The 232,137-nt window shown below is 33.9% G+C and overlaps 24 protein-coding genes, 1 long non-coding RNA gene and 1 other non-coding gene across 29 annotated transcripts; 12 read left to right on the forward strand and 14 right to left on the reverse strand.

Annotated features, from left to right (window-relative positions):
* Positions 1 to 5,245: 5,245 nt before the first annotated feature.
* LOC130629014 (uncharacterized) lies at positions 5,246 to 7,236 on the reverse strand. The gene is made up of 4 exons (XM_057442104.1): positions 7,080 to 7,236; positions 6,482 to 6,677; positions 5,467 to 5,608; positions 5,246 to 5,391 (listed from the first exon to the last, which is right to left on the reverse strand). Exons 1-4 carry the CDS (start codon positions 7,150 to 7,152, stop codon positions 5,305 to 5,307), a joined length of 498 nt encoding a protein of 165 aa, XP_057298087.1. The 5' UTR covers positions 7,153 to 7,236; the 3' UTR covers positions 5,246 to 5,304.
* A 5,172-nt stretch (positions 7,237 to 12,408) lies between these two features.
* Positions 12,409 to 23,116, reverse strand: LOC130629107 (serine/threonine-protein phosphatase 6 regulatory ankyrin repeat subunit B-like). Its single transcript, XM_057442213.1, has 8 exons — positions 22,979 to 23,116; positions 22,356 to 22,559; positions 21,676 to 21,805; positions 20,005 to 20,155; positions 18,011 to 18,351; positions 17,469 to 17,636; positions 16,785 to 16,917; positions 12,409 to 13,288 (listed from the first exon to the last, which is right to left on the reverse strand). Exons 2-8 carry the CDS (start codon positions 22,524 to 22,526, stop codon positions 13,156 to 13,158), a joined length of 1,227 nt encoding a protein of 408 aa, XP_057298196.1. The 5' UTR covers positions 22,527 to 22,559; positions 22,979 to 23,116; the 3' UTR covers positions 12,409 to 13,155.
* On the forward strand, positions 14,154 to 16,769 carry LOC130629106 (uncharacterized). The gene is made up of 2 exons (XM_057442212.1): positions 14,154 to 14,431; positions 15,231 to 16,769. The coding sequence occupies exon 2, from the start codon at positions 15,242 to 15,244 to the stop codon at positions 16,520 to 16,522; it is 1,281 nt and encodes a 426-aa protein (XP_057298195.1). The 5' UTR covers positions 14,154 to 14,431; positions 15,231 to 15,241; the 3' UTR covers positions 16,523 to 16,769.
* LOC130629104 (protein adenylyltransferase Fic-like) lies at positions 22,979 to 26,037 on the reverse strand. The gene is made up of 2 exons (XM_057442210.1): positions 25,745 to 26,037; positions 22,979 to 25,127 (listed from the first exon to the last, which is right to left on the reverse strand). Exons 1-2 carry the CDS (start codon positions 25,983 to 25,985, stop codon positions 23,977 to 23,979), a joined length of 1,392 nt encoding a protein of 463 aa, XP_057298193.1. The 5' UTR covers positions 25,986 to 26,037; the 3' UTR covers positions 22,979 to 23,976.
* Positions 26,038 to 28,663: 2,626 nt separating this feature from the next.
* LOC130629105 (rab GDP dissociation inhibitor beta-like) lies at positions 28,664 to 31,638 on the forward strand. The gene is made up of 3 exons (XM_057442211.1): positions 28,664 to 29,784; positions 30,258 to 30,457; positions 31,058 to 31,638. The coding sequence occupies exons 1-3, from the start codon at positions 28,791 to 28,793 to the stop codon at positions 31,190 to 31,192; spliced, it is 1,329 nt and encodes a 442-aa protein (XP_057298194.1). The 5' UTR covers positions 28,664 to 28,790; the 3' UTR covers positions 31,193 to 31,638.
* A 628-nt stretch (positions 31,639 to 32,266) lies between these two features.
* On the reverse strand, positions 32,267 to 63,362 carry LOC130629103 (nuclear pore membrane glycoprotein 210-like). The gene is made up of 37 exons (XM_057442209.1): positions 63,148 to 63,362; positions 57,498 to 57,664; positions 56,967 to 57,098; positions 56,265 to 56,358; positions 56,061 to 56,124; positions 55,363 to 55,449; positions 55,070 to 55,199; positions 54,554 to 54,682; positions 53,726 to 53,794; positions 53,269 to 53,375; positions 52,865 to 52,999; positions 51,952 to 52,101; positions 50,823 to 51,087; positions 50,443 to 50,544; positions 49,794 to 49,933; positions 48,834 to 49,129; positions 47,952 to 48,060; positions 47,203 to 47,398; positions 46,871 to 46,956; positions 46,106 to 46,204; positions 45,631 to 45,729; positions 42,956 to 43,084; positions 42,363 to 42,493; positions 41,761 to 41,905; positions 41,367 to 41,429; positions 40,994 to 41,173; positions 40,466 to 40,546; positions 39,900 to 40,028; positions 39,527 to 39,682; positions 38,592 to 38,677; positions 37,734 to 37,917; positions 36,724 to 36,896; positions 35,740 to 35,824; positions 35,514 to 35,637; positions 35,123 to 35,250; positions 34,049 to 34,564; positions 32,267 to 33,535 (listed from the first exon to the last, which is right to left on the reverse strand). Exons 1-37 carry the CDS (start codon positions 63,312 to 63,314, stop codon positions 33,014 to 33,016), a joined length of 5,655 nt encoding a protein of 1,884 aa, XP_057298192.1. The 5' UTR covers positions 63,315 to 63,362; the 3' UTR covers positions 32,267 to 33,013.
* Trnaq-uug (transfer RNA glutamine (anticodon UUG)) lies at positions 33,646 to 33,717 on the forward strand. Its single transcript has one exon. It is a non-coding gene; the product is annotated as a tRNA-Gln (tRNA).
* Positions 63,363 to 65,696: 2,334 nt separating the features above from the next.
* Positions 65,697 to 69,531, forward strand: LOC130629108 (ragulator complex protein LAMTOR3-A-like). 2 transcript variants are annotated; one of them, XM_057442215.1, is made up of 8 exons: positions 65,697 to 65,856; positions 65,989 to 66,023; positions 66,103 to 66,161; positions 66,648 to 66,721; positions 67,396 to 67,455; positions 67,749 to 67,812; positions 68,997 to 69,092; positions 69,137 to 69,531. In XM_057442215.1, exons 1-7 carry the CDS (start codon positions 65,848 to 65,850, stop codon positions 69,074 to 69,076), a joined length of 381 nt encoding a protein of 126 aa, XP_057298198.1. In that variant the 5' UTR covers positions 65,697 to 65,847; the 3' UTR covers positions 69,077 to 69,092; positions 69,137 to 69,531. The 2 variants fall into 2 exon arrangements, with proteins under 2 accessions (XP_057298198.1, XP_057298197.1); XM_057442214.1 differs by having other exon boundaries at positions 65,699 to 65,856; positions 68,997 to 69,531.
* A 7,942-nt stretch (positions 69,532 to 77,473) lies between these two features.
* LOC130628716 (myb-like protein X) lies at positions 77,474 to 79,276 on the forward strand. Its single transcript, XM_057441699.1, has one exon. It carries the CDS (start codon positions 77,474 to 77,476, stop codon positions 79,274 to 79,276), a length of 1,803 nt encoding a protein of 600 aa, XP_057297682.1.
* Positions 79,277 to 81,058: 1,782 nt separating this feature from the next.
* LOC130628821 (uncharacterized) lies at positions 81,059 to 88,905 on the reverse strand. The gene is made up of 5 exons (XM_057441837.1): positions 87,952 to 88,905; positions 87,313 to 87,495; positions 85,956 to 86,264; positions 85,094 to 85,414; positions 81,059 to 82,524 (listed from the first exon to the last, which is right to left on the reverse strand). Exons 1-4 carry the CDS (start codon positions 88,367 to 88,369, stop codon positions 85,116 to 85,118), a joined length of 1,209 nt encoding a protein of 402 aa, XP_057297820.1. The 5' UTR covers positions 88,370 to 88,905; the 3' UTR covers positions 81,059 to 82,524; positions 85,094 to 85,115.
* A 172-nt stretch (positions 88,906 to 89,077) lies between these two features.
* On the reverse strand, positions 89,078 to 96,527 carry LOC130628822 (uncharacterized). 2 transcript variants are annotated; one of them, XM_057441839.1, is made up of 6 exons: positions 96,327 to 96,527; positions 94,094 to 95,417; positions 93,287 to 93,346; positions 92,567 to 92,869; positions 91,254 to 91,559; positions 89,078 to 89,794 (listed from the first exon to the last, which is right to left on the reverse strand). In XM_057441839.1, the coding sequence occupies exons 2-5, from the start codon at positions 94,488 to 94,490 to the stop codon at positions 91,261 to 91,263; spliced, it is 1,059 nt and encodes a 352-aa protein (XP_057297822.1). In that variant the 5' UTR covers positions 94,491 to 95,417; positions 96,327 to 96,527; the 3' UTR covers positions 89,078 to 89,794; positions 91,254 to 91,260. The 2 variants fall into 2 exon arrangements, with proteins under 2 accessions (XP_057297822.1, XP_057297821.1); XM_057441838.1 differs by having other exon boundaries at positions 94,094 to 96,527.
* Positions 96,528 to 97,680: 1,153 nt separating this feature from the next.
* LOC130628596 (fibronectin type 3 and ankyrin repeat domains protein 1-like) lies at positions 97,681 to 102,880 on the reverse strand. Its single transcript, XM_057441567.1, has 6 exons — positions 102,527 to 102,880; positions 102,141 to 102,351; positions 101,389 to 101,451; positions 101,067 to 101,174; positions 99,991 to 100,133; positions 97,681 to 98,668 (listed from the first exon to the last, which is right to left on the reverse strand). Exons 1-6 carry the CDS (start codon positions 102,695 to 102,697, stop codon positions 98,351 to 98,353), a joined length of 1,014 nt encoding a protein of 337 aa, XP_057297550.1. The 5' UTR covers positions 102,698 to 102,880; the 3' UTR covers positions 97,681 to 98,350.
* Positions 102,881 to 104,311: 1,431 nt separating this feature from the next.
* On the reverse strand, positions 104,312 to 113,862 carry LOC130628597 (eukaryotic translation initiation factor 4E-1A-like). The gene is made up of 6 exons (XM_057441568.1): positions 113,487 to 113,862; positions 111,812 to 112,021; positions 110,838 to 110,951; positions 108,266 to 108,405; positions 107,491 to 107,545; positions 104,312 to 105,675 (listed from the first exon to the last, which is right to left on the reverse strand). Exons 1-6 carry the CDS (start codon positions 113,550 to 113,552, stop codon positions 105,616 to 105,618), a joined length of 645 nt encoding a protein of 214 aa, XP_057297551.1. The 5' UTR covers positions 113,553 to 113,862; the 3' UTR covers positions 104,312 to 105,615.
* Positions 113,863 to 115,987: 2,125 nt separating this feature from the next.
* LOC130629019 (tRNA (guanine-N(7)-)-methyltransferase non-catalytic subunit wdr4-like) lies at positions 115,988 to 124,698 on the reverse strand. The gene is made up of 11 exons (XM_057442110.1): positions 124,471 to 124,698; positions 123,506 to 123,700; positions 122,636 to 122,722; positions 122,051 to 122,120; positions 121,365 to 121,477; positions 121,163 to 121,217; positions 120,323 to 120,400; positions 119,242 to 119,303; positions 118,417 to 118,585; positions 117,701 to 117,746; positions 115,988 to 116,140 (listed from the first exon to the last, which is right to left on the reverse strand). The coding sequence occupies exons 1-11, from the start codon at positions 124,545 to 124,547 to the stop codon at positions 115,989 to 115,991; spliced, it is 1,104 nt and encodes a 367-aa protein (XP_057298093.1). The 5' UTR covers positions 124,548 to 124,698; the 3' UTR covers position 115,988.
* Positions 124,699 to 126,933: 2,235 nt separating this feature from the next.
* On the forward strand, positions 126,934 to 135,654 carry LOC130628569 (very-long-chain 3-oxoacyl-CoA reductase-B-like). Its single transcript, XM_057441516.1, has 11 exons — positions 126,934 to 127,024; positions 128,722 to 128,870; positions 129,889 to 129,935; positions 130,138 to 130,213; positions 130,772 to 130,873; positions 132,940 to 132,998; positions 133,531 to 133,575; positions 134,105 to 134,139; positions 134,501 to 134,585; positions 134,803 to 134,868; positions 135,141 to 135,654. Exons 2-11 carry the CDS (start codon positions 128,729 to 128,731, stop codon positions 135,414 to 135,416), a joined length of 933 nt encoding a protein of 310 aa, XP_057297499.1. The 5' UTR covers positions 126,934 to 127,024; positions 128,722 to 128,728; the 3' UTR covers positions 135,417 to 135,654.
* A 138-nt stretch (positions 135,655 to 135,792) lies between these two features.
* LOC130628570 (uncharacterized) lies at positions 135,793 to 140,934 on the forward strand. Of its 2 annotated transcripts, XM_057441518.1 has the most exons (3): positions 135,793 to 136,425; positions 139,276 to 139,455; positions 140,423 to 140,934. In XM_057441518.1, exons 1-3 carry the CDS (start codon positions 136,270 to 136,272, stop codon positions 140,804 to 140,806), a joined length of 720 nt encoding a protein of 239 aa, XP_057297501.1. In that variant the 5' UTR covers positions 135,793 to 136,269; the 3' UTR covers positions 140,807 to 140,934. The 2 variants fall into 2 exon arrangements, with proteins under 2 accessions (XP_057297501.1, XP_057297502.1); XM_057441519.1 differs by lacking the exons at positions 139,276 to 139,455; positions 140,423 to 140,934 and adding an exon at positions 137,784 to 139,211.
* A 1,337-nt stretch (positions 140,935 to 142,271) lies between these two features.
* LOC130628568 (alpha-2-macroglobulin receptor-associated protein-like) lies at positions 142,272 to 146,925 on the forward strand. The gene is made up of 6 exons (XM_057441515.1): positions 142,272 to 142,531; positions 143,935 to 144,099; positions 144,672 to 144,940; positions 145,736 to 145,852; positions 146,189 to 146,344; positions 146,587 to 146,925. Exons 1-6 carry the CDS (start codon positions 142,309 to 142,311, stop codon positions 146,641 to 146,643), a joined length of 987 nt encoding a protein of 328 aa, XP_057297498.1. The 5' UTR covers positions 142,272 to 142,308; the 3' UTR covers positions 146,644 to 146,925.
* Positions 146,926 to 147,666: 741 nt separating this feature from the next.
* On the reverse strand, positions 147,667 to 151,994 carry LOC130628567 (uncharacterized). The gene is made up of 3 exons (XM_057441514.1): positions 151,898 to 151,994; positions 149,174 to 150,330; positions 147,667 to 148,679 (listed from the first exon to the last, which is right to left on the reverse strand). The coding sequence occupies exons 2-3, from the start codon at positions 150,270 to 150,272 to the stop codon at positions 147,973 to 147,975; spliced, it is 1,806 nt and encodes a 601-aa protein (XP_057297497.1). The 5' UTR covers positions 150,273 to 150,330; positions 151,898 to 151,994; the 3' UTR covers positions 147,667 to 147,972.
* Positions 147,865 to 152,083, forward strand: LOC130628571 (uncharacterized). Its single transcript, XR_008981850.1, has 2 exons — positions 147,865 to 147,995; positions 151,756 to 152,083. It is a non-coding gene; the product is annotated as an uncharacterized LOC130628571 (long non-coding RNA).
* A 6,728-nt stretch (positions 152,084 to 158,811) lies between these two features.
* LOC130628717 (leucine-rich repeat transmembrane neuronal protein 2-like) lies at positions 158,812 to 160,001 on the reverse strand. Its single transcript, XM_057441700.1, has one exon. It carries the CDS (start codon positions 159,916 to 159,918, stop codon positions 158,812 to 158,814), a length of 1,107 nt encoding a protein of 368 aa, XP_057297683.1. The 5' UTR covers positions 159,919 to 160,001.
* A 2,746-nt stretch (positions 160,002 to 162,747) lies between these two features.
* LOC130628856 (sphingosine-1-phosphate lyase 1-like) lies at positions 162,748 to 175,503 on the reverse strand. Its single transcript, XM_057441883.1, has 23 exons — positions 175,304 to 175,503; positions 173,730 to 173,804; positions 173,515 to 173,611; positions 173,033 to 173,100; positions 172,658 to 172,738; positions 172,323 to 172,346; positions 172,198 to 172,240; positions 170,772 to 170,851; positions 170,482 to 170,536; positions 170,229 to 170,302; positions 170,073 to 170,161; positions 169,840 to 169,876; positions 169,576 to 169,647; positions 169,452 to 169,487; positions 168,932 to 168,994; positions 167,974 to 168,053; positions 167,793 to 167,859; positions 167,571 to 167,636; positions 167,121 to 167,238; positions 166,574 to 166,628; positions 166,099 to 166,245; positions 164,626 to 164,746; positions 162,748 to 163,808 (listed from the first exon to the last, which is right to left on the reverse strand). Exons 1-23 carry the CDS (start codon positions 175,403 to 175,405, stop codon positions 163,689 to 163,691), a joined length of 1,770 nt encoding a protein of 589 aa, XP_057297866.1. The 5' UTR covers positions 175,406 to 175,503; the 3' UTR covers positions 162,748 to 163,688.
* A 3,216-nt stretch (positions 175,504 to 178,719) lies between these two features.
* Positions 178,720 to 182,896, reverse strand: LOC130629270 (transmembrane protein 107-like). The gene is made up of 5 exons (XM_057442416.1): positions 182,745 to 182,896; positions 182,394 to 182,461; positions 181,353 to 181,453; positions 180,180 to 180,276; positions 178,720 to 178,989 (listed from the first exon to the last, which is right to left on the reverse strand). Exons 1-5 carry the CDS (start codon positions 182,829 to 182,831, stop codon positions 178,926 to 178,928), a joined length of 417 nt encoding a protein of 138 aa, XP_057298399.1. The 5' UTR covers positions 182,832 to 182,896; the 3' UTR covers positions 178,720 to 178,925.
* Positions 182,897 to 186,351: 3,455 nt separating this feature from the next.
* LOC130629272 (40S ribosomal protein S11-like) lies at positions 186,352 to 214,648 on the forward strand. The gene is made up of 5 exons (XM_057442418.1): positions 186,352 to 186,355; positions 204,644 to 204,689; positions 213,577 to 213,705; positions 213,957 to 214,162; positions 214,501 to 214,648. The coding sequence occupies exons 2-5, from the start codon at positions 204,678 to 204,680 to the stop codon at positions 214,622 to 214,624; spliced, it is 471 nt and encodes a 156-aa protein (XP_057298401.1). The 5' UTR covers positions 186,352 to 186,355; positions 204,644 to 204,677; the 3' UTR covers positions 214,625 to 214,648.
* On the forward strand, positions 191,198 to 202,561 carry LOC130629271 (dihydropyrimidinase-like). Its single transcript, XM_057442417.1, has 18 exons — positions 191,198 to 192,789; positions 195,186 to 195,280; positions 195,636 to 195,709; positions 195,884 to 195,994; positions 196,106 to 196,183; positions 197,095 to 197,324; positions 197,927 to 197,995; positions 198,176 to 198,220; positions 198,533 to 198,695; positions 198,869 to 198,938; positions 199,531 to 199,631; positions 199,805 to 199,845; positions 200,350 to 200,520; positions 200,695 to 200,790; positions 200,894 to 200,980; positions 201,581 to 201,638; positions 202,054 to 202,085; positions 202,193 to 202,561. Exons 1-17 carry the CDS (start codon positions 191,434 to 191,436, stop codon positions 202,056 to 202,058), a joined length of 2,850 nt encoding a protein of 949 aa, XP_057298400.1. The 5' UTR covers positions 191,198 to 191,433; the 3' UTR covers positions 202,059 to 202,085; positions 202,193 to 202,561.
* A 1,495-nt stretch (positions 214,649 to 216,143) lies between the features above and the next one.
* On the forward strand, positions 216,144 to 219,358 carry LOC130629081 (potassium voltage-gated channel subfamily B member 1-like). Its single transcript, XM_057442176.1, has 2 exons — positions 216,144 to 216,837; positions 218,256 to 219,358. The coding sequence occupies exons 1-2, from the start codon at positions 216,232 to 216,234 to the stop codon at positions 219,183 to 219,185; spliced, it is 1,536 nt and encodes a 511-aa protein (XP_057298159.1). The 5' UTR covers positions 216,144 to 216,231; the 3' UTR covers positions 219,186 to 219,358.
* Positions 219,359 to 220,059: 701 nt separating this feature from the next.
* Positions 220,060 to 223,905, reverse strand: LOC130629082 (uncharacterized skeletal organic matrix protein 8-like). Its single transcript, XM_057442177.1, has 3 exons — positions 223,864 to 223,905; positions 221,388 to 221,977; positions 220,060 to 220,373 (listed from the first exon to the last, which is right to left on the reverse strand). Exons 1-3 carry the CDS (start codon positions 223,864 to 223,866, stop codon positions 220,154 to 220,156), a joined length of 813 nt encoding a protein of 270 aa, XP_057298160.1. The 5' UTR covers positions 223,867 to 223,905; the 3' UTR covers positions 220,060 to 220,153.
* Between the last annotated feature and the right edge of the window lie 8,232 nt (positions 223,906 to 232,137).

The following is a 232,137-nucleotide window of genomic DNA, read 5'->3' on the forward strand; positions in this document are numbered from 1 at the left end:
TACCAAATAAAAATAATTGTATGACAAACTATTTTTGCAGATATTGCAAGTAAACACAATATTTATGCACTACTTCGCTGCAAACTAAATGTTTGCTCATAATTAATCTCGTTTTCATCTTATTTGGCTTAAACAACAGCACCATAAGGGTGACTTTTACAACAGGTTGCATTCTCAGATCTTTGAATTTTAACTGTGCTAAGAATATGCTAATAATGTATCCGGATAATTTTTGCCCAAAAGTTAAGAATATTCATGTTGAAAAAAAAATTAAAGAAAAAAGCGTGTCGACAGCCTGGTATGTCATTTTGGGGCGCATATTACATGGGGCGCTTATCACAGGGGCGTTTATTTAAAAGAGGGCGCATATTACAGGAAATACGCTGCGTGCAGAGCTTTTAATCTCAGAACTAAACAAGAACAAGCAAATAGTAAAAAACTAAAATTTAATCTTCTTGTGGTTAAAAAAAAATAGAAAAAAAACAACAATATATAAGTTCACAAACCTTGAAAACATCCGGTAGATACTTTGGATGAAAAAAATATTTTGATGCGTGCGTTTGCATCACTCCTATTTTTTATCCTGTTTAAATTGTCAAAAACAACTTTTTGACGTTCAAAATTTCCCCGTGGGAATTAAACTGCCTTTATTAACGGTTAAGTGTCTATTAAGGTTGGGGTTACACGCTTTTATTAAAGGCTTAGTGTGTGTCTAAGCAGTTAAGTGTCTATTAGGTTGGAGTTACACGCTTTTATTAACGGCGAAGTGTCCATTAATGTTGGAGTTACACTGCTTTTATTAACGGCTAAGTATCTATTACGGTTGGAGTTACACACTGCTTTTAAGCAGTTAAGTGTCTATTAAGGTTGGTTCCCATTTAAAGAGTCTTTATCTTTATTTATCGTAGGGTGGCAACAAAATTTGAACCCTTAATATGCAACCGTTTTTTGTTGAGAAAGCTACCCAAGCTAGCTAACCAAAATTTGAGTTGCAATTGGTGGCTAACAAAAGACCTAGATGGTCATGTCTGTTACCGTTGGATACACGCTTTTTTAAGAATATACTTTATGAGGCTGGGATATTCCTTTAAAAACAATAGGTTTACTGTTTAGAACAATAGAGAAATAAGAATAATGACCAGCCTGGTTAGAATTTTAACACTTTTCACAACCTAGTCCCTAGGAGTCCACAAGAGTTATAGCTGTCCATCTGTGGTCCTGTTTTTACACGATTTTCGACCGTATATCCACGTTATCCATCGTCTGAAGGTTATTAGTAAGCCTGCCGCAATATACTGGTTAAACAACTCCGCAAGATTTTGATGACAATCATTCAGATAGTGAGTGAGAAAGGGAAGTTTAATGATGCAGAGAGATTAAGATACTTCCGTTTATTATATATTTTTTTATTTCGCAGCAGAATTTACTTGATATTTTTACTTTAAAGCTTGGGTTACTTACAAGACTCATAAAAGCACACGTTTCTATAACTTAAAGGTAACTCTTTTTTCCATAAGAACCAAGAAAATTGACACCAGAAGGGGTGTTCTTTTTTTAACATGCTTAGCCTAAAATTGTTCTTATCACGTTCTTATATTTTAAACATTGACTATTTCTTTTAGAGTATATATTACAAATATTTCCCCAAATAAAGTTTTGCGGAGTCTTAACAATTAATTTTGCTATATCGAAGGGTCATATAAATTGGCATTATAGGGAAAGCATAAAAAGCCTTCAGGAATCAAAAGAAGAAAAATTACTTAGTCATGTCGTACTTCTTAGGATTATCCTTTTTAAAAATAAATTTAAAACTTAATTTTTACAGCTTTTTTTAAGACTCTGTTAATTTCGAACACAAATATTTCTTTTAATCTTTTAGTGACTAAATTGATGTTCGTAGCAGTTAAGGCTACCATTATAGAAGTGACGAATATGGTTACGTCATTGAGTATTGTCTTATTTATTGTATTGATGTTCACACCATCATCACAATGTTGCAAAGGTATGGTGATGTTTTGACATTAAAAATTCGTTCGTTCGTTCGTTCGTTCGTTCGTTCGTTCGTTCGTTCGTTCGTTCGTTCGTTCGTTCGTTCGTTCGTTCGTTCGTTCGTTCGTTCGTTCGTTCGTTCGTTCGTTCGTTCGTTCGTTCGTTCGTTCGTTCGTTCGTTCGTTCGTTCGTTCGTTCGTTCGTTCGTTCGTTCGTTCGTTCGTTCGTTTGTTCGTTCGTTCGTTCGTTCGTTCGTTCGTTCGTTCGTTCGTTCGTTCGTTCGTTCGTTCGTTTGTTCGTTCGTTCGTTCGTTCGTTCGTTCGTTCGTTCGATCGTTCGTTCTTTCGTTCGTTCGTTCGTTCGTTCGTTCGTTCGAGATAAATTCAGAATTGTTGCATTTATATTATATGTTTCCTTTTATAAAGGAAAATATGGCTCACTTCGGTTAAAGTATATTTCAAACCCATTACTGCTACGCGAAGGTAAAAATGTTGATGTCAACATTGAAGCAGATATAAAAAGAGATCTACCCGGAGCGTTAAAAGCTGATGTTCGTTTAGGGAAACAGTTTGGTTTTGTGTGGATACCCATACCATGTTTCAATAATATGGGCTCATGGTAAGTACATATACCATGTTGTAATTATTTGTTCGTTCTAGGTACCTCATCTTGTTGTCAGGGCATACTATCTGTATGATGTCTGTATGTCTAATGACGTTTCTGTTTATTTGTAGCAAATATGACGTCACTTGTGATATGTTTCAAAAAATTCAGAATGCCGGAGATAACAAGATAGACTGTCCTCTAAAACGCGGAGTAATTTCAAAGAAATTTAGTTATACTTTTCCTAAGATACCGAAACTTGTTTCCGATGTCGGAGCGGTATGTATGAAAGTTAAATTTTAAGACCATCGACCCTAGACCATTTTCATTGTAACGAAGATACTCCGTCAACTTAGGTGGTTACAAACTTTACGCACCTGGGCCAAATTGTGTTCTTTTGATGTTTATCTCTATTTTATATATATATATGTTTATGTTATATCCTATTTTATTTCTTTTTTAGGGTAGATACAAATTAAAAATCGCTGTGAAAAACATGGCTGGTGAAACCCTCGCATGTGGCGAAACCTTGCTGGATGTGAAAACATAAAATTGAAATTTACTATTTTTATTTTTACATAAATTGTATTATTTTTTTATATAATAGTTATATTTTTATTTTTATTTTAAAAGCAATGCACGTTGTTTTTTAAAGAAACCAAAAAACAAACGGCTAACTAGTAAAAGTTTCTTAAATTCTGAGACCATTTCACCGGACAAAGTTTTTTAACAAGTATTTTAGTTCTGACTGGATCTAGAGAAGGGTTATTCAATCAAAAACATAGTTTTGACACAACAAAGGGTCTTTCATCAACATATATACACGAAAATATGAAATAATGTCTTATGCGCTTTCGCTTTTTATTCATCATTTTAAACATGATTTCTGTTAAAATCGTCAATTTTAAAGTAATCTTCCAAGTTGTCAGGATTACTCACTCCATATTCGTCCAATTTCTAGATAATAAAACCTTAACGACGAATGCTATTGATTGATGGGAGGCATGTGTGAAAAATTTTCTTACCTAAAAATTTTTACTTTTAGCACTAAAATTTTCTTATTCTTATAAAGTGGTTTCTTATTTAAAAAAACGTGTATATTGGCGACTTCTGTTTTGTGTGCTGAACACAATTGACATGCGCACGCATACCAATATGAACAACGACCACAGTAGTTAAAGAAATTAATCCAAAGAATGTTTTTTAAAAATTGTAAAAAAAAGAAAATTAATTTTAGATCTCGTGTTTTAAAAAAAATTATCAATTATAAAAATATCCAAATTCTAACCAGGGTGTTCATTATTTTTACTTCTCTACTGTATAGTTCTGTACAATAAGCCAATTGCTTTTAAACCTGAAATCCCAGCTTGATATTCTTATATAGCATATTCTTATAAAAGAAACAACGTGTATCCGCTTTACCATATGCGATTCCGTTTTTTTTACCTGCATGTGTACAACAATCTGCAAAGTTTTGTAAACAATGGCAAGTCATCTAACCGGTTTGAACTATACCTACCTTTCGCCAGCTAGCTAGCTACACTTTCTTACTTTTGAAATATAGTGGTAGTAACTATTGGGTGCAATACTTTTTAAAGATAACAATAAAAATTAGCAATAGGGTACCAACAATAACATTTCTTTCTGGTTTAACACGTTGGTTGGAAACTTGACTTTTAGCTAGGGTAACCATATGACGGATAACAACAGTTTTTAGTCATTAATAATCTTGGATTCTGTGTTTTTTGGATAGAATACGGTCCATAAACTATTAAAGAATGCCCTTCTTTGATTTTAGTGTTTTGTAAAGCCACAAATTAAAGTTTCTGTTAATTTTCTTGTTTTCTTTTTGTTGCGCTTCCATTATGAAGAAATTGTCCCTACAAACACCTTACTAGTGCCCAAACTACGTTGTATGAAAGCCGGTAATGGATTATAGGAATCATCAGGGTGTAATAATTACACGGCCTGATGGCGACGTAGAGTATATATAATAAGGCATACTGAGCGTCCAGTTAAGGTGTACTGAGCGGCCAGTGCGGTTAATAGAAGAGTTACAATGCTAATTTAGTGACAGAAATTTTCGTGAATTTAAATTTTCAATAATTCGCAAAAGTTTTCTTCTCCAATATAATGCATCGACTTTTCCCGGGAAGTTTCTACCATATCTCTATAATAATACGCCGTCGTCTGTCTGTCTCTGCGCAAGATGGCACCTCAAGTTGCGAGATATACGAAATGCAGTATATACAAACGACGGGCACCCCGTGGATTTTTCCACGGGCAACGACTAGTCATTTCATAATAAAATCAAGAATATAACCGTATTAAATTAAAATTTGTACCATGTAACAGATTTGTTAGTATCCTATCACTGTATTTCCGCGCGCATGCGTGGTTAAATTGTTTAACTGTTTTCTGCTTATGTAATGTTTTAAAGTTCAGAAAAGAGATAAAAAAGGCTGAGAAAATCTAGGGACTCTTTAAAATGCAAAATTTCGCACCAGAAGGCAACCCCTAAGTTAAATTCTACCAGAACCCCTTTCTCTCTTCACTTCAAAGACGTATCGAGATCCGTTCCAGGGCTGTCTCTTCCTAAAGTTAGCGCTGGCTAACATCCAAAAGCAAGATTGTATATGAAAAAGCCTGGAGATAAAAGTGGGGCTTTGTGCATTATTTTCTTCTTAAAACAATCGCTTTTTTATGGTGATTTTATTTAGATACATTAATGTAAGTCTTCGTGCAGGATAATAGTTGTTTAACTTTGTTTTTGATAGAAATTTGTACGGAATAATGTCCCTAGAAAAAACAGAAATTAATTTACAATTAGTAACGAAACCTTTTGACGAAGTAGAGAACCGTGGTTACACTTACCTTGCCAGCGAAGCCAACAAGTACTGGTATTTTTGGTACATTAAAGTAAAATGTTCTTTTGAATGATCCAGGTAGGGCTGGACATGGATCTCCATATTTACCCATTGTTGCATCTAGCGAAGCGCATGTTACTTTGTAAGAACTAAGAAAGAATGGAGAAGACACATGACTGTGATAGTTGAATCATGTGGCTTACAGATTTTCCGTGGTTTCGTTTAACCGACTGTTCAACAATTACGTCGCGCTACGGCTCTGCCATTTGTCGCCGTTCTCCATACTGTTCAATCTCGTACTCAGAGCTTCTTTTTCGCTTTTCTAGAAAACGAAAAAGAAGCTCTGAGAGCGAGATTGCATGCTGGTTAATTCGGATTAATTAGTTTAAGTTCTTGACTTGTAAATTAAGAAAAATTTTAACGATTATGTTGTAACGCTACAACAACGATGGAGAAAAGCAGCTATGATGGAGTGTTGTAGGAATATAGAAGGGTCATGAGTTGAAGAGAGTTAGTTGTTGTATGATACACTAATATGTTGTTTATGAGTTCTTCCCCTACAATACAAAAGATACTATGGAAGATCGCTAATCAAGAAAATGTATAAGATCGTGTACTTTTAACGAACGTTTAGAGGGATATTGAGGTTAAAGTTTCTCACCACCTCAGGTTTCAAAAAAAGCAATTTTAACATGGTGTATTTGTTGACCAGCTCATTAAAAATACCTTGCACAGATAACTGCTTCACTACCTAGTTGCTTGCAGAAGAACTGAACAAAATAGTAGTTTTCTGCAGATCTGGGTTTTTTTCATTTCATATATTTTTTTCAATTTTTGCTGAGGTATTGTTCGTTCTTAGTTTCCACCCTGATAAAAAATTTTAAAAATCCTAGAAATGAGGTTTACTAAAGGCACTAGAGAATAGTGAGCTTTTTATTTAATCAGAACATGTATTTACATGTACGTCCTGCATCTGCTTTGGTAGTTTCATTACTTGATTGTGGGTTGAAATAAGAACTTACCATGAGCCAATCATATTAATGCATGGTACAGTGAAATATCCAATAGCGTCTAGCTTTTTCTTAATAAGGAATTCCACAATCACTTCATCAGGAAAAGCTTTTTTGATCTCTCCTTTCAGTTGGATGGTCCAACGTTTTCCTTCTTGGAGGATCAAAGGACTTGGATATTGGTGCAATTTGAAATCTCCATAATCACCTGAGATTATAAACAACGTTATATGACTGTACAAAGGGAGGAAAATTTTCTATCTCAAAAACAACAAAAAAAAATTTAAAAAATTTATAGTTATAGTGATAGTTTGTGATCGTTAAGTTGTTACTTCCTCTATAACAATCTATATTATAATACCTGTATACGTCTGTCCGTCACTCAAAATTGTACCCCAAGTAGTCAGGCGTACTGAAGGCGGTATGAAAAGTAGGGGCGAACCCGTAGATTTTTCCACGGGCCACCGACTATTAATACCCTCATTTTATCTGTTCTTGCATCAAAGCAGTTGGTAATACGAAACGCGCAAAATATGTTAAAGCTACACGAAATTATAAATTTTAGTCAACTTAGCAATTGACTGTGTACAAGAAAATAGAATAGACTCACCTCCACACGAATCTCCAAGAAATTTTCCAGACACGAGTGTTACAGTTAAAATTAGCAAGTAAAAACAAAACATTTTTTTAACTTTATTTTATACTTTTTATTTGATAATAGTTTAGTCTGAAGAAATCTAAAAATAAATTATATAATGATTGCTTGGTTTATTTATCCAAAAAAACGTGAAACATTTCGTTCCCAGACTCTTCGCAGAACTCACAGTGAGAAGCATATCTATTGATGCGATAATGCCGTAACGTGGCGTAACATTATGTAACATATCGTAAGCAATGATCGGTTACGAGAGTTACGAGAGTAACGTTTAATCCTAGGGGAATCTCAATTTTCTAGTAACATGTAAAATTGGGGTAAAATAGGGGTATAAAGACCACGAGTTTAAGAGAAATAACATTACCACAACGTGATCTGGGTACGAAGTTGTTTTGACAGTTGAGTCAACAAAATGTTTTTCAAGCGTGAATAATATAAACAGTACTTGAAGAAACTGAATGAAAATTCAAAACAAACTCTCCTTTTTTCTAATTAAATTTATTTTTGCAACGAAGGTATACAGCTAGGTCCCATTACTTTTATCTCATTTTTATTTACAATAATTTAAACGAAATCTGGATATTAAGGGGACACTGACGTTATAATTAAATATTTGTCGTAAAATGTCAACTCATTAGTTTCATAAAGTGTTTCCAAATTTATTTCTTAGAAAATGAAAAAACAAACAATATTTCTATTTTAATAAATATCTTCAAATTCCTTTCCTCACGTTAACGATTTTTTAGTCAAAATTTATCAAAGTGCTAAAGCGAGGCTACTTAAAATTAGACTTAAATTAACACAGACGTCAACATAGTAAGAATGACGTCGACATAGATACATCGCCGACGGAATTAAAAACTATGTCGGATGGAAAATCGATGCTTCAGGGCCTCGAAAAAAACGCTTTGAATGCTATTTCAACAGCATAACTTTAAGATCAAAAGCAAAATTTTGACAAAAACTTTTGTGTTTTGTGGCATTTGTGATATTTTTCGCAAAAAAACTTTCCCGGTTTGGAGAAAAACGTTTTCGTTACAATTAAAGATTTCGAATTTGCCAGCTGCATTTTTATATTATATACATAATTTTATTGTCCAATTTCCCTACGTCACCACTAATGTTGGGTCAATGTCCTAAAATTGGCATCCAATTTAATTATTTTTTTCCTTCAAAAGTGACCATGGGGTTGTAGAACTCCACTATTCAACTAGCATGAATAAGCTTCGGTTTACTCAGCTGCAAGCCAACTTGAAAATCTTCGATCCTTTTACCATCATCCAAATTGTATAATCAAAAGTAATTTTTATTCTGAAAAAACTGTTGCGTTTCTTGAATGACCCTTAAAATTCGCGGGAAAAACTTTGCGATTTGTTGATTTAATATTTACAAAGAAATAAGCTTTCACAAAAAGGGGAAAAAGACTCTAAAGTTTCGGCCCGTGAAAGTTTCTGCCCGTGAAAGTTTCTGCCCATTGAAAGTTTCTGCCCGTGAAAGTTTCGGCCCGTGAAAGTTTCGGCCCGTGAAAGTTTCGGCCCGTGAAAGTTTCGGCCCGTGAAAGTTTCTGCCCGTGAAAGTTTCGGCCCGTAAAAGTTTCGGCCCGTGAAAGTTTCGGCCCGTGAAAGTTTCTGCTTTTAAAGTAGTTTAAACTTTTCTCCAAGTTATTTAGCAACATAGAATACTGCATTCTCGTCCCTAGGGCTTTTCCACGTCTTAGTGTCCTGTCAGAATATCATAGACATAGAAGAGGCCTGGGGACGACGTTGAGAATACTGGTCACTAATTATTAAAAATGATTTGAAAATTCAACCTATTTCGTAATAGGACCAGATCGACGTCGAACAAGGTAAGGGTAAAAAAATAAGAAAAAATGGATTCTTATTTATGTATTTTCTTCTTCATTAATTTTCACCGGAATTATTTTTCAAAAGTCAACCAAGCTTTTGTACAAGCCAAGATTTTACCATTCGTGTCAGTTCGATGATGACGACATAACGGCAACAACGGCAACAACGGAGGTGGCGACAACAAAAACTATGACGACGATTTCAACAATAACGGCGATAAAAACGACAACAACAACTAAAGACGAAAACACATAAAAGTAGCGACAAAATACTGTTTGACTTACACTACCGCCCAATTTAACGCCCAATGGAAGGGATGGCGCAGTAACATCGAAGGTCCATTGAGTCATACCAACTTTGATTGGACAAACGTTATCATGATGTCCTGACATACTTTTCAAATCTTCACACGTCATTTTGTATATACTACAGTGTTCTCGGAGCAAGATTGAATGCGGTGAGTCTAAGATCTGAAACAAAACTAAAGTCGTACCATGATCCAATATTTTTTCTGCATGGAATATCATATTATCCAACAAGGGCTCCAATTCTTCTTCTGATTTTCAACTCAACTTGAAAATTAGTTGGAAATTCTTTTTTCACGTTGGCTTTCAAATTAAACATCCACTTTGCTCCTTCTTGTAACTTCAAAGGGTTAGGATGTTGTCGCACTTAAAAGTTTTCAACATAATCGCCTAGGATGTAGACATTTGAGATGCGTTATTTTTTATTTCCTTGTTATTGTCGGTGTGGTAACTGTCGTTGTTGTAACTGTCGGTGTAGTAACTGTCGGTGTTGTAAATGTCTGTGTAGTAACTGTTGGTGTAGTAACTGTCGGTGTTCTGTCGACGCCGCTTTTGGTTTACGATGTTGTTGCTATTGTCACCGTCGTTGTTATTGTTATTCTCGTTGTTGTTATTGTCATTATTCTTGCTGTATGTCGTTGATGTTGTCCTAAATAGTTAAAGCTGTTTCAATTTCCAACATTTCAAGTTACTTGTGACTGACACTATTTCTGATAACATAGAATTAGGTTTACACAGAAATATTTATTGGAATTTAGAATTAATGTTCATGCCCAGTTTTACTTACCTATTCTCGCGAGCTATACGACTACGAAGCCCGTGCGTAAACAGAATCCAATACAAGTTGTGCAATTGGCAATACAAACTGCTAACACCAAACATAATTGTGCGTGTGCTTTTACTTCCGCGCGTACAATACTTATTTCCGCGCGTACGATACTTTTGGTTCCGCGCGGACGGCCCTTTTACTTTCGTGCGTTCAACACTTACTTTACTTACTACCGCGCGTTCGATACTTGCTTCCGCGCGTGCGACACTTTTACTTTCGTGCGTTCAACACTTACTTTACCTACGTCCGCGCGTATGACATTTTTATTCCGCGCGTGTAATTCGTTCTCACTTCAGCGGGTACGACAAATGTTAAATAAAGTCTGCCTGAAAAATTATTATCATGTAATAATGTGTACACGTCAATGTTCAATGTATTTTTCATTGTGTCGCATCAGAATCAATCAATACACTTGCAAACAAGGAAAATAGAATTTCCTCACCTCCGCAAGACCTTCCGTTATATCCTCCAGCAGATACGCACGCTGTCAAAATAGCTACAATGAATGCTTCACAATACATTTTGATGCAGAGAAAATTGTTTTGTAAATTATTGTCAGCTATGTGGCAGTTTTATAGTGTTTGATGCTACACACTTCGAACTTAGCTCTCTTGACATGTTTTATAATGCCTTCATAGAAATAGGGCAACTGCGGTTCTAGATCTTTCGAAAATTATTTGGGTTTGGAGATTCAAAGTTTATTTAAAAAATAAATAAATACAAGTGTTGTTTATTTATCACAATATTAATTTTTACGATGGAAACGTAGATTCTCCTATAGAAGTTGTGCACCTCTATCCGTTTAAGAACTTTTATTAGTAGGTCTATGATCCAGTGGGTTTTAAATCGGGTTAGATTTTATTCGTCGTAGAATAGAAGAAGGCATTTAAATGCAACTAAGATCTTTCCAGATGTACAATTAGCTGCAACCCTTTACAAATTATTCAGACAATGGACCTTTTTCAACCATTCTGCATGTTTTTCAGATGTGTAGGCTAAGTAAGTAGCGTTTGAAATGCGATAGTCCGCTTTACAAAATAATCAATGTCAGGGCTCGCAAAGGTCCCGATATTTGAGAAAATAATGGTCATGCTGACGTCAGCAATAATTAGCAGCTTTTAAAATTTGAGATCTAACCAAATCATCTGAGTCCACTGTGAATATGGTCTATACAACTTAGAGTATTGATGAACTTTAAAATTTGCAAACTTGTCTTAATATATTGAGGGATTGTAGAGGTTTGGAAATCCACGAGACTACTCAACTGGTCCTAAAAAAAACAAGATGTATTTTGGGTAAGAGCAGGGTGTTTACATTTAGTATTATATATTTTTTGGCTTTATTATTTCGCTTTCTTTACGAAAAGTTACATGTATATCATTTTAACGTTGATATCATCAAACAAGGTATCATTACCGCCTACTAATTTTTCAGTAAATAAACATTTGACAAACCGGATATGTTCATCAAAATTGGATAAAAGATGCTCCTAATTTCAGAGAGATTAATAACTTTGCGTTTAGAAGAATTTTGCCGCCAAGCTCGACACCTTGTACCGTGGCCCTATAACTATCAGAAGTCGCAGCGCCGTTGAGAAGCAAATAGTCGTGGGGACGAGGTTGTTCTGCCGCATTAGGCTTGCGAGCGCAATTAGTCTGTCATTATGGAATCAGACTCACTAAAAAGAGGAAGACGCCCTGGAAACGAGGTTGAAGAAGCGAAGAGGTCCTGGGGACGAGAATTTTCACGGCACTTGTAAAAACACAAAAAATACACAGAGATCTCATGTTTATGAACAGGTGCTCAAACAGAACGAAATGGTCATCAAGTGTGTAAAACATATTTTATAAGTCAAAGAAAATGAAGTGTTATACTTCAAATTGTTAAAAAACTTGCTGTTAATATTTTTTGCGATAGAAATTTTCTTAAACCTCGTTTCCAGGGTGCTCATGATTTTTGACGTTAGCATTGATACTAAGTTTTTTAGTAGCAGAGTTTTTATAAATTATACAGTTAGCAGCTGTACAAAAAACTTTCATTCCTGTGATTTTCAGCCATGTTTTTAATTTTCTTAGATTATAAAAATAATGAGTAGGATCTTTTCAGTTTCATTAATATAATATATAAAACGCAATATGTTGAAACAACATGGCAAATATAAAAACAATGAGAACGCGTGTAAAGTATCATTCCCTCGTTTTTGCATTTAACATGTCGTTTGAAAAAACAAGGCAAACATTTTTTTCTGTAAACGGGTTTTTTATTTGCTTTTAGGAGCGGTAAAAATAAACCAGAAATATGAATGTCGTTCCAAGTTTAAATAAATTAACATATATTGATACAACTTGTAAAAATCATGGAATAATTTACATAATTTACAATTAATTATAAATAGCATACATTAATTACGATCCTCTCGGCTGCCGTATAAGTCCTTTTTTAGTCGTCAGAGCGCGAAAACAATCTTTTTACAATATGGCAGCCAAAAATCATCTCGAAACTTCATCCATCATATCAGATAAATGAGACGTTTTGGAAGGATTAATTTAAGAGCTCTCTTTAATAAGATTAAAATCTCGAAACAAAAAGACAAACGCAGGGCCGAACTGATACGAGATAGGCAGAATCAAACTTGATTAGGATATGTATTTTTGTACTCTCTTGGTTTCTTATTCCTTGTCACGAAAAGTAAAGACAATGAACAGTGTACTGTGGTTGTAGTTAAACTACTGCACATTACTGCGAAGCAAGTGTTTGTCTTGCTTATTCCCAGAAACAAGTACTTGTCTTGCTTATTCAACTGTTCACAATCTGCGATTTTTACAACCACTGAACTTGAAACTCAGGAGATTGGAAGAAAGAAATGGGCACTCGAGTGTCCATCAGTAAATAGAATTTAGAATTAACAATAGGATGCCGTAAAAGCTAGAATAGAAATCTATGATAAAATAAACGCCCCCATTCTGAAAGAATAAATATTATAAAAGTTGTATCCATTTGAGCATATCACTCTTCATCGCAGATACTTCTTACTCCCAATCACAGAATACTTATTTTTTCCCCAAGTCCAAGCCAGCTGGTACATCAAATATCTCTTTACCGTAGTACTTACCAGCCAGACTCCGCTCCGTCTTTATAAGCTGCTTCGCATTCTTTTGTGAGGTATTTTTTGGTGGTTTAGGACTATAAAGCAAAATTAAAAAGGTCATACAAATATAGGTTTTTAATGAGCATAGGTTGCACGTTACTGCCTTATCTCTTTCCCTGCAGTCGAGAAAAACACGAATACATAGCTTTTGTAGCTCCATGCGCACAATGAACGGACAAAATACACAGCTTCGCCACTCTTTTCATAGAGTCAAATTTGAGGGGATATAAGGAGTCTCTCTTATGAGAAAATGATGGTATTTATGCAAAAAAAAAAGAGATTTGAGGACTTTTGTGGAAGAAACTCTGGCATTAGAAAGTCACGTAAATACAGGTCGATTGATTTATGGGCGTGCAATGTCCCATTAAAATTTAAAAGTTATTTGCTCGCGTTTTTCCTGTGAAATTCGACCACGGTTGTCATCTAGTGAAATGTTTCAAATTACAGAAAATGGATTTCCCAGCATTCTTTGTCTGTATTTCTTAGTTCTAAACCTTTAATTTTCACATTGATAAACCGACTGCTATATATGAAAATTGTCACCATACATCTATGTTACCAGAAACCGAAACTAAAAAACGCTATCAACTGAAAGCAGATTTCCACTTTCAATCCACATACTGAAGGTTACATTACAATCAATATATCAACGCATTCCACCTCACTAATTGCTATTATGAAGATTAATCAGTTTGACATCAAAACAGCGTGTCACGTCCAAACGCCTATCTATCTCCATAGCATTGTATTCGGATTAATATCCGATTGACTATAATAACTTTTACTTGCTAGTCTGAGAATTAGTTTCTATTAAATAGTACCGCAGTAGCATACCGACGGTGAAAAGCAACTTCATATAGTCCTCTTTCATGAAGTTGAAATAATTAAAATAAAAGACTAGGGATGAAGTGTTTCATATAAATATGAAATATAATTAAAGCCCACTTTGTACGCAGATATTTCATTGTATAAGTTTTAGATTGATAACTTCATTTTATTTTAGGATGACCTGGGGACGAGGTTTATTTGTATATGGAGCTATATATAGTCGCACATACACGTCAAAAATGTCAGGTCGACGTATGGAAAGAGATTTTAATCAGATGATATGTGGGACAAACATTAAGACTGATACCTGTACAGTGCAAAAAACTTGAAAAGAAAACAAGCCTGAGTAGGTTAGTATACACTTCATCGTTGCGGTTTTAAAAGGATAAAAAGCGAGTAGAAAGAATTTTTTTTACAAAGTGAAGAAGAACAGCTGCTGTCTTGATTGGATGATGAGAAAAAACTTTACAAATTTTCCATTTTTGTCATTTAAGGTTGATCAGGATTTCATTCACTTAAACTAATTAAAAAAAAACTTGAAATTATGTTTGTTACCAAAATAGAGTATAAGAATTTATTGAATATTTTTTTATTATAATTCTCGATGTTCACGCCTGCCATTATGAGGCACATTCATCAAATTAGTCAGACAACGTTTGACCAACGATGCCTCGTGGAATTTCGTAACTCTCCACCACAGGTCGGATTCTCATTTCTTTTAACATAAATTTGTTTTCTTCTGCAAAGGAGATCATTTAATCTACCCGATAATTAGCTAAATCTCGCAATTTATCCCATGGGATAATTTTTGCTTGAAGTTACGCTATAAAAATAAAGCTACATGTACACCACAGAAAAAAAAAGTTGCAACATAAAAATTTTGAGAGAATTTCTTGGTTTCACAGAATACGACCTGATAACACGATAGAAAACTTGTTATGACCGAGTAATATTTTCTTCACTCTAAACCGTGGTGCATATTTTTTATTTATTTTTTGCCTGTGTACACCAAGCTTTAATCTAAACATAATATCTCAGAATATCATTAAAGTGTTTTGCGAATAAACTCAAACCAAGTAAGGAAGAAATTTCAAAAGTAAAGGAGCAGAAAGAAAGAACTCTGAATAGCTTCCAATTTTCCTTCATTAGATTCGAAAAACATGCATGTCGTACGCGTGCATCGAAACAAAGTGGCGCTAATACTGTTACTAACCATGCTTCTCGTAACAACGATGCTTCAGTCGATACAATTGTTGCTACAAAATCAAGTTATGAACGTTAGAATCGCCATTAAAAGAATGTCAGACGACGCGCTGCGAGAAAACGAAATTTTAAAACAACGCGGTGAGTTACATAAACAATCGATTGAAAGTAGCAACAAAGATGTTACAGACGGCGAGATTTTTTCGCCACGAAAAACAAATTCGTTGGCAAAAAATAAAGTTGAGTTTAGTGAAAGCTTTGACTCAACATCAACGGGGTACACACTGCTGATATTAACGTTCGGAGGTATGGAACTAACAATATCATTGGATGCTTTAAACAACAACAATGGCGTCATTTACTGGCATGAACCAATGAAAATATGGGAAAGAATACATGAGCGTTGGTCAGGTAGTGACTTGAAAATTTACAAAACTGACCCATTGAGAAATTTCAAGTACTCTAATCCTAACAGCATTGTTTATAACAGCACAGCCGAATTCTACAACGAACTTTTCTCGTGTCGATTTTCATTAAAAATCGAACCTTTTATCTCTGAAGCTGCGAAGATATGTCCGGACTTGCTAGTTCAGTCCGGTGCAATAAGCAAGCTGTTGGGGTGTTTCCAACAAAAAGCTCAATACACATGCGCAGTGTCAAAAGCTACGGCAACGGAAATGAACAAAATGTGTAGTATGAAAAAGCACAATGTTATTGTTAAGGAGAGCGAAGAGAGCTTACACAGTCTGCAGATATTACATCAAAATTTAAAAGACAACATCAGGCGTTCTCTAAAAGTATTACATTTAGTTCGCGATCCACGAGGTGTTTTATTCGACTTTTCGCATCATGGTCGTGTACCTACAAATGTATTTAGAACTGATTTCCGCGAACAAGTCGAATTTGTCTGTAACCGTTTAATTACCGATTTCACTTTTGGCGAGAAAAAGTTACGTTTTACGAACGAATATGCATTGTATCGATACGAAGATGTCGAAATAAACTTCGAAAAAATATTTCGTAATGTATTAAAAATAAAAACATCGCAATCCGAGTATAGTCGTGAAAAACGAATAAACTATACAAAACTTAACGCAAATTGGTGGAGAAAAAATATACCAATGCAGTTCTCCGCCTCCGTTGAAAATATATGCTGGGAAAGCATAACTTCCTTACATTACGCTTTTGTCGGCTTGCAAGAAGAACGCATGCGGGGAAGTGCTCCGCTGATAGACTAGCATGTGTATGTTATGTATAAAAATAAAATAAATATATTAGTTTCTTAGAAAAAAATTAGGCGGTGTGAAGGATAATGTGCTCCCTCTCCTTAGATAATTTTATTTGAACAATGTAAAGGACTTTAGGCTTGCACTGTTAAATTTGACTGGAAAAAGTACTTTCAAATTAGGCGGTGAGAGAGAGAAATCCTCTCCTTCTTAGATAGTTTTCATGTAAACAATGTAAAGGACTTTTAAAACATGCAATGTTAAAAGCACTTACGCACTATTTACACCGAATAACGATGATTGTTGAAGTGTGATTTTTTCCTCTACAATGGAGGGTTTGTGCGCTTCATCGTAGGCGATTTTTTTCGCCTTGTTGACACAATTAGGGCAGGTAATTTCACCAGTCACTAAATTAAAAAACACTTTAAATTGATTGTGTTCGATTAAAAATAATCAGGAAAATATACAATACCTTCTGTTTACGGAACAGCTTTGACAGACAAAAGCATTTGAAGTAAATGACTTGCCAATTTCAACAGGCTAGCCTCGTTTTAAAGTTGAGACAATAACCTTCTACTTAATTGTCCGCTTTCATTGTCGTTCTTGTTATAATTTTATTTTTAATAAAAATTATGCGACATATATTATTTTGTCTGTTCGAAAAGCCAACTTTATGTAAGCACCAAAGTAGAGGAACCTAGGATCCCAAGTCCGCTCACATAGCATTTCTAATTGTTTGTGGTTGCGATCTATCCGCGATCTATCCGCCCTTTTTCCGCCCAATATATTTTGCCGGGTTATTGTTTTCCACACAAGCCAAAATGGCTGTGCAAAAATTTCTCATTTACCAATATGAAGAGGGCTTTTGTTGTACACGCAAGAGATTTTGCTCAACAAACGAAGTTTTTCTAATCATACAACTGTTTCACAAGAATTAAGAACAGTAAAAGACACATACAACCCTTCTGAAAAGCCACAGGAAATCCAGCTGCTCTTGCGCAGTGGAAGGGGGTATCGTTCTTTTTGTTGACAGCGTCAAAGTCGACGTCGTGCTGACGTAAGCAGTTTATGATTTCTGCTGACTTGGCATACATGCAGGCGTAATGAGCAATTGTATTGCCTGAATCTAAAAAAAGAAATAAAAAGTATATACGTGTTAGAAAATAACAGTGGCAATACCATTCTCCTAAAACCAGATTTTTAGTGAGAAATGCAACGAATTGTATTGTAACGCCTTTTAGCTGCAGAGCACTACTTAGGCGATGCTGTTTTACCATTTCAAAAAATGGCCGAAAAACAGCTATTTTTCCAAAGCATTATGAACAAGATTGTAGGTTATTGTATAACGTGTTTTAGAGTTGGGCTACCTAACAGTAATCAACATGAACCGTCCAGATCTTTTCCTCAGCCACTATTCGCTGATTACGTGTTACTAAAAATGGAACTTTACAAAAATGGATTCAATTTACTGTCCTCAAAAGTAAACAGACAAATTCCTACCGTCAACTCTGTCAACATCTGCGTTGTTTTCCAAAATCCAATGCAGACAGTCGACAAATCCTGATGCAGCTGCGAAATGTGCAACAGTGCGACCATGTTTGTCTGTATCAGTTACCATGCAACCAGATTGCAACAAAAACTTCACACAAGACACCATACCATGTTTAGCTGCTACGTGGACAGGCGTCACTCCTTTAGCGTCACAACATCGAATGTCGGTATTTTTTCTATAAAAACATTTGAGACAATTGACGGCGCCGGTTTGAGCGGCAAGATGAATAGCTGAACGTCCTTCTTTGTCAGTTTTTGAAAGCAAAGTTGGCTGCTTCTGTAACAGCAAACTATAACAACAATAAAACTTTCAAATTACTTACAGGTTTAAACTTTTACTTTCTACGCAGATGGAAAACTCCGCAATACTTCAACATTAATAATCTGCCTCTGCGCGGTTGTGCTACGCACGCATACAGTGAGATATATAAAGGACGAGCGAACCTGTGGATCTACCCTAGTTTATCGACTAGTCTCCTTTATTAGTGCGTACAAACCACGGGTGTAGTTTGTACGCATGATAAAGAGCTGCCTAAAATACGCACGACGGGCGATAATGTACAATTGTGGACAATAATATTGAGACAAAGGCAGTTTTTTACTCATTATTAAAATATGGACAAAACAGCCAAACAGTCAATACTACTTTTGCACTCACGTAGGCCAGACAAACAGCGTTGAAAAGTTGCTAGTCACATTCTTTAGCACGCCCGCGCACCGAAATAATTCACGTCGGGGAACACGAAGGCCCCGAAATTCCTGACTAATGGCCTTGCTTACGTCAGCAACAATTAACACATTATAAGAATTTCGAATTTACCAAATAACCAAGTCCAAAGTCCACTTCAAACATTGACAAGTTCAAGATGTGCGAATCTAATATAGAATGAGCCTGCACAATTACTTGTGGTGGCGAAATTCGAAGTTCGTTGTCTTGTCCCAACATATTTTGACACGATTGTTTTGACCCCTTTTGACCCCTTAATAAAATTTGTCCGCATCTCGAACTCCGCTCTCTCGAACTCCACCATCTTAAACTGATTTTTTGGGTCATAGCGTCGAATTACAGGTGTTATCTTGAACTTTTCAGAAAATATCGCTCATAGAAACAAGCTGACGAAGAAGGCTTTTGTTAGTGTGTTCGAATGCTATTTCAGTTTTTGAATTTTTATAAGTTTTTATTAAGGTAGTGTTGTATTCTTTTAGCATCGTTTTCTTCTTAGTTATACCTCAAAACATATTAACACTCTGCTATCTTAAATTTTCTTTTGGTAAAATTTCTATCTCGAAAACCGCACTGTCTCGGACTTTTTACCCGACATAGCGAGACTAGACTGTATTATCGCAATTACGAACACACGAAATGCGATACATTAAAGACGGAAGAATCCGCGGACTTTTCCGCTGGGCTATATCATAATGCGCGATTACTCGTTTGTACACTAAAGATTTCCTTATAAGGATGATCCTTACCCTTATAAGGATGATCGTTACTCTTATAAAGATGATCCTTACCCTTATAAGGATGATCCTTACCCTTACAAGGATGATCGTTACCCTTATAAGGATGATCCTTACGCTTATAAGGATGATCCTTACCCTTATAAGGATGATCCTTACACTTATAAGGTAATCGTTACCCTTATAAGGATGATCCTTACGCTTATAAGGATGATCCTTACACTTATAAGGATGATCGTTACCCTTATAAGGATGATCCTTACGCTTATAAGGATGATCCTTACCCTTATAAGGATGATCCTTACCCTTATAAGGATGATTCTTACTCTTATAAGGATGATCCTTACTCTTATAAGGATGATTCTAAATATTTTCTTTTGAAATACATATTATGGCACAACGAAAAGAACTGATAGGTCGACAGTTAACGACAGTCGACAGTTTGTTTTTCAAAACCACACAACAAACAACAATTTTCTTACTTCGCCACATCGCTATGGTCTGACATGACAGCTAGATCTAAACATGATCTATGGTTTCCATCGACGAGTCCAATATCAGCGCCATTGTGCAGTAGAATTTTTAAACACCTCAATTCGCCATGGAATGAAGCAACATGAGCGCATGATTGACCTGCACGAAAAAAAAATATATATAAACATAAGATTTATTACGTTTTTATCCCTTCAATATTAGTGATAAAACATCAATGAAGAAAAGATTCCCACACAATGGAATACAACAGCTACAAAGAGGTTGTGTTGATGAAGTTTTTAAACTTCAAATTTCTTTAAAACCAACTCTTGCAGCGTGCGCTACGTGACTTCATCTTTACTAAATTTTTTGTGTGTTATCCTCACACAAGCGTCATTCCACGCATTATATGTAAGATCTACTTTAACGCAGTCGAAACATTCACGGAAACTAGAAAAATAACATTGGCGAACGCTCCCTTTTAAAGTTTGTCTTGAGAACTAACTTTTAAGGATGATCATTTCAATGCATTCTACAATACCGAACATAAATTGTTGCAAAGAAGGGCAAAATTTATAAATCGTGACCACAAGTAATTGAGAAAGCCATTTCTATGTATGAGACACGCACTCTGAACTTGTCACAGTTGACTTGTCATTGTTCACAGTGGACTTCGGACTTCGGATCTTCGGTTATTTGGTTAGATCCAAAATCTTAAAATGTTCTAATTTGTGGTTACGTCTGATTCATGTAGGGGGTTGCTCCACAATGCAAATATTGCAGGGAATGGTGCTAGCGCATTTTCGACGTTGGTTCCTAAGCCTACACCCCTGCCTAAGTAGAACCTTTGCAAAACTGTAACGATAAACCACACGATATTGGATCAGTTCGAGTAGATTACGTTTTACTACATTGGACTATAAGAAATGAGGTGGGAAGTGATAAAACCAAGAAATATTTTATTAAACAAAAAGAATTTTCAAAATTATTTTGCGGGCCTAAATTTCGCGATTTCGGCTAAAAATAGTGAGTTTCTTAGCCAAACGTTTTTTTCTTCCAGTCTTCATTCATATTGATTTCTATGTAATTGCATTTTACACATTTTTCACTATCTGAAAATACTGAAAATTTTAAATTTCACACGTGTCAATTTGACCCAAATATCTTTTGCGAACAATAACTAATAATTTGTGATCAATTTGTGATCAAAAGTGAAGTGGTATTGCTTTCACAAGGGATGAGCAACTCAGTCAAATGTCAATAACTAACATGTCAATAACTGACATGTCAACAACTTACATGTCATCCGAGTCGAATGGTAACGTATAAACAAAAATTCTGAGTTACGCTGGCAAGCTTGTGCGGACATGTTTTAAGTAACTTGAACTTACAAAAGATTTTCTCTAATTTTTTTTAAAAGTTGGCTACTGTTTTTGTATTTGTATGGAAGCATACAATCGTGAAAAAACAACATGTAAATTGTCGACGTAAAAGAAACTGAATTATTAGAAAAACTGAAATATAAACGCACAGAAAGAAAAAGGTTATATTCATACCATTTGAATTCTGATCACTAAACTTTAATCCCAAAAACAAAAACAGAGTTTAAGTGCAAAACCAGCTCAAAAAACCCAAAAAAGAACGTTCTCTTACAAATCAAACTATAACATACAGTTTACCTTGGTTATCCAAACAATTTATGTCATCAGTAAATGCAACTAAATATTGTACAACATCCGGCCATCCAATGCATGCATCATGTAATGGCAATCGTCCATCACTGTTTCGTTTATTTGCATCTGCACCATACTGAAAAACAGAAATAACATTAAAAAATATATAATAGTTTGTAAGAAAGATTTTTGCCTTTTTTCGCGAAAATTTGTTCTGGGAGACAAAAAATGACCATTCGTAAAAGTTTATTCAGTACAAACTTTCAAATCTTTGAAGAAATTCATCTACTACTTGTTTTAATAAATCTAACATTAAAAGTTATTTTCACCTTCAAATCGCCAGATATCTTTATTATAATACCTGTATACGTCTGTCCGTCATGCAAAATGGTACCGCAAGTAGCAAGACGCACGCAATGCTGTATAAAAAGTTCTCTGCAATATAGACTTATATTTGCATAGATAAAAATATGTTCCAAAAAAAATCCAATAACAGTCCCTGGAAATGACCTCTTCCTTTTTCTATCGTTAGCAATGCTGTTGTATTGCATGTTAGTTTTAGCAAGAATTAAACTGGAAAATGACGCCTTAGACAGATAACCAGGTATTAGTAAAAGAGACCGAGAGTACTGCTAATAATTAAATACTCTAGATTAAAAAAAACTTAGCTTAAAAAGGGGTCTTACAGCAAGTAATTCTTTTACAATATCCAAATGTCCATACTGAGCTGCATAATGCAGTGCGGTGCATTGAACTCTGTGTTTTCCAACCAATTTATTGATACTCTCCAAGTTAGCTTGTAAACTTTTGATCACACCTTCCAAATCACCTTTCTCGCATGCATTACAAAGATCCATTTTTACGGGGGCATGTTTACAAATTATTTTTTTCTAAAAGATAAGTATGGAAAGTTAATCAGAGATGCTTCATTGAAAGTATGTGACATTGTTTAATCAAACTAATCGTATGTGATGAGATTGTTTACATATGTTATGATGCAAAAGAAAGCTAATTTAAAATTTATTTCACGTATCAGAAATTACTTCAACTAGTGCCACAAAAAGCGTTGTTAAATAAATATGTAAAAGTTTATCCTAATACTTGAATATTATATATTACATATAACATATACGTATTACATCAGCGCTTTTTAAGAAGTTATATGCATACTCTCTACAATCAATCAATAAAATTCCAATAAAGCATGATGCAAATATTTACCACTCGTTTGTCTTATTTTTGGTGTGCAATACCAGTGTCCAAAGTTTAAATACAAAAAAACTAAAAGTGAATAATCAACGTAACTAACCAGTGTTTTGCTCCGATACCAAGACAATTTAACCTGCTACCCAACAGTCCAAAACTCAGACCAAATGAGAGTTTGTTTCTCTTTGATACACAACAATTTTCAGTTAATTTGTTTCATTCATTTTTATTTTTATTATTATTATTATTAGTTTATTACTTTGATAAGAACGGCTACCGCAACAAAATGCACTACTGGTTTATATAATGGAAAAGCTATCAATTTATTTATTAGTTAATTTATTTATTCCTTAATCTCACTCACCTACCTTAACACCCAGAGTTTCTTAATTTTTTTTGTTTCTTACATTGCCTCCTATATAACCCTAACCCATGCAAATTTCAACACAAAAATTGCAACCTCAAATGTATTGTTAGCTGCATTGGCAACTAGTCTAAAATGACATCCTGCCTATAACATATTCTGATAAAAGTAACATCTTAGATAAAGACAAAACATGGATTTTATAAAAAATGAAGAAATCAGAAGAAGTAATAACTTCCACATGTTCAGGATTTTGTGCCTTATGTCAACCCATGGTAAAAAAATCTACGGCATCCATAAAGTCATAAAATGACCCAGGTTATAAAACCATTTTTACATGTGGAAACTACATCCATACTTTCTTCAAGACTTCCAAATTTGGATTTTTGTTAACACATGTAGAACAATGAAATTAACATCTGAGTATTTTTCCCCCAAAAAAAAGACTAGACTTTGAATAATCGGAAAATCGTAAATATAAAAAAGGGTACCAATGTAATACAAAATAGTGTAGAAAATAAAATTATCTTAATTTAAAGCGTGCCGAAACAAAAATGCAGAAAACAAATACAAATTCAAAGACAAAACTAATTATGCAATTTAAGTAGCTTAAAACAGAATTTATAAAAACACAAGGTATATAGTAAAATATTTAATTAAGAGGTCGAGAAAATTCTGGGGCAAGTTTGACTCTATAAAAATATATAAATAATAAAATAGCTCTTTAGTAATATAAGTTAAGTCTTCTTTTTTTCACACTTTGATCGATCCCCATCTTGAGTTAGAGACGATGCTTGATGAAATGGATTAAAACATTCATTTTCAAAATTTATCATATCAGTACTTTCTGTTGAGTCATCATTTGGAACCATTTGTAGTTTCCCCACAGTCACAGAGGAGAGATATTCATCTAATGTTTCTTCGGTGCAACGAGCAACGAAACGTATAAAAGGTCTCACATCACCTAAATTTGCAGTTTGCAGGTACTCATAGTAATCATAACGTTGTTCTTTACGAATGATAACAGGCGGATACCCTGCTCGCATTAAAAATAAATTCATTAATAACCGTGAAGTCCTGCCGTTACCGTCTAAAAACGGATGTATATACACTAACTTGTAGTGGGCTAATGTCGCTAATTCAATTGGATGTAACAGTTTAATATCAGGTGACATCAGCCATTTTTGAAACGCATCTAAGTATTTGTGCATTTCCATTGGGCTTGGAGGTACGTGATCTCCAACATACACTTGCGTTTGTCTGTAATAACCCGCATCTAAGGGACTGGAGTAGCCCAAAACACGTTTGTGTATTTGAAGAATGTCATCTAAAGAGACTGGAGCATTACTTAACAATGTCATATTTATATATTTTAAAGCAGCGTCCATTCCGAGAACTTCGTTATGTTCTATCACACTTTTCCCACCAACAGCTATACCCGTTTCAACGATAGATCTTGTCATGGATAACGTCATTGTATTTCCTTCAATTCCGTTACTATGATAAATATGCTTATAATATGCTTCCAGCTTAGCCCGTGTTAATGCTGCATTTCCTTCAGGTATTTTCATTAAGGCTTCACGTTTCTGTTCTATGCGCTGGAGCATTTTTAAGTCCATTTCCCGAACTCTGGGCAAGCATCTTTTTCTGTTTTTATTTGCTTTTAAATGGCCTGGTTCAGAAGCTAATGCCAGGGCATAGTGATGTTCGGCAATAATAATATCTGTCTTTTCAATACCTTCACCATAATAATTTAAAATGTCCGGATGTTTGGGGTTAAGCGATTTACACTGTCGTAAAAGTTTCATAGCTTTATCGATGTTTCCAATCTTTTTAAAGTGCAGAGCCTTGTGAAGAATTGCACTTACTTCATGTTTTAAAATGAAATCTAAAGGCAGAAAAAATCATAAGAATTTGTTTGTTGCTAGTGGTTACGAAGGTTGGTTGGGACTAAATGCAACTAATAACAAGACTAAATATGCCGTATTATATGTTTTCAGGCCATAGTCTTGTGAAGAACATATTGAGAAAAATAAGGATAGCATTTGTCAAAGAAGTTCAGAACATCGAGGCTGAAACTAAAACACACTATTCTTAAAAAACAGCGTGTATATCCTAGAAAAGAATTTACATAAACTGTAAAAAGTATTTTTTTTTCGTTGTAACTCTTTTTAACACTACAGACTTTGTGATTCAGTGTTGATGTTGTTATAAAAAACCTAAACCTAAAACCCAACGTTACGTTACGATCATTTGAAATATATGCACGGCACGTTTGCGCATTGGGAAAGTTGCTGTATGCAATAGACTAAATAGCTAATTTGGTATGATGCATTAGAAACTGAACGTTGTGTAAATTTTGTGAAACCTAATGTCTGGTAACCATTTTCCCTGGTGTACTTCTAGCACGGCAGAGCAAGTATATTCAGCTAGTATAATATATTTATTTAGTATGCAACTGTCAACATAATAATGCATTTATATATTATAAAAGTCACCACTTACCATTGTCGTTTTTCTGCAATTCTTTTGTAGGTAGAACGGCCACACTAAAAGATTTCTTGCCTGGTTCAACTAACGTCAACAAAGCTAGTGAAGTTCCATTGGTATTTCCTTGTGTACAACTAAACTTAATCCATTGCAAAACTGACAATACATCTCGGTATTCAAACTTCTGCAATACCAAGGCCAGTAAGAAACCAACCAAAACATATCCAAAGTATATAAAGCTCGACTTTAAAACCATGTTATCAAATCTAAGGTCATTGTCTTTTTAGAACTATAAATATGCATAAAGTTATGTATTACAATGTCAATTTTTAATGTAATATTGTACAATAACAGGGAATAAGAAAATAACGGTTTCTTTTTTAATTTTTTAGAAACTTGAAGAAAAAATATTAAAAAAAGTAATGTTTTATAAAACAACCACAGCCATGCTAACCACATTATTCTGGGGCATTCCTCTTTGTGAGCAACACTAAATTAAATACATTCTCTGTTAGCATTTTCTATTTCATAAATACTTCGCTGGTTTTAGTATATGGCAATGCTGTGGAAATCACTCCGCCAATGACTTCTATAGCACTTGTGACTTCTATAGCACTTGTTTTATAAATCTTGATATTGACAAAATAAATGAATTTAAAACAAAATAATTTTTTTCTTTGTTTTGTTTTTTGCACCAGTGTGGTACCTTTCATAGATTTATTTAGCCTAGTCATTCTAGGGAGTGTGAGTGCGATTTGGGTGAGCTGTTTTTATGTCTTATGGCATGCATTAAATTAAGCAAACGTTATTCCTTATATATTACTCCTTGTTTTCGTCTGGTAGACGATAGTTTATTTGACAATTTGAATAAAATAGATGAATTCATTCAGTAAGAAAAACATCAGCTAGTACCACTCACTGTTACAAAATATCAAACATCTTGAGCTCAAATAATAACCAACTTGACGTACATAACCAATCAACAGCTATTAATACTTCCAGTTCCACACAGTCTTCCACCCGCTCTTCATTTTTTTCCGGAGGAATTTTAACAAATGTACATTTAATTTTAATACAAATACTCCACCAGCGAAACAACAAAGAATTGAATTTTAAAACTATTTTGAAATATTCAATTTTTAAAAGTTTTATTGTATATTGTTTATTTTTTAACGAGTTGTGGACCGAATGTCTGTGTACGTTCGAAATATAAAGAAAGTTACATGGTTTCCACCTAAGCCTTGTTTTTGGTAAAGACCCCTGGACTCTAAAACCTTTTATGATTATGAAACTCGCATGGACCTTACTGTGTTGGGTCCATGACATCATGATCTTGGTCTATATTTTCCCTTGTAGACCGGCTAAACGGTTAACAAGCCATTAATATAGCAATTTCATCAAAACTTTTCATAGGCATACTTACTTATTTACTTAGTTTTGATAGCATTTAAATACAGTATAAATCTGCCCTTCTGTTTGCTGTGAGCCCTAGATGAGGGTTTCATCACGTTTTGTTTCAAATGAAAAGCACACATGAGTTATATCTTATTGTTAATAACGTTTCCTGAGAATTTGAAAGAAATTGATACAATGAAAGTTAAAAAAACTGGAGAAAACATGCTTTCTTCCCTAACAAACTCTTATAAAAACACGTTTTTTACCTCCTTTCTTCCGATTTTGTAAAACGATGGAGAGCCGTAGGATTGCATGTACAATTGATAGATGTACAATTTGTGCTGGCCGTAGATTAGTGGTTATAGCTCTCATACTCTGTGCGGGAGACTGGGGTTCGATTCCTCTTGACAGCGATTCAACATGGGCAAGTGAATGTTACCATAGCTCCGGGTTAACCCAAGCAATGTGAGGAAAATTGGGGAGATGTACACTGTGTGAGTCGTTGGATGTTGCCGGGAGTTCTCTAGTAGAACGCGGGCTCTAATTGGGTCTGCGTAGCTTAAAATGAGCATGAAATACTCTAGGAATCCCCATCTAAGCCATGGCCCCTCCTGGAAATAATAAACAGGGTATATCCCTCAATATTTGTGAGGCTAACCATGTGAAATATGCACTTTTATCTATCTATCATACAGATACGGATAATCTTTTCTGGTAATGAAAGTTTACAAAAATTGAACTGAATAAATACAAGGAAGTATAACAAACTATCACAACCAGCAGGGGACCTCATTATCATTACCTATGTCAAGTCATCATTAACGGAGCTCAGGATAACAGGACCTGGACCTATCTATCTCTCTATTTTCAGTCAGTATGAGCATAAATTAAATCAATCTGGCTCTGTTGTTGTAGAATAGTTAGTTTTAATAGTTATTTATCTATAGGCAAATTAAATAAGAAAGTTAGCTGGCTAGCTAACTATTTAAAAAAGAAAAATTCAGAAAAATACGTCACTTATTCAAAAACATGAGTTTTCAAAACTAAGGAACAGGATTGAGTCTGAGAAGTGTTTTACACTTGGAAGAGAAGTGTTTTGGAACGGAAAAGAAGTCATTAGGAGGAAAAAAGTGAAGAGTTTATAAGAAGTAAGAAGAGAAGTAGTGTCGGCCAGCTTAAGGAGAGAAGTGAGGCATTCGTATACCCAAAGGCTCTGATTTATCATTTTAAATTTTGTAAAAGAAAATAATGAAAAAGGCATTTAACATCCGAGGTTTAAAAAATTTAAAAAAACGATTTAGGTTTGCCAGCGACGCTGGCTACATTTTTGTTTCTTCCGTATGCAACACATCGTTCTGGTTTGTTTACATGACCATATGAATTTTTTGTTTTGCTGACGTATGTATTTAGAAGTTTTGTGTAAATGTACTCAATTAAAAATAACTAAAATAAACTGGATTCGTGGACGTACCGACCCTCAATCCTTATATTAGAGGTATTTGCGTTTTACTTTTAGTAAAAGAACATATCAATTTTAGAAGGCAGTTCCCTTGCATTGCAGGTTGTCTTTTCTTGTTTCACAAGACCGAAAGTCATTGCATGCGATCAGAAGTAGAAAGCTACCAAATCACGGCCAAGTAAAAAGTAATTTTACATCTTCTACAAAATGGATGAGGAATACGATGTAATTGTTCTTGGTACAGGTCTTACAGAATGTATTTTAAGTGGAATTATGTCAAAAAGTGGGAAGAAAGTACTGCATATGGACAGAAACAACTATTATGGAGCTGAAAGTGCTTCTATGACCCCTTTACAAGATTTGTACAAATTGTTTGGTCAATCCTTGGAAACTGACGACAAATATGGAAGAGGAAGGGACTGGAATGTAGACTTGATCCCCAAGTTTATCATGGCACATGGAGAGTTGACAAAGCTTTTGATACACACTGATGTCACAAGATATTTGGAATTTAAACAAATCGAAGGTAGCTATGTATACAAAAGAGGGGCTAACGTTTTTAAAGTTCCTGCCAGTGATAAAGAGGCTCTTGCAACAAGTCTAATGGGAATATTCGAAAAAAGAAGATTCAGAAACTTTTTAGTTTGGGCTATGGCATTAGAGTTTGATAATCCTCAAACTTTTAATGGGGTAGATCCTGAAAAAACAACCATGGAGGAGGTTTACAAAAAGTTCAAACTAGATCAAAATACAGCTGACTTTACAGGTCATGCAATTTGTTTATTCACTAATGATTCCTACTTAAAGGAACCATGTAAAGATGCAGTAAAAAGATTAAAGTTGTATTATGATTCACTGTCAAGTTATGGAAAATCCCCATATTTGTACCCACTTTATGGCTTGGGAGAATTACCACAAGGATTTGCTCGACTAAGTGCTGTGTATGGTGGAACATACATGTTGGACAAGCCAGTTGAAGAGATTGTGTATGAAGATGGAAAGGTTGTGGGTGTAAAGTCCGGTGGAGAAGTTGCAAAGACAAAAATGGTTATTGCTGATCCATCATATTTTCCTGATCGTGTAAAGAAGGTTTCACAAGTTGTGCGAGCTATTTGTCTGTTAAAACACACTGTTGCAAAAGCTGGAAACTCACCATCCTTCCAATTGATTGTGCCTGCAAACCAAGCTGATAGAAGATCTGGTCTGGATTTTTTACTTTTTTTACGTGTAGTATGGTGAATCTATGTACACCATAATGGTGTACTAAAACAAATTTCCGTACTAATCAAGGTTTTTGGGGATTTCAGGCAGATTGTAGAAATTAAGTACTATGAAATGTGAAATTTGATATTGCAAAAGCTAATACCTGCTAATAATCAAAACCCATGTTTTATATTGAAAATAACATTTTCAATCTTTTATAAAAATTATTGCTTGTTGTATGTATTTCTTTAACACTCCAAAATAGTGTAATACGTTTGATTGGGAAATTTTATTGATTTTATTGATTTTGAAAATAATAAATTGTGGTCATAGAAGCTTTATTAAAAATTTCCAATTTTCCAATAAAAGATAATTGGTCATTTTATGTTTCTTCTTTTAAAAGTTTTTTTCTGTTTAAAGTATATTTCTGTCAATCAAAGGTATTGGAAGTGTGATTTACTCTACTTCTAGATATTTATGTTGGTGTTTTGGGCAATCAGAATCAAGTGGCATCAAAAGATTACTACTTAGGGTTTGTTAGTACAACTGTTGAAACAAGTAATCCAGAAGCTGAGCTTAAACTTGGCCTCGATTTGTTAGAACCCATCGAACACAAATTTGTAACTGTTAAAGATGTTTTCCATCCTACAGATGATGGAAAAGCTTCTCAGGTTTGTCTTTTGACTTTTTAATTTTATTTAATTTGATTTTGAGATAATTTTTTCAAATGTATACTTGTCTTAGGAAATTTAGCCTGCTAAAATTGCATATCCCCTAAGTTTATTTTTACAAATACTTCAGGGCATAATGAACAAAGTCTTAATTTTTACTTTAGTTTAGCTCAAATGTCAGCAATGTGAGTGTAAGTGAAATGCAGATCTTTAGAAAATGTTTTTGTACTAGGCAGTTTTACATACAGTCAGGCAAGAATAAAAATTTTTTCAATCAGAAACCAATCTATAAGAAACCGTTTAGTTTAGATCAGCCAAATTTTAAGAAAGTTTCTTAAAAAAATGAAAAGGCTAAAAAGATTTTAAACAGAAATTTATACATATGGCAAACACAATATATCAAGATCATAGTAAGTCTCCTAAAGGCACATATAAAATATTTCAAATTTTCTGAATTTTAAGAAACTCCACAGGCTAAATTAAATGCTTAGGTTTCTTATTAAAACGTGTATTATGCAACTCTCATATTTGGATAACGTAATTTCATGGCTGAAATAGAATTTTTAATGTAATTTTAACAATGTTGTGGGGTGATTTTAGGTGTTTGTATCAAGATCTTATGATGCTACCAGCCATTTTGAAACAACTTGTGAAGATATTAAAGATATTTACCAGCGTGTGTTTGGCGAAAAGTTTGATTTCGAGAAAGTAAAATCTACAGAATTGAATGAATGAACTGGAAAGGTTAATTATTACAACTAGTGCTTGGAAAAATAAAACAATTGATTGAAAATTTAACCATTTGTTCTAAGACATTTGACCACGTTAAATAATAAATAAATAAAATTATTGTAGTAGCAAATATTTTCTGTGAAGGAGGATTTTTTTATTTTAAAATATTTTCTTATGTATGTATTTAGAGGGGATTTACGACGAGTACTCCCTGCTATTAGGCTTGTTTAGATTCTTTAAGAAAACGATTTTTTTTCAACCAACTGGTAAAGATAAAGGCTTATATCTTTTTCTACTGATAAAATCTCCACGTTATCTAAGCAGGCAACCCAGTTGTGTTATCTCTCAAACCATTTAGTATAGATAATTGTTATAACGGCGCTTCATTATAATTTCAAATTGGGAAATTATGAAATTTAGTTGAAATATATTCTGCATTTCATCTTTCATTTGTCTGACTATTTTGTAATAAAAAAGCCATGGGTACTAAGTATTGTATTTAAAAACAAGTCGCAGTTTTCATGACTTTTAAAACGTGTCGTTACAATTTGTTAACCTCAAATTTCGATGCACGATATTTTTATGAGCACGGTGAACTGCGGAATACAATAGCACGAAGGAGCCAATCGCAAATATGACGTTTTTTCTACCATACGAAAACTGATCGGCTGATCTCCATTAAGCGAATTTTGGCCGCTTAGGCTCTAGCGATGCCCATAGGGGTAACGAGATTTATTCTGCAGAAGAATAAAAACCGCTTATAGTCGCTTTGTTCACTCGGATCTCAAAATTTGCTTAATGCAGAGTCATTGTTAAGGGCATTATTTTTTTACGAGCATAGCAGAATATCGATATTGCATTTGAACGTATTAGATGCGAAGAGCTCTTGGAATTGAAAAATGAAACATGCGCTGGGAGCAAAGAAAATCAACCTTAAAAACCAGCACGAGAGAAGGGCCAGCTTGTCTGTCAAGCCAGTTCATAGCTACATAAACAACCCCTAAATCGAACCTGGGAAAGAGGTTGTGTAGGTACAATCAGTTAATGGTTTCTGATAGGCGTAGAAACAAAACAGTGTTAAAATCACGGTATATTTACACCTTCACAAAAAGACAAGTACGATAATTAGTGACATGTGCTAACACTTATCCTCCACGGAGGATCCGGGGTCAGAGCGGGGTCAGACTCTTAACAATTGACTCCTTCCAAAATAGCTGTACGAGTTTCTATATAAACCCCGCATGAAGCTTCAGAACGGCTCTTAGGACTCCGATTAGTCATGTGATCATTAATTTTCATCAGCCAATTAGATTTCTCACAAACGCTACGCATAAAAACTTTGGCGTAGCGGTAAGCCGCTGAACTTTCTATAATTATAATCGCTATCTATAAAATGCTTCTTAGTTTTTCCAAAAAATATGATAAAAACAACGTTACATGATACAATACAAAAATGTTGTAAAAAAAAAACTAGTAATGGCTACACACACATTCTTACGTCGCATTTTAAGAGACGAACTCGGTAAAACAAAAATGCCGAATCGGCAAGCAACCTAAAACATGGTTGTTTCTGAAAGACCTTTCACTGAAGTTTCACTTCATCTTACTTAAATATAAACCTACGTTAGTTCACCATAAATTAAATAAACCCAACAATGTATATACCAAGTTGTCGTTCAATGACGACGTACGACATTTATGCACGACGTTTGACGAGTCCAGATCTACAAGCGTCCGCGTGTTAAATGACATCGAGCAAAAAACTCAAACAACAAAAAAGCACCAATCAGAATTGTTTTGACGGTTCGGTAAAGGGAGGCATGTTTATTGCGACACACTGAACAGCGCACGTTGAGGAGTTGTTGATGTCGGGTTTGGTTTTCCGTACGAACCAGGTGACGCGTATCCTGGTGATTGGTAGGGTGGACTGTATTGATGATACGGCGGTGGAGAGTGATGCATGACGTACGGCGATGGCACCATAACGGCGGCTGGCTGACGTCCTTTGAATATCGCATGATATAAAATAAGAATCAAAATAATAGTCGCTATGATGACGGTGTAAGCGAAAATCCAAACGCCATCAGTACCGACAATACTACTATAAAACGACTTTAAAGTGCCGACGGGCTTAGCAACTCCGACGTTACAAGAGCCTTTCTTCAACGCTTCTCCTCGGATTGAAACCGGTACGGTTTTAAAAACTCGCGTTACAGAGCTATAGAACTTAACAGTGACGTTAGTATCCGATGTTGGAATTTCTAACAATGATACTTTGTACTTCTGTCGGGAATTTGAATACGACTCGACCAGTTCGACGTCAATAATAGATGAATCAGTAGTTGCCTACAAAAAACGTTTTAAGCATATAAACCACAGATAATAGAAACCATGTCCACAACTTTCGGCACATTAGAAAGGCATTTAAGATCAAACAATTTTTCTTCACTCACTACGGTTCTATGGTGTAATGGTTAGCACTCTGGACTTTGAATCCAGCGATCCGAGTTCAAATCTCGGTAGAACCTAAATTTTTTATTTCTTTATTTCCTTATTCAATCACAACGCCAGCAAAATAAATATTATTTTTAAAAATAATTTCACTTTTCAACTTCAAATTCAAGAGGTAGTGATTGCAAGAGTTCAATTTTAGTACTGACAACATCAGCCACCCACTAGAAAATATTTTTGAAGATGAGCTAGCAAAAATCTATTCCCAATTTTGACACTGCAGTATAAAATTACATAAAAAAGACAAAATTATAAACTCCAGATTGCACCTTTTTCCATCCTTCCCTCCCTTCCTTTCTCTTTCCTCCATTGACTACTCCCCTGAAAGATTAGATACAATGTTCCTACCTTGATGGTGGAGAGCTGTCCATCCGAACCATATAAATCGAAAGACTGTGTCAATTGTCCACTTCCCAAATTTAGGGTTGCGTCTTCAACATACACATGCGGAACGAAACGAATTTCAGCGGGTGGCGATTCATAATACGTGCCCGATTTTTTATCGACTAACTTCACTGCCAGAAGTAAATTCCTATCCAACGTGCTCACAGATTTCTCGCGAGTGCTCGATAAGTCGCGAGTGGTAAACGCACACGCAGGTTTACCGTTCACATAGACACCGTCCACGTCAAAAATATCCGTCACACGCAGATCACAGTTGTCATCCGACCATTTTGCGACACAAGAAAAAGGGATCTGTATCTGTTTCGATGACGTCACTTCTGTGTTGGCACAACGTCGACTCGCTTCAGACTCGCTGTTCATCGATACATAAAAGAATCTGTTTTGTTGAGCGTTCGACACGTACAGATAATTGTCGTGGTCGATAATTTCTGGTAGGCCTTTTGGCGGGGTTACAGACACCTGATAAATACATAAACAGCAATTCACAAAACAAAAAAGTAAGTGTGACCACAGCAATTGTGAGTAGGTCATGGTGAGTTACAGAAGGTGTCTGAGCATTCGAAACATTCGCATCGCAGAAAAGTCAAAAACCTTTCTTTGCATGGGAAAGAAGAAAAACTGAACTTTCCACTGTATAGAGTTTTCACTGTATTCTGTTTTACACAAACTATTTTTGCAGAGTTATTGTAAGAAATTCGTCCTGCCTTAATGAAATAAACATTTCCTGCCTAATGACGCCTATACCTAACATCGAACTAGAATTTTTTGTCTTAATTTCGGCAAAGGGTCAAGAATAATACCATAAACTGATTCTAGTAGCGTCCGTCGTATGTCAAAAATCCTAAAAAATGTTTATATTTTCTGTATAATAAATTATTACCAGTACAGATTATAGACCTGGCATTTTATTTTCCACACAAAGACGGGATAAAGCAAGTTTTCTGGTCACACGGAAATTATATCAAAAGTTCCATTAAGTCCTTAAACCCTGTTAAAATGGACTGCAATTATACTAACCTCTGTATATGTGTTAACACCGTTCCCATTAAAATACACCATAGCAGATCCAGTGGACATTCCTACCATGACACCAGAGTCTTGATTGACAGATACTTCACTACCAGGGGTACTCCATAAGCCGTTGGCTAAGATAGAAAAGCATTTTTGACAAAGATTAGGTGCGAAAAGACATTGTTTCGTATTTTTGGGGGAAAATTAATATCAACTATCACGTATACGCCTTTTAGATACGTAAATATAAACAAAAGTTTTTCTTTTAGACCTATACTGCTAAAAGTACCAGCCGGACAGATCCGACGTCAGTTACTCGGCAAGTTATGTTAACTTGCGTAGACCCTGGGAGTGCCATCGCCAAATTGCACATTTTTTTAACCCAACCAGTACATACCTTTGCCTGCTGTGGTAAGACACTCCATCGCACCTAGCACCACGGTCACCTTTGCAGGTGTAATTCCTGCACCGATCTTTACCCGAATATAATCTGATATAGCTGGGTTTTCCTTATCCCAAACCTGAAAGAAATGGCAAGTGATGAAATCTGGGGTCCTGAAATTAGTACCAGTATAAAAAAATATAGAATTCGCGTTTGTAGGGAATTTATAATAACACCTTACTTTCAGTATCGCCTCTCCAACACTTGCACCTCTTAAAGAATATGTGGCATTTTCGTTGTCTGGTACTACATGGATAACATCAGATCTAAAATAAAAACGAAATGTAATGAATAAAATAGACACACAAAAGAAAAAAGAGACAGGCGCAAACAATTTCTATTTTATAGACGAACTTGTTCTCACTATTTGTTTGTCTTAACAACTGGTAACTCACAATACATGTGCATACATAGTTTTTTGATAAAATTTATTTCTCCAATCATAATTTATTCACTAAACCTTGCAATACTTTGTAATTTCAAAAACCAATAAAAAATAACAAAAGTTTAAAATCCACCGTGAATGCTTGATTTGGTGTCCCTCTCAAATAATAATAATAAAAATACGTTTTAAAATCAAAAGGAAATATTTTTTGGGTTGATCCCTATTGGAGCTTTGAGAGGTGTCTTTGAGACAAAAACTACTAATTTATTATAAAAAATAAAAATGATAATAAAACAATAATAATTTATATATTATCACCATTATTATTAATTATTATTATTATTATTATTATTATTATTATTATTATTATTATTATTATTATTATTATTATTATTATTATTATTATTATTATTTACCCAAGATAAGTTCCTATTGGTACTGTTATCAGCGAAGGGGTTTCTAGTGCATTTAAAGCTAATATGACAATCCTATTTTGATGCTGAAGTCTCTGGCATGACCCGGTCAGGAATTGAACCCAGGATCTTTCGCACTGGAGGCGAACACTCTACCACAAAGCCAACAGTCGGTAAACATAATAAATGAAACTTAATACAAAATTTTTGTTGTTTAATGCAAATACTTTCAATTTAAACTGAACTTTTGACCATTTTCATCTTCTAATCAAAGAAGAGATAAGTACTGCATATGAAGTCTCATATTATAACAGGCTAGCTAACTGGTAGTCGATGAAAACAAGTAAAGCAAAATAAAACCACTAACCTACTGACACTGTGTTTCATTGGGATGTTTGCGACATCAAACAATCGACCAGTGTTGTCGTGTAACGTAACACCAAATAGTGCATTCGAACCAATTGGAAATGAAGGTCTTCCTTCACTCACCACAACAAAAGGTGACAATGAGACCAAAGTGATAGAAGCAATTGGTTTCACCTAGAAAAGCGGCTACTATTTAAAAGCGGCTACTATTTAAAAGCGGGTACTATTTAAAAGCGAGTACTATTTAAAAGCGGGTACTATTTAAAAGCGGGTACTATTTAAAAGCAGGTACTATTTAAAAGCGGGTACTATTTAAAAGCAGGTACTATTTAAAAGCGGGTACTATTTAAACGCGGGTACTATTTAAAAGCGGGTACTAATTATTTAACTGGCTGTTGTTTACTTTTTTTTCACTTTTACTTATTTCAATACTCGTTTAGTTTACTCCAACCTTTTACAGAAATACCTGAAAACACCATTATTAAACGATATTAAACGTTAAAAGGTTGGATTGATGACGGTCTGCAAATAACACTATTTAAAATTGCTGTTGAGCAAGTATAAAACAAGTACACGAAAATTGGTAGACACTTAAATCGACAACAAACATGAATCGAGGTATCCACTCTACATCAACCCCCTGTTTACTGGATATTTTTTAAATTCTTGACATTTTTCTCAATTTCTCCAGCTATTTTGGACCAAAATTTTATGTTTATTGGTACCTTGGTTTATTCAAACAAGATGCAAATTTAGTTACAAGCATATGGAGAGAGTAGACTGTAAAACATTTATTTTAATTTTAAGAATAGATTTGATAAACAGTCCTTGCCAATAATTTCTTTATGAAAATATGTTCTATCTGAACATTTATACTTAAAAATTTCTGTCATTTTCATTGAGATATTAATAAAGTTGCTGATATATTTGACTTGTTTCTGACATTTTCGGAAATCCCCAACAATTTGTTATCCCTCTGATAAATATAAATAAAAAATGTAAACACCAAACCTCTACTTGAAGGAGGAGTGTTTGGTTAAATCCATATTCCTCATGTAGCACAACCATGACATGTGCTGTTCCAGATGATGACCTTGAGGATATCTGACCAGAAGGTGATATTTTTATCAGTCTGTTCTTATTCGAGTTTGGACAGTTAGGTAATACTTCATAGCTGATACGAGATGATTGATCTCTAAATAAAATAGTTTGTCGCTAGTTAAAAGATCACGAAAAGAATAAATAAATAAATAAATAAATAAATAAATAAATAAATAAATAAATAAATAAATAAATAAATAAATAAATAAATAAATAAATAAATAAATAAATAAATAAATAAATAAATAAATAAATAAAAAGAGGAATTATAGACATTGTTGATAAGCTTCCTTTTTCCGAATAGAAATGAACGGGACTGGCGGCAGTTATTAAAACATGTTCATTTTACTAGGACAGGAAGGAGAGGCTATTAAAGTTTCAAGGCATTATATAGGGTTGTTCATAATTCAGAGGGTGCTTAATCGAGTTTCTACAGTACTGAGACATATAAGGTGATTCGAATACAAATGCAATTTTTGATTTAAAACTCTATCAACAGAAAACAAAAACATTTTATTTAAGATTATTTCCAATAGGTCACGAAATCACGAAGTGGGTGGATTTTTTAAAAAAAATAAAAAACAACTGATCCCACAGAGTATTCAGAAGATGGCTAATGACATACACAAAACATGTTAAAAATAAAACAGCTAATTTCATTTAGTATCACTTTAAACACATTGACACTAAAGAAAAGCTAGTCACAATCTAATATTGATGTTTAAATAATGAGTCAAGCATTTTTTTAAAATGTTAAAATACTGTTACCTGTTTGTTTGTATTCTAGTCTGAGTATTTGGCGGTAGAAGTAGAGCACCATTTCTTGGATAGATAAGTTCCAATTTTTCAAAAACCTAAAAGAGACATGTTCACAACTCATATTAACTACTGTTTTATATTAGGAAAGGTCTAACAGAGCAGTCACTGGCAGGTAATTTTTTCAAACAAGTTTACAAAATAAATCCTTTTTACCCGAACTGTTCCTTCAAATCAGAAGCAATAACACAGAAGTATTAGAAGAAGTCACACGGGACAACGCTAATTGAAAGCAATTTCTTGGGTGCGTTTGAAATATGAAAAAAAGTAGCCAAAATTGACAATTGGCAAATTAAGATTTTCACGATTTGTCGTGAGATTTTCAAGATTTGCTGTGATAAATTTCACGAATTATGTTTTATATTTATGCAGGTGTAATACATTGGCAGTCACTTTGAATAGAAAATACTAGTAATATTATGAAAGAATTAGTCGCTACTTTTTAAACAATCCACAGGTTCACCCGTCCTACATATTCTAGTCCTCATATTATCGTTCGTTGTTACACATCCAAGACAACACTATTTTGTGCGTCCTAGTTGTGATTTGGCTACCATTTTAAACAAAATATAGTTGTAATTATAAAGACTAGCCGTTAACCCGTGGAAAAATCCACGGGGTCGCCCAACCTTTATATATCGCATTTTGTGTTTCTGTAACAGGACGCGGCTTTCACGGACGGACAGAAAAAATATGGCTATTATTAAAGAGATAGTTGTTAGCCTGCATTCCACGGGTTAGCCTTCTACATAATCCGATCATTAGATTATCCCCTGTCGTGCATGTCCCAGGCATCGCTTTTTGGTACATCCTTAGCGGAGAGTATTAATTCGGACACAATTTTGAACAAAGTAGGGGTATTGATAAAGGATATTGAGAGCAATTACCTGTATTTGTATGCGGTCTTCAAGTTGTGCATGGACAGTAACTTGACTATGATCATTACTCAACACTTCAACTTTTAACTGGATTGTGGCCTGACCAGGACTTACTGTACGAATCACAGCACGAAAATCATTGTCATTAGTAACACCAACTCCAGACTAAGGGGAAACAAAATATAAAACAAAATTCTTTTATAAGCAATGCCTACTATTAGCTTGGGAATGTTGACAAAAAGCGAACAACATCAAAGATAAACCTAGAATCATGGTCATAAATTTTGATTTTACACTATCTATGGTATTTATATTCACTGGCTGACACATCATTTAAACTATGGATAAACAATTGTTTTATGAGACAGAACAAAAAGCATACCTTATAATGAAGGGACTCAACAACAGCTACTTTATGGTTACTGGATGACCAATGAAATTTCAAGTAGGGTGGTGATGTTGCAAACGTGAAAGGACTTTCATCAGTAACGCCAACACTCAGGATACCTATCTATAATGTTGGAATACAAAGTAGTACACTGAAAGCGATATAAACCACTAATAGGTATTATTGTATTAAGATAATTCACTTTTTGTGTATTTTTCCTTTTTTTCGAAAAAATAGGTTGCACGACTCAAATTCACAATTTCCAAATCAAAATGCTGTCTTTTCAAATGAATCTACAAAGTGGCATACAGTGCTTCCAGACCACAGCTGCAAAGACGTTTTCTTCTCTACAGTCAGAAAATCTTAGCAAAATGACTCTTGGATTGGCGGGTCTAGCCTGTTGGAACTTTTAAGAAAGCCTATCCTTTTATTTAGTACTATTTTGAGGCAATGAATTTTCAGTTAGTTGAAAACCAGATGACCATCCATTGAAAAAAGCTCCCTGTTGATGACATGTTGTATATTGCACCATTTTCTTTTGTAAATTAAACTTCTCTCACCTCAGCATTATTGACAATATTTCTTGACTTCAACAAGATTTTAAATCCTTTTAATTGGATAACTTCCACTATAGTTTGATCCTGCAAAAGAATAGGATAATTTAATTGATGAGTCATTAAGTAAGAAACACAAAAATCCTTATAAAGCTAAGCTGAACTGATATGAGAATGTAGATTAAAGCTGTTGGTCTTGCTAGTATGGTTTTGTCACCACAAGAAACCTTAAAAAAGTTGATTATAAAAAAAAGAAGAAAAAAAGACTATTTAAATAAAATTTTGATTGCCAAAAATTTTAATGAATATTGCTGCACTTTCCTTCAAGGCATACTTTCATGAAAAAAGGAACTTTCTAGGTCAACTGACATAACGATAAGTACTGACATAACTACCTCGATTATAAGAGCATAAAATAGTTTATATTACTAAATATGCTGAGGCAATACATTTTCACAAGATAACGCAAATATATATAAATAAGCACAAAGGTGGAAAGCTTGAAATGACCAAAATACATACAATCAAACTAACCTGTGAATAAATAATCTCTTTTCCTGTTACTGATTCAATCCCTTTTGACTTTCCAGTCACAACAGTTTTACCAATCACCTGAGCTGTCACGAGGCCTACTTGCGACACATTTGCTACTGTTTTGTTACTGATTGAGAAATGAGTGGTTGATTGTGGTCGCGGTCCTCCAAAACTATTGATCTAAGAAGGTAAAAAAAATACCAATAATATGATGTTTTATATAAAAGAAGTATAGATATTCCAAGGTTTGATGACTTCTCGTCTTAAAAACAAATAACAATAAACATAAAAAACAAATAAGACAAAGCAAACAAACAACAAAACACAAAACAAACCTAAAAAAAAACAGTAATATAAAACTTTATTAACACACCTGGAAAGTGGATCCAACGATTAACAAAACGTACTTTGGTTCAAGTTGGATAGCTGAGAACACCTGTGCAGAAACATTAAATAAAAATCTTCACAAATCTTGAGAATGAAAAACGCTATAAACCCAAAAAACATAACAGGTAGTGCTCTGTAACAGATTACTCAAATTTACTTTGAGGATACCAAGAACATTATATTCATCTTTCAAAGGAAACTTTATTTATGCTGCTGTAGAATTGTTTATTCACAGACAACAAGCACAGACTTCCATCAACACAATAAGCTTAAGCTCCATGTATCAAGGTATCAATAACGCACCTGCACACACTAAAATCACGCCTAATGCTATCATACAGTAAGCAATAACTTAACGGTTAGAAACTTTGTGCAGTTACCTGCACTTCTTTAGCTTTGCTTAAAATCTCTCCTCCAGAGAGTGTGGATGAGTGACACATGACACTGGTAAGACCAACATGTTTTCCGGTTAAGTTATATCTTGCATCAACATCAAATTGTATTTCTTTTATTGGTGCTAAAGTTCTAGTAGAAAAATAAACATTCACTTTTGCAACGATTCTAGCTAAGCAGCCTAACCGGTCTTGTTGAAGCCTTTTTTTATTTTATAAATAAATTAACTTTTATACCACATACCACACTGTCATTTGTTGAATTTTTTACAATTGTTGTTTTTTTTTACAATTGTACAATTGTTTTTTTAAAATTTCATTAATTTTTTAGAAATTTCCTTTCTTTTTGTTTTTATACCTGCACTTAAAATGAATTAGTTGTTTGAAACGTCTTTTTACTGAGTTCAAAAAAAATTAAAGCACAAAAAGGTCTAATACTATTTACTATCCACCTGACATAGTTGACATACAAAGGATGCAAAAAGCAGATCTATTTCTCATATTTAACAGTGGGTATAAAAATTATTCTATATAGAAAGTACTAAAAGTATCACACCAAGTATGAAAACCAAAAAACAAAGTATCTGTACCTGATATCCATTATATGAACAGATGTTTTTAATTGTAATTTTAACTGTTTGCTGACATCAGCAACACTCAGCACACGACCATGCTGATCTAACGCTTCACATTTAGCATCAATAGTTTGTCCCACTTCAACCTATGGAAAATGATTAAGTCATACTTGGTGATAAATCAACATTGCAACATGGTTTCTTATGAAACAGGTTAAATGTAACTTATATTCAGCAATAAAAATCACAGTACATTTCTCACGTCTGAGCTAAGAAAAATTGCATTAAAGCACTAGTGAGAAGGGTCAGCGTTTTCTTAAATGCTTTTTATGAGCTAAGTTGTCCACTATAATAGAATCATTTTCATCTATTCTTTAAACCTTGAAAATACTTTGGAAAAAAAACACATATGAGATTTCCTTAATCAAAAATTTTTTCTGCCAAATGACAAGCAAAACTTGTAACCAGTGAATGATTGGTCATTCTAACTTGGATTAAATCGCCCGGGAGTAGATCACACACAATATATACTTTAATGAAAAAGGCCTCTGCTTTTTTTTAGCTTGAAATAGATCTGGTGCTCATCAGTTCACAGCTTCCGCTCCTACCTTGTCTGGAACCATTAACCGCAGAGAATACACATCAGAGAAAACAAGTTGTGCTTCCGCAGGACCGTCTGCATCAAGACAAGCATCGTGTAGATATACTGTCAACTTTCCTTCTTCGTGAGGGGTAACCTATACAACAATAGCATAGGTATGGAAAAGTCATAATAGTGAAGTAACACCAACCTACTTTTTCCTTCCATTTACGAGCAGGACTTATTTGGGAAATGGTATATTATAAGAAATTAGTCTTTGATATAAAGTTTTATTTTAGGGGGAAAATAAAAATTTAATGTCTAGTCTTTATATTTATATTATCTTACGCAAAGAAAAGTGAAACTCATTTCTTTATTGATTTTTGATGATTTTTATTTTTATTTCGACTCAATTCATCTCTATAATAATAACCGAATTTTTTCTGCTTGTTGGCAATATGGTAGACCAGAGCTGCAGTGTCTTCTTTGATCCTGCGGTGAAGTCGTTTAAAAAGCGGAATTTGATTTATTATATCATAATTTAATTATTTTATTGTACTTATTTAACACCCAATATGTTTAATGTTTCTAAAGAAATAACTGAACATGTATTCTGGCCTTTAAAAAACAAAGATTAAAATTCGACTACACCATTTAAATTATGAATCACTGTATGCTTTGTGATCTGTTCCGTTGCGGAGTACAACGTGAAGTTCTAGCAATAGCACCATGCCTGGTAGACAGTTTAACGGAGTTATAGCCATTTTAAAGGAGATATATGTAGAATCCTTTTTCGACCTTTTTGCCTTCAAAAAGTTTTGTATAGGCTCAATTAATATATTGTCACGTTTTCTAGCCATATATAAATCTTAAACCCAATATAAGATTTCAGCTACAAACGTAGATTTTGAGAGAGGCTCCTAAATCCAGCTTGCTAGCTAACCTTATTTATTACACTTCTTTTAGGGGTTTTAATTATTTGATAGAACTTTGTAGCCAACATTATTTATATTGTGTTATCTTCAATTTCATTTTTAATCAGCTGCACCTGGGGTGGCGGATCCAACAAAATTTTTATATAATCTTTATTATACTAAACGCAGTTAGGTCGCTAGCTACATCTTTTACTGTAATATAAACTTTAGCAAAAGTCTGAAGTCTCGATATTTTGTAGACAGACTTAAGGATGTGTTTTTATTTAATCTGACAACTGACAATTTCACAAAAAAGTATTCCACAAAATCAAATGTGTTCACCTATACTGATGCACTCCATACACGGCTGTTCAACATAATTTACTATGCGCTCATCTTGGTGTCCCGATATTTCACAGGAGCTTATTTTACAGAATAAAAAATGACAGGGTAAACCAGGTTATAACCTGTTGATTTATTTTAGCTAAAGCTCTAGGAATGTTATATTTTCTAAAATATATTACACCCCAAATGCTGTATCAGGGTATTGTATACCTTTACTGCAGCTGAATGTAAAGCACAGATAACCTGAACTTAAACCCTCAACTTGGCATTAAATGCTCAAGTACTGGTGGCTTATCCTGCTGTTTTGACACCAGGTCTCCCAGCTAGTATTTATAATATTTATGTAAACATGATGTCCCAAATGCGAAATAATGAAAATGTGTGTACTTTTTTTTAAAATTATAAAAACATGATTTAATTTAAAGAAAAAAACCTAGATTTTGCTCTAGCGTTATAATAACTAAAACAGAATTCATAGTCCTTTCTATATCAACAGGTAACTTCCTTTTACAATATTTAAACATGTGTATACAGCTAGCTGGACACCTAACAAGATATTCACAACTTAAAAGTTAATTTACTATAAATATATTCCATATAAAGTATACCACTTTAATAATGCATTACATCTCTGTTTTTTTGTGTAATTGCTCTGTGTCAATTTTATTCTCAGCATTTTCAGCCTTGTTGCTTGTTTACATTAAGCCACTGTTTTAAATTTTAAACTCTTTAGTATAAGATCCCATGACAATGAACAATGCTTGGTACTGACATCAACATGCGAGACCGTATATAGCAACGCATATTATCTTTACGATATGGCTAAGTATGGCGATATGAAATAAATAATAAAAATTTTCTGATGTGTTATAGGGTGTAAAATTTGTGTTATGTGTTATAGGGTGTAAAATCTTATCTTGTGTTATAGGGTATAAAAGCTTGTCTTTTGGAATTTTTTAAACAACTCTTTCTGTTTTTAGCATATACATCAAGCATCAATTTTTTATTTAAATACCTTGCAAAGTTACAGTGTGGACTTATACTACTGACGATATCTTGACATAAGCTACGATTGGAATAAAATCTTATTTTTAGTTAGATAATTTGAGTTACCAATGTAATGTAATTATTTAAAGCAGCGTGTGAAAACACAACATTTAAATCCTAAAAACTCAAAGAGATTTCTAATATGTATTTTCTTTATGCTCCATAAGACAAAACATCTTTTTGTGTCAGGGTTAACTTTTCCTAATGTAGTCAATATTTTAATAACAATAATAATGATTAACAAGAAGGCATGCAGAGCTGTTTCAAAAAAACAAGATCAAAATAAGTTAAAGCCATCTGGTGAAAAAGAATAAACCCCACAAAGTGAGAAGTGTTTTCATAGCATCGACACCCAAAGTAAACAAGTTCTTATGCAGAGGTACAAAAGAAATCTTACCAAAATGGTGTCAGGTGGTGAGAACTGCAAGCTGGCCAGACTGCCATCATTTGTTTTTAACACAAAATTATCAGTACCACTATCAACATTAAGACTTAACTAAAAAATAAAAAAAGGGATCTAAGTAACCAGCATTCAAATGCTAATGTTCTGTGACAACATTTTTCCACGAATTTAAGCTGAACACATCAGATTAGAATGGAACAGAAATTTTTAATTTCAACTTCACTACTGCCTTAACATGGATCGGATCAAAACAGAATAGAACAGAAAAGAAATTTTTAACGCACTTGATACCTCTTTTTTAAAAGATTTCATGTTACCGTACCCTGTCACGTGTTTAAAAAATGGCTTATGCAGAGAAATGTTGGTTCCAATCGAAGGTCAAAACATGTGGGTGGATACTCCCATTAAACCTCTTCCTATTTTGTTATGAACTTTCCATAGCAACTCTAAATTGAAAAAAGAGTCTTACCTTGTTTGTGGGATGTGCGAACAAGCACAGGTTGTTTGGTGATATTTTTGGTTCTGAAAATAACATCAGGTGAAGTTGGGCTGAGATTTGAAAAACATGCTAAAAAAAAGATGAACTTCTAGAAAATTCGTCATCTATGCTATCAACAAAAAGACGAAGTTAAGTTTGTTAAAAAGTTAACCCCTTGGAAAATATTGTTATTTTATATTATATCATTTTTTTGTTAAACATTGACAAGGTTTTTTTTGACATGGAACTTGAACTTACAGAACTTTTGCTCTAAACTCAACTGTTGTTCGTGCATGGGAGCAATGTAATTTGTTAAAATTTAAACAAAAGTAGTCCCGTCGACTAATATTTACCACTTAAAAAGTCAAAATGAATCCTGCGCAAAATTGGATTGGCAACATGTCACAGAATAAAACTATGAGATAAATCTTATTGCAACAATTTTGCAACAGACATGTCAAATAATGTCTGTAAAAGATATATATATTATATGATGCTGAAATCGAGACTAAAACTAAAGAACATTTTCTCTCCTTTGCTTTTTTTGACAAAAAAGTCACATAATAATGTTAGGAAGAAAGCCATGAAGGTAAAAGTCATTTATTGTAAGCATAAATAACCTGCAAGGGTTACCTCGTACCGGAATCTTAATACACAAAGCCCTGAATTAACCAGCCTTAATAAAACATATTTTGTTTATTCAATACCGATACTCTATTCTGAATTAAACCAACAGACATAACAAAGCATAATGACCTCTGTGTTTTTGTTTTTGTACCCTGTAATTTTTGCTGTGATGATGACTGGAACATTTGTAGGATGCACACGAAACATTTGGTAACCTAAAAATAAAAATCACTTATAACTGCACTACTTCAAATAATACAAACAAAGGAGACAATACCAAGCTTTATTTCAAACATATTCATTCTACGTCAAAACACATTTTTGATTGCGAAGTTTAGGGAAGGACGGATGCGGGGGATGTAAAAATAAATGCCAAGATGAAATTTAGCTTACACTCTTTTGATTTGTAAATCATCCCTTATAAAAATGAAAGAATAAAAAAATCCATCGCTCTTCTTTACCTTGAACCCCTCCGTTTGTACCAAGAGGACCATGTTCTTTGTGTTCGTATCGCGTATCTTTGTGGCTTAAAAGTACTGCCTGTGAATCGTCAACTGACCAATCGATTTGTAGAGATGATGCATCATCAAAAATATTACCGTTGGAGTCATAAACAAATACATTTACACGCAATTCTCGGTTATTACGGACAGGAATCTAAAGGTTAATTTATGTACTTTAAATACAACAGTAAAGGGCAACCTCACATCAATTTTTTGCAAATGTAAAAAAAGGTGAAGAAGAAAGGCTGCACAAACACTTTAAAAATATTAAAAGCTGACCTAAAGAGCCTAAAGAAAAAACGCTTACCTATGGTAATAAGCTATTGTAAAAAAACAACAACAACCACCAACTTTGTAAGTGATTTTTTGTAAACATTTAATGTAATAATTACTAATTTTTATTTTTTAACGTCAAATAACCATTAAATAGGAGTAATTTTTCACCACTTCCCTTCTCTTATTAAAAAAAGACGACAACATAAAGTTCAATTTAGCTTTGGCCTAATACTAATAAATTTTCAGTTTCAAAATAATTTTTTATACTAACTGAAAGTTTAAATTTAATTTTTTTTCTTTTCAGGCTTAAAAATTAAGTTATATTAAAATAGGCTCTTGTCCACAAAAGTTACAAAGACAAATCTGATCAATTGAACAACTGATTCCACACCTGGGTCAACTTAAAATAGGCTATACAATGGATGACTGACCCGTTTCATATCATCATGACAACTCTCCAACGTTCTTCTTTTTCCATCAATCATTGGTAAAGTGATAACTGGTAACATCTTTAACGTTGCAGGTGGTGTGCACAAATATCTTTAGAAATAAACAAAACATACATTAGTTAAAATTTACCAAAAAAAATTAATCAAAAAGCCTGTTGTTTAATCAGGATAATTTTCCCAAACATGAAATCAACTGAAAAATAATCATCTGTTCTTAGGTTGCAGTTCATTCATGAAAACGAAAATTTATTTTTTGTCTTGAAACCAGAGATTTGCTGCACGTAGGACCAAATCTATTTATAAAAAATGGTACTTTTTCAAGAAATACTTGAAAAAACTATTTTAGTCCTAAATTCAGTTAATTTTGCCTAAAATTCCTCCATTCTGATTTTTTTTAAAAAAATCAAAAATCGTCACTTTCTAGTATTTACTGATTAGTAGGTTAGTGCAAAAAATTACAATAAACAGATTGGGAGATAAGCTATGATGAACGTAGATAATGATGCAGAGAAAATCCCATTTGTAGCTAATTTTGGGCTGTTTTTAAGGTTCGTTTTCTAGCAACCAGATTTTTGCTACATGTAGGACCAAATTAAACTTGTAGTTAATGATCTGTAGTAACATTTTATAGAAAAAAAGTAATGATAATTCTTTAAAAACACAAAAACCCAATTTTTGGGTAACATTTGGGAGTTTTGCCCAAGATGGCACCATTGTAATTTTTTAAAAAAAAATCCAAAAATGTCACTTTCTAGCAAGTATTCATAAGTTACATTGTGCAAAAAATTAGAAAAGCCCGGATGAAAGGGCAAACTAATTTATAGGACACTTCACTATCACATTTGACCAATAAAAATAAATCACCTTGCAGTGGCAGAGGAACTTGCTGGATATTGATTTTTTGCAGTCGGTTTATTTCCAACCTCAACAGTCAACAATTGCTCACCAAGTTGGGAGCACATAACATCAAAATAATGCTTATTGTGAACATTATCTTTCATTCCTTTTGAATGACTTATCTGTACCCAATCATCTTCCTCTGCAGACATCACTTCATAATAATGACTAGAATCCAACACCCATGGCAATGGTCCACCTTCAGCCACAATGGTTTTCCTTGAACCCAGAGTTACAGTGGCAAATTCTGTTGGATCAATAACCTGAAGTTAAAATAAATTTTAATATTTGTAGCTTAGTGGGTTAAACGGGAAACAGATGTCAAAATTGTAATGTTCTTATTTTGTTGATAAGAAAGAGTGTCATGACGAAAAAACAAACATGTTTGTTTTTTTTTATCTATTTTTCAACAAATTTTTTTATTATACTTATAGTGACCATGTGGACCAGTAAAATTTAGACAGAGCAGATTCGGGGTTTTTCTAAAAGTTGACGCTGAGGAAGTTTAACAAAATTAATCTGAGCACATAAGTGAAAGATAAAAAAGACACAGAACGCTTAGCTTCTATATGACTTTGAACTCAAAATAAAGTTTTTAAAAGGCTGTATTTTGTTCAATATTATCCTATCTTTTTAAAATTCGTTTCCTCTGTTTTTAAAAAAAATGTAGAGGAATTCTCCTTTAAGTTGGGATATTATTTATTAGAATTTTCTAATGGTGCTAAAATCTTTGATTTCTTAAAGGAAAGTTTTTTGTGGAAAAGTAACATTCCTAAAAACGAAATATAGTGAATTATTAATCACTAGATGAAACAAATCCAGAGAGTTCTTTTGTCATAAATGGAAATGGGAGGCTACTGGAAATTGCTCTATTTCATTGCAGGACTTTGGCAAAGTTATTTCAGCATCGAAAAAAAAAACACTTACATGTACTGGGACATACGCAGCAATGACAACAGACGCACGCAGTGTTACATCAGCATATGTGTATATAGCAGTTACAGTTGTATGACCAACATGCAAACCTTTGACATAAATACTTGTGCAGCCACTCTCAGGTAATAAACCTGTTACAATAAAAGAAAAAAATGTTACAAAACAAAAACACACAATTTTTATCGTTTAACATTTTACCTAAGTATGTTTAAAGTGAAAAAAAGAAATATTTACACACCACTTTTCTAAATAACGTAAGGAATATAAATATAATAATATAAATAACAATTTCTTAAACCCCCTTTACATCACATTACAAACAAAACAAAACACATTAAACAGCAGTGGTTTTGTAAAAAATTAACAACTTTCCAATGGTTAAACATCCCTTCACTCAATTTATAGTAAACAGACACAAAATCACAAAAAAATGGAAAAGTAAATGTTCGAGTTGTCCTATTTTAAAAAGAAAAAAAATCTGGCAACATAACTAAAATTTAAATCATTTTCGGCTCCATTCCTCTTTCATTTCAAATTTTAATTGCAGTAATAAGAAACCACATGCTTAATATTAATTTAAAGAGTACCTTACAATGGCGAAACAAATAACTATCTGTGTATAACTATGAAAGTTACATACCTTCGCCATTGGACTTCACAAGTTCAAAAACTGTGGGATCGGAGAACGACACATCGATTTGCATCTTTCGACAATCGGAAAATTGTTTTTTTTCTTTCTTATCTGAAAAAAAAGACTGACTATTATTTAATATGTGGAATATATTAAATCAATTACATTAATTTTGTACTTTTGTTTAACTCTACAATTAGTACTTTACACAGGATCTTTCAAGAGAAGTATGAGATAGCATGTCAAAACACTTTCTTTTTGCTGCACATGCACATGCCAGTTTTTACAAGAAATTGACCAATGAAGTAATCCAAGAGACTTGTGGTATTCTTCTTTTTTAAAAAGCCTGTTTGCAATAGTCTGTACAATAAGCAATAACATTAACATACCTTGATCAACAAACGCAAACACCGTCAAAGGCAGTTCCATCTTATTTCCAACTTCAACTTCCACACGCATAACAATAAAATTCATTTCATGCGGTGGTAACACAGCCACAGTTGAAAGAGCAAAATTATTAGGATTTTTAATATCAGCTACTTTTATATGCGTTTGTCCTATCGCACTTCCTGTGGAAATAACACCTTTTTTGTTCACACTTGCAAAAGTGTTGTTCTCAGATTTCCAGACGTAGTTACCACTACCACCATTCCCCTAAAATTATAGAAGGAAAGAACTACAGTTAGCAATAAAGTAGATGCTCCGGTTAACTTTTTATGTAGCTTTTATTTTTAAACTTATTTAATTTCACTTAATTGGTATCAAACCTTAATGTCGATTTTATCATTTAAACATTTCATTTTATTATTTGAACATCTCAAAGATTTGAGACAAACAAAGTCCCTTCTATATTAAGTATTGCACATGTTACAAACAGGTCTTTTCATGTCAGACCCTAAATTTTTATTTTTATATACATTGTAGAGGATATCTACACACCACACCATGGTGAAAATTTTCATATCAACAATTTGTTAATGGTAACAGGATGTCTCCTGAACCCCTTGTTAAAAAGGACCCAAATAATTTTCCTGGTATGTTCTTCATACAAAATAAGTAAAAACTTTAATGGATGTAAAACTAATAAACCAATCCTTAGAACAAATCTGCCTTTATTGAGTCAGGACATGAATTCACATTCTATCTTTGCACAAAACATCAAATTAAAATAATCACTCAATCCTGAGAAATGGCCTAAAATCCATATGTATTGGTGCAAGTGAGGTCCAAAATGACAGTTTTTACCACATTTTTCAGGAGTGGATGATTGGTTTTTCCTGATGTTTTGCACAATGAAAGGGAACAATAGACACTCGATTGTGGCAAAGTAAATTCTCGAAGAATAAATGTTATGGGCTCAAAAATGGCTGATTTATGCACACAATGAGCAAAAACAGTCCTAAAATCCTATAAAAGAAATCTGAGACATAGTGTTCGTAGTCATACATGGAAAGACACAGCTTCATCCAAACGTGTATAAAATAAGTTAAAAACATATGATCTTAAAAGGTAACGTACAATCAACTGATACTTGTAACTCTGTGTTGTAGACAATGTAGCGTCCCATGGGAATAAAACAAATTCAGGTTCAACTGTTACAAGGTCATAAATTTCAATATCTTGCTCTCCATATAATTCTTTCATTTTAATAGGTTCATCAGCAGGATACTAAAGATCAATATTGATTTGCAAAACTACCTTTCTAAGTAAAATCGAAACTTTAAGATTCTGCAGAAATCCTGATGAACATCATAATAGTATTGTTAGGGCCACACAAGTAACACTGCAAAGTGGTACATCACTTTCACTACTGATCTCACAAGTTATGTGTACAAACAACTCACAAATTTGTAAAAAGAAATAAACGATGAATAAATTCCTGTTTTCAAATAATTCAATCATAGAACAGGGTGACAACTAATAAAATGAGAACAAAAGTAAGGATATTAAGGAGAATTAAGGAGACAAATTGACAATTTTTAAGGATATTTTGCTGCGAACGAGAATAAAAATATATAAAAATAAGGACAATTAAGGAGAAAACCAATTTTAGTTCTTTATCTTTAATGTGGCATACTATGTTATATTAGAAAATATAGGATTTTAGGTAACAGAGAAATATATCTTATTTCACTGGTGATGAACAATCCATGAACACATTTCCAAAAAAGTTACAATCAGAAAAATTAAAAAATAAGGAGAAAATAAGGAGAATAGCTAAAATTTCAATTTTTTTAAGTATATTTAAGTACTTTTAAGGAGATTTTCTTTTTCTAAGGTTATTTAAGGAATTTAAGGAGGAGCAGTCACCCTGTAGGACATCAAAATGAAACCACATTTTGCTACTTGACCATAGAGATTTATTTTACTGTTATATTATTCCAACACTATTAAAATGCTTCAACTAAATCTGAAAAACACACTAACTTACTCTTATTTGATTGGTTTGAGCTGTAATCGCCGTTTTTCCAGGCTTCTTCGCTTGTACATGATAATAAGAACCGTTTTCAGATTTCTTGAAGATGGTAAAATACTCTTCGAAGAGAGTTGAAGTCAGAAATGTATCCTAGAATGCAGCATTAAAATATTTGCTATGGGACTGTGACTATAAAATTACAACAGAACTTGTGTTTCATTTACTTAGTGCCCTGACATCCAACATCCTTGAGCCTACAGTACAATTTATTTATATTTAATTCTTTTTTGATACTTTCGAAATTATTGAATAATAACGCTTCCTTTTGTGAACAATTACCAACTGCCAATGTTAATTCACAGAGCCTTATAAACAAAATGCGACAATGACGAATTAAAATTTATTATAGGAACTCTTACATCAGTGATTTCAATGCGATTGTTATCATTGTCGAATAAACGGACGTGTAGTTCGTATATTCTTTGTGTTTGTAATGTCCATAATTTACCAGGGTTGATTGCAAAACCTAAAAGAAGGTGTAAGCTTCAAAAACCATTTTTCATAAATTCTCATAAATTAAAATTTGTAAACTTTTTAACTCTATCTTTTTTCATGGTACAATTTTATTATTCAAGAAAGAATTGTAGTTTGTGTAACGATTCATCAGAATCCAAATCAAATATAATTTTATAATCGTTTTTTATAAAAAAAATTCCTCTTCTGTGAATTGAACCAAATAAGAGAATAACTTAATACTTTTACGAAAATTCACTTTCAGTGTGTCCTAACAATTATTATTTACTGTATTTTTCACATTTGTATACAGAAGGAGAATTAAATAAAAATAAAATATTTTTTATAACAAAATTACCATACCAATTTTTCCAGGTTCAACAACATGAAGGTTAGCAGTCGGTCTTCTTGCTGATGATACATCTGCCATATCTAAAAACAAGAAACATACTTTATTCCAGGATTTTAATGAGGCACACAATTAACCATAACAGGATTAACACAAAGGAAATTAAGGCGAATGCCTAACAAAAATTTAATAACATGATTTAACGCAATCAACTTACAAAAAGCAACGCTAATCAAGAAAGTGTTTATTTTAATTTGAGGATGGATTTATTGACAAGCTGTTTCTCTTGGGTTCTTAAAATTTTTACAATATCAGGTGCCCTACATCCTGTCTTAATCACATTAGTCGAGTAAACCATTACAGGAGAACGAAGTATATATGTGAGATGTGTTAAAATTTTAGATTACAAGTTTTAGATTACAAGTAAAAAAAAAGGCTTTTTTGCACAATAAACTCATTATTATTCGCATCTGATGAAAAAAGTAATACCTTTTTTGAAAAATGACCCTTTTTTTGGCCATTTCTCTGAAGTGCCAAAGAAAATTGCCAAAAAACTCTGTACAACCAGCAGCCTGTGAAATCTCTGGTTTGGTAGATGTGTAAGCCTGATTAAAAGCAAGTGTGCTAGTCACAGTCTCTTTACAGTCTTTTTTTTTAGTTTAAAACAATCAACACAACAACGCGTAGAGCCCTGGAAATACGAACATTTGATTGCGTTGACGTGATTGCTTATGGGGTTTAAGTCTGATTTTATTTACTGATGATATTTTAAATAGTTATCTTTATTTAAATTAAACTTTTTATTGTTTAAATATTTACTTTACAACTTTACAACATCTTACTTTTGTCAACCAACTGAATTTTGGTCATTCCCAATTTCATTCCACGTGCCAATGCATTTTCCTGGTTCAGTGAAGCAACTGATTCATCCAAAACTTTGATTGTGTATTGCTGGGAAGGTAGCGAAATATCTATAATAAAAATAACGGATAAACCATTTTAGGCATGTACTTCAATAACTGTCTTACATATTTCTAATCAAGTATAATTAGGCAGTCCATCTGTGTGTCTGTAACAGCAAAGTGGGTGTCTTTATTTTCCTTTGATGTTGCCGCAAAAATAATGTCTCATATGTTAAATTTTCTTACGTTGGGGCACAATGTCAATGCATTTAGACTGACGTCAATGACTTTAATAGGATTGGTGAATCAACGGATAAACTAAATTTTCACCAAATTTTCTTTTGTATATAAACAAATTTGAGTGTTGTCTACAAACCTGAACGATGCCAACTTTGAAACAGAACAAATTTAAAAGTGGAACATAAGTAAATTTAAAAGTCAACAAATTTGACAAACCTTTTTTCTCTCCTCGTCGTAACCTGCGGGCATTGTACTTGACATACTGACCATACATAATGTATGCCAAGGGTGGAACCAGCATGACATTGTCAATAACAGTCAACATTACACTTGAGGGTTTGACAGTCTGCAAAATTACAACAGTGTTACAAAGTATTCTTTATATGGACATAAACAATTTATGTGGTGTGTGTGAGTGCCATCGGCAGTAAAGGGTGAAGAAACTCATCACAGTTAAATATTAGAAAATTTAGGATTCGCGAAGAAAAATATAACTTATCAAAATTTACCTTGTATTCTGCGTTTGTCAACTTTGCAGTGACAATAGCTTCACCAGTATTGATGCCTTCAACCAAAGCACTGCAACCACGAACATGCTAAAGAAAAACAAAGGTTAGTCTCTCTTAAAAAATTTAACTGCAAATTCATTTGAGCCAGCACATAATCATCTTTTAAATATTGACAATCAGAATACAGTGCCCACCTGGTCATCTCTAGGAAATATTATCTCTGAACTAATGATACTAACTTTTTGACCAAATTTGTAAGGCAAAGTAAAATTCTATCCTTTTTTAAGTTTTGTTTATAGTTTAACATAAAACCTAAAATATTTGCACTTTGTAATTGTAAAAACAAGATTAATTTTAAAATGGTCAGTTTTTCTTCACCAGATTTTTGTGTACTCTCAGACCAAATTCTATAATTATTTCATAATCTGTAATTATTGTCTTGAAATCTTTGTTGGAGAAAAAAAATATTCCTATTGCACAAGAAATGTTTATTCCTTTCAATTCATTATTTTAAAATGTTCTGTGAGTACAATATACAGTTCATAATAACATTGAATAAGAAGCAACAGCCTGACCTTCCTTCTCTCTGACTATTGTCAGAGATACATAAAGCATTGCTCTAAGTTGCTTACACAAGCCTGTTTATAGTAAAATATTTCTTATGGAAAATAAATAAAAAACAAGAGTGTCACATATACCTGATCTTCTAGTTCATATAACTCTGGACTTGTCTCATATGATGAATCATGGAACCAAATGAACCTGAAACATGCTTTTATTTTTTAATGAAAATACAAAAACAAAGCTGTACTAATTACGGTTTATATTGTTTGGTTTATGCGTTTAATATAATTCTGTTAATTCTTAACAGAATTAAAAAATGATGCTATTACTTCTCTTACCTTAAGACAGTCCTAGGGTCAATTCTGTCATTGTGGGGAACAGGTGAAAAACTCCACTCAAATATTTGACTTCCCAGTGCAGTGAACAAATTCCCTGAAGAAAACGTCAACAAGTTGGTATAGAACTACTCGTAAACAAAAAATAGGCTTATTGTTGTTTTTAACTTGTAACAAGACAGGTTCAATGAATTTTTTACTATATATACTGTATTAGTATATATATAGTAAAAAAATATTTGTTTTTCATTTTCATATAATTTAACTGACAAATAGAGATTACGGAAGGACCTGATGGCTCAAACAACACAAACATAAAATTGCACTTTATTCATAGGTAAAACGAAACAAGGTATCTATTCAATTTCAAACCGTGAACAAAAAGTATAAATTTGTTAACAGAAATAAATAAATTAGTAAACCAACACCACATTATCCTCTAACTCCAAATATATAATATATTGGAAAAAGCTGAAATTTCAAATACAACCACAAGCAATTAAGAATATTATTTCTCTTTAAGTAAAACACACTGCAACCTTGTCAATATTTTAGGTGATCTAGTTAGGTCTAAATTCTAAATGGTCTATTTTTTTCTTTTCACAATGTAGAAATTCTGGAAAGTGCAGCTATGTCTCGAGAAAAGGATACAACAGCTTAGAGATGTTGGGAAAGAAGATACAATATACACTTTGAAATACTTACCTTCCTTGTCATACGCATAAACATCAAATACTTCAGGAGATTCACCCAGCAACAATTCTCGTGTTGTTGTCGCAATTTCAATTTTCTCAATAGAATCAACAAACACATCACATCGTAAAGTAAATCCCGTTCCTACAGGAAAAACATTGATAGCAGTTGTATGTAAATGATAATATAAATAGTAGAAGTTTTATCCCATATAAATATTCCATTAGTAATACTTTGAGAATTTATTTGTGTCAGTAATTGATTCCAATGTTATTTGATTGACTTACTTATGTGAGTTGATTATGCTAACCTTTACACAAAAGCAACATTATGATATATGTTGGTTGAAAAGGCTTTCGCCATGGTCAAACTGTCAAAGTTGATAAGCAAATGTGAAGTGTTAAGGAAGGGAGGTAAGGCTGCTAGGCAAGTTGCTAAACATTTGGCCATAGTTTTGACCTAGACCTATAGCATAAGGTTGCTTATAAAACAGACAGTGAGTATGTTTGTTTTTCGTTTTCAGTTATGAAAAATGATTCTCACCTTCTTCTTCGGCCAAAATAACTGTTGTGTCTTCCTCTGGACTGTTAAGTTTTACAGTGACCAGTGCAGACTGAGAGCAAGAAGATTCATCATCATCAACAGAGTTAGAAGTGTTTAATTTATTATCAATAGGTTGTATGATGGCTACATTTGGCTTTGTAGACGACCTAGAACATTTTTAACACATTGTATTAAAGCAGCTAAATTCTGTGTATTCTTTTCTTTTTAGAGGTGAACATTCAATCTTGTTAATAAAAAAATGTGAATATCTTGAGAACGAAAAGAGCTTTTAAAAAAAATTAAGAAGACTTTTTAACCAACTTTTTAAGTCCAACATCATTTTATACCTTAGGTTTTCTCTAATTTTTAGTTTTGCCTTTAATCACATGATAAATCATGTTAATAATAGCTTAAAGTTCACCTAAAACATAATCACAAGAAAAAGAATGCTGTAAATGAACACTCCTGAAACTGTGCCAAAGGCACCAGTGCTAAACAAAACACTGCCCTTTATGTTGATAATTTCAACACCTTAATAAAGCTTATCCTGCTTAAGATTTGACTTATCTAAAAAAAATTCTTGTATCATACGTAGACTGCTACTTTTCCTGTCTTTTTGTATTGAGTTTTGGAAAGGTTTATTTTTCTTAAACCTGTATTTCATCAAAGCACAGGTTGGTTGTCTTCACAACCAACCTACACACATTTGCTCTTAATTTTTTGAATGAGAACGGTCAACTTTCAGTCTTATCAGGAAAAAAATTACCTGTGCTTGGTGCGAGGTTGACAATATTCTGAGACAAAAATCGACCGCAGGGCAAGGCGAGACAATTTTGTTTTTGTGATTAATAAAAGGTAATAATTGTGGAATAGGGCTACTAGAAGATACTACTGTGTGGGAACCAAGGATAGTCTTCTATTGCACAGATAATCACCACGAATGTCTTCTTGTTTATATTTGTTTTACATTTGTATAGCAAGTTATTTTATTTAAAAAAGTTAAACAAAATTATTCTTGTAGATCATCCCTAAGTTGAATCGGAACTGCCTTAACAATGTTGCGACTTACCCAATTGAGGAACACTTACGTTCTCTAACAAAAGAAGAAAAAAATGATTTTTGTAACAATGGAAACAAAAAAAAATATCTCAGGTGAAGGGTCTCCTTAAGAGACAAGAGAGGAGTTGAAAGTCCTCCACCATACCTTAGTTTAAAGGGGCGATTGTGGAAGTCCCATGAAATGCCACATAGTGATGGTGTCACTTTAAAAAACACCCGGTCCAGTCTGTGAACGGTTGGCGCTAGGAAGGGCATCCAGCTGTAAAACAATGCCAAAACTCTTTATTAATGGCCGTAAGAATAGTTGATCAGACAAACTGCGTAAACGGGGCTGGAACTCTAAGGAGTGAAGGTGTCGCGCACGGTAGGACAGATGTCAGATGTGAGCATCGTCAGACCGTTACCCAGCTATCACATCACAAGGTAGATAACACTAGGTTGAGGATGGCTAGTGTAAATGTTGGTACTCTGAGAGGTAGAGCAGGTGAAGTAGTTGAAATGTTAGAACGTAGATCTGTTGATATGTGTTGTGTTCAGGAAGTTAGGTGGAGAGGAGCTTCAGTGAGATTTGTGGAAGGTAGGAGGGCAAGGTATAAGCTTTTTTGGATTGGTAATAGTGATGGATATGGAGGGGTTGGCATATTCGTTGCGGAGAAGTGGGTAGAAAAAGTAATAGATGTTATGCGTGTTAATAGTCGTATTATAGTGATAAAGTTTTTGATAGGTAATAGGATTGTCACTTTTCTGTCAGTTTATGCTCCACAGTGTGGACTCAGTGAGGAAGATAAAGATAAGTTTTATGATGAGTTAATAGCAGTCACATCAAAGTTTGGAGACACTGAACTTGTCATGGTGGGCGGCGACTTTAATGGTCATGTTGGGAAGTCATCTGAAGGTTATAGAGGTGTGCATGGAGGCTATGGATTTGGGAGCAGAAATAAGGAAGGGGAGAGATTGCTTGAGTTTGGAATGGCAACGGACATGGTGGTTTGCAACACATCATTCAGTAAGAGACAAAGTAGGCTGATAACATATGAGTCAGGTGGTTGTAAGACACAGATAGATTACTTTTTGGTTAGAAAGTCAGACAAGAAAGTGGTGAAGGACGTGAAAGTTATATCGGGGGAAGAGTGTGTTTTCCAGCATAGGTTGCTGGTTTGTGATATATCTTGAAGAGTGTTAAAGAAGCCAAGGGAAAGTACAGGCCCCGTCGAAAAGTCTGGAAGCTGAAGGAAGAGATTGTAGCAAGACAATTTAGTGCAAAAGTTCAGCAGTTAGCCTACAATAGTCAATGTGATAGTGACAATGTTGAAAGTACTTGGACTACTTTGAAGAATTGTCTTCTAGAAGCTTCTGATGATACCTGTGGGTGGACGAAAGGACCAGCTAGACATAGACAGACCTGGTGGTGGAATAATGAGGTTGACCAGTGTATAAAGGAAAAGAGGAAACTTTGGAAAGAGTGGAAGTCAGGTGGTAGTAAAAATATTTACTTAGAAGCTAAGCGTTGCGCTCGTACAGCAGTGTATAAGGCAAAATCAGAAGCAGAGAGAAACAGATTTGCAGATGTGTTAAGAAGGGAAGACCAACGCAATGAGGTAGATAGATAGATAGATGTGCATATTTTACATGGCTAGCCTCACAAATATCAAGGGATATACCCTGTCTATTATTTCCAGGAGGGGCCATGGCTTAGATGGAGAGTCCTAGAGTATTTAATGCTCATTTTGAGCTACGCAGACCCAATTAGTAGGGCCCACGCTCTACTAGACAACTCCCGGCAACATCCAACGGCCCACACAGTGTGCCATCTCCCCAATTTCCCTCACATGGCTTGGGTTAACCCGGGGCTATGGTAACATTCACTCGCCCATGTTGAATCGCCGTCAAGAGGAATCGAACCCCGGTCTCCCGCACAGAGTACGAAAGCTATAACCACTAATCTACGGCGCCACAGGTATTCAAGATAGCAAAGCAAATGAAGAAGACTAATCAAGATATTGTAGGTGAGAAGTGTATACGTAATGATGAAGGTGTTTTAGCTAGCACAGAGGAGGAGAAAAGGGTAGCTTGGAAGAATCATTATCAGAGGTTGCTTAACACTGAGTTTGATTGGGACGAGGATAATTTGTCTGATGATGATGTCGTAGAAGGGCCAGCTATGCAGATCAAGACAAAATGGGTAGTGGAGGCTATTAGGAAATTGAAGATTGGCAAGGCTGCAGGAGTATCAGGATATATTGGAGTTGAGCTTATTACAAGTCTTGCTAACCAGATTATAAAGGATAGTGCTATTCCGAGTGAGTGGCAGTCGAGTGTAATAGTGAACTGTTTCAAGGGCAAGGGTGATGCATTAGAAAGGGGTAACTATAGAGGTTTGAAGTTGGTTGATCAAGTAATGAAAGTTATTGAAAGAGTGATTGATAAGTTACTTAGAGAAAGAATTGATATAGATAAGATGCAATTTGGTTTTGTTCCAGGGCGTGGCACTACAGATGCAATATTTTTACTCAGACAGCTTCAGGAAAAGTATTTAGGAAAGAGAAAGAATCTCTATTTTGCCTTTGTAGATTTAGAGAAAGCTTTTGATAGAGTGCCACGTAAAGTTATTTGGTGGGCTATGAGAAAATTAGGTGTGGATGAGTGGCTAGTTACGATGGTTCAGTCTATGTACAGCAATGCTAGAAGTCGTGTCAGGATTAACGATTCACTTAGTGATGAATTTAGTGTAAATGTTGGTGTACATCAGGGTTCTGTACTTAGTCCTTTGTTGTTTATTCTAGTCTTAGAAGCGCTTTCGATGGAGTTCAGAACAGGTTGTCCATGGGAGTTATTGTATGCAGATGATTTGGTTCTCATAGCAGAGTCGATGGAAGAATTAGTTGAAAAGTTTGAGAAGTGGAAGAAAGGACTAGAAGAGAAAGGGCTGAAGGTAAACACAGCAAAGTCTAAAGTCATGATAAGTAGCATTGCAGCCAAGTGTGACCTTGTAGTTGGAAAGTGGCCTTGTGGAGTTTGCAGGAAAGGGGTTGGTAGTAACTCAATTTTTTGTCAGACTTGCAAGCATTGGGTACATAAGAAGTGCAGTAGTATTAGTGGAAGGTTAAGAGCTGACATACAGTTTGCATGCAAGCGTTGCAAAGGTGAGATTATAGAGAATGAAGTATTTCCAGCTTTAATGATCAGTGGCTCGTTAGAGATAGTTAAGAACTTCTGTTACTTAGGTGATATGTTGGGCAGTGAAGGGGGTGTTGGAAGAAGTGTTACTTGCAGGATAGGTTCTGCTTGGAAAAAGTTTAGAGAGTTACTTCCTTTATTGACTAGCAGAGTCCTGTCAATTGAGGTAAAAGGTAGGTTGTATGAGGCCTGTGTAAGAAGTGTTATGTTGTACGGTAGTGAGACATGGGCAGTGAAGCAGGAAGATCTTGACCGTTTAGAAAGGAATGATATGAGAATGGTTAGGTGGATGTGTAATGCCAGTCTGAGAGACAGAAAGAGTTCAGATGAGCTAAGAAGCAGGCTAAGTCTCCGTAGAATTAAAGATGTTATCCAGATAAGAAGATTGAATTGGCTGGGGCACTTGGAAAGAATGGAGGAGGATAATTGGGTAAGAAAGTGTAGAGACTTGATAGTTCCTGGAGCAAAGCCCAGAGGCAGACCGAGAAAGACTTGGCAGGAGGTTATAAGGACAGACTTGATAGAGAGGAAGTTGAGTTTAGATCTAACACAGTCCAGATTGGAAGAGGGTCATTAATATACCCCGTCCAACCCATGCTAGCATGGAAAACGGACGTTAAGCCGAGAATGATGATGATGATGATGTATATTAAAGAAATTGTAATTAAATATTTCTTGTCTGCTTAATTTTAATATATAAATCTAACATAATGTCAAGTTTCATGAAGGATGAAATATTGAAAGAAGATATGGTCGACGCCTACACTAGCTCTTAACATATTTGATGATGACAATATTGATAATAATGTAGGTAATATGTGAAAAATATGTCAGCATCAGCAAAATATGTCAACCGAGCCAATGAAAATTTTTTTTAAAGTGCTGATAAAAAAACGTCAAAACAAGGGGAGGAGACTGGGGGTCATTGGTTGGTATGTAATAACAGTGGTTGTTGTCAGGGGTTAATCCAGGAAATTACTTTGGGCGTCAGTAATCCCCTAAATTGTCTGTCAACCTTTTAGAAAAACAAGAAACTCAATTTGGTTGTATCAAACAGTTGATATTTTAAAGTGAACCTACAAGGTCTAGAACTGTTACCACATTTTTTCCCTATCCATTATTAGAAGAAGTAAGGCAGTTTTCATCCCTCTATTTTGGGCGCTCCATTTGGATGTCCCCAAAATCAGTATAACGATGTCTAAATTGAACTGTATTCAGCGATTCGGTTTAAATACAACTCAATTTTTGTGATGACATTCTAAAGTTAAGCCTTAAATTCACTCTGTTTGCTTACTTTTTTAGTACAGAAATGAGCGAACACCTTTAACTGTAAAAAGGTGTATTGTAGGGTTCCTTTTTATTTTCACATTTCAAAAATACAGTTGGCATGTCTGTTACTAAGAACATATCTTACCATTTAAAGCAGCCTTTCAAAGCCTTTAACACGAATGTTGTAGGCTTAGAACCTTTCGCTACGTAAGGAAGCAAAACCTGTGGCACATTTAAGGCATTTTCAGGTGAAATTCCACTGAAAACGACAGGAAAAAAAATAATCAGAGTCAGCGCTCCCTTTACCGCCATTTTTTCAACGAATCTGTGCCATGCGTTTGGACTCGATTACTCCCGTCAAAACTTTTATTTTGGTAAACAAAACAGCTAAAGGTCATACTTTTGTCACGTGAAAGAGAAAATGAAACCCTGTACCTTCTGTACTGTGGGTTATGGGGTTGTTGGTTACGAGGGCTTTGCTCTTTGCTTTTATCAAGACAGTGAAAGATATATTTATATCTGTAGTTTTGAAAGATTTTTTGTGCAATCCACTTGCTATGTTTTGTGTTGTTCATCTTTCTGTTTTGGAACTGACTCACTTCTTTTATAAATTTTTGTGTGTGGTGGAAACCAAATAGAAATAGTGTCCTTCTAAAATGCCCTGCATTGTAGTGCATTGTATATCGTTCAGTTAGGGTAAAATGGGTTACAGGATTAGCATCTTATATGTGTTGGTAAATTAATTTTGTGCAATCACATTTGCTGTCTAAAGGCATCAGTACAGAATATTTCCCTGAAGGTAGGGGAAAATCGTTGATTGAGTGATTTGGCACTGCAGTAAATTTATTTACTGATTGGGGAAGTACTCATAATAAAATAGTTGGTTCATTTTTTTCACTAAGCTGGGCATAAAAGGGCGGGGTTTTATTATGCGCAAAAAATTGCATTATCAAAATTCATAATAAGCCCAGATAAGAAAAAACAATCAGGGGCATAATATTAGCCATTTTTGTATGAAATTGTTGTAAGTAGCTTGTTTCAAAAAGTTATTGGCAAACATTTATTTATTTTATTTATTCTTTATTTAAAATAACTTCATTTTAAATAAAATATAAAATACATATAAAAATAATATAATAAACCATCTCCATCATGAAATTTAAATTAATAGAAACTAGTATATTACCCTGTTTAAAAGGTCAAAATTTTCTGCACCCGTTACAATGCTTCAAGAGTTTATTTAAAAAAGAAATACAAATTTTGTATATCATATGTTAATCTTTACACTGAAGAAGGTATTTTAATAGATTTCTGGTGACCAGATAATAATAGTACTACGTTTATAAAAGTGTGTTTGAATGAAAATGAAATTTTGAAAAATATAATTTATAAATGAAATTACATTTTTATGTGATATTTTTTTCTACAATATTTCTTTTCATAAATATATACAAGTTTCCTGTTGCAAAAATGTCATAGTTTTTCAAATGCGATCTAAAAAAGCCTTTCTATCGCCGTTCTTTGTTCCTAAGTTCTTAAAATGCAATCTAAAAAAGCATTTCTATTGCTGTTCTTTGATCTTTAGTTTTCAAAATGCGATCTAAAAAAGCATTTCTATTGCCGTTCTTCGTTCTTAAATTTTAAAATCGCAATCTAAAAAAGCATATCTATTGCCGCTTTTCGTTCTTCAGTTTTAAAAATGCGATCTAAAAAAGCTTTTCTATCGCCATTCTTCATTCTTAAGTTCCTAAAATGCGATCTAAAACAGCATTTCTATCTCCGCTTTTTGTTCTTAGGTTTTTAAAATGCAATCTAAAAAAGCATTTCTATCGCCACTTAAAAATATTTAATTCACAATTTTATCATTTTCTTCCCAAAGTGATTCGCAAAAATAACCCTTCGATTCGCAAATTGCGAATCACGAACTGCTAATTCAAACCCTAGAAAGTACATCAAAGTGCATGGGAATTCAGTTAGGGGTATAATGCTACTTTTTTATGGTGAATTAAAGCTAATAATTAAATTTTAATTCCCCCCCCCCCCCAAATGAAATAACTTGCAAAATAAGTCACAGAATAACTAGGCAGTTTCTTACATATTATGCCATATCATTTATCATGTGCTTAGCTATACATAATTAGTCGATGACTAGTGAATAAATTCACAGGGTCTTCTATCCTTTATTCCCCGCATGCCCTGTGTCATACTACCATTTTGCGCAGAGTATGTGTATATGTACATTTGAGGAAGGCACCTTGGAAGGTTTTTGTGTTATGTGAAATATTTACGTCCACCTGAGGACTAGCTTTACATACTCTATGTGTGAAATAAGTTCATGATTTTGTATAAACTAGTTGTTAACCCGTGGAAAAATCCACGGGTTCGCTCGTCCTTTTTATACTTGCGCGGCTAAGCTACCATTTTGCGTGACAGACAGACAGACGTATACGAGTATTATAATATAGACAATAATTATAAAGCACTTTTGGCAAGAACCTTATTAATTTTTTTTTATCTCTTTATCACTTTATTGAGTGAATTCTCTGATCAGGGGAAACTGCCTGATCAGGGAATTCTTGCCCAATCATGGTAAGACCATGTACTGTAAGGTATGGCCGTTCTTTAGCCAGGAAGAAATTTCGAAGAATTCTGTAGCCACACAAGAAATTCAATAAACACTCTAAATTCAACTTTTGGTCCCTTCTGACAACCTTCTGGAAGAAGCATTTTAACAAACCATTTTGTCTTCCATGTGAACCTGACTTTACCAAAAAGTTTTTGCATTGCTATTTTTAGAAACTCTCTGATAAATTTATAGTAATTCAAAACTGAAGAAAAGTAAAATATGACAGCAGTAAGTATATATACATATGTTTTTAACAATAATTTGTTCTATTTATTTCGAGTATATAATCTACTTAGAACTGTGTGAAAAGCTTTGACAACTAGTCAGATATTGCATATGTATATATTTTAAACTGTTTAGGCATTGAGCAATTATTTTCAAAGTCTTCTTTCCACGTAAGAACATCATTATTAATGCTTTATCATTACTTTTCTGCATAATTTATTACATAATTTGTTTACATATTGTTTATAGTGTGGATGGTGCCTTAGCATTTTTAATCACCGATCGAAGTGGTGTCCCTATTGTAAAAGGTATTTTTTTTAAAATCATTTGACACAGATGATTTTTGTTTCTAGTCCGTTCTTACTCTGCGTGTAAAGACTACAATAATTGACTACTTGTAAATCAGCGAAACATACACATAATACTTGTGGCAAAGCACCAGGCCATTAATAAAAAAAACAATACAGTGAACGATAAGAAGACAAATGTAAACATTTATTTTTATAAAAATAACAGAAATTATGCAGTTATGTATGAAAGAATATTAATTTAATTTCCTTACATGAAAGTTTTTTTTAAAAACTTCTTGACCTAAAAAACGTAAAAAATATCGAAACTGAAAACCTGCAAATAATTCTCATTCGTACCTAAAAAATAATTTGCACATTATTAACAGGTGAGGGGAACAGTATACCAAAATGACAATAAGCATGTCAGTTTAAATTGACAACCATGTGTGTAATGATGTTCATGCAACATGAGTACATGATGATCTGCATTTTTTCTTGTTTTAGTATTATCAGGAAAATGTCCAGAATCTGCAACAAGGGGAAGTTTTCTTTCAACATTTGCTACAGCTACAGAGCAAGTAAGTTAACAGAAAAAAACTTCATTCATACACGTTATAAGAACTATTTCTAGTGGTGGTGTTGGTGTGTATTTTACATAATTAACCATGGTTGTTGTTATTTAAAAATGCATATGCTTAAACTTGATAAATGAATTCAAAAATAATGGAGATATTTTTACAAACTTTTCTTTTTGAAGGTATTAGCTACCTATTTTTGGAGGTATTAGCTAACTATTTTTAGAGGTATTAGCTACCTATTTTTAGAGGTATTAGCTACCTATTTTTGAAGATATCAACTACCTATTTTTGAAGGTATTAACTACCTATTTTTGGAGGTATTAGCTACCTATTTTTGGAGGTATTACCTACTTATTTTTGGAGATATTAGCTACCTATTTTTGAAGGGCTTAGTTGCCTATTTTATGTGTACGGGAATGCTCCCTGTGATGTCAGTATCTTACAACCACCACATTGTGTATGAGAATAAAAATTCAGGATAATAATTACGTTTTCAGCAGCATAAAGCATCAGCACAGGTTGACGGCCCAATCTTTAATCTATTGATCGTAGTACATCACTGTTCTTAATTGGTGGGGATGTACCAGAGTTTTCAAACTGAATTGTTTAGGAAGCGACAAGTTTTGTTATCTGATATGTATTAAAATTAAAAGTTTTTGATTTTCTTTCTTTAGGCCAGCAAATTAGGACTATCCAACAATAAAAGAATGATATGCATGTATCCATCATACCAGGTGTGTATTTTGACTTGCTGGTGTGTTTTGTTATTTCGTATATAAAGTGAAGTTTCAGTATCTCAAAACCTGAACTTTTAGAATCTATTAAATATTTTGATTTCACTGTAGCCAAGGTAACTAAGATTTCTTCGAGGATATCAAATTGAGTTTCTCTCAAAGCTTAGAGGCAAACAAATGTCAGGCAAACCCCTATCTTTCAAATCCACCTCAAAGCAAACTCCGCATTACAATCAACCAATCAGCACAAAGCACTTTTTTTTCAAAAAATGTAATAAAATTTATTTTTTTAGGTAGTAATGTTTAACTACGTTCCACTCGTAGTGACAATTATTGGATCATCATCCACAAATACAGGTAATTAGTTGTCACATTTTATCATTCTGGCCGTCACAATTGAGCAAGAGAAAAAAAATAGTCCAGTTGCTCTCACATATAAGGTGAATTTTTGGCTTACTATCAACTTTCTGGGCCAGTATTTACCTAAGTTGGTACTCCAGTCATGCCAACTTTAAAAATTCTGCCCGTCTGAAAATAAGCTAGATAAAAAAAAACTAGAAAAAAAAACGGTTTAGTTGCTCTCAGTTGTCAAGTGATTTTTTGGACCAGTACTTCCGTACTTTTTTGTTCAATTTGTTCGATTATAAAAAGATTATTTACATTGGCTCAATAACATTCAACAGGTTCATTAATCTTAGATTTGCTCGAACTAAATCTGATGATTATTAATAATATTTCATTTAATCTTAGCTACATGCGCAAATAGTTAGTATTTTCAATTGCTTTGCGCAAAAAAATGTTATGAATTAATTAACATCTACTGAATTTAGTTGTTCAGGAAGTTAAGTCTTGACACAACGGGCAGGTATTCTAGTAAAACATGATTTCTGCTTCTTTGAACCAAATATTTTAGTATTACTAAATAGGAATTACCATTTAAAATCTTCCCAGATCTAAGGTTATGACCATAGAAGTGTCAGCAATTTTTGCAGGGTAAATGTTACATCAAAATGAGTACTTACGCGCGAATATGCGGAAATTAATAGGCGCGAAAATATGGCATAAATAGTTTACACAAAAGATCTTCAAACCTATGCGTTGTGTATTAAGGTAAATTTTATTGTTTCTTCCTTGTTATTTGTACGAATATTTGAATTTGCGCAGAAACTAACAATCGCGAAAAATGTTTTTATCACCCTGTTGCGCGAAATTTAATACGCGCCGAATAATTATTTTTTAAAAATTAAATTAATACGCGTCAAAGTTAGAAAGAATGGCAAAGAATGTTAAAGTTGGATACCTTAAGAACAAAACAAAAAAAAATTTAAGACAATCTAACATGAACAGCGGTTTGTCTTCTTTTCGAACATGATTTATGTTGAATTAATGCGTTGGTTCTTGTCAAATTTTCTCTATATCGGACACATTTTATTCCGTTGTAAGTTAAGCACCTAACTTCCGCATTATGAAGTTACGTCACTATCATACGTCATCACGCAGTACCGACATTTTAGGTTTCACTGTTATTACTATTCTTTTAGGTCTTCTCTTGGAAATGGAATCGGATTTTGTAGATGTTATCGATAAGTTAAAGTCAAGTGTCGTATCAAAAAATCAATAGCGAATAAAACATGTACTGTTTGTATCTACTTATTGTACTTATTTGTATCTACTAATCTAGTGTTTGTATCTACTTATTAAATGCTAGTTTTTTCGCGATTATAATATTTTCGTCAACACATAAAATTTATATTTCGAGAATAAATTTAACGTATAATAAGTTTTACCAACATGCTTTTATAGAATTTTCATTTTTTCGAATTATGCGTTTTCGAATCATATGAATTCACTGTACAAATATAATTTTAAATTTCCAATCACAACCCTGTCAAAATTACCATCCATTTTTCCAAACGTTAAAGAACTTGGGAAGGAACCAGAAAGCTTAATCGATCATCGGTAATAATAAATGAAAAATGTTTGTATTAATAAATTTATGTAAAAATGTTTCTTATACCTCTGTTTGATTTTTATCCACTGTTTCCACATTTATCGTTGAAGAGATATTTTTTCTGCTGCCTGCTTCTGAAGCGGTCTTTTTACGGGATATCTTAATCAACAAGTTCTTATTTTGGCTAATGAGCGTTACATCGCTTGGTTGCTATTAAATTACGCGTGAATTTGGTCCAAAATTCTAAAATTATTACCACCAAGGCCGTCACGTGACGTCGGCGGTCATTTTGGTTGTTGTTTTCATGATCCGGCGGTGTTTTATGCCGGTGTATCAATATCCGAGGTGTTCTTGGTATTAAGAAGTCCGGGGTGTTCTTCTCGGCGTTTCATTGCCTGGTCGGCCGTTTCAACCCCTGACTTTACGTTTTGTAGCATACTTGATACTCTACTGAGACCTGTTTAGTTAAACAAGGCGTAATCTTTCGAGACTATTAGGACGGGCACTAAATTACTTTTGTGTGCCCGCGCTCATTATAGACTTACGTCGCCTATCATGTGTTATACTTGTTCTTTATTAGCTTATTATGAAACGTTTTTGCTTGCTATGAGGCGTCATAAATATTTGGGCTTTCCTATTTCAGCAATTTTTACATCGGACCCAAATACGATCTAGTCAATCTGGAATTCTGAAATGTCAAAATTTTCTAAAGCAACTCCTGCTATGCTATGAGCCTTCTTCGGCACTACATTGGCCCATCTATCTTTAAAACCGATTCGTCCACCCTGAAGTAAATTCTACGTGGCATTAAAGAAAGAAGATATCAAAACGTCAATAAAGGCTAAACTCAAATCAACTTTTTCATTCATGCTGTGATGACACAAGAGAGATGGAAAAAAACGCTTCCATTATTATTATTATTATTATTATTATTATTATTATTATTATTATAATTATAATTATTATTATTATTATTATTATTTTTATTATTATTATTATTATTATTATTATTCCGAATATATATACATGATATAGCCACTTCAGTGTTGGAAACACTGTTATCAATGTGGGTCCTGTGTTCTGAATGTATACATTAAGTATACACCGGCAATACCTACCTCATTTCCATCACATGGCATGGGTTGACCCGTAGCTGTGGTAAAGACACTTGCTAAACATGCCCGCGCTGTGAACCGAACGACGGACCTTGTGATTACGAAGAGAATTCCATAACCACAAGGCTTCTTTCTTCATTTTATAATTCTTCAAGTTTTTAATTTCACCTGACGTGAAACCACGTGAACAGGTTTATTATGCATGATAAAAATAAAATGGAACTCACCCACCTAACCCACCGTTAAAATAGAGCAAATGAGAGTTTTCAAATGATTAAGAATCAAGTTAACATCAAGTTAAAGATAAACATTGGGACAATAAAAAAGCAGAAGTGACCAATACTAGATGAATTTTGTTCGTTAAAAAGCACATAAATTATTATTTTATCCATCTAGGATAGCGTCTTCAGTTCTTAATGTACTCTTATCAATTAGGGTCATGCAAAGGTGTCCTACACCGAGTTTTTTTTTTTACTTTTTGATAGAAAGATGACGTCGAAAAATTTTTCGTCGTCTTCTCTCATATCAAAAAGACAAAAAAACCCTGGGGATGAGGATGAGTTGTCCTAGTGTATATAAATCTCCCATGTGAGTTACGCAAGGCATGAAAGCACGACATCCACTCAACTAGACAACCGCCTAGGTTATCAATCCTATTCTCATGCTAAACGTTAACAAGAAAGCAACGAGTCACACTTTTTTTTAGCTCTGGCATGATACATGGCTGGGCTTCGTACTCACAACTTTCCACACTGAAGACAAACGCTCTACCACAAGGCCAACGGTCGTTAAAATAATAGTATGTTCTAATACAATGCCCTTAAATATGTCACTTATCTGTATGTGCATGCAATAACGCTGACGGCAGTCATTTCAAGCTTAGTTTTGCACGTCGGAAAGTGAGCACCAACAGGACTATTTTTTCTTATTTATTCTGATATTAAAGAACAAGAAACAGTTCATGAATGTCTGTGATATGAGTTTTTTTAGTACATTTCTCTAGATGTATGACAATAATTTAAACTTGTCCCAAGTGTGTTCAGTGCTGTAAGAACGTGGGGGTGAGGAAATGTGGACAGCTAAGGGGCTCAGCCCCGCCCAATAAATTTTTTAAAGATGCAAAATAATAATATTGCTGTTATATTATGATATTGTGAATATTGCAAAAAGAAATTTTTGGATGTTCAGAGCAACTGACATGCAGAGAAACAGTAATCCCCAAGATGCCAGAACGCAAACAAGTTTTAGCCGGGTTTTTTCTTAGATTTTAATGTATTGAAAGCTATGACAAAGAATTTAAAAGAACTGGAAGGAAAGGCAACATATGACTACAAACGAAAGAATCATGTGCTGATAAAACAAAAACAAGATTTCGCTGCCATTAGTGTTGCAGTAACCACTACATTTTAAACTTTTTCAAGTTTGAAGTTTTACGTGAAGAATTCGCTTAAAAAGTGCAGGAACCATAATGAATTTTTGTTGTCAGAATCGTATCAACGATTTTAAGAATACTAGTTGTTAGCACGTGGAAAAATCCACGGGTTCGCCCTTCCTTTATATACCGCATTGCGTGCGTTTCGCTACTCGCACAGCTAAGCTACCATTTTGCGTGACAGACAGACAGACAGACAAACATATGTTCCAATTTAGACTCTCCCCCTTCTTGTTTATTATATTTAATAAAATTTTCCAACGCCTGTTTTCTAAGACCTTTTTTTTCTCTGTCTATTCAAGACTTAAGAGTATTTTTCAATTTAATAATAATGTTGTATTTAGTCTCGATAACCTCAAACACAACAAATAATATCTAAGAAAAATGGAAAATTTTAGCACAGAGTAGCAATGTTAATCAGTTTTTAAAATATGTTTAGAGTTGAAAATCTGCCGGAAGGGAATATTCTGGCTGTAAGAGTAATTTTTAACGCATTCAGTGAGATGTCTTTCTACAAAATTTGTTGTTATATTTTTGTTTACCTTTTCTTGTGTTTCTTCTAACAGTTTTTCATTAATTAGCATTTTCTAAATAAAAGATGGGATATGGAATGGGATATAATGTTTTGTTTCAATTCTCCTCCCCTCCTGATCTGTTGTACACTTATTTTAAATATATACTATGCGGTGCATGCATAATATATATCTTCCATTTTATTTCTATCATGCATGCTGCACCTGTTCACGTGGTTTCACGTCAGGTGAAACTAAAAGTATGAACAATTATACAATAGAAGTACAACTTTTGACCCAGCTCTTTTTTATCTCACCATGAATAAGAGAGGTGATTTAGCTTAGTTTTAGACTTCTTTAAAGTTCACGACATTTTGATATCCTCTTTCTTCTCTGCGACTTACCTTAATGGAATAAAATTTTCGCGAGAATTAAACTTCGCGATTTTGCAAATTTTTGTGCTTTTTGCGAAATGTTTTAATTGCATTAAGAAGAAAATATGTTCCTGCGAACTTTTGTCAATTCTGTCATTCGCGAAATTCAATTTTTTAAATTTAAGAATAATACCAGTCACCGCGTTTTGCGTGAATTAATCAATTTTTGACTCGGACCGCGCTTTTTTATATATTTAACAGAAATGATGTTTTTCCTTTACTGAAATTTGACCACCTGAAGAAGTGAAGAACTATTAGTTAGTATTATATAGTCATATCCTCCTTTGATCTTTCTTATGACTATGGTATTATATTCAGGGAAAGAAAATACTCCGTATTTAAACATATCTTCTTCCGCTTCCATTTTCAACTATCGCATGGTTTCTAATTATGCCATACGTCATGCATAAATTATGCAACAGCCAGTGACTTCCTACTCATGGTATGAAACGTCGATAAAATACAGTAAGAAATATTATAAAATATTATAAATTAATTCTTGAGAAAATATATTCCATTAGGGGAAAACCTAAAGGGACGAAAGGGGAAAATCTAAAGGGACGGGAGAGGTGATAGGGTGGTAGGTATTGAGTTTTTGTTTTTGGCTTTACCTCCTTGTTTTCACAATTGTTGAATTTGCCTTATTAATTTCACAAACGAACAATTTATATATCAAAATATATATCAAAAATTGTAAATAGGTATAGTCCCAACTAACAAAACAAAAACATTACAGTTACTCGAGTAGCTGTGAAAACATTGTGTACTACTTTATAGAGGTTTTCTCTCTTGTCTGATTAACCCATTATTCTTTGTGTTTTCTTCTCAAAAGCATCCATTGCAATATTCTCAAAAAATGAGCCTCTCCTTCCAGTTCTAGTTTCATTTTCTTGAAAATGGCAAAACAGCAACACATGACCAGTAATCTGCAGCACAGGCGTAAAAAACTGAATACTCAACTCGTACTTTCCATGGCTCACAAAAGTTCAAAAAAGCGCGGGAAATAAAGATGTGCTGACGTCAGCAGAAATTGGTACTGCCTAAAATTTTGCATGTTTGCTTCTGGTTACTGTCTTCGAAATCTCTCCTCCTTGCTATTAATTTATGTCTGGAGTTGTAATTCATAACAGTTGTAGCTAGATAAGTCCCTGGGATTTTGTTTAAGTATTCACAGTTCCCGGGCACGAATTTGAAAGATACAGGGAAGAAAAACTTCAAGTGTCACGTTTTCTAAAGTCTCTTTGTTCGAACCACACACGTATGCGTTTTCACATTAGCATATAAAGAGGGCGAATACAAACATTCTTGTACCAGCTTGACTAAACTGCTGTCGTGTCGCGAAAATGACGATCTTACTAAAGGTTGCTTTCTTTCTACTTGTGGCTCAATCGACACGACGAGTGTTTTCAAAAGAAGTCTCAAAAAATAAAGTGAAGAATGATGATGTTATCAGTAATCATAAGGTTCTTGATCGGGAAAGTAAGAATACCCAAACAAATGATCACGTGATGAATGAAAAGAAAGGTCGGTTTCCTTTGAAAAATCCTACGCCTGCTGGAAAGCTATTTTGGGCTTGGTACAAGCATCAACAAAGTCATAAAAGTATCCAAAAGAGAAAAATTATAAATCTTCCTGAAAAAAGTGTTGCTGTAAAAGCGCAGAAAAAATTGCCCCGTGCAAATAGGATAAAGAGAAGTATGAAGAGAGCAGCTCGCCCATCTTTCAGAGCGCATTATTCTAGCAAGTCAACAAAGAAACAGGAGAAAAGAAAAGTACCAAACTATGTGACAAAACGTTTCAACGACATTGAAATTAACGAACAATCCGAAAAAGAGCATCATGGTTTGGTTGATCAAGACATAACCAGCAGTTTTTAATAACCAAGACATCCAAAATGAAGCGACGAAGTTTACTAAACAAGACGACGGCAACGTATGGAGTAATCGACACATATTTAAAAATATGGAATCTGATAGCAACAAAACTAAAGATGGCGGACAGTACTACGACGATGATGTAGATAGCCATGGAACAAGATGTTATGGTGGAATTTTGATGTGTTTGACGGAAAATTATATTTTAATCGACAAAACATACAACATCAACGAAAGCCATAAAAAACAAGATATTGCTAAAACTCGTCACAACAAGATTTAAAGATAATATATTTTTCCTGGGGAATGTCCACAAGTTTCTTTTACTAAACAATGCTCGTTACCCACGACAACAGCAATTACCCTCTCAATAAGAAAACGCAAAATGGCAGATCAAGAAAAAGACGCCAAATATTTATAAATAACTGGTTAACTCCGTAAACAAAATATTTGGTAGTTTTGGAGCTTGAAGTTTATTTCTTTAACTTAATTTCTCACAAATATATTCCTTATGTAAAGTCATATTACGTGGATATCTTTTCCTGCCTCTTTGTTTGTTTACAGCTTGCTGCCATATTTAAATTTCTAACGCTCCCCATAGAACATATTACTTTGTTTATTGTTTTATTGAGAGGTCCCCGCTGCTGACATCAGCATGTTGAGACCTTCATCGCATATTGTATTTAAGGGAAATTTTTAATCGAAAAATACGATAGGTATTGTTGAAAATGTTTATCTGTAATCGTATTTAGGTTAGAAAGAAATAACAAAGCTTTTTTCTTTACTAACCTTCCTGTCAAACTTAAAGAATTAATTCGTGCGCATGCACACTTTAACCCTGTCTTACTAGGGAGAAAACTGCATCCCGTTATAAATGGCATTAAGATATGCCGCAAAAATATTCCGACTTTTCTAGAATCTATTTTGCAATACTTTGTGCAAGTTCTAACAAAAATAGATATATCCATTTTTACACGATATAATTTATGTATTGTAGGTTGTGGTAAAAGAAAAGCATGAATAATGTATTCTTTGGTGCAGGAGGAGGAGGGTTGCAGAAGCGATTATCACCCTCCCCCTGTAGGATGATTTATTTCGATGCATACATTACTGCTTCTACATACATACAATTTTAGCCATCGTTTTAGGTTAGTTCGTCCACAACCTATCACAACCATAGACGTAGGTTAATTCGTCCACAACCCATCACAACCATAGACGTAGGTTAGTTCGTCCACAACCCATCACAAGCATTGGTGTAGGTTAGTTCGTCCACAACCTATCACAACCATAGACGTAGGTTAGTTCGTCCACAACCTATCACAACCATAGACATAGGTTAGTTCGTCCACAACCCATCACAAGCATTGGTGTAGGTTAGTTCGTCCACAACCTATCACAACCATAGACGTAGGTTAGTTCGTCCACAACCCATCACAACCATAGACGTAGGTTAGTTCGTCCACAACCCATCACAAGCATTGACGTAGGTTAGTTCGTCAACAACCTATCACAACCATAGACGTAGGTTAGTTCGTCCACAACCTATCACAACCATAGACGTAGGTTAGTTCGTCCACAACCCATCACAACCATCCCATACATGCCTTGGAATATGCTCATCTTAAAATTTTGCTTTCATCAAAAAAAAAGTTTTGTTTGAAGAGTTTCTTTCACAACAAAATGTTGGCTGTCTGTCAGCTTAATTAGACTGTAACTGCCTCTTAGAGGTGATTTTTACACCAGTTTTCTTTCTCAAATTTTTAACCTTAACTGTGCAAAGAAAATGCTAAGCAGATAGGATGTTTTTTGATTAAAAGTGGAGAATATTTATGTTGAAACGAGAAAAACACTATTCTTGTACAAAAATCATGTACTTAAAATAGTTAGTAAACACATCATTAAAAAGTCATGTTGAATCTTCCAGTAAACATACAATTCTAATTGCGAATCTAACTACCTGTTTTCATATGGGTTTGACATTTTGATGCGTCTTAACAATGTAAAAGACAATTGACTATCCCTTCTAATTTATATACAGTTCGAAATGCGACCCTAGCTTATTGTTTTCATTTTATCTTGACGCTTTTATAAACGACTTGATTTGACTTTCTGACCAATTATATACTAAGTATTTTGAGAAATATTCCAAGTAGAAAAAAACATAAAACACGAATTTCGCGCGCACTCAGTTTCGCGTAAAATCACTAATTACGAAAACACTCACAAAAAAGTTTTAATCAGGAAATATCTCTGTGGTGAAAAACAAAAAACATTTCCCTTTTTTTACGATTTTATGCAAAAGTCTTTCAGAGGAATAATATGAATACAACAATGAATTCTTGCATATGGATGTCGTGGATAAAAAGATGTATTTAGAACGAAATCAAACTACAAGAAGATTTGACTACACCTGTTGACAATGCTATACATTCTTAATGAAGGATCCCCTGAGGGTAGTTCTATCTTTTGTAAATTGCTATGAAAATAATAAAATACAATTTGTTAAGAATTCGACAGCTTTCATATCTTGTCATTCAAAACACTCCCTTCTATAAAAGAAAGGAAGGAAATATAGCCAATTAAAACGTAGAGTTAGATATATTCAACCAATGAGATTGTGTGCTGCTGCCGAGAAGTATATCGCTTGTTTGGATATTGTTAAGAGTTATCTTCCACTTCTTCGTGTGACAACCAAACATGAAGACAAACATTCTAACGCTTTTCTTCTTCTTCTTTGGTGTTTTTTGCGCTGTGTCCACAGAACAAACTTCAAATGGAGACGAAAACGACGAGAAAGAAGAAGAAAATAAGTGGATCAAAGAATTAGATGAAGATGAAGACCAATTTCACAATGAGCAAAATCAAAAAAAAGTTTACCATGGTGTGAATAAAATAATTTTCCCTCCGCATCCGGATAAACTGTGGCAGACTTGGTATGGACATCAACGAAAACGGAACCACAAGGAATTACCTATCACCATGATAGAGAAACGAAATATGGAGGAGAAAAAGTTGGACGAGAATGAGAATCACGACCTTTTCAATCTTGACGAACGAGAAGAAGACCTATCCAACATGAATTATAGAGACGGCAGAAATGTAAGGAAAGAAAGAAATTCAGATACATTTAACTCAGCGACTAAATATAAACCTCCCTTAGCGTATTTTAAACGTGAAAATAAAGAGGAAAGAGAGAACGACAGACCTCCGGTTTCTTTCTACAAGCGCGAAAACATAGAAGGAAAGGAGAACGAGAGACCTCCGGTTTCTTTCTACAAGCGCGAAAAAGAAGACGAAAAGGAGAACAAGAGACCTCCGGCTTCTTACTTCAAGCGCGAAAACGAAGACGAAAAGGAGAACAAGAGACCTCCGGCTTCTTACTTCAAGCGCGAAAACGAAGATGAAAAGGAGAACAGGAGACCTCCGGTTATTCACTTCAAGCGCGAAAACGAAGATGGGAAAGAGAACGACAGACCTCCGGTTTCTTTATACAAGCGCGAAAACGAAGAGGAAAAGGAGAACAAGAGACCTCCGGCTTCTTACTTCAAGCGCGAAAACGAAGATGAAAAGGAGAACAGGAGACCTCCGGTTACTCACTTCAAGCGCGAAAACGAAGATTGGAAAGAGAACGACAGACCTCCGGCTTCTTACTTCAAGCGCGAAAACGAAGACGAAAAGGAGAACAAGAGACCTCCGGCTTCTTACTTCAAGCGCGAAAACGAAGATGGAAAGAAGAACGAGAGACCTCCGGTTACTTTCTTCCAGCGCGAAAACGAACACGAGATAGCGGATGAGAGACATCCGGTTTCTTTTTACAAGCGCGAAAACGAAGACGAAAAGGAGAACGAGCCAATTTCTTACAAAAAGGATGAAATCTTTGATAGACCACCGGTTGCTAGTGGCAAAAAAGAAACTCGTGATAATTCTGCTGGCGAAGATAGAGACATAGATGAATATGATACTTTGATGGAACATCGACGTGCACCATCTTTGGAAGACGAAAAGTTAACCAACAAAAAGAGAACCAATGTTCAAATAAGAGAAGAAAAGAATTCCAAAAAGGAATATCGACCACCTCATATGGGAAAACGAAAATATGTTAAAGATTTTGCATCCGAGATGGAAAGAGAGCTTGAGGTACGAAAACAAGACACTAACATTGACCCTCCACCTCCACATAAAAAATATTTTACTAGCGGAAACGACGAGCACAATGGTTTGAATGAGCAAGACGACATTATAGATAATCGAGCCGAAGAAAACGATTTCACAAAAGAAAATAATGGCGATAGCAATAACGCCAACATCGATACCACTACTACGAAAAAAAGTTCCGACAAAAGGGTGAAAAGAGTTAAAAGGCCGTTTCAACCTTGGATTAAACTTCTGCGTCCACAACACGAATTAGTGTATAAGAAAGTAGCCGATAAAGAAAAAACCATACCGTATTATCCATGGAAACGCCGTGCACATAACGCAAAAGACTTAAAACGTAACTAAACTTTTAGAAACATTCGTTTGCCCAATAATAGCGCAAATGTTAGATTAAAAATTAATTCGTTAGACAAGTAAATATAGTTTTCACCATCTTACAAATAAAACCTGTTTTTTGTTTAACTTGCACACTATCTACGTACATGAAAGCAAACTCTTTCCTCATTTTAATGCTGTTCAACAAGTGAACCAACTCTGTGTGAATAATTAAAATACCAGCTTAACAGACAACTTGGGGCATATGACGAATTACATGTATAGTCTGGCTTGAACAACACAATACTTAATACTCTTCAAATAAAACTTTTGAAAATATAATCCCAACCACACCACCACCATTAAACACCTAGAAAATAGAACGAGGTTTAAAAGCTTCATAACGGTATCACAAAATTCGCTCAACTTCGTTTCCCGGGCATTAAATCTTTATGATGATTTGTGTGACGCCATAGCCATGACTTTGTGCGGTAAGACTTGGCAATTCAATATGAGCGATTGAATGTTACCATAGCCCTGGATTAACCAAAAACATGTGAGGGTGATTGTGGAGATAGGCCGTTGTATGAAGTTGCTGGTAGAGCGCAGAACCTAATTGGGTCTGCGTAGCTCAAAATGAGCATTAAATGCACTAGGACTCCCAATTTAAGCCATTCCCCCTCCTGCAAATAATAGACAGGTTAATCTCTCGATATTTGTGAAGATAGCCATGTAAAATATACAGATCTCTATGATAAACATAATTCCCCCCTCCGTAACAAAGCCTCGGAGGAAAAGCGCTCGCTTTTCCTCCGAGAAAAGAATAAAAATTCGTTATTCACTAAGAAACAAAGTACGAAAATGCTTAGTCAGCAAAACTTTTGGTCATTTTTCTTTCTGCCATTGCCCTCGTCCTTGGTCCAATATTTCCAGCAAACTTCGTCTTGTTGCATGTCTACTTCGTACACGAGAATAATTCAGGTGTCTACTGCCCTGTGGTAAATATATTATATATATATATATATATATATATATATATATATATAATGTCTGACATACTACTAAAATTCCTGAAAGAGTAGTCACCCTATTCGTAAGATTTAAAAAAAAATAACATTTTTGGATCTTAAACACAAAGAGCTGAGTGTTGAAAAGTTTTAATGCATGTCTAAAAGTGGTGATATTAATAGAATTTAATCGAATTCAACAAATTTGATCGTGTCACATGTAAAAATCGTAAACTTTCGGCATGTTCAGACTTGTCCAATTCGATTTTTCGGACCTGTTTAACTTGCGGGTTTTAATATGAAATATAAACATTAACAGAGGACGTTTAAAACATGTCTTCAAAAAAGATAAAAAAAATTAACGAGATTTTTATCAGTGAATGGATGTTGGAAGAAGCGCAGTGAAGCTCATTAGCAGAAGACATCCAAAGAAAACTAAAATAATCTTCTTCTTGCTCAAACCGAACTTCGTTACCATATACGACGTTTCAAACGTCCTTGAATTTGCAGTTGCTGAAATAATACCTGCAATAGCAGCGAGTTTAACTCCATCTTTGCTTCCTGAAAATATCTTATCGGAAAAAAAACATCAAAAATCTGTTCTCGTGTATCACCTATCAAGTTTTCGATTTTAATGCTTAATATAATTTCGACAAATTGAATTCGATTGTGTAGCTACCATCGCCTTTAAAATTATGATACTCAAGTTTTTTATCTTTTTCTTTTAATTTTACTCGAAGTTAGTTATACCTCCTATTTTTTGTATGACAGATTGGCAGTTGTTACACAAAAAAAAAAACGTCAATAAAAAGAGAACTAAATTATTTCTAATTATTCGAATCGGATTCGAAATCAAAAATTAAAAATAGTGAGTATAATATCGTGCCAAATTAAATTTACAAATGCAATTCCTAAAAATTATTACAACCAGACAATTGTATTTCTAATCATTTTAATAAAATAAACAAGCATATTCCAAAAAATTGTAAAAAATACATTCTTTTTAAAAAAATATAACAAATATGTACGAAATAGATAAAGAATCGTTACAAAAACAAAAACAAAATTCTATTGCTAGCGAAAAACGAAAACAAAAACGACGAGCAACTTATTTGAACATACAATAAGCAAATTAACCTCTTCTGCTTTGAATTCAACAAAGGAATAAAAAATACAGAAATTCATTTAAAAGTATAAAAAATAACTTTGAACATTAACTTTTACAAAATAAAACATTTTATGCCACCTCGGCTTTAAATGATATATAGTAATATATTGAAGGTGCGAAAATGAACACAGGTAGAGCTTAAATGCGAAAATTTAATAGGGTTGCTAAGCATTTAGGTATATTCTTATGTTAATCCATTTTCCTTAAAGGTATACATTTAAATGTAGTTTACAGTTTTGGATTTACTGATGATAGAAAATGTGAGAATTTGTCTGGATTACCAAAATAAAACAAAATGATAAGAGTCAAAGTTTTCAAATTAAATCCATACATTAATTTAAAGTGCTAATTTAGGCAACCAGTAAATTAAAAACACGACAAAATTTATCCTCTAAATGTATTGGAGGTTCCAATGCCAGCAAAATAAGGTTTATAAAAATAACATATGCATCCTGTAAAACATAAGGTAAAAAAATATCTTAAAAACTTCTTTAATTTTTAAAATAACAAAATTTAAAAATTGCGGGCATACAAAATGTGAATGGTAGCTATACATATTTAAAAAAAATAAACAAATAATGGTGCATTAAACGATGATAAAAATCCTTTTAGGGTCAAAGTAGACATTAATCCAATCAATAGCATACTTGGACTTCAGCTTGAGTTATAAAGATGAACAAGACTACGAATTTCAGAAAGTGGCTTTAAATTTGCTTGGAGAAAAAAGATTATTTCGAGTGAAAAAACTTTCACGATTTTTAAACTGGTTTCGAATACGCGTGAAAAAACTTTGCGTTTTGCTGTTTTGAAATTTCTAAAGGCAAAAACTTTCGCAAAAAAGGGCCAAAAATGCGAAAAACGCAAAAATTTCTGCCCTTATAGTAAAAAATGTAGTATTAATAGCGAAGTATGCGCATATACGCCGATATGTTAACGAGAACTAAATCAAACTAAATATTTCCTTTTTACTGAAGCGAATATATATCTAACTAAAAGTAAATATAGATGAAAAGTCCCTAGCCCGTGAAAAATCTAGAAATTCAACTTTTATACGCATATCACATTTGTTTTTGCGCATACCATTATTTCTCACAAAGACAACTCTAAAAATATCAACACAAAATATATTATATTAAACAGGATTGGGGCTGGGTGGGATTGGGGTTGTTACAAATTAATTGTAACAATAAAAAATATATAATTCGCATAATGAGCGAACTACATATAAAGAAATCGCATAATGAGGGAACCTTATAATGATAGAAAATGATGGGACCACATAAAAACCTAACTGCGCTAAGACCATTTATATTTAAATGTTTGTTTATCATCAAACGCTGCATTTAGGATTTCGCCAAAGATATCATTGGCCTCATTTTGAATTAAAAAAAAATATATCAATGTTGTCTTTTTTGCATTTGAGGACAAGTTCAGTCATCAACAAGTAAGGGAAATAAAAACAACTTGTAAAGACCAATGCAACTTCCATGAACGGAAAAAGGGGTAAATTCAGTAAGAAACTTAATTTATTTAAAAACACCTATATACTACATTTCGCATTTTTGATCAAAATGTATAACCGAATGATGTAACTGCATATAACCGATGATGAAACTGCATATAACCGAATGATGTAACTGCATATAACCGATGATGAAACTGCATATAACTGAATGATGAAACTGCATATAATCGAATGATGAAACTGCATATAATCGAATGATGAAACTGCATATAACCGAATGATGTAACTGCATATAACCGATGATGAAACTGCATATAACCGAATGATGTAACTGCATATAACTGAATGATGTAACTGCATATAACTGAATGATGAAACTGCATATAACTGAATGATGAAACTGCATATAACTGAATGATGAAACTGCATATAACCGATGATGAAACTGCATATAACTGAATGATGAAACTGCATATAACCGATGATGAAACTGCATATAATCGAATGATGAAACTGCATATAACTGAATGATGAAACTGCATATAACTGAATGATGAAACTGCATATAATCGAATGATGAAACTGCATATAACTGAATGATGAAACTGCATATAACTGAATGATGAAACTGCATATAACTGAATGATGAAACTGCATATAACCGAATGATGAAACTGCATATAACCGAATGATGAAACTGCATATAACCGAATGATGAAACTGCATATAATCGAATGATGAAACTGCATATAACTGAATGATGAAACTGCATATAACTGAATGATGAAACTGCATATAACTGAATGATGAAACTGCATATAAGCGAATAATGAAACTGCATATAACTGAATGATGAAACTGCATATAACTGAATGATGAAACTGCATATAACCGAATGATAAAACTGCATATAACCGAATGATGAAACTGCATATAACTGAATGATGAAACTGCATATAACCGAATGATGAAACTGCATATAACCGATGATGAAACTGCATATAACTGAATGATGAAACTGCATATAACTGAATGATGAAACTGCACATAACTGAATGATGAAACTGCATATAACTGAATGATGAAACTGCATATAACTGAATGATGAAACTGCATATAATCGAATGATGAAACTGCATATAATCGAATGATGAAACTGCATATATTCGAATGATGAATATAAAGAATTTAGTTGGCCATACTATATATTAAGCCTTTGGAACAGGGTCAATTTTTCTCAGGAGCATGCAGAAGTATTTGAATTGAAATGATGAAACTGCATATAAGTGAATGATGAAACTGCATAACAGAATGATGAAACTGAATGGTCTATTTTGTAGGAATATAAAAATATTGTCAAATATAAAAAATTTAGTTGGCCATACTATATAGTAAACCTTTGGAACAGGGGCAATGAGCATGCAATAGTATTTGAATTGAAAACAAGAAGATGGCTGTGGAAGATATTTCTTTAGCACTTTTTACTTATGGACTTGGGCAAAAATGAAGAGTTTCTAAGTAAATAAAAACTTTGGGTTCGCCCATAGTTTTAAAACATTAACATTTTTTTATGGCATACTTCTTCATTTTTAACTTTAGTTTGACTGCCATTGTTGATGTTTTGTACACAAACCTCTGCATATATGTCACACAAGTGAATATGTATCTTTAAACATTTCAATTGGTTAATAATAGACGCGTTGCAGCAAGTGGCAACACCGTGAAACTTCAAAAGATTATTCCAGAAATGTAAAATAATTTTTTACCAAAATGACACTCGTTTTTGCTCGTCATTGGCCTCTTTTTGCTGATGAGTTCATAACTTTGGATCTGCATGTCGGTTTTCAAGCAAATTTTGTGAGTAAACATATAGTATACAAGCCTACCCAAAAATGTTTATTGCAAACCAAGTTGCACATCCCGAGTTATTGGGTTATTGGAAAAAATACTTTATGTTAAAGCAAAATAATTTATGCTATTCAATTCACCTTTATAATATCTATGTATTGATAAAGCTTGAATGCCCATCCCTTAACAGGTCTAAAATTACTCATAACAGAAAGGAAGCTTTTTAAAAAATTAAAAATACTTGTTAACCAACTTTTTAAGCTCTATAATAGAAGTCCAACAGCATTTTATACATCGGGTTCCCTTTAAGACAAATTATTTAAATTTTTCTTAATACCAAATAGAGAGAAAAAACTTACCAGGGAAGTGCATAATTTATCCTTATTTCTCGCCAACTAATTCATGAACCACATCCTCTCTGCCTAAAAAATTTAACAAGGCTCGAAATCTCCCCCATGTGATATTTTCTTTCTTCGTTTTCACCGTCCATTGCTTTAGAGTTGCCACAGTTCTATCTTCAACACTATTCGGTTGATTCAAAAAGCAATTTCTTACGATCATATAAGGAACCAAGAAATGCAAAACATATCTGTTTTCATCACCACACCATATAGCCATGTCACGGAAGAATTTATTACGCTTCCTGACAGTGCTTAAATCGATAGTAGAGCCACCAGTTTCTAAAAAATGCCAAAGAAATGGTGGCAACAAATGGTAGCAACAAATTACCGTTGTGATATATTTCTGATGACATTCATTAATCTTGCTGTCCTGATATCTGTTGCAAACATACTCTACTTTTAAAACTCATTTTTCTTCGAAATGGAAGTCTTTAAAAAAACCTTGGAGACTAAATTTGCAAAAAATAGGATAGGGCTTATTCCTGAAAGAAGATTAATTTGGAGGCAGTGAAAATATTACCATTATAAGTACTAGACTTAAACAAGTCTAGTACTTATAATGGGATTATATTATTGAAGTAATTTTTAAGCCTGAGTGTTCTGAAAATAAAAGTATTGATAGTATCTACTTGTAACAAAGATTTATATTTATTTGCTAATTAAAAAAAAACAGAGTTATAGGTATAACTTTGAAATGGTTTATTTTCTTAGGAACAATCATCATATGGCAGAGCTAAAGAAGCTTATTTTCCAAGAGGCTTTTTATATAAGGATTAATTAAAAAACAGGCTTATTTAAGGAGTCACTGTCTTTGTCATACCTATTTTTTTAAAAGGACCATCACTAATTTCTTCCTCTGTAATTTCGTGTGAAAATCCAGAATTCTCAAAAGCTTCGTTAACAGAACTCAACAATTGTTCTTTCGAACATTTAGTTTCGAAGGCTTTACTGCAAACGCATTCCAGGATGGGATTCTGGGTTCGAAAATTGGTGCTAAATATCTTCCCCACTTTTTCATCTTTTAAACCTAGTTGAAAAGCGAAATCTTGTTTTTTATCCAATACTTGCTCCGTATTCTCCATGAACCATTTCTCTGTTAAGTAAGCTATCATGCATTTGTCTAAAAATTCTATAAAAGAAGAAGAACAGTTTTATTGAAGAAATTCAATTCTTACCATTTTTATAAGTCTACCTCCAGCAAAATACAAGTTGAGCTCATTTAAAAGACATTTTATATGTTCAGGAATCTTTTTATTTGGTTTCATGGTATAGATTTTACTAATTATGCAAACTTTTACTAATTATGCAAATCATGACACAATCAATTAGCTCTAAAACATGTAATTGAAGTTATCGAGCATATTGCATACACTAAATAATCAAATTTACGTAGAATGATTAAATGCCAAACTAAAGATCCAAAAAATACACTTTAACCCTACTTTAGCGAAAATGTTAAACACAAGACATCTAGAGTCATATATTACTAAAAAATCTAAATCTTGAACCAACCGATGTTTTTTTAAATAATATACAAATCCCTCTCTTATTGAGCTGTTATATGAAATTAACTTAATTTTCTTTTGTTGTTAATTTTTACTGAAATTATTTTTTTTTTTTTTACCATGCCAAATTAATCTAGATATTTGGAATAAATAAACATGCTTAATATTAAATCATGTGTTTAAATTTAAGATTTGTAAATCTTATTTTACCAAATATCTTGACCAAAATTAATTTTGCTGATTGTATCCAAAATATTGGATACATATCAGCTATTATTAATCGATTATCTACCTTCGAATTCTCTTGATTATTGGCATTCTTAAACCATTTAAAGCGTGTAATGGTTTAAGTACATTAAATTTTTCTAAGAATGCACAAGCACCCCTTTTTCTCTTAAAAGTGACAGGAATTAATTATAGTAACAGAAGAGATTCGACACAATAAATTGATTCATAATAATTAGATTTAATGTTGCAGTCGGCCTAGAGTAAAAGGTACCACCTAACAAATAAGCAAGCATAACAAATACACAAAAACAATAACGGTGAAATAAATACAAAAGCAACAAATAACACTATTAGCCACATGTACAGAAAGACCACAACAAAACATTTAAAACAAAATTATAACAACAGCAACAACAAGTTAAACAAAAATAAACAAAAACTAACCATCCTCTTCTGAATTTTTCTTAGGCGTACCCTTGTCTGAATGTGGTCTTTGAGCATCTCCTTTGTCTTTGCTTGGAGAGGAAGCTGGTGTTAATTCTTCTGCATTTTTATCAGTAGAACTTTGCGGTTTTGAACCTACACTGTCTCCATTTGAAGAACTTGATGGTAAGTTGTCTGTTTTACCTAAGGAAATCGAATGTTCATATTGGCTTTGCAGTTAACAACTTACAATGTTGATAATCTTTAACTAAAAAAACATTTGATATGCTGGGCTGTTTACATTATCTACTGGGAAAACATGTACCATGCAGAATTGTGAAACAGTGTGATCGGTGATGTTGGGTAAAAGGCTGAAAGTGTGACGAAGAATGATAGGATTCTTAGTTACTGCAGTACGCCTTTCAACCCTAACAAAGGGAGATTGAATCAATGTTGGGATACAGATGCTTTCAACAGAATTTAACAGTTGTAATGAATTTTAAGACTTCGAGGTTGAAACATATACATTGTGCTCGTAGAATGAAGAAGCTGGGCTTCTTGTGGTTGATTACTGGTTATTTTAGCAATGTAAAGTATAGTCAATGCAAAATAAAGACCTAAAAATCAATTTTTAAATTTGCAGCACAAAACAAAATGTACCTTCTTTGGTTAACTGTTTTGAGATGTCTTTTAGAAGATTGTGGAAGTATGCGTCATCGTCATCTTTGTATAGTGGATAGTACATATTACTCCCCTTTATCAAATTGAGTATATGGTCTGATGGAGGTTTATAACCTTCTTCGACCATAACACAAATAGCTTTCTTATGTTGAGCACTGGTCAAATTATATTCCTTCTGACAGTTTTTAGAGTCTTCATAACCTTTGGATAACAATAAAAGTATTAGCTCTGAACGCGCAACTCCCTCTGACATTCGTTCACCTAAATTACCATAAACTTGATCCTCATCAACCCAAACAGAGTAACCCTTTTGTAATAATGCTGTTTTTATCTTTTTCATATACTTCATACCAGATGCTTGATGGTAGGATATCATGATGTCCCATTTCTCAGTCATTTTGCTTTTTTCTTTGTGATTTTAACACTACGAAACAATGCATATCCTTTTTTTTTTAGGTAAACACAGTTTCTGCTCTGGGTTCTTAAATATTTTGTGTTCATAATTTAAAGATCACATAAAACGAAAAAAAAGCAAGGTGAGGAAAACCTCAACCACGATCTTAGACATAAATTAGTGGACAGGTATTAAATTTTGGTCCCCACAATCAGTGTTGGAGCCTTAAAAATTTAACATTGCCAGGAAGGGGGGCATTAAAAAGTCTCCACATCTATAAAATCTTGTATTGATTGCAAGGCGATAATAATGGCTTTTTCATGATCAAAATTTCAAACAAGTCTTTATGTTGCCCAATACTATTATTCTTGCTAAATTTTTACGAACTATAATGAACAAAGAACGTGGAGTCCTTTGTCCTCGAAATAAGAAAAGATAACAAATTGTCATGAAAATTTTTTTCGTCCTTACCTATCTCAGGTATAGGTGTAATACATGAGAAAATGCTTAAACCAAAATTATATTCAACAGTTATCTCTTCTAATTTTTTTATGAAGACTTCTGGTACGTCTAAACACATGACTGAATTACCTTAAATGTATTATTTTTTGCGAGTATTTAATTTGGCAAAATTAATTAATTATAGGCGCAAAAAAAAATAAAAAAAATTCAAAATTGCTAAATTGAATACCTGCAAAGAGCAAAATTTTTCAAATCGCAAAATTAAATACCAGCGAGAATTAATACCTTCAAGGTAAAACATAGTATTTGGAAATCCGGTTAAGTAATGGCAAATTTGATTTACCTTAAAATATACCCTTTATTTTCAAAAATTATTAAAATCATTAAAAACTAGTAAAATGAATCTTTGTAAAAAATAAAAAATATTGTGTAGACAGACATATATGTTTGAGATTTTCTTTAACCAAACACCATATTCCTACACTTTTAATTATTAAATCTTAAAAACTGCAAACTATGTGCACCCGTAAAAATAACATCAAAATTAACTTATAAAATATAAAGTATTTATTGCAAGATATTCTGTATGGATATTTTGCGGAAACTTTTTTTTGCGATTACAACTTTTCTAACTGAAGAAAAGTTACAATTTGGAAAGAAAAACAGATAGATAAAAAAACCCAGATAAACAAGCTTTTTAAAGATGATAATTTTTAACCAGAAATTACAAAATACCCAATATTTATCTTTAGGGAGGGTTTTTAGGGTTAATAAATGGTTTCCAAATTTATCCAAATGCTTAAGCTTTTATATCAAAAATGGAAACACTAGTAATATTATGTAAAAAATAAATATATATAAATAATAATAATAAAAAAAATACAAATTTCTGTAACATTTCTGTAATATACCAGCACCTGCAACCCAAAAGATTAACATTGCGCTTTCTTTTGTTTCCCAAATTATCTACAATAAAACAAATCATCAAATGAGATCCACAATAAAAATTCACATCTTAGTTTATATACCAAAATAAGGTTCTTAACAATCTTTAAATTTTGAAAAGGTCTAAATTCACAGAAAGGGTCTAAGGAAAGGGCCAAAAGTCCATTTCAAAGATGAACCACAAAGAGCTAAGTTCATATGTGTGGATGAAAAGGTTGGAAGTTATAGAATGATAGGATGTAAGTTAGTAAGTTTGTAAGTGAAAATATGTATTGTTTATTTACAATGTATCATTCACTATTTGTCTAATGAATACATGTTTTTTTTATAAGAATGACATTTATAAATTTAAGCCTTATCGTGGGCTTAAATTTGGTCATTTCTAAGCATATGCTAAGAATATTTTGTGAAGTTTTCTTTTTTATGCCTGAATTAACCAGTATGTAGTCCGATTTATGTTGTAATTACTGATGTTCAAAATTTAAATACCATATTTTTTTTCAAATAAGTATATTTTAAGTTTTTCATAAGGATATGTCATTAAATCTTTTTGCCATTAAGCATAACCTAAGCATATTTAAAACCTGAGAAATAAATCATGCTTATTCACCGTTACAACTACTAGATTATATCATTGCTTTTCAGAACTTTCATCATGTATAGATTTTGGAAACATAATTATGCCACAAATTTGGAAACCAAGTGTAAGACATATCAAATAAAATTTCCAATTAGATTGCTTGATATGAAAAATATATACAGGACTCCCAAGGAATGAAATGATTAGAGAAAAAACAAAGTTAATAGATGTTTTTTTGAAGATAGAGTTTTGTGGCTTAGTTGAATTAGTTAGTAGTATGAGTCTATTTGTAATTGCAAATTAGTTTTACTAAGCGCCTTTTGACAGAACAGGAAGTTTCACTGAAACTTGGCGTTACAATATGCATGCCAAAAAGAGTGGACTACTTATTAAATTTGTTTTCCCAGGATAACCTCTTCCAGTTCCTATTTTTACTGCTATCAATGAGGCCCTGCAATGACGGTACTGCAATGGGGGTCCTTGTGCATTTAAAGCTCCCATTGAAGCTTTAAATGCAATCAATTAGAAACTGCCTAAGATATTAAGCCTATTCTCGTGCTGAACGCTAAGCGGAAAGGATAGATTCACACTTTTATAGTCTTTAGAATGACTAGGCCAGGGTTTGAACACAAACCGACACCCCTCCATTCTTTCCAAGTGCCACAGCCAATTTAATCTTCTTATCTTGATGAGAATCCTAAGCAAAGTTATTATATTTTCCCGATTACCTGAATTTCATAGATATTTTAGGGGCAGTTTCGAGTAAAAGCCAATATCTACGTTTCTTTTTCATAACTTTATCTTTTAAAATACTGGTTTGAGAAACAAGCAATAGTAGGCATGGCCAGTTACAAACATTTTTAATAAAAACCGCAATAGACCTACAAAGAGACTACATACCTTTTCTTCATTTCTCGCCAACTATGGCTTGAATTACATCTTCTCTTCTTAAAAATTTCAACACTGCTTGAATTCTCCACCAAGTAGCATCATCCTTTTTCGTTTTAAAAATCCATTGTTTTAAAGTTGTCACAGTTCTGTTCACAACATCACCGGGTTTATTTAAAAACCAAGTTTTCAATATCGTATAAGGAACCAAGAAATGTAGAACATATCTGATGTCAGGACCACACTTTTCAGCAATTATGCAGAAAACTTTGGAACGCCTACTTAGACTGCTTAAATCAATATTTGAGCTGCTGGTTTCTACAAATAAAAGACAAGCAATGTCAACATAAAAATTACAACAATAATAATATGCTTCTCTAATCCTCACAAATATAGTAATAATTTGCTGACACCTACATAAAAAAATCTCAGAGGCTTCTTTGATGATGAACTGTAATACACAACTGTGGCATATCTAAGCCTGTGTTGGAAAAATAAACTTAAAAAAGGATTAATGTTACAAACAATTTTGATTCTTTTTTTTTTTGGAGTGTTATGCTGTTGCCCTTTCTCTTTTATAGTAGCCAACAGAACTTTCTTGCAATAATCAGGAAGCATTTAAGAAGGTTTTCATGTATTTCAAGGGTAAAAAACAATAAATATTCCTATTTTAAAATAGTAATAGTACTGCGGCATTAGTGCTTCATTTTAGTTGGGACTTCCAAAGAAAGGTCCAATATTGTTCAGCTTCAATACTAATCAGTTAAGCACTTTTATCAGCATTATCGCTGTCCCAAAATGTTTTGCTTAAAGCATTCATCAGAATTTGATCTGTCTTGTAGTGACAGCTATAGAGAGTGAAAAATAATATAAAGGTTTGAAGAGTACTTAATTAAGAAGGAAGAAAGTGTGAAGAAACAGCCACTCTACACCCGTTGACGATATTGTCAAATACAATGGAATTGACACAATGCATTTTGTGATTTTCTTGAACACATACATGGAGATGTACGTCTTTTGGCAGTTAAAAAGAGACGAAGTACAAGAAATGAGATCATATTATTTTTTAAAAGCTGTAAATGATGAATAGTGTGCTCTAGTGCTTCGATATACTTGAAGTCCAGAGGTGAGCCTTGCTCTTACTCCCTTGCTACTTAAAAAACACAACAAGTCTTTGGCATACTTTGTAAAAGATATTTTTATGAGTGGATGTGGATTTATTCAAGGACAAATGGCTGCTTTATTTAAAGAAGGGGACTTACTATATGACTTATAATACACAACATACATTGCATATAAACATCCCGCTTATATAAATGTCATACCAATAATAAAAGGTCCTTTATCAATATCATGCTTGTTAATCTGGCAACCCACTTTCTCTTTCTCAAAAGCTGCGTTAACAGATCTTAGCAATTCTTCTTTTGAACATTTATTTTCAAACGCTTTAATGCAAATACATTCCAGAATGGGATTATCTGTTCGAAAACTTGCACGGAATACCTTCCTCACTATTGCATCCTTTAAACCCAAAGCTGATGCAAAACTCTGTCTGCGGTCATATGCATACTTATTCTCCATGAACCATTTGTCTGTTAAGTACGCTATCATGCACATTTCTGAAAATTCTGTAACAAAAGAAACTACATTTTAATTATATACAAAAATTATTTAAAAAATTAGCATGCACAGTTAAATTGGCATTCAATTGACTTTAGGTGTGACTAAACAAGCTTTATTGTGCCGTCACATGTTTAAATTTGATATTGAAATCCCATTCTAGCAAAGGTATAAATTGCAACAAGTGCAGCTAAAAACAACAACAACAACAACAACAATAATAATAACAAAAAACAACAGCAAGAACAACAGCAACCAGGATCACCAAAACGATGCAAAAACCTTGACAGGGAAAACACAACATCAAAGCTAAACAAACACTTAACATAAAAAACAAACAAACAAAAAACAACAATAATAGCAACAAAAGCAGCAACGGTAGCAACAAATTATGCTAAATTGAATATAAACTAAATAATACTAACCATCAACTACTGAACATTCAGGTGTGGGTTTGTAATAAGGTGGGTTCTGTGCAGCTCCATCTGCTCTAGTAGAAAAGGTGTGAGTTAAATGTGTACTTTATATATATGACCTTTAACTAAAAAATGGGTATACTAGTAGTCGCATATGTTGGATATGTTATACGCTCCGAATCATTCAGGACAAGGAAGACATTTTTGTTTTCCGGCAGATAAATATTTCATTAAGATTTTATCTCTGTCACATTGTTAGCCTGCCTGATGGTCATAGAATAGAGAGATAAACCCAAGCTTAAGTTGTTTTTATATCAAGGGCCACACAAAAAAAGAGAACTAGTTTTTACCCCCATTATGTCAGAAACTTTAGCAGACTTAATATTCTACACAAAACACAGAGAGTCCTGAGACAGAGATCAGTGTTGCCTGAGGCACGCAAGAGAAATTCAAGACAAATGAAAAAAAAGATGCAACCCTGACTGCAAAAGTTTAACTATGTAAACATTAAATATCGTCCTCAGTAAAACTGCATATAACACATAATGCAAAAACTGTAGTATTATAAAAAAATTGGTTTACAATGAACCAATGACCATACCAGATCTTAGTTTTAACCATCCTAATAGTGTATAATACTGAAAATCTGATAAAAAAAATTGTAATCACTGTGGGGTACAACAAGGTGAAAATTATTTTAAGCCATGTGGTTGCAGAGAATCTCTTCCTACTTTGTGTAACATGCCAATTAAAAATAAAGGAATCACTAAGGAAAGAGGAAAAATGTTTAAAATTTGTAGCAGAAAACAAACATACCTTCTTTGGTTAACTGTAATGAGATGTCTTTTAGAAGATTGCGGAAGTATATGTCATTAGTGTCATTGTACAGTGGATAGTACATATTGTTTCCCATTATTAAACGGAGAATACTGTCCAGTGGAGGCTCATAATATTCCTTAACTATTACACAAATGGCTTTCTTATGTTGAGCACTAACCAAATTATATTCCTTCTGACAGTTTTTAGAATCCTCGTAACCTTTTGATAGCAATAAAAGTATAAGCTCTGAACGCGCCACTCCCTCTGCCATTCGTTTACCTAAATTACCATAAACTTGATCCTCATCAACCCAAACAGAGTAACCCTTTTGTAATAATGCTGTTTTTATCTTTTTCATATACTTCATTCCAGACACTTGATGGTAGGATATCATAACATCTCATCTTTCTTTATCAACCATTGTATTCTTTTTTATATCTGGCTATATTTAACACTGTGGAACAACAAATAATGTATTTATATAGATCAATAAGATAACTTTCTTGCAAAATTTCAGTTTTTTAGAAATATCACAATAGGCATGTCGGCACTATTTAGGAATAAAATTATATGCCAACTTCCACATGCCTGACATTTGTAAAAAGAAAATAAGTAATTATATAAATGCGGAACACTTCACTGAAAAAGAAGGTTGAAATTTCAAAGAAGTGAGTGATGGCTGAATGATTTTGTAAACCTGCATGAATTTTAAGCACCTTTAATCTTATATATGTAATTATAGGAAGATATTTATAGCTGGTGAAGCCATTACATTGCACCTGCGTGTTTGATGCCCAATATGTTGGAAATAGCCTGCGTCATCTCTTATTAGGTAACTAGGGGCCACCTGGGATCAAAATTGATTAACTTTCTCAGAGATGTGTCAACTCACCATCAACATCATCAAAAAACCTTTAAACCCCAATATTTCTTCAATCCTTTGTCAAAAGTGCATGATCTATTTTCTATTGGTGTTTTAAGGTTTACACAATAGAGACACTAGATTACCAATCTAGTAGGTTGCTAATAATCCTCCAAAGGTGTTCCAGGTCGCATATTCTTGACTTTCCTCGTGAAGTTTCAACTAAAAGTATTATATTGCATTACTTAACTCCCAAATTGCAAACAGGCCTTCAGTTTTTCGTATTAGGTAGTTATTGGGTGTCCTTATTGATGGTTTGTTTTTGCCAGCATGTTTGTCAAGGTGACTCTGAATTTCTGTCGACTTCTTTGATGACGCTTCCATGGTGATGTTACTGTTCTGCAATCCAACGGCCTTTGTTGAATTTTCGTGTTTTGTAGGCAACATACCAAATGGTCTCTAAATCATGTCAAGTGGATGTTTAAATACTTTTAGCATTGTGTCCTTCATGGAGGTTAAACTGTAAGATATACATTTCGCCCGAAGTTAAGAAGGATCTTTGGACAGCCCACTTACCTAGAAATTACAAACACAAAAGATTCACCCCTCTAGGGGTTATGCCAACCTTCTCCAATGTAACATTGAATCAAAAGTGAAACATCATGCCATCACACTTTTCACTAGTGTGGAATTTAACTTTGACTTAATTTCACATATTGAATTAAATTGAGAAAAAAACTTGTAAATGTATATACCAGTTTCTGTCATATCTAAAAATGCTAAGCATGTATAGCTACTTATGTTTTGGTATTATTATTTGGTTTTGTATTTTTTTCAGCATTTTTAAGGACAGCTAGCTAGCTAGACATCTAGCTTATGCTCACACGTAATTAAGTTTTGCATGTACATACTATATATCGTAATCAATGTTTATCCATGTAGTATGATTTCTAAACATACACAATATAGTAATTCTTTTATCTTAATTAGCTGCCATATAATCATGTAATTTCAGACAAATTTCACTTTAAATTGACCTACTAATCTCTGTGGTGTGCCGTGTCCCCAACCACAAGTCAAATAAAATGGCTTAAAAACAGTAGTTTACCTCCCCTTCACTACATATCAAAATCGTTTATCAACAAAATCAGGTAATCAAATAGCTGGATTTTGCTCAGATTTTCCACTCATTAGCTACCTAATAGCTCCTGACTCCTACTTATTAACTTTTAAGTTAAAAAGCTACCCAGGCTTAAAATTTAAATTTAAATTTGGCAGCTAGGTAGCCAGATAGCTATATTTTTCTAGTGAAATGTGCTATAAGGATGGTGTAAACAGTACCCAACAAAATAAAAAAATTATAATCACCCTTCCATCATGCTGTGTAGCTAGTGTTGGTATAGCTTGTTTTTATTTTTTGTTCTTCAACATTTAATTTCTTTTTCTTTTTCTGCTAGGCAATTATTTCACTTTTTGGCTGAAGCCCCTGTCCCAAAAATTTACCCTTATTATTTGGCAAATTTAACATTCTCCAACAGTGAACATGTTCTACTTTCACTATTGATAATGAAAGTAAGGAGAAGCACCCCTTGATTTATTGACCGCTCCCCTCTGTCTTGCTTTTTCTGAGAGAGGGACCGAGTTCTATTCCAAGGACTCCCAGGGGTAAGCCTGAGGACCGGCTTTAGGAACTAGCCGGAGCGTTGGTGTGAATACAACTTTCATAATAAGGAAATTGTAAGAAAATAAATTAATGCAATGCTCTTGCCTCATCCCTAAGCGATAAAAGATACAAGACGCCCTGGAAACAAGGATGGTGGTTTTGCTATGGAAAGAAAAAATATCCCTAAGTTTTGGCCAATTTTGACAGGTTTGTCAAACGAAGCAGTTTTAATATTTGGACTAATTTTCTTGTGGGAATTTAATTTCGTGAATCTAAAAAATGGATTATTTGCGAAAATTTCTTTGTTCAAAAAAATAAATTTTTCGCAAGAATTTAATTTTGCAAATTCGAGGCTAATTTGCAAAACTCACGAGATTTGGGCAACAAGCCATGGCAAATGTTACAAGAAAACCGGTACAAGCGAGGCATTATACTGGTGAGGCCAAGGATGATCCTACCATGACCGCGGGAACATAGATCACTTTTCTTTAGAAGCATGTTTAAGCAACGAAATTTTAGTACGAGAAGTAAATGTGCTTTGTTAAAAAAAGGGAAAATCCCTAAACATGTCGGCGCAAAGCGACAAAAGAAATTAGATAACATCGAATCGACGCTTAACGTACGCTTTTCGATTTTAGCCGAATTCGATTTTAACGTAATGGACTTTAAAAAATTTAGACGGACAGGTGGCTCTCCAGTACGGAAGAGGCCCTGAGTTCAATCCCCGGCCGAGTCATGCCAGGAACTATAAAAGTATGAATCAATCCTTTCTGCTTTATATTCAGCATGAGAATAGGATTGATATCTTAGGCGGTTGTCTAGTTGAGGGGTTGTTGTGCTTCCACGCCTTCTGTACCTCAAATAGAAGCTTTAAATGCAAAATAGGCCTCAATTCGCAGGACCCTCTTTGTTAACAGTACAGCAGGAACTAAAGATGCTACCCTGGGTTAATAGTAAAAATAATAATAGTAAATGCAAGAAGTGTGACACTCAGAAACACTCAAAAACGTGAACAGAGTCTTGAATGGATCATAGATGGTTGACTAAAACACAAGCAAGTTTTTTTGATAATTTCTTGGACCTTATATTTAATTAAGTCACTTTTTACACTGTAATTAATTTATCTATAAACAAAATATATTTCAGAACTTATATTAACAATCTAAATTTACATATTTATTTCACGAGAAAAATAAAAACTACATAAGATTAAAGAAATGCCTTATTCGTACTGTTTTTTTGCGCAGCCGTCCCCGACCCAAAAAATATTTTGCGGGTAGAATTTTTTTGCGCAAATGCCTTCCACGAAGCTAATTGGACGGCGAAATGTATCTGAGCAGGCGCAGTATCTTTTTTTTAGCAGCGAAATATTTCGCAGTAAACTTTTAACCAATCAGAACGTAATTAGCGCTTATTTTTGGAAACTTCAGTACTGGATAGAAGTCAAAATAACTACGTAATTAACTAGTTTTTTTACTTGCATTCAAAAAACATTTTTGCAGCTTATTCGCCATCCACAATTCACTGCGTGAAAACCTGCCTGAATATATACGTTTTAACGTTTCTATAAGAAATTCGAGGCTTGTCACTGTGATTCTAACTTAAATATTGAAAGAGCTCAAAAGAATTTTAACGCCATAAATAGTGAAAAAGATTAACACACTCCACAACACAAAGAAAGATGGCTTTTTTGTAAAGCAACGCTCATAGCTTATGCTATCTTGATTATCTAAACAAATCTCATTTCTTTGTACTTGTCCTCAAGCATCTGAACTATTTTCTCATACTCAAATGATCGAGCAAAATCAAGGGCTGTTTTATTATGCATAGACTTCGAATCGATTTTCGCGCCTTTTGATAACAACAATTTCACTAGATCTGAATGTCCGTTTAACGCTGCCATCATTAAGACAGACTTTCGGTCATTATCTGAAGCATCTATGTTTGCTTTGTGTGCTATGAGAATTTCCGCAGCGTTAACATCTCCATTTGTTGATGCCAAACGCATCAGTGGTGTCCAACCAGACGTTCGATCTTTTGTATCAACCTATGAAGTGGCAACGTTAACAAAAATAGAAGGTAGAACTCAACAGAAAGCGTGTAGTATATGTTAACAATATTCAAATCTATAGACCTCATGGTTGGGAAGACAAAAGAGTTTATAGGAAGAGTTGAAGATGTTTTAAATTCTCCTGTGCTTAAACACATTTAACAGGCCACCCACTATGCGTCGTTAGATGTAGAATTTGTGTACACCAATTTCTTGGACAATGCTATTCCACACTTTATGATGCCTTAAGAAAAGAATAACAGCCATTCTAATTCACCATCTTTAAAGGAAACCCGAGGTATAAAATGATATTTAACGTATAATATAGAGTTTAAAAAGTTGGTTAACAAGTATTTTTAATTTTTTAAAAAAGCTTTCTTTCGTTTTCAAGATATTCACATTTAAAGAATTTCAAATTTATTTATGCTGCATAAATTATGATGTCATATTTAAGTAACAGCAAAATTTGACATTTTTTGTTATCAGTAATTCTAGACGTGTTAAGGGATGTGCATTCAAACCTTATCAATACATAGGTATTATAAAGTTGAATTCATATTAACATAAATTTTTTTAATTCCGTAATTAGCATAATTCCGTAAGTCCTAATCGCAAAACTTAATTTTTCATCCTCTTCTCCTGCCCGTATTCTATCTGAAAAAACTTGTGTTACGAACACACAAAATGGCAAAAGCGATATATTTTTATCCACTTTGTTTTGACAGGCAAATTCAAGTAAAAATTGCAATTTCGGTTATATAATAATATCCGCTATGTCTGCGCGTTTTGACAGTCATGCTACGAATACTCGACAAAAGTAAACCTTCTGAGGTAGAAAGCTGGAAAAAGTATTAAACAAAAAACAGCTTTGATCATATTTCAACCCTAACCCTAACCCTAACCCTAACCCTAACGTTTAATACTCTGTAGCCGAAAAGCTGCAAATTCACAAAATTCGCATATTCGTAGGCCAGGCAAACAGCGTTAAAACTTGCTAGTCGCATTCTCTCATTCTTATTCACTACGAAATAATCCCCGAAAATTGTGTAAAATGACCAAGCTGTCGTCAGCAACAAGTTTAAAATGACATAGAAATAGCCTATGTAATTACTAACAGTGACAAACTATGAAATTAGCTGTCTTGTTTTAAAGATTATAGGTAGAATAAAAACGACGAGCGAACCCGTAGATTTGTCTCCTGGCTACCAAATAGTTTATTATCGATTCCCGTAAACGCAACTTCACACGATAACGCGAAAGCAATAAACTTTTAAGAAACGTCTAGACTGAGTAGAAAATGGTGTGAGAATACGACTTACAGGGCAACCATCCTTTATCATCCAACGTATAAGATCAACATTACCGCCATCAACAGCAAGGTGGAGTGGCGTACTTCCATTGTTGTCAGAACTCTCCCATACTGCGCCTTTTTCCCGTAGTAACTTCACCATCTCTAACTTACCTAAAACAAAACGATGGAAAACAGCCTTAAAATTCCTAAAAAGAACTAATGAATCTGTTGAGATAACTCTTTCTTTCTCTATCATAAAAAAATTACATTAACAAAAAAAAAAAAAAAAAAAAATTCTACTAAAATTTAGAAAGATCTTCCACAAGTCTCCCTATTTTTCCTTCCTTATAAACCAGCGATTACGTATGACTTACGTAGATTAGCCAGCCATTTTGCCAATTTTAATTCCCCTGACTTTTCTTGACTAAAATGAAATTTTCTGAATTCCCTGCGTAAAATTGCATTTTCAGGGTTTTTAACGTTTGATGGATTCTGTAGGAATTCCACTTTTTGTATATAATGTCAGAATCAAAATTTCTCATTTTAAACAATTAAAGATTTATTTAAGGGTTGAAATGAATACATTAAGCAGGGGTTATATTTAGGAAGGATATTGAGGAAATTACTTAGCGGTTGAAACGTTTTTATATAACTTTGACTGAATTCATTTTTGCAGTTTATACAAAAGAACCTAATTTTACAGCATTTCGTTTTGTAAAATTTCCGAAAATATGCGAAACCATGGAATTTTCTTTCTGCAAAATTTTTGCAATAAAGTATACCTATGTAACTGCGTAAAAACTTTTTAAGACGTTATTATATTTACGACAGCTCATTTCACACAAAAATTTCCTGTGTTTTAAAATCCCCTCACTTTTCCAGGTGGCAGTAAGAATAAATTAAGAAACGAAAGTAAAATATAAGCCACAGAGGAACCCAAAGTTGTTTTCCAAACAACGCCATATATTTAGAAGTTTGAAAAACAAAATAGGGTTTTTGATACAACATCCCCAGGTGAATAACATTAAGCTTATATTATATCTTCAAACTTAATTTAATAAACAAATAATAGAAAGAAAGCGAGGAGTCATTATTTCAACGTACCAGCATAGCACGCCATCAACAATGCATTTTTTCCATTGTTGTTTTGATAGCTAACGTCAGCATTATTCTCAAGAAGTATCTCGGCCAGATGTTTGAAGCCTTTGAAGGCTATGGGAAAAAAGCTACGATTACATTGTAAGCTATAAAAAAATTCAAATTAACACATAAAACTGACATCTTTCTCACATCAATTGACGAACACAATAACTATCACAACAGCGTAAACAAAAACAAGACAACAAAACAAGACAAAAATGTCAATAAATATAAACAACAACAGCAACAACTATGCAAAACAAACACGTCAACAACGACAACTTACCAACCGTCATTAGAGCAGAGTAGCCATATTTATCAGGAGCATGGATCAATTCATTTGGTAAGACTATAGTAAAAAAAAGAAAGGTTAAGAAAACTACATGGAATACTTGCAATACGAACAATACACGGAATGCTTGCTAGATGTTGTGAACAACACATCGAATGTTTGCTAGATGTTGTGAACAACACACCGAATGCTTGCTAAAGTATCAAACAAACGGAATGCTCACAATATGTACACAGAATCCTTGCTACATGTTACAAACAATACAGGGAATGTTTGCTATACGTTAAGAACAATACGCAGAATGCTTGCTACATGTTGCGAACAATACACAGAATGCTTGTTATATTTTACAAACTATACAAAAAATATGTTACGAACAGATTTTTTTATAACAATTGAAGATTTTACAGTTTGTAGGTGTTGTAAACAGACTTTCTGGTTTGCAGGATCCGATTGGAATCACTATAAAAACATCTATTATTGGTAAATAAAATGGATCAAGTATACAATGATAATTTTTTTTATTTTTGATAGTTTTCCTAAAAATAGCCTAGTCCTCTCGCAGTTTTACTTTTTGATGACTAAAACCAAATTGATTAAATTGTAGGAACTGGTCAAATATAGTTTCAACAAATGTAAGTTTCAAAAATCATTGATTTTCTTAGACTATTATCGAATTGTAGAATTGCCAGGCTAGCTGCATCAAGCCCTCTCCTCCAAAGTACAAAAAAAAAAAGTGCGCTTACCTTGTAGTAACTTCACTACACTTTTAATATCATTCTTTTGAACGGCTCGATGCAAGTCATCACCTGATGGAGGTTTCTTTGTTGTTGCCACTTCAACAGGACGACTATATGGCGTTTCATAATTATCAAATTTATATTTGATGCGATACCGATACAATGTTCTAGGCTCTAATCCGGTGAATGTATTTCTATGTGCAAATCCACTATATACCTACAAAATAAACAGTTTATTGCATTCTGTTTTGGTGATATTACAACTACAAACTTGATCTTATTTCATAGATGTTATAGAGGTTAATTTGAAACATCAAGACCTCTAAAGTTTCTTCATAAACCAATAATTTTTGGGATCTGCGAATAAAATACAAAAAAAGGAGAAAACTTACTGTTCCATACCCCTTTGTCACCAGACCACCCAATTCTTCTTCTTGTACAATATATTTAACACGTTGCTGTCTGTTCTCCAACACAAGTGCATTTTTCCATAAGAGCTCAATACTGAAAGGAGTTACTTTACCAACTACAGGAGGATGTGGTGGATCACCAGCGCATTCCATTGTTAAATCTTACATTATTGTACTTACAACTCCCTATAATAATAGCCGTATTCCATTTAAAATTATCGTACCACTGCTTTATTTCAGACCCCTGATGCAGAAAATACGTATGATGGACAAAAATCTGAGGATCAGAATATATACCATGAGCAAATTTGTAGGTTTCTTCACTAGCTAACGAAGTAGAATATAAGGCTATTTTCAAGAATGGAAAATAATGTCTGCTTTGACAATTTAAAGATAAAAGCTTAGGCAATTTAAAGATAAAATCTTGGACATAATATTTGTGGAAAGGTCATTGTTTCGGTTATTATTTGAAACAGAATGCTACAAATCAGATAAAAACAAACGTAATTAGATTCACCATGTTTTTCTAATTACTATATCCTTTTTTAATTTTTAACACTACGTTAATAAAAATATAAACAGCTTCGAAACACTTTTCATATGTAAAAAGAAAATATTTTCTCACATGATAATTACTAGTGCATGTTAAATTGTGTCCCAAACTTGTTATGAGTAACTAAACTTGTGCATTATTTATTAATGTTATTTCTAAATAGGGAAATTGAAATTTTTTATTTCAACAATTTTTTAAACAAGAGGCTTAAAATGTAGATCTATTAATAACATTCCATACTTATACGAAAATTGACACAAGATAATAACAATATTGTTCTGTTGTTCATATACACTGAGAAACAAAACCACCCGGATGGAAGGCAAATTATTTTAGCAATAGTAACGGTTAGCATTGTCTACAATGTTACTCTTTCTCGTTCGCAACACATTTTGTTACACTGAATCTTCCATTGTATTTTACCACTATTCAGATCTAAAAAATTATAGATTTGATTTTGTATTTTTTTACTAGTTGCGAAAACGTAGCTTGTAAAAAATACAATTGTACAGAACGAACAGATACATTGCAAAGACGATAAGAATAGATGCAGAATAATTGGCTTATAATTATTTTTTTTAGGGGATGGCAACAAAATTAAATTTGTTACTATTGCCAGAGAAAATTTTCTGGAGTATAATATCTTTCAAATGTTCATGCAATTTTTTCGTGTTTCGAAGTATTTTAAAATTTAGGATAGCTGCCAAAGTTCTTGTATAAAAACAACAGGCACTGCACTACATTTATTGCTGTACAATGAAAGTAGAAATACCATATTTACTCTATCATCCCCCACCTCTCTAGTAAACTCACCTTTTTGGCATGAACTAAAAAACAATCCCGCCTTTCTGATAATCCTGCAGGATTGCTGTAATATCTCTGTTCCTCAATATTTCTGCTACAAAGCAACATATGTAGCATTGTGCAGCAATTTTGAATGCATATATTTAAAATTTCAATTAAAAGTAGTATCTAATTCCGTTTTTAATTGTACGTATCAGATTTGTTTAAAACTATTTTATCTTTTTAGCCATCATAATTTCATGACTTTGTTAACAACTTACTAAAATATTTTATTGAACTAAAACTAACTTAATTTCAACGTTTAAAAAATATTTGCGCCACTCTAATATTCACGCCTCTCTAGTAAGCCCATCTTTCTTTCAAGATTAAAACGCTAATAGTGCAGCGGGAACTATAGAGTATATACAGTATGATAATAAAATTAATACTTTTCGATTTGAAAAATCTCTAAAAACAGCAAAAAAGTTGACATAAATTGTTATAAATTGCTTTAAAACATAACAACAACAACAACAAAAAACAAGAACAAGTGAAATTTAAGGATAGGCGATTTCATGTATATATCGAAATTATAAGAAAATTCCTCATAAATTTTACAAAAATTAAAGGAACATATAAAGGGAAGATTTTTTCTTAAACATTTCTATACTAAACTCCATGCGTTTGCATAAATATAAGAAATTAGGCGCAATACATATTCTGCAGCTAGACAGCTTTTGTTGAATAATTTCAACAGCTAAGAAAACAACACCTGTATTGTCTGCAAATCTCAGAGAAATTAAGGGCTACCAGTTTATAAGAAGAAGAAAAAACAAAGTCACAAAAACTTTTTTTGAAAATTTAATCGGAAAATTGTGAAAATTTAGACCTGTAAATTTAATGCCCTTAATGTAGTCATCAAATTCACTGCAATCCTTTCAAACGAACTCAAAACATATCAACTTCCTACTGGAAAAAACTCAAATCTACTCCAAAGCTTTTAAAATTTTTTTTGCTAAATGTTGTTTCATCTGACAAAATAACCTAAACAACAGGTTTAGGTTTTAGCTCTTTAAATTTGCTGAAAGGTTTAGTCAAGGGTGTCAAAAGTTTACGCTTCAATAGTTGTATAAAGTTACACTTTTTGACCATATATAATAGCTTCAAAATATCACTCCTCTTCCTCAGAAAACAATGTTGTCACAAATTTGCCAGAAAAACTAGGCAAAAATTAATTATATCTTAGTTTTGTGTCACTCAACCGAAATTCACTTGTGTTTTTTTAACATTTTTTCCAGAATATTTTTGGTGCCAGGTTTTTTTTCAGTTTTTTCAGGTTTTGTGGCAAACAGAACATAACAAAAAGAACCCAAAAAATCTTAAACTGCCAAAATACGTTAAATGATATGATAAACTTCATAACAAAAGCATGACAAGAAACGTACTACTTTTAGTTTAAATGAAACTAAAAAGAAAAATCAAATTAATTTCAGATAAAAATAATTTGAATCCTAATGCTTACTTCATAAAAGAAATCACAAAATACATCAGCAAAGTTTGTTTGGAGACCTACGTTGTGTAGGACTACAAAACTTCTGTTTTTAACAGTAACACAACAAATTCCAATTTTCTTTTTATGTCTAAAAACACCACTGGACTGTTTAATCTTCTACACGTTTATAAATCCACGACAATTCTTCCCGAAAAATAGATCTATAATGCTTCTTGTTTACTTTTATATCGTGAATTTACTTTTGGTTTGAGAGCCAGTTTTGCTAGCCGTATCCATATGTTTCTAAAAAACAAAAATGAGGTAAAACACTAGTTGAAACAAGACTGTCCACAGACTCAAAAACTGTGGCATTTTAAAATTAGAATACAACAACGTTCAAATTGACTTGCATATATTATTTTGTAAAGATACCCTGTACTATGACAGATATTTCTATGAAGAAAGATTTATTCAACCTCTAAACTGCATAGCAGAAAAATGTTTGGTTCATACATTCTACTGCTGCTTTGTATTCAGATAATTAACAGAAAAACTTGACTGCAAAAATACCTAGAGAATAAAACCGCGATTGGAAACAAATAAAACAGCATAAGTGAGACCAAGCTTAAAGATGAGGGATTGCCGGTTATATCTGGCTAGCACGAAAATAGCAAAATGTTACAAATAGCTTAAATTGCATCTATCTAGCAGGAATTGGTAAGCGTTATGAAATACCATATTTCCTCTGATAAGAAAGTAAAGTCTCAAAAACGTAAAAAATATACCATATTTATGATCAGAAGGTGAATTTAAATAATATATGTCAGATTGGGCATTAGGAAGAGGGGCCTTTAAAAATTTGTTAAAATGAAGCTTTTTTAGTTTCTAACAAATGCGACATGTTGATGTTTAATAAAAATTTGCCATTACTCTTTTGGGGATGACAGTATTTGTTATGCATGGAGCAGGTTAATCATGGAGCAACGATGTGTAAAGTTTTTAAGATAAAACTTACCATGTCAACACTTGAGAAAAAATTGCACTGTTTTTATCAATACACACATTCTTGAACATTTTGTCGCATAGCAAATGTTGCTGTGTCTCCGCCTTCTGCAACATGTCCCGGGAAAATTTGTTCCTCGTATCCACATATCAAGCAACAAATATTTTGCAAAAGCATTTGAGGCATAGTGTAATTAACCAATGAAAATGCAAGAAACTGTAAACATTGCCTTTCTTGAGAAGTCACATATCAAGTGAAAGAAAGAGATAGAAGAAAAAGCAAAATCCTGGTGAAAATAAAGAGCTTTCTGATGAGGACAGGACAATTTTAATCGAGTTTTATGAAACAAATCCTGTGTTATGGGATACTGATGTATACTACAAAAATAAAAACAGAAAAGAGAGCATGAAGCAAGATCTGGTTAGTAAAGCCAATACAATTTCTCTGCTTATTCCTGCTGCCATAGCTTAATCGTACTTTAACTTAAAAAAAGCATTTAAGAAATTATTCAAAGTTTTTGATAAGACAATTCTGCAACAAATAAGAAGTGGCGTCACAAGAAACATTTTCATGCTCATGCTATTTCTCTATGTTGGCATGTCATTAGCGTAGTGAAAAGAATTCCGTTCTCATCATTATTTACAATATAATTTGCCTACATTTTAACCAAATTTTGTAAAATCAATGTGTTTATTAAATTGATAAGGTGGAGGTCCTTTGTTTCTCTCTTATGTAATGTTGTGGAAATTTAATTTTTGGCAGACTACTTTCCAGGCATTTTGGGACACCTAATTCTGTCCACATTCACTTATGTAAACTTTGCTGGAAACACCTAACTTTTTATCAGTTAGTTAAATAATGCTTTTAAACACTTATCTGATCTTTTTTTAAAAAAAAGATTTATAACAGCAAAGAAAAAAAAAGAAAAAATAGTTACAAAGATGAGATTCGAACACATGCGTTTTAATACAAGCTCACGAGCTTGTAAGAAAATATAAAATGGCTGTTGGTAGTGAGTTTTGTTATAAGATAAAAAAACTTGTAGACAGCAAATTCAAGAGAGATATAAAAACAAAGCTAGGTTTTAAATACTTAATTAAAATTTAGGAACTTACTTCATATACAATTGGAAATTTTGGAGGTAATGTCAGTCGTTCTTTAAACTGTCTTCTACAAAAGTAAAAAAATATCATTATACTTCACATTACTATGTGAGATATAACAAAGATTTGTTACTAAATCGAAGTATTAGTTATCCCGTAGGGGTCGTTTCTATTTATATAAAAAAGTGTTAAGAAACTGTTTTACAACTGTGGCCACATGGACACACATGCTGTACAACAAAGCCACACAAGAGATGTTCCCTACCAACGGTTGCAGTACAATTTCAAGTGTTGTGCAACAACTTATAGGTTTACATCAGGCCCTGGAAATTTGGCGGAAACGATGGGTTTTGTTTTCGCGAATAAATGAAGACAGTTAACAATAACGATAAATGGTTTCCCTAGGACAACTTTTTAAAAAATAATAATTTTACTCACACCCCTATTTCTCAAAGAGCAAGAATTTTCAACGATTTAAAAGTTTCGCGTTTCTTATAGTATTGACGGGTCTGCCATTATGAATTGGTATACACAAAAATAATTGTTATTGTTGTTATCGTATCGTTTCCACAAAGTCTACTTCGCAAAAATGAAAAAAACGTTTTGATTGTTTCCATCAGCTTTAAATCACAGTAACGATGGATCGTTTGGCCGGATGCCACAAATTTCCAGGCCTGTACATTGTTAAGTTTTTACACTGTCCTTTTTGATCTGACATTTAAAAAAGTCTGTTGCCGAAATGTAATGTACCAATGTAAAAAAACACTGATTAAAAAACATTACCTACCCTATTTTTAATACTGATTCTTGTCTATCTGCAAAACCAGTCCACACAGCCAATTTATCACCTTTTGGTCTAATATTCACAACAGCACCATTAACTTGGTCCGAATCCTCACCAAATGATTCACCAATTAGACACAATAGCTGTAATAACATAACAAATTAGGGAGTTGACACACTGAATAGTAGTAATGATAAAATTAAGCAAACACTGATAAAATGGTGCAGCAAAAAATTCTCAGATTTTGTATTTTTACATGCCATATATGACAGTATTTCCTATGACAAAGTGATGAACTACTAAAAAAATATGTATATAAAATTAATTATTTTCTAAAAAAATGATTCACTCATTCATGTGAAGTTTTGCAGACTTGCTTCATCCGTGCTCTGTCGGCGTTCACCTCTGCATTAATTAAGAACCACATGACTGGATTTCTTGTGTAAGACCTGGTTACCAACGTCGAAAGGGCCAGGCAAAAGAGATTGGTGTCTACATAGTTCTTTTAACTAAGTCAGGAGTCGGTGAATTAGCTAGGATGATCAGGTTGGCTATGAATAGGCTTACTCGTGGATTAAAAGGACCAGGATTATTCAATAATTCTGAAATCTGAAAGCGGAGGGTGTCCGACCAAAAAGGAAATCTATCGGATGTTTTGTCCGACGAAAGTTCGAAACTAGCTACGGACATGTCCAGTCTCCTCAATAAATTTAATTAGTCAGTTTTCTGTCGTTGAAATCTTTTAGTATGTACGTTGGATATATTGGAGCAAGCTTATTACAAGTCTTGCTAATCAGATTATAAAGGATGGTGCTATTCCGAGTGAGTGGCAGTCGAGTGTAATAGTGAATTGTTTCAAGGGCAAGGGTGATGCATTAGAAAGAGGTAACTATAGAGGTTTAAAGTTGGTTGATCAAGTAATGAAAGTTATTAAAAGAGTGATTGATAAGTTACTTAGAGAAAGAATTGATATAGATAAGATGCAATTTGGTTTTGTTCCAGGGCGTGGCACTACAGATGCAATATTTTTACTCAGACAGCTTCAGGAAAAGTATTTAGAAAAGAGAAAGAATCTCTATTTTGCCTTTGTAGATTTAGAGAAAGCTTTTGATAGAGTGCCACGTAAAGTTATTTGGTGGGATATGAGAAAATTAGGTGTGGATGAGTGGCTAGTTACGATGGTACAGTCTATGTATAGCAATGCTAGAAGTTCTGCCAGGATTAACGATTCCCGAGTGTAAATGTTGGTGTACATCAGGGTTCTGTACTTAGTCCTTTGTTGTTTGTTCTAGTCTAAAAAGCCCTCTCGATGGAGTTCAGAACAGGTTGTCCATGGGAGTTATTGTATGCAGATGATTTGGTTCTCATAGCAGAGTCGATGGAAGAATTTGTTGAAAAATTTGAGAAGTGGAAGAAAGGACTAGAAGAGAAAGGGCTAAAGGTAAACACAGCAAAGTCTAAAGTCATGATTAGTAGCATTGCAGCCAAGTGTGACCTTGTAGTTGGAAAGTGGCCTTGTGGAGTTTGCAGGAAAGGGGTTGGTAGTAACTCAATTTTTTGTCAGACTTGCAAGCATTGGGTACATTAGAAGTGCATTAGTATTGGTGGAAAGTTAAGAGCTGACATACAGTTTGTATGCAAGCGTTGCAAAGGTGAGATTATAGAGAATGAAGTATTTCCAGCTTCAATGATGTACAACAGTGGCTCATTAGAATTAGTCGAGAACTTCTGTTACTTAGGTGATATGTTGGGAAGTGAAGGGGGTGTTGGAAGAAGTGTTACTTGCAGGATAGGTTCTGCTTTGAAAAAGTTTAGAGATTTACTTCCTTTGTTGACTAGTCAAATGAGGTAAAAGGTAGGTTGTATGAGGCCTGTGTAAGAAGTGATATGTTGTACGGTAGTGAGACATGGGCAGTAAAGCAGGAAGATCTTGACTGTTTAGAAAGGAATATGAGAATGGTTAGGTGGATTTGTAACGCCAGTCTGAGAGACAGAAAGGGTTCAGATGAGCTAAGAAGCAGGCCAAGTATCCGTAGAATTAAAGAAGTTATCCAGATTAAAAGATTGAATTGGCCTGGGCACTTGGAAAGAATGGAGGAGGATAATTGGGTAAGAAAGTGTAGAGACTTCATAGTTCCTGGGGCAAAGCCCAGAGGCAGACGAGAAAGACTTGGCAGGAGGTTATAAGGACAAACTTGATACAAAGGAAGTTGAGTTTAGATCTAACACAGTATAGATCAGATTGGAAGAGGGTCATTAATATACCCCGTCCAACCCATGCTAGCATGGAAAACGGACGTTAAGCCGAGAATGATGATGATGATGATGTAGTTCCGACCATACATTCTTAATAAAATTATTCTTATTTCACCGACAGACCATCTGTAAACTACTATCGACTTTGTCCGTAGAACAACTATATAATTTTTATTTGGAGTCGCCTTATTCACAAAATATGTAGCAGTTGTACATTGGTCTGAAACAAAATTTGGTTTCCTGCCAAAAGCACTGAAATTTCCAGACCTGTTAACTACACTTTTAAGAAAATATCCTGACATTAAATAAAGAGACTTACAACTTCTAACCATAACCTGTCTAATTCGGATGTACGTTGTGATTTACTAAGATTAACAAGCCATCTTCCACCAAAACGATTACCTTCATCCTCCCACATAGGTTCGATACCATCCTGCAGTAAAACAAAATCAATTTTAAGTTTTCGCCTGGCTAAAATCTTATGAAATTGCCTGAACTTAGAGTTTCCAACAATAAGTTTAGGTTGTAACAATAAGTTTAGGTTTTATAAATTTCTTACTTAATTACCACAATGTAACAAATTATTTTTTAAACATCAAATTGAAAAATAAAAATAAAAATGGGTTGCTTTATTGTGTTTAAAACTTCGGCATTATATAAAAAGTTTTCTAATTGACTTATCCTAAAACAATTTCAGGGTTGTCTTGACCAGTTGTTGGAATGCATTATAATGATACTAAAATGCCATCTTGACTTAGAAAACAGACAAATAAATTATATTATTTTATAATCATTATATAATTTTAATGTGGTATAAACAATTTCTTACAAAACAAAAAATTAGCTTCACTGCAGCATAAACATTCGAAAAAACATAAAATACATAAAATTCATAGCTGCGTGAGATTTTTTAACATGCAGAAAAGATAGATAGATGTACATATTTTGCATGGCTAGCCTCACAAATATTGAGGGATATACCCTGTCATTATTTCAGAGGGTCATGGCTTAGATGGAGAGTCCTAGAGTATTTAATGCTCATTTTGAGCTACTCAGAACCGATTAGAGTCCGTGCTATGGTAACTTTCACTCACCCATATTATATCGCCGTCAAGGAAATCGAACCCTATTTCACACACAAAGTGCAAGAGTTATATAACGTTACACTTCAGGTTAGTACACACCAGGTTATTATAGTCCGATGCAATGTTCGTTTCCAAGTTGGTGCATCACACCAATACTGCTATTTAAAGTTTCATTTCAAGTTTTAGACAACATTAAAAAAATAGATACCTTGAATAATGAATAATCACAGCCTAGTCCAAGTTTACTAGGTAACTGAATATGATTATATATACTCCAAAAATCTTCTACAGAGTCAAACTTTGTAATCAATCTAAGATTTGCAGCCCAGGTTTTTGTTTTATCGTTTTTAAAGAACCACAAGGCCCATTTATTCTGTAGAGGATGTTTTGTCATTAGCTCCTTCGTCAATTTCACCTCCTGAAATAAAATAAACAATGCTTGTTATCTTGTTATAAAGTGTGCATGAATTTTTCCGATCATTGCTCGCAACACTGGCTCACAACATTGACAGACATCAGCATTATCATCATTCTTGGCTTAACGCCCAATAACAAGTTGTACTTAAATCCGTTATCCATGCTATAGAGGATTAAAGGAGAACTATATATTGATTGATAACAAGTTGTACTTAAATTTCTATTCATAACTTGTGAATATGAACTGTGTGAATCTTTTGTATTTTCAAGCCATGGTACCATCGTTACCGCCATGCACTGTTATGAGGATTTTCAGTTTAATCACTAACTAGTGTGAGTGGGTGTCATAAACAATGACCGAAACAAAGCAAAAAACAAACACCATCTTGGATTTTTTTTGTATTATACATTTTCATATGCTTTGGTAATTTTCTTGGTAATTATTTTTCCATGATGTTCTCCCAGAATTTAACTAGTCCTCTTTTTACCGATCGAACCTTGTGACTCTGAGAAGACGAGGGATGAGTATCTGACTTAGTTTTGCAATTAGATATGACACTACCTAGGGGCCTTCGAAAACTTTTTTGGGAGGTTAGCAAGGGGGGGGGGGGGAGTCTGAAGTTTGAATAAAAAATCCGCTAAGGATTGAGAAATTTCAAAATTTGTTCGTGGCCTGAAAATTCTTGGTCGCTCCAAACATGATTGCTTCTTGTCATCAATTCCGATAACTTCTACAAAACACACCCCTGAGCCTTCCAAGATTTATCCGAATGTGTTTATTTCACGGACAGAAATCTGGTAAAAGAGAGGGGGGTCTGAAGAGGTGGTCTGAATAGGGGGGTCTGAATCTTAGCGGCGATATCCCGCTAACGGGGCCCACAATTTTTTTTCGAAGGCCCCCTAACATATTTTAGAGCATGGCCTGAGTTAAATGAACCAAAAAGGTATAGTGCTTGTTCAAATAGTGTGAGCATTAAGTAAGAAAACAATTTAAATAAAAGACAGTCTGGGAAAGATACAGATATGGAAACAGTTTCTGCATAATGAAACTTTGAAAAGGAGAAATAGTTTTTGAATTCGGAAACCAGATTTTATATATGTTGATTTTTTTGTAAAACAGAAATTGTTTCTGACTTTGGAAACTATTTTTTTGTTTGGCTTGGGGATTGGGGTAAGATATCTTTAATACGGGGTAAATTTGATAAGGTAACCAGGGGTAAGAGAACCCTGAAGTGCACCTCTGTTTTATATAATATTTTTAAGTTTATTGGTAGGGCTTTTCTATTAGTCAAAAGATTTTAAGATGTAGAAGATGGAAAACGGAAATTGGTTTCAATATTCAGAAAACTTTTCCTATTTTTACACAAAAAAGGTTTTGTAAATAAGGAAACTGTTTCTCAACAGGGAAACTGTTTCTGTATCTGTACATTCTCCTGAACTGAAAGAAGAGAGAAAATCAATCCAACCTGTTCGTTTGTCTCAGTTTGATCTTCTATTTTTAAAGTCTGTTGGGCTACTACTGTCTCCCCCATACTTAACAATATTTTCTTTCTCCAAGATTTATAGCCACAGTTTTTTAACTTACAATTACTGAACACGTGTTACAAAAAAAACTTGTTTTTTTTTAGTAAAAATTACAAAACTTTTGTGAAAAATTTTGATTTCACAGTTAGTTTTTAAATATTCCTTGCAATCTTTTATGGATTAATCACACAAAGTTGTAACCTTATATAGTGATAAAGGTACTCTGTTGTAATGTTTGGACTTTCACTTTGAATCTGAAATAAAAACACGACACCGTTGACTTTACTTCGCCTCGCTGCTTTCTCCTTTCAAAATTTCGATGAGTCATGCGCATGCGCTTTCGACGCTCACACGGCAACCGGTAAACGCTGTTGTCTTTCCCGCGCGCTTCTCGCCTTCTTCCCAAAGAGAATTTGTTGGATATTTGTCTCCCGCCCGTATTACTCTCGAAAATCTATCATTTTCCTTGAAGATTGGAAGTTATGATTATCATAAAAAGTGTTGACTTACTTAATCAAAAATCTAATGTTACCATATTCAATATCGCCCCTGGGGCTGATACTTGGCACGGAGGACGGCTTAGTAGATTATTGAGCAGCCCAAAGGCAAATAGCCTTGGGGAGACAAGGCTTGAGAATTGCGTTTCATAAATCAGCTTGTCTTCAAAACCACATCCAAAAAACGAAAGAAGGAGGGAAGGAGATTGCCAAAAGTGCAGAATCACAACGAAAAATTTATTACCAAAATAATTTTATTGTAGCGTTCGTCTCCTCCAGTGATGAAAGTCGTGGGTTCAAGACACCTACCATAATGTAAATGGTAAGTTTTTGCTTATCGTTCAGCGTATTACAGACAATGATCTGGCAACTTCTATCCCAGGACAAGTTGTCTCTTTTTGAATATCAGAATATTGAATTTCGTCAGACCTATCAATAAGCGCAGCGCTGATGATGGAAAAAAAGCCCTGGGAACGAGGTTGGATGATCTGGTTAAATAGCTTAATCAAGCATTTTCTTAAATAGTTACGGCTATAAAATATCGGCCAAATTCATACCTAGGACCTGTGTTCGTTTTTTGGTAAAAAAAGAAAAAGAAAGCTCTGGGAACCTTCTGTCAACCTTCACCCCCTAATCCTAATGATTTATATATCTTCCCTGTGAGATCGCCGTGTACGGTGTATCAGTGATAAGGTTAGTATTAAGGGGACAGAACTTTCAGAAAAATATAGAAAAAACGAAACGAAATAAAAAAGCACTTTAAATGTACTTATTTTGCGTATTTTTAACCTCGTTGCCATGGTCTTTGCAATGCAAATTGACCATGGCCGTGCTTCAAGCTTTGGAATGCAACTAGCTACTAAAAAAGTTTCTTTTTATTTTGACTGCTGACTTTTCGGGTAGTTAAGATCCAAGATGGGTAGCGCAGATAGAGCTTGAAGGAAATAATAACCAAGTTCAGGTCTTGAACCCATTCTCGACCCCAGATCTCTTTGAGATAAACTTTCGAGGGGGTCAAGAATGGTCTTGAACCTTCGCTCTTCTTGATAATTTGTCAGTACTGAATATACTTCCTTCAAATATTGCCAAATTAAAACATTGCACCAGTTAAAAAAAGTAAAATACGAAGGAAAAAGTCACTTATTCTTTTTGAAAATCTTTATGTTTTCCTAGCTAATGCTAACGTTTTGTGGGGAGGGTCTCAAGATTTGTGCCTACCAGCGCAAGTGCTCAGACCTTTGCGTAGTATGAAACTCCGTAACATCTTTGGAAACAGGATTGCTGTCTTTTAATGTCATCCTCGCGCCAAGGATTTTTAACTGGTGTCTCAACCACTGTCGCTTATTTGATAACGAGGTTGAACCTAATGCCAATGAGGCGATAAAATATCCTTGCTTTAAGTGATTCAAGAATTTTTTTAAAGGAGAATTATTTTTTTTCTCCGACCAAGTTACTGCAAAAACCATGGAGGGAAAACGAATGGTATTCTATTGCAATTTCTTCCCACACTGTTTCTAGCACTTTCTCTGAACCCTAACCCCGATATCATTCGCAGTTGTCTCTTCTTTATATAAATTATTTAGAGACAACAGGCGCTGAGAACGAGGTTGTCCAACCTATTTCTTTTTCTTGAACTCTGATCTTATTAACGCTACGCCTCTAAGTCTTGTTTCTAAAAAATTTGTACTGAAACGGATCCTCCTAACAAGCCCTGGGGACGAGATTGAGGAGTTTGTTACTAGTCTAACCTGCACTTACAGGCCATAATATGACGAGAATACAACACGATAAGAATGAACGTACTTGTTTACTTCATCAAACTAAAATTTATACTTCTTCTACATCACGGTTCACTTTTTCCCCCAGACAATAAGCCGTGAGGTTAAAAGAGACAAAACAACCTGAGATGGCGATTGACTCGCTGACACAGAACAAATACGCAATAAGTCATTCTTCTACTATATTTTCGTGGTTAGATTTTACAATTTTCGATGCGGATTGTAAGTTGATAGTTGATTCAGGTGTGATAGCCGCATTCGGTCGTTTCCCTCGCAGCGGTTTAACTAATTGTGTATAGTATTTTGGTTCTGGTAGATGATCTAAGAAAATTAAATAGATTATATAATGACTGCCGTCAACGTTGAGTCTGTATCATGTTGGCAATCAAACTCCTAAAACTCCAGAAAGGACTTCAGTAGTTTCTTTGGTGCTATTGTGAAAGCTTAGGGGTCTTAGCACATTTAAAGCTCCTATTTGATATACAAAAACTGTGTAAGCACAGCAACCGCTAAACTAGACAACCGCCTAACTCCAATTATATCCTTATGTTTAACGCTGAAGTAGGAACGAATGATTCACACTTTTATAGTCTATGGTATGACTCGGTCGTGGTTTGAACACCAGAACTTCCGTACTGGAAGTAAACGCTCCACCACAAGGTCAGTGGTTGGTTCTATTAATTTGCGACCCAAGTCCCAACCTAATTATACTGTTAAGAATTAAAAGAAGATGAATACGGCATTCGCAATAAAGGACATCTTCAGGGTTGAAAATATTGTCCAACAAAATATGTGCAGCACTCTTTTTTAAAGATGAGCGGGTTAAAAATGCTATATATTTTGCAGAATATTTTTTTGTGGCTGACTAAATTTTCGTAAAAATTGCGGAATTCCTTTTCAGGGATTCATACATCCGTATATTTAGTAAAGGCAAACTCATTATTTTGCTTGACTCAGCTTCTAGAAAAAAATGCATTTTTACAGAACAACAAAGAATCAAATCAAAAGGACAAAAAAATAAAACATTTTGCGAAATAAACTTTTGCGAATGACTGGTTTCAATAGAAATTTCGCGTAACTTGATTTTGCGGGTTTGAGTCATATCTGTGAAAATAAGTTTGACCAAAGGTTCGGAAAAATTTCTTCCGCAAATATTTTTTTCGTAAACTATATTAAGTGCTTTTTCGTCAGTTATGTGATTGTGGATGCTGGACAATTTTGTAGAAAAAAATGAGTATTTTGCGGAAGATAGCTTTTAAAAATAAACGTTTCAACTGAGCAACAAACACTCAGAAAATCGAGGCACGTAAAAATAATGTTATCGTAACTGTTGTGGATACAAAGAATGGAAAATTTTCCGGAGGCATCTTTTACAGATGACAGATGGAGGATTTGGTCAAAATCCTTAAAACTAAGTTCCGCGAAAATACACAAAGAAATAGTACATTTAAGGCCTCATGTTATAATTTACAGAACTTTTCGTTTTGAACATGAAAATTATGCCAATTTACAAAAATAATGCTTACAAAGTTTCATAACAGTTGAGCGAGCACTTATTGGAGAGAGGCGCCTATGCCAATATTATGTCTAAAATGTTTATAGTAATCGGCTACCGCATATTTAGTCTTAGTTCAATTTCACGTGGTAAGCTCCGTTTTTTTTAAAATGGTAGCTGGATTGCTACTTTATGCTACGGATGAACGAAATAGCGAAGATATGTAAGTAAGACGGACGACGGTGTTATACGTGTGAATCTAAGCAATCTAATATAAAAAGCCAACTCTTTTTGTGTTTGTTTTGAGGAAGTTTCCACATACAATAATTTCACAAACTTGTCATTCCAGCATATTAAAGCGAAAATTAACAAAGGATTGTACTAACCTAGGTTGACTTCGTGATGTATACTCGATTCCTTTTCAACGTAGCCCTAAAAAAAGTTTTTTTAATAAGAAAATTATAAATAAAAAAAATATTTCTCAGACTTTTAAAACATAGGTAAATCACTTAAAAGTTTCACTAAATTTCGTAGTGCCCTAAAAAGCTGTTATACCATCGTATACATATACTTTTTACAAATATACAGAACAAAATGTACAAGTCATATGGCATCGTTATATCCTCTTGATCTCACGACCACCTTAGTTATGCTTGTCTGCGCGAAATTGAATCCGAGCAAATTTCCTGCTGCGCGAAACCTATGCCTCGTAAATTTAGGGTCGCGCGAATTTAGGACCGGCCTAAATGTACAAGTCATTCTAATTTTTAAAATAAACTTGAGCCTTACACACAAAACTCGGCATGTTTCTCTTTTTAATTAGATTCTCGTAGGTAAAGGCTATATTACTAAATAGCCTGGAAAAGATTTTAAAACAATGATTATTTTGCAGAGCATTTATTTGTTAAAAAAATAACTTTATGAAAATGTTGTATTTTTCACTTTTTAGTTATTTCACCAAAAGCGAGCGTCCACTTTTGATTATAACTTGCGAAATTAAACATTCGCGAACTATTGACCGCCGCGAATTATTGACCTGCGCGAATTCCAGTACAAGTAACAAACAAGCCACAAAGAGAAAATCAAAATTGTATTTACTTACTTCGTTGTATTTCTGTAGAATATAAAACGGTTTACTTGTGTCTTTTAGAAGAGTAACAACTTCACCAGTGCTACTAAAACATATACTGTATGGTTGAGCAGGAAGATGAAACGATGTTTTATACGTCAGGTTGTTTTCTGATAACGTCAAATGGACCAATTGATGAGAGCTATAGAATAAAACAATGCATGTTATTAACAAAGACTGGAGAAATTTTAGGAGCACGAAATACTAATTTTATCAAGAAAACTTAAAAGTGCAATGCAATGCCTTCATTAATCATATTTATTGTCTAGTAGATAAGGCCCGTGGGAAAATTCACTTAGGCAATAATACATTGAATTTTAAAATTGCTAGGTTCCTCTAACGCATTAACCTGTTCTGATGTAGTTAACACTTTACACCTCGTGTTTTTAAACTTCTTTTCTGCGCTATTTTCTAATACTCTCGAACAGATCTACAGGAAATATCACATTTTGGATGAAAAAACACTCTAACCTTCCCAACACCACCGTATTGCTTCGGATAAACGCCCAATGCGTTAAGTAAATTTGAAAGGCGTTTAAAAAGGGGTATTTATTAAATAGGGCGTTTATCAAAATTATTAACATAGTTTTGTCGAACTTTTAAAATGGAAAATGCAACTGTTTCTGACATGTTATGTACAGGATGGATTTCTTTACCTTCTTAAATTTTACGTTAAAAGAGTTCCAGTCTGATCTGTGTGAAGAGAATAATACAACAGTATACCAAACCAAACAGGACTCATGGAGATGCAAATCGATTAAAAAAAAATGAAAAAAACCCGAAAAGAACAAGAGTTACCATTCGCCGATCACAAAGACATCTCCATCACGCTGTGCTATTTGACTCACAACAAACTTCTCCTAAACAGATGTACAGAAAATAAACATGAAAATCGATTTATGGAATAAAAATAAATTAAAATGAAAATCTAAAATAGCAATGCCTATCCATATGTTCAAGTTAAGCAATTCGCAATGGATCAGAAAGGTAAAAAAAAGACTCCCGGTCCTTTAAATAGCGTCTCTTAACATTAGATATTACCTTCCCCTATTTGTTTTACCGCAATAGCCTGTAGAACTAAAATGGGCTTCTTTTTTGTCGTCTTTTTCGCTATCGAGACTAGTGAGGCACAGAAGGGTACCAGTCTAGTGTAGCAGTACATAAATTATTAGTTTTTGAGTGTTGATAACAGAACTACCCTGTTGAACGGTACAAAAGGTACAAAAATCTATTATTTATACAAATAAATCATTTTGAATTATTATTTTATGTTCGGTTGGTTTCGCCAGTTTCACCAAGCTACAACGGCCGTTTGTTATTTTTTTTTTGTGATCTAAAATTTTATGGAACTAGATTTGTATTTGCTTACAAGGAGTTTCAAGAGGTTAAAATTCTTTTTAAAAAACAAAATAAATCAAAAAAAGTTGTTTTATTGATTTTTACGTTTCATCTAGCTGTCAAAAAAGCAGTGTTCACAAACTTGAACTCATTTTTCTACTTTCATATTTTTCTTTCGTCTTTCGCTGTGCCAGTTGAAAATAATTAAATATTAATAACATGATCATTTTCTTCTGCATAGTTGGAGAACTAAAGCAAATACTCCCCCGTAGAGGATGTAATAAAGCAGTAATACCCCGTAGAACTTCCTGCCAAAACGGCTGGTTTATCTATTTATAAAAAACACAATGTTTCTTAATTTGAGGTTGAGTTTATGGGCTACTTTTAACTGCTAGCTAACAAAGTTTTCATTTTCTCTAAAGTTAAGAAACATTCCGGCTGAACTCAAAAATTATATTCCTTATAAAAACAACAACGAGACTACCTATGAAGAATAAAAATCTGTTTAGTTCTGACATTGCATAAACAATAATATAGAAACCTTTTCAGTCGTTCTTGCAATATCGAGTGATGATATTTCAGTCCCTTCTTTAAAATTCCAACATTTTACTGTAGAATCCTAAGAAACCAAACATCATGCGAGATAAAATTGAATCGATGTTGTATTTTTCTCTATTAACAAATTTTGAGGAAACTTGTCGCTTAAAGTACCCACTCTATTAAGCCTGGGGACCATTATGTTTATCTCGGCTATAGGAATTTTTGGGATTGTGTTGTAAGAATAAAAAAAAAGTCCCTTTGCATTGGTTCTAATATGATTTCCAAACGAATCCTTTGATATTTTCCTAGTACATTTTTATTCCGACTTGAACGACTTGCAAAGTGTTGAGAAATGATGACGTCATTGTAAAATCGATGACTGCCGCTCTCTACCATTTTACCAAAATAGGCCTGGTCCTAATAGGGTTAAAATTTCAAATACTAAACATTTGTGTCAAATGGCGACCCAAGTTGTACTATACAGCTCTGCAAATTTCCTCAACTTTGTGATAACCCAGTGAAAAAGCAGTAAAGGTCCATTGGTTTGGTACTCTTTAGTACTCTTTATCCCAGTTTTTTTGTAGTTTTAGTAGTGAAATGTTAAATCTAGTTGCATTGCTTTCAGAGTGAATAGCGCATTTGTTGCATCAGAAAGATTTAAAACTTAAAGTGGACAGTCAAAACTATATTCGGCCAAGACAGTGCCATAGGAGTTGAATGTCTTATTCGGATAGTTTGAGGTTTTACAAACAAGTGGACTAATGGTATTTAAAGAAACAAACACGACTTTTCAGAAATATTTTTTGTTTATTGATGTTACAGAAATGTGCATGGAACTTACTGCAGATGCTGACAACAGGATATCATCGTTAAATGGCAGTAGACACGAAACAAGTCTAAAAACAATAATTCAAAGAGAAGTCATCACTCACAATTTCTCTACTAAAAATTTTTCTACAACAAGAAACAACGGTACTAATACATTCGTTAAGAAATGTTTCTTAACGAATTTTAAATTGTGGAAATAAAAATAAAGAACTTACTTAGTATGACCTAAGCAGTATAAGTGTATGGTGTATGCATTGGGATAACAGCTTACTCGAATTTTTTCATCCCTATCTCCAGTAATTATAAATTTGTCAGACTGTGTCATTTTCTAAAAAAGCAGTAAATTAAAACACAATCAACGCTGTAAATTTGTCATTATAACCGAAGAAAAAATTGCAAGACACACAGGGTTTCCCATTTTTCATACAGGGAAATATATAAATATCTTTCAGTCTCAAATAAAAAAGCTAGGCTGAACCATTTTGCTGAGAAGATCTATTTAAAGGAGGATTTTCGCCAAGCGAATTGTGAATGGCGAATTCGACGGCGAATTATCTTTTTGATTTTCATGTGAAACGAAAAACATGGGGCAAATTTAAAATACCGAATGTAAGCACTCTTTTGGGTATTAAAAACCAGACAGTTTTTCACTTCTCAGTGAAGCAAACTTTTTAAAGCAAAATGAAAACAAATAAAACTGAGCATGCTCAGATGCATTTATGAAGCAAATTGGACGGCGAATTCGCCGTCCAATTTGCTTCATGAAAGTCCCTCCTGAAGTTTAAAAAATAAAATATTAAACATTGTTTTTGTTAGCCACTCACTGTAACCTTTGGACAATCGATATAACTTATTTATCTAGCCTGTCCTGATATTCATCAAATAGAATAAATTTAGTTACCACAGTGAGTACCATTGATAAATGACCAAGCAGAAGTTTGGGCTCTTCATTTTTAGTGTTATACATGCATCTAAAACCAAAATGAAAGTATACTATGCACTTATATTAATTTGTTTGATTCAGTTGAAATACATTAAATTCCCTGAAGGCATAAAAAATTATGCCTTCAAGCAATTAAATTTGCAAGTTTTGTCAAATCCGCAAAAATTATTGGGGAAATGTCCAAAATTAATTTTAGATATATATATTAAGGTATAGATTAAAAAAAAAATGTTGACAAATCCTTTTTTTATGAAATATAATTCTAGTGAAATATTAGGACTACCAAGATCTAATTTTGTGAAAATAAGATCTTGTTAGGCAGTTAATGCATTTTCCTCGGCAGGCCAGACATTTTATAAGTCAATTAAGCATATAGACACCTGTTGAATTTTTTACGCATGAAAAGTTTCTTGCCCATGCCATATAAACAGAAATCAAAAAACGATATTATGCTGAAAGATTTCTCCACTACCATTTTATTCTAATTCCAAATAAGAATATATGAAAATTTTCATCTTTCATTGTGAGGTAATAAGAAAAAACCTGTAAATGTCTCCGTATTTATCACCAGCAACTATCGTGTTCTCATTGTGACAAAAATCCAAACATGTTGGTCTTTTTGGTAAACAACTAAAAATCAAAAAGAATAATAATCCTACCTAGACTTGTGGTATCAAACTTCCCCCAAGTTCTCTGTATCTTTGTAGAACAATAATTGTCAATTAACCATAATTTTCCGAGTAAACTTATTGTGCACAAATTTAAAAAACTTTTTTTACGGCCATAAAAGTTCATTTATTGTCAAGCATTGCATTTAGGATTTTGCCAGTTATATTGCCATGTTTTGCTTAGATTAAAATTCTTTCATGGCGTGGAGGCTAAGTTTCGTCATTAACACAACGATGGAAATACACTTGAATTAAATTGCTGTCGTGTTATGACTTTCTGAAATTAGGATTCACGCTCCAGGTTACAAAATGACAATGAACATCTATATATTATACCAGTATACGTATACGCAAAATGTTAACCGCAGTAGCAAGACACATGAAATCACTTTAAATGACAGGAAAACCCATGGATTTATCCATGGGCCACCAGCTAGTATATTTAATATCACCTTTATAACATTTAACTGTCAGTTTAAACTCATTGGTTATGTATTATATTCGAACCTTCAGCCTCAATACTATTTTTGCCTTTTTTATATTTATTTTTATTATTATTAATTGAAATTGTTACTATTGCTATGGCTTCAATGAGGGCGCTGCAAAGGGAGTCCTAGTGCATTTAAGAGAAAGTGGTACAGTACAGCCATTGCTCAACTCTTCCAGGGTTTGAACCCAAGACGTCCTGCACTAAAAGCAAAGCTCTACCACAAGGATACTAGTCGGTAAACCCAACAAAACTTACAAGGAGGAATTTAATTTTTTCTCACTGATCTTCCATACTAAAACTTTCTTGTTTTCTGTAATGGCAGCCAAATATTCACCATCTTTAGAAAAACAATGACATATAAAGCCACAACTAGTTTCTTTGTTGTTGTCATTCTCATTGCTATTTTCTTTAACTATTTCATTGGTATATTGCAGTATTGTGGTTCCAGAGCTGAAACAAAAACATAAATAGGATATAGGAGAACATAAAAATATATTAGGTCAAGATTAAACTTTATGAGTTTTTTATAAGTGTTTATCATAAACCCATTTTTTGAAGAAATGTTAAAAATGTGTATGATATAAATATAGTTAAATATCACAAAAATTGAATTAATAATCCTAAATACTTTAAAATATTAAAATTTCTTTCATTAACACACCATTCTCAGCATGAAAGTGAGGCACTTCTTAGTAAACTTTGTACACAATAAAAATTTAGCTGGTGAGAGGGATGTGTTGTGAATGATCTTAACGTACATTTTTCTAAAAAATTGTTTATTATTTGATATTCTAAAGAATAGGTTTTGCGTAGCAAAACTACATCTCCTGTAGTTATAAAAAAATATATATAAAATTGCGGTGGCAAGTAGCAGTCAGATAAGATAGGAAGAAACAGAAAGTAAGAAACATGAAGAAATTGAAGTTGTATTTTATATGTATACCTGCATTTTTGAGAGCGCCCTTAACTTACAATGGCTGAATACGAAACTATTGCTTTTGTAAGGATACATGGCTACAGAATTACACAAAACCAATTCCATGGTAGTGGAAAAAATGTCCATAACAAAAATCACTTTGCTGACATCATAAAAATTTAATTGGCAGACTTTTTTCATTCTTCTGCCTAAATGGATTTATCAGGATCATAATTGTTTCAATTTGAATAAAATGTAAGGAATTGTGTAATGGTTCCTTAAAATGTAGCTATATTATACATACCTTTTTTCAAAAACTTGCATAGCATTATCAACAGAGATGGCGAGATACTTGACACCATCCGAACTGATGTGAGCCATTATTTTACACTATAATCTAATATTTAATAAAAAAGTATAGCTAGCCAAAATCAGTTTTTGGAATGAAATAAGGTTAGGTGTGTGGTACTTTGTACGCCAAAAATCGTTTCTACACTGTCCATGCATTCAATCTGAAAAGATAAAAATACTTGCATGCTCAAACACGTTTTTAAAAATTATGTAGCAAAAATTATTCTACTCCTCGCATAAAATAATAAAAGCATCAGGAAATTTATATTTTTAAAAAAAAAAATTTCAGCGATATTCTCACTACGTTACACTTGGCCAGATATTTTGTTATAAATTGTACAAAATTTTTGAACAAGTGATATATACTGGAGTTTATGTGTATGATTAAGACCTGGTCAAAGCATGCCCAATTTTTTTTAGGTGTGTGTGGAGTTGTGCAAGTGCAGTCACATATACTAAAATGATAAGACCGTCTAGGAAGTTTTACCTGCTGTGTTTCCACCCTGAGCCATTCGTTTCTCATTACATGCCTACTTGGCTGACAAAGGAGGCCCAACAGCCCCACGAAGACAAATTAGAGGTCGCCTCCCTTGGAAATAAAGCCTCACAAAAGTCAAACAAGTTGCCAGGGAAACCTAGAAGCAGAATTAATTATAGTTTGGGTGTGTTTTTTTCGCACTACTAAAGCTGGTTAGATTAAGTTGTTCTTAGTTGCAAATGAAGATGTCTAACAGACGTCTCTTAGGCATGAGCAAGAATAAAACATTTTTGCTACTGTACTCACATAGTACTCGTTGGTGTTGGATTTATTAAAAAAAAATATTTTTACAGTGTTATTTTCTTTGTTCGTTTTCTATGTTCAATAGCCAGTTAAAGCTGGCATTGAGATTACATGCTAACACTTTAAGCTCTGACGTTTCGTTGATTTACGATCAAATCAGCAGCACCATTTGGAACCATGCCACAGGGACCTGACACTCCGAAGAGTCAAGTGCACACCAACGCAACCTATATATGATGGTCAGGACGAGGGAGAATCTTGATTGCCTTACGACAGAGTCATAACTTTCAAGTGAACTCTCTTTTTTCTTAACAAACAAACCAGTGTGAAAAAAATTTTTCTCTTATGCTGAATGTTATTCTAATCTATTTATATCTTTGCAATCACATTGAGCATATTGAAATGATTTGCTTCTGTTAATAGAGCAATATGGCAGATATTATTTTTAGAAGTTATATATTTCACAAGCTAGTGCCCAGGACTAAATTGATAAATGCTGTTAAAAAACAGTAAAAAATGTAACAATTTAGTTTGAAAGATATTCGTGTTTTCTTTTCTTTTTTATATTCGCTAATTTCAAACAACAGGTGGCCACAAAAAATGTGAAAATACAATTAATAAGACACATGAAACATTGCCCCCTCCATTATTGCCACTAATCTTATTATGCATGCTATGATTTGTAAGATGAAAATGGATAATAAGATTATAAAAACAGGAAAATGAATCTTTCATACGTTGTTACAGACAATCTGTAATAATTAATTATTTTGTTTCTTTTTATGCATTTTAACTAAGATGCAGATCCTTGATACATGTTATTTTTTGATATAATATTTTTCATATGAGAACATAAAGCTTCATAGAAACAAAATTTAGTGCTAAAATTTAGTGCTGAAATGCTTCTTTAAACTTTCAAAACGGAGAAATGCTGATTGCGCGTTGTTTATTTTCGTCGGGTAGTGTGTACTTATATAAAACGATTAAGAAAAAAACAGCAGGTGTACGATGACTTGAAAAGCTTTGTTGCAACATAAAAAAAATTCATGTAAATTAAATGTTATTTCTTATGATGCGAATACGAAGTAAAAGTTTTCACAATGTCTAAGCACACAAATGTGAGCTATCAATAAAAATTACGCTACGAAGAATTCCCGTTTTTTGTCTTATACACGCACACAAACTCACAAATCATTCACTTATTGTACTCGCATGCGCAAGAGGCTATACTTGAGGGTATAGAGTAGTATACTTCTGGATTACTCGTACTCGTCCTGCACTACACTGTACTCAGCATTTAATGTACCCGTACTCGTATACTCATGTCCGATCAGCACTGTACCAGGGAAACTTATTATTCAAAAAACAATAACCTGTCCAAATTGATATTAAAATTATTGAAAAAAAAGCAAACACAACGTTAGTATTAGTCATTAAATTGGAAAGAAATGTTACTGGGTGAAAAATAGCCTTAGCTAGCAGCTAGCTATTGCAACCACATGGTTGATTCTTCCATTTCAACTGTTATGTAGATTCAAAACATACCACGATATCGGCGGCCTTTATTTTTAGCAAAGAAGATATTACTTCTATTTTAAGTATTAGCAAATATCTCTCATGTTCACCCGTTTTGTTCTAGGAATGTTTTGGAATGGTTTTAAGCCCTTTTCGAAGGGGAGCGAGTTTGTGCAGGATCGTTTTTGTGGAGTGCGCACAAAAGAAAATCGTGAGTTTTTTGCCCCCATTCTTTTGTTATACTTTTTGAACAATGTTTAATTGGTATCAATATAACAGGGATACGCTTGACGAAACAGCGTTCCTATGTTCGACATGCGAAAGGAATCAGTGAATGAAAAAAGCAAATAATAAAAACAACAAATTTTGAGAGGAGAGAGATGTGTGCATATTTTACATGGATACCCTGTCTACTATTTCCAAAAGGGGGCATAGTAAGCCTTAGAGTATTTAATGCTACCTTTAAGCTATGTAGACCCAATTAGGATGTGTGCACTTTACCAGACAGCTCCCTGCAACATCCAACACGGCGCACACAGTTGTGCCATCTTCATAACTTTCCTTAAATGGCTTGGATTAAACCCAGGGCTATGTTAACATTCACTCGCCCATATTGAATCATTGCCAAGGGTAATCAAACCCTGGTCTCACCCAAAATGTTTGACGGTTAAAGATGACTTTCAGTGTTTATATATGTTTTTTCGAGGTTTCTTGAGCATGCGGGAAAAAAATCGTCAGCCAAAAAAAGCAGACCTTAGGTGAAGAAAGTCAAATTATGGTTAAAAACTTTTGTACTATGGCTAGTAGCTTTTTTTACTGATATATGATCTAATTCTAAGCCACATGCAAGCGGGTGTAATTCTTAGAATAGCCACCACAAGTAATTGCGTAGGCTGTTAGATTCACGCATCTTGAACCTGTCAAAGTTCACTTGTCAATGTTCTTCAATTGTTGTATTGTAAGAACAAGCGTCACAATTCTGATTAAAAATGCGTGTTGTTTTTCTTTCAGTTTTCTCATTGTCCTATTTGACTAGTGTTTTCTCAACAAAATAGCTACAATGTTCCCGCCATTAAATTATTTTGTGATCTCTTTTCAATTTGGGCGCAATGAAAGTATTATTCTATTCGAATCTAACTAAGCAATGAAATATATATTCCTGCGTTATATATGACTTTGGACAAGTTTTTATTCTAGACTAATTTTCTAATCGTATTTTTCTAATTTTCTAATATTATTCTAAATGCGCATGAAACTGCTGGTTGCGGGTGACTATCTATAACTTTTCAGTCGTGTGAGGATACTGTGATTGTGGGTGTCACCCACTCGATGCGGGTGAGTTCACATATCTGTGCAAACTATATCGTAATTTCAAGAACAAGAGATGCCTCTAACTGAAAATAAAGTTTGGAATGGAACAACTTACCGCCTGCATTATTTTGCCTGTTGATTTTTTGAAGAGGTCTGGCATTATAAACAACGTGTCATGATAAAAGTCGTCTATGATTCGCATGTCAAGGGATATGAATATAGAAGCATCTGGGTACCAATAATTGGTGAGGTTTTATTGATAGAAAGAGAGCCAAGAAATTTGATTGACAAGTATATACCGTTTGTGTGAAAAAAAATAATGCTAGAAAAAAGATGAAAAAATTGCTAAAACTGTTTTTTTTTTTACTTATATATGAATATGGTTTGTACAATGTTTTGTACAATTTCTGGTTAAACACAGGGTCTGAATAGCTCAAAATGAGCATTAAGTACTCTAGGACTCCCAATTTAAGTTATGACCCCTCCTGCAAATAATAGACAGGGTTACCTCAATATTTGTGAGACTAGCCATGTAAAATATGCACATACTTTTATCTAGATGTCTAGACTTTAGACTATTGTTCTGTTTTTCTTTAGTACAAAAATGATTTGGAAAGTGCTAGGAGGCATCCTGTTAGTTAAATATGGTATCTCGTTGTCACAGTTTCTTTGTCTGATGATGAGGTTATATGTACTACCAAGATTTGGCATGAAATTAGACTTAAAGAAGTATGGAAAATGGGCAGGTATATTTAATAATTCAATTTAAAGATTGTACTTTTTTCTGCAAAATTTTACCACTGTATGGGACATAACCTTAACGGTAGCATTCACAATGGCAAAAGCTGAATGTTTTTACCTCTTTCCACTTCATCATTGAATAGATGCTTAATGATTTTATGTTGATAGTGAGAAATAAAGACCAGTACTAAAAGTACAAACCTAACTCGCAGCTTCTGTGCCCCTTAGCTTTACTTGAATGTAGGCAAAGTAAACTAAGTCTGTACTTTTGACCATTAGCAGGGCTTGAAATCCAACCCATTTCAGGCGAGTCTGTTCAGACTCACGTCAAATACTTTGCGCAAGTTCACTGAGTCTTTTTAGACTCCCGTAAAAATTAGTAAGAAGCGTTTAATTTTTTTAATGTTATTTTTTTACTTCATGTTTTACAAAATCACATGATTAAACATATTTAAAATAATATTTTTTACACATGGAAATACAGCATTTAACCTAAATAAATTTAGTTCAAGGAATAAATAGAACATTTAGTAAATAAAGTAAATTAAAAATGCACAAAAAAGTATCCTTGAAAAAATCTAATTAGCTAAGCTTTATTCTAAACTTTTTAGGAGAATCCGTTTGGACTCCCATAACCCTGACTTACGCAAGTCTCAGCGTGAATATATGCTATATTTTTATAACCACGTGTTGTTTTGAGTAAAAAACGCAAAGTTTTTTAGAGCTGAATAAGAGCTTCGCAATGATATTTTTTTCAACGAACAAAAAGTTTACCGAGGGGAGTGTTCGACAAAATGAGCTGGAAGGGTAAATTTTTGTATATAATTTTTTTTCTACTTTTTGGATTTTTTTTTTTGAAAATAATTTAACATTATTCTAGATATAATTTATTTGGCTTTCAGAATATATATATTTGCTAGGGTTAATATAGCGAGCAGAGGGGATATTTTAAATATACTGAGTATGTATCTTAGGCGGTTACTGTCTTCTTGAATGAAATGAATTTTTTTTGTTTTATTTTAGTGGTAACTGGAGCAACAGATGGCATTGGAAAAGCTATTGCTCTACAGGTTAGTGTGTTTGAAAAAAATATAATATATATTCAAAGAGAATTTACAAACATATTCAGAGGATTGCATATCAGAGACATATGTTGCCAATTCAACTAAAATTTGTAAAATTACAGAAGTGTTTCTACTAAGAAGTTTATTTTTTGTTTCAGCGTTTAGTCTTTTTTGATGTTGCTTGATATGTTACTTTAAAATGTTACAGCTTGCTAAACGTGGACTTTGTGTGGTGTTGATTGGTCGATCTGAAGACAAGTTAAAACAAGTGGCAGAACAAGTTGGTAAAAACTATTTTGCTTACTTTGACTGTGTTTATTGCTAAATGAGAGTATGAGTACGGGGTGTTATCCAGCTTTTTTCAGAAGCTGTTAAGCAGCTATTTCCAAATTATAAGTTATCCTGCCATATTGAATCCAAAATATTTAGCCCATTCATAAAAGTTTTTATAAATAGGGTTTTATTAGTACCTCAAACCACCTTGATTAATTTGTTATTTGGGATTCAACTACTGCTATTTTAGATTTTGGGATTACAAAAATTCTTGATGCGGTCAGCAATTTTTTGCAAACATGTTTTTTTTTTAAGTTGAATCTTTGACTTACAAAAGTTTAGCCATTTGGTGAAGATTTTATATTCTGGGGTCTGTTTAATGAATCAGACCTATATTTATAGTATTGACAGAAAAGATTCGCCTATTTCTTGAGCATAAAATTTCCTCCCAAACCTTCCAAAAAAATTTTTGTTTACATAAAGGGTAATGTAACTTTCAGGAGTGTCTCACTTTTATTGTACAGCCATATTAACTGATTTTGTTTTCTAATGGTCTTTGTGTTTTTTAGAATCCTATACAGAAGTAAAAACTATTAAGTACGACTTTAATAACACAGATGAATATGATGAAATTGCGAAAGAGTTAAAAGATCTTGAGATTGGCGTTTTAGGTAAGACTATACTTTTATTCCTGTGGAAAAATCAACTAAAATTTACCTTTCAAATTTGCCCACTATTAATCACAGCTGCCATTTTTGACTTACCGTATTTTTCTGTATATAACTACACATCGTATAACCTGCAACCGAGCTTTTTAAGTGAACTAAAAAACCCAGCACCTTTATATAACTCACAGTGGGTGTGTTTTTACTTACCTCCATCTTGAAAACCAGCAGAATATAAGTAAAAAAACTTTTATAGTGGAAAACAATGTGCTGTGTTTGTGTTAAAAAAAACTTAACTTCCTGGCATTAGTAAGTGTATTTACTTTGAATTTCACAATAAATGACAAAAAATAATAAAACTGATCATATAACCACATTCCAACCAGCACCCACATTGGAAATCAAAAAAATTGGCTCATAACCCGTGGGTTATATCTTGGAAAATACTACCAACAATACCTGGTTTCACTGTAAAATATTTAACAGAGCTTCTAGAAATTTCCAAAACTATTTTCGATTTAAATGTACTTATGCAGGGAACTTATACAACTGTACCTCTATTGAAGTGCATAAGAATATTTTCCAAATTATTACCAGAGTTTTTGTTATCGTATGTGTCTTGCATATTGAGCTAGTGAAGAAAAGCAGGTATTATTGTTGTCAGAATGTGAAAAAAATGCAAAAATTTCATCCATGAACTCTTGATGATGACGAACGTTTCCATTTATTTATTTATTTATTTAAAAATATTTATACAGGATGAGGACTTCAGTAATTTGCAAATATATACATAAATACAAAAAAACTGCTATCAATGTCTGTCCTGTCTGAGAATAAAAATGCAAAAAAGCAGTAAAAATAGTAAAAACGATAAAAACAAACAAAAATTGATCAACTAGAAATGCAACAGTATGCATACAAGGTGAGAAGTGACTTCATGTGGGAGCTAAAGAAGACATAGGCATAGTTCAAAACATTAATCCCACTTAGCTAAACTTGGAGCAGACTGGACGGCACAGTGACTAAGATAGCCGCTGAGAGTGCACATCGCCCAATAGCTGGTATCGTCTGTTAAGAGAAGTACCCTCTGAGCGCCTTCATAAAAAGAGACATTTTATCGATTTTTCGAATTTCAAGTGGCAGTGAATTATACAGTTTACCCCCTGCAAAATAGAAACTCTGCTGGGCGATTTCTAGTTTGACCCGAGGTAACCTGACAATGCAGCCGTTATTTCATGTGTTATTGTCATGTTGTTGGCTGACAAAATAATTGTCAAAATGTTCAGATGTTAGATCATTTAGTAGACACTTTTTAACGAGTACACAAATATTACCGTTGACGAGTTCTGTGATGGATGGAATATTATCACTACGGACAATCTTTCTAGCACGGTTCTCAAGCGATTTTAATTTGTTGAGCTGTGTATTTGTGATAGGTATTCTCAATGCACTACTATAAGTAATTAAAGGTACAATCATCATCAAGAAAACATTGTGTGCGGCTTCAGCGGTAAGGCACGGTCGTAATCTTTGTAGTAGGCGTAAACGGCTGCTGGCGCTTTTATATGATCGGTCGAAGTTGTCATTAAGCATTAACTTGCTGTCGATTACTGTTCCCAGATACTTATACTGAGAAACGAAATTTATCGGATTTTCTTGATATACAACTTGTAGAGCCTTGTCATGTGCTTTCAAGCGTTTAGTCGTTCCGAACAACATGACTTCTGTTTTCCCTTTTTTTAAATTTATAATTAACTCATTTTCACGGAAATATACTGATAGTCTCTCAAGGTCTTGATTGAGAAGTTGTTTAATTCTAGTAACATCTTTATGAGCAACGTATATGACGGTGTCATCTGCGTACATTATAACTTTAGAATTTGAGATATGGTCTACAAAATCATCATAAAAAATTATAAAAAGCAGTGGTCACAAAATGGAACCTTGTGGAACACCGCAGTAAATTGGCTCGTAGCTAGATCGAATATTGTTAATGTCTACTAACTGACTTCGATTAAATAAGTATTCGTTTTGATTTACAAATAATTATTTGCTTATCATTTTTTGTTTAGTAAACAATGTTGGGATCAGTTATGATCATCCAGATTTTTATCTTAATTATTCTGCTGAGGTGAGTTTTTCGTGATATAAAATCAGCACACTGTAAAAATGACAACGTTAGAACTTTAGAGAGTGAGATAACCTATAATTTTTCCTCTGTTTTACTGCCTAAGGTAGTTTTCCGACAGGTTTATCAACTAGTAAATAACTGATGTTATTTGAATCAAGGATGAGGGCTATCAAGGCTTTCGTTGTTTGAGCTGCGTTCAATTATAATTTTTATTTGATTTATAATTAATGAAGGCAATAATTAGGACAAGCACATACTTTTCTTGTTATGTTATGTCTGACTTGTCAGCAGTCAAAAAATTTTCACATATGCAATAAACAATAAATTGCTGTTCTTTCTGGTCGAAATCCATGTTAATCTAGGTGGCTTGGTAAAATGTTAGACTAAAACAAAATTATATTACTTTTGTGAAAAATGACAAATGTGAAAGGTATAACTTGATTAAATTAAGAACAACTGGATTGATCATTTTAATCTTGCTGGGTTTCTTTGTGTGGTTATCTGTATTTTGTTTCGTTTTGTCTTTATTTAGTTCTTTGATTCCATGATAAACATCAACGTTACATCTGTTTTGAAGGTAACATTTTATTAATACCATGAACTAAATAATGCTTCTCTAGTGGATGAAAAGTGCAGACGTTGGTTTCATTGATAACAATAACAAAAGATTATGTACTCTAAACCTTTACTACTACAGTGGCATCAACATTGGTCTTACCTTAGATTAAACTCCCTAAATTTAACAAACAGTGGTGGTACTGTCGTTCAATGAGGGTCCTAGGAATGGGGCTCTAGTGCATCTAAAGCTCCATGTAAACTACTGAAGCCGTACAAGCAACAGCTCAACTAGATAACTCCCCAAAATATTGGCCTTGCTGAACCTTAAGCAGAAAGGATCGATTTACATTTTTATAGTGTTTGGTATGATTTGGCCAGAGATTAAATCCAAGACATTCCACGCTGGAAGCAAACACTCTGTCACAAGACCAAAATAAAAAAAACGAACTGTTAAGAATTTTTTTTTTTGGTGCAGAAAGAACTAAATGCGGGAAATACAGTCCTAATTTTTGTATCACTTTTTATCGCACTGCATTGGATTTGTTTAGATGTCAAGAATGGTGCTTGATAAAATGGTGAAAAGGTGATGGTAACATTACTTTGTTTTGCAATTATAATAAACTAAATATCACAAAAAGTAACGTCCAAGGTCTTTCCTACGTTTACTTTTTGGCATTATTATTATTATTTAAAGTTTGCGACTTTTTAAAATGGCAAACACACTATCGATTTCAAAAAGCAGCCATTAAGATCCTGTAAAGATGTCTGCTACAGTGTGAAATTTGTATACAATAATGAATATGACTAGTGATTAAAGAAAATTCTTTTAGTCAAAATTTACAAGGGGTGAAAAATAGACATGTTAAATAAGTCGTGCAAATTAAGCGCTTCTAAAGTGGCTTCTAAAGTGGTTACTTGTATGTTTTCTATACTTGTTATTGTAGGGGTAAAGGTGGAGTTCTCTTGCATATTTCATCTGCGTCTGGTCTTCTTCCTGTTCCTTTTCTATCAGTTTATGCATCCAGTAAGGTAAGAACAGTTCTGTTGTTAGTCTTTCTTCTCATTGTTATTCTGACTGCATTGATGTCTTTATATCATTTGTTTGTTTGTTTTATTTCTTGAAATTGTTTTACTGTTGTTCTTTTTTTTACTTGTTTTTATTATTTTTTTGTTGCTACCATGCAAAAGGTATCTTTATCGGTCTGTTAATTTCCTGAATGTAATTTGCTGCTATTTTGAATTTTAGTCCTTTGTTGATTTTTTTGGTCAAAGTTTAGCGGCGGAATATGCAAGTAATGGAATTATTAGTCAGGTTAGTTGTGCCATTTTAACTTTGTAATATCTTTTTGAAATCATGTGTAAAATTTGTCATTATAACCAATATAATTTTTGTTACAAACTGTAATATATAACATAACATGTAATACAATATAGTGGCTGCTAAAAAAAAAGCACCAAGAATAATGTAAATTAAATTACAGGTGTGACAACTAAAATATTAAGCATTCTTGATCTTCTGATGTGCATCAATCTCTTGCGAAATAGTCATTAGCCAATTGTTATTATACTTTTTTCTGTTTTTAGGTGGCAACACCATTCTTTGTTGCTACTAAATTGTCAAAGTTACGCCCCAACGGTACAAGCATACCCAGTGCCGATACTTATGCCAGGCAAGTACTAAATGCCATAGGTGTAAGCCCCTCAATTACTGGCCACTGGGCACATGAGTTGCAGAAGTATATTCAGTTTATGTTGCCTGAGTTCATAGTAAAACAGAAAACATATAAGTTGATGGATGGTTTTCGCAGGCGATGGTTACGCAAACAGCAAGAGAAAGAAAAAGAAAGCAAAGATGATTAATGTTGAATGTTTTTGGTTTGTGAAATTTATTTGTTTCTAGTTCTTCGAATATTTGTCTATGAAGATGTATAAGCGTGACTTAATCTCGCTTCTTATTCATTTTTTGTCATATTAGTATTTTATTCTTATAAATAAATATTAGTATGATATATAAATGATATATAAATAAACTTATTTTACCTGGAAATAGGATTAATTTCGAAAATACAAAACATTTGTTGATCTTTATTTTTATAAATGATTGTTTTATCTACCTTTATTGGTCTATATCTTATTGACAAAATGGAGACAACACAATTTTTGTTGTTTGGAATGCAAAGTAAAACCTATGTAAAAAAAGTAGATTTATTACAGAAGATTTTGGTTTTGAATCAATTTCTGTTTTCTTAGTGTTACACCTATTATTTGCATCAATTGTTTAATTTTTAAACATTAATTTTGTCTTTGCGAAAATTTTAAGAAACGTCACTTCACGAAAATAAATCTGCGCTAAAATTAATTCTAAAAAAATTGTAGGTGTTAAAGAAAATGATCTGTCGGATATGAGCATGTTCATTAAAGGCTGCTCCAATAAACAGGCCTAAAAGATTAAAATTTGAAAGGTACTAGTAGATCCGCAGCAATAATTCTTTACAAAAAGCTTATAAAATGATTCTTTGACAAAAAAATCTTCAGCTACTGATTCGTGAATATTTAATTGCTTAAAATGCATTTTTTTTGACCTTGCAAAAAAGAATTTAAAGTCAGATAGTACTTATACTCTATTTTACCTCCATCCTAGACAATAAAACTTAAAGTCTTCATTATCCTTTGTTTGCTTATTTCCATATATAAATTAAAAAATAATATAGATATGAACTTAGAAGAAACAGAATTACATTCTGACCGGTTGATTTTAAAACGAACCAACCCTCAACTCCATGCAAAGGAGATCAATGCAGTAGTGTGTGATTCCATTGAAACTCTGTCACCGTGGCTCCCGTGGGCAAAAGAGAAGCCAACTGTAGAAGTAAGATTTTTGTTTAAAAATTTCTTGTTGGTAAGAGTAACCCTATTTTACCCGTTCAAATAGATGGATTTTTCCGTCAGTGTATTATCAATACGAACGTTCTTTTTTATTTCCTGAAAATATAGGCCTTTAGGCACACAGAAACAGTTGTATTTAATTTCTTAATTTGTTGATTCAGCGGGAATACTTATTTAAAAATATGCAATAAAGAAGAAAATAAGTAGCTTTCATTTAGCTTTCTGTTATAATTTTACATTAAATTCTTTTTAAAACAAACCTTGGGTTGTTTGTATCAAGAGGATGTGGAAAACTTTTGTTTTTTTTTTATATTTTTCTCACAATAGGCTTTTCTTTGTTTTGAAAGAAATCTCATTACCTGATGCTGCATCTAGCTGCTGTCAAAAAATTTTTTTTCACACCACTTTAAAGCTGTATGATTTACAAAGCTTGTGTTAAAATTTTAAGAGAAACGAAAATGCTATCAGAAGTTAGAGCTCTTGGGGTGAGGCACTATGGAGATTGGAGTTAATTTTTGTTGTTGTTATTAACGTTTCTCTTTATTAATTACGTCATTTCTTTCTGTACAATTTTCTAAAAATGTAGACTAAAGCTATATTTGGTAGATTTGATTATTCATGAAATTTAATATAAAAGAGAACTGACGATTGATAACAAGTTGTGCTTAAAATATTCATTAAAATGTGAAAATAAAATGTGTAAAATATTTTAAATTTGCGAGCTTTGCTTCTTGAGGTTCCTAACGTCGCCGTTATGACAGTGTCGATTAGGACTTTCTGTTCAGTAAAATACTAACTTGTTTGATGTATATCCGTGGGGATGTAAAGAACCGCATTCTAAAAGAACAAAGTGAGGGAATGCTGAACAGGAAAAACTGCATCTCCTGTGATTCTGTAAAAAGTAATTTTATTTATCTGTTTTAAAATTTTTTTTAGAATAAAATAATGTTTTACTGTCATAAAAAACTTAAAAGGCCTGGAACAGGCGAATGAGTGTTATTTTGGCAAACAAAAAAATTATGTTTATTAATTCACCTTTTATTATCTATGCATTGATAACGTTTAAATGTACATCCCTTAACAGTCTAACATTACTGATGACAGAAAATGTCAAAATTTGCTAATGTTTAAATATGACATAATTTATGCAACATAATTAAGTATGTGAAGATCTTGAGAACAAAAAGCTTTTTAAAAGGCTTTTTTTACCTTGGGTTCCCTTTAAGTGTAAACAACACTGAAATATCTTCTTTCTTTTGTAAGTTGCTATGCATTTTTATTGTGCGCAAATTTATATAGTGGAAGTAAAAAGTTGATACATGGAAAAATCCTATATTGCAGGAAACTCGAAAGGGACTTGAACGAGTATGCGCAGACAGTTGCCATTATGCATTCCGATTATACTTAAAACCAAATATGGATTTAATTGGCATGACAGGGATTATGTTAATGGAAAATGACAATAAAAATGGTAGTTCAAGCTATGAAATTGGATATTGGATTCACAAGAACTATGTTAGAAAGGGATACATTTCTGAAGCTGTTTCATGTGTGTTGACATTTGCTGTTGACTGTTTACATGCGGACCTGTTTAAAATAGTTTGTAATGAAAAAAATATTGCCAGTCAGAAAGTAGCTGCAAAACTTGGTTTTTCAATGTTTGGCACTCGTAGAGACTCATCTTCGTTGCGACCAGAATGGGGTGAATACACTGTAGTGATTTATCAAAAGCATGTCAGATGAGTGGATCAGATACTTTTTAAAAATGACAAGAATAGTGGTAGATAAATAAACACAGGAAAAAATCTTTAAAAATATTTTAAAGGCATACGTTCGTTGTAATATTATTACAACATACATGAACAAAATATAATGAAATAGGACAGGTAATTTGGAGTTGACTTAGGATCTTAGGTTATTTCAATTAATTTATACCCTTAAAACATGCTAATTGCTGGTCATGTTTGAAAAATCAGGCAAAAACTGCCTTTGTTTCATTAATTTTGTCCACAATTGTAGTTAAAACAAATCTTTCGATTCTGAAGAATATTTAAATGTATGCTTATAATTTTTTCGTTATTATGGTATTTTTTACATGGTAGAATGAAATGTCAATGAAAAATATATGATTTACCTATTTTTTTATTACTATATGTTCAGGCTTTTTACTCTCTTTGAACTTCAACCTCGACACTTTTTCCCACATGTAGTTCCCAGTGCATGAAGTAAGTAACAAGAAATTTTACCATTTTTGGAATTCCTTCTTTGAAACTGGCTCTTTCTTCCCACTAACTGTAACTGTGTAACATACATTACCACCAGAGATATGCATAGCATTGCTCTAACTTGCTTGCCTGTCACACAAGCCAGTTTACCGTCAGTAGATGACTTATAATAAGGCTACTATTTTTCAAACGATATGTCTATTGTTTTAACAAAGAAATAATGATCAGTTTGGTAAACACAGCACTAAGTAATATGGCAAAAAAACTCAAAAAAAGTAATTTTCCCTAATAACTTTTGCAGTACCCAGATTAAGATTCATTCGCACTAATCAATTTAGGCCAATTCTTATGAATTCCAGATTATTTTATTATTTTTCACCATGGAGCTGAATTTCCATTTAACAGGGAAACAAAACAGTTAAAAAAAATACTAAAATCTGATTTGCTATCTGCTAATTATTCTTTTTTTCATAATTTTTCCATTCATCTCTGCACGAAAAATTGAAATGATTTTAACTTTCAGTTCAGATAGAATTCCCATTTATCCGTTCCAATCTGTTTTATTTCTTTTTTAAGTGGAAATTCACCTTCAAGGTAAATTATTAGAGAAATATATAGAAGATAACAGAAAGATGAATTTTGAGGAAGTGACTTTGTCCTCTGATAGATTGGTGCTTAGAAGAGCTAACGCTGACCTGCACGCTGAAGAAATCAACGCTGTTGTTTGTGATACTATTGACACGCTGTCGCCATGGATAACATGGGCTAACAAGAAACCAATTCTAACAGTAAGTTTCGAATTTTTTGCAAATGTAGTAAGTTATCAGGTAAGATAAAAATTTATTTTTTCACTGTTTTAAAATATAACTTTTAAAGGTATAACCTTCTTGGTTCTTTAGTTGTCTTTCATTTTGATTAAATAACAAATTATATAATTAATACGTGCAATAAATATTGTAGTATATTTAATAAAGCATTAGGGAAAATTTCATGTAAACGTTTGTTCCTTAAAAGATATTTAATCTCTATAATATCAGCCATTTGTAACAGTGGTAATCATGCACGAAATCTTGAAGCTAAAAATAAATGCAAAATAGTTTTGTCAACTTTGCTGTTACGTAAAAACTCCTGTGGAATTTCCACGGGCTTACAATTATGTAAACTTAAGACACATGAGGATAACCAGAAAATAGCAAAGCTAGTACAAGCTATGGTTGCCTTTAAAGGGGAGAGGATGAAGAAAGTGTTAAAGAAAGGTGAAAGTTTAAAAAAAATAAAAAAAATACGAGGCCAGACCAAGAATTTAAATATCAGTTATAATAATGGTAGAAACTATAAACGCAAAGAAGAGGATTATAAAACATGCAGATATGTGACATCACAACACACACAGACAGTATAAGAGTATCATTGGAAAGCCTAACCTTTCTGGAATAAAAAGTCCTAGAAATTTTTTTGTTGTTGTTCGAATTGTTACATTCGTCACAATGGAATTGCCCATAATTTGGAAAAAAAAGCCAACTGGTAGCTTTGTGGTTCGCCTATAGCAGCAGAGGCAGTAGGCACAAAATTCCATTTTAACTCAATTCTTTGCATGAAAAAAAAATTATCTTGGCTTTATCTTGTATTTTCTTGTATTTTATAACTTATATAATATAATAACACTGTTAGTACAAGTATCTTTTTTTCAAAGCAAAGAGAAATGTTGAATAATTTTCTGTATTTCCTTTAGTTTTAAATAACTCATATTTTTAGGATAAAACACATGGTTCATTACGATACTGTAAAGACATGTCCCACTTTAATTTTCGTGTATATCTTAAGTCAGAAGCAAAGATGATTGGAATGGCAGGAGCTTATTTCGTGCCACAGGAAATAAATACATACGAAATTGGATATTTCATACATAAAAATTATACACAACGAGATTATGCAGTTGAAGCTGTTAGATGTGTTATTGATTTTGCTAAAAACGTGTTAAAGACGTGTAAGTTTCAGTTGTGTTGTAATAAGAACAATATCGGCAGTCGAAAAGTTGCAGAAAAATTAGGTTTTCGTTTGTTGAGGGAAGAAGTAAATACATATTCTTCAAGACCTGACTGGGGAGAGTGTAGAGATTGCTGGTATCAAAGAGAGTAAAGAGGTTATTATCTGCTTTTTTTTTTTACAAATTTTGAATTTTAAATTTTTACAAAATTGACTTTAGTTTTTATATGTATATATAGAATAATTATATGCAGTAAAGTAATAAATATTTGTGCAATATGCTTACTTTGTGTTAAAAAAAAAGTTGGCCTTGTATGAAAGTTATCTAGGAATCTGTTCAATTTTTTGAACAATCTTTATTGGTTCTCGAGATATTTGAGGTATTCTTTAAAGCTGCATTATTATGTGACATTATGACGTCATCAACTAGTTTTAAAGCGCGTAATTGCTGTTATTGAGCATAATTATAGTAATTATTAAAATTTATGCATGTTCGAAGCGCCAAAGTGAACTGGCAAAACTGTTACAGACAACTTCCAGTCAGCGTTATTTCATGATGTCATGCAAAATTAGTGGAACTCCTAGGTCCGAATTTTTAAGACAAATTAAAAAATGCAAATTCCTAGACAACTTAATAAGCACTTTAATTGATATTATTATGTTTCTTGGGAGGTAAGCTTTAAACTTAAAATTAGTGAAGTATAGTTGTCCTTTTAAGCATTTTATATGTCTAAAATTATTGGACCGGATTAAGCTTTTGACATTAGAATCAGAATTTTTTATTATCCCTCCTTAAACATTTGCACACTCACTTTGCATTTAGCTTTCTCCATTCCCTGTGTTGCAAACATTTGTCAATTTGGTTTGCTCTCCATTTTTTAAATTATATTTTTGTTCTTAATCACAATTATTGTGTTTATTATAAAACACAATTATAATTATTGGTATTAAATATTTCTCAACATCATTTTTAATGGCTTGGTTATTATTAATTTAATGAATTGGTTGTTACAATGGTTAGTTTTTCTTTCTGGAAGAGTTTGTCCTATATTTTATGTAACAACGAATGAATAAATTGCATTTAAAAAATTTACTGCTGACTGAAATGAACATTCAAGTATTTTTATGTTTTCATATTGTTATTTTAGTTAGGACATTTTTCACTCACAGCTTTAAAGTGTTAAACTTGACAACACCTTGCAGCACTTTACTTTTAAATTAATAAAAATATAAAGCTTATCATATTTTTAATACTGTAAAAGCTAATGAAGTGAATTTTTCCCATATGTTCCTTGTAAGCACTAGTTAATCACAGTATCATGCCACAAGATCAGGGAAATAATCAATTTAAATTTTCTGTAAGGGTGGGTTTCCACTAAACGATTTTGATGCAATTGATCGATGCAGAAGTAGGTAATTTGACTAGGTCATTATTTTCATTCGTTCAGTTGAAACCGCCTTGATAAAAAAACAGGTTTATTTCAAGCAGCAGTACAGATTAATCCTACCAATATTTCAACTTCTACAATGTTCTATTTTTAACATTAGCTGTCATAAGAATTTAAAAAAAATAACATTAACGACGTCTAACGAATTCGAAGATTGTTAAGATGGTATTTCCATTTTCCTTTTTTACAGAAATAAAAAAAGTTAATATGAATATTATAATTTATACCTCATGTTTGTGTTTGGTATACGCTACTTCAGCCGGAGAGGATATGAGTAATTTCTCCCATGAAGACAGAAAGTTTCGTTCAGTAAAGTACAACGACATCTGGAAGCGTGCTTTAAAAACAGTACCCAAAAAAGATTTACCAGAATTGGGTAGAATGCTCAAGAAGTTAGACAAAAGTGAGATAGATTTGAAACATCATTCAGGTAACTCTGTTTTATGCATTTTTGATTTGTATACGCCTTCATTTCCTCCACTCTATGACACCGAATATTTACTTTTCTTTGTCTTTTGCTGGAAGCTTATTTTATATTTTCTTATTCGTAAGCATTGTTGTGCAGGGTGCAACTAGCTATTTTTGTACCAGTAGTTGAATTTTATACTATTTTGTGTAAGCAGTTACTTTCTTCTTTTTTTAATATTTTTGTTGCATTAAAAGAAAATAGTGATCATCTTTTCTAAGCTGAACCTTTTCTAACATTTGACAACTATAGATTTTAATACTCTACTTAACTTGGGGACGAGATTACCTGTAGGAAAGAAATTTATTGTGGAAGAAAAGGTTGCAGGTTACAAATAGAACCTTGAGATATGGGTAAATTGCAGAATATGAAATTGCAAATGCACATTTTTATTTAAATTAAGAAATTTGAGCTTCCAAAAAAATTACCTCTTTGTTTATATCTCTAAAGTAAATTTTATGCTGAATTTACAGAAAAATTGCAAACAAGCCAGCAAATAGCTAAAATGTGACTAAAAGATTGCCAATGTTCGTCTTTACTTAAAAAAAAAATGCAGAATTTAATTTTGTAAAAACGAGACAAATCGCAAACATGAATTCCACAATCATTTCTCCACCATTTATTTTTTGCTGCAATCTTTTCTTCTGTATTTATTCTTTCTTTAATATTTTCTTCTCTATGACGTCAGTATAACATACAAGTCATATATTGTAATCTTAAAATCTATTATTTTTTTAAATAGCTTCTCGTGACGTACACATTATCAGGTTGTATACACCATTTGTTTTTTTACCAGATGAGAAGTTGATAGTATTTTAAAGCATTCCCGGATTTACTTTGCATCCTATTCTCGCTCAGAAATGCTTTGATTGACCTTTAGAGTCTGTCTTTAAAACTTCGTGTTATTGCACTACTATACTTTTATATAAAACTCCTGATCATGATTAAAAATTGTGTGACATTTTAGAAAACTTCAAAAATTCTCTTTGTTAGGAAAATTGATTACATTCATATGTAAACATTTCTCTAACATAGTTGGTCTTAGTAAGCAGTTTGCATTCTTAAAGCTTGTGACACCGTTTTTTTAAAAAAAGATGTGGCCATATTGTGGTTACCACTAAATGAAACCATCTGGTTAAAACGTCTTGTATCTGTCTGAAATATTTCAGAAAAGTTTAAAGCCAAAAAGTACAGGTAAAGAAATGGCCAAAACTTGTGTGTTAACTAACTTACTACAAGTGTGCTGTTTTGTGATTACTTAAAAGAATTTTTTTATATTTATCTACAACCCTCTTTGCAACTTAAGACCAATGCAATAATTTGTCCATGCAAATTTCATCACATTTTAAATTCTCCATTTCAATCAGGTGAAGAGGGTTATGACGAAGATGCTGCAAAACATCTTCAAAATCATTTAGCTGATATTTTGCATCGATTTGGAGTTATGGAGGACATCAACACCACACACTTTGCGAAAATTACTTTTGCTGATCCGAGATTGAACAGAATCTGGATCCAAGCTGTCAAAGAAGGTATGCTGTAATTTGTTTATTCGACAATTGCCTGTCAACGAAACCTATTTATACTGGGAGGGGTGTTCTTGGCACCACTAACTCACTTTTTTCAATAACCCTTAAAATACGACTCCAATACAGAATTTGAGTAAAATCAAAGCTCAAAAATTAGTTTTTTTTTTCTGTGACCTAATTTAACAAAAGCCAAAATGGGATTTTAATATTTTTCTACGAAAGGTTTACAAAACGAAGATATTAAAAGTAACAAAGTTTTACTCCTCTTTGAGCAGAGTTTTAAAAAAATAAAAAGTCAGTTGTTGATGCAATCCACCCTCACTCCGGTGTCAGTTTATTTATTTTTCTAAAACTAAAATTGCAGTACACAAAAACAGTGTCAAATGCGATAGTATCATCAAAATGTGAGTAAAAATAAAATCAGCGCTTTTTCTAACAAGAAATGGCATAGAGAAACATCAAATTTTAATTATTTGCCTACTAAAACCATTTTTTGTGCTTTCATTTCCCCACTGTTATATAAATCTCAAATATCTGAAGTTGCAACTCTTTTTAACTCGTGTTTCTTCTTCAAGGGAATTATAGCCCAGATGAATTAGAAAGTCTTCACAATGAATTGAAGCACATGGAAGGTAAACTCAACGACTACCACTCCTTCTCAGGGACTGTTGAATCGCACGAGAAGCGTTTAAACGAAGAGTTAGAGAACGATGCACATGGAAACAACAATTTTGTAGATCACACTGATGAAGAGAGTGATCATAAGAAGTTGAAGAAAATGAAGAAGCAACTGAAACACGACTATCATCATCTTCAGGAGAGTGTTCAAATGTTAGAACAAACGGTATGTCTTTGTTTGTCGTTAATATTCGCAATAATCGGTTGTCTGTGTGTTGTCGTTGATACTCGCAACGATCATTATATGTCGGTCTGTTGTCGTTGGTAGTCGCAACAATTATATATCCGTGTTGTCATTGATACTCGCAACAATTTGCATGTCTGTGTGTTGTAGTTGATAATCCCAACGATCATTATATGTCGGTCTGCCGTCGTTGGTACTCGCAACAATTATATATCTGTGTTGCGTTGATACTCGCAACGATCAGTATATGTCGGTCTGTTGTCGTTGATACTCGCAACAATTTGCATGTCTGTATGTTGTAGTTGATAATCCCAACGATCATTATATGTCGGTCTGCCGTCGTTGGTACTCGCAACAATTATATATCTGTGTTGCGTTGATACTCGCAACAATCAGTATATGTCGGTCTGTTGTCGTTGGTACTCGCAACAATTTGCATGCCTGTATGTTGTAGTTGATACTCTCAACGATTATTATATGTCGGTCTGCCATCGTTGGTACTTGCAACAATTATATATCTGTGTTGTATGTCTATGTTGTATTTGATACTCTCAATGATCATTATATGTCGGTCTGTTGTCGTTGATACTCGCAACAATTATATATCTCTGTTGCGTTGATACTCGCAACAACCTGTATATATGTGTCATTATCGTTGATACTCGCAACGATCAGTATGTCGCTGTGTTTTTGATGCTGGCGTATTTTTGATCAAAGCTTCTATTCTCTACAGACAAAATATCAGAAATTTATCTAGCTTTTTTTTTTCCTTTCAAGGTACAAGACCGTATTGGAAGAGCTGGTGACACTTTTTCTGATGCACGTGTCTTGAATTTATGGAAGAAAGCTGAAGAGACCGGTAAATTCTCTGATAAAGAACTACAGTCTATCAAAGTGAGTTGTTATTATTTGCTGTTGTTGTCGTTGTATTCGATGTTGTTGTTGGTAGTGGTAGTGGGCTAAGCCCAAAAAATGTCCCAGAATAAAACGAGGTACTGGATAACTGCTGAAATAACGTTATAGAATTATTATTTTTGAACTAATGATTTCTTATAAGTAAGCCTAACCAGATGAACTGATGTAAGTGCACCCACTTTTTCACCTTTCATATCCGCTTTTTTTTGTTCAGAATGACTTCAGCGTTTACATAAAACATTTACTGTAAGAGCGACACAAAATAGAGTCCTATTTTTCCTCTACTTATTAATATTTTCTGGTTCTTTTTGTCAGGAAGAGTTGCAGCACTTTCAAACCCGTATCGACAAGTTACGACATTGGGAAGGGATGAGCGAAAAGTTAGAGAAGAGCGTTAAAGACGAAGGGCTTGATCACATACGGGAGGAGTATGATAACGCAAAGAAAAGAGTGGAAGAACACAAAAAATATGTAAGTTTAATAAATAAATGGATGAATGAATGAATGAATGTATGAATGAATGAATGAATGAATATGCGTAGGCGAGTGGGTGGGTTAAAGGATAAATTCGTTACTGAGTAAAACAATATTTTGGGGTAATTTGAATATAATCAGCGGTTATTACAAATTACCGCAAGGGCGGGGGCGTGTAATTGAAGCATTGCGCCTGCGTATGGAGGGAAAAGTATTTACTGGTCTTTATTTTTGTTTAGGTAAAGAAATATCATGCGACAATGTTGAACCGTGTGTATCATCATTCAGAACTTTAACGTACGATGCATGTGTCACCATAGTGACGCGTGCGTGTCGCCGTAATGATGTACGCTTGTGGTTGTGTAGCGCGAGAGAAAGGGAAAAGTAAGATACGCTGTGAACAGAAATATCTACTTGTGTCAGGATTTATTGAATAGAAATATTAATTCTTCAATACCAATATATGGGAATCAGAATTTCTAAATTTCTTCGACTGTTTTGTTATATACATATTTGTATTTGTTTTTTTATTTATATTTTATTTATATCGACAATAAATGTGTCTTTTGTCTTTTAAATGTTGTCATCATACATTCGTAGGGATATTTATAAACTGATGATGCGCATGCTCAGATGGCAACTTGATTCTCATGCTACGCAGATAAGTTACGGCTTATACAGGTTCTTGACTTCTGGTGACGGTATATTCAGTCGTCTCCTTTAATTAGAAGAAAAAGTAATTTCCTTTTTAAAAACCACCTCTATCTTTAAAATAACTGTCCAAATAACGAATAGGGGAAGCTCTAATGAGCGGACAGTTTATTACTGCGCAAAGTGAACTTTCCTATTTGGAATTCTCCCTAATTATTAGTGTCCGGTAAAGTCAGACATGTATTCTCCCTGTAAATATTTAGTCTTCATATTTGGTTCATGAAATACAGTTATTTTACCTTTATCCTCCACAAATGAGAGAGATGAAGAATACATATTATTTTAAAGATTTAATTTTTCATGTGACTTGTTGCATTAAAGTCTCCCCTAAACTATTTTTCCCATCCACTCCACTACATGCATTACCGTTTTCTAGTGTCTGCAAAAAGTTTGTTTTACCATAAAATAAAACAATGATTTAAACATCTTCCCTTAAACTAAAACTAACTTGACAATGGGTTACCTAATTCGTGGGCTCGTGCTTCTGAAAACTCGTATTTTTTTCTTTTTGTCAAATTGAAACGGAGAACGGGACTAACACCAAAGGTGTCCGCTAGTTAGAGAATCGCCTACACTAATCCGTTTTTGCGTAGAACAAACAATAGCTATACACGAGTTATTACCCCTTTTAGGGGTAGCTGTACCAATTTAGAATGTATGGGCTACAAATATTTTAGGTTGATTTCGCGCCTCAACAAATCTGATCCTCAGTTTTAATAAAACATTTTCTTGGAAAGCAATATGTATGCCAATTGTTTTTTGTGTCTAAAATTTTGTGAAATTTGGCTAATCATTTTGCCTTTATCTTTAGCTGCATATTACGTATATCTAATTCTATCTACTAATCAAATCTGACTTATCAAGTCAAATCTGTTCAAGTTAATATGGCTGGCCCAAGATAAGAATCATTATAGCTAGGGAGCGTCTAGAACTTTGTGTAAGTATTTCGCCCTTTCTTTTTCTTTCTTCGATCTTGAACAGTCTGGAAAATTACCATACCAACTCTCGTTCATATATTTGTTCCAGAATTTATAAGAAGTTCTGGCCATATCGTCTATATCATCCATGTTTCGCTTATCTCGTCTACTAGATGGAAATTTAGTATATCTTACTTTGATACATCGAGGCAAATTATGTGAGTCTATTAATTCGCGTTGCGTGTGCGGGCATCCCATCATTTTTGTTGTGTTTCGTTGTAAGAAATGCACGAATTTGTGGGACGGGCTTTTGGCTTGCCACATGTACCATATTTTATCAAGGAAGGCATGATGTAGAAAAAATTCCGGTGTGTCTCCAGCGTAATGGGTGCACATTGTGCCCCCGATAATGTTATGCATCCTGTCGTGGTAGTTGTGTCGTATTTGAATATCAAAATCTTTGAATCGTTTGGCTGGAAGAGCTAAAGTTCTTTGGACGCTTTTTACGCTGGGCGAATGACCTTTGAATGCGCGTCGTAAACAAAACGCAAGGTGAGCTCTTTGTTTTGAAATTTTCGCATCAATTTGATCTACTGTGCTTAAAATGATGTCCATCGGATCTTCCCAATATGGTAGCTCCCACTCCGACTCGCGGAATATTCCTTTTTGTACACAATAGCCTCTGTACATGTTTCCGTTTCCGCCTGTAAATATTCAATAAAATATTGTCTTAACACAAAGAGAGCAACATAAAAAGCTGCCATTCCCTGGACACAGTTTGCTTATGATTAAATACCTAGTTAATTGGGAAATTTCATGTGTAGCCACGACATTCGCTTGTGTGAGAGGTTTCAGCGTTAATTTTCAACCTAACTTCAAAGTTCTGTTACCTCTTTTATATTACAAAAAAAGGTGCCTTGTCAATCCAACGTAATAAGATCCTAGGAATGAGGTTGATAGACTTGTGTAGTAGCATTTTTTTATTATTTGGTGGCGTACCAAAGTTCTAACAAAAGTAAATCAACCTCGTCCCCAGGGCATCTTGTATCTTTCTGACATCCGCCGTTACGGAAAAGTAACTGCATGTAAAAAGATACTTCCACGACCTAGTTCTCAGACTCTGTTGTCTTTGTTTAAATGTTAACGGCCAGAATAACACAACAGGTGCTGGGAACGAGATTGCTCTACGAAAACTCACCTAAACCATCATCGGTTGCTCTCCATAAACTTTTACGATCCCAGGGATTATTACTCATGTGTGACCAGTCCCAATATGGTAGGGTCACACGACAATCGATTTGTCTAAGAAGGTCCTCCATCTCAGAGATGAACCATCTATGCCATGGTAGAAAGTATTCACGTGTGTGGATACCCCAACAGAAGTACTTATAGTGCATGAAAATGAACCTTTCGTATATTCCTTTATATGGAGGCGTTATCGTCAATGTTTTGTACGTCTTTAAGTACCGACGTCGTTCTTCGGTTGTCATGGCAGTGAATTCTTGACGAACGCGATAACAGTTGGTTAGTTTTCCGTTGACACATTGACATTCGCGATTGCACTCATCACGTGTCGTACCCTGGGCATGACATGATGTATACGAACGTAACGGTAATCCAAGTTTTTCAACAACCTGCGAAATATCACTCTTTTTGTTGTATTCTATAAAATGCACAAAATTTTTTCCGGTCTGCTTTTTTTCTTTTTGTTTGTAATTTTTCTCAGAAAGCAATATCTTGTTCTCTTTTGTTCTATTAACACCATTATCCCTTGTTACTATGGAAACAATTCCCAAAACATCAGAGAGCGCCATTTTGATATTTGAATTTTTTCTGAGACTGGAGAGCAGTGCATCTGTTTTGGAAGCAGCACTCGTAACAAATAAATACATTTTCTGCTGGTCAATAACTTCTCTACTTTTAACTTCAAAATCTTTCAAAGCTTCGTCTATTTGGTTCGGAAAGTCATATGATTTATCCTCCCCCGTATATTTCAATCGTCTGATTGTTTTAAACAAACATTTCCGGTTAACGTGAGTTTTGAAATGAAAACGTTCCACCTGTTTGTCGCTTATGGTATAAAGTCCAACACGGGTTGTACCTGGCGAGATACTAAATTTATCAAGTAAGGTTGTCAACATTTCTTTCGCTTTTTCAAGATCATTATGAGTCATATCAGAGCTTGTATCAAGTATTATTCCAATGTCTACCCTGGGTGGATGAGTTTGATCTGCCGTCTGAACAATAGAGGCAAAACAAAAGCTGAGTAAGCATAAATATTCCTGCAATCGTTTCATTACGTCGTCAACTCATAATACGGTTTCACTTGTTTATCTTTTTAAACTTTGGTTTATTCTAGAAAAAACAATAAAATATACAGCTATTCCTTTAGTAAAATTGTAGTAAGAAGCAACCTCGTCCTTAGGCCATATTGTATCTCTTCTGACAAGAGACAGCAGGCGCTGGGAACAAGATTGAGTAGTAAGCTTTCAAACTGACAATAATCTAGACCGACTGCAATTCTTGTATTTCTTTCTCTCTCTTTTTCCTGATAAACAGTCGAATCGAAAACTCCGGATATAAATTAGTGAAAGGGAAAGCAAACTTTTAAAAAAACCTAGCCACAAGCAAAAATAAAGCCTTTTGTGTCTTTTAACACACACTCTAAACTTTTTGAAGTGCCCTTCTTCTGTAATGTTAACAGCAGCTGCCGCCTTGTCAATTTTACAGTAAACGAAGTGCGTAGGATATTAGGTCAAAATCTTAAACGGTACTAATGTTTGATGACGTTAGCAAGTCCCATCCTTTTGCATATTGGGTATTTGCAAAACACGGAGCGGATTGTACAATAACACGGACTTCGTGAAAACACTCCTGCGACGTTGTTTACTTGTTGTTGTTTACTTACGTTGTTTACTCGCCAAAAAACAACTAACAGCGTACGTCCAAGTTCGGCCATTTCCCGATTTTTAGGATGAACCGATATCTCTGATACAAATATACTTTTATAAGAAATTTTATTTAGCTGCAACCTGTTAATTAACTTAATAAAACCAACCTTGTTTCTTGTGCTACTTTTAACATCAGGCTGCGGCGAGATGTTACTCTTGCCGTCAGACTGTACCAACCTCGCTCCTTGTCTCTGACAGTTTCAGAATTATCAGAAAGTGAAAGAAACCTGCGAACGAGGTTGGAAACTGTTAATAGCAATATTTTTGTTTTGTATATATTATTTGATGTATTTATTTAGATGTCTGTCGTGATGTACTGTAACAGTACCTGGTATGTATTCTTGCGGGCTTGTGATATATATGTTGTATAACTATCTTTAGTTATCGTTAGCTATCGTTAATTATCGTTAATTATCGTTAATTATCGTTAGTTATCTTTACTTATCGTTTATTATACCGCATCAGTTCTCTGAAAGACGAGTCAGCCTTGCGAAAATGCGCTTCATTCAATCCATGCACGTGACCCTTGAGGAACAAAGGGGGTTGAAATAACGCATGTTATTCAGTTACTTGGTTAGGCGTATACTTCTCCTAGCAACGGGTAACCATGGCAACCAATCAATAAAATGTTTGACTTAATTTTGTCGTGCTGTCACATACTATGATATCCTCATTAAGTATCATCAGAAAGGACAATCCTCTGCAATATAGTTTTTGTTCTAGAGGAACCACCTTAAAATTTATTAGAGAATTATTCTTTTGGCTATTATTCTTATTTTTCTATTGTTCTGCACAATAGATCTATTGTTTTTTTAACCTTAAATTCCAGGCTGATGTTCTTATAAAACACATTCTTATAAAAGAAAGGGCGACAGCAAAGAAGAACAACGTGCAGCGAAAAGTATCGCACACGAACAAAATAACAGTTCTCTTCCAAAAATACTAAAGGAATTCCAAAGCTTTTTACTCACCGTGTATGACTTTGTGCTGACGTATGCTGACATGTGTCGAATATTTTCATTGCAAGTTTTTTTGGCCAGCTATTTTTTACATATACTGATTTTTCGGCATGTATTATGCCGAATTGAAGCTGTAGTGATAGTATTCTGTATTTTATTGAAAATTTTTATGCTCGAATGATTATCAATTGAAACAAACTTCACCTAGCCAACACTGTGTTCAGCTGGGGTGTTTTTCCTGGTGATTTATTATTGCTTACTAAGACTACCTAGTTCCCAGTTATTTTTGCCTTTTTATATGAGAAATGTCACATCACAAAAGACAAAAATCCGTAGAAATGAAAGTCGAACTATGTTGTTCTCTATGACTTAACCAACTTCGTTCCCAGGGTTTTTTTCTTTCATTGGCGCTCCGCTTATTGATAGGGGTGTGCCCTATATTTTATAGTAAAGATATTAATAAAAAATATATATAAATATAATGTAAAAATAATAAGTAAAATATATTTTTTGCGCTGCAACCACTATTGAGTTTAAATTTTTACTAATGTTTTGGCAACCTATTTTCGCAACCTTTTCTTCAGGACCGTTTTTGCTTTCTTTATAGCCCTGGGGACGAGGTTGTTTCAGTTGTGATCTTTTAAGTGAGTCTTCCTTAGAATTATAATTTCTTTCCAAATATCAAATTTGTACACTATCAAAAACACTTTTAGTCCTATTAGCTATTGTACTCAAAATTTAAAAATATTTTAAGAATCGCCCTGGGGTTCAAAGTATGTAATCAGACGCTCTTGTTGCTAATTTTGCCATGCTCATTTGAGATCGAATGCGTAACTTTCTTAAGTTCCTATTTCTACAATCGTGGACAAAAATATTGAGACTAAGGCAGTTTTTTATTCGTTATCCAAATATGGACAAAAGAGTCAAATAGTCAATAATCTGCAGCCGCCAGGCAGAGAGGGTTGAAAAGTTGCTAGTCACATTCTTTAGCACGCCCGCACAGCGAAATAATTCACGTCGGGGACCACGAAGGCCCCGAAATTCGTGATTAATAGCCTTGCTGATGTATTCACCAAATAACCTAAGATCCTAAGTTCACTCTGAACATTGACAAGTAAAGTTTGACAAGTTCATAGTGTGTGAATCTAATATAGAATGAGCCTACGCAATTACTTGTGGTGGCGAACTTCGAAATTCGTTGTCTTGTCCCAACATATTGTGACCACGATTGTAGCAAGAAGTTATTGTTGTTCAAGTTGTCAAAAACGAATTTTTGCTTTTCATGTTTCCTGCCTCTTACAAAATTTTACGGGTATTTAAGAATCTTTTGGCTCATTTTTGACATATTATGTTCTACGGCTTTAGCCGATAGAACTATAAAATGGGCTCCTTTTTTTGTCGCCGTTATTACTACCGAGACTAGTGAAACACGGGAGGATACCAGTCTAGTGTAGCTGTACGGGAATTATTAGTTCTTGAGTGTTATAACAGAACTACTCGTTGTGTTGAACAATGTACAAAAACCTATTATGTTTACACATTAATCATTTGGCATTATTATTTTATGTTCAGTTGGTTTAGCTAGTACCAAGCTGCAACGGTCGTTCGTTATCTTAAAGTGGTTATCTGTAAGTGGAATTTACCGAAGCTAGATTTTTATTTCGTATAGCGAGTTTTAACAGACTAAAATTCTTTTTTAAAAACTACATAAATAAATAAACCGTTCTTTACGAATTTTATGTTTCATCTAGGTTTCATAACACACTGTTTACAAACTTGAACTCATTATTCTACTTTCATATTTTTCATTCTCTTTTTGCTGTGCCAGTTGAAATAATTAATTATTAATAACGTGAGTATTTTTTTCTGCACAATTACCGTAATTCTTCAAATAAACGCCCCCTTCTATTAAACGCCCCCTTGAATAGACGCCCCTCCTTTTCAGTCATTTTTTAAATAAACGCCCCCTCGAATAGACGCCCCCCCCTCGAATAGACGCCCCTTCCTCATAAGGGGAGTTTTTGCGAGACAATAGTAAAAGTATACTTACTTACTTACTTTTTTCCTAAATCTTAGGTTTAAGGTTGGAAGTTTAGTTTTTCCCTTTTGACGTTCATTCTCTAAAACATGTGAATATCTTTTATTTTCTGTTGTAAAGATATATATTATAGGTATCCTTAAAAACTGCAAAAGAGACGAAGTGTAAAAAATTTAACAAACGCCCCCCTCTTTTAAACGCCCCCCTCGAATAGAAGCCCTCCAAGATGTCAAAAAATTTAATAAAATTCGAAGCATTACGGTACTAAAGCAAATACTCCTCCGTAGAAAGTATTAAATCAATAATTCGCTGCAGAACTTCCTGCCGAAACGGCTGGTTTATTAAGAATCATAAGGCTTGGACTGATTTTTTCAGTTCCTTCAAGAATTTTCTCGCATTTGCAACAAGGCTAATCAATACAACATAAAGATGGATAACTATACATTCTCCAAGTTACCAAGTTGTCGATGAAACAAAAATTTATCAGCCTACCTAAACATGTTAGCTCAGTTTCCACCTTATCCTTAACTTTTTCTATTTTTTCAAAAGTGTCTTAATTTCTACCCGACCAAATTTTAACCCGACTTAATTTTCCCCCAACAACACGTTTACCTTGTCAACTGAAAATCTTTTTTCTTGTAAAGAAATTTCAACATCCACAAAATCTACAACATTCTTCCAGAAAAGTATTCCAAAGACTTCCCGTGATTGCGAGAATTGTTATTTTTTCCCAGCCTCGTTCCCAGGGCCTTTTTGTCTCTCATCGGCGCTGCGCTTTCGTCGTTCGATATGCAAAAACAGACAACAAGTCCTGGGATCTAGGTTGATTTTTTCTGTATTGTAACATGTTTTTATTTATATTTGTTTTCATGCTTTATTGTTAAGGAAGGGGGAGATTTTATTTATTTCGTGCACCTGTTGACAAGAAAACATACGTTTTTTGTCCACTTATAAAATAAAGGGAGGAAAAGGGGAGATTTTTATTATTTCGTGCACCTGTTGACAAGAAAACATACGTTTTTGGTCCACCTGTAAAGATATTGTTTAACAGTAAACAATTTCAAGAGAAAGATTTAACATCGTTATTGTTTTGATAAGCTTTTTAGAAACAGCCAAGTAGCAAATTGTAAATTGTATGAACAGGCGCAGTTTAGGTTACAACCCTACCAAAATATTTAAAAAACTGTCCGTACTTTTAATTTTCTCAAAATGGGAAAACGACATCACTTAATCATTTGCCTGCAATAGGTAGGCTGCAAAGATTCTATTTTGGCAAAGATGTGTAGCGCGAGTAACAAACGTTGAAAATGAGCTAGTTGTACTTTCTGAAACACCGCATTGTGAACCTAGCTCCACGACCCGGAATAGTGCAAAAATACGTGCAAGTCAGGCGTGCACAAAATTATGGTGCGTGTTACGCAGACACGGTTTTTTCACTTGCTTGGATTACAGTATCCTCTCCAATTAATGGGCACTCTAAAAGGCGGACATCCCTGATTAGCGGACACTTTGACCATGCACCGGCCGTTTTTTTTTATTAAAGTCTCGAAAAAAAACTTTTTTATTATGGACACTCAATTAGCGGACAAATTTTTTGCACGAAATGGCAACTATAGGTTTTTTTTTCTTCGATTAGTGAACACTTCAAAAAATAATAAAAATTTTTAAGATATAACACTTTCAAACTTCACAAGGCATGTCAACTTTTACAGACTCAATTTCATTCGCAAACCATTCAATTAACTTTTGTTGTCCATAAAACTTATAAATAACTGGTATTTCCAGACCACAACCACCTCCACAATTAACCCTCTTTCCACAAACCTCATAATGACGTTGAAAAGAAGAACACAACGTTTAGTAGACGTAGATGAAGATGAAGATGACAATGTCAATATTGAAGATCTGTAAAAATCTTGTAAAATAGATCTAACATGTGAAAACAATTTTTTTAATAAACCCCCTTCTCTAATTCTAAATTTTATTACAGCCCAGGGCGTTAAATAGAGAAAATACGGTAAAGTTTTTTTAAAAAATCATTTCGTTAGTTTAGTTGTTATGTTGATATTTGTTTGTTATTTTAAAAAAAAAATTATATTCCGTTCAATGTAGCTGTTTTATTCCTTTCCTGTGTCTAAGTTCAGCACGGTACCCGCTAATGTTTTAAGTTACACATTTCGTATGCAAAATCGCATATACTTTAAATTTTGAGCTGACGTTGCAAAAATTTCCAAAAGGCGGACACCTCTAATTTGCGGACACTTTGTTCGGGCACCAACGGTGTCCGCTAGAGAATACTGTACAAGCTTTCAGATTCTGCCAATAATTTACGTCCGTAGTTATAGCAAAAATCCCGATGCTTTCGAATTATTACCCGGAAACTCCAAATCGATAAACGTTCTTCTATCACTCAGATCATATACGTCATACCCCAATTTTGAAAACTTACATTCTCCTGGCGTATTTTATGTCAGGATGTCTTGATCTAGTTGACTACACTTTGGAGCAAATTAGGTGGAGCTATAAGATATTCTTCCCGTTGACTGTGAGATATTCCTCTGAACCTTCTGCGGTCTATAAACACGGTCATTTCAAGCCAGACATTCTCTTTTCTCAATCTAGCCCTTGAATTACAGATAAACAATCTTCTGTTTTCGCAAATGGCCAATTTCTATTATATAATTTAGCAATTTTCCGACCATCTTTTTGCCGTTTTTTCTTTCTTTTTGCTAATTTTTATCAGTTTCATGCAATTATTCTTTATTAATGACTAAATATGAAAATTTAGTCGGCAAAAAGTGACTAAATTCAAAAATTTAGTCGGCAGAAGTGACTAAATTTTGTTCAAGTGACTACTATTTTTGCCGACTTTCGTTTACCGATAAGGTAGTTGATTTTCGACCTTCATCAACATCTATGGCTAAGTCTATGGCTACCTCATTCCCAGGCTTATTAATAGGTCTGACCATGATGTCCGTCTCGTAACTGATATTCAAAAAGAGACAACAGGTCCTGGGATCAAGGTTGAGCCTATGTCTCAATAAGACTAGTTGTTATCTCTACCATTGACTTAAGAGTTCTTAGGTAGAAATCACCCACTGATGTCTCTTCATTCCTGCAGTACGCACAATTTCAGCGAAATAAAATATTATTTCTTTTACTAAAATACTTAAACGAAGCGCGATTCAAGTCAAAAACTAGTTTATTTACGCAAAAATTGACAGAATGACAAAATTGACAGTTTGCGTAACTTCAAGTAAAAACTGTGAACTTTTTACTATGCATTCGTTCTACGGTAGAAAAGAGGAGTCATTTGTTTTTTGTTTTTCGAGAAGAAAAAATATGGTCGTTTGGCAGGTATCATTTTTGTCTGGGGATAAGTAATAGAATTACAACCCATGTCATGTGAGGGAAATTGGGTAGACACAGCAGCTGTATACCTATTGTATACATTTAGATGACAGTATCCAACATTAAAAGTGGCTATGCTGTATAAATATTCGGAATAATAATAATAATTTTCCGCCGATTACTGTTGGGGGGTTTGGTCCTTTCGAGGCAAATTCAACATCTGATGTCAGTTAAAATATTCACAACGTATTGACTTTAAATTTTTTTAGTACCTAGCTACACTTGTTTTTATTTCTTTTATTAGTTTAGAATTTTTGCTAACACAAACGCCCTTGCACTTACTTCATTTATACCTAAATTCCAAAACTCAGAAAATCCTTGGGGATTTCATCCTGACGGTTGGCTCTTCCTACCCTCCGACTGTAACTATGTTACATTACCGCCAGAGATACGTAGAGCATTGCTTTAACTTGCTTGCCTGCCACACAATCCGGTTAGCGGTCAGTAGATGGCACCAAATGGGCTCACAACACTGCATTTAAAGTGCGCCGGAGTGGGGACTCGAACCTTATGACTTCAAGTCGAATGCGCTACCACTACACCATCTCACCATTTACACCATCTCAAGGGAGGACTAAGAAACAACACATTTGCATATCATACAACAACTAACTTTCTTCAAGCTAACGAGCGTTAAGTACCGAATACATTTTGGCGGCAAAATTGATTAGAAAAGCGACATGTCCAACATGGTAACCTCATTCCCAGGGTAGACGTAAAGTACTTGCAAGTTTTGTAATTTTCATTACCTTGAAAAATATTGCAATTTTACTACAGGATGGATATAAAAAATAATAAAGTCAAATATTAGTTATATTTTTAAAAAAGAACGAGATAAAAACCTTTATATTTCCATTCGACCCCCTTTTTATGTTATTAACGTTCGATTTTGAAAATCGAATGTCGTAAAAGTGCGGGAAAGTGGTGCAGCTAACACGCCTAGAAGAAGAAAAGTAGCTAAAAATGTCTGCCGTGAAATGCTTTTATTCGCCATGAAATTTGTGGAAATTGTTTTAAGAAGATTCGCAGAAAAGTAGTTGGAAACGTGACAAAAGCGTTCTGTTATTTAATTTTTGTATAACATTTGCGAACCAGGTCTGAGTCGAAGTTGTTTGAAAAATGTAAAAGTTAAAAAGGAGGATCCATTTGGTACTCCAGTAGCTCACAACAGTTTATCCTTATTTAATATCTTGTGACGATTCAGAGTGTTGCCACTAAGCCCAATGCTTAATGTAAGTTTTCTTTCCGACCAAAACAAGCCAGGCTAAAACCTTGGAGGAAAGAACCAGAAGAGGTGAATGAGAAACCTTGAGGTAAGGGGCAAAAGGCTCAGTTAGTATCGACCAGAATATCTGGCGAAGGCTGTGGTATATGATTTAACAAAAGATTGAGTTTCTCCTACCGGATTAGTCTCATGCAACTGGCTATGTTACGTATTTCTGTGAACTATTTTTCACGTGAATTCCGCTTCCTAGTTTCACAAACTTTCTTGTTCATATGCGATCGTGATTTGCTCCAAAGAGGAATCATTGGAAACAAGTCGGGAACCGGCAGATACAAAAATTTTCTTGCGTGAACGATAGCAAACAACAGAAACAACAACAATAGCAACCACAAATAATCCTAAAAATGTTCCAACTAATGGCAAAACCAGTTTCTTCTTTTCTTTGCTTATCACAATCACCTTTGTTTTACAAGGAGATATATAATCACAAACAATAAAGTAATCTCTCTCGATGAGAAAATCCCTTGATATGTGGTCATGATCACTTGTATGATTTTCACAAGTACCATCAATTACCAAGCTTTTCGATGAATTATACAAACTCCGCACGGACTTATAAAGACCGCAATCACATTTTAAAGGATTTTTATCCAAGTCTAACGCTGTAAGGTTTCGTAGACTTGAGACTGCTGACTCTGGTATTGTTGTTATTTTATTATCAATTAATTGGAGTTCTTTTAAATTATGTAGAGTTAATAATGCGGAGACTGGTATGGTCGCTATGTTGTTGTGATCTAATGTAAGATATTTTAATTTTTCGAGACCTGCAAATACGTTTGGTGAGAGTATGGAAATTTTATTTGAACTGAGATCGAGCGTTGTTAAATTACGAAGGTAAAAAAATGTCTCCTCTTCAATTTTCCGTATGTTACCATTTATAACAAGAGTTTCCAGATGTCTATAACCAAATAAAACTCCTTTTTCTATAGATGTAATCTTGTGCCCAGAAACCAACAACATTATCAATGAAGAGAGTTTATTTAAATCTGTAGGTATTTTTAATAGACTGTTACAATTAACCTCCAGAGATTGAAGTTTTAATAACGTAGGAAACTTTTTGAATGAAATAACATCTTCCGCACAATAACTGATGGTCAAAAATTCCACTTTAGTCATCGTGGCATCTCTTCCAATCTGATCGATGTCAGTTTGTGTTAAGGAAATGTTTTGTGATCCGCATGTCATGTGACAATAGCGATTAATTAGAACGCGACAACCACAGAGGGGATGTGATGGACAGCTACATGACTGGGCGAGACTAAACAACATCCTCATAACGATAATTACAAGCCAATACATTCTAAGTTTTTAAAGTGGTGAATGAATGTTGTTGTTTCTAGCCTCTCGGAGGTTTATCTAAAAAAAAACATGTCCAAAATAATTAACCATCCACTAAAATCATCATAGTGGCGCGTTGCCGTGTAGTTATGAAGTTCGCTTCGTAATCACAAGGTCCGTGGCTCTGTCCACAGCGCGGGCATGTTTAGCAAGTGTCTTTACGACAGCTACGAGTCAATAACAGTATTTCAAATACTGAAGTGGCTATATTCTGTATAAATATTCGGAATAATAATAATAATAATAATAATAATAATAATAATAATAATAATAATAATAATAATAATAATAATAATAATAATAATAATAATAATAATAATAATAATAATAATAATAATAATAATAATAATAATAATAATAATAATAATAATAATAATAATAATAATAATAATAATAATAATAATAATAATAATAATAATAATAATAATAATAATAATAATAATAATAATAATAATAATAATAATAATAATAATAATAATAATAATAATAATAATAATAATAATAATAATAATAATAATAATAATAATAATAATAATAATAATAATAATAATAATAATAATAATAATAATAATCAACAACAACAACAACAACAACAATCTCGGCAATGATTTATGTTAGTTTTAAATACCTAATGGGTTGTAAAAATGGAAGGCTTATAAACCGTATCTGTTTGTACCGCCCAACGTAAACACAATTGTTACATATCAGCCGTTTCGGTAGGTATCCGACGTCGACTTCTTTCTGCGAAACTGCTGTTTTATTGTAAGTGACATTACCTTTTTGTATCGAGTTAGTTGCTTTCATCCGTTCTTTCACAATTTGTAGTGGGATCAAAGGAAAAGTGAAAGGTATGTGTATATATTAAATGTATTAACAGTTCCTTCTCGTCCCCAGATCTCTTTAAAATAAACCTGAGGCTTACTTGAAGAGATCTTGGATCAAAAATGCTAATAATTTCCTTTGCCTTATATGTCAACTAGAGACTTGCTTCATAAATTTACCAGTAATGATGAAAATTGACTTTTACTGAGAAAATTCATTCATTGAAATTTTCTAAACTCACCTGCTTTGACAAGGTCACCAGTGCTAATGATATAAATGTATTTACGAACTTGTACAACTCTGGTAACAAGACGACTACACTCGGAACACTGTTAATTTCATTCCTCGTTAAGTAAAATACTGTTAATTATGTGACTTTTTGATTTCCACCGACCGCTACGCGAGGCGGAATCTTTAAAATCGCCTTGAGGGATACAGAGAGAAACAGCGCAGCTAGGCTGGGTACACTAGGTTGTGATATTTAGGCTTTAGGCTAAAATATTTGCGCGGACCCTGTCATTGTTATTACCTGAAAAGCCAAAAGGAAAACTTCGTTTTTTTTACAACTAATAAGAGTACAGATTGTAAATAATCTGATCTTCACGATTTTCTAGTATTCTACATTCTTTGGTCTAAGCTTTGGACTATGACCAAAAGCACTTTGAATTCTGGTTGTGCGCATCGTATCCTTTGGCTGTGCCTATGGGGAATTTCTTTTACGGTTGGCTTGCTGGTGGGAACTCCAGAGTAGTTTATATTATAGTATACTTGATATAAGGCAAGAATTATTGTATTTTGATTAGCTAGCTGGTGTTTTTTAGCTGATCTGCACATGCCTTTTGTCTAGTCACCAAGCTAGCTAACTTAGAATAGTTAAAGCTAGCTAGCTATCAGAAAAGCAAATTTTTAGTTGGGTTAATAGTCAGCCAACTGGACGTAGGTACCTCTTTATTCTTTAGTCTTACAAAGGTTTTAATTAACTATTTTGGTACATTTAAGATTTTTTATCTGAAAGCTTGGGCACTTCGTTGAACTTGCTTGGTTAATTCCCTAACCAACCGGCAGAAGCAATTAGAATTTTTTCAGGATTTAATTGGATAAAATTATACTTGAATTTTGAAAAATCACTTTTTCCCTGCTACAGTTAACCCCATTATATAGTAGCTAGCTAGCTAGCTAGCTAGACATGTTTCATTGTGACACAATGGTGTTTATATTTCTATACCCCAAACACAAATTGACAGGTTAAAAAATGCAGGCAATAAGCCATAGGCTATTTTATTTCAAACTTTATATCTAAGATTTGCGCATTGCTCACTTATATATATATTATGTTGTAACAGTTTTTTACATCTATATTATAACTGAGACATATATATGTTTTTCCGTAAGCTGAAAATCCAGACCACATTATATACGTTTAGCCTTTATAATTTACAACATCGTTGACCCTGCAATTGGCCGCGGCGAATGCCCAGGAGTTAACAAAAATTCTCGATTTACGTTGGCATGATTCGCCCACATGTTTTATATTGCAGTTGGATGTGACTTAATTTACATATATAAGTTTTGTTCTCATTTTCATTTTTTCTTTAAATGTAACTGCGATTTGTGTATGGGAGCATACAATTACAAACAAAATATAAATTGCCCACATGAAACCGAGTTTTTCAGCTTAGAGCAGGCAAAGGCTAGTTCATGTTGGGAGTTTTTTGCCAACAAGAAATAAATGAAATTAGAAAGGCTAAATAAAAAAAAATAAACATATTCTTTAAATTATTCAAAATAATTTCATTGCACCGCGTTAATTTCATTCGCGTGATTTTCATTCACGTTATTATCTTGATTCGTTAATATCATGGAACAAGGTATTTAAATTATAATTATACTTTACAATTGGTGGGTATTTTTCCCTTTATTTAGTAGTTGTTACAGGCCTGTAACAGGAGGGGCAAAAATGAATCACAAGAAGTGGAATCATTATATTACTTTCATAAAAAAGTTTGACAACATAAAAACAAAATTCAAGATATAATTATAAAACAAAAGTTAGGTAAATTACTTCAAATATAACATCAAATCAGTTACATTGAGTACTGATAACAATAAATGCAATGCAATTGAATATGAACTAAAATTTGACTGGTTACTTGTTGGGGAAAAAATATTTTTTTAAAAAAAAATTAGCGACAAAAAGAAATGTCACATGATGGATTGGTATTGAATTCGTATGAATGGGTTTTTGTAACAAAACTTGGAAATTTACAGGCGTGATTTCAAGATCGTTTGCATTACTTCACAAACTTTGGACAGTCATCGCTGAAATATAAAAAAATGTGTCAGTATTTCAAAAAATGCTATTAAATACAAAATACTACCTGTAGTTTTTTAGTCATAATCTCACCCAAAACAATTTTCATACTGCAATAAGTAAGCACTCACAAGGAAAACACAAAAAAACTACTTTCGCTGCAATGAAAAGTAGAAGGGGTTATATTAGGTAGAATATGTTGGGGTATTAAAGTAACGGGCGGGTTCATATTAGGTAGATTATGTAAGGCTGTTGTAGGTAAGGGGCGGGGTCACATCAGGTGGAGTATGTGGCGGTGATGCAAATAATAGGCATGATCACATTAGGTAGGGTATCTCGAGGTATTTGAAGTAATGGGCGTGACCACATTAGGTAGAGCATGGTTTCCTTACCGGTATACGCTAATATGAATAACTTCATAATGTTATTAAAACCTGACAGAACATTTCTAGTGCGGATCTGAGGGTGATTTATTTTTTTCAAAAAAAATACTCCGTTTAAAAGTTCCTCAAAGTTAGTAACTTATTAGGTTTTTTGAGAAAAAAAACATCAAAAAAATCCTGTCATTAATTTTTTTCATTCTTTGTCTTGTTTGTATTTATTTTTGTTCTTCTTTCAATCCTGCTGTGCAGCTATAGTAGGTGTCCAAAAATGCTGTAGTGATGTCTGAAATGATGGTGCGATCAGGAATTTGTTGTGATAAGCCGTATATTGCTCCCTACGAAAAGAACGAATAGAACTGTTAACATGTGAATTACCAGATAGACAGGACATCACGTAGCCAACATATACCTGTCGTTAATGATAAAGATTGATCAAAAAAATTTTGTTTATTGGCGAAGATTAATTCACGCGAAATTCACTACATTTTGTCACTCGCATAAAGCTTTTTTCGTAACTGCGAAAAATATGGTCAATACAGTATTACTTCCAGTGGAGATGATCCTTAAAAGATGTTGGGCAATAAATTTTGGTGACTAGTTGTGCAATCCTATTATTTGTATTAGCTAACTATACTGCATTTAGCTAGAAAACAAAAGCACCGATGGATCTCTGATATATCAGCTAAAGCAAAAAACTAAATAAACTTGAGATTTCTGTGTAGTCAAAAAACCAAAATTCAACATTATGTAAAAAAAGAGTGAGAAAAAAAAGAAGAGAATAAAACCACGGACCACCTAGTTTTTGAGACGAATCACTAAAGCGCGCTTTATACCAAAATGCACAAAATGGCGCAGCATAAAATCAACTTTTCATTCCGCAATTTGCGTTATAAACACCAACTACAGATGGTATGAGTGAATAATCACATCATAGCGAATGTATTTTGCACAAAAAAAAAACAATTTCAAGAACATCAGCAAACAAAAATAACCGGAAAATTCATTTTCGTAAATCAAGAAACTTCGTCGGATTCTTTTCTGTTCGAACAAACTTCGACATTAAAGTATTTTGACTCATGCTGGTCTATATACCTATCAAGTTTCATAACCAGACACGCTTTTTTTCAACGTTTATTAAAAAGTGCATCTCACCTTTCCCTGTGCTGTTTGTGTCGGATTTTTCATAAGATTGGCTGCCACCTTTGAGATGTCTGTGATAAACCTGTCTGCCACTCCTTTTTTAGTGTGAGGTACAGTCACTGCGATGTGAAGACTAAAAAAAACCATAAATAACATCTTTAAAGAAAAACTCTCTAGACTGTGTATAGATGGTCCTAACTCCAAAAACCTGCTTAGCGCAACTTTGACTGATTGCCATCTTAAAAATAAAGCAATTTCTTATTCACATACATAACAATTTAAAAATGACGTGATCCTTTTTTTTATCCTCTCTCTTATCCTTCTAAAAAATAATAACATCAGCATAAATATGCCAATTTGAGCAGTTTTTTTTTTGAATTTTATGAGTTATTTATATAATGGAAATATGAAATTTAACATTTAATACCATTTTTGTATCCTCTTTCCCCAATAGTAAAAATAGTTTTTTGTATGCACATACACACACATACACACCTCACACATTTCAGAATGGAAAATACCAATTTTTTAAAACTTTAGTACCCCGAAACAAGGCAGCATAGATCAGAATTTGTATCTGTGATACGCAGGGTTCACCCAGTCCCTCCTGCTGCTAGGCTTTTGTAGGCAACTTTACGCTTCTGCAGTAACCTTCCTGATGTCTACGTAATCTTCCCACTCCCATTGCTTCCACCACTTCATATAATTTAAACGATTAGATTATCTGGTGATCTAGTATATCTTTCGAAAAATATTACATTAATGGTAATAATTTTCGTGAGTGGAAAAAAATTACATCTGGCAGGTATTAATTTTTGGAGGGTAATAAAGGGTGCTAACGAGGCTTGTAAAAGTATCGCGGGTATTAATTAATTTTCCCGAATGACGCAAAAATGTTATCAATTACTTTTTAAAAGAATGAAACATTCACACATGTACACTTTTAATGATCTTTTGTTATGACTTGTACGATCTGCATTTCATTTTTTTCTTTTTTATGAATATAATTGCGCTTTTCAATCGACTTAATGACATTTCCTTATTTTTTTCACGTACATTTTTCGGGTACAAAATTTGGGCAAAATCATTGAAAAGGGAAAAATATTACCCGCGATAAAATATTACCATCAAGGTATAACTGTATAAATATAGTTAAATATAGAATATTTATAGTAATTTTGTGCATACTTGTTTTTTCAGATGGTACCGACAGAAAATAAACGTGATAATGCGTACACACACATAATACACTAACTACCTCCCTCCTCCCCCACCCACCCCTAGCCCTTTGTTTAGTTTCTTGAAATTTGAAAATCCCATTCTCATCCCCAACCCATGTATTGACGCTGCGTACGTACTTAATAAGGGACCATATTATACGCAAAAGCAATAAAAGAAAGGCTATTCAAACAAAAGTAAGATTAAAAAAATTAATAATAAAATGTGTAGTTCATACATACTAAATATCCTAGGTTTATAACTCACCCTGATGGGAACTGGAGTGGGTTTAAATGCCACTTCATTTTGGCCAGCTCATCAGACATTAAGTATATATCAAACACGTCTGAAGTGAAAGCAACAACAGAAACGTCCACTGGACTCATAATTCGAATACCAGGAATTTTCTCCAATCTAAAAGATAAAAAGTTAAAGTTTAAAGTCACACAAACACAAACACAAGGATTACAATTGTATCTATATTATAATACCCGTATACGTCTGTCTGTCACGCAAAATGGTAGCTTAGCTGCGTAAGTAGCGAGACGCACGCAATGCGGTATAAAAAGAACCCGTGGATTTTTTTCCACGGGCTAACAACTAGTGTTCAATCAATTTGCCTAAGTATGTATGTTCAATCTATACAGGCGCCATCTTTCACATTTACTGAGTGAAGGCTAACTTACTTTGAATTAATATAGAAGACAAACTTCCTTTGCGGCATTGTAAAAGACTAACTTACTTTGAAGCAATATATCTGGCTGTATTTACGATCAATTTTGTACTCTCAACATAACCTAAAATAAAAGATAAGATTTTAAAAAAGTTAATGCTAGCTAATGAGAGCTAGTTACCTATTTTCTTTTTGTTGATATTTGTTAGAAATTCCAATTATGGTATATGGTATATCGTATGCATGTAAATACTGTATGATCAATACAGTATTTACATGCATACGATATAAGTTTTAGGAAAATATGTTCAAGTTATTCCCTGCAAGGAAGAAAGATATGTGGCCAGTATAAGCTGCAAATTTGTGTGTAAATGACTTGTCTCATTAACATATATATATATATATATATATATTCATCTTTAAAGGTCTCAACCTTTTTATGAACAATATCTCAAAGCTCTAGTGATAAAATTAGAGGGCCTTGAAACCGGGGATAATGCACTACAACTACCCCTGATTTAACAACAGGTTGTCTTCAACTCATTCGATCCTTCATGTAAGCTACATAATGTTTAATTCTTGTATTTATTTTACTGTTTAAATTGGATTGGCTCACCCTTTTCTCCGTGGTACATCATGGAAGCCCAGGTGCAAGCAATGACATTTCCAGGTCTACTTCCAGGTATAGTAGCAGAGGCGTATACTCCACCGCTCCAGTTGGGTTGTGCGAAGTACTAACAAAAAGTTTAATATTGTTACTTTAATAAAAATGGTTGCTATTGTATTGTTTAAAAATGAATTTTGGGAGGTTACTACTAATTTTTACAGATCAAATTCTAAGTGCTACATGTTCTGGGTGTATTTTTTAGTAATATTAGTTTAAATGTAGCGAGGTCATCTTAAAAATTTAGTTATTTTTACGACTGATCAATTTTGCTGAACTAATTTACGGACTTAGTTTACGTGATTTGCTTCGAAAAGCGTAATTTTGCCGAACTTAATTCTGCAAATAGGATAGAAAAGCGTAAAAGTTTCTTTCTGCAAACATACTGACAACTGTGATTACCTGCTGTTTTCTTATTTCTTTGCTGCGGAATAAGACAACTGATGAACCTTTAGGTGCAAACCCATACTAGACAAACAAATACACAGTTCTAGTAAAAAACATTCCAAATCTGTAGTAATGGTTTTCTGAAGCTAAATATACATGTTGTTTAATCTAACACATGGTAATAAAAAAATATTTTGATATTTTACGCAATCATATACTGTCGTTTAATTCAGTTACCTTGTGCGTATCTGCAGATATGCTTGTCACACCTGGTAACGTAAAATCGTATGGAGGAACATGAAATCTAAACAGAAACAATGTTAATAAAAATGTAAACAACATAGTGATTATAGAGTAAACAAAATTTATTGTGTGCAAATGTTTGTAACACTTTGTACACAATCAATAAAAAACCTACCCAGCTTTTTTCATAAAAGCCACAAGAAAACCACCAAGACAGCAATCAGCATGAAAGTAGAGGTTATATCTTTTAGCCAGCTAAAACAAAAGGGATATGTTACAGGAACTTTGATACTTAAGACGAAAAGATTAAAAAAAAATTTTAATCAAAATCCAGTTATGCTAGTTTTTCACTAGAAAGATTCATACATGTTTGCCTGATGAAACTAAAATGTACCTTATTGGTATAAAAATTGGCGTGCACTAAATATGGCGACCCTACTTTAATCGCGATTTCGCGGATACTAATTTTAATGCACATACCATTTGCGCGAAATATTAATATAAATTTTGGTGCATGACAAGTAAGTTAGAATTTTTATTAGCAGTATACTAACTCTTGATATTAACAAATTTAAAATATGAACAATTTTCACTAAAAAAATGTCATAAAATTTTAGAAAAAAAAAATGCGTACTTATTTTGGCGCACACACTATTTGCTCTTAATAATAGTATAAATTTCGGCGCATTTTTAGAATTTTGCGCGAAAAAGCCCTAAAATTTACACGCGACAAATTTTTGACCAATAAAGTAGTGTCACTTTGGAGAAAATACAGACATTTTAGAACTTGACATTCATGATTAGAATTATGCATAAATATTGCTACATCAGTGATATCTGTAAAATATGTTTGTGACTTTTACTTTAACAGAAGCAATTGTAAGATAAAAAATTAAATGAACCATCTGATTCTCGAAAAATATAAAAGAAATTAAATTATGGTAGAGGCTAAATTCATAAGTTTTTAATCTTATTATTCAAATAACTTTAAGAAGCAATATCACAAAACTTTTTGTAGCCATTTTGCAAATCATCTGGAGACTTCAGACCAAGTCCCTAAAATCTTAAATTATAGTGAAAATTCCCCTTAATCGCCATCCTGAAAATGTATATAAGGAGTTTGTATAGTATACCTTTGAAAGATCTTCGATTGGATCAATGCAACCATGTGGGAATCCTGGAACAGATCCTACTAACTGAATACATTTTATTACATTAGCAAAAGGTTGAAAGTTGTGGAAAATTTTAAAGGTAATCAACTGTCTATCAAGTTAAGTTAAGAGCCCGTAAATATGCACCATAATTTGGATACAGAGATTTTATTTACTTAAAAGGACATGCCACAATCAGACCTTGAAATTAAATAGCAATATTTTCTCTGGTGTAAATTTCTAATTCTTTTATAGATTCAGAAAACCAATAGGTTCTAAAAATGATAAGGGAAAAATTTATCAATGTTTAGCAAGAGAAAAAAAATAATTTACAAATTCTTTTTAGAAATACGAGAACACGTACTTAGTCACAACTTGTTCTGTCAGTAATTAACAAATTATTCACCTAGGGTCTTATTAGTGTTGTTTTTAACCATTTTGATTTTCAAAAACTGATAGGAGTGACCTTAGTTTTTTAAAAAAAAATTTTGTTTATTCTTACCAGTATTGTTCTCCTGCTGATAGCTCTTTTCATTGCCTTTAAAAAAAAGAAATGGAAGTCTTATGTGCGGAAGTCTTATTTTATAGTTTAAATGCTGACATTATTTTAATAAATATTAGTTTACCTTCACATCAGCCCGACCTGTCTTTTTGTCAACAGGTATATGCGTCAGCTTCATGTTAAAATAGTGACAAGCCTAAAAAAAAATTAAAAAGAGTCAATAAATCATAACTCAAAGTCACATTTGCACACCTCACACTATCAAGACCAATTTTTATCTTTCTTGAAACATGATGGAAAAGTAGTGCAGTATGTAATTGAAAGAAATTCCTAAGATGCTTCATTTTAATTTCTTTCAACCTTATAACAAAAGTTTTTATTACATTACCTTGTCAAAAGCTGGATGGACACTGTAAGGTGCAATACTGAACAAAAAAGAAAACAAAAAATACACTGCAAACTGCAATTTTTACATTCCAGAAGGAAGTTAGTAACGTAACTTTAAAAATATCTCAGAATATATTTACAGACTATGTTAAGATAACAATACAACAGACTTTCTGTAACGACATCCAGAAATCTTCAGACAAGTTTAAGTTTCAAATCTAAAACAATATTTACATTTCAGGAACTTGGATTCCTCTAGCTCTCCCAAGCTCTCTATAGCATTTGCATGCCATTAATATGCTTTCAGTTCCACCAGATGTCATCTAAGTAAATAAAAACTCATAAGTTTTCTGATCTTAAAGGAAAAGAGGAGAGAAAAGGTCTACTTACCGTTCCACAACAATTTTCATCACCGTTAAACATATTAACACACATGCTGACAACTTCAGCTTCCATTTTGCGAACTGAAATAGAGAAACGTAGTAACAGCATAATATGGAATAAATTTCTTTTACGATTATGATCAAACCCTGTGCTTGAAATTCAGAACAATCAAAAGTCTTGTAGTTACATCAAGAAATAAAAAAACTGTCCTAAATTGTAGCAAATAATTAAAAGTTACAGAAAATTAAATTAACTTTACCGTCTGGAAAAACATCTGCATGTAAAGGATTAGCCCACGAATAATTTTTGTACATCTGAAAACATTAATGTGAGAACGTTTGTAATGGGACCTTTTAATAAACTGTGGACATCATAACTTGATCCTTACATTTAGAGTTACATTTTTGACTGACTAGCTACACCTTAGCCTAGCTTTTATAACAATCTAAATTTCCAAATCATCTGACTGATTCAATGTAAATAACAGCTTAAAAATCCCTAAACATGATCCCAATTCTAAATACATGATATAAAAACTACACCAAATACCTGCACCATCAATTCACTTAATTCATTATCTTGAGCATAAACAGCTCCTGAGACGTAGCCATCATCGACAACGGATTTGTCTAAAAGGAATAATACAAAAACTTGTTTTACAAATATGTCTATAAGTAACACAGTTGCTAAGATGTACGCCTTAGATTTGACCAAACATTAGGCAACTTGCTAGCAAATTTCAGCCCTGTATCCCAGAACTTCATCCATTTAAAACCTTTCCAGTCAGAACTGGATAAGTCTTTAAAATTATGTGCTTCAAAAAAGAATCTTTTTCTGTGTGTTAAGTTAACTACTGAGAAAAACAATCGTAAGTGTCAAAGAGTATGTTACCGATGCCAGTACTGTGTTCAGGCTTGGACAGGAATTGAGTGCGATCACACGCGTACACTTCCGCACACACTATTAATGTTTTTGGTGTGCGTATGATCGCACACCTACAAAGCATTTTGGCGTGTTCTTAAAAAGTGGTGACGATTTAGCCAGTGAACCCCAAACACTGGGAACTGCAAAAGCCTTTAAACATATAAAACCAAAATAAGCACATTTCCGTAGCTATAAATCTTCCCTAATATAACCTCAAAATTTAAAAATCAAAACATACAAAATAACGAGATAATTCAAATATAATCTGTCTTTTTTAATCAACCTTTGTTCGACATCTATTTCGTTTTGGTCATGTGCCAGCATGAAAGTTTCATAATCCATGATAAAACTTACCACAAGTAATAAAAAACAAAGTAAGGCTGGGCATTTTTATAAGCTAAATTAAATCGCAAAAATGCGGACGCTAAAGAAAACTTAAAACACATAAAACAAAATAGGTTTTTTAAATTTGCATTATTTTTTATTATTTGTAAGTCATCACAAGCGAATAGGAAATAATATGCTTCTGGTAATAGAACATTGGTCACTGGTACTTAAAAATAATTATGCATGTCTGTTCCATCTGTAAGTATTTAAGGCGTGTACTATGCACGCCTAACTTCACTGTATAGCGTGTGGTCTGTTGCACTCACCAACAAGATTTTGGCGTGTTATGGCAACACACCAGAGATTTTACTCCTGTCCAAGCCTGATGTTGATAGGCAAATTAGGAAACTTGAGGACTAAAAAGGCCCTTTAACACTAGATTTCAAAAATGGTTGTTTGCCAATAAAAAAGGATAGCATGATAGTATAAAGCACAGCCTTTTCTGGTATAATAAAATACTATGTGAAATACATAATTACTAGCTTTATTACTTTCATAATAGCTTAGAAATATTTTTAGGCTTTAAAGCGAAACAAAAATTCCGCATCAGTTTAGATTAATATTTTTTTAAAAACATTTCTGTTACTATAGCACCTAGACTTCTACAAGTATACATCACCTAATAAATAAGGCGAGGGGAAAAAATAAACAAACAAATGTATACCATCAATTTCTTGATATCTCTGTACAAGTTTCATGAGTTCATTCTAACGAAAAAAAAAACATAACCCAATCAAATATTGTTGCAATTTTGTAGAAAATTAAATTTTGGGATAAAAAATGACCTACAGATTTCATCCCATTCCACAGCAACTATAAAGTAAAACCAAGCAGAAAATTAAACTTTAAATTTCATAAAAATCATTGACTTTCATCAAAAAGCCTTTAAATCCTAATAAGTCCTTAACGTCATGCACATTATTTTTAAAATTATTACAAGCTCTACACTACAGATGCAATGGCTTAACAAACTTAACAAATTTTTTTGTTGCATATGGATGTGCTGTTACTGACATTATCATATTTGTATTCTAATAATGTTTGTATTTTGACATAAGGTTCCTAGAGGCCATAGAGCATATTTATGAATAGATCATTCCAACAAATATAATTAGAATATCTACCTTTTTAACATATGGTTGTCCGTTTACTTTAAAAGCAGTGGCTTCCAACTCTGCTATTGATTTGTCGATTTCTGCTTGTATCTACAGTTTTTAATGAAAACAAAAAAAATAATCAGTAACAAAGCTTTACCATAAATATAAATTTAAATTGAAGGATTTTTACAAAATAACTTATCCTAATTACAGATTTTCAGGGTATAAAATTAAATCAAATAAAAAAAGTATATTCTGTATAACCATTCTTGCAAAAATTTACTGTTAATATACAAACTTTCTCATCTCTTGTTAAATACAATTTGGTGTATGGTAATGATCTCACACACATCAAGTGATGGACTTTCTAATATTCAGAATTTTAAAAAGAAAAAAACTTACTTTAGTCCCTATTACTGGTAATCGTCTTGCAAGCCAAAATATTTTCTGTTTTATAACATTGAAAAAACCTGTAAATAAATAATGAAAAATGGTGTATATGTGTATTAACAAAAAGAACACCAGCAACATACAGAAAATAAATAAATAAAAATGACACAAGTAAAGGCATAGAAAACATATATTAACTGGCATGACTTTAAAATACCCCTCTCATTTTAAGTTTACAATTAAATTAACCTATACATGATGAACGTGTAGGTCACACATAAATACAATGCATTGCAATCACGTCTGTTAGGGTTAGGATTATTTTTGTAAAAATTCTGTTGTCCCGCTACGAATAGAACGCATGCTTTTATAGTATTTACATATTGCAGAGGGGGGGATTCTAAGGTTACTCTAATTGAAGTCTAAAGGCTATTAATGAAAAAAAAATCATAATTTAAAGAGTAAAAATTGGAATCTTGTTCTTTTACACATACCTTCATCATTGAAGAATATAAATGGTACAACTTTTCTTAATAATACTTCCAAAAACAAGAACACAAAGAAACAATAAGTAATGGTGTTGACGACAATCTAAAAATGTTTTAAATCATATTAAATCAAATGGAAAATAGCTAATAGTTCTAAAAATCATTAAAATTAGTTTACTATTTTTAGATTTGATGATAAACTACGGACGTATATCTCTTACCTCCCAATTTTCCAATCCATTTGTTTTGTGATGTATAAATAAACGAACTTCATTTAAGTAGAAGACAAATGTCCACTAAAAACAAAATTCAAATACTAGACAAAATAGTTTTTGAAGTACGATATACTTTTAAAAGAAGAAGGTAAACAAAGAAAATGTGGCAATAGATTGCTTTCACTTCTACTAAAAGTAGGAACCAGCAATAACTAGCAGTATTTTGAAGTAACCACCAGAGAACCAACTGTATTTTTAAGTAACCAACAGAGAATCAGCATTTTTTTAAGTTAGCACAAGAGAACGACCAGTTAAATAGATAAAACGAAATAAACACAACTATTGCTTCGAATGTGAAACATTTTATAATGTATATACACAACAGTTCATGACCTATTTTTCTGAAATGTTTATGTCTGGTGTGACATAGGCTTTATGCAACAGTTGAGACACAGAAGGCTTTTAAAACCACATGCAAGAATTAACAAAAACAAAATTATTATTTTAAATAACGAACTAATATCTGAATTGTAAACCAAATATAACGAAAAACAGTATACAGAGGAGGGTCCAAAATGAGACATTTTTTTCTTTTGGCAGACAAAGTAAAGTTTGAATGAATTAATAAATGTTGGGGAGAAACATCGTGGCATCCAGCAGGAAACATACGTTTGTTTTTCTCACATTTTATTTCAAACAATGAACTTTAAACCTTGAAAATACTATTTTTGTTCTGTTCTTTTTGTTTCCATTATTGCCTTTAGGTTAAATAAATAAATAAATTAAGTTGGTTAATCTTGAATTCTGTGAATTTTATTCATATTTTCGAAAATTAATTTCGTAGAATCCATTTATTGGACCTCGTGAAAACAACTTAAAAGTAGCTGGTTAGCAAGAGCGTAAAGTATCAGAAAAAATCCCTGGGAACTAGGTGCCCGTTTATTTATCATATTTAGTAGTTTTAAGGTCATGAAGTGTTGTGCATAAAAATCACAACACCTTTGCGCCACTGTTGCAGCCTTATCTGGAGTAAATTAATAATAACTGCTGGTTCTGTTGTGGTTAGTTAAAAAACAGCTGGATAGATGATAGATAGATAGATATTTCGCCGTTATAAAAAATGTTACGGGTTTTAATTTCTTTAAATATTTACAAAAATGACTGGAGCAAAAAGAAGGCACAAGTTCCCTTATCATCACCAAGCCTCGTTTTTAAGCAAAAAAGAGAGAGAGAATTAAAATAATATTTAGATATCAAATATAGTAAAGAAATATGTTAACTATACAAAAGTCTATATACGAGTGTGTATCTAAAAATATTTACAAATGTCTATAAGTTCTGTCGTTAATAATTTTGTTTTTGTATTTTTCTTAAAAAATTTAAGAGTTTCATTTGTTTTAATTGCATGAAATAAAAGTGGTTCTCTGGTGGTTACTTCGAAATACTGCTGGTTACTGCTGATTCGTACTTTTAGTATCTACGGATTGTTTTACTTCAAAATAAAATTTTCAATTCATTCATTTTGTGTTTTTGATTGGACCTAATGAGCAATATTAAAATTTTAAAAAATATCTACTCACACACAATTCGTTCCAGTGCAAATGCTCTGGTAAATGTGGCTCCACGACACCCAAAAATTCTTCCCATATATTTATCCAATTTTCATATAAGTAGTCCGTCATCTTGAAACCGCAGTAAGTTCAACGAATAGTTATATAACAAAAATACGAGGAAAATATGCTTGAAACATGAGAATACACTGGACTTTGACTCTTTGTGTTTTGAAAGCAAAAGTAGCGGAGCACATTTGCTACAATTTGTAAAAAGCAGACAGATACCCTGCGCTTACAATGCAGCACGGTTGCCCCAAAACCTCGTACCAAGGGTTTTTTGCCTTTTCAACATCGAGCACAGGGCGGTGAAATTACTACTTGTTTAGCCATCAAATAAGTGCTTTGGCATAGGCAACAAACCCTAGGGACGAGGATGAGGCAACGCGCGTTTTCTCTGGAAATAGTAACTTTTGCTGATTTTCTCCTGGACACCTAATTCTAGAAAACTTCATGGTCATTTGCTAAGCTTCCATAAAATATTTCATAAATCCTATGTAGAAAAAACATTTTAACATCTCTATTTAAAATATGCTTTGCAAAAGTGCCGCCGAAAATAACTCTGGGGCGCTGGGTTAGAAAGGATGGACGAAGAAAATATTTGGACACCTAATGAGTATTCAGTTTTTGAATGGTTTTTTCTAGAAAAAGGGTCCAATTTTTGACAACTATTTCTAGGTAGCATCGTTGTACAAGTTTTGATAACCACTTCTACACTTCGCCATAATAATGAATTGGGAAATGAAATTGGACTGCGCATTATTGACCCGCCTAACGCCAAGTAAAATTAATTTTCCTTGCAGTTGCGAAAATCGCTAAAATTCTTGGAAAAGAAGACATTTTTTTTTTGGTCAGCTAAAACACAAAACCTCGCATATTTTTACGCTTTCTTCACAATTCGCAGGCCATCCTGGTCCCCAGTGCTCTTTTTCACTTTTTGCCAATCTCTAACAACAAAAAACCTCGCTGTCGTACAGATTGTCAAAAAAGACACTTAGAGAGCTGAGGTTGAAATACAGTCGACTCTGATTATAATACAATCACTTATTTTCCCGCTTCTTAGAGAGGGGTCGTTTTCTTGATTCAGTTTGACAAAAAGAAACCGGTTTCCAGAAAGCCCATTGTCACTTCAGCTTATAGTAAATATGGACTTCGGTTTGCCTCTGCAATTTGTTTGTCTGCAGCCTCGTTCCCAGACTAATTTTTTGCTTTTTGATATCCGAGACAGTCTCTTTGCACCGTCTCATTGAGAATGGTTTGTCTGGTAATAGGGGGTTGAAGTGTACGTTGACAAAAAAAATATCGACCGTGAAATTTATTAAAAAAATTACATCTGCTTAGTCCGCGCAGAAATGTCTACAATAAACTCCTAACTTAGTTCTGAAACCTGGCTTTGTTGAGCAAGTACCTCTCCCGGTGCTAAGAGCTTAACAAGTGCGGCAAATTTGATTGGTCGGTTGGTACTTGAGTTTCGATTGCGCATCATTCTGTGATATCTCGTTGGCGTGTGTAAGTAGAAAGGTATGTCGCAAAGAGAACATACGCCTTGCCCTCGTGGTATGTCGCAAGGAGGTAGTATCCTCGCCTTGTTTACTACATGTGCTAGAAAGATAGCATTGAATCGATAGCACAGTCGGTAGAGCAGTCGCCCAGCAAGCGAGAGGTTGTGGGTCCATCATCTTTGCAGCACTTGGAAAGATAATGTACAGGGGTACTTATACCAGAACTTCTAAGAAATTATTGTCCCAAAAAAACTGTTTAAGATTAAAACCTCGAGTTTATCTCAGAGAGTTTCACGGTCAATATTGCGCCTAAAATTCAAAACTTTTTGAACGATGAAGTTAAAGATGAACCTAGACAGGGTTCCCACTTATTTTGCACTTTTTAAAGATACCGTAATTCTTCATTCTAACCCCCTTCCTTTGTTTAGCCCCCCTTCCAATACCCTAACCCCCTTCTCCAACAACTCAAAAAGTTATTTAACCCCTTCCTTTATTTAGCCCTCCACGGCTAAAAAAAATAAAATAATAATAATTAAAAAAATAAAAATAGAAAAAAAGTAAAAGCAGTCAAAGAAATTCAATATTATTCATCATGATTTAACGATATCCATATTCTGCAAGTCCATCATAGAACCAACCTCCTCCCCAGGTCCATTTTTCTCTTTCTGACAATCTCGAACGGCGAGAAGAAATTCTTCGCGCCGTCTCGGATATCAAAACAGCGAAAAATTTCCCTGGGAACGAGGTTGTCATAGAACTTCTTCTGTTAGATGAAGATGATGATGAAACAGACAAAGTTAACATTATGTATTAATTTGAAAAATGTATGTGTTTAAAATTCTATAATTTATTTAGACCTCTCCCTTTACTTAGCCCCCCTTCTATTTAGCCCCCTGTCTAAAACTTCTAGAAAAGAAGAATTACGGTATGTAGGAGAACTTTTCAGGGGGTGGTATTAGGTCTGTTGTTAGGGGAATTTTTCAGCGGGGAAAACACATACAAAAATTTAGGACATTTTAGGAGAATTTGAATTAATAATAGGGTAACTTAGAATCACAAGAAACAAAGATTTCAAAAGAACTGATTAAAGTTTATTTCCGTATTGATGGCTGCTATAGAATATCAGTAATTTGTACCATATTCCACCCAACCTCGATCCCAAAGCCTGTAGGGTTTTTTGATACCAGGGTGAAACGAATATAAAAAAAACAACGCTACAAGGGATCGAGGTTGCATTTTATCTCCACAAAAAAAACATCCATAATAAAAATTAAGTTTTACAAATGGATGTTCCCTAAGAGTTTTTACAAAAAATCAGGAATTTTTGGATTCTTTATGATTTTATTTTATTTAAGATTTCTTTAGTGTATTTAAAGGCGTGCGAACCCTTAGGAGATCTAAGGCAGTACACAGGACTTGGGAAAGGAAAAAAAAAAGATTTTGGAAATTTCGGGGAATTGTTCTTATCAATTGTACCAATAACAACGTAATTTTCGCGTATTAAAAAAACGTTTAAAACGCCCTTCCGTAATCAACTGTCACTTCTCAAAAAACGCATTAATTTTCGCAGATTTCCCGCATAATTTCTGTACTAAAGTTCGCGCGCTAGCGAATGCGCGAAACTTGTACACATGGAAAGTAGTACGAATACACGCTTGTTTTATAAGAATACAAAAAACCCACTACTGTTCTGGAAAGTAGAACAAACTATTGTTTTTAACCAATCCCAGCCTATTATCTATAACAAAAAGCTTGTATTTCCTTCAGATATCATTGTGCGTAGAAATTAAATGACTAAAATTGCCGAATTTTTTGTTTCTCTACTCAGCATAAAAAGATATCCTGCTAACGTCAGCATAAGGCTGCTTAAAATTTAGATTAGAATACAAGAAGAATTCTTTCATAATTTGATGATGTACATAAAAACACATACATAGCTGCTCTCATAAAATAGAAGACTGTAAATACGATTTTCTATCAATATAATTTTATAACAAAATTTAGTTCCAATTAACGCTCAAACCATAGGCAGGAGAACCAATCACTAATCAGATCATGTAGCACGTTATCCAATCACAAATCTTTAATCTCTATTTTCTTTTTCCCATAAGGAACAAAAAAAGGACGAATACTTCGAACAAAGCTGGCAGAGCACTAAAACAGATAAAAAAGAAAAGGAATTATAAAAGTTAAAAAAAGAGTAAATAGTCGGTACTAAATATTATTATTTAACTAGTCAAATAGGCCCGTGGAAAAATCCACTCAGGCAGAATCAAAATAAAAAAAGGATCAGTTGAATTTAAATGACGTCAGCAACTCATTCACAAAAAATAATTTAGAACTTGTTTTAATGTTGCCTCTATTGTTGCTGATCGAGAAAATGTATAGAATCATATGTTTGCGACGAACGCCTAAGGAGATATAAGGGTTTTAAATTTTTGCAGTCCAAGGACAAATTTATTTTTTTTAGAAATTTGTATACTCTTTGCCTTTATCGTATAGATCTTGAACGCTGATCAAGAAAATGTATAGGACGATGTACTTTTGACAAACGGTAGCAGATACATTAGGGTTTGAAGTTTTTTTGACGACGTCATTAACCCGTCCATTCTAAAACGGATTTGGGGACCCAGGTTTGGGAAAAGATACCCAAATTGGTCCTAGATGATCCCTAGTTACCCACGCGGTGAAAAATCATTGACGTCACCACCTCGTTTCCAAGTTATTTGGCCTTAAAGTTTTCAGTGCATTGTAATGGCTTCACTAATCTTAATGTACTTTCCTTTGACGTCCATATTAATTTAATATTAAAGTTTGGTAAATTACAGAACAAACTTATAGGTGATGTTTTAGAGAGTTTATTAAAGAAAATTGTGAAGAATATAATCGACTTTGCAAAAGTCACATATAGACACACGGAAGCACGGTATTATTATAAAACAAGTCTTGGTATAGACCTTTTTCTTTGGTCCATGATTTTTCCCCCTATTCTTGCATTCAGCATAGCTAAATAAGAGCTTTAGCAGGAAGTCCTGTTTTTTGACATTCTTAAGGTCAAACACGTCCCACGTGTCAAATATAGCATAACCAAATGACCGAACAAACCGTTGTAAGCTGTGTTAGATCATGAAAAAAAAATATTAGGATAGTGTCTATTGGTAACGTTAACTGACTTGGAAGAAACACAAAGAAAATGTTGTTTTCTCTTAAGCATGTGAACTTGACAACACCTCAAGGTATGCTTAACAATTTTATTGCAGATTTTAAAATTGTTTGCTTACGCTTATTCAAAAATATGATTTTACTTTGACAAAAAAGGCCAAAGGAAATAAAGGTAAGCTTACCTACAAAACCCAAATATATACCAATAACGTTGACATTCCCAAGATTCCAAAATGAAAAGTGATAGCGTAACAGCTGCACAAACGTGTGTGAAGGTAGCTTTATGTTGTTAAGATAAAACAATAATAAACATAGTTCCAAAATGTAAATAAACATGTCTAACGATGGCTTTACATTTTGCTACGATAGCTATATGGTTTGCAAAGATTGCTATACGTTTTGTAATGATAGCTATACGTTGTTGTAACGATGGCTATATGTTTTGTAACGATGGCTGTACATTTTGTAACGATGGCTATACGTTTTGTAATGATGGCTATACGTGTTGTAACAATGGCTATAGGTTTTGTAACGGTGGTTAATCAATGCGTGTCCATTGGCTATTCTAAATAAATGCCATAACAGCCTTTCTAATTCAATTTTTTGCATTGGCATTACACTGAGACTCAAACGAAAGACGGAAGACCATTTAGAACCATGACACAAGTCAGTCCGACCTTTATCGTCACAGAGAATACTGCAAGAAGAGTGCGCACCCATGTAAGTTAAATATAACCAGAACATGGGAGAAGTTAGTTGTCCTGTGCTTTAATACAGCTTTCAAACAAATGTTCTCGTGATGAAATACCAAAGAAAAAACATGTTGAATAAAGTTTAAAAAATCTTTTTAAAAGAGGAAAGAGAAATCAATTATGTTTAGTAATAATAACTGAAATATATATCGTATTAAAAAGAAGTCCAGAATTTCTGTCACCCATACGACACAGCAGGCAACTAGTCAGCCCTACCCTCTGTTTTGTGAGAAGAGATGTTCTACGAAGACTATAACAATAGAGCCTCTTGTACAGTTTTGTTATTTTCAAAGCATGTCAATGGCGACTTCTGTGACTTCGACGCACCTCAAAAGACCAGGACTTTAGCGTTCTTATTAAACTGCTGGATCCAAATTAGTAAGAATTGAAATGGAAGATAAATGGGCTATTATAATGAAAAAAGTATAATGAGTATATATTTACGATAGATTTAAGATTCTAAAAAAAAAATTATATGCAAAGAAAAAAATTTGCCGTTGTGAACTTGTTTTTTTCAATTTGTCTTGGCACTTACTTCGGCATCTGCCGTGTGCCGACGTAAATTAGAAAGGCTGGATAAAAAACAAATCAGAGAAAAGATACAAATCATTGCAACACTGGCGACAAACATTGATATTCCCATAAGAAAACTGATCATTTCAAATCCAAACAATGCAATTGCTACTGACAGCCCCACAGTCAACCTAAAATACAATAACATATACAATTACGTTAAGATAAGTAAGAGCTCAATCAAGAAGTAAATTTGCTCAAATATTTACTATTTTTAACTTCAGCATTATTCCTTCGAATTTTCTGTTCGCCATACACTTCAACCGAGGCAGTGTTTTAGCTTTTGTAATAATAATAATGGCACAATCATTAGAGTTTATAATTTGTTTATATCTATCAAAAATTATAATGAACGTATCAACCATATATTTGCCAACATTAACACTTGAAAACTTGGAAAGAATGGAGGGGGATAATTGGGTAAGAAAGTGTAGAGACTTGATAGTTTCTGAGGCAAAGCCCAGAGGCAGACCGAGAAAGACTTGGCAGAAGGTTATAAGGACAAATTGATACAGAGGAAGTTGAGTTTAGATCTAACACAGTCTAGATCAGATTGGAAGAGAGTCATTGATATACCCCGCCCAACCCATACTAATATGGAAAACGGTCCTAAGCTGAGAATGATGATGAATAATGATGATTAACAATTTTTATTGGTCCAAAGCATGTTGAATGTTGCTTTCTTAGTTGTCATTAAAGAGAGGTGCATATTTTACAAATCGCAAATATTAAGGGATATACCCTGTCTATTATTTTCAGAAGGGTCTCATGGCTTTGATGGGGAGTATTACAGTATTTAATGCTCATTTCGAGCTATGCAGACCCAATTAGGTTCCACACTTTGCCAGACAACTCCCTGCAACATCCAACAGCGTGCACAGTGTGCCATCTCCCTAATTTCCTCACATGGCTTTGGTTAACCTGGGGCTATGATAACCTTCACTCTCCCACATTAAATCGCCACCAAAAGAAATAAAATCCTGAGATTTATAACCACTAATCTGGCGGTCCCAAAAAAACGGATTACAACTCATTGAAAGTTATTTTCACAATACTTTAATGCCAACTTACTCAGTGTTTGCTTGATCATATTCATCTTGTGTGTATCCAAAAGGCAAGCAAGTTTTTAAACTTGAATCCTAAAAAATGATAAATACATTAATAGTGATTCAGGAAGAGCAATTATATTTTTCAAACCTGGCTAAAATATTTAGATTTTTTTTTGTTTATATTTATAGTGGAGAAGAGTTAGAAAAGTTTTTATTTAGAACTTTATACTATGATTTTCTTAACACTTTCAGCTCAAATGTAAAAAATACCACATAATAAAGCTAAAATTTTCAGATTATTAATTTACAGTATTCAGTGTTGGGATTCACATCAGCAAAAATACAAGAATAATAAAAGAATAAAAAAACTTACCAAAGACCATAACAATATGACCAAGATAACAAAATGAGCAATAAGTGCCAAAAACCGCACAGGTATAAATTTACCAACAGCATACATTATTAACCATGTTTAGTAAACTGAAAAAATGATAGGCGCGAAAAATTATGTTGTTAGCTTCCAAACTATTGTCTGAATGACGTTTTTTGTGGAGACCTACAAATTGATTATGTTTGTTATCTTCCCATTATATCAGAAGTTGGGAAACACTCTGAAAAAAAGGAATAAAGTGCTAAGTATTTTATGGTCCTGGAAACAAATTTAGAGTTCGGAAATTTACAAGAAAAAAACAGCCGGCTGACGAACTCTTACTTCGTCAAGGGGTATCATGTTATAAATTTTAAACACTTGGACTGATTTTTTTGGATCTTCTTAAATTTTTTGCAATTTTTTCATGCAAATTATGTAAAAAGCAGAAATTTATGTTACAAATTTTATTTGGCTGTCAGAATGTAAAAATTCACACTAGAACTAAAGTTATTGGATTTTAGCAAGATAGTGGTATTTTGGAAACTATCAAGACATTAAAAAATAAAAACGACAAAATCTACGACATACTCACATTGCGCTTTTTGAAAAACACAAACAACAGTCGACAACTGCCCGTTTAAACAGCCCTTCACCTATATATGGCTGCACATGTCTTATAATCGACCTCTTTTCACTTGAGTAGCTGTCGTAGCAAGAATACATATGCAAGATATACATACGCAAGATATACATACGCATCATGAATCAAAACAATCCTTTGAGTTTGTTTTAGTTGCACAACAGTAAAAAAGACCAGTTGCAAAAAGAAAACTGTTTTTAATAACTGATGAGAATACCCAGACCAAGGTATGACCCACTATCACGAGGAGTAATTGATTAGTCTGTGCTAGGACGGGGTCTAAAACTCCAATGACGGTAGAAATCAACTGATGATCTCATTATTCAGTTAGTTTTTTAAAAGAACGAAACACAAATTGCCAATATCAACACTTATATATTGGTAGATAACCAGAGCAAACTACAACAACATGTTCGCTCAAACAAACTGAAAGTAAACCAATTTGATTGTTCAATGTACAATAGGGAAAGCGAGAGGGAATAACACACTGATTTTCACACACATTTTTTAAAAGAACGAAACACAAATTGCCTATATCAACACTTATATATTGGTAGATAACGAGAACAAACTACAACAACATGTTCGCTCTAACAAACTGAAACTAAACCAATTTGATTGTTGAATATACAATGGGGAAAGCGAGAGGGAATAACACACTGATTTTCACACATTGCAGTTATGCACTGATGTTGTACATGGAGACCAATGATGTAAACAGTGCTTATGAAAAGCTTCTCTCATATTTTAATCCTTTGATTTTTTACAGTCTATTCTTCTTTAAAGGCATGACTTTAGAATTTTAATTTTACAATTAATATGTGACCGCACATAAAAACAATGGATTGCCATCCACACATCCATTAGGGTTAGGGTTAATTTTGTAGGAATTCCATCGTCCCAATGCGAATAGAACGCATTGGTCACGTAGGTTACTTTTATACAACATATTGCAGGGGGTATTATTCTCAAACAAATCTCCAAATATTGCAATAAAAAGTATAAATGGAATAAGCTACAGCAAAAACCATGGTAATTATATAAAATATGCAACGCACAAACGAAAACAGGCGAAATTCAAATCGAGGAAAACAAAATTAGCTAGGTATAGATGAGGTCAGACAACAAGATGCATGCTGTTTCTATTTTTCTGGGAAATGTTTTTCGTAAATTGCGCCATTTATTGACGTTATTTTCCAGACCACTCGGCCCCGTTTATTGTATTCCAAGGGCAACTTACAATGTTAAAAAACGCGCTCGCAAAACAAGCGCCGGGGCCGCAAACACTCACAATATTACCATTATACATGGCCGAAGTGGTTAACATATTTGCTCAAACACAAATATTACCATTTCAAGTGCAAGCATATATGGCTAAATTCACAATATATATACTATAATAAGTATATATTATCATCACGGAGCCGTCCCGTCAGAATACCACGGGCATAGAAGAATCCCCTGGGAACGAGGTTGGTCTACTCAACAAACTCATCACCGCCCGCAACAGGTGCTGGGAACGAGGTTGCAGTACAATGTCAATTGTAAAATTTTATATGCCCAAATGAAAATTTATATGGCCAAGTGTTCGGAATTTTTGTCCCAGGCTTTTTGACCCAAGTGCCCTTCACATGCGCTGTTGTTTAAGGTTGAAGATCTTCGTTCGATTTTTGGTACCTCCAAAGAAAAATCCGCCAGAAATTGCCCTGAACAAGGTGGATGTACAATTGTTCAAAAAATCACGAGCGTAGTTTAAATCAGCAGAGGCGCAAGAAATCATTGACTTGACTCTAAGTATAAAGCAACTGGGGACGATCGATGCTCTCCCTCGCAGAAGTTAGAACGTAAAGCAAAGGAGATACCATGCAACATCGATCCCAAGACCTGTCATTTCTTTTGATATTAGAATGAAACACGACCAAGTTTCAACTTAAGACTCATATCAAATAACACTACAGACCCTGTGATCGAGGTTGGATACCGTCAAAAATATACCCTGCCTGCCTCAAATTATTTGTGTTACATTAATGACCATCATAAAATTATAGTTCTAAGGTTGGTTGTGCATTTTTTCATCGATGAGTTCAGCTGAATGGTGATATATTTAAAATGTGAGAATAGCGATCGTGCGATGTTTTTTTTGTGTTTAGCCTTTCATGAAAAAATCTGGGCTGTTCTTAGCCTGAAAGATATAAAGAAGAAAAAAAATCATTGTGGAACGGAGTGAGCAGCTTCAATCCCAGGACCTGTTTTTATATGAGGTTAAAAGGTGTGCAAGTTACATCCTCATATCAAAAAACGCTGTAGGCTCTAGGATCGAGGTTGTGGAGCGGGTCAATAGAGGCAATAAAGACCAAAATGAAGAAGAAAAACACCCCTGCTAAAATGAATGGCCTTGGAAACTCGATTTTAGAACTTTATCGATAATAGAACTTTAAGAAACCGTTCCGGTCTGGTCTGACAAAACAATTTTCACATGATAAAAACGTTGAAAGCTTACGGCCTAGATCTCTTTGAGATACTTTTGAGGTTTGTTCTAAGTAGCTCTGGGTCAAGAATGATTTTATCGAGATATACACCGAGTTGTATCCTTTGAGATGTATAAGAATTGGATATCTTTCAACTACCGATAGTCATCTGTTCTACCTATATTTTGTATATTTCCACGCATGATTACAGCATTACGGATTTTCAATTTTACTGACATCGTCATGGACTAAGCATTGAGAACAAAAGATCAGCTGATTAGTTGTACATAGAAGTTACAACACAAGCGGAAAGATAGAAATTACGGGTAGTCGAGATAAGGAGTGTCTATTTTAAAAATGGCCACATACATTTTATTAAATGACCTTACATATTTTATAAACGATCATATATTTTAAGTATTTTGTGTATACATGTATGATATTTACGAAAAAAAAATTTTGCTGATTTCAAATAGCATGTGATTCGATAGCCTAGACAACTACCCTAAATGACAGATTAGGCGCTTCGTGCCTAATAAGCACCTCTGCCGAATAAGCGCCCTGGGGATAGGGAAATACTTGTAAATAAGCGCCCCTGCTCTAATACCCCCTTCCCCTACCCGTCAAAAAGCGCCCCCTGTCAAGATGAAAGTAAGCTCCCCGGACGTTTAATCCGTTATTTACGTTAAGTTTTATGGCCGGACTGAATTTAAAGCCTTTGTTGTCTGTCTTTCCATTTAAGATAACAACGCCCCGAATCTCACCGATTACCAATCTGACGTAACAAAAAATTGCAAAATCCAATTACTCCAAAGACTAATTTAATCAATTGACTAGTGTTATATTATAAGCGTTGCTTAGCGTAAATTCATTTCCAGTCTGAAAGTATAAGAAAACAATCAAGATATTTGCCCACACACTACTGTTGATCTTATCTGCAAATTTTCGGGTTCCATGGCAATCCATTCTTGTCCTCAGAGGTCTTTTGAGATAAATTCCTGAGGCAGGTTTGTCTAAAAGATTTCTGGGAGGAGAATAAAAGCAACCTCAAACCATCGCCTGCTTCCGTTCCCGCTTATAACTAAGAACGAGAGGTGTAGACGCGATTGTGTATCAACATTGATATTGTACGCAAAACAAGCGAACAGCTCCGGGGAAAACAAGAAGTACAGTACGTAGGAAAAGGACGTAACATCGTTTCCAGGGTTATTCCTTACTTTCTGATATTCGAACGGCGTTTTAAAAAACCGAAAAAGAGCCATTAGCCCCAACCTTGGTTTAAACGTCTGCAGGTTTTAAATGAAAGGAGACGTCCTGCTCGTCAGCTCGTCAGCTTATTAACTCATTTTCAATTCTTACAATATGGAAAAGCTGCATTGCTATTCTCTGCTACTCATTTCTCGCCACTAAGCCTTCCATTTTTTAGTCGAAACGTCACGCATGCATTAATTTTCTATTTTGTTGCAGGCTTAATTTTGAGGAAATTTGGGCGCTTTAAGCAGGCTCTGAGACCTAGGTGACCGATGGGCCTAGGTTGAAGAAAATGACTCAGGTAAACAAAAGTGAATGATTTTATTATTTCTATAATATACAAGCATATTAAATTACACCTGCACTAAATTAATCGTCTAAGGGACAAATAATAGCGGTTGCTTGGGCGATGCCTTTTTTGGTAAACAGTCGCTTCACCCACAACCAGTCACCCGAAACTTTACCGTTGCCTCCACACTTCTTTAGTGGCTCTTTAACAGAGGCTCCACGACTTAAGGTGTGCTCCACCCCTGACCTCCATTTGTGTATCTCCATAGCAACCAATGTTGAAATGTAGGTTACTCGTTGTTCTACACGTATATACGATAGCTAGCATAACAACCTCGTCTTCAGGACTATTATCCTCTCAACAGCGTTGCGCTTTTTGATAGTTTTGGCAAAATAATGAAAGGAGTTGGAGTCAAGCTTGCTAAAATGAATATTTAAAAAGGAAATCACAAATTTCTATAACAACAATAAAAGGTCATGCTCATATATCTTGTTTTATGTCTCATCTCCGCGTTTACATTTAGTTGGAAATGTCTTTTCCCTGGAATATCTTTTTCCCTCACATGTCGAGGATGCTTTCCAATCTCTTTCCCTCGTACTTTAATTTTCCAAAAAATTGAGGGGGCGTTGGCCCTGCTGTGACAAACAGGAAATGTTAGACCACATCGGCAGTGCATAGCTCTTGAGGTAGTGATTCAGTTCTGGGACACAGTGCGGATATTTAACCCACACTAAGTTTCTGCCTTACCTGGAGTTACAGTTGATAAAAAAAACCCGTGTTACAACTTAAAGGAGAGGCGAACTGCGCTGCGGAAGTTTATAATAAGTGTTGATTTTAAAGACCAGACTGATTAGCTTGCTCGCCTGCTCCATAAACTATAACTATAAATCATACATCATTTTGTTTACATTTTTGTGAGTGCTGAGATAAACGGGCGGCTAAATTAAAAAACAATGGGATATATTTCTCTTTATTGTGATGGTCACGATGGTGATTTAATAAGAAAAAGTTGAAGATCAAAATGGCAAAAATGTTGAACAACATGTAAGGAACATGTTTTTATTATTTTGTACTACTTAACTTGCCAATACAATAGCAAGTAAAGATAAAGAAAGTAAGAAACCAAGGAAGAAAGATAAAGCCACCCTATTGCACGTTCGGTTTGTTATTGAAGGTTTCCCGTCTGTATATTTATTCAATTTTGGCGCCATCTCATGATAACAAACTTTATAGTTCGAAGTTGGTGGAAAAAGGACTCAAAACATGAAAAAATATTGTTGTTGGTTATGACAGATATTTCTTTAGCTCAAAGAAGTTTAAACGAAGGTTATAAAAAGCTGTTACTACTATAGTACGTGAAATATTTATGGTTATTTCAAGTATGTTATTTTTTATGTTTACTAAAAAGTACATTTAAAACCTACTTATTTTCACCCCATACAGCCATGGAATTTCTGTAAAAATGTTGTTAGAAATATATATAGGTAGTTTGTCGTGAAATATAGTTTTTTACTTGGTATTATAGTAGTTATCTTGGCAGATTTTAGGATTTAGAAATCCATATATATTTTTCCCTCGCTTAAAATTTATTTTCTGGCTGCCACAAAATAGTTTCTTGTTCGCCTCTCCTTTAATCACTGTCTGTCGCGCGGAGAAATCCGTTCAAGGTTTTCCCCGCGCGGCTGCCAACAGAAATCACTTTTGCGTGTTGTGTGCACCTCCACCACATTTGCTCCTCATTGGACTTCAGAGATGGCAGAAGTAAGTGCAAAACATTTGCTTATTTTTTTAAAAAAAACCCTCGTTTTATGACTTGATAAAAAACGCCAGAGAATAATTGTTATCAACGAAACCATCCAGGTAAATTATTCTTGCTATATCATCGTTTAGCTAGCTAAAATTATGTTGATAAAGCTAAATTTATTGCTTTTATTCCCTGACTGTACTTTTTGTGTTCCAGTTCCATTCAGATATCCTTTCATATTTCTCAATTAAGGAATATTAAAGGAAAAATCGTTTATCAATTTCCAATTTTAAATCTGATTCATATCAGAATTGCATTGTCTTCACCATGTTTGTCCTTGCTTTGTCCAATGTCTTCATTTGAATACACCTTTACGATAATTCAATTGTACATGCGTTCCTACAGCTCTCCATCGTTTTACAATATTGGAAAAAAGGAGGTAAAAATCGTGTTTTTATGAGAGTTTGTTAGAGACGAAAGCGTGTTTTCTCCAGTTTTTAAACATCAGTCGTATCAATTTCTTTCAAATTTTCAGGAAACGTTAATAATAATAAGATACAACTTATGTGTACTTTTCATTAAAAACAAAACGCGGCAAAAAAAGTTATCACAAAATCGTGTTTTCTCCTTAATAAACTCTTATAAAAGTGCGATGTTTACCTCCTCTGATCGCAAAATAAGCTGCAATGGAGTGTTATTTTTTCCGAATTATCGTAAAGGTGTATTCAAGGACATCCTATCCTTTGCCAAGAAAAAATGGCTATCAACTTGATGTAGAACATAACAACGATAATTTTGATGCTACGATGATTGATGCTTTTTGTAAAATGATGTGATGTTTAAGGGGCTGAAATGTAATAATTTAAACATCATTTACCACTGATGAATTTGTTTTTAGCATTGTGGTGTACCTTTAAAATTGGGTTTATAAGACAATTCTATATATAGAAACCAAGCAAGCTATACCATAAAAAATGTTTTCTTTTCTTTCAATTTTCCGCAGGTATTCTGGTAACAATAGTTCTGTCTCTTCTAACTGCATGCGTATATTGATAAACAAAACTTGTTATGTTTTTTTTAACTTCCTTCTATGTTGTCAATGTACAACCTTATTGTTTGACAAACCAATACAATCCTTAATCTCTTTCAATTTTCTTATCTTCTGTTATTAAATTTGATTGCAGTGCATTTAAAGTGACCTTAGAAACCATGGTGTTAACTTTGTTGTGGAAGTGATTTTAATTAGACTAATCTATTTAATGTGTTTTGCTTGCACACTTTATGTATATAACACTGAAAATCAATTTCTGTATCGCATAAAACTAGACAAAGTATGAAAAGTGCAGGAACAAGCACTGCTATTTATTGCAATATAGAAAGAAAAAAGAAAAAAATAGATTAAAATTAACAGTGGTTACTCATAATATTGCCCAAGTTAACAACATCACTATATATATAACAAGTTTTAAATGGTGTTCCTTTTCATTTCTAGTACCTCTCAAATGAGCAGATATACTTATACCAAACTAATAATATTTCTGTTACATTTCTAATGAAAATTATTATTAAGTATTAAGAGAAAATTAACAACATTTATAAATTGACAACATTCTTGAAAACAAAAGACCTAACTCAGCTAGTGTTACCTCAATGGTTTAGTATTGAAAAACATACTCAAAATGATCTATGTATAACTTTGTTGCTAATTTAGTAAGACTCATGCTCTGTATGTATAAGTCTGCATAAATTTCAGGGGGTATGGTTTTTGTTTTGTTTATTGATAATCTAAAGGATGCTTATTTGATTGATAATTAGTTGTTTATATTTATTTCTCTTGTGTGTTAAATATTGTTATCTTGATTACAAAACCACAAAATATTTATTTTAGCTTTGAATACATTACATATTTTTTTTCAAAAACAATGTCTCTCCTCACCCCCTGACATTTAAAGTTAGTAATATTTCTCTGGAATAGTCTTACAAGATAAATGTAAATATATTTACAAATTTAAATTGGATAGTTAATATCACTCAACCAATATGAATTAAGTATTAATAAGTGCAAGTCATGTGTTGCATGCATGCCTAATTGTTATTTTTAAATGGCTAAACAATTCCTCTGTTAATAAAGAAATTATAGATAAAATATGTTGATATAATAGGTGACTTAACTCTGTGCTGTGTAATTTTCTTTGATTGTAAAGTCACTTAAATACATTTCATTGTCACTTATTGTAATTTGAAATCAAAAGAAGTAATTATTTGTGATCAAAATTTGGAGATTAAAAATATTTGATGCAATGATAAGTAGACTAGAGAGAAAGATGGATGCAGATTTTATGCACTTGGAGTTTCTTGATAAACGAATTCGCAAACCACTTGGATCAAATGCGAATCAAAACGATGCAACTTTTCAAATTGGCAACGAAGATGCTAGTATTGGTCCCTATAAAACCAATCGAAAATTAGTGATCTCAAGCAGCAACCAAAATGAATCTACCTTTCAAATTGGACATGAAGATGCAAATATTGGTCCTTCACGTACAAGTAAAAAAGTTTTTCAAATTACATCAAATGAGCATCCACCATATGGGGTTGATGCCAAAGAAGTTTCATTCAAATCACCTATTGGAGAGGTTAAATCCCCATTTAAGTTAGAAAAAACCAATGCTGCCAAGCTAACATCTGCACAGAAACTCGTTTTTGCCGCACCTCGGCGTAATTATGACTTTACTTACAATAAGCAACAAGCAAAAGATGCACTTTCAGAAATTAGCAAAGGCTTGTCCCCTGCTAGAGCAACAGAAAATAATTTTTCATATCAGTCAGCATCTCATTCAAATGGGCATGAAATTTCTGACAATTCTCCTACATACTATGATAGTAACAGTCAACCAAATCAACAAACCTACACTTATGGATACCAAACTCCTTCTAGGGAACAACATTATCAAAATGCACCAGTTGCTGGAAATAGCCCTTTCTCACTAAAGCCATTAGCACGTACCTCTTCAGAACCAACTCTTAATGTGACAGAACAAGAAGATATCTCAGTTAGAAGAGCAGGTAGTCGAAAACCTGATCCAGTTTCATATCACAAAACATCTTACTTTCAGTCTGTCTCCGAAGCAGAAAAGAACAGAAATGCAATGCGATCCCCTCCCTTAAATAGTGGTTATTACAGCGATGACGACCATTACATTACGCCAAAGCAAGCTCAAAAGCTAACTTATGAAACACCTGCACCAAAAAAACGTGAACGGATACTTTCTCAAGATGCTTACAAACAGTTTCATCACTCCAATATTGTCATCACGCAACCTGGACCATCACCAGGATATCGTTCACCTCCAGTTGATCATAACAATGACCGTGCTTTACGTACATCTAGATTTGTTGCTACTTCTCCATCACATAGTGATTATGGAAATTATAATGTGTCTACAACCCAAAATGTACCCATGGCAGGTGTCCCTTCCTCTCGTGGAGATGCTGTAGCCCACAGTATGGGTTACAATTATAACGATCTTATTTCACCACGTGGTTCTGTTGGTGGAAATTCTGATGATACTATGTCACAGATGGAAGAAGCCTTTGATAATTTTTCAATTCACTCGTATTCAAGTAGAGGTAGAAACCAGAACAAGTTTTCCAAGGTATATTAAAGTGATATAATTCATTCATTTAATTTTACTGCTATTTAACGCTTAATAATATCTGACTCTGTGTGAAGGTAAGTTGAAAGATACTGCTATTTCTGCATTTGAATCTATCAAACTATAAGAACCAAAAAACATACACTTTTTCTTTTAATAAGAATATTCTTGATAAGAATATCAGGCTTGGAATTTAGGTTAAAACAGGTCTATTGTTTAGAACCATAGAGAAATAGATATTTGATCAGCTTGTTTAGAATTTTGATGTTCTTTTAAAAACGTGCGTAGCACGAGTCTGTGTTGTAAAGGCACTTCCATTGCGATAAAGATAATTTTCTATAAACATTGCAGCAATCATTTTCTACTTTTTATCATTCTAAATCTTTGTTTATACAATTGATAAAAAGTTTGTGACAAAGTTATTTTTTGTTATTTAACTTCACATACAAGGCAGTTTCAATTTTCAGCTTAGTTATTTACTTTCGGTGTTTTTGTATAGGAACTGTTGCCTTCAACCCTGAAAATGATATTTTAGAAATTGTCCATTTTTCAGTTCTTTCTCAAAATGGGCAAACAGCATCACATGGCTTGTGCTCTGCAGCCAATAGCCTTCAAAAGTTCTACTTTATTGTTGTATCTACTGAGATACAACAGTAAGTTTAACACCTTATTATAATTTATTACATTGTCATTTTTACTACTTGACAAATAAATTTACTTACTTTTACTTAATCTTTGACAGTAGTGTAGGCCGATTAACCAACGTCAAAAATGCACCAACTGCACTATTCATTCATTTGCAAAAACTTGTTTATGTTTAAAAATATGTTCTGTAATGCAGAACGTGATTCTGAGAACTTTAAATTTACACAGTTTTTTAAAATATAGGATGTAAAAATAAATTCTGTTTTCTACACAAATTTGATTATGTCTAATTCTCTATAAATGAACGTAGCATGCAGGAAATAAATAATAAAAAGAGTTGTCATTCTTGTTGTGATATGTATCAGACTATCACATGGAATTATCTGATAGAGAACCTAGAACATGTAATCACATCGTATGGCTGCAAAAATTTGTGCTTCTTTTGCACCTAACATAAAAATAAATTTAATAATATACATAACATCAGAAATTCTTGTCTCTAATTAGTGTATATCCATTATATGCATTTTGCTTTCTCTGTTAATATCGTGTTATGATCATATTTTTCTTTCTTTAGTGTGTGCTAATTAAAAAATTTTCCGTTGCGTGAGATTATTAACACCTTTTTCTAACATTTCTGGTATTTTATCTTGTGCTATTTTTTTTATCAAGTTAATACAAAGAAATTTTTTGCTACCCTCTAATCGAATTGACACTCCTGCTCTTATCTGAGTTTTAATTAGTCTTTATTGTTTGACAAATTAATTAATTTATTGTTATGTTTATTTATGGGAGCTGAATCACACTTCAATCTTGATAAAGTTGACCAGACAACTTTTAAACAACGAGAGTGTCTGCCTGACCTTGAAAAAAACAAGAACTAGTGCTTATAGAAAGATATTGTGTTTATACTTTTCAGTTAAGGTTTAAATGATCAGGATTGCCATTCTCGTATCTTTTTACATGACCTTATTTTTTACCTATATATGTACTTTTTCGTGTCTGTGCTTTAGAACCCTAAAATATCACAAATTATAGTAAAAAATCATGAAAAACACCAGAGATGTCAGGAAAAATCCTGCAAACTCGACATCTTAACAAGTTCTACCTATAAGTTATAGCAACATAATTTTCCTTTTAAGCACGACAGCCTTACCCTGTTTTTTTTTCTTACACACAAACAGGAAACATTTTCGAGGTCGGCCAAGTTCTGAAGCATGGTTAGAAAATAAAAATTGAAATGAATTATGTGCTAATTTAACAGTTTGATTTTGCTGAAGTATGAAAGAAACTCTTTTAACTAAAAAAGTAAGAATGTGTATTTGAAAATTAAAATTCTAAAAAGCTTTTCTTTAATATTTTTTTCTTTTCTTTTTATTTTGTCTGGTCCAGTATTATAAGGTTATTATTTCTTTTTTGCAAACTTTGTCTTTATAAAACATTTACATATATATTTTTTATATATATATTCTTATATATATATTATTTTTCATTTCATTTTATAATCATGGCAATAAAATATTTTAAGTTCTTATTATCCAATATGACATCATGAATTCTAAATGTAGCTTTTTTAGGTAAGTTTGTATGCTATAGAACTTTAGTTCAAACTATATAATTCCTTTGGATGCCCTGTAAAATATTATAAACATATAAATTTAGGTATTCTAACAATATTCTGTTTATTTTTGGAATGTTATCTTTCTTGTATTTTTATTTTTCTCTTGTATTTTTCTTTCTCTTTCTTGTAGACTATGCAAACTAAACTTTTGGTACAAGGTGGCCATGTTGTAAATGAAGATCGCATGTTTGAAGCTGATGTTTACATTGAAGATGGAATCATCAGGTATGTCTTGGCCTAAGTAATTGCTTAACATAAACTTCCCATTTGATGTACAGAATCAGGATTTTACTTTTTACTATTATCAATAATAATGCCTTGTATGCTTCCTTAAAAAACCTAAGTAAAACATCAAATACATTTTATTTCATTGACATTTCTAACCTAATCTTTTTTTTGGGCACATTCTGACGTTTGAAGTAATAGAATGTGTTTTATTTCTTATTTCTTTCAACTTCCTAAGTATTTTAAATTAACTAGCCTGATGCATCATAATCCCCTTTATTATTGATTTTGCTAACCTTCTAACTATATTTTAATGACCATACCATTGCCAAATACATCCTAATTTTTTTTTCAGAGAAGTGAGGAAAGGTATTGTACCAGGTGATGGCGTAAGAGTAGTTGATGCACGTGGAAAGTATGTAATGCCAGGTAAATTATGCTAAGTTTAGACTTGACTAGCTGCAGCAAACACCACGAGATGTTGTTGCCATTTCATGAACAATAGCAACAATGCACCAGCACTATTTTTTTATATGTGTTTCAATATAATATCAAGGGTTTTAGCATCAGCATTTTAAATTCCTTCTGCATTCTTTTATTTAGGCGGTATTGACACGCATACGCATATGCAACTGCCGTTTATGGGTACAGTTGCTGCAGATGATTTTTATCATGGTACCAAAGCTGCAGTGGCTGGGGGAACAACTATGATAAGTAGGGTGATATTCCTGCAAAACAATATAAAGTTTGAAAATAAAGTCCATGTTTGTAAAAACAAATAAAGTTGGAGATTTGCTGCTGATATCAATGTTTTTTCTTATTTAGTTGATTTTGTGATTCCACAGAAAGGTGAATCATTGGTTGCTGCCTATGAAAAATGGCGTGCTTGGGCAGATCCTAAAGGTTTGAATTTGTTTAGGCAGCATTCTACATTTTTTATTTTTAGCTTAAACTATATATATATATATAATGCAAATGATTTATACAAAAACATAGCATTCTTCTCAGTAATGAGAAGGTTAGGCATGTGGACAGAAGCACACACAAAATTGTTTTTATTGTTTCCAAAAAAGGGTGATTTTTAATTATCAAATTGTTCCCTAAAATAAAATTTGTTGATTGCTTACTAAACACCAGACCTAATTCTGTTTCAGTGTGATGAAAATCACCAGAATGACAAGACTGATAACAATATATTTTCTTAGTTCACAAAACAAAGTCTTCCTTTATATTTTTGAGAGATGATTATAATATGTCATCTTTGTTGTTTTTATATGTAACTATTTTCATGGAAAAATAATTTAAGCAAATATACATCCTTTACACTTTTCTCAAACAATAAGGATAAGGGGAAGTATGTCTTTCTAAAGGTAAACGCCTACTTCAATCGCACAGCATGACGTACTTAGCACTGTCCGATCGTGTCTGCAAGCAATATAATGTCCACTAAAAGGAATGTGTGCATAAATTCATAATGAAGACAATTCAGGCAAAGTTATTGGTCAAAATCATTTACCACCACTATCACAAAATTATTTTGACTTTCAAAACTATTGGCGCAAAAGCGCTCCTAAATATTGCACAATAATGAGCACTGATGTGTGCGCCTTAAACTGACGTGCTAAAATATCGAAGTGGACACTCAGCTCAATGGTGGCCTTCCTTGTACAATTGGATGTTTTGTTCAGCTACAATTTTTTTAAATAAATTGTTGCCATGCTTCGCTTATATTTCACAGCGTATCAGAAAGGACATATAAACAGCATAATAGAACCTGTTTATGCCCTTCAAATGTTTTCTTTTTGTTTATTTAGTTTGTTGTGACTATAGTTTTCATGTTGCTGTAACATGGTGGAATGAAAAAGTCCATGACGACATGCGTAAACTCACTTCTGATTATGGTGTTAACTCGTTTAAATGTTTTATGGCGTACAAGGATGTGTTTATGTTGCGTGATGATGAATTATTTTATGCTTTTAAAGCATGCAGACAGTTTGGAGCATTGGCACAAGTTCACGCTGAAAATGGCGACCTTATTGCAGAAGTATGTTAACTTTTGTATTGATGTAGCTATGTGGGACATATGTGTCTAACCTTTAATACCTTGGAATGCGATAATGGTGACCTTGAATATCACTTCTCTAGAGAAAAACCTTGAAAACTTTTAGGTATTAATGGTTCTAAAAACATTTACATTTTCTCATAACTCGATGAGTTACAGCCTTTTAAATACTTTCCTACCCAAAAACCAAGATTTTTTTCACATTCTCCTTGATATGGATTTTTTTGTGTGTGTGTGTGTGTGTGCTAGAAAAAACATTAAAATATCACAAAAATCCTATCCAAAAACTTTGAAAAATAATCAGAAAGTGGGCAAAAACTTCAAAAGGATGAAAAATGCCAGTCACCATATAGGAATTTTTTTAATGAAATTAATATTATTATTAGAATTAAAATAAATCTCATTGAAGGCTTTGCTAAGCTGTTTTTCCTGTTGCTTTTGTGCAAATGCAATATGCTTCAATGAAATTTGTTTTGACTTACAGGTAGTCTGTTTATTTGGAAGTTAAAGATGGTAGGTGCAAGTAGTGATGAACTAACCACTAGTCCTTTTTTATTAACACTGTTGTTTTTTCAAATGTTTAGCAATCCAAGAAGATGATTGAGCTTGGTATAACAGGACCTGAGGGCCATGAGATGTGTAGACCAGAACAAGTAAGTAAATCTTAAGCATAGTATGAACCTCTCTTTCCTACCCCCTGCCTCAGTACGAACTTAAGGTTGGATGATTTAAAATTTCTGCTTAATAAGTGGGTCAAAAATCTCATCACTTATTAGTGTAGACAAATTTATTGGGGATTGCTATGAAACTTAAATTAAACTTGTTTACTTTAGGTTGAAGCAGAAGCAACACAACGAGCTATTGTTATAGCTGACCAGGTACGACATAATTTTTTCTACTTCTTCTTGTGTAAGATGGAACACCATTTGATAAGTGTTTCTCTGTTGTTGTAAAGCAACTTGTTGTGAAAAAGGACACTTTAAAGTTTTTTTATATTAAATATCCATTATGTTTTTTTGATTCTTGTGTAAGATGGAACACCATTTGATAAGTGTTTCTCTGTTGTTGTAAAGCAACTTGTTGTGAAAAAGGACACTTTAAAGTTTTTTTATATTAAATATCCATTATGTTTTTTTGATTTTATTAAATTGCAGTCATATGTGAAAACTCTTACATGTTTTCTGTTGTAGGCAAGTTGTCCGATCTATATCGTGCATGTTATGAGTAAAAGTGCAGCTGACTGTGTTAGTAATAGTCGTCGCAAAGGTTTTGTTTGTTTTGGTGAACCGATTGCTGCAGGACTTGGTGCAGATGGAACACACTACTGGCATCGTTGCTGGAGACACGCCTCAGGTAGGATGTGTGTTGCTGTAAAAATAACAAAAGAAGTTACAAATTGTATTTACTAGATAAAAAATAAAGAAAAGTTGCACAGAGTGGGTATTCCCTTAAAATAAAGCTAAATGTGGATTTGTTGTAAAAATTTCTATTTTACTAAATTTACTTTATTATGTGTGATTTTTTAGCCTATGTGATGGGTCCACCTCTTCGACCAGACACGAGTACACCTGGATATTTGATGGATCTACTTGCTAAGTAAGTGATGTCAATAAATACGTAAATAAAACAAATTTGATGCCTTTTTTTTCTTTATTAATAATCTTAGTTTGTTCAGAATGGTAGCCGAATTGCTACTTTCTGCTAAACGATAACTGGAATATTAACGACTGGCAGTTTTGACTCTGCCTTAGATGGAAAATGTTTTGCTTAGGGAAAAAGGTTAGCCTTGGTGGAGCATTGATTGTATTTTAAAACATTTAGAAAATAGAAATTTAAGAAAACACAGCACTCTTAGGTCAGTGAGTTAAAAGTTTTCTTTCAATTTCGGTAATGAGGTATGATTTCTGGTTTGGTGCAGTAGGTTATCATAGGTCAGTGAGTCAAAATCCTTAGATATGGTCGGGTAAATTTATTATTGGCTTGACCGGAGCCATCAATCTCCAGGCTGAGGGGTGCAGGAAACTATGGGTTTGGGGAAAATAGCTCGGGTTTTGCCTGAGGGTAGCCATTTTACTGGGTGGAGTTTTAACCTGGGAAAGGCAAACCAGTAGATTTCATACAGATTAGTGACTGGTAGTTGAAGTTTTATGAATCAACGTGACGTAATTGTCCGATATATTTTTTTTAGTGGCGATTTATCTTGTACAGGCACAGATAATTGTACATTCAATGCAAACCAGAAAGCTTTGGGTAAAGACGACTTTAGAGCAATTCCGAACGGAGTAAATGGTAAGTGAAAATGTTTGTGGATATGGATATCTACAAATTTTGTCTCTAGTTTTTGAAGTAAGGCTTCTTGAATAAAATAAGGAGAGAAACAGTTCTTAATTTATATGAATGCTTTTCAGATCCGAATTTTATTGAAGTATTTTTAGACTAAACCTTTTACTTCACATACTTAGGTGTGGAAGATCGTATGTCAGTGATTTGGGAGAAGGGCGTGGTGAGTATATATTATAATTATATGGTGGTGATCAGTTCTTCTTCTTTGTGTGGCCAAATTTATGTTACGGTAATAATCGATGATAAGTCTTAAGTAAGGTTATATTGAGGTAAGGTGGTGGTATATATAATAGAATAGAAACTTTGACTAAGGCGGTTAACATGGCTTCACAGGAAATGAACAAAAACGCGTTTACATCCGGCTGAAGTGTTTTTTTGGACGGATTGGTGACGGATTTGTATACCGTACCGAGCTGTTAGTATTACATAAGAAATATCAGAATAATTTTTTCTTCATCTTTTTTTAACTTCAAATTAAAATGTCCGGTAAGATATTCATGCAGGTGCATACGGACCTAGTAATTTGATACATCTATTGGTACCGTCACCCTAACCCAAATTCTACCAACAACGCCACCCCATATCCTACCGCTACCAGCTTTAGCACCAACCCCAATTCTACCACCATACTTTCATACCACCTTATAAACATTTTTTTTTGTAGCATACTGGTAAAATGGACGCAAGTCGATTTGTATCTGTGACCAGTACGACAGCAGCGAAAATCTTTAATCTCTATCCACGTAAAGGTATTATTGCAGTTGGTTCGGACGCTGATATTGTTGTGTGGGATCCAAATGGTACAAGAACTATCTCTGCAAGAACTCATCATCATGTATGTTATATTACCTAAGGTGGAGCACAGATGCTCTCAGTTGCAGATATTTTAAGTACCCTTTTGGAAATACTGTCATGTATGCTATACTAAGATGGCGTGCAATTGCTCCCAGTTGGTAGAGTTTGTAAATATGCTTTTTTAAATACACTACTTTTAACACTGTATGTTTAGGCTGTGGATTTTAACATCTTCGAAGGTATGTTATGTCACGGTGTAACAGATGTCACGATTTCCCGTGGAAAAGTTGTTTACGACCGCAAGAACGGGGTAAGTACTTGATGTATACCAATTCTCAAATATGCTCTTCACTAGCCGCCTTAGAAATTTGCTTTTAAAGTTTTAGATGATTGATGTATATTGTTATTTTTAGTTAAGCGTGATTGGTGGAGACGGCAGATTTGTACCACGTGCTTGCTTCGCACCATATGTTTACAGTCGACAGTTTCTGAGGGAAAAGGTAGCTTATGTTTTTAAAGTGCGTCTGAAAAATTACTTGTCTTCAACTGGCTTATATCCAAGTGTTAAATAAAAAGTTTGCAAACACGTTTTCTTATGGTGGTACGTGGCCTTGTGGTCGCTTCTTAACCACACAGTTCATGGTTCGGTGCACAGCACGAGCATACTTAGCAAGTGCCTTTACCACACCTAAGGGACAACCCATGCCATGTTAGGGGAATTGATAACAGTGTTTCCAACACTCTAGTGACTATACCCCTTACGTAATAATAATAATAAAAATCGGTTTTGAAGCAAGAAGTATACTAAACCACCCAAATTTTAAGATACTTTGGGAAATTGATGATTTTGCTTAAGTTGGAGGTTTTTTTAAATTTCTTCAACTTCCAGCAAATAGTTTTTATCCACACTTTGAACACTTCTCTCCATTATAAATTTTTTTTGGAACCTAACACTTCAGTAAGAACCTTTTGGAGCTATTAACCCTAACCCATGTTTCTTTAAGAAGCATGTATTTTATATCCTAAAGATCAGTTATTATTTTTAATCGATAATTCTCATTTTGCAACCTCTCGTTATTTCATACGTTACATGTGTTTAGGCTAATGTACCACAAAAGGTTGAGCGCGAACCATACACTGGACCAGTCATCAAATTACGTGAGTATAGCTGCCATATTTGTTGTTTGAAGTGAATCCATCGGCCTGTCTACGTTGAGTTTTCGCGATGGCCTATAAGGTTTTTTGTTATGTATTTGTCTATTAGTATTGGAATTTGCTCTAACTATATGCAACACATGTAGAGCAGTTTTCTTAGAGAATTTATACCAATGTTTTTTACGTTACACGCTTACGTGGGGAAAAAATCCCCACAACTATGTTGTGGTGATTCCCTTCTTCGCGACAAAGAAACTTTACCCAAAAACATTTTACCGCTTTGCCTATTAACAAACTTATTTTCTCTTTCACACCCTCCACCTGCTTGTCTGAAGGTTATATGTGCACCATACAGCCTAATTTTATGAATTTGAATTTGATTAAAACTGCTTTTTATCCTAAAGTTTTTTTTATGTAGCTTAAAGATGGATTTGATTGGCTTGTTTCAAGGTATGACTTTTGTCGCTTTGTTGGAAAAGTTTTGTCTAAGATTTTGTTACCTTTCAAATTTTATTTTTGACGAATTATTTTTCATTTTTTATTTTTTTTCATTTCAGATTCAAGTGGACATATATCAACCTTATGCATACAACACAAACTAGAGAGAACCAAGAAGCAGATATTTTTGTAATGATATAGTCACGTGATTTAATAAGAAATCCACTTTGCTTTTTGGCAAGTATTGGATCATGAATCATAGATACGCCAATCGTAACGTTTTTCTAAAATCACTTTGCGCTGCAGAAATACCGTAATACTCGATTAAGCCTCCCGGGGGATTCTTATTTGTCATTAATATTTGACAGAATGTGGAGGTTTATTTAAATTATTTTTTAAAATATTAGTGTCCACGTTAGTGTCCAAGGTAGTTACTTACATAAAAATATCTGAGCATTATCATGGAATGTATTTTTCCTCTAAAATAATTGTTGTATATTCGAAGGTGGGGCCTAAAGAGGTTAGGACTTATTTGTAGAGAGTGGGAAGGTCTTATTCGAAATTCACGGCAAAGCATTTTGTTGTCACGAAGTTATATGTTTCGAACACTGTTGCGAATTTTTGTTATTTTTAAAAACCGAGGGGTTTTGTTTTTCTTTAGTTCTTTGTTATGATTGCTTAAAAATATATATTTTTGTAATCCTTTGATATATCACGTGTCTGCTGTTTTTATTTGACTTTTTTATATTACCAGGAAACTGCATAAATTAAATACGTAAAATTCAAATTAAAAAATGATTGTTTTATGTAATTACGGTCCTCTTTATACTAAAAGTAGGTTTCCATACGACTGCATTTTCCGCTCAAGCGGAAAAAGCTTCGGGAGCATTTCCGTAAAATGATCCTTTTCGCGAGTTTTTCTCCAAAAGTTGAACTCGTTCAACTTCATTAGCGCGTAGTTAAATTCATAAACTAACAAATAATAACTTTCCCCTTTTTCATGAAAAGGTTTTCTCATCTTCCTTAGTTGTTGTTTCCTGTTACGTCTTTTTTAAGTCGCTGCCATAAAAACAATGTTATTATTTTTAAATTTCGTAGTTAAAGTCTTTTCTGTTTACGGCAGCCATTTTATTCTGAACATCTTTTCTCTCAAGCGGAAATTGATTTCCATTAAGTTCAACCTCAAGAGAAAATACGCTCGAGCGGAAAATGCGTTCGTATAGAAACCTACCTCACCCCGGTTAATGCTTCGCGGGTTTGGGCTTTATTAAGCGGCCCCACACGACACTCCTATGTACAGGTTGCCCAACTTCGTCCCCAGGGCTCACTACGTTCATAATATTCTGACAGAACAATGTTCGTTTTGCAGACCCGATATAAAAAGAGAACAGGCACTAGGTCTTGCTCGTAATGTATGGCATTTGTCTATGAATTCGCGACCTTTAATGTTCGGGTTTGCGGGAATAATTTTGTTCAGGGAGGGCTGCCACTAAGTCAGGGAAATTAGGGAACTTTTGTGTTGTTTACCTTATAATTTTGATGTTTTATGTATTCAAAGTTCACCACATATAGCTGGTCTGGGTATCCATGGGGAATGTTTATCCTAAGTATTCTGAGTTTTAGTCAATGAAAAAAGCCTGTTTCACATCCTGATATTCGTGCTTGCGCTAGCGAAAAAAGTCCTGAGAACTAGATTGTGATTTTATCCGCTTCACATCGCGTATTATAACTATCAGCTGTCTCACAGTATAAATATCAGCTCAACCTGACCTCCAGTTTTTATTACGTATGTCACCACGCAAAAGACTTTGAGAACGAGGTTGATTTCTGGTAGATACCACACTAATGCTCTTCATATGAGTCGCTTGTATACAATTCTCCAACCTCATACCCAGGCTATATTGTCTTTTTTACATTGGTATAAAAAGACTAACCACTCTCTGATGTCCTGATATTAAAACGTCCCATCCCAAATTATTAAAAAGACAAAGAATCCTGAGAATGAGGTTGCACACTTTTTTGGATTTTCTTCTAGTCCCACAAACAAAACAACAACAAGCGTTTTTCAACAAAGTTCCTTCAAATTAAGGTTAGCTACGACGGTTTTTTATGTGAAAGAAACACGGTCGTATAAAAATATGTTATTGCGGAAATAGTTTCTGAAAATTCATCGTTAGCACCTCCTAATAATCTAAATTCTGGCGCAACAAACTATATATATATACTATTAACCTCAAAATCGCTGGATTCATGATTTTTTTAACGGGAAAAGGAAAGGACATCCATTGTGTCTCAGCTATGATATTTTAATAGAATGGAAAAACGTTTTATAAATAACTTTAGGGCGTTCAATATGCTTCAAGTAATGATTTGAGAAATGAAAAATAGAAAAAAAATATAACCCGCATAGACATAGACAAAAAAGGCGCTGCGTTTCCCGTTCTATCTGTTTTCCCAAAAGTCCCTTTGCTTTTTCCGCCCCTCCGCTCGGCCTACCTTATCGGTGTCCGGAAAATAAGAATAAACTGGATTGTGGGAAGCCTTAAGTTCGGAACCAACGTGAGACGAATTCTTTTTAACAGCAGTCACATTAAAGCCGGCAAGATGTCTGAGCAGGTTCTTATTTTTAGTATTTTTGACTTATTTTGATGATTTTTTAAGTTTTCTATGATACCCCCCCCCTGTATTCCATCATGCAAAGTTTATTATATGCAGTACAGGTCACTGTAATGGGGCTTAACTTGTTGGAATTGGTCCAAACATTTTTATCCTAAAAAAATTCATTTTAATAACACAACGTTTGGTCTAGCGGATAATCCGCCAACTCTGTGAAAAAAACACATTTAACGTCCTTATAACCATATCGTCAACATATGGGTTATTTCAAACTTTATCGTAGCGCTATCTGTCGCGAACTGTTCAGGGGGTGGGGTTGTAAAGAAAAAAAACATTTATTAGTGGACAAATAACCCGGATCTGACATGAACTATCATCCAATAAAGCCGTGATAGATCCTTCAACTCCGTGAAATTTGAAAAACGCGTTTTCTTGCTTTCTGACTAGCAAAAATAATTTAAAAATTAAAATATTCATTAGAAAACATTCTAGACTCATTGGGCCCTCAGAAAAGGTATAAATTCATACATTAAAAATGGTAGACAGAGCTGTGGTAAGTTGTTGTAGGCTTCGAAAGCAGTTTCACGGAGTTATCGGATTCACGGAGTTGGCGGATCATACGCTAAAGTACCCTTCCACAATCCTTGCAAAAAGCTTATATCTATTTTCATAATCTAATAACCACAAATTAATTATTTCTCAGTGTGTTCTTTTGGCATGCCCTCACCATTACAAATTCTTAATTTATGTCGGCTTTTTCAGCATTGCTGACCCAAAGCCGATCTACATGGATTCAAGGACAGTTTTTTTATGCCGCCCTATATATGTGCCAAGGTTGGCATGCTGAGAAAGCTTTATAATGTCTACAGAATCAACCTTGTTTTGAAGGATGTAAAAAAATATTCGCTTTGTTGCTCCCATAATGTTTGTTATAGATGTTTACTTTTCAGCAGTAAGCTCTTTGGCTCTGGCATTCATTTAAAGTCCTAAGAATGCCTTCTTGTGAAGATATAGCTTAACTTTCCTTCACCTAGCGCACCAATCTTTTTTCCTGTCATGCATATGTCAAAACCGAAATAGTTTACCACTGAAAATATACACAACGAAATTCTATCGCCTCCTTATTAGCAAGAAGCTGTGAAAATAGTCTGCATATTGTAACATATGTAGTATGGTACACAAACTCTCCTGTAATTATGCCTGTATTTTAAACTTTACTTAAAATCTACATCTTAGTTATTTCAGACCTTAGAAATCAACTTGCCGGTCTAAGAGAAACAAGTCAAAGTTGTCAATGAATAGGAAGAATAACATGCCTGCAAAAGATATTAGTTGAGATAAATTTTCAATTTAAACAGCAAAGAAGAATATAACGTGCTGTAAATCGACTTTGCAGACCTCATTTTCTTAACAGATAACATACCAGTTCCACCGGTATAGTCTTTAGTAGGCCAACATCAGTGGTCGTTTTAGGACTGGGGCAGGCAGGCAGGTCTTCTTTAACTTGTGTGACCCCCCCTAACAGTCTTGAAATGCGGTTTAATAAACTTTAAAAATGTTTATTGAAGTGGCAGACACTGCTTCCTCTGGTAGAATGTTTCATTCATTAAAGGGATCCCGAGGTGTCTACACAAGTAATGCTTATGCAACTCAAAACATTCAAAGAAATATAGTAGAGAAAGTCTTTTTAGCCAAATCAATATTATGTAGAAGATATATCCATGTTTACCTCGTAAAAACAGCAGCGCTCGCCTCCATTTTGTTGTGATTATATTTCGGTAAAATTCAACTCTAGCGTCCAGTCTTTTTTCCATGGGTCAAAGTTGTGACGCGCCAGTTCAGTATCAAAAGCGCGCGAAATACATAATACACAAGAAAATCGTTTCGTTAATGCAGCAAAATGTCTGTAAATCCTTACCAGTTTGAACCACAAAAAAAGGTTGTTAACAATTCCAACAATGATAGTGATGATAGTTGGGAAGATGTTCCCGACTGTCCAGAAGAAGTTAGAGAGCAAGAGCCTCGTATCAATCGCCTAGACGTCGAACCATCCTCATGGTGTAAATGTTCGTTTTGCTGTACGATGCCTGTGAGTCGTGAATGTTTATGCTGCACAGAAATCGACGAAATAAAGTTGAGATATATTTCTGGTGGTATGATTCTGTATAATTGATTAGTGTGCATATTTTGTTGAATGAATAACTAAGAAATTTTTATATGCTCGATCCCAGGACCTGTATGAGACAGGCCTCTAGATCTAGTTTGTAAATTTTCCCAATTTGTTTTTTTTCTAGATTATACATGCGTAACTCAGCATGAAAGTTTCGATGCTGTGTGTTTAAATCCACATGTTTTATGGACCGCTATGGTTAGTTTGAATGACAGGGAAGGTGCATGGCTACCTTGCATAGACAATATACCGAATCGGTAAAAATATATATTATTCTCAAACATAGATCTCATACAAAATGTTTCTCAACACGCTCAACAAAATACAAAACAACAAAATAACTCTATTTATATCTCAAAAAACTATACTCAACTTATGTACATGCAAAAATATACATTTAATGAACCTCATCCCCAGGCCTTTTTCTCGTTTTAGGACTTATCGCTACGCAGCGTATCGACAGTTTTCTTGGTTTGTTTATACAAAACTTGGAAGACATGTTCGTAGAATCATTCCCGCTTGTGTGGTTTCAAAAATTAGAAAAAAATTTCCAGAAGAAAATGGAATTTATGTGAATTTCGATGGCGACGATGAGGGAGCAGACGGGATGTCTGAAATTATCCAGGCGTGGGAGTACATGACGAGCGAAGAACAGAACAGATAGAGCCCTTAACACAAACGCCTATTCGACTGAATTTGTGAACTTAGAACCCAGGACGTTTTTCAAATTTGATAGAATTAAATCGCTTCCCCCAAAACCTTTTCTAAATTACATGTATATATCATGTTTTAAATCTCGCCATTTTCGTTTTCTTCTCAATTATTTCATCTCGGCTTGCTCTTTCTTTTGGTGCCATGATTCGCTTTCTCGACCTGTGTTTTTCACGTTTCGCCGCTCGTTTGTATGCACCTATCATCATGACCTTCAAGTATTCATAATTTTTTTTCTCAAATACTGTTCTAGCGATTAACTTCTTCGTTGGTTTGCGCCAAGCAATTTTGAAGCGTGGTTTCCCAAGCTGTTCACCAGATTGAATAATTGCTTGAGTTCGCTGGCAGTTGAAGTTATTATCCAAAGCAGCCAGATAAGCACCCATGACCATATGATCGTGCTGAAAATGGTACTGCTTAGGAATATACTTCAACAAAAGGTTGTTAAAAACTTCCACATTCGTTGTGTGCACGACATCCATTAAATACTTCAAGTCATTTTTGAAGGACTTGTCTCTGACCATTGAAACTAAATATTGATGAGCTGGTGAACCCTCTAACAACCAGTTCTTACTTTTTTGTTCTTCTTTCGTAAGTGGTTCATGTTCACACCTTTTAAATTTTTTACATCCCGGCCATTCATGTTTGTTGATAGTGTGATAGATGATTGACTGAAATTTTTCATAGATAAGGTCAGCATCGCCATTGGCAGTTGTAACGCTCCACCAGAAGTGGTTCACTATTGAAGGTACCCACTCTAACAAACTTTCATGACTTTTCTTTTTTGCAATTTTATTGATTTTTTTATTTATATTTTTGGCAACGTGCCATGGATCAAATTGATGTTTGATTGTGTTGAACTCAGGGTTCACTCGCATTAGTTTGCGTATTTGTGTGTGTTTATCTGTGGCCACAACATCCACGTGAACATCATTATTTTGCAGCTGTCGTAAAATACGAACAAACCCTTCTTTTTCCATGGCGTTTGAATTCTTTACTTCTGTTACAGGTACCACAACAGTGTCAATAACTTTCCCGGTAAGTGTTTCCATGAACGTATAATTGCAGTACTTTGCAGAATGGCCAGGGCTATCGCATCTTCCGTCACCAACGAGAACAACGACATCACGCGATTTCAACAATTCCACCATACGTTTACGTTCGACATTCCACTTTTGTCTAACTACGAGAAAGATGAAATCACGTCGAATCTGATAATACACACTGTCAGATATGAATTTCAAATTAATCAACCATGCAAACCTCGAAATTTTTGCAAACGGTACCCCTGAAAAAGCGATTGATGTTGAAATAAATAAATTTCCCAATCCGTTTAGTGAGCCGACCATTGGTTGACTTTTCCATTCGATATTGCATTCATTGAAGCAATTAAGTTTTAAATGCAATTGGGAACCGGTATTCATAACTTCTCTGATTTCAGATTGATCAACAGGCCCACCACACCTTGGACACCGACCGAGCAATTCAAATAACTTACTCTCGTAAACTAGAAATACACGTTCATTTCTAATTTTCTCCTTCCAACTGACACACTCATTCTGCGAAAGATCAGATTCTGTTGCATTCTCATTCTGTGAAGGAACATAATCACTATCAGCAGCGTCTTCACCACATTCGTCACTCGAACTTTCTGATTTATCATCCAATTCCAATTCATTATTTACAACCTCCAATTCATTATTTACAACCTCCAATTCATTATTTACACCATCCAATTCATTATTTACACCATCCAATTTATTATTTACACCATCCAATTTATTATTTACAATTTCAACAGCAGCACTAATGACATCCTCCGCTTCATCTAAACCACTACTCTGAACACCCAAATTGTTACAAAAATTGTCAGCCACCACAGTCTCTAACACGTCAGTCGACACACTCTCACGATTCTGACAAACAATTTTTACGCCATCACTTTCTAAAATACCTTTCTTGGGTATTGGAAATTGTACACCTTTCGATGGATTGTTCTTTTTGAACGTTTTTGTTTGGCACCTAATACTTCTGAAGTGTCTCATCCTCGTGAGGGTAGACGCATCTCGATAATACGTCGGTTCTGTTTGCACACTGACTGTGTTGTAAGTGATGTCTGTTTGAGTTGACATATTTCTAGAACCTTGAACATCAGAATCAGCAGGCGAGAGGCTTCCAAGACTGTCAAAATCATCAACTGGAATTGTATAAGAGTCTTGTTTTTCTAATAAGTCTGAGACAATCTGAAATTAAAAGAAAATCAAATGATAAGGCCTGGGTACTAAGGTATATTATATTATATATGTCACACCTTTTTATAACACAAAATGTATATGATTGGAAGGAAGATAAATAAATTTACGTATCTATATTTATCATTTTTCTCAAGAAGTTTCATATTTGATATCTCGTAATTATAAGCTGAAGACTGGTCACCAAGTTGTTATTGCAAATCACAATACCTCAGCTTGTTCTTTGACTTTCAATCTTTTTGTGGATGATGCTCTCTCAGGTGTTGGCTCAATATGAGGGAATAAGGTGGGTATTGCCCCTGGCACCAGCTTCCGAATCATTTTTTTATTTTTATTTGCTGCATACTTTTGTTGCATATCAAAAGATTTGTCGAAACAGTCTTCGGTGAAATGGGTTGAACACAAGTACCGATATTTTGGCAGTGAGGTCCGTTTGACTTTGGCAATCCATGTTTTATTTAATTCTGGATCCTTTGGAAATTTATGATACGATACATTATCATTTAAATTAGATTGATTGTGACATTTATAAGCACAACAGTGCGGCATGTTTACACGTCCTCACAGCATGCGCACCACGTGAAAAAGACCGCGAAACAAATCTGAGATGAGCATATTTTTCAGAATGAGTTTCGTGGTCGTACACATGATCATAAAAGACATTTTATACAGAGAATGTTGCATCAACTTATAAAATAGGAAGACGAATGCAGTGAAGCCAGAGGGATTGTTTATAGGCTAACAGCAATTTTTTCACTCTACGCAACTGTGACGTCATAATAACTAATTTGTGGTTTTGAGTAATGAAAATAAGTTCTTCACTATTTCGAAAAGAAGTTGGACAAGAAGCAATGGCGGGAAGGAAGTAAGCGAGCGAAGCACAAACTTTTGATTAACGTTATTTGTTGAATCGATGAGTTTGAACAAAATAAATAACAAAGGTATAAATAAAATCATGTACATTTTCATATAAACCAAACTTGTGTAGACACCTCGGGATCCCTTTAATAACGTGTGGAACAAATGAAAATTTTCTTTTATCCAGCCTACTGTAAGGTTTCTATATCTTTTTTGAGTGTCCTTTTGTCAAATTGTCATATCCATTTATTATTTTTAATACTTCTATAAGATCAGCCCTTAATCTCCTCATATCTGCAGACATCAATTTACATTTCTTCATATGGTAGATGACCAATACCTGTCATCATTCAATACAAGTGTGTTTTTCAGTATTATTTTCTTCTACTAGCTTTCGGCTGTAAACAGCAGCCATGATCACGTATGAGAAATTACAGATCTGTTCTGTCTATATATAGACAAGTTTCAAGATCATTAGGAAAAAACAAAAACTATATAACAACTTTTATCATCTTCGTAAATATTCTCTGGACCTTTTCTATGTTGTTAATGTCTTTTTGCAGGAATGGTCTCCATGATTGTATGCTGTATTCAACATGAGGTCTCAATAGGGATTTGTATAATATACACAAGTTTCTTTTGGTTTTGCATTCAAACGTTCATTTGATGACACCCAAGGTTCTGTTTGCTTTTGACACAGCTTCTGCACATTGCTTCCTAAAATTCATAGTTGCATCAACATACACACCAAGGTCTTTTTCTACTTCTGCAGGTCTTTTTCTACTTTTTCTACTTCTTTAGTGGCGCCGTAGATTAGTGGTTATAGCTCTCGTACTCTGTGCGGGAGACCGGGGTTCGATTTCTCTTGACGGCGATTCAACATGGGCGAGTGAATGTTACCATAGCCCCGGGTTAACCCAAGCCATGTGAGGGAAATTGGGAAGATGGCACACTGTGTGGGCCGTTGGATGTTGCCGGGAGTTGTCTAGTAGAGCGCGGGCTCTAATTGGGTCTGCGTAGCTCAAAATGAGCATTAAATACTCTAGGACTCTCCATCTACGCCATGGCCCCTCCTGGAAATAATAGACAGGGTATATCCCTCGATATTTGTGAGGCTAGCCATGTAAAATATGCACATCTATCTATCTATCTATCTATCTATCTGCAGCCTCAACTAGGTGGTTATCAATATAGTACTTTATGGTATTGATTGTTCCACCCAATGCGTAGACATTTACATTTAATAAAATTGAAAAGCATACACCAGTCTTTTGACCAATTAAACATAATTTAAAGATCATTTTGTAGTTGATCTCTATCACTTTTGTTTTTTCACAAATTTGTAAACATGAGGAAATAAAGTATATAAATTAAAAAAGTATATATAATAAAAAAATTTGAGGTATCTATAAATAAAAAACTTGCTATGCATTTTGAATCAACAAAACGGGACTTTTCATCTACAATATAAAAATATTTGTTTAACAGTTGGTGTCCAGTATGAATATGAACAAAATCAGCAGGTTCAGTTAGTCATTTTCAATTTGTTTATGACTTTAGAGATAGATAGATAGATAGATGTGCATATTTTACATGGCTAGCCTCACAAATATCGAGGGATATACCCTGTCTATTATTTCCAGGAGGGGCCATGGCTTAGATGGAGAGTCCTAGAGTATTTAATGCTCATTTTGAGCGACCCAGACCCAATTAGGGCCCGCGCTCTACTAGACAACTCCCGGCAACATCCAACGGCCCACACAGTGTGCCATCTTCCCAATTTCCCTCACATGGCTTGGGTTAACCCGGGGCTATGGTAACATTCACTCGCCCATGTTGAATCGCCGTCAAGAGGAATCGAACCCCGGTCTCCCGCACAGAGTACGAGAGCTATAACCACTAATCTACGGCGCCAGAGTAAATTCAATGACAAGGTGTTGTCATAAAAAAAACATACAAGCCACATGGCAAGGTTTAATTTTCTTTGTTCTGCCTCAAAACACCTATAAGTCATCCATGTACGTTATATGCAGCACTTATTTGACTTGGTTGCTCAATTATATGCCCCAAGGTAGGAAAGGTTATTTAATCATTTTGTGTCACAATTACAGCAGACATCCCCGGGAACAAAAATCGATGTCCTGGGTCGCTCCACCCCTAACATAGATTTTGTTCCAGGGGCTGTCCAGGGTTGTTTTTTAAACCAAAATTTACCATAGACTTATTTAGGGATATTTGTCTGTCCACCCTTGTCACTTACGCTGATACTTTTTAAGAAGATTAACGTGTGAATGGGGACAGTATTATCACGGTGAAGCAAAATATGAACCGCTGAAACATCCTGGTTCTGTGATCCACATCTTAATTTCTTAATAAATTTAAGAGAATTTAGAATACTGAGAAACAAAGGTTTATTACTTTCTTCTTCAACTTTATTTATGGTGATCAAAATTGATGGTAAAATTTGCCAAATCCACCAAATCTTCTGTACAACCATCTTATTGCTCATATGGTATGGTCACATTAACTTTCTTCCAGCCTATTCTCAGTAAGAGGAATGTTTGTACTAACCTTTCTACGCTATAGCCTTTTGTACTGGCATCACAATAAGGCAGCCGTTACACCAAGTTTACTCTTGGAGACGATATGAAAATTTATTTTGGGTCTCCTGCCTGTTAGGGCATATTCGAGTTAATCAATTTACCCGAAAATGAAATTTTAAGGTTTAAAAAATTTATTATGGCTAAATCTTATCTTGGATCCATGTATAGCCCACCTTAGCAGACTGTGAAAAACACATTTTGCTATGATTTGTAAGCGGCCAGACCTCAGCTTCCCCCCCCAAAAAAAAAATCTTTATTTTGTATGTATTTCTAGAATGTATTCTTTTCTTTAGACTGAGAGAGCCTATCAAAAACAAGGTCCCATCTTTCAAAATAAAAAGAGGGTAGTTGGTAAGGCAGCCAAAACCAAAGAACAGCGCTTCACCAAATCAGTTGGCTTGGGATTCAAAACACCCAGAGAGGTAATTTCATGTTCTTCTATTTGTGCTTTTTTAAATAAATGGGAAATAATTTGTTGCTTTTAGGCAGGGTATCCACCTATGACCTTTTTTCCTGTCATTTCTTGATGAGGCAAGGGGAAAATAGAATTCTTGTGGTTGTGTGTATGAAACTGCATGAATACGTATAGTTGTTTTTTTAGAGAACAAAATACAGGTGCAGAAAACTACAGTTTTTTGTGAATAAAACAGCTCTATTTTTGTTAACTTTTTAGGCAATAGAAGGAACCTACATTGACAAAAAATGTCCATTTACTGGAAACGTGAGCATTCGTGGACGTATTCTGACTGGCGTTGTACGTAGCACAAAAATGAAGAGAACAATCGTCATTCGACGTGATTACTTACATTACATTAAAAAATACCAAAGATATGAAAAACGACACAAAAATTTATCTGCTCATATGTCGCCGTGTTTTCGGTATGTATTTGTATTTCTTCTGTTACGCTTAATACTTGTGTAATACCAAATAAAAGGGACAAGAAACAGGTAACACAAAAAGACCACCCCACCTGTTGTTTGTTTTGTGACCTACTCTCTTGCCCTCAAGACGATATTCGCGACGATTTTTCTGCGAAAAGTAGAAACCAATCCAACTTTTCGTCATGACGAAAATCGCGACAAATCAAATTTGAGTATCGAAGACGATCGTCGTAAAAATCGTCCCGTGGAGATTCGCCTTTATATACTCAAGTTCTTGTTACATAATTGTAACTGTTTTGCTTGATTTACTGAAATTCAATTTTTTTTCATTTTAGTGATGTAAGCTTAGGTGATTTGGTGACCGTTGGACAATGTCGACCTCTGAGTAAAACAGTGCGATTCAACGTCTTAAAGGTAGCCAAATCAAACGCTGCGAAGAAAAGTTTTGAGAAATTTTAAAGTTAAATGACAACAATGTGCTCATATTTCTTGTTTTCTTGTCTTAACCTTCGGTGGTAGGGAATCATAACGAGTATAGCAAAACAAAAAGAAAGCGGTCCTCCTTGATGTTAACCTCGTTAAACTGCGATAACGTTCTTATTTAATATCCACCTAAGCGGATTTTCGCGTCGTTTTACCCTCGCCCTTGTTAAATAACATCACATATATTAAATATCTACTCCGAGATTATAAGAAAGCAGGTTATGCGCCGGGTGTCCCGAATGTTTTCAGGAAGGGTCTGGGTTAACAAAAAACTTCAGAATTTAGTTGGCCAGAACATTATTCCATTCGACCTGCCTTCCCTGCTTATTAATACCGTAATAAATCGTACAAACGCTCTTGTTTACTGAATTTTTGACTTGGGCGCTTAGGTATGAGCACTTGACAACATATCACGGTATTCGAAGTAAACCTTAGAAATTCAAGCAGGTATATTGGGAGGCGGGATGATTTATGCGTGTGACGTCAAAGTAGTATTTTCAAGAAAAAAACATTAAAGAAGTTTAAAAAACTCAGAATTGTGATGGGTGAAGACCATAAAAACACCAACCTCGTTCCCAGGGCATTTTACCTTGTTGATAAAGCTGATAGATAGTTGGCCACTCCGAAATAATGGCTCAGGGGCCACAAGACCCTGGGGACGAGGATGTAAAAACACATAACGTTTAGCGCAAGTCTAATCCGTGCAATAAAAATGTAATTCTTTAATCTTGATTGAAATTATACTGTGTTCAAATCGTCTCTCAATGGTATGTGGCGGAAATATTAGAGAACGTAGATACTGTACAAACTCGATAGACATGCAACAACTGTGCATGCAGGTTTACCAAGAACCTCGATCCCAGGGACTAATTATAATACAGGGAGAGTGGTTGAAAGCTAGTTAAAAACGGTTAATAATGATTGCTATAGGCGTTGCTACGCGCTTAAACATGCATTTCGTCAGTGAAAGACTAAAAATGCGGGTTTTTCAGTCGACCTTGGCTAAAAATAATCATATTTAGTCAAAGTCGATTGAATCTTATATTTTTTGGAAATTTTGAATTTTCTGAGGGGGTTCACACCTAAGGTACACGGTGAAATCACAATCCCTGTGCCTCTAGAAGTGCCACCAACATCCATCCTCTCCTGCACTTGCACACCATGCAGTAGCCGCTCTATGTTGTTTAACGGCTGCAATGTTTTTCATTTTTGTCCAGGATTTTCATACTTTACACTTTTTTTAAAAGCTTTTCTAAGTAAAATTTAGAAAGTTAATTTTCATCGGCAATATAACAATACTAAACTAATACGAAGTAAATGAGTATATATAAAAAAGTAAAAATATTTTCCATATAGCAAAACTATGCACTGCACGATAATTTTACATAATTTTACATAATTTTGTCCATCTTTGATTCCGGCGCAATTTAACGTCATATTTTTTATATTCGAAAATCGTGGATACTATGTTTGGCGTCATTTGACGTCATATTTATATACACCGTACCTCAACTTAACAGAGTAACAATGTCGGTTAAACTGATATATCCAACATAAAGAAATGAGCGCACTGCGATTGTATTATGGAAAGTCATGACACCATAGAAGGAACGAGCACGATATCTGCACTAAAGACTACTGTCACACCGCTTTATATAAATAGCCACCGAAAGCTTTACATTAACATTTGTGGTCAAAAGTTTGAGTTGCTACGAGATACGATACTAAAGTATCCTTCTACGAGACTTGGAAAAATTGTTTTGGGAAAGAGATTGTCATGCTCAAAAGGTGTTGCATCAAGCACACTTTACGATGGGTACGATAAAATTAAAAACGAGTTGTATTTCGAGCGGGACCCATCTTGTTTCCATTTAGTTATCGCATATTATGTCACAGGGCTACTTCATGTACCCCGACATGTTTGCATCGAAATGTTTCAGTATGAAATCGAATATTGGGGCATTCCCTTCAACCTGGAAAGCTGTTGCCAAGCCTACCACCAACAAGAATGGGACGTAGTTGAAACTATGAAGAAAACAAACAAATTATTCGAAGAACGAGCTAAAAAAGCTACCTTGGATGAATGCTTGGGATCGTCAATAAATTTACGGCCTGAAAGTCGTTGGAGTGTGTGGAAACGTAAAACATGGGATTTGTTCGAAAACCACGACTCATCAAAAGCTGCAACTGTATGTATAATCACAGTTTTTTCGTGTGCAACCTGTGTGTAGACTTAACCTCGATTCCAGGGCCTTTTGTTTCTTTTCGTATATCCGACAGCAAGCAGCGTCGGTGAGAGACAAATATACCTGGGGACAAAGTTGGTGTGAACTGTCAAAATTGTTTAGCTCTAGAAACAAATATTGTGAATTTCATGGCTGCGCCATTTTCAACTCTCAATATTATGGTGCCGTTACTTAGTGGTTATAACTCTTCCACTTTTGCGAGAAACCAAAGTTCGTTTTCCCTTGACGGTGATTCAATATAGGCGAGTGAATGTTACCCTAGCCTCGGGATAACCCAAGCCATGTGAGGGAGATTTGGGGAGATTGCACACTTTATGGGGCGTTGGATGTTGCAGGGAGTTGTCTGGTAAAGCGCGGGCCCTAATTGGGTCTGTTTAGCTACAAATGACCAATAAATACTGTAGGACTCCTTTATTTTGGTCCCTCCTGGAAATAATATGCAGGGTATATCCCTCGATATTTGTGAGGCTAGCCATGTAAAATACGCACATCTATCTATCTATTCGTGGAAAATTTCTTCTCGTGAAATATATCAAAATCAGCCATAGTTTTAACAAAAATTGATACTTTTTGTATAAAATGGTTTGGAATTTAGGTATTAAAAGAGGATAGATGGATTAAAAAATAGGATAGGAATTATAAAAAAAATTCTGAATGTAAGATTATTGTCTTTAGTCGTTTTTAAAAATTAATTCCTGCGAAAAAGGTTTGTAAGCACTTCATTTGCAAACCTTTTTTCGCGAGTTTGCCTTATCGCTTGGATTGTTGCATAATCAGTTCACGTTTGAAGTGTAAAAATATTAGTAGGCACAGCTCTTCAAGTATGCAATATTTAGGTAGTCAACCTCGTCTCCAGGGCTTTTTTCTCTTTCTAAAAATTTGGGAAGATAAGACAGTGCAACTGTACTTTTTAAACGAAGGAGAAAGAGGGTGGAGAGTGTAGCTTTGGCGAACACTAAACAAAAGGGTGGTGTTATTGAGAAGATTCAGCGTACTAAATGCGTCACGGAAAATTTTTCTTCGCGAACCTTCTTCACCCTATTTGTTGAAAATTTCCGTAAAGAACGAACAAAGTTATTTCTCATGTCATGTCTTTCCCAAATAAGGAATTTAATCTCCAATCTCCAAGGCACGATGTTTACCTACTTCACTTCACAAGACAAACTTAAACAACACTCCGATGTCACAAAACCACTAGCAAGTGAGCAAAATAAAAAAAAATAAACACAAGCAACCTTGTCCCCCCTCCCCCGCCCCGCCTATTTCCCACCTAGTTGTGGAACTTGTCTTTATACTAGCGTTAGTTGCACTATAAAACTAGCTTGGATTATACAATTCATTTTCTTTTTATTCTATTTTAGGTTGTGTCTTTTATCTCATCCTTCATGGTCATAATCTCTACGATAACACTTTGTGTGAACACGCACCCGGACGTTCAAGTAACACTGTCCGATGGTACGAAAACGGATAACCCGAATCTCCTAATTATCGAGATCATTTGCATCTTTTGGTTCACACTGGAATATCTATCTCGAGCCATAGCATGTCCGAACAAAAAGCAATTTCTTAAGTCTGTTTTAAATGCCATCGACTTGTTAGCAATTATGCCATTCTATATCGGAATTATAATCGAAACTTTGCATGGAGGTGTCGACGAAAATTTTACTGACGTACGTCGATTTGTGCAGGCGTTACGAATCTTCCGTATCGTTCGTATTTTTAAAGTAGCACGCCACTCGACCGGCTTGCAAGTGCTCGGTTACACCGTTAAAAATAGCAGCTCGGAACTAGGACTTTTATTTATGTTACTAATTATGGGTATGACGTTATTTTCCTGTCTTGTGTATTACGCAGAACAAGATGAAAAAGATACAAAATTCGAAAGTATCATTGCAGCGTTTTGGTGGGCTATCATCACCATGACAACAGTTGGTTATGGCGACATGTATCCGAAAACGCCGTTAGGTCAAATAATCGGCAGTATGTGTTGCGTGTCGGGAATTATATTCATAGCGTTACCTATTCCGACGATCGTTAGCAATTTTTCGGCGTTTTATAAAGATCATATGAACAAGGAAAAGTTAAGCAAACTCTATACAATGGCCGACGATGATGTTGAATCGGAAAATGGGAGTGATGTTATCATAAAGGATTCTAAGGATTCGCTTTTTCATGTAAACACAATCCCGCAACCGAAGCTCAGCATGGCTCAATTAGAACGACATGGACACTACCGACGCCGTATGTCACGCCTTAGCACTGTCGGAGCTTTACCAGAAGAAACCGTGTAATTGTAGTTCCTAAAAATATTTTCGATTAATTATATTGGTTTTTTTTGGGTCTGCCCGTCCTTTTTATACCACATTGCGTACGTCTCGCTACTTGAGGTACCATTTTGCGTAACAGACAAACGTATACGGGTATTATAATATAGACTAGTCGTTGCCCGTGGAAAAATCCACGGGTTCGCCCGTCCTTTATATTTACCCGTCGCAACAAAGTGGATAAAAATATATCGCATTTGATATTCGTGTTTCCGTAACATCATTTTCTAACTAAGCGCGGAATCCGCGCAGAGACAGACAGACGACAGCTATTATTAAAGAGATAATATACCATGGACTTAGTAGGCATCAAAGCCCTGAACCATAGCAAGAATAAACTATTCAGAAGAACCGTTAGGAGAGATTCTGCGATATCCCCCCTGAACCCTTAGACTTCTGGACTGCATAAATTTAATGGATTTACCACAGCTACGGTCAACCCAGGCCATATGAAGAAAATTGGGTAGACAATGCCAGTATATAACTAATGTATATATTCAGAACACAGGACCAACATTGATAACAGTGTTCCCAACGGTGGAATGGCTATATCCCGTATAAATGTTCGCTTTTTAATAATAATATTAAAAAGCAGTTTATTCTTGTTGTTAATCAAGTAGATGATTAAAAAGTCTTGATGTTTTATGCTCCAATCTATCACAAAATAATGTCGAACACAACACGCATTCGAGAAAGCTGAAGGATCTAAGACTTCAATGTAACAAAAGGCGATGCATGGAGTTCACTTCAGACGAATACTTAGATCGCTATCCTTGCTTATCACAGCCTTTTTTGTTGTAGCTCGAGTATTTCTTTCTCAGGGAAATATTTTATTAACCACTATAGTTTATGCAAGTTAATGTTTACAAAGAAAACATCTATGCAAATAAAAGTCTATAAGGTGCTAATGTAACATAAATTTATCAGGCGCCTTTTCATACAAATCTTTCTATCAATCCACCTTTAAGCGCTTGACATGAACAACAGGTACGAATTTTCTGGCGATATTTCGACCATTCTCCAAGACGGTTCAAACCTACTTCGTTTGTATCCCTTCGAAACTCAAGAAGGACGTAGTTTTGGTAACACCTTCCTTGACGTGTCAAGCAAGTTGTATCTCTGTCGCAAATAATTTCATTTATAAAGCGCGGGAATCTAAAAAAAAAATATTTAACATCAACCACGTGTTCTTTTTTATCATCCAGATGTGTGTAACTGAAACGAAAGTATATATTGTCTGGTGTTACAAGAAGTTAATGCACAAAATGTTTGGAAGTTGGACCTATGAAATTAGCAAAAACACAACCCCGTCCCCAGGCCAATTTTGCGCTTTTTTGATATCCGAGACGGCGCGGACATTAAAAAAGCGAAAAATTGGACTGGGAACGAGGTTGCAAGAACAGTTTCTATACTGATTTATCTGTCTGACAAACGGATTTTTTAAAGTCGTGTTTAAAACATTTTATAGAAGACCTAGATTATCATTATGTCACTTGGATTGGAACATATTGAGAGTTCAGCGCTACCTCGTCCCCAGGGGCTTTTTTCTTTTTGACATTGTTTAGCCGTCAAGTAAGCGCTACCGACTTTGTCATAGGCAACAAACCCTGGGGACGAGGATAAGTCAAGTGCTCTTTTTCTTTTATACCGATGTTTCATTTAACGACCAATCTGACAAAACAGTTCGTCTTGCAGTCAGATACAGAAAGAAACAACAGGTCCTTGATTTATTCAGTCCATGCTATGATAACTTGACAGGAGAATACAGGAGAAGACGCACCTCGTCAATCCGCTGTAAAGAAGAGACAAAGTCCCTGGGAACGAGGTTGAGACAACATATTTAAATCATTAAAAAAAAACTTTAAAAATCACATTTTAAAACATTATATAAAGTCGGGTTTTCTTAATTTAGTTTCTCAGTTGTCCTTAAATATTTCTGTCTAGGATATTAATATTTGCAGTCTATTCTTTGCAACATGTAAGAATATCTTTCAACCTCGTCTTTCCTTTTCTCTTTCTAACAACGGTGAAAGAAAAAAAGCCCTGGAGATGAGGTTGTATATTTCTTATAACATTACCTTTCTTGTAGTAACTAAACTTTAATTTTTAAAATTGACACGTGCTTTTTCTTAGAACAACCTCGTTCCCATGCCGATAAAGTGTACTTACACGTTCTGTGGTAATGTAGTAGTAGCAGCACACATTTTACATAACCTCAAGTTGTTGTTAAGTGTAACTGTTCTCCGTTCGGAACAGCCCCTTATTTCTGTAACACTCCCGTCAGAATTTGTTGTCGTGGTCATACGCCGTACACGGTGATGTTCGTCTGAAGCTTGTTGTCTGGATGCTGTTTTATTATCGCAAGTGTAACTTGCAAATATATCTTGAAGCTCGAGTATTTTACAATCTGTATATTTTGGTAAAGTTTTATTCGCGCAAACTTCATAAGGCGGGCGCACGATCTCTTCAAGTAACATCTGGTTGGTAAAGTTATCTGCTTGCGGTCGCGTTATTGCAAACATGTCTGGGTTAACCGTTCGAGCGGCTTCAAAAATCCTTTTTACTTGATCTGCTGCTTTTTTCTGTCTCCTTGCTAGACTATTGTAACCATAATATTTGTAATATCGGTGTGCGTAAACCCGACGGTAACTCCGACGGTAATTCTGATGACGGCGCAAATACTTGCTTGACGTTCCTTCGACGTATAGTGATAATATAAAGGAGACGCAGAAACCATACAGTAATAATGTGGAAAGATTCTAAAATACAAAATATCGTAACATATTTCAACATCAGTAAAAATTTGCTTTTCTGCGTTTTAGGGGCCTAGGTCGGATTATTTAGGAACAGGTTTATGTTGTGATTGAAACGTGGCATTTTTATGCGCAATATATTGTTATACTTCCATCTCTTTTAGTAAAATGTCATACTGTAGTCCTAAAGTTTAAAGTATATTTTAAGCAACCTCGTTCTCAGGGCAGTTTCTATTTTTAATTAATTTGATATCGGTCCGTAAGGTACATTTTAGGCTGGAGAGATGTGGCCTTCCTAGTTACTTAATACGAAAGATGTTTATAAATTTATAATCTTGTTTCTTCAACTGTCAACCTAAGGCTACAGCTCAACAGTAAAGTCATTTCACCCCCTGCATTGAGATGACTCATATCAACAATTCAAACAACCCTTAGGGACGAGGGTGCTAGCAATCCTAGCTGTGTTATTGACATCAATTTAATATTATTGACGTCATTTTAACGTTTTGGCGTCAATGTGCGACCTCATTCGTCCGCAAGAGTTACAGCCAGTTCATGTTTTTCTTAGAACCTGTTTTTTCGTGAAATCTGTATTAAAATGTGGTTAGGACTATTTTCGCACTTCGAAGAAAAACTATCGTTTCAAGATGGAGGTGTTCCCGTATATATCCTTTCACTAGAGTCAGAAAGTTCACTAGATGCTCGTAAAGCCATGTTCGTTTTTGATGGTTTGGATGTTGTGAATGCCATTTTAAAAATCAATCTTGCTTTTGTGCAAAAAGAACGAAATGCTAAACGACTAACCTCGACCCTAGGACTTTTTTTCGTATAAGACAAAGAACCCGGGGTTGACTAAATGGCACTTTTGACTCTGAAGTGAAACCGATATTTGTTCTTGTGACGTCAGAACAGTGTGACGTAATACCTATCCGCAGTGATTTAAAGTGTCACCAGCAACATATTATGAGAAGTCTATTGATCTTGCTTATCTCTGTACCAAGACTGTACTTTCACATACCGTAAATCTTCGAACATAACCCCTGGGATGATACAAGCTGGACAGGGGTCTTTTAGGGTTCTTTGTGCGTGCAAACCCTGATGGGTTATTATGGCTTATTTCAACCGCGTCCCCCAGGGTCTTATGGCTCCTGCGCCGTTATTACGGAGTGACTTTATCAACAAGGCATAATGCCCTGGAAACGAGATTGGCTTTCACTAACATTTACTACGCATTCTTGCGCCATCTTGTCTGGAAGTTATATTTATTTTCTTCTCCAATGGACCCATAAACACGGAGGGGCTACGATAATAGCAATAGGTCTTAGAAAAGAGGGAGGGAGTATTCCGAGGTTTACGCTAAAGGATCCGCTCACAAAATGCGATAGAATATTGGTAGCGGTCTCTTTCAGATTTACGCTGTATTTATGATTGTCAAGGAAATTAAAATGGCGTTTTAATTCCGAGTTTAATTAAAGAGACTGTTATTCTCACGTGTAAAAATAATTTATTTGTGGTAATTACCTGATTAGTTTGCGAATAATAATTTTACATCGCTTAGCTGTTTTTATAACATACAAGTTTGATTCCTATTATTTTCAATTAAATCCTTCTATATAAGCCTATAGAAAAATCCACGGGAATTGCCCGTCGTTTCTTGCAGCTACCATTTTGGCACGCAGACAGACACCCCTAGCCAATCCTTCCAAAATGCTGTGCCGTAAATAATAAATATAAAAATACTGAATAATCATTGATAGAGGGTAATGCAGGAAACATATGATTTGCAGACGTCAAGTTAAGCTAAAACCAGATGTCCGGATCAAATACGTCAGACAAACAAAGAAAAACAACATTACAAAAGAAAGAAAAATAGTAATAATTAAACAACAAACCATTTTGTTATCACACCTTCACCTTGTTCCTTCAATGACAATATAAATTTATTTTCCTTCATTCTATTTATATAAAAATAAACTATTGTTCCACGCGTGTTGTTAATTACACACCCTGGCCCTGAATTTTGAAAAAGACGGGGGTAACAACTATTATTTTTATCAAAATAATATTCTAGCCGTAAATAGGTTTGGTATAAAAACCTTTTGGACACTGAGATAAAAAAAGAGAGATGACAGGTAAGTGTCCTATTTGATATAAAAATAAGATTCAAATCTTTTATTTTGAAATATCAGCTTATCTGGTCCCCCCTTTTAAGATGGCAATACGGTGCTTATAATTTTATGATAACGAGTTGGTAATTAATTATACGCGTTTTAATTAACAACAAAATTTAAACAATAACATATGAGGTATCGAAACTCTAGCAGTGACGAGGAAAAAACATTGCAGGGGAACTAGAAGAAAATTATATGACAAAACATTTAAGTTCATTATAAATAATTATGCTCAATTGAGACTGCGTCATTTCAAGTATTCTACTTGCATTTGATTGAGCAAATCGCCAATAACGTCACAATTGTTTTGGTGCGTAGCCATGGTAACAATAGCGAAACAACTAACTTAATCTCTAGGGCTTGTTATGTTTTTTTTTGAATTAAGACTTTTCATATATAAAAAAAACCAATAGGAACTGGGAAGGAGGTTGTTGGTCAACATAAATATTTGGTGGCAAGCGAAACTATCGAAAGAAATTTCAAATGATTTTATTGAAGTAATTTCTTTTGGGGAATGTATTTGGCTGCAATCACCTCATTGTTCAAGAATTTGTCACAAGATGATGCAGCATAAAAACTTGTTTATTTGTCCATCGAAGATTAAAACACGTGTTAAAAATCAGACAGACTTGAAACAGTGGGAGGGGAACTGTTACTTTCAGAAGGAGGAGAATTGATATTGATCAATTGATTATGTCTGACACGCCAGAGGAAATTTAAAAAAAATAAGCATAAGTATCGTATTAGTTCCAACCTCGTCCCTGTTCCCTCGTTCTCATTGTTATCCACTCCGTTATAACGGCTCAGGGACCACAAGACCCTGGGGACGAGGTTGTTATTAGTTCATCTGAGGTTTCAGAATGTTGCATTTGGAGACGAGATCAGGATTTATAAGGTTTTTTTGGTGAAACAAACTAATGATAAACGTTTGAGTGTCATTTATTGGATGAATGAATGAATGAATGAATGAATGAATGAATGAATGAATGAAGCTTAAACCTGATGATATTCATAAAGGTAAATCTTATGGAAAAAGTACACCATCAACCTCGTTCACAGGGCATTTTGATATTTTTATTAATTTCACAGCAGCGAATATTGGCCACCCCACAATGAGAGATCCCAAGAGATCCTTAGGATGAGGATGGTGCATCATTTCTTTTTAGAAGTTCAATCATGTGACTCAGGAATCATGTGATTATCTAAAAAAAAACAACAAAGGTTTACAAAGCAAGTCTTTTATAAGAAAGCGATTTTTTTTAATGAATCAAGAATGTATTTAAGAGTTCTCTTGTTCTGTTTTTTTTAGAGTTTCTCGTTGTAATTTGTGACATGCTCCAAAATGCCTCAACAAAATCAGATTTTAAAGCTTAAATTCTCGTATATCATTTTAACTATGTTTTTGTAATGCTTTTTTTCGACCACAAAATGTGTTAACGTGTTTGTTGTGTTGTGTATCAAATTGTTTTTGTAGTCTTTTTTCGTGGAATAATAATTGAGTGTCTTACTAAAATGCTGACGTATGTTGATTACGCTAAAGTAACGCCCAACGTCCTCTACTGTTACGCCCACGTCATCAATTTTTAACCATAACGAACTCTACTTCTATCTCAATGATCTCTACCTTAACCACTGGTGACCTTTACGACGCCAAACGCCCTCTACCATCACCTCTAACGATCTTTATATATATACAAGACGCGTAGTGTGTCAGCCATCTTTTGTTTACTGATTGATTGTAAATTTTTATTGGTCTTACATTAAATTATCTCGCCTCGTGTTCACGCTGATAATTAATTAATTGACGTCATTTTTGATTTTAGAGTTCCCAAATGTGTTGTGTTGTGTTATGTCATTGTTTGCACCATGAAAGTGAAAGAAATTCAAATTTACAATACTCATGTCAACACAGTTCCGCTTCCGTGCAAGTATAAAAAATATTAATTATAGTATATAAAAAACGCCATGTAGGCAACTGGTTGAGTTTTCGATATTGTCAACAACGGTGTGGCGGTTAAGACTGTGAAGAAAATCCATGGTTTGTGTACGTTCTTTCATGTTTGAGTGTTCTTTAACACTAACATTACCCCGTGAAAGAATAAAAAGAGGTTCGTCATGCGACCCAAGCACACAGCAGCCAGAAATAACCCAGAGCAGAAGAGTAAACACGGAAGCATTAGTTACAATTTTTGATGGTTTACTCCGCACTTTATTTTGTTGGTTATTAAAGCCATTGCAATCACAAGTAAAATAGAAAAGTTTTTTTGGTATATTTTCACGATTGCAGAGGCAAGCAATCTCGTCCCCTGAGCTCTTTGTGGTGAGCCACGAGGTTCCTTCTAAAAAGAGCGCTGGGAACAAGAATGCAGAAGCAACACCTAACAGATAATGTCAAACCGACACGACATTCTCATTGTCAACAAAGTCGATGTCAAATTTGCAATGTAGCAGGACATAGATTTTGTAGAAGGTATATAGTGCTGCGGTGAAAATGGTTTATTTACAAAGAAGATAGTGAAACATTTAAACGGTTTAGTAATTACAATCGCATTAAAAACATCTAAACCGTACATTAAAAACCGCGGATGACGTTCTTTTATCCCTCTTATATAATTCCTACCGTTAACTTCCATTACGTGGTGTAACTGCTCTGATATAATGTTGACAGCGCGTTTAAAATGAGGCGTAGCTCATTTTATTGATAGTGCGTTAATCGTGCTTTTACGGGGACTTAATCGAAGTTGCGGTTTCACGAAAACAAAAACTAACAATGCGGCGATGTGACGCTAAAAAAGAAAAACACGTTTTAGAGTTTTGTTTAACAAAAACGTGCTTTCTAATCCATTTAGCGGAGAGATGAAGAAGAGTAATGTTCCAACCCTGTCTAATAAAGCGGTGTTGTTTTAGAGGTTAACATGTTTCCTTATTTCCAGACTTCTCCCTAGAGCTGTTATCACAAGATGGCTTTAAAAGGCATTACACTCTATATTTCCTTTAAACAATAACTATACGCTATTTCTTTATTAAGAACATGCTTATAAGAATATCAGGCTGGGATTTTAGGTTAAAAAAACAAAACAAAATGTATTTATTGTGTAGAACAATAAAGAAAAAAGAATGATGGCCAGCCTGGTTAGTCAGGTATGTATTGATATATTGATTATAGCAATGTTTAACCTTTTACAGAAGGTGCCGATAGTGTGAAACTATTTCATAGATTTTTAAGGTTTTTAAATAAAAAATTAAAAGGCCATTCATAGCATATCCACAATTCACCGTTTTCGTTATTTTAACATTCACAACGCATTATAGCAGTTAATAATAATTACTATTACCATATGAACATCTGAACGCTAAAATGATTTGATATATACTAGTCGTTCCCCCGTGGAAAAATCCACAGGTTCGCCTGTCCTTTTTATACTGCACTGCGCGCTTGTCGCTACTTGCGCAGCTAAGCTACCATTTTTCGTGACAGACAGACAGACAGACAGACAGACAGACAGACAGACAGACAGACAGACAGACAGACAGACAGACAGACAGACAGACAGACAGACAGACAGACAGACAGACAGACAGACAGACAGACAGACAGACAGACAGACAGACAGACAGACAGACAGACAGACAGACAGACAGACAGACAGACAGACAGACAGACAGACAGACAGACAGACAGACAGACAGACAGACAGACAGACAGACAGACAGACAGACAGACAGACAGACAGACAGACAGACAGACAGACAGACAGACAGACAGACAGACAGACAGACAGACAGACAGACAGACAGACAGACAGACAGACAGACAGACAGACAGACAGACAGACAGACAGACAGACAGACAGACAGACAGACAGACAGACAGACAGACAGACAGACAGACAGACAGACAGACAGACAGACAGACAGACAGACAGACAGACAGACAGACAGACAGACAGACAGACAGACGTATTAGAATAGAGATTATAGAATAGCGTATAAAGAAATTATTTAACTTTTACTGAATAATGAATTTGTTTCAGACTTTTTAAAACCTTCGTGAAAGGATATGTAGAAGTATTAGTCTACATAGAATAAAACTTCTACTAGTTTTAACAAGTAGCTGTTGATTAGTAACTCAGTCAGTAGAGTGCTGGACTCATAGCCAATACGTTGTAGAAGTGATCCCAACGAGACGGGAACGATGACTTAAGTCGTTTCCCTCGTTCAAAGATCTCTAGAGGGATGTAGGAATGTTACAGGAGCTGTATGCAAAGCGTTTTGCTAGCCCTGACACGTGTTTATACAGTATGAGATGAGGGTGGTACTGATGACCAAAGCAAAAAAAATTAAATACCGTCAGAATCAGTCAGATTCTTAGTTACCCCATAACCAGGGCTTTTTAGTTTTTTATAATTGGAAGGAACATGCAACAAAATTGCGTTACAAGGGATTTTTTATGTCCATGATATATGTAAGCGTAGAAGAGCCCTTGAAACAAAGTTGCGTCAGAAAAGCACAAACCCCGCAATATTTGTTTTAGATAAATTTTAAAGTAAATGTGTTCTGCTTGGCAACTGATCTTGTCATTTTCTTTTCCTGTTTATCATTGGCGACAAAGGTCAAGACATGGCCCCCACATTTGGAGAAAATAATGAATTCGATGGGATAAACGAAACATGGAAGATTAGGTGGAAATGTTCCACATTACCAACAATGCAGACGTCAACTATATAGCAGACGTCAACGATATAGCAACCGTCAATGATATAGCAAACGTAAACCAAATAGCAGACGTCAACAATATAGAAGACGTCAACGACATAGTAGACGTCAACAATATAGTAGGCGTCAATGATGTAGCACCCTTCAACGATATAGCAGACGTCAATGATATAGCACCCGTCAACGATATAGCAGACGTAGAAAAGAAAAGAGTGATTTTGCCGAGCGGTTGCGGCGCGAAGACGTACAACCTTTTCAAGGGTTTTTGTAACACTAAACAAACCCAGCCATTTGAGCTACACCACACTGGTTGAAACGATTAAGCGACATGAGAATTTAACGCTCCACCTAATAGCCAAACGTTTTCGGTTTAACCTTCATCAACAAGGCTTCTTCTTCTGTTAAACCAATCGTGGTAAAGATAGTCTTTAGTGGACTCGAAGACGAATATGGAGATTGACACAAGCACTTCGATGACAGTAGTCGGCGAGAACGTTTTTAATTTAATTGACCATGACAACAAATCTGTGAAGTTGATACCCAGCAAGGTGAAATTAAAAACGTACACTGGGGAGCGTGTTAATTCTTCTGGTGAAACTGATGTTTGTTTTAGGGGACAATTCCATGAAATGACTTTAATAGTGATCCCAAAGGACGGCCGAAGCTTAATGGGGCGAAACTGGTTTCTCAAGATGAGATTAGATTGGCTTGAACTTTCAATGTTAATGTCAACTGTGTTGATAAAACGAAACTTAATAACATTTTGAATCAGTATAAAGATGTTTTTAGTCCTGGATTAGGCAAACTTAAAGATACGAAAATTAAGATCGATCTGAAGGCAAATGTGTCACCACGATACTGCAAAGTACAACCCGTACGCTATGCCCTAAGAACGAATGTTGAAAGTGAACTCGACAGACTTGTATCTAAGAGTATTCTTAAAGCGGTAGAAGTTTCTGAGTGGGCAAACCCGTAGTTGCAGCCATTGAGGATGATGGTAGTGTCCAATTGTGTTATGATTATAAACAAACCATCAATAAGGAGGCGAAATGTGATAACTACCCAATACCAAAAACTGACGAGAATGAGATAAGTGAATAAGATGTGATCCATCGTGGATTACTAGACCCACTGGGATTTTTCAGGGGGGAAATGCATCAACAACTTGGATATAACCTTGGAGTGAAGGTGCGAGTGGATGACATGCTGCTTTCAATAAGGATGACAAGGAACATATACAAACACTGAACGAAGTGCTGAAAATAATTCACGAAAGCGGTATAAAACAACAAAAAATAATGTAAATATGTTTTCTTTCCAGATAAAGTAATTTTTATTGGCTTCAAGGTAAATAACTGAAAATTGACCGAACGTATTGATAACTTATTGAATGACTCTGCACCAATGAATTCTTCTGAATTAACGTCGTTTTTAGGTATGCTTAGCAGTGATGCTGTGTTGTCTCACGAAATGCCTAACAAGACGGAACGACCAATCGCCAACTCCTTGAGAACTATGATACAGGTGGAACGGAACGGAACGGAAATACTCACAGGTTGAGAAGAAAGTATTGTCGCTAGTGTATGGAATTAAAAATTTCTATCAGTAACTGTTAGGTTGACACTTGAAGATTTTGATTGACCACAAGTGGTTGTTGGGTATACTTGCAGAGGAAAAAAGATTCCACAGTTGCCAGCCTCTCGAATTGAAAGATGGACGTTAACATTGCCAGCCTCTCAAATTGAAAGATGGGCGTTAACATTGCCAGCCTCTTGAATCGAAAAATAGGCGTTAACATTGTAAGCCTCTAAATTTGAACGATGGGCGTTAATATTGTAAACGTTCCACTACTCTATGGCATACAGACAAGGACTATTCATGAAAATGCGAACTGCATAAATAGGTTGCGTGCAAGTCAACCACGAAATTGAAAAAATAACAATTATGTCATGATGATGTCCTTGGATTATTCACCGATTATTGCTAACGAAATCATTAAAGCTTCCACAAGTGATCCAAACGTCTCGAATGTGATAGAGTACACCCTACACAAATGGCCTTAAGACGTTACTCTGGAAGCGTACCGATTAAAACATGACGGACTAAATTGCCATTTGGGTTGGTTTCAGCGGGAAACAAGAGTAACCGTACCGACATAGCTTTAACAAAAAAAATAACTGATTTACACGAGTCTCATCCTGGTATACGCAGAATGAAAGCATAAGCCAGAAACTATGTATGGTGGCCTTGAATTGGCGGAGACATTAAACGTAAATTACGCCAGTTTGAATCTTGTGCAGTTAATCAAAGATTACCCAACCGCGCACCAACACATTCATGAGATATCTGACTTCTGGGTGTGGATTCATCTCGACCTTTCAGGACCTTTCTTAGGAAAATAGATTTAGTAATAGTGGATGCTTATTTAAAGTGTCTAGATGTTGTTTTAATGTCTTTTGTTCGATTCGCAACAACTATTGAAACGTTACGTCATGTGTTCGCTACACACGAATTACCTTAAATTGCGGGTCGGATAATAACTCTGCACAATTTAACAAAGAGTTTTAGAAAATTCTTCAAAATAAATAGAATTAAGCATCAAATGGGTTAGCTGGGCGAACAGTTTAGACCTTCAAGTCGCACGTGTTAAAGTCTCCTACCGAAGATTTCAATGTGAAGTTGAATCGATTTTTATTTATCTATATTGTAATACCCGTATACGTCTGTCCGTCCGTCCGTCTGTCTGTCACGCAAAATGGTAGCTTAACTGCGCAGGTAGCGAGACTCACGCAATGCGGTATAAACAGGACGGGCGAACCCGTGGATTTTTCCGCGGGCTAACGACTAGTATACAGAATAACTCTTCACGCCACAATGAACTGGTAAAGAAACGTTGTCACCAAGTAAACACGAAGAACGATGACGAATCTGTGAAGTTCGTAGATATGTTTCAAATGTGAAAAACGAGTTTACAATTGTAACTTGACCGAAATAGCCGTGGTAACGAAGGTTTCTGGAGCCCTTCCGTACAAGCAAAAGAAAAAAAACTGCGATTTGAAATGTCACGTAGACCACCATGTAGAAACGAGAGCTGTAGAATAACATCTCACTGTTGTCGCCAATGACATGTAGTGTGCAGGGACCAAGAGATTTGTGCTTGTTAAGAGCCACTGGTCGACTGAATATATTTCCGTTGTAAGACCCTGTATATATAGTAATCGAGAGCGTCAAATAATCAAGACAAATTTCGGATATAACAATTCTCACGGTCAATCGAAT

This window comes from Hydractinia symbiolongicarpus, chromosome 15 (genome assembly GCF_029227915.1).
Source record: "Hydractinia symbiolongicarpus strain clone_291-10 chromosome 15, HSymV2.1, whole genome shotgun sequence".
NCBI lineage: Eukaryota > Metazoa > Cnidaria > Hydrozoa > Anthoathecata > Hydractiniidae > Hydractinia > Hydractinia symbiolongicarpus.

Excerpts from the sequence above, each read along its gene's own strand:
- LOC130629082 (XM_057442177.1), bottom strand. Across the intron at positions 220,374-221,387 it reads ACTACATTACCACAGAACGT|ATTCCCGCGCTTTATAAATG; the intron begins GTAAGTACACTT and ends TTTTTTTTTTAG.
- LOC130628821 (XM_057441837.1), bottom strand. The coding sequence starts at position 88,369 with ATGACTGAGAAATGGGACATCATGATATCCTACCATCAAGCATCTGGT. Across the intron at positions 87,496-87,951 it reads AAAACAGTTAACCAAAGAAG|GTAAAACAGACAACTTACCA; the intron begins GTACATTTTGTT and ends CGATTTCCTTAG. Across the intron at positions 85,415-85,955 it reads TGGTCCTTTTAAAAAAATAG|AAACTGGTGGCTCTACTATC; the intron begins GTATGACAAAGA and ends GGCATTTTTTAG.
- LOC130629019 (XM_057442110.1), bottom strand. The coding sequence starts at position 124,547 with ATGGCTCACATCAGTTCGGATGGTGTCAAGTATCTCGCCATCTCTGTT. Across the intron at positions 119,304-120,322 it reads TTGCAAGAACGACTGAAAAG|GAGAAGTTTGTTGTGAGTCA; the intron begins GTTTCTATATTA and ends ACATCTGTTTAG. Across the intron at positions 116,141-117,700 it reads ACATCACGAAGTCAACCTAG|ATCATCTACCAGAACCAAAA; the intron begins GTTAGTACAATC and ends TAATTTTCTTAG.
- LOC130629103 (XM_057442209.1), bottom strand. The coding sequence starts at position 63,314 with ATGGCGGTAAAGGGAGCGCTGACTCTGATTATTTTTTTTCCTGTCGTT. Across the intron at positions 57,665-63,147 it reads TTGAAAGGCTGCTTTAAATG|GTCGTCTACAAAGCCAAATG; the intron begins GTAAGATATGTT and ends AAAATGTTCTAG. Across the intron at positions 35,638-35,739 it reads TTGGAGAGGCGATACTGAAA|GTTTGGGATAAGGAAAACCC; the intron begins GTAAGGTGTTAT and ends CATTTCTTTCAG.
- LOC130628568 (XM_057441515.1), top strand. The coding sequence starts at position 142,309 with ATGAATATTATAATTTATACCTCATGTTTGTGTTTGGTATACGCTACT. Across the intron at positions 144,100-144,671 it reads GATCCAAGCTGTCAAAGAAG|GGAATTATAGCCCAGATGAA; the intron begins GTATGCTGTAAT and ends TTCTTCTTCAAG. Across the intron at positions 146,345-146,586 it reads TGGAAGAACACAAAAAATAT|GTAAAGAAATATCATGCGAC; the intron begins GTAAGTTTAATA and ends ATTTTTGTTTAG.
- LOC130628716 (XM_057441699.1), top strand. The coding sequence starts at position 77,474 with ATGAAGACAAACATTCTAACGCTTTTCTTCTTCTTCTTTGGTGTTTTT.
- LOC130629107 (XM_057442213.1), bottom strand. The coding sequence starts at position 22,526 with ATGGATCTTTGTAATGCATGCGAGAAAGGTGATTTGGAAGGTGTGATC. Across the intron at positions 21,806-22,355 it reads TTGTAAAAGAATTACTTGCT|TATGGTGCAGATGCAAATAA; the intron begins GTAAGACCCCTT and ends TCTGTTTTTCAG. Across the intron at positions 17,637-18,010 it reads AGATGTTGACAGAGTTGACG|ATTCAGGCAATACAATTGCT; the intron begins GTAGGAATTTGT and ends TTCTTTTTTTAG.
- LOC130629108 (XM_057442215.1), top strand. Across the intron at positions 66,024-66,102 it reads TTTCAAAGTCTTCTTTCCAC|TGTGGATGGTGCCTTAGCAT; the intron begins GTAAGAACATCA and ends TATTGTTTATAG. Across the intron at positions 67,456-67,748 it reads GCATGTATCCATCATACCAG|GTAGTAATGTTTAACTACGT; the intron begins GTGTGTATTTTG and ends TTATTTTTTTAG.
- LOC130628597 (XM_057441568.1), bottom strand. The coding sequence starts at position 113,552 with ATGGGGGAGACAGTAGTAGCCCAACAGACTTTAAAAATAGAAGATCAA. Across the intron at positions 110,952-111,811 it reads GTGATTATTCATTATTCAAG|GATGGTATCGAACCTATGTG; the intron begins GTATCTATTTTT and ends GTTTTACTGCAG. Across the intron at positions 107,546-108,265 it reads GAATCAGTATTAAAAATAGG|AAGACAGTTTAAAGAACGAC; the intron begins GTAGGTAATGTT and ends TTACTTTTGTAG.
- LOC130628856 (XM_057441883.1), bottom strand. The coding sequence starts at position 175,405 with ATGACGGACTACTTATATGAAAATTGGATAAATATATGGGAAGAATTT. Across the intron at positions 170,852-172,197 it reads GAGATATCAAGAAATTGATG|ACAAATCCGTTGTCGATGAT; the intron begins GTATACATTTGT and ends TATTCCTTTTAG. Across the intron at positions 167,239-167,570 it reads AAGAAATAAGAAAACAGCAG|TACTTCGCACAACCCAACTG; the intron begins GTAATCACAGTT and ends ACTTTTTGTTAG.
- LOC130629270 (XM_057442416.1), bottom strand. The coding sequence starts at position 182,831 with ATGTATGCTGTTGGTAAATTTATACCTGTGCGGTTTTTGGCACTTATT. Across the intron at positions 181,454-182,393 it reads TATGATCAAGCAAACACTGA|GTTGACTGTGGGGCTGTCAG; the intron begins GTAAGTTGGCAT and ends ATTGTATTTTAG. Across the intron at positions 180,277-181,352 it reads CGCCAGTGTTGCAATGATTT|CTACCTTCACACACGTTTGT; the intron begins GTATCTTTTCTC and ends AACAACATAAAG.
- LOC130628596 (XM_057441567.1), bottom strand. The coding sequence starts at position 102,697 with ATGGAATGCGCTGGTGATCCACCACATCCTCCTGTAGTTGGTAAAGTA. Across the intron at positions 100,134-101,066 it reads GTTGATGGCGTGCTATGCTG|GTAAGTTAGAGATGGTGAAG; the intron begins GTACGTTGAAAT and ends GTTTTGTTTTAG. Across the intron at positions 98,669-99,990 it reads TGATAAAGGATGGTTGCCCT|GTTGATACAAAAGATCGAAC; the intron begins GTAAGTCGTATT and ends GCCACTTCATAG.
- LOC130628570 (XM_057441518.1), top strand. The coding sequence starts at position 136,270 with ATGAACTTAGAAGAAACAGAATTACATTCTGACCGGTTGATTTTAAAA. Across the intron at positions 136,426-139,275 it reads AAGAGAAGCCAACTGTAGAA|AAATATATAGAAGATAACAG; the intron begins GTAAGATTTTTG and ends AAATTATTAGAG. Across the intron at positions 139,456-140,422 it reads ACAAGAAACCAATTCTAACA|GATAAAACACATGGTTCATT; the intron begins GTAAGTTTCGAA and ends TCATATTTTTAG.
- LOC130629271 (XM_057442417.1), top strand. The coding sequence starts at position 191,434 with ATGATAAGTAGACTAGAGAGAAAGATGGATGCAGATTTTATGCACTTG. Across the intron at positions 197,325-197,926 it reads ATGGCGACCTTATTGCAGAA|CAATCCAAGAAGATGATTGA; the intron begins GTATGTTAACTT and ends TCAAATGTTTAG. Across the intron at positions 199,846-200,349 it reads TGATTTGGGAGAAGGGCGTG|CATACTGGTAAAATGGACGC; the intron begins GTGAGTATATAT and ends TTTTTTTTGTAG.
- LOC130629014 (XM_057442104.1), bottom strand. The coding sequence starts at position 7,152 with ATGTTTTGTTTTTACTTGCTAATTTTAACTGTAACACTCGTGTCTGGA. Across the intron at positions 6,678-7,079 it reads TCTTGGAGATTCGTGTGGAG|GTGATTATGGAGATTTCAAA; the intron begins GTGAGTCTATTC and ends TTATAATCTCAG. Across the intron at positions 5,609-6,481 it reads ATTAATATGATTGGCTCATG|TTCTTACAAAGTAACATGCG; the intron begins GTAAGTTCTTAT and ends ATTCTTTCTTAG.
- LOC130629106 (XM_057442212.1), top strand. The coding sequence starts at position 15,242 with ATGCATGTCGTACGCGTGCATCGAAACAAAGTGGCGCTAATACTGTTA.
- LOC130629081 (XM_057442176.1), top strand. The coding sequence starts at position 216,232 with ATGGAAAGTCATGACACCATAGAAGGAACGAGCACGATATCTGCACTA. Across the intron at positions 216,838-218,255 it reads ACTCATCAAAAGCTGCAACT|GTTGTGTCTTTTATCTCATC; the intron begins GTATGTATAATC and ends ATTCTATTTTAG.
- LOC130628569 (XM_057441516.1), top strand. The coding sequence starts at position 128,729 with ATGATTTGGAAAGTGCTAGGAGGCATCCTGTTAGTTAAATATGGTATC. Across the intron at positions 128,871-129,888 it reads GAAGTATGGAAAATGGGCAG|TGGTAACTGGAGCAACAGAT; the intron begins GTATATTTAATA and ends GTTTTATTTTAG. Across the intron at positions 129,936-130,137 it reads GAAAAGCTATTGCTCTACAG|CTTGCTAAACGTGGACTTTG; the intron begins GTTAGTGTGTTT and ends AAAATGTTACAG.
- LOC130628822 (XM_057441839.1), bottom strand. The coding sequence starts at position 94,490 with ATGATATCCTACCATCAAGTGTCTGGAATGAAGTATATGAAAAAGATA. Across the intron at positions 93,347-94,093 it reads ATTACAGTTAACCAAAGAAG|ATGGAGCTGCACAGAACCCA; the intron begins GTATGTTTGTTT and ends CTACTAGAGCAG. Across the intron at positions 92,870-93,286 it reads TGAATGTTCAGTAGTTGATG|AATTTTCAGAAATGTGCATG; the intron begins GTTAGTATTATT and ends CTTTTGTTACAG.
- LOC130628567 (XM_057441514.1), bottom strand. The coding sequence starts at position 150,272 with ATGAAACGATTGCAGGAATATTTATGCTTACTCAGCTTTTGTTTTGCC. Across the intron at positions 148,680-149,173 it reads AGCAACCGATGATGGTTTAG|GCGGAAACGGAAACATGTAC; the intron begins GTGAGTTTTCGT and ends GAATATTTACAG.
- LOC130628717 (XM_057441700.1), bottom strand. The coding sequence starts at position 159,918 with ATGTATTGGCTTGTAATTATCGTTATGAGGATGTTGTTTAGTCTCGCC.
- LOC130629272 (XM_057442418.1), top strand. Across the intron at positions 213,706-213,956 it reads GATTCAAAACACCCAGAGAG|GCAATAGAAGGAACCTACAT; the intron begins GTAATTTCATGT and ends TTAACTTTTTAG. Across the intron at positions 214,163-214,500 it reads CATATGTCGCCGTGTTTTCG|TGATGTAAGCTTAGGTGATT; the intron begins GTATGTATTTGT and ends TTTTCATTTTAG.
- LOC130629105 (XM_057442211.1), top strand. The coding sequence starts at position 28,791 with ATGGATGAGGAATACGATGTAATTGTTCTTGGTACAGGTCTTACAGAA. Across the intron at positions 29,785-30,257 it reads CCAAGCTGATAGAAGATCTG|ATATTTATGTTGGTGTTTTG; the intron begins GTCTGGATTTTT and ends CTCTACTTCTAG. Across the intron at positions 30,458-31,057 it reads ATGATGGAAAAGCTTCTCAG|GTGTTTGTATCAAGATCTTA; the intron begins GTTTGTCTTTTG and ends GGGTGATTTTAG.
- LOC130629104 (XM_057442210.1), bottom strand. The coding sequence starts at position 25,985 with ATGGTTTTAAAGTCGAGCTTTATATACTTTGGATATGTTTTGGTTGGT. Across the intron at positions 25,128-25,744 it reads ATTGCAGAAAAACGACAATG|ATTTCATTTTAAAACATGAA; the intron begins GTAAGTGGTGAC and ends TTCTGCCTTTAG.